Source organism: Pongo pygmaeus, chromosome 7 (genome assembly GCF_028885625.2).
Source record: "Pongo pygmaeus isolate AG05252 chromosome 7, NHGRI_mPonPyg2-v2.0_pri, whole genome shotgun sequence".
NCBI lineage: Eukaryota > Metazoa > Chordata > Mammalia > Primates > Hominidae > Pongo > Pongo pygmaeus.
The window spans coordinates 106,690,115-106,978,472 of record NC_072380.2 but is presented as its reverse complement, the minus strand read 5'-3'; the positions used below and the strand labels follow the sequence as shown (position 1 = coordinate 106,978,472).

General features: G+C 39.3%; 5 protein-coding genes and 3 pseudogenes across 10 annotated transcripts; 3 read left to right on the top strand and 5 right to left on the bottom strand.

The window, feature by feature from the left end:
• Positions 1 to 18,873: 18,873 nt before the first annotated feature.
• On the bottom strand, positions 18,874 to 19,432 carry LOC129042528 (large ribosomal subunit protein uL11-like). Its single transcript, XM_054498696.2, has one exon. It carries the CDS (start codon positions 19,384 to 19,386, stop codon positions 18,889 to 18,891), a length of 498 nt encoding a protein of 165 aa, XP_054354671.2. The 5' UTR covers positions 19,387 to 19,432; the 3' UTR covers positions 18,874 to 18,888.
• Positions 19,433 to 45,467: 26,035 nt separating this feature from the next.
• Positions 45,468 to 47,043, bottom strand: LOC129042527 (TMF-regulated nuclear protein 1-like; annotated as a pseudogene).
• Positions 47,044 to 48,682: 1,639 nt separating this feature from the next.
• On the bottom strand, positions 48,683 to 49,371 carry LOC134739971 (large ribosomal subunit protein eL31-like; annotated as a pseudogene).
• Positions 49,372 to 57,198: 7,827 nt separating this feature from the next.
• LOC129042529 (uncharacterized) lies at positions 57,199 to 58,242 on the bottom strand. Its single transcript, XM_054498697.2, has one exon. It carries the CDS (start codon positions 58,166 to 58,168, stop codon positions 57,332 to 57,334), a length of 837 nt encoding a protein of 278 aa, XP_054354672.2. The 5' UTR covers positions 58,169 to 58,242; the 3' UTR covers positions 57,199 to 57,331.
• Positions 58,243 to 71,554: 13,312 nt separating this feature from the next.
• VIRMA (vir like m6A methyltransferase associated) lies at positions 71,555 to 136,530 on the top strand. Of its 2 annotated transcripts, none has more exons than XM_054498685.2 (24): positions 71,555 to 71,858; positions 81,290 to 81,405; positions 86,895 to 86,981; positions 88,086 to 88,134; positions 90,223 to 90,391; positions 94,177 to 94,299; positions 95,907 to 96,179; positions 97,887 to 99,027; positions 105,803 to 106,294; positions 107,333 to 107,487; positions 110,335 to 110,417; positions 113,183 to 113,276; positions 113,542 to 114,086; positions 114,619 to 114,854; positions 115,328 to 115,580; positions 118,408 to 118,625; positions 125,527 to 125,659; positions 128,543 to 128,695; positions 129,135 to 129,295; positions 130,081 to 130,177; positions 132,205 to 132,371; positions 133,146 to 133,477; positions 134,971 to 135,114; positions 136,192 to 136,530. In XM_054498685.2, exons 1-24 carry the CDS (start codon positions 71,796 to 71,798, stop codon positions 136,344 to 136,346), a joined length of 5,439 nt encoding a protein of 1,812 aa, XP_054354660.1. In that variant the 5' UTR covers positions 71,555 to 71,795; the 3' UTR covers positions 136,347 to 136,530. The 2 variants fall into 2 exon arrangements, with proteins under 2 accessions (XP_054354660.1, XP_054354661.1); XM_054498686.2 differs by having other exon boundaries at positions 71,714 to 71,858; positions 95,907 to 96,173.
• A 13,435-nt stretch (positions 136,531 to 149,965) lies between these two features.
• On the top strand, positions 149,966 to 276,684 carry RAD54B (RAD54 homolog B). Of its 5 annotated transcripts, none has more exons than XM_054498678.2 (15): positions 149,966 to 150,121; positions 157,574 to 157,724; positions 166,635 to 166,803; positions 211,257 to 211,451; positions 214,813 to 215,094; positions 218,418 to 218,580; positions 222,211 to 222,436; positions 223,054 to 223,261; positions 229,135 to 229,274; positions 231,129 to 231,419; positions 235,869 to 236,044; positions 242,618 to 242,879; positions 244,392 to 244,458; positions 244,649 to 244,849; positions 250,294 to 250,701. In XM_054498678.2, exons 2-15 carry the CDS (start codon positions 157,590 to 157,592, stop codon positions 250,509 to 250,511), a joined length of 2,733 nt encoding a protein of 910 aa, XP_054354653.1. In that variant the 5' UTR covers positions 149,966 to 150,121; positions 157,574 to 157,589; the 3' UTR covers positions 250,512 to 250,701. The 5 variants fall into 5 exon arrangements, with proteins under 5 accessions (XP_054354653.1, XP_054354654.1, XP_054354658.1 ...); XM_054498679.2 differs by having other exon boundaries at positions 149,992 to 150,106; XM_063668986.1 differs by lacking the exon at positions 250,294 to 250,701 and adding an exon at positions 276,280 to 276,684 and having other exon boundaries at positions 149,998 to 150,121.
• FSBP (fibrinogen silencer binding protein) lies at positions 187,800 to 193,073 on the top strand. Its single transcript, XM_054498684.2, has 2 exons — positions 187,800 to 188,537; positions 192,362 to 193,073. The coding sequence occupies exons 1-2, from the start codon at positions 188,164 to 188,166 to the stop codon at positions 192,885 to 192,887; spliced, it is 900 nt and encodes a 299-aa protein (XP_054354659.1). The 5' UTR covers positions 187,800 to 188,163; the 3' UTR covers positions 192,888 to 193,073.
• Positions 269,445 to 270,130, bottom strand: LOC129042110 (small ribosomal subunit protein eS4, X isoform-like; annotated as a pseudogene).
• Positions 276,685 to 288,358: the final 11,674 nt, after the last annotated feature.

The following is a 288,358-nucleotide window of genomic DNA, read 5'->3' as shown; positions in this document are numbered from 1 at the left end:
CTGTAGTCCTAGCTACTTGGGAGGCTGAGGTCAAAGGATCGCTTGAACTGGGAAAGTCGAGGCCACAGTGAGCTGAGACCATACCACTGCACTCCATAATAGACAACTGGAGTGAGGCTCTGTCTCTAATAATAATAATAATTGCTGTGCGCGGTGGCTCACGCCTGTAATCCCAGCACTTTGGGTGGCTGAGGCGGGTGGATCACGAGATCAGGAGTTTGAGACCAGCCTGGCTGATATGGTGGAACCCCGTCTCTACTAAAAATACAAAATTAGCCAGGCATGGTGGTGCATGCCTGTAATCTCAGCTACTCCAGAGGCTGAGGCAGGAGAATGGCTTGAACCCACGGGGCAGAGGTTTCAGTGAGCCGAGTCACACCACTGCACTCCAGCCTAGGCGACAGAGCAAGACTCCATCCCAAAATAATAATAATAATAACAATAAAAAATAATAATTAATTAAGTTAAATAATACGGTAAGACGCATCTCTGACTGGAAAGACGGCACTCGCCTAGCAGCTCCCTCCTTCCTTGGCTACCCTTTCAGGAGGAACTTAAATGGTGGACAGTCTCTTAACTCCAGGGAGTTCAGGAGGACTGGCTAGAAAGAGAACTGTGGCATGGTGAAGGCAAGGTATTTCTGCATTCAAACGACACTCTCCACCACCTCACCCCCTCAACGGTATGTTCCTTTCTTTTCTCCATAGCCTGTGTTCACGACAGATACTCCCAGGGACAGACAGAATTTTTTTTTTTTTTTTTTTTTTTGAGATGGAGTCTCGCTGTCGCCCAGGCTGGAGTGCAGTGGTGCGATCTTGGCTCACTGCAAGCTCTGCCTCCTGGGTTCAGGCCATTCTCCTGCTTCAGCCTCCCGAGTAGCTGGGACTACAGGCCCCGCCACCTCACCCGGCTAATTTTTTGTATTTTTAGTAGAAACGGGGTTTCAACGTGTTAGCCAGGATGGTCTCGATCTCCTGACCTCGTGATCCTCCTGCCTTGGCCTCCCAAAGTGCTGGGATTACAAGCGTGAGCCACCGTGCCCGGCATAAATTTTTTTGTTTTTTGTTTTTTATGAGACAGAGTCTCACTTTGTCGCCCAGGCTGGAGTGCAGTGGCATGACCCCAGCTCACTGCAACCTCCACCTCCAGGGTTCAAGCAATTCTCCTGCCTCAGTCTCCCAAGTAGCTGAGATTACAGGAGCCCGTCACCACACCCAGCTAATTTTTATAGTTCTAGTAGAGACAGGGTTCCACCATGTTGGCCAGGCTGGTCTCTCACTCCTGACCTCAGGTGATCCACCCACCTAGACCTCCCAAAGTTTTGGGATTACATGTGTGAGCCCCAGTGCCTGGCCCCAGATTGAAAATTTGATACCCCTTCTAGTTAACAACTATACTGTCAGTGTTTGTTCAACATTTGCTTAGTGAGGGTGAAGAGAAACTAGTTTTCTATTAATAAAAATGACTCAAACTAAGGGATTTATAATGTAATTTTCCAAGCCCCCAAACTTCGTGGGAAGCATAAATTTTTTGCCATCCAGAGTTAACCACTATCCTGAGTACTATTACCATAGATCAGATTTGCCTGATGTTGAACTTCATATAAATGGAATCATATAATATATGTTTTTTTGTGTCTGGCTTCTTTTGTTTAGCAAGTTTTTGAGATTTATCCACCTGGTTGCATGTAATAGTTCTTTTTACTGATGAATAGTATTCTACGGTATGGATATACCACAATTTGCTTATTAATTTTCATATGGATGGACATTTAGATTGTTTCCAGATTTTTTTCAGGCTGTTATGAATAAAGCTACTATAAACATTTGTGTACAACTCTTTTCATAGATGTACATTTTATTTTGTCTTGGAAAATTACCTGATGAGTAGAATTGCTGCGTCATAGGGTATACATTTAAATTCATTAGGAATTGCCAGTTTTCTGAAGTGGTTGTATCATTTTACATTTTGGGAGACGTATTAAACCTGTTTTGTTTGTTTGTTTTGGGTTTGGTTTTGGTTTGGTTTTGGGTTTTTTGAGGTGGAGTTTCGCTCTTGTTGCCCAGGCTGGAGTGCAGTGGTGCGATCTCAGCTCACTGCAACTTCAGCCTCCTGGGTTCAAGCGATTCTCTTGCCTCTGCCTCCTAAGAAGCTGGGATTACAGGCATGCGCCACCACGCCCAGCTAATTTTGTATTTTTAGTAGAGATGGGTTTTCTCCATGTTGGTCAGGCTAGTCTTGAACTCCCGATCTCAGATGATCTGCCCGCCTCAGGCTCCCAAAGTGTTGGGATTACAGGCGTGAGCCACTGCGCCTGGCCCTGATTTTTAATTTTTAAAACATAACACAAATACAGAAATAAGGCAAACACTTTGCTTTATATAATTTATTAAGCCGTATGTTAGTTTTCTTCTTTCTTTCTACATGAAAGAAGACAGAATCTTGCCAGTCACTCCAGAAGCCATTCGTATTTTCATATACCTATCCCAAACACAAATCCCCTCACCACAAAAACTATTTGCTGTCCTGACTTTTATGTTCATTGTTACCTTCTTTCTTTCTTTCTTTTTTTTTTTTTTTTTGAGACGGCGTCTCGCTCTGTCGCCCAGGTTGGAGTGCAGTGGCATGATCTCCACTCACTACAAGCACCACCTCCCGGGTTCACACCATTCTCCTGCCTCAGCCTCTCCCGTAGCTAGGACTACAGGTGTCCACCACCACGCCTGGCTACTTTTTTTCTCTATTTTTAGTAGAGACAGGGTTTCACCCATGTTGCCCAGGCTGGTCTTAAACTCCTGGACTCAAAGGATCCACCTGCCTTGGCCTCCTGAAGTGCTGGGATTACAAGCCTGCGCCACTGTGCCCAGCTTAATTGCAACCTTATAATATAGTTTGTTTATCATTATTCTCTGCCTGCTGTACTTCCTACAAATTGATAATAGAATCCAGAGGTTCTATCAGATTCAGGTTTGATTTTTTTGAAAAGAAGACTCCTGTGTAGGTGTTGTCTTCTTCTTCGAGAAGCATATAATATCTGGCTGGTTCTCTTTTTGTGTTGCTAGCTTCCATTGTAGTGCAATTAATCACGGTTGCAAAATGATGATATTCCAATTCTATCAATCCTTCTTCATTTATTGTTGGAATGCTTCCATAAGAAGAAACTTCCCCTCATCAGTTACTTGACTACTCCATGGTATATTCATAGGAAAGGCAAGATAAATTATTGAGTCTTTCATTTACCAGTTTTCAAAATATAGAGTTGATTCCCAAACATCCTGCCATGAAGATCAAATTTTTCCTTGATATAATTATGAACATATGAACTTAAACTTTTTTTTTTTTTTTTTGAGACAGAGTCTCACTCTGTAGCCCAGGCTGAAGTGCAGTGGTTCAATCTTGGCTCATTTCAACCTCCACCTCCTGGGTTCAAGCGATTCTCCTGCCTCAGCCTCCCAAGTACCTGGGATTACAGGTGCCCACCACCACATCTGACTAATTTTTGGATTTTTAGTAGAGATAGGGTTTCACCATGTTGGCCAGGCTGGTGTTGAACTCCTGACCTCAAGTGCTCTGCCTGCCTCAGCCTCCCACAGTGCTGAGATTTCAGGTGTGAGCCACCACGCCTGGCCATATTTTAATTTTTATTGACAGTCAAGTTGTTTCATCAATGGCCAATGGCAACATCTTCAAATTAGCTACCAAATCCTTTTTTATTTAAAGTTTTATTTTAGGTTCAGGGGTACATGTGCAGGTTTATTATATAGGTAAACTGCATGTCACAGGTGTTTGATGTTCAGATAATTTAGTCACCCAGGTAATAAGCATAGTACCCAATAGATATTTTTTCTGATCCTCTCCCTGCTCCCACCCTCCACCCTCAAGGAGGCCCTAGTGTCTGTTGTTCCCCTCCTAATACCCACGTGTTCTTGTTATTTAGCTACCACTTATGAGTGAGAGCATGTGATATTTGGTTTTCTGTGTCTGTGTTAGTTTGCTTATGATAATGGCCTCCAGCTCTATCCTATTGCTGCAAAGCACATGATCTCATTATTTTTTAAGGCTGCATAGCAGTCCATGATGTATATGTACCACATTTTCTTTATCTAGTCTGCCATTGATCCCAAATCCTTTTAACATCATCCTACCCATTTTTTATTTTGTTTCTTTATAATGAGACAGCTCTCCTATGTTGACCAGGCTTGTCTCAAACACCTGGCCTCAAGTAATCCTCTTGCCTCAGCCTCCCAAAGTGCTGGGATTATAGGCACGAGCTATCACACCCAGCGTCTATCAGTTTTTAGTAGATTTTTTTCCCCTTTTCTGGTATGACATGATTCATCTTATACAGTTTCTGCCTTGATCCTCAGCCTTTTTTTCCCCCAAAAATTTTATGTTCTTTTTTTTTTTTTTTTTTTTTTTTTGAGATGGAGTCTTGCTCTATTGGCAGGCTGGAGTGCAGGGGTACGATCTCAGCTCACTGCAACCTCCACCTCCCGGATTCAAGCAATTCTCCTGCCTCAGCCACCCGAATAGCTGGGAATACAGGTGCGTGCCACCACACCCAGCTAACTTTTGTATTTTTAGTAGAGACGGGGTTTCACCATATTGGCCAGGATGGTCTTGATCTCTTGACCTTGTGATCCACTCACCTCAGCCTCCGCTGGGATTACAGGCGTGAGCCACCACGCCCGGCCAAGTTTTATGTTCTTTCAGTGGGAAATGGTATTCCAAGACCATAGTTTTGTTTTGTTTTTTTTAATTTTTTTATTTCCATAGGTTATTTGGGAACAGGTTTGGTTACATGAATAAGTTCTTTAGTGGTGATTTGTGAGATTTTGGTGCACCCATCACCTGAGCAGTATACACTGCACCCAATTTGTAGTCTTATCCCTCAACTCCTTCCCACCCTTCCCCCCTAAGTCCCCAAAGTCCATCGTGTCATTCACATGCCTTCACATCCTCATGGCTTAGCTCCTACTTATGAGTGAGAACATATGATGATATATGATGTTTGGTTTTCCATTCCTGAGTTGCTTCACTTAGAATAATAGTCTGCAATCTCATCTAGGTTGCTGCAAATGCCATTAATTCATTCCTTTTTATGGCTGAGTGGTATTCCATCATATATATATATATATATATATATATATATATATATATTACAGTTACAGTTTCTTTATCCACTCGATTGATGGGCATTTGGGTTGGTTCTATATTTTTGCAATTGTTAATTGTGCTGCTATAAACATGCGTGTGCAAGTATCTTTTTCTTATAATGACTTCTTTTCCTCTGGGTAGATACCCAGTAGTGAGATTGCTGGGTCAAATGGTAGTTCTACTTTCAGTTCTTTAAGGAATCTCCACACTGTTTTCCATAGCGGTTGTACTAGTTTACATTCCCACCAGCAGTGTAGAAGTTCCCTGTTCGCCGCATCCACATCATCATCTGTTATTTTTTGATTTTTGATTATGGCAATTCCTGCATGAGTGAGGTGGTATCGCATTGTGGTTTTGGTCTGCATTTCCCTGATCGTTAGTGATGTTGAACATTTTTTCATATGTTTGTTGGCCATTTGTATATCTTCTTTTGAGAATTGTCTATTCATGTCCTTAGCCCAATTTTTGATGGGATTGTTTGTTTTCTTCTTGCTAATTTGTTTGAGTTCACTGTAGATTTTGGATATTAGTCCTTTGTCAGATGTATAGATTGTGAAGATTTTCTCCCACTCTGTGGGTTCCAAGACCACCATTTGGATGTTGGAGTTGTTTATTGCTATTGAATTGGTCATTGTTTCTTCTTCCCTCCTTCCTTCCTTCCTCCCTTCCTTCCTTCCTCTCTCTCTTTCTTTCTCTTCTCTTCTGTCTCTTTCTTTCTTTCCTTCTTTCCTTCCTTCCTTCCTTCCTTCCTCCCTCCCTCCCTCTCTCTCTCTCTCTCTTTCTTTCTTTCTTTCTCTCTTTGTTTGTCTTGCTCTGTCACCCTGGCTGCAGTGCAGTGGCATGATCTTGACTAACTGCAACTTCCACCTCCCACGTCCAAGTGATTTTCCAGCCTCAGCCTCCTGAGTAGCTGGGACTACAGGCACACGCCACCACGCCCAGCTAATTTTTGCATTTTTAGTAGAGACAGGGTTTCACTATGTTGGCCAGGCTGGTCTTGAATTCTTGAACTCAAGTTATCCGCCTGTCTCAGCCTCCCAAAGTGTTGGAATTATAGGCGTGAGCCACTGCACCTGGCCTCTTTTTTCTTTTTAATAAAGTACATCTTGAGTCATACTGATACTTTCATTCTAGTTCTCCAGGTCATTGGAGATAATAGAATGAGAATATTACATAATTTTTCATTTGCTTTATTCCTCCTTATTGTTATAAAACTCAGGTTTATTGAAGTATAATTGACATATAAAATATACCCTTTTAGGTGTACCATTTGTTAAGGTTTTTAAATGTGTGTGGTCTTGTAACCATTATCACAATAAAAATATAAAACATTGCCAGCCAACCTGGTAAGGTGGCTTATGACTGTAATCCCGGCACTTCGAGAGGCCAAGGTGGAAGGATCACTTTAGTTGAGGAGTTTGAGACCAGCCTGGGCCATGTAGGGAGATCCCTTCTTTTTTTTTTTTTTTTTTTTTTGAGATGGAGTCTTGCTCTGTCGCCCAGGCTGGAATGCATTGGCTCGATCTTGGCTCACTGCAAGCTCTGCCTCCTGGGTTCAAGCAATTCTCTGCCTCAGCTTCCCGAGTAGCTGGGACTACAGGGGTACGCCACCACACCTGGCTAATTTTTGTATTTTTAGTAGAGACAGGGTTGCACCATGTTGCCCAGGCTGGTCTCGAACTTCTTACCTCAAGTGATCTGCCCATCTCAGCCTTCCAAAGTGTTGGGATTACAGGTGTGAGACACTGCATCTGGCTGGGAGACTCCTTCTTTACAAAAAATTTAAAGAATATTAACCAGGCATGATGATACACACCTGTGGTCATGGTCCCAGCTACTCTAGTGATTAAGGTGGAAGGATCGCTTGGGGCCTGGAGGTTGAGGCTGCAGTGAGCTGTGATCATGCCACTGCACTCTAGAGAGCAAGACCTTGTCAAAAAAAAGAAGGAAGGAAGGAAGGAAAGAGAGAGAGAGAGAGAGATTGAGGGAGGGAGGAAGGAAAGAAGGGAGGGAGGGAGGGAGGAAGGAAGGGAGGGAGGAGGGGATGGAGGGAGGGAAGGAGGGAGGGAAGGAAGGAAGGAAGGAAGGAAGGAAGGAAAAAACAAAAAAACAAAAAAACATTGTTAGCCCAGACTCAATGTGGGAGGGAAAGGGAATGGCACAAATAGTGGGAGGTGTGGTTCACTGGAGACTTGCTAAACATCAAACTTCTATTTTAGGCTCTTTTCTTTCTTTCTTATTCTACATACTCTCCCAGGCAATTTCATCTGCTTCCAATCCTTTAATTACTGGCTCAGGCTGACTCCTACATCCATATCTCCTGAGCTCTAGACCTGACTGCAGACATATCCTCCTGGAGGTGCCACATTATCTTTTCCCAAACCTGCTCCTTCCCTCATCTTAGATAGTGCCAATTATCCAGAGATTTAGCCCTTATCTTAGACTGTGCTACCTCTCCCTCAGTTCCCACAGCCAAGAGATTTCAAGTCTGTCAATTGCCTTTTGAATATTTCTGGCGTCAGTCCCTCTAACTACATTTTTTTTTTCTGGTTAATGCCTGTGTTATTTTTCTTCTAAACAACTTTTTTTTTGTTTGTTTCTGTGATGTCTTCTTCTTCTTCTTTTTTTTTTTCTTCTTAGGTTGAGTCTTGCTCTGTCACCCAGGCTGGAGTACCATGGTGTGATCTTGGCTAACTGCAAACTCCACCTCCTGGGTTCAAGTGATTCTTGTGCCTCAGCCTCCCAGGTAACTGGGACTACAGGTGTGGGCCACCACGCCCAGCTAATTTTTGTATTTTTAGTAGATATGGGGTTTCACCATGTTGGCCAGGCTGGTCTCCAACTCCTGGCCTCAGGCGATCTGCCCACCTCGACTCATGGTGGCTCATGCCTGTAGTCCTAGCTTCTCAGGAGGCTGAGACAGGAGAATTGCTTGAACCCAGGAGGCGGAGGTTTCAGTGAGCTGAGATCATGCTACTGCACTCCAGCCTAGGTGACAGAGTGAGACTGTCTCAAAAACAAGTATTTTTAATTAGTCAATTAATTTTTTGAGAACATCTACTATACTAGTTACATAGCAAACAATAAATATTTAACATATGAATCAATGAATGAATACTAAAAATTTTTATTTCCTACTGTACTAAACTACAGCCATTCACTGGATGCCTCAAATAACCTTTTCCTATGGGCTGAATGTTTGTTCTCCCCAAAATTCATATGTTGAAACTTAATCCCTAATGTGATAGTATTAGGGATGGGGCCATTGGGAGGTAATTGGGTCATGAGGGCTTCACCCTCATAAATGAGTTGAGTGCCCTTTTAAAAGAGGCCCGAGAGAGCTTGTTTGCCCTTTCTGCCATGTGAGGACACAGCAAGAAGATGCTGTCTATGAGGAACAGGCTGTCACCAGATACCAAATCTACCAGTGTCTTGATCTTGGACTTCCCAGCGTCCAGAATTGTGAGCAGTCAATTCTGTTCTTTGTAAATTACCTGGTCTAGTGTATTTTGTTTTAACAGCCCAAGTGGACTAAGACATCTCACATTTCCCAGCCTTTGTTTGCACGGGCTCTAACTTCCATTTGAATGATCCTTGCTCTTCTTGTCTGCCTGGAAATGTGCTTGTTCTCTAAGATTCACCTTAAATGAAACAATCTCTTTGAAATCTTCTATCTCCCTTCCCCATCTTGTGCTCCTACAGTATACTCTGTGCTCCTCTGTCATACTGCTTTATTGACCAAACTCTACACATCAGGCTCCCCAAAGCTGATTCCTGTTGCTTGTAGCAAAAGTATCCTTACTGATAAACCAAGATACACATGCCTCCTGCTCTCCTAGACCTCACTTTCTAGAAGACAGACCAATATAGCATTAAAAATTCAACTTCCAGTATTGTGGGTTTGGTGACTAAACCTCCATTTTTATCAGTTTGGACCACTAGCTTGAAAATTGAACCACTAATTTAAAAGAGTTTCTATTGGAAATCTTGTGCTGAGTTTTGAAAATGAATAAACTATAGAAATATATGATACTTCTTGTGGTCCTCCTCTTTATATATTTCAACAAATATGTATTGCACTGCGGGATATCACGGAAGAATAAAACCTGCTTCCTGGACAGTTTTTATTCCTGTCCTCCAGTATTTATATATTTCTTTTGAGTGAGACAGGCATTTAAATAACTAATTATGATAGAAGGCTATATATATAATAAACGTAGCTTTTTGAAGAAGGAGTGTATGTTGTGAATTTTTTTAGACAGGGTCTAGCATTGTCACCCAGGCTGGAGTACAGTGGCCTGATCATGGCTCACTGCAGCCTCGATCTCTTGGACTCAAGCAATCCTCCCACCTCAGCTTCCCGAGCAGCTGGGATGCAGTAACGTGCCACCACACTCAGGTAACTTATTTTATTTTTTTTTGGAGACACGAAGTCTCACTATGTTGCTCAGGCTACTCTCAAACTCCTGGGCTCAAGTGATCCTTGTGCCTTGGCCTCCCAAAGTGTTGGGATTGTAATCCCAACAGTGGCATGAGCCACTGAGCCTGACGAAGTGACTTTTTTTTGTTTAAGTAAGATTTCACACCTGTAATCCCAGCACTTTGGGAGGCTGACGCAGGAGGATATCTTGAGCCCATGAGTTTGAAATCAGCCTGGGCAACATAGAGAGACCTTGTCTCTAGAAAAAAATTAAATTAGCCAGGCGTGGTGGCACATGCCTGTGGTCCTGGCTACTCAGAACACTGAGGTGGGAGGATCACCTGAGCCCGGGAGGCAGAGGTTGCAGTAAGCCCAGCTCACGCATTGCACCCCAGCCTGTGAAACAGAGCAAGACTCTGTTTAAAACAAACAAACAAACAAAAAGTCACTTCTCTAAAGACCAAGAATCACCAAGAATCTTCTCCACCCTTCATGATCCCTGTCATGTGGTATTTACAAAAGAGGCTCAATAAGTATTTAGTTGACTCTCTGGTATATATAAATTAATTGACAGGTATAAAAAAGGAGCCTCAGCAGAGATTAAGAGAGAGAAGATGGGTTGTAAATAGATTCTTGAAATGTCATACAGCAACAGCTGAGATAATGACTACCTGGAGCCTTAAAATTTCAGCCTGAAATTCCTGGTATGCCATATACGTCATTTTATTTTATTTTATTTTTTAATTTTTTTTGAGACAGAGTTTCACTTTTATTGCCCAGGCTGGAATGCAATGATGCAATTTGGCTCCTGCAACCTCTGTATCCTGGGGTCAAACGATTCTCCTGCCTCAGCCTCCGAGTAGCTGGGATTACAGGCACATGCTGCCATGCCCAGCTAATTTTTTTTTAATTTCTTTTTTTTTTTAATTTTATTATTATTATACTTTAAGTTTTAGGGTACATGTGCAAAATGTGCAGGTTAGTTACATATGTATACATGTGCCATGCTGGTGTGCTGCACCCAGTAACTCGTCATTTAGCATTAGGTATATCTCCTAAAGTTATCCCTCCCCCTTCCCCCCATCCCACAACAGTCCCCAGAGTGTGATGTTCCCCTTCCTGTGTCCATGTGTTCTCATTGTTCAATTCCCACCTATGAGTGAGAATATGCGGTGTTTGGTTTTTTGTTCTTGCGATAGTTTACTGAGAATGATGATTTCCAATTTCATCCATGTCCCTACAAAGGACATGAACTCATCATTTTTTATGGCTGCGTAGTATTCCATGGTGTATATGTGCCACATTTTCTTAATCCAGTCTATCATTGTTGGACATTTGGGTTGGTTCCAAGTCTTTGCTATTGTGAATAATGCCGCAATAAACATATGTGTGCATGTATCTTTATAGCAGCATGATTTATAGTCCTTTGGGTATATACCCAGTAATGGGATGGCTGGGTCAAATGGTGTTTCTAGTTCTAGAACCCTGAGGAATCGCCATACTGACTTCCACAAAGGTTGAACTAGTTTACAGTCCCACCAACAGTGTAAAAGTGTTCCTATTTCTCCACATCCTCTCCAGCACCTGTTGTTTCCTGACTTTTTAATGATTGCCATTCTAACTGGTGTGAGATGGTATCTCATTGTGGTTTTGATTTGCATTTCTCTGATGGCCAGTGATGATGAGCATTTTTTCATGTGTTTTTTGGCTGCATAAATGTCTTCTTTTGAGAAGTGTCTGTTCATGTCCTTCGCCCACTTTTTGATGGGGTTGTTTGTTTTTTTCTTGTAAATTTGTTGGAGTTCATTGTAGATTCTGGATATTAGCCCTTTGTCAGATGAGTAGGTTGCAAAAATTTTCTCCCATTTTGTAGGTTGCCTGTTCACTCTGATGGTAGTTTCTTTTGCTGTGCAGAAGCTCTTTAGTTTAATTAGATCCCATTTGTCAATTTTGGCTTTTGTTGCCATTGCTTTTGGTGTTTTAGACATGAAGTCCTTGCCCATGCCTATGTCCTGAATGGTAATGCCTAGGTTTTCTTCTAGGGTTTTTATGGTTTTAGGTCTAACGTTTAAGTCTTTAATCCATCTTGAATTGATTTTTGTATAAGGTGTAAGGAAGGGATCCAGTTTCAGCTTTCTACATATGGCTAGCCAGTTTTCCCAGCACCATTTATTAAATAGGGAATCCTTTTCCCATTGCTTGTTTTTGTCAGGTTCGTCAAAGATCAGATGGTTGTAGATATGTGGTGTTATTTCTGAGGGCTCTGTTCTGTTCCATTGATGCCCAGCTAATTTTTGTATTTTTAGTAGAGACGGGGTTTCACCATGTTGGCCAGGCTGGTCTCAAACTCCTAACCTCAGGTGATCCGCCCACCTTGGCCTCCCAAAATGCTGGGATTACAGGTGTGAGCCGCTGCACCCAGCTATGTGTGTTATTTTAAATGTTGTATAAACAATATCACCTAAGCACTGACTCAGGCGAACATTTGTCTTAGTCACCTGTATTATGTCTCTGAGCACACAAGGGTTTCCCTGAATGTCTCCAAAGACATCCAGTTAGTCATGCCCAGAAATCAGAAATGAAATTAGTTTGGGAGAGTGGCATAATGGATCAGAGTTCTATTAAAAATACATTCATTTTTATAAAAAAATTTTCAAGAGAATTTAAAATATTTTTCTTAGAAAGAATATTAATATTTTCCACAAGGGTTGTTTTCAATTTTCAGGTTTTAAAAAAATTTTTTTTATTTTTTATCTTTCAGACCACCAAGCCTAGATGTGAAACTGAAGAAATACATCTTTAGGAATAGGAGTTAATTTTAGCAACAATAAGCAAAAAAAAAAAAAAAAAAAGTACAATTTTTAAATTTTTAAACTTGAAGCTTAGAAGTTAATTATTAAGAGTTAAGGCCAGGGCCGGGCACGGTGGCTCCCGCCTGTAATCCTAGCACTTGAATCACTTGAACCCGGGAGGCGGAGGTTGCAGTGAGCCGAGATCATGCCACTGCACTCCAGCTTGGGCGACAGAGCAAGACTCCATCTCAAAAAAAAAGAGTTAAGGCCAGGCGAGGTGGTTCACGGCTTAATCCCACACTTTGGGAGGCCGAGGAGGGCAGATCGCTTGAGGTCAGGAGTTTGAGACCAGCCTGGGCAACATGGCGAAACACTGTCTCTACAAAAAAAATTTGAAAATAAAAATTACTTGGGCATGGTAGCATACACCTGTGGTCCCAGCTGTTCAGGAGTCTGAGGTAGGAGGATTGCCTGAGCCCGGGAGGCAGAGGTTGCAGTGACCCCACGTCACACCACTGCACTTCACCCTGGATGACAGAGTGAGACCCTGTCTCAAAAAAAAAAAAAAAAAAAAAGTTAAAGTATAAGTCTTCTAATAAAATCTAACAATTCTAGCAAAAATTAAAAAATGGAAATAATTTTTTTCTTTTAACAAGTAAAGACTGTTGTTGATCCACAAAATGCTTTGTGGGGTGGAATGGCATACAGAACATGCCAGTTTGGTAATTGCCTGCTTGCACACACCCAGACATCTATTTTCAAAAGCTAGTGAAAGGCGTTTCATCGTAGAGGCCTGAATAGTTTTGTGATTATGTAACGCTGAAGTTAATTTCAGAAATCACTTAAATCAAGGTGGGGATTAGCAAAGTAACCCCAAAAGATCAAAATGTAAGAGTCATGTCCAGATATGTTTTCAAGGCTCAAGTCAGAAGCTTTGACTTTTACCCTCTCCTTCTTCCGAGCTGCCAAACTCGCTTTTCTGGCAGGCTTTGTTCAGATGAGTGACAGTTGGTGATATTTCCATTTGGGTAAAATGTCCATTGAATTTTTGGTCTCTTGTTCCCACCCCTTAACTCTTTAATTTTTTTCTCTCCTTTTATTTCCTTCCTTTCTCCCTCCCCTCCCCCCCCCCTTTCCTTCCTTTCTGACAGAATCTCACTCTGTCATCCAAGCTGGATCTCACTCTGTCACAGCACACTGCAGCCTCAACCTCCCTGGCTTAAGCGATCCTCTCATCTCAGCCTCCTGAGTAGCTGGGACCACAGGCACATGCCAGCATGCCTGGCTATTTTTTTAAAATTTTTTTATAGAGATGGGGGGATCCCCCTATGTTGTCCAGGCTGGTCTTGAACTCCTGGGTACAAGCAATCCCCTTGCTTTGGTCTTCTACAAGTGTTGGTATTACAGGCACGAGCCACCATGCCCGGCCTCATCGCTTTCTTCTGTCTTTTGGCTCTGCTTGGTTTCCTTGGACTCTGTGCTTGCCCTCCCCAGCCTCTCCCTCAGAACTCTTTCTGCCCTCACTGTCATGCTTTCCCATGGCCCTCTAGTTCCATGCCTGTTTTTCTATGTAAAGTGTTTAGGAGGTGTCCTGGGTTGGGAAAGGAAAACGGTAAATTTGCATTTCAGCTGCTCTGGGTCAAATATTCATTGGTGTGGCAAATCTTTTTCTTTTTTCTTTTCTTTCTTTCTTTTTTTTTTTTTTTTTTTTGAGATGGAGTCTCGCTCTGTTACCCAGGCTGGTGTGCAATGGCATGATCTTGGCTCACTGCAGCCTCCACCTCCTGGGTTCAAGTGATTCTCCCTGCCTCAGCCTCCCAAGTAGCTGGGATTATAGGAATGCACCACCACGCCTGGCTAATTTTTGTATTTTTAGTAGAGAAGAGGTTTCGCCATGTTGACCAGGTTGGTCTCGAACTCCTGGCCTCAGGTAATCCACCAGCCTTGGCCTCCCAAAGTGCTGGGATTACAGGCATGAGCCACCGCACCTGACCAGTGTGGTAAATCTTAACAAACAAGTGCAAGTGTTTGTAGTGTGCTTGCTAAGGATACAGAGGACATATAAAATGTGAGTGACTCTCACACCATAAGAATGACTATTTTATTTATTTATTTATTTATTTATTTATTTATTTATTTATTTATTTTTGAGACACAGTCTCACTCTGTCACCCAAGCTGGAGTGCAGTGGCACGATCTCAGCTCACTGCAACCTCTGCCTCCTGGGTTCAAGTGATTCTCCTGCCTCAGCCTCCTGCATAGCTGAGATTACAGGCACCCACCACCATGCCCGGCTAATTTTTGTATATGGGGTTTCACCATGTTGGCCAGACTGGTCTTAAACTCCTAACCTCAAGTGATCTACCCGCTTTGGCCTCCCAAAGTGTTGGGATTATAGACATGAACCACTGCACCTTGCCAGGATGACTATTATTTTTTAAGAAAGAAAAATAACAAGTGTTGACAAGGATGTAGAGAAAAATGGATCCCTCATGCACTGCTGGTAGGAATGTAAAATGATGCAGCGACTGTGAAGAACAGTTTGGTGGCTCCTCAGAAAGTTAAGCATAGAATTTTCTTGTGACCAGCAACTTCACTCCTAGGTATATACCACAAAAAATTAAACACTGGGACTTGAACAGATACTTGTACATCAATGTTCATAGCACCATTATTCATAATAGCCAAAAGTGTGAAACAACCCATGTCAATTTACAGATGAATGGATAAACAAAATGTGGCATATGCATGCAATGGAATATTATTCAGCCATAAAAAATGAAATTCTGATACATGCTACAACATGGATGAACCTTGGAAACATTATACTAAATGAAAGAAGCCAGACTCAAAAGAACAAATATTGCATGATTCCACTTATGTGAGGTACCTGGAGTAGTCAAATTCATAAAAACAGAAAGTAGAATGGGATTACCAGGGGCAGGAGAAAGGGGAAGTTGTTGTTTAATGGGTACAGAGTTTCTGTTTGGAATCATGAAAAATTCTGGAAGTGGAGAATGGTACTGGTTGTACAACATTGTGAATATACTTACTTAATGTCACAAAATTGCACATTTAAAAATCATTGAAAGGTCTGTTGGACAAGAGGTTGTTGTAAAAAGAAAAATAATTTTTGGTAATGATTGCAAGGATAAGTTTTATGTTGTGTTATTTTAATGTGTGTGCCCGCGCCTGCGCGCGCACACACACACACACACACACACTCTATGTAAGTGGTTTGTTGCCAGCCCAGACTGGGTTCCACTAAAGTATCTTCTGGCCAGATGTGGTGGCTCACGTCTGTAATCCCATTGCTTTGGGAGGCTAAGGCAGGAGGATCACTAAGGCCAGGAGTTTGAGACCAGGCTGGGCAACATAGCGAGACCCCCATCTCTACAAATAATTTTTTTTTTTAGAGGCAAGGTCTCACTCTGTCACTCAGGCTAGAGTGCAGTGGTGTGATTGTGGCTCACTGAAGCCTCAATCTCCTGGGTCAAGCAGTCCTCCCACCTCAGCCCCCTGAGTAGCTGGGACTACAAGCATACAACCACCAGGCCTGGGTAATTTTTTTCTTTTTTTGAGATGGAGTCTTGCTCTGTCACCCAGGCTGGAGTGCAGTGGCATGATCTCAGCTCACTACAACCTCTGCCTCGCCTGGGTAATTTTTAAACAATTTTTTGTAGAGACAGGATCTCACTTTGTTACTCAGGTTGGTCTCAATCTCCTGGCCTCAAGTGATCCTCCCACCTCAGCCTCTCAAAGTGCTGAGATTACAGGCCACTGCACCTAGCCTACAAATAATTAAAAAGAAAAAAAAATTAGCCAGGCATGGTGGCACACACCTGTAGTTCTAGCTACTCAAGAGGCTGAGGTGGGAGGGTGGCTCGAGCCCAGGAGTTCAAAGTTACAGTTGAACTATGATTGACCACTGCACTCCAGCCTGAATGACAGAGTGAGGCCCTGTCTCTAAAAAAATAAAACAGAGCATCTTCTAATGAGAGCCAACTTGGGGCTTTCTGAACAGCTCTATGCCTGCCCTAATTCTAGGATGCACAGGAGGCTGAATCTGTCTTCCCTGACTTCTGTCTGAAATAGGAATTCCTGTCAAGTGGAGCAGTTCCTAGAAAGCTCTACTTTATAAGAGCCAGGACCTTGGAGAAAGCCCACAACTGTGTATTGTAACTGTTCACGACCTGGCACTTTCTAGAGTTATCATACTGGAGAACATTAAATTAAAAAAATTTTTTATTACCAAAAACCACCTGTTTACTATAGAAAATTTAGAAAATAAAGGTAATCAGGAAATAAACATCACCTATAATCTATAATTCTACCACCTGAAGAGAAATCACTTTAACATTTTGGTATGTATCCTTTCAATTAATTCTCTCTCTCTCTCTCTCTATATATATATATATATTTTATATATATATAATATATGTATATGACTTCCTTTAATTTAACAATTTATCATTTATCGTTAAAATGTCTTTTGTTAGGAAAGATTTATTTATTATTATTATTATTTTTTGAGATGGAGTCTCGCTCTGTCGCACAGGCTATATTTATTTTATTTTGAGATGGAGTCTTGCTCTTGTCACCCAACCTGGAGTGCAGTAGCGTGATCTCAGCTCACTGCAACCCCCGCCTCCCGGGTTCAAGCAATTCTTTCTAGTGATTCTCCTGTCTCAGTTTCTCAAATAGCTGGGACTACAGGTATGCACCACCATGCCTGGCTAATTTTTGTATTTTTAATAAAGATGGGGTTTCACCATGTTGGCCAGGCTGGTCTTGAACTCCTGGGCTCAAGTGATCTGCCCACCTCGGGCTCCCAAAGTGCTGGGATTACAGGCATGAGCCACTGTGCCCGGCCACTTTTGTGGGGAAAGATTTGGATAAAACTTTTGATTATTGAGTTAAATTTGTTTTATCAAGAGGTTTTTTTTTTTTTTTTGGCTTTAAGTAATTTATTTTGTAATACTTTTAGAATTATAAAATTAGGATTTTATAATTTTTAAAATGATAAAATTAGGATTTTATAATTCTAAAGTTGCAATAGATAGTACAGAGAGTTTCTATATCTCTTTCACCCAGCTTCCTCTAATGTTAACATCTTACATAACCATGACACATTTATCAAAAATAAGGAATTTATATTGGTGCGTTCCTAAACGGCAAACTTTATTTGAGTTTTACTAGTTTTTCTACTGATATCTTTTTTCTGTTCCAGGATCCAGCGTAAGATACCACATAGCACTTACGACAAGCATTTTTTAGAATATCTAATACTTTCAGGATATTGTAGAGTGTGTAAAAATAGAGAAGCTGTAGCTCTGCTCCCAAAGAGTTCTCAGTCTACTAAGAAAGGTGATGTGGATATATAACCCCAATAGTGCAGGCAAATGACAGGAACTATATTAGACAGGAACAAAGGGCTAGAGTGAGTCCATTCAGGAGGCTAGAAATGCTTAATGAAAGAAGTGGGCTAGGCTTGGACACATGGAGGTCAGAAAATCAGAGTTTTTCAGGGATTATAAGTTCAGTGTGTCTACACCACAGACTACATCATTATTTCTCAGGTCTGACTATGAATCAAATCCATCTCTGTGGCTTTTTAAAAATTCAGATGTCTGGCTGGGTACGGTGGCTCACGCCTGTAATCCCAGCACTTTGGGAGGCTGAGGCAGGTGGATCACCTGAGGTTAAGAGTTCCAGACCAGGCTGGTCAACATGGTGAAACCCCGTCTCTACTAAAAATATTAAAAAATTAGTTGGGCCTGGTGGCACATGCCTGTAATCCCAGCTACTTGGGAGGCTGAGGCAGGAGAATCGCTTGAACCTGGGAGGCAGAGGTTGCAGTGAGCCGAGATCGTGCCATTGCACTCCAGCCTGGGCAACAGAGCGAGACTGTCTCAAAAAAAAAAAAAAAAAAAAATTTAGATGTCTGAGCCCAAATCCCCTCTGCCTTCTGAATCTGAATGTTAGAAGGCTGGGCTGAACAACATTTTAGTTTGTTTAAGAATCTGATGTGCAGAATTGAGAACCAGGATTGAGAACCACAGGAATATAAGGAGAAATATTTGTCGAAATACACATTGCCAGCCAGGCGTGGTGGCTCGTGTCTGTAATCCTAGCAGTTTGGGAGGCTGAGGTAGGAGGACTGTTTGAGCCCGGGAGTTCAAGACCAGCCTGGACAACATAACAAGACCACATCTCTATTTAAAAAACAAATACTATATATAAAAATATATTTATTATACACACACACACACACATAAACACACACACACACACACACACACACACACACACGCACATTCCTAACTAGGTATTCAGGACATTGAGAAATTCATAATAATCTGTTCTATTTTGCCCTAGACTGGCAGAGTTACCATTTAGCTACTTAGTATGACAGACTAAGAAATACCAAATTACTTGCTTTCCCCTTTCTTCTTTTTTTCTTTTTCTTTTTCTTTTTTTTTGTCAAATGATCCTTTATTGAAATATTTTCCTTTGTGCTTAACTGGCTGGGCATTCCACATCACCACTATTGATGTCATCTATGATGTCATGAGGGTGGCAGCCATCAACATTACAGCCCACAGACTGGGCAGTCCCCAGGATCTCTTTAATGGTTCCAGAGAGTTCTCTGGCTAAGGATCGGTGCCGCATCTGTCGAGCAATGTTGACGATCTCATCAAAAGTGATATTCCCACTGTGTTTAATGTTTTTCTGTTTCTTTCTGTCTCTTGGTGGTTCCTTGAGGGCTTTGATGATCAGGGCAGAGGCAGAAGGCACCACTTCAATCTGGGCCTGTCTGTTCTGAATGGTCAGTTTCACTGTAATCCTCAGGCCCTTCCAGTCACCTGTTGCCTTGGCAATGTCATCACCAACCTTTTTTGGAGACAGACCCAGGGGGCCGATCTTGGGGGCCAGGGCAGAAGTGGCACCGACTTCACCTCCGGTGCACCTCAGGTATACGACTTTGATCTCGTTGGGGTCGAACTTTGGCGGCATGGTGGAGGCGGCTGGTGTCAGATGAACCCGGATTCAGGACGACCGAAGAAAGTTGCTCCTTGGCCTCCTCCGAGCCGAAAGCCGAGTCTTCTTTTTTTCTGATCTTTCCCAAATGTGATGACTGTGAAACAGACTGACCTAACACAAGACTCAGGAGAAGTGCAAAAGAGTTATACGTTGACAGAGTATGATTTTTTTATTATAAATGTAGAAATAAAATACATATAGTCATGTATTATTATTTTGATTTAAATATTAAATACCATTGGATATAATACATATATTGTGGTACTTGCAAATGATGTCTGTTAAAAATATGGATCAGGTCAGGCACGGTGGCTTACGCCTGTAATCCCAGCACCTTTGAAGGCCGAAGTGGGAGAATCACTTGAGCTCAGGAGTTTGAGACCAGCCTGGTCAACATGGTGAAACCCGTCTCTACTAAAAATACAAAAAAATTAGCCGGTCATGGTGGCACGTGCCTGAAATCCCAGCTACTCGGGAGGCTGAGACAGGAGAACTGCTTGACCAAACCTGGGAGTCGGAGGTTGCAGTGAGCCTAGATTGTGCCATTGCACTCCAGCCTGGGCAACAGAGTGAGACTCCATCTCAAAAAAAAAAAAAAAAAAAAAAAAGTGGATCTGGAATTTTATACTGGATTTTTAATTCTGAGAAAGTTTCCACAATGATATTTCTATGTGTTTACCCACAAAAATAAGCCTTGTTGTTTTATATCTGTCTCTTTCACAAGATTAGGACAGTGTTTTATATCTGTCTCTTTCACAAAACTGAACATCTTCCAAGTAAATCTTTCCTAAATGAATGAATGAATGAAGTTGAGAGCAATGTTATAGAAAAGTCAGGTCAACAGCAGGTACATGGTATTACACATTTATTTATCTGTTTGTTTATTTATTTTTCACATACCAGTCATCTTTTACTTGGAGGTTAATTCCCATTAGAATATGAAAGGATTCAGCAATGATTGAGGTTGTGTCCCTTATGGAGGGGCTCGGGCCAAGAAGGTCGTGTGGGGGAGTGCAGAGCATGCCCTCTTCTTCAGTGATACTTGCGTAGCCGCTGGTGCTTGAGCTCCTTGTAGGAAAGTCAGTAGCTGAAGAGCATGTAGCCTGCAAGCACCATAACCCCCGAGATGCTCCCCTTCTTCACGTTGATGTACTTGTTGTAGTACCAGTAGCAACCTCTTTGAAACGCTCTGGCAATGCCACTAGGGCTGAAGTCCTACATCAATTAGAATGTCATGTTTATTAAAGGATAACTAATAAAACTATGTCAATTTGAAAATATTAAAACTCTCAACAATCCAGGCACAGTGTTGTTTTACACTTGTAGTCCCAGCTACTCGGGAGGCTGAGGCAAGAGAATTGCTTGAGCCCAGGAGGTTGAATCCAAACTGGGCAATACAGCAAGCCCTCATCTCTGAAAAATAAAACTTCTTTAAAAAAAAAACACCTCTTAAGACCTGGTGCAGTGGCTCACACCTGTAATCCCAGAACTTTGGGAGGTCGAGGTGGATGGTCAAGGTAGGTGGATCACTTGAGCCCAGGAGTTCAAGACTAGCCTGGGCAATATAGTGAGACCTTGTCTTTACAAAAAAAAAAAAAAAAAAAAAATTAGCTGGGCATGTTGGTGTGTGCCTGTAGTCTCAGCTACTCAGGAGGCTGAGGTGGGAGGATTGCTTGAACCCAGGATGCGGAGGTTACAGTGAGCCGAGATGGTGCCACTGCACTCCGGCCTGGGCAACAGAGCAAGATCCTGTCTCAAAACAAACAAACAAACAAACAAAAACACCTCTCAAAAGTAACTGCAGAGGGATTCTTTAAGCATGATTTTTTTTTTATCATAGCTAAAAGGCTGAGAAGTGATTAGCAATTCTTTACAACTTAAAGCAACAAAAGATTTTTTTCTGGAAGAGGAGAAGGTTATTGCTCAGATTAGTGTATTAATCCATTTTGTGTTGCTATCAAGGAATACCTGAGGCTGGGTAGTTTATAAAGAAAAGAGGTTTGTTTGACTCATGGTTCTGCAGGCTGCATGAACGCCCAGCTAATTTTTGTATTTTTAGTAGAGACGGGGTTTCACCATCTTGACCAGGCTGGTCTCGAACTCCTGACCTCAGGTGATCCACCCGCCTCGGCCTCCCAAAGTGCTGGGATTACAGGCGTGAGCTACCACACCCAGCCCACTTCTGTATCTTATAAATTATAAATGCTGGAATATTCTTGTTGCCTTTCAGTGACAAATGACTGCACTATTGACTGGATCTTTTGTTTATAAGATTATCCTCTCAATTTCTCATCTGTGAAATGGACAAGTAGTGCTCAGATTGTGTTGGACTTCTTACTTCACGGTTGTAGTGTAGCTTGTGTCATGGCGGAGATCCTGTTATCTTTTCAGTATCCAGGATCCCTAAATTCTTTTTTCAGCCACCTTTGAGAGTGATCTACGTTTGTTTGTTTGTTTGTTTGTTTGTTTGAGACCGAGTCTTGCTCTGTTGCCCAGGCTGGAGTGCAGTGGCGGGATCTTGGCTCACTGCAACCTCTGCCTCCCAGGTTCAAGCGATTCTCCTGCCTCAGCCTCCCAAGTAGCTGGGATTACAGGGCGCACGCCACCACGCCTGGCTAATTTTTGTACTTTTAGTAGAGATGGGGTTTTGCCATGTTGGCCAGACTGGTCTCGAGCTCCTGACCTCAAGTGATCCACCTGCCTCGGCGTCCCAAAGTGCTGGGATTACAGGCGTGAGCCACTGTGCCTGGCCGAGAGTGATCTATTTGAATCATAACAGAAGCACGTATCTTTGTGAAAAGCTGAGTTCACTTTGTTTTTTTGCTACGTGATCTACTGGAGCTCCTGGGCACAAAAGTAATGGTTAGAATTGGGATCCTCAGGACCTCACTTCTGCTTAGAACACTTGCTTTGTCACACTGGCCTCTTAAGCACTTTGGTGAAGCAACAAATAAGTGGAACAAGGCCGCAGGCATTACATTATATAAGGAAAACAGCACTGAGCTGTCTAACCAATTTGGTCCCCTAACTGGGATACATATTTGGGTTTGGAGCAGGTCAAAGGCAAAGATTACACCTGAAGAAAAATGTTGCAGGGGACTCCACCTCTAAAATAGAGCCTCACAGTTTAACCTCCCCCTGGTGGTCACATACAGTCAGTAGAGTAATCTGCAAATTACAATTCGGTCCTCCCTCCCTGCCTTTACATAGGCAGCTTCTTGAGGAGTTCTTTATACCACTAGAGTACAGAGCTTTAAGACTTTTGTTTTTGGTTCAAGAATTCTGTCCTAAAAGTGGGAATAATGTTAACACCTTAATTTGAAAGCAGAATGAACAAGAATAAAAGAGAAATTATAGGTTCCAGTGAATAAAACATAGTTAATAGTTGGGGCATTTACAAATGATGCCAATGTGAATCAATAAATGGAGAAATATGAACCAAAACAGAAACAGCAGCTCTGCAGGAAAAGAAATGCAGTCATGCTTTGCTTAACGATGGGGATACTTTCTGAGAAATGTGTCGTTAGGTGATTTTGTCGTTGTGCAAACATCTTATTTACACAAAGCCTATGGCTCCTAGGCTACAAACCTGTGCAGCATGGTACTGTACTGAATACTGCAGGCAACTGTAACACAATGGTAAGTATTTGTGTACCTAATATGTCTATTTTTATTTTTAAGACGGTCTTGCTCTGTCACCCAGGCTGGAGTATAGTGGTGTGATCTCGGCTCACAGCAACCTCTGCCTCCTGGGCTCAAGCGATCCTCCCATCTCAGCCTTCCTAGTAGCTGGAACTATGGGCGCATGCTACCACGCCCAGTTAATTTTTGTATTTTTTGTGGAGATGGGGTTTTACCATGTTGCCCAGGCTTGTCTCGAACTCCTGAGCTCAAGTGATCCGCCCACCTCAACCTCCCAAAGTGCTGAGATCACAAGTGTGAGCCACCACACCTGGCCCTAAACATATCTAAACATAGAAAAGGTACAGTACAAATACAGTATAAAAGATAAAATACAGTACACCTGTGTAGAGCACTTGCCATGAATGGAGTTTGCAGGACTGGAAGTTGCTCTGCGTGAGTGAGTGAGTGAGTGGTGGCTGAATGTGAAGGCCTAGGACATTCTACTCCTTTAGACATTATACACGCTGTATGCTTAGTTTCCACTAAATGTATTAAATAATATTTTTTCTTCAGTAATAAATTAACCTTAGCTTACTGTAACTTTTTTACTTTATAAAGTTTTTAATTAAAAAAATACTTTTTGACTCTTTTGTTTTAAGACAGAGTCTCCCTCTGTTGCCTGGGCTGGAGTGCAGTGGCGTGATCTCGGCTCACTGCAATCTCCGCCTCCCAGGTTCAAGCGATTCTCCTGCCTCAGCTTCCCGAGTAGCTGGGATTACAGGTGACTGCCACCATGCCCAGCTAATTTTTTTTTTTTTGAGACAGGGTCTCACCCTGTCACCCAGACTGGAGTGCAGTGGTGCGCGGCTCACCGCAACCTCTGTCTCCCAGGCTCAAGCGATTCTCCTGCCTCAGCCTCCTGAGTAGCTGGGATTACAGGCGCATGCCACTCCTGCCTGGCTAATTTTTCTATTTTTAGTAGAGATGGGGTTTCACCATGTTGGCCAGGCTGGTGTCAAACTTCTGAGTCAAATGATCCACCCACCTCGGCCTTACAAAGTGCTGGGATTACAGGCGTGAGCCACTGCACCTGGCCAACAAAACTTTTTGATTTTAACAACTCTTAGCGTACAACATAAACACATTATGCAGCTGTCTAAAAAATGTTTTCTTTCTTTATATCCTTATTACCCTATTATTTATATCCTTATTATTATTTTTTTCTTTATATCCTTATTACCTTATTCTTTATATCCTTATTCTTTGTTCTATTTAAATTTTTTTTTCTTTTTAAACTTTTTTGTTAAAAACTAAGACACAAATACACGCATTAGTCTAGACCTACACAGGGTCTGAATCATCAAAATCACTGTCTTTCTCCTCCACATCTTATCCCACTTGATGGTCTCCAAGGGAAATAACACACATGGAACTCTCATCTCCTATGATAACAATGCCTTCTTCTGGAAAACCTCCTGAAGGAACTGCCTCAGGCTGTTTTACAATTAACTTAAAATTTTTATGTTTATTTACTTATTTTTCTGAGACAGGGTCTCCTCTGTCACCCAGGCTGGATGGAGTGCAGTGGTTTGATCTCAGCTCACTGCAGCCTTGAACTTCTGGACTCAAGCGATCTTTTTGCCTCAGCTTCAGCCTCCTGAGTAGCTGGGACTACAGGTGGGAGCCACCCTGCCTGGTTAATTTTTTTTTAAATTAGAGACGAGGTCTTGCTATGCTGCCCAGGCTGGGCTTGAACTCCTGGGCTCAAGTGATCCGCCCACCTCAGCCTCCCAAAGTGCTGGGATTACAGGTGCAAGCCACCAGCCCGGCCAAAACTGCTTTTCTTTATAAATTACCCAGCCTCAGTTATTCCTTTATAGTGGCACAAATGGGCTAAGACAATATGCATATACTTTTTATTTTGAAGTACTTTGCCTCACAAAAAGTTGCAAAAACAGTACTGAGTTCCCATTTATTCAACTTCTCCCAATGAAAATTAATGTAACTTAAAAAAATTTCTACTTGAATTTTTCTTGACCCTGTTGACTCTTTAGTCACTCTCCTGTTGCCAATTGATGTGAATGTAGGGAATTTACACTATTTACTCTGTGTTTCTGCCAACATTTCTTCTCATCTTCTAATTTGCTCCCTTTTCTTTCTGTTCTGCTCTCCTTCTCTGCTTGTTTTTATGGCTGTTCTCTTTAATGCCTCCTGTTTCATTCTTCTGATATTCACTTTATGCTTAAAATGTCTTGGCAGGGCATGGTGGCTCATGCCTGTAATCCCGGCACTTTAGGAGGCTAAGGTGAGTGATCACTTGAGTTCAAGAGTTCAAGACCAGCCTGGGCAACATGGCAAGACCTTGTCTCTACAAAAAAATACAAAAAATTAGCCGGTGTGATGGCAAGTGCCTAGTAGTGCCAGCTACTGGGGAGGCTGAGGTGAGAGGATCGCTTAAGCCTGGGAAGTGGAGGTTGCAGTGAGCTGAGATCACACCACTGCACTCCAGCCTGGGCAACAGAATGAGACCCTGTCTCAAAACAAAAACAGGCCGGGCGCCGTGTCTCACTCCCAGCACTTTGATCCCACTACTTTGAGAGGCCAAGGCAGGATGATCACCTGAGGTCAGGAGTTCAAGACCAGCCTGGCCAACATGGTAAAACCCTGCCTCTACTAAAAATACAAAAAATTAGCCAGGCGTGGTGGCACGTGCCTGTAATCCCAGCTATTCAGGAGGCTGAGGCAGGAGAATTGCTTGAACCTGAGAGGTGAAGGTTTCAGTGAGCCGAGTTCACACCACTGCACTCCAGCCTGGGCAACAGAAACAAAAACAAAAACAAAACAAAAGTCTGAATTCCAAAGAGATTTGGAGCATAGTAAAATGATAAGATGTGGTATGTGTGCATACCCACACATAGAGACCTGTTCATAAACTGGGGGTGAAGAAAAGATGGCACAGAAGTATAGGAGTTACTCTCATAACCCTCTCCTCAGTAGAGTCCATCTCACCAGGTCCACAGCCATCTCCCGTCCCAGAAGTCCTTGCTCTCTTTGCCATGGACCAAATAGCCCCCTTGATTGTAGCCACTGTTTCCATCAGGGGCAGAGGCAGAACTCACCACAGGTGCAGAGGATGAGCTGGATAAGTGTGTGCTGTGGGCTTCAGAGATTCTGCAGACCCTCTAAGCTATGTGTACTCTCTGTTTCCCAATTGTTGCTCTTAAATCTTTGGTAAAGGTTTTGTAGTGAGTAGGCTTAAATGTACAACAGAACAAACAAGTTAAAATGTTATTATTTCTATTTGTTTGCAAAAAAATTGGCTGAATAAAACAAATTTGGTATGATTTTCATTATCGCTATGTGCCGGAAATTTTAGCCAATTGATATAGTTTGGATGTTTGTCCTTTCCAAGCCTCATGTTGAAATGTGAGCCCCAATATTGGAGGTGTTTGGGTCATGGGGGCAGATCCCTGATGAATGGCTTTGTGCTCACCCCACCCCATAATAATGAGTGAGCTCTTGCTCTATTAGTTCTAGGAGATCTGGTTATTAAAGAGTCTGGCACCTCCCTCTTTTTTTTTATTTTGAGACAGAGTCTTGCTCTGTTGCCCAGGCTGGAGTGCAGTGGAGTGATCTCAGCTCACTGCAACCTCCACCTCCCAGGTTCAAATGATTCTCCTGCCTCAGCCTCCCGAGTAGCTAGGATACAGATGCATTCCACCACACCTGGCTCATTTTTGTATTTTTAGTAGAGACGGGGTTTCACCATGTTGGCCAGGCTGGTCTTGAACTCCTGACCTCAGGTGATCCACCTGCCTCGGCCTCCCAAAGTGCTGGGATTACAGGCGTGAGCCATTGTGCCCGGCCTCCCTCCTCTTTCTTGCTCCCCCCTCACTATGTGAATGCCAGCTCCCCTTCCTCTTCTGCTCTCTGAAGCCCTTACCAGAAGCAGATGGCAGCATCTGCTGCTTGTAGAGCCTGCAGAACCATGAGTCAAACAAACCTCTTCTCTTTATAAATTACCCAGCCTCAGGTATTCCTTGATAGCAACACAAAATGGATTAATACACTAATCTGAGCAATAACCTTCTCCTTTTCTAGAAAAAAATCTTTTGTTGCTTTAAGTTGTAAAGAATTGCTAACCACTTCTCAGCCTTTTAGCTATGATAAAAAAAAAATCATACCTAAAGAATCCCTCTGCAGTTACTTTTGAGAGGTGTTTTTGTTTGTTTGTTTGTTTTGAGACAGGATCTTGCTCTGCTACCTAGGCTGGAGTGCAGTGGCACCATCTCGGCTCACTGTAACCTCCGCATCCTGGGTTCAAGCAATCCTCCCACCTCAGCCTCCTGAGTAGCTGAGACTACAGGCACACACCAACATGCCCAGCTAATTTCTTCTTCTTCTTTTTTTTTTTTTTGTAAAGACAAGGTCTCACTATATTGCCCAGGCTAGTGTTGAACTCCTGGGCTCAAGTGATCTGCCCACCTTGACCATCCACCTCGACCTCCCAAAGTTCTGGGATTACAGATGTGAGCCACTGCACCAGGTCTTAAGAGGTGTTTTTTTTAAAAAGTGTTTTATTTTTCAGAGATGAGGGCTTGCTGTATTGCCCAGTCTGGATTCAACCTGCTGGGCTCAAGCAATTCTCCTGCCTCAGCCTCCTGAGTAGCTAGGACTACAAGTGTACAACGACACTGTGCCTGGATTGTTGAGAGTTTTAGCATTTTCAAATTGACACAGTTTTATTAGTTATCCTTTAATAAACATGGTATTCTAATTGGAAGTTAACTGGCAAAGCTCCAGTGTAAACACTTGGTTCCTGTCACACATGAACTCAGCTATAAACATTCATTTTAGGAATAAGTTCATGAAGATTCAGAATGATTCAAGCTCACTTAGGGCATAGTTCATGTCTCCGACGCTTGTGTTATTACATATGTTTGAGTTTTAGCAGATCTGATATAAACAATTATAGCATAGTAATATGTAATATGATATGATAACATAATAATGTTTCTTGTATAGAAGAAATAGAATTTGAATTACTTCATTTCTGACATTCTGTATGACCACCTGACTTTTAAATTTGTGTTTAAAATTTAAAACACAGTGAGATAGGAGGCCAGGCATGGTGGCTCACAACCGTAATCTCAGCACTCTGGGAGGCCAAGGCAGGCGGATCACCTGAGGTCAGGAGTTCGAGACCAGCCTGACCAACATGGCAAAACCCCATTTCTACTAAAAATACAAAAATTAGCTGGGCGTGGTGGTGCGCACCTGTAGTCTCATTTACTCCGGAGGCTGAAGCAGGAGAATCGCTTGAACCCAGGAGGTGGAGGTTGCAGTGAGCCGAGATTGTGTCACTGCACTGCAGCCTGGCAACAGTGCAAGACTCTCTCAAAAAAAAAAACAAAAAAACACACGCAAAAAAATCCCACAAAAAAACAGTGAGATAGAAAATAAACTGCAAGTTGTGATATTTTGATTTGGTAAGTATAAGTGTTAGTTCATATATGAAGTATTTTACCACATTTGAATACATCATTACAATAAAATATAGTATTCTTTTAAAATTTTTAATAGTTTTAAATCTAGAAAAGGAGTTAAGAAAATCCAAAGTTACATCAGTGGTACAATTTAGTAGTTGCCTAAATTGTACCTTTTGCAGGTGGTTTGCAATTATTTACATAAAATGTTATTGTATCAGTGTGTAACTGATGGATCAAAGTTCAAACTGGTAGGTAGGTATGAGATCTTTTGAATAAACAGTTGTGCTGTTTTCCTTTTTTGTACTATAATATTTATTTTTATTTTTTGTACTAGTATACATATATATAAAGTTCAGTAAAGGTAACTTTTCATTGTCTCTATTTCTTCTCTGGCCATTATAGTCATTTATTTCACTTCCTTTTTTTCTTTTTTGAGACAGGGTCTTGCTCTGTCACCCAGGCTGGAGTGCAGTTGTGCAATCTCAGGACTCACTGCAATCTCGACCTCCTGGGCTCAAGTGATCCTCCCACCTCAGCCTCTCAAAGTGCTGGGATTACACAGGCATGAGCCACTGTGCCTGACCTATTTCATTTCTTGATTATTAAAAATGATCCACTTTGAAAGGCTGAGGTGGGCAGATCAGTTGAGGCCAGGAGTTCCAGACCAGCCTGGCCGGCCAACATAGTAAAACCTTGTTGAAACCTCATCTCTACTAAAAATAAAAAAATTAGTTAGGCATGGTGGCAGGTGCCTGTAATCCCAGCTACTTGGGAGGCTGAGATGGGAGAATCACTTGAACCTGGGAGGTAGAGGTTGCAGTGAGCTGAGATTGCGCCACTGCACTCTAGCCTGGGCGACACAGTGCAGGCTCAAAAAAAAAAAAACAACCCACTCATGATGTCAAAAATGCTAGATGACCCATCTCCTCTCTCCAGATCCTCCCCCTTCTTCTCCTTGGGTTATTTGTCCCAAATTCACCATGTTTCTGCTATTTTTTTTCTTTTGTTTTTGTTTTTGAGACAGAGCCTCACCCTATTGCCTAGGCTGGAGTGTAGTGGCACGATCTCAGCTCACTGCAGTCTTGACTTTCTGGGGTCAAGCGATCCTCCATCCTCAGCTTCCCAAGTAGCTGGGACTGCAGGTGCGAACCACCATGCCCCTATAATTTTTGTATTTTTTGTAGAGACAGGGTCTCGACATGTTGCCAAGGCTGGTCTCAAACTCCTGGGCTCAAGTGATCCTTCCTTCTCAGCTTTCCAAAGTGCTGCAATTACAGGCATAAGCCACATGCATCTGGCCAACATTAAAAAAAAAATTAATAGATGAAAATGCCACATCTTCTCCAAGACTTGGTAGGTTGTATTAGTTAGTTTAAAAATGTATTAGCAAAATTTAATTTCATTTGACAAATATAAAAGTCAAAGAAGGGGTAATTGTCTTAAAGAAAATCAATTCAGTTTCATCTGATTCAATAAAAAAGTAGTTAAGGATAAACTATGGGCCAGGGACCCTGATGGATACTGGGAGTACAAAGATGAAAAGGACATGGTCTCTGTCCTCAAAAGAGCCAGTGGTGAGAGGAAAGACACATACACAGGTCCTTTTAATATAATATGCTAGGTGCAATGTTAGAGGTAAGCTCAGACGTATGGAAGAACTTGCATTACTTACCCAGCAAATTCAGGAAAGGCTTCAGGGAGGAAGTGGGCTGAGCTTTGAAGAAAGAATAAAATTGGGCTGGACGAAGACACTAAGAAATGCAAGGCTGGCAGGGGCTCAAGCCCTGAGCAAAGGCTCAGAGGTGTAAATTAATATGGTCTGTATATCGCTATAATATATATTAGTATGGTATGTGTACAGAAAGCCTAAGGAATTGGATAGAACTAGAATATAAATGTCAAGGCAGAGAGTGATAGGAGACAAAAAGAGGGAGGAATGTCTTGATGGTCTTATCTATGATGCTAAAGAACCTGGACTTTCTGCTGGGGTTGGTTTTAAGCAAAGTTGGATTTAGATTTTAGAAGCCAGGTGGCCAGGTGTGGTGGCTCACGCCTGTAATCCCAACATTTTGGGACGCTGAGGCAGGCGAATCACTTGAGGTCTGGAGTTCGAGACCAGCCTGGCCAACATGGTGAAACCCCATCTCTACTAAAAATACGAAGATTAGCCAGGTGTGGTGGCACGCCTGTAATCCCAGCTACTTGGGAGGTTGAGGCAGGAGAATGGCTTGAAGCCGGGAGATGGAGGTTGCAGTCAGCTGAGATTGCACCACTGCACTCCAGCCTGGGTGACAGAGTGATAACCCATCTAAAAAAAAAAAAAAAAAAAAAAAAGATTTTAGATGCTAGCTCTAGTGGCTCATGCCTGTAATCCCAGCACTTTGAGAGGCCAACGAAGGATGATTGCTTGGGCCCAGGAGTTCCAATTCAGCCTGGGAATCATAGTAAGACTCTGTCTCCACAAAAGCATTTTAAAAATTAGCCAGGTGTGGCCGGGCAGGGTGGCTTCCGCCTATAATCCCAGCACTTTGGGAGGCTAAGGCAGGTGGATCACCTGAGGTCAGGAGTTTGAGACCAGCCTGGCCAACATGGTGAAACCCCATCTCTACTAAAAATACAAAAATCAGTCGGGCATGGTGGTGTGTGCCTGTAATCCTAGCTGCTCTGGAGGCTGAGGCAGGAGAATTGCTTAAACCTGAGGGGCAGAGGTTGCAGTGAGTTGAGATTACACCACTGCACTCCAGCCTGGGTTACAGAGCGAGACTCTGTCTCAAAAAAAAAGGTGAGAAGGGATTGAACTTGATGAAGCCAGTGATATTTATCTTTGTATATCCAGTGCCAGCTATAATTCCTAGTATAAAGAATGAGCTAAAATAATATTTACTAATTGAGTTAAATTTATGTTTCCTCTTCTACATTCTAATGAAATCTCCATCTTTTGGCTTTAGAACCACATTTCTAGTGACCACTTTAATGCATACTGGACTTCCAGACGACAATTCCATAAGTACTTTGTACAAAATATAGCAAAAGTATATATAGTGCTAAATAAAATAAAATAGAAAATCTGTCTAACATGATAATAATTCATTCCACAAATATTTATTGCTCTTTCCCACACTTTGCTTTTTTCCTGGACCAAGAGACGTGGATATTTTATTTTATTTATTTATTTATTTATTTATTTTTATTTTTTGAGTCAGAGTTTTGCTCTGTCACCCAGGCTGGAGTGCAGTGGTGCGATCTTGGCTTACTGCAACCTCCGCCTCCCAGGTTCAAGGGATTCTTGTGCCTCAGCCTCCCAAGTAGCTGGGATTACAGGCATGTGCTTCCATGGCCAGCTAATTTTTTGTATTTTTAGTAGAGACGGGGTTTCACCATGTTTGCCAGGCTGGTCTTGAACTCCTCAGTTCAGGTGATCTGCCTAACCTTTGGCCTCCCCAAGTGCTGGGATTACAGGTGTGAGCCACTGCGCCTGGCTGGAATATAGATTTTAAAGCATTGTTTTCAATCATTGCAACTAAAAAAAAAAAAAAAAAACTGAAGCCAGATGGCCTATCAACTAAGTAACACTCAGTGCAGGAAATAAGCAAATCTGTAGCTGTCATTGCCTATAAAAGATTATATACCTTGCTGGGCACATGGTATGCACACAATAAATACTTGCTGATTGATCTGTTGCAATATGTTTTGAAGAGTTCATGAAACCAGTTTAGTGTGAAATTAGAGTTTTATATGAATGTATAACAGAAGACCAAGGTGTCAAAATGGGGAGAATTAGGAGAAAGGTAGGGTGTGAAGTCAGGAAAAGAACAAAGAATTATACGCAGCACTATAACAGGTTAGATTATTATTGTGAACCCTGAACATCTGAGACAGGTCTCAGTTAACTTAGAAAGTTTATTTTGCCAAGGTTGAGATTGCACGCATGTGACACAGCCTCAGGAGGTCCTGACATGTGCCCAAGGTGGTCAGAGCACAGTTTGATTTTATACATTTTAGGGAGAAATGAGATATCAATCAACACATGTAAGATGAACACTGGTTCTGTCCGGAAAAGACAGGACAACTCAAAGCAGGGAGGGGGCTTCCAGGTCATAGGTAGGTAAGAGACAAATGGTTGCATTCTTTTGAGTTTCTCTTTCTTCTCTTCTCTTCTCTTCTCTTCTCTTCTCTTCTTTCTTTCTTTCTTTCTTTCTTTCTTTCTTTCTTTCTTTCTTTCTTTCTTTCTTTCTTTCATTTCTCTTTCCTTTCTCTCTCTCTCTCTCTTTCTTTCTTTTTTTGGACAGGGTGTCACTCTGTTACCCAGTCTGGAGTGCAGTGGTGTGATCTTGGCTCACTGCAACCTCTGCCTCCAGAGTTCAGGTGATTTTCCTGCCTCAGCCTCCCGAGTAGCTGGGATTACAGGTGCGTGCCATCATGCCTGTCTAATTTTTGTATTTTTAGTAGAGATGGGGTTTCGCCATGTTGGTCAGGCTGGTCTTGAACTCCTGACTTTTAGTGATCCACCTCCCTTGGCCTCCCAAAGTGCTGGGATTACAGGTGTGAGCCATTGCGCCCAGCTCTTTTGAGTTTCTGATTAGCCTTTCCAAAGGAGTCAATCAGATATGCATTTATCTCAGTGAGCAGAGGGTTGACTTCAAATAGAATGGGAGGCAGGTTTGCCCTGAGCAGTTCCCAGCTTGACTTTTCACTTTAGCTTCGTGATTTTGAGGCCCCAATATTTATTTTCCTTTTACAAAGGCTTTCCATGAGTATTCCTCTCGCTTCCTCCCACTTCCTCCTGTAGATTCCATTTCTCTAATCATTTCCATGCCCTTCTCAACATGCATCAAGACATTCAAGGTCATATTAGAAGGGAGCAGGGAGAGAAGTCCAACCCTCTTTGGCAGTTAGCTGAAAGAAAGGCTGCTTGTCTACTTAATGAGCATGGGAAATGGGAATCTGAGGACAGAGATAATCATTTTGTTAAAAAAATCCTCCAAGCGAGAGTCACTATAAGGTCATGGAGACAAAGATATAGGTTGGCCCAAGGCTGCAGGCACAAGAGACCCATAGGACAGAGGTGAAAGTTGGTCCCAGGCTAACACATTTTCATTAGAACAGATATGAAGGCAAGGTTAGGGGTCCACGGAAAGACCGGTTCATTCCAGAACCCCAAGGATGGACAGGGGGGCCACTGTTCACTCCAGTATCTCCTCTGTTCTCAAGTGGGTAATTGTAATGAGATGGGACCAAGGTTAAGAGTACACAGTAAGACTGGTTCATTCCAGAACCTGAAGGACGAATGGGGGACATTCTATTCAGGATAACAGGAAAATAAGAGGGGACATCTTCTTTTTCCTTTTTTCCTCCTCTGTTCTCTCTTTGCAGGTGGGTAGTCACATCTCCATATCACAGGACATGCCCCTCAGATGCATTTCCAAAAACCAGGAAAAGTTTGATTCCCCCAAACCTTAAAATAAAAAAACCTAATTTTCCTTTGGTATACTGTTTGGCCTAAAAAAGACTGGGAGAAAATTACAAAAGTCAGCCTTAGAACCCAATGCCCTTATGCAGGAAATCTTCAAGTTTGCCTCTGCAGTTTTTATAACCATGATCAGGACAAGGAGGACAGGGCTAAAAAGAGGAGGGACCAGAGGCAGGCTCAACTATTGGCCACTTTACAAGCTCTCCAGCCCCTTCCAGGTTGCCCTCAGAGTACCCTCCTAGGTCACTGCCATTGGTGCAGGAAGCCAGGCACTAGAAGGCAAACTGCCCCAATGGGGTAAATGGGAAAAAAACCCACATGGCTTGCCCCCTCTGCTACAAGCTCGGGCACTGGAAACAGGACTAATCAGAGGGCCAAACGGTCCGTGGGGCAGAATCCCAACCCCTGATGACCTTGAGCTGAAGGGGCTCTCTATTTTGGCTGGCTTGCAAATCAGACATCACCATCAACAAAAGAAAGCCAAGGGAAATTCTGGAGGCAGCAAGTAAAATGATAAATTTCTCTTTTGGTTCAAGAGCTGCCTATGGCTGGGTATGGTGGCTCACGCCTGCAATCCCAGCACCTTGGGAGGCCGAGGTGGGCGGATCACCTGAGATCAGGAGTTCAAGACCAGCCTGGCTAACATGGCGAAACCCTGTCTCTACTAAAAATACAAAAATTAGCTGGGCATGGTGGCACGTGCCTGAAATTCCAGCTACTCAGAGGCTGAGGCAGGAGAATCACTTGGACCCAGGAGGCAGAGGTTTGATGAGCTGAGATTGCACTATTGCACTCCAGCCTGTGCAACAAGAGTGAAACTCTGTCTCAGAAAAAAAAAAAAAGGCCGGACGCAGTGGCTCATGCCTGTAATCCCAGCACTTTGGGAAGCCAAGGCGGGTGGATCATGAGGTCAGGAGTTCAAGACCAGCCTGGCCAAGATGGTGAAACCCCATCTCTACTAAAAATACAAAAAAAAATTACAGCGTGCCTGTAATCCCAGCTACTCAGGAGGCTGAGGTGGGAGAATCGCTTGAACCCGGGGGGCAGAGGTTGCAGTGAGCCGAGATCGCACCACTGCACTCCAGCCTGCGTGACAGAGCAAGACTCCCTCTCAAAAAAAAAAAAAGAAAAAAAAAAGCCGCCTACTCTGTGCTAACCTCCTCTGAGAAACTCTCCTCCAAATCCTTTCAGGTAATGGGGACAAATGGCACCCTTTCCCTCCAAAAGAAAAGATTCACACCACTTTGAGTCAAGATGGTGCTTGCTTAATATTTACCTGACCTCTAAATTCATGTTTCCCTCTAATAGCCCTATTACTCCTGGGAAAGCTACCTAAATCTTTAACCAATAATTTCAACCTAGATAGTTCTACTTCAGGGGTTTAGAAATAGCCCACACTTATTCAGACAAGTTCTAGAAAAAAAAAGAAATCTAACCAAGCAATCTCTTGAGCGGGGGATAACTTCTACAGTATATAGATAACCTCCTTATCTGCTGCCCTTCACAACAGAACTTGCACAGCAACATGTACTGAAACCAGAACTTTATTACTATTTTTTTTTTTGAGACAGAGTCTCGCTCTGCCACCTAGGCTGGGGTGCAGTGGCACAATCTCAGCTCACTGCATCCTCTGCTTCCTGGGTTCAAGCAATTCTCCTGCTTCAGCTTTCCAAGTAGCTGGGATTACAAGCATGTGCCACCACGCCTGGCTAATTTTTGTATTTTTACTAGAGACGGGGTTTCACCATGTTGGCCAGGCTGGGTCTCGAACTCCTGACCTCAAGTGATCTGCCCACCTTGGCCTCCCAAAGCGCTGGGACTACAGGTGTGAGCCACTGCACCTGGCCAGAAAATGACTCTTGTCTACTTTAAAGGTTATAAAGGTAAAATATTTTTGGTAAGGAACATTATAAAGAAAAGAGATTTTGTATAAGAGAGGATCTTGTATGATGCATTCTTGTCCTAAAGTAAAATGACTATTTGTTTAAATGGGGGAGATGTTTGGGATACGTCAGAGGGTCCAGGCATGTCATGGATGGTCTATGTAAGTCATGAGGAGATCTGTGAAAGGGAATTTATTTAAAATGTAGTTTTAAAGGACATTAGGCCTGCTAAATCCTTCATAAACTGCTACTATGACTCTTAACTGTGCAACTTGCCTGCTTTAAAGCTAGGTAAGGCCCAGGGACATACAGAATTAGCCATGCCCCCTAGCTATGCTGCAAAGAGTCTTATCTGCACTTCTGTCTAGTGTCCTAGGCTCCATATCTAGTACCTACTGGGTTTTTCATCAAAAGTAAAAGTTGCTAAGCATTAACAATGTAACATGTACTCGAGAGTATTGGAAAAACAGTTTTACATGCAACGTGTAGGGAAAAGTAGAATGTATTTTGGTAAAAGAGTATACGAAGCCACGGGAATTGTGGATTTTTTTGCCTAGTTTAGAAGGCTAAATGATTGTTTTAAGTTAGATAGGATAAAGCTAAAGGTTTAAGCAAGTTGTGGAAGGTTTGTGAAAGATTAATCTTGTAAAAGAAATTCTGTGTAAACATATTGTCTAAAAGCAAAGAGGTATTATTCAGTTTATCTGTAAATTAAACATTTGGATAAAAGCACAACAGAGTTTTATTAGAACATTGATCTGGTCTTAAACAAAAAGACTGTAAAAAATTATAAATGTTTATGAGAATCTTACTTTATGGTCAAACTGATTAAGATTGGATAGATTTGTCTATTAAGAACTGGGTTTGACATCAATAGCATTATTTACTGATGCAAAGTGGGTCTCTGTTTCTTGTAATCAAACCATTCTAAATTGAAACAACTACTTATAAGGTGTTCCTATAAGTTCAGTGGGACATGTCAATGAAATAAAATTTGATAATGATCTTAAATGAACCAACAATAGTGTTGCAGAAATAAAATACAAATAGAAGAAAGATGGCCAGGCACAGTGGCTCATGCCTGTAATCCCAGCACATTGAGGGGTTGAGGCAAGAGGATCCCTTGAGGCCAGGAGTTCCAGAATAGCCATGACAACATAGCAAGGCGCTGTCTTTACAAAATTAAAAATTAAAAAATTAACCAGGCATGGTGGCGCATGCCCATAGTCCCAGCTATTCTGGAGGCTAAGGAGGGAGGATAGCTTGAGCCCAGGTGTTCAAAGCCATTTGTACTACAGCCTGGCTGACACAACGAGGCTCCTGTCTCAAAAAAAAAAAAAAAAAAAAAGAATGAAAGAAATAAGAGGAGACTAGAAGCAAAGAGTTCATTAGAAAACTTATTGAGATAATTCATAGGAGGGGGTTAAAAGTCTGAATTTTGGCAGTGGAAATGGAAAAGAAAGGAATGAGAAGAGACATTAAAAGAAAAGAAGTTATGAAATTTGGGTTAAGTAATGGTGTCTAATGATTACCATGAGTGCCTGAAACTCAATGTTTACTGGTTATCAGACAGTCTAAAATTCTAGTCCATATCAATGACAGAAATAAAGGGTGAACAAGATGATGAGTTGAAAAAGCAGAGGAAACCCCAGACATTGCACGGTTTTGGGCTTTAGCCCTACCACTCTCGTGAGCCTCCTGTCTAGGAGGGCCATTAGTGTCTCAGGATGTCATATAATTGAACTCATACTGTATGCAGCCTTTACAGATTGGCTTATTTTACTTAGAAATATGAATCAAAGTTTTTTCCATGTCTTTTTATGGCTTAATACCTTCTTTCTTTTTAGTTTTGAGTAATATTCTATTATCTAGATATAACAGTTTATTTTTCCATTCACCTACTAAAGAAAATCTCTGTTGCTTCCAAGTTTTGGCAACTATGAATAAAGCTGCTATAAACATTCATCTGCAGGTTTTATGTGGATATGAATTTTCAATTCCTTTGGGTAAATACTAATAAGCATGGAATATTGGATTGTATAGTAAGAGTATGTTTAATTTTGTAAGAAACTGCTAAATTGTCTTCCAAAATGGTTGTACCATTTTGTGTTTCCACCAGCAGTTAATGAGAGTTCCTGTTGCCCCACATCCTCACCCACATTTGGTGTTGCCAGTGTTTCTTACAACATCCTTGTAAAAGCAACTAGCAAAGTTTTGCTATGGGTTTTTTTTTTTTTTTTTTTTTTTTTGATAGGGTCTTGCTCTGTCACCCAGGCTGCACGTCAGGCGCATGCCGCCATAACTATTTTTTTCCTTTTTTTTCTTTCTTTCTTTTTTTTTTGAGACAGAGTCTCACTCTGTCACCCAGGCTGGAGTGCGATGGTGTGATCTCACTCACTGCAACCTCTGCCTCCCGGATTCAAGTGATTCTCCTGCCTCAGCCTCCCGAGTAGCTGGGATTACAGGCCTGCATCACCACACCCGGCTAAATTTGTATTTTTAGGAGAGAGGGGGTTTCACCATGTTGGCCAGGCTGGTCTTGAATGCCTGATCTGACAAGATCCACTTGCCTCAGCCTCCCAAAGTGTTGGGATTACAGGCGTGAGCCACCGTGCCGGGTGTATTTTTTTTTTCTTTTGGTAAAGATGGGGTCTTGCTTTGTTGCCTGTTGCCCAGGCTGGTCTCCAACTCCTGGGCTCAAATGATCCTCCCACCTCAGCCTCCCAAACTGCTGGGATTACAAGCATGAGCCACTGCACCTGGCTGCTGTTTTAACCTAAGAAGTGAAGAAATTCTTAACCTAAGGAAATCCTAAAACCACTCACTAAGCAGTAGAATTAAAATGGGATAAGGCATCAAGCTTGATCAGTCAGTAATAAAGCTATAGGGCCCATGACCTGGTAGTGATACAGCAATTCCAGTTTATAGGAAAGATCTGAAAGAATAGATGACCTTATGAAACTAACTGTAAGTTTGTATGATAGATTTAGCAATTAATAATTAAATATACACTTCCCCTCCAGCCTCCAGTTGACTCCCCAGCAGGTGGCAGTAGATTGCAACTGAGCCTTGAAATTGCCTGAGATTTTCATTTCTGGCCGTGTACTAACAAAACATTTGCCTGGCATCTAAATGTTCTTTTCTTTTCTTTTTTAAGACGAAGTCTCCCTCTCTTGCCCAGGCTGGAGTGCAGTGGTGAGATCATAGTTCACTGCAGCTCAAGTAATCCTCCCTGCTCAGCATCCTAAGTAGCTGGGACTCCAGGTGTGCACCACTGCACTTGGGTAATGTTTTTTTTTTTTTTTTTGGAGAAATGAGGTCTTGCTATAAAGTTTCAAGATGACTTTTGAAAGCCTCATTTCCCTTTTTTTTTTTTTTTTTTTTTTTTTGAGATGCAGTCTTGCTCTGTTGCCCAGGCTGGAGTGCAGTGGTGCAATCTCGGCTCACTGCAACCTCTGTCTCCCAGGTTCAAGTGATTCTCCTGCCTCAGCCTCCTGAGTAGCTGGGACTACAGGCCTGTGCCACCAGGCCCAGCTAATTTTTTTTTTTTTTTTTTTTTTTTTTTTGTATTTTTAGTAGAGACGGGGTTTTGCCATGTTGGCCAGGCTGGTCTGCAACTCCTGACCTCAGGCAATCCGCCCACCTTGGCCTCCCAAAGTGCTGGCATTACAGGTGTGAACCACCGCGCCTGGCTGAAAGCCTCATTTCTTAAAAAAAATAACAATGAACTTTATTAAAACAGCTGAATTTTTAAACTCATCATCTTGTTCACCCTTTATTTCTGTTATGGGTATGGACCAGAATTTTAGAGTGTCAAATAATCAGTAAACATCGAGTTCTACATGCTCATGCTAGTCATTAGAGACCATTAGTTAACCAAAATTTCATAACCTCTTTCCTTATAATGTGTATTCTCATTCCTTTCTTTTCCATTTCCACTGTCAAAAATCCAAATCCAGACTTTTAGCCCCCTCCTATGAATTATCTTTTTTTTTTTTTTGTGAGACAGAGTCTCGCTCTGTCGCTCAGGCTGGAGTGCAGTGGCACTTCTAATAATGTTCTTGTCCTCTCTTTGAAATACCCTTGTCTCCTCTTTGCCAGCTAACTCTATTCATCTTTCAGAACTTGGAAAAACTTTCCTGTTCACCACACCCAATAGGAGATAGGGGTTCCTGTATGCTATTACTGTGTATTTTATCATGTCACTTATTTTTGTACTATAATTAACCTTTCCTCCAGAAACTGCAGACCCTTTGAAGGAAGAGACTACATCATTTTCATGGTTGTATTCCCTTGCCTAATAGCAGCTGGATATGATAGGCTCTCTCTTTATGTATTTGTTGAATGAGTGACTAAATGAGAATTGGGATGGTCAGTGACTCCTTATGGAAATGGAATTTGTTGTTTTTGTGCAGGAGGTGTTTTCGTGGTTGCTTGGTTGGTTGTTTTTTGAGACAGGGTCTCACTCTGTTGCCCAGGCTGGAGGGCAGTGGTTTGATCCCAGCTCACTGCAGCCTTGATCTCCCAGGCTCAAGTGATCCTCCCACATCAGCCCTCCAAGTATCTGGGACTACTGGTACAGCCATACACCTGGCTAATTTTTGTATTTTTTTGTAGAGATGGGGTCTTGCCATGTTGCCTAGGCTGGTCTCGGACTACTGAGCTCAAGCAATCCACCCGCCTCAGCTTCCCAAAGTGCTGGGATTATATGCATGAGCCATCTTGCCCAGCCTGGAAAAGAATTTGAACTAGATAGTTTCTGAAGGATACATAAGAATTAAGATGGTCAGAGAAGAGGAGAGAGAGTTCAACACATTCAAGAGTATAACAGTTTGAGCCAAGGCAGAAAGACTAGTATGTTTAGTGAGTGGATGACTTTAAATGAAGGCGCTAAAGACAAAATGGAAGAGGTCAGTTGAGGTCAGATGGAGGAAAGCCTTGAATTTCACTGTGAAATGTGTCTTGTAACCTGGGAATGAACTAAAGAATTGAAACTGAGCACTGGCAGGGCGCGGTGGCTCATGCCTGTAATCTCTTTACTTGGGAGGCTGAAATGGGCAGATCACTTGAGGTCCAGGAGTTCAAGACCATCCTGGCCAACGTGGTGAAACCCTGTCACTACCAAATAATACAAAAATTAGCTGGACATGGTGGTATGCACTTGCAGTCCCAGCTACTCCGGAGGTTGAGGGGGGGGAATTGCTTGAACCTGGGAAGCAGAGGTTGCAGTGAGCCAAGATCACGCCACTGCACTCCAGCCTGGGTGACAGAGTGAGACTTTGTCTCAAAAACAAAAACTAAAAAGAAATAAAGAGGCCAGGCGTGGTGGCTCATGCCTGTAATCCCAACACTTTGGGAGGCCGAGATGGGCGGATCACCTGAGGTCAGGAGTTCTAGACCACCCTGGCCAACATGGCGAAACCCCATCTCTACTAAAAATACAAAACTCAGCCAGGCATGGTGGCACACACGTGTAATCCCACCTACTTGGGAGGTTGAGGCAGAAAAATCGCTTGAACCTGGGAGGTGGAGCCTGCAGTGAGCCGAGATCGCACCACTGCACTCCAGCCTGGGTGACAGAGCGAGATTCCGTCTCAAAACAAACAAACAAACAAAAACCCTTTGAATCTGAAGACCAAAATTAAAGCAAAATAAAACACCCAAGGATTCTAAACACTTAAGAAGTTTCTAAATGCACACTCTTAAACTCTGTACTTAAGCTGGGCAAGAGTTGGTTAAATCTGTATTTTGTTTGTATTTTTTTAGAGACAAGGTCTCACTCTGTTGCCCAGGCTGTAGTGCAGTGGTATGATCATGGCTCACAGCAGCCTTGAACTCTTGGGCTCAAGTGATCCTCCCCCCTCAGCCTCCGGAGTAGTTGGGACCACAGGCGCACACCACCGTGCCTGGCGAATTTTAAAATTTTTTTTTGTTTGTTTTATAGAGACAGGGCCTTGCTATGTTGCAATGGCTGGTCTCAAACTCCTGGCCTCAAGGGATCCTCCTGCCTGGGCCCCTCAAGGTGCTGGGATTACAGGCATGAGCCACTGTGCCTGGCTATCTTTCTGGTATTTCTATTTTATTTCTGCAACACTATTGTTGGTTCATTTAAGATCATTATCATATTTCATTTGGTTGAAATGTCCCACTGAGCCCATAGAAACACTTTCTAAGTAGTTGTTTCAATTTAGAATGGTTTGATTGCAAGAAACAGACTTGAGGTTTACAACAAGGAACGTTAATCTCAAACAAGATCAGTAACATGGTTGAGGCTCCCTCAGTGAAACTGCTTCTGGACTTGGGGCAGCTTTGTGATCTCAGCATAGGTGATCATCAACAGTCATTCTTGTCTAGTCCTTTGTCATTAATTTGGCTCAGCTCCATTCCATGTATCTATATCCTCTGTCCTACTACCAGCTGGTAATTTCACTCGAGCCTCTCACTGCTCAGTCAGGCCACACGTCAGAAGTTGCTGGCCAGTTGAGAGCTCCCGCCCCACCTTGCGCCAGGTGACTATTCTTGGCCAAATTAGCTGGAGATGGGAGACCAGGTGAAGTCCACTGCATAACCTGCAGAAGATTTACATAGGAGTAGACTCCCTGATGCAGGAGGGAAAGTGGATCCAGAGAGAGAGAGAGAGAGAGAGAGAGAGAAGAAGAGACAGAGAGGAGAGCCCAATTAATATTTGCTCATCAAGTAACATAAAGTTCTTATGTAAAAGCAACTTTTTAGACAGCTCACTTTATGCTACTGGCCATCTTCAAATCTGCCTAACCTTTGTATTTATGCTTAAAATTTTTATTTTTATTATTTCATTTTTGAGACAGAGTCTCGCTGTCGCCCAGGCTGGAGTGCAGTGGCGCGATCTCGGCTCACTGCAGGCTCCACCCCCCGGGGTTTATGCCATTCTCCGGCCTCAGCCTCCCAAGTAGCTGGGACTACAGGCACCTGCCACCTCGCCTGGCTAATTTTTTGTGTTTTTTTAGCAGAGACGGAGTTTCACCGTGTTAGCCAGGATGGGCTCGATCTCCTGACCTCATGATCCGCCCGCCTCGGCCTCCCAAAGTGCTGGGATTACAGGCGTGAGCCACCGCGCCTGGCCAAAAAAATTTTTTTAAAGAAGGAATAATCCAGCCAGGTGTAGTGGCTCATGCCTGTAATCCCAAAGTTTTGGGAGGCTGCGGTGGGAGGATCGCTTAAGCCCAGGAGTTCAAAACCATCCTGGGGAACATAATGAGACCCCTGTCTTTACACACACACACACACACACACACACACACACACACACACACACACACACACACACACACACACACACACACACACACAGAGATTAGCCAGATGTGGTGGTATGTGCCTGTAGTCCTAGTTATTAGGGAGGCTGAGGTGGGAGGATTACTTGAGACTAGGAATTCAAGGTTACAGTGAGCTATGATTGTGCCTCTGCACTCCAACCTGAGCAACAGAATGAGACCCTGTCTCTCTCTTAAAAAAAGAAGAAAGAAAAAAAAAGAATAATTCATAAGGCTTATGTCGCTAGTCTTCAAGAGTGTAGAAATAAAGTGAAGAGCAAGTTTAGATTAAGCTACAATTGCTTGTAATTAAGACCTAAAAAGTTACAGAAGTTTCTTTTCTGTGTACTTCTCAGAGTTTATTGATTTATTATTTTAGAGGTGGGGTCTCACTCTGTGGCCCAGGCTGGAAAAGGTTTATATTATGCCCCAACATGCATGGTTAAGCTCTAAGAGGGAGATAGGGTTTGCAGCATTTCCCAAATGATTTTTGATCACAGAAACCTTTTTTTCTGTGGGGCTTCTTGAGGGAACATGCTTTGAGTCAGTCTAGATCTGCTGAATATGTTACAGCAATTACATAAAGAGAAAAGGCCATGTGTAAGGCGTATGGTCTGCATACTGTGTGCTTGGTACTGGGTGGTGGAACCGAACCACAGAGCTTTGCCTGTCTTTGAAATAGATAGGATCCCAGAAAGGTGTGTTCATGGCTTTCTGAAAAAACATTTGGAAAATAGCTGGGGTCATTCAATCTTTCAGGGCAGACTGGCACTAATGGGTATGCTTATTTTGAGATATGTCTGTATATAATAGTTTACAGTCTGTGTTTCTCGAATCTGTAGGTAATCTCTGGACTACATACTGAAGAATGATATGGAAGTGTCACAGCAAACCCTTGGCCATGGAAAATTATAATCAAGTCTCATAGAAAAAGGTGACAGCTGTTACTTTTGATTGGTGCCCTCAGAGAGGTATGCAAATGAAGGCCCATGGTGTTCCTGATGCTGGATGAATGTCTTGCAGCTGGCAGTCTGCCGGACTCCCAAATCAGTTGTTCTTTTCCAAGAGAACTGTTGATGTACTTGGTCTCAGGAGAAGTTAAAATGCTTGGTAGGTCACTCAGAACTTCCTATTGCTCTGTATACTTGTGCAAATGTCAGTCACCTTGAAAGGGAGCTTATCTGTTATCAACATTGGAATTGTGGGCTGGTTACATTTCTCCTACCACCTTTGTCTTTTTTGTCAAGTTGCTCCTGGCAAGTATTCAGATTTTTATAAATTGCTTTTCGCATTGAAGATAAATTTTGTTTTTCTTCAAATTGCTCTTTTCACTGTCAGGTGCTAGAAATCAAAGAAGGAAAGATACAGTAGCTGGTAAAATAGCAGTAGCTACTATGGGCTGGTTACAGAGCACTGTCCTGGGAGACTTTATAATCTGATGAGCAAGAGAGGCAAAAATGAAAGAACAAAAACAGAAAAGTACAATATAAGCATTTGACATATAAATGATGTGCAATATATAATTCTATATGGGATCTGAAATAGGACAAAATAAATTAATTTGTTCAATAAGTATTTTTAGTGTTTAGTATGTGCCGTGTACTAGGGATGTATTAATTAACAAGATACAATCACTACATGGGAAGCAGCTCAGAGGTTAGAAGAGGGACACTGACCTTTTCTGGCCACAAACAAGTTGGGTACTAAAGCTTAAGCTGTGGAATATACTCTGAAGTCACAAATGAGAGAACATCAAGTCTACTGAGGGATAGGAGAGCCATTGGGGGGAAGTAGGTATGTATATACCATATTTGGTTTATGCATTTATTTGCTGATGGATATTTGAGTTGTTTGTACATTTTTGGCTATTGTAAATAGTGCTGCTATGAACATGCACATATAAGTATTTGTTTAAATACCTATTTTCAGGCCAGCACAGTGGCTCAAACCTGTAATCCCAGCACTTTGGAAGTCCATGTCAGGAGGACTTCTTGAGGTTAGAAGTTAGAGACAAGCTTGAGCAACATGGTGAGAGCCCCCCCACACACACACCCCCACTCTAAACAATTTTAAAAATTAGCAAGACATAGTGGCATGTGCCTGTAGTCCCAGCTACTCAAGAGGCTTAGGCGGGAGGACTGCCTGAGCCCAGAAGTTCAAGGCTGCAGTGAACTATGATCATAACACTGAACCCCAGCCTGGGCAACAGAGCAAGATCCTGCCTCTTTTTTTTTTTTTTTTTTTGCCTTACATTATGGAAATTTATTCTTCCTGAATGTATAAGGCAGGAGACTAATTCAATATACATTCACTTTGCAGAATTCTACAAGTTCTGGGCCATGTGTAAATGTGCCCCCTCTTCCCTCCATTATCAGGATGTTTAAATGTGTTTCCTTTTTTTCATTTAAAACTTTGCTTAGATGTTTTACATTGCCATCACCTCTTCCTGAGAAAAAGGTGTGTCCCCCACCCCAACCCCTAGGAGCCAGCAGACTATCTTTCTGAGGGGCCACAGGCACAGTCCCACGTGGAGAACAAGGGCAGTGGATGAAGGGAACAGGGATTTTTCAAACTAATGTTTTCCCTCAAACAGGCCTCCCGGCGCCGTTAGACTTGAAGCAATGACATCTACCAAAATGGGGACCCCAGCTGGGGGTTAAGAATGTTGTTTAAGAATGATGACGATATCTTTAAAAGAAATTCTTGGCCGGGGATGGGGTAGGGGGAAAGGGAAAAAAATAAATTATTTTGAGTTTCCCATTGGCAATGCTTGCTACGCTTAATCTGATTGCATCTCAAGGACCTGTAGCAACATCTCCAATTGTACAGTGTAAGCCAAAGTCAAATGTGGGGTATATGAAGAAATTCAGAGCGTCAGCCAGTTCCCCAGAACCAGCCCCTTGCCACTGTGAAGTGAAAGGCTCCTGTGAGGAGGGCGCTGGGATTGTGTAAGGTCAATTCTCAACGTGTTCCTGAAGGCAGTGCCCAGGGAGAAAGCCGAATCCAGAGGTCCAGATCCATAGAGTGGAGTCTCTGAGGAGTTGGAAGGAGCTCAGCTTCCTCTACTGGGCCCCTGGCCTCCCACTGTCTCTTCCTGCGGATCCGTAGTCCATCCAGCCGGCGTCCGCGATCAGTCGGTCGGTCGGCACCTCGGCGAAGCTTGTCGGGATGGCCAGGGGTCCGGGCGTGGAGGTCAGCGCTGCGGGGAGGCGGGGCCGCGGGGTGGGCTGCGGCGGAAGAGCGAGTCGGGCTCGGGGCCGTGGCCGCGCCGCAGTCGCTCGGCACCCCAGGGCACGCAGCCGCCCAGGCCCAGCGCCGAGGCCAGCAGCGCGGGGGGGTCGGCCGCGGCGCGGGCCCTTCTTGAGGCGCGACCCGTGAGCCGCCAGGTAGAGCTCGGCCTGCGCCAAGCCGCCGCTCAGGCGGCTCAGGCTCTCCGCGCGGTGCGCCAGGCGCAGCTCGGCCGCCAAGAAAACGCGGTGTAGCTGTGGCACGCGGCTCTCCAGCTCCGACACCAGGCGCCGGCGGCCCTCCACCTCCAGCAGCCGCCGCCGTGCTTCGGCCAGCTCCAGCGCGCGGCCCCCCGCCCCCGCCGCCGCGCCAGAGCCCCCTCCGGGACCGGCGAGCCCCGCGACCCCGCTAGCGCCCTGGCGCCAGCGCTGCAGCTCCTGGCCCTCGGCCGCGCCTGCCGAAGCCCCGGCTGCGTCCGGCAGCGGCGGAGACTGACCCAGGGTCGGGGTAGGGGTCAAGGTCGGAGTTGGGGGCGGGGGCTGAGAGGACGGCATGGGATCCCGGGGCGGCGGCGGCGACGACCCCGGCTCTGCCGTCCCCTCCTGGGCCCCCGGGCCGCAGGCGCTGATGCGTCAGCCCGGCATCCCCCGCCCGCCCAGCCCACGGCAGTCTGCGGCTGTAGGTGCGCAGGGAGGATGAGCACCGCGCACCTGAACAGCTAGACACGGCCACAGCCCCCACCCCCTGCCTCATTTAATAAATAAATAAATAAATACCCATTTTAGAGTCTTTTAGTATATACCTAGCAGTTGGACTTGGGGTTATATGGTAATTCTATGCTTAACTTTTTGAGGAACCATCACACTGCTTTCCACAGTGCCTGCACCATTTTACATTCCCATCAGCAATGTACAAAAGTTTCAATTTCTCCATGTCCTTGCTAACACTTGTTATTTAAAAAAAATTGTAGCCATCCTAATGGATATGAAGTGGTATCTCACTGTGGTTTGTTTTGTTTTGTTTTTCTTTTTTTGAGACAGAGGCTCACTCTGTTGCCAAGGCTGGAGTACAGAGGTGTGATCTCGGCTCACTGCAACCTCCACTTCTCAGGTTCGAGCGATTCTCCTGCCTCAGCCTCCTGAGTAGCTGGGAATACAGGCATGTACCATCAAACCCCGCTAATTTTTGTATTTTTAGTAGAGCCGGGGTTTCACCATGTTGGCCAGGTGGTCTCGAACTCCTGACCTCAAGTGATCTACCTGCCTCGGCCTCCCTAAGTGCTGGAATTACAGGCATGAGCCACCGCGCCCAGCCTCATTGTGGTTTTGATTTGCCTTTCCCTAATGACTAAAGATACTGAACATCTTTTCATGTGCTTGTTGGTCATTTGTACACCCTCTTTGGAAAATGTCTGTTCAAGTCCTTTGCCCATTTTAAAATTGGGGGGTTTGTCTTTTTGTTGTTGAGTTGTAAGAGTTCTTTCTATATTCCGCAGAGTAGATCCTTATCAGATATATAATTTGTAAATACTTTCATTCTGTAGGTTGTTGTCTTAGTTTGTTTGTGCTGCTATAAGAGAATATCTAAGAATGATTCATTTATAACAAACAGAAATCTATTGGCTCACAGTTTCAGAGCCCAGAAGTCCAAGATCAAGGCACTAACATCTGGTGAGGGCTTTCTTTCTGCATCATCACGTGGTGGAAGGCCACCACGCCCGGCTAATTTTTTTGTATTTTTAGTAGAGACGGGGTTTCACCATGTGTTAGCCACAATGGTCTCGATCTCCTGACCTCGTGATCCGTCTGCCTTGGCCTCCCAAAGTGCTGGGATTACAGGCGTGAGCCACGGTGCCCAGCCTACCTCATCTATTTTTTGACAAGCTAATGACCTCGTTGAGACAACAGAAGCCATCAGAAAGGAACTCCCTCATTTTCCACATAGTATATCCTCATCTGCATTTGTACCCATGGACTCTTTCTTCCCCTGGTTACCAGAGAGTAGGTGTTCCTTTTAGCAAAGGTCACTATTTGGTCACCAGGTACCACCTCTACCTATTAAATACTTTGCTGTCTCAGATGTCCCCTCTGTCTCTTCACCATCATGGTTACTCTCCTCATTACTTTATTCCCATAATTCTACACACTCTGTTATCCCTCATCTTAAAAACACTATTTCTTGACCTGACAGGCTCCTCCAACAACCACCACATTTCTTTGTTCTATGCAACAAAAGTTTGTGGTATTTTTTGCAATTTTATAACTTTATTTGATGTGTTGATGATCAGCAGTTAGTTCTCATCCATACTGACTGTAGACTTCTGAAAGTGGTAACATGTACATAGGTAACCAAAGTATAGAGCTCATTTGGTGAATCTTCATCTTCATTATGTTCCTGGACAACTGCACATGGATACAGTATGGGACATTACTTACTCCTTCGGCCCAGACAGCTTTGTTGAGCCTGGTATCAACGTGCACATCTGGAGTTCCCATTTCCTTCACGGCAAATTTCTAGATCTCTTTGAGTGCTTGAGGGGCATGCTTCTTTTTTTCTGAGATGGAGTCTTGGTCTGTCACCTAGGCTGGAGTGCAGTGGCACGATCTCAGCTCACTGCAACCTCCGCCTCCCAGGTTCAAGCGATTCTCCTGCTTCAGCCTCCCGAGTAGCTGGGATGTCAGGTGCCCAGCACCACGCCTGGCTAATTTTTGTATTTTTAGTAGAGATGGGTTTTCACCATGTTGGCCAGGCTGGTCTCGAACTCCTAACCTTGTGATCCGCCCGCCTCGGCCTCCCAAAGTGTTGGGATTACAGGCATGAGTCACCACGCTCGGCCGAGGGGCACACTTCTTGAAGTCCACTCCATGGATGTGTTTGTGAATGCTGATGGTGTATTCTCAGGTCACCACCTCTACCTCGTTGATGGCAGAACTGCGTTTTTTCTTTTTGCCACCCTTCTTTGCAGGAGCCATTCTGCCAGGCCCAAATTGGAAAGGAAGCCAACAAAAGTTTTTTCAAAGAGTTATTTATACAACTTTTCTCTACTCCTCGGCTCTTATTTATCTGTAAAAATTCTGTTTCTGCCGGGTGTGGTGGCTCACGCCTGTAATCCCAGCACTTTGGGAGGCCAAGGCGGGTGGATCACGAGGTCAGGAGATTGAGACCATCCTGGCTAACACAGTGAAACCTCGTCTCCACTAAAAATACAAAAAATGAGATGGGCGTGGTGGCGGGCGCCTGTAATCCCAGCTATTCAGGAGGCTGAGGCAAGAGAATGGTGTGAACCCAGGAGGCGGAGCTTGCAGTGAGCTGAGATTGTGCCACTGCACTCCAGCCTGGGCAACAGAGCGAGAATTTGTCTCAAAAAAAAAAAAAATTCTATTTTTATTTATTCTTTTGGAGACAGGGTCTTGCTCTGAAACCCAGGCTGGAGTGCAGTGGTATGATCTTGGCACACTGCAGCCTTGATCTCCTGGGTGCAAGCAATCCTCCCACCTCAGCCTCCTGAGTAGCTGGAACCACAAGTGTGCACCACCAAGCCTGGCTAATTTTTTTATTTTTTGTAGAGATGAGGGTTTCACCATGTTGCCCAGGGTGGTTTTGTAGAGATGAGGGTTTCACCATGTTGTCCAGCTCAAGCAATCCTTCTGCCTTGGCATCCCAAAGCATTGAGATTACAGGTGTGAGCCACCACACCTGGCCTATTATTATTATTATTATTATTTGAGATAGGATCTCACTCTGTTATGCAGACTGAGTGCAGTGGCATGATCATGACTCACTGCAGCCTCGATTTAGGTTCATGTGATCCTCCCATCTTAGCCTACTGAGTAACTAGGGCTTCAAGCACATGCCACTGTGGGCAACTAATTTTTTATTTTTTGTAGAGATGGGGTCTTGCTATGTTGCCCAGGCTGGTTTCAAGCTCCTGGATACAAGTGATACTCCTGCCTTGGCCTCCCAAAGAGCTGGGATTACAGGCATAAGCCACTGTGCTTGGCAAACATTCTATTTTTTTTTTTGAGACAGAGTCTTGCTCTGTTGCCCAGGCTGGAGTGCAATGGCGTGATCTCGGCTCACTGCAATCTTTGCCTCCCAGGTTCAAGCGATTCTCCTGCCTCAGCCTCCTGAGTAGCTGGCATTACAGGCACCCGCCACCACACCCAGCTAATTTTTGTACTTTTAGTAGAGACGAGATTTCACCATGTTGGCCAGGATGGTTATTTTTAATAGGTAATATGTATACATGGGAATAGATTCCCTTCTCTCTCTGTACCCTAGCCATCAAACTCCCCTTCCTGGAGGCAACAAGTATTATCAGTTTCTTACATAATCCTTTCATAGGTAGCCTATAAATTCAAGCATACATTAGTATTTTTGCATAAAAAATAGCATGCTATGCACATTATTCTAAACTCTTTTTTTGGTCTAGTTCTCCCTTCAGTTTTATCAGTTTTTGCTTCAAGTTTTTTGAAGTTCTGCTATTAGATATATAAAGATTTAGGCTTGTCACAAATTCCTGATGAATTGACCCCTGTATCATTATGACATAACGTTAATCATCCTTGGTAATATTCTTTGCTCTAAAATCTATTTTGATATTAATGTAGTCACTCAGCTTTCTTTTGATTAGCATTGGCATGGTATACATTTTTCCAATCTTTTATTTTTAGCTCATTAACTCATTTTGTAGCAGGACGAGTCGCAGACAAAACTCCTCAGACACCAGATTAAAGAAGGAAGAGGTTTTTTATTCGGCCGGGAGCATCGGCAGACTCGTGTCTTAAGAGCCGAGCTCTCCAAAAAAGAAACTCCTGGCCCTTTTAAGAGCTTACAACTCTAAGGGTTCTACGTGAAAAAGTCATAATAGATCAAGTAAGCATGAGAAACGTGACTGGGGGCTACATACATCAGCTAACAGAACAAAAAGTTTTACAGTGCTTTCTCATACAATGTCTGGAATTTACAGATAACACCAGTAGTTTTGGTCAGGGGTTAATATTATTATTATTTTAGCCACCAGGGCCAGGTGGTGCCAAGGTCATCTAGCTATTTATCTTACTTCTGTTTCTTTCCAACTTTTTGCTTTCTCCCTTTTTCTCCTGTCTTATAAACTAGGGAAAAGGGGAGGTTGGGGAGAAACTGAGAAGGACAACAGGAGAAGTGGTAGCCCCATACCGTATTTCCCCCCTTTGAGAATTTTCACTTTTTAGTGGGAGTTCTCACTCTCATCCACATTTTCTGAGTCTCTTTGTGAGATAGAGCGATAGTGATTCATATAATACACATGTGCTGAAGTTTTCTGATGAACCAAAGTAACAACAAAACCTTTTATCATTTGAAAAAGCAAGGGTAATACGCAGGGGAGCAGCAAGCAAGTTCCTATCACTAGCAATACGCCTACAATGAGGGTTTTAAAGCCTCCTATAGCTGGAAACCATTTTCCAAATAAAGACTCAGGATTAAACTCGTGCCAAACCTGTACAGGCACATGTGCCACCTTTGTCATGTCCCTGACTATGTTTTCTACCTGTCTTTGATCATCTATTTGTAGGCAGCAATTGGTTAAGTTAAATTTTCCACAAACTCCTCCTTCAGCTGCTAGCAAGTAGTCCAAGGCCAGTCTATTCTGATAGATAGCATTCCTCATTTGGGTTTCCTGCCGAGCTAAAACAGTCAAACCTCTGCCAGTTTAATTAGTAATTATTTCTAAGATGGCCTGCAATCGTATGATCCGATTGAGCATGTAAATGGGGGTTCGGTATCCCCATGAGCCGTCTTGTGCCCATGTGGCAGGCCCATAATACTGTATGATCCTTTCAGGGGGCCGCTCATTATCTTTCCAGTTTCCTATAACTATGTCTCTCTTTTCTCGGGAGGCACAGACAGGGAAACCTAGGAGCTCACCTGTTTTTATGGGTAATAAGAAAAAGGACGGCTTAATAGTGCCAATAACACAACTGCCTGCCCATTTATTAGGTAACCGAATGTAGGCTCTGTGCCCACATATCCAGTATAGTCCAGCGGGAGCCATCCAGTCCTGATGAGATTCTGGATGAGCCCAAGCAGTTTTTAATTTAGAAAATTTACTAAATGGATTCTTTTCAGTGTGGTTTAGGCCCACCAAGTAATTGTCTTTGTTGTACTATTATACAACTTCTGTCCTACATAATTAAGCTTTCCTACAGGGATGATAAAGTCTTTCCCTTCTCTAGCTATACAGTACTGTCCAATAATTGAGGTTTTTAGGACCCAGAAGTTGCTAGCTTGGGCTTTCTGAACTGGAATCATATCAGGAGCTGGATAAGTAGGCACCAACTCTCGGGCTTCCCGAGGCCATCGGTCTCCGATAGTGGTTCCCCCACATACATAACAAGAAGTAACATTAAGGGAATGAGCTACATTTTCTGATAATTGGAGAAACAAATTTTTTGTCTTTTTTGGAAGTTCTGGTGCTGGCAGATTCAGCTCCTCATAAAAGGTTTGAAATACTGGTTTGGGAGAGTGCTTGTGGACCTCCCCTCTAATTAAAATGGCAACTTGGGGGTTTAAGCCTGTCCCATCGATCCCCAGGGTTACACGTTTTCCCTTTTTCCAACGGGGATCTAGGGGATTGGTAATTATTAGTTCTAGTGGGTTACAGTGACTGGCAGCACAGGAGGGGTTGGCTTCCCCCTTCTGAAGATAAACCGGGTCCTTTTTGTTCTTTTTTTCAAGTAGCCCAAATAACACATGGCCAATAGGCACAATTTTCACAAACCCCTGACTCATGACAAACATATTTATTTTCTACTCTGTAGCTCCTTTCCCAGTTAAGAGAACCACATCCTCTTCCTAGCTTTTTACTCTTAATGGCTGCACAAGCATCAAATCTTAAAGTTATTTGTTAGGGGATTCCTTTTTCTTCTGTTCTAGCTATTATTTTACTTGTATCACCTAGGAAAAGGCCAGTTCTTATTCTTATTTCAAAAACGGTGGTTGCAGGGGGCTCAGATGGGTTATAACATACATCAGGTCGGTCATTTCCCGGGCTACATACCTTGTACTGAGTGGCATTATACAAACAAGTTTCTTTTAATGTTCCCATACATTCATAATAACTATAGAACAGAAACATTGTTTTAATTTGCTGTCCTACCTCGGTGACCTAATGAATATTCCCTCTCCCTCTCCCTCTCCCTCTCCCTCTCCCTCTCCCTCTCCCTCTCCCTCTCCCTCGCCCTCGCCCTCGCCCTCGCCCTCGCCCTCGCCCTCGCCCTCGCCCTCCCTCTCCCTCTCCCTCTCCCTCTCCCTCTCCCTCTCCCTCTCCCCGGTCTCCCTCTCCCACTTTTTTCGGTCTCCCTCTGTTGCCCAAGCTGGACTGTACTGCCATGATCTCGGCTCACTGCAACCTCCCTGCCTCGGGCTCCTGTGATTCTCCTGCCTCGGCCTGCCGAGTGCCTGGGATTGCAGGCGCGCGCCGCCACGCCTGAATGCTTTTTGTATTTTTGGTGGAGACGGGGTTTCGCCGTGTTGACCGGGCTGGTCTCCAGCTCCTGGCCTCTAGTGATCTGCCTGCCTCGGCCTCCCGAGGTGCTGGGATTGCAGACGGAGCCTCGCTAACTCAACGCTCAATGGTGCTCAGGCTGGAGTGAAGTGGTGTGATCTCGGCTCGCTGCAACCTCCACCTACCAGCCTCCTGCCTTGGCCTCTTAAAGTGCTAGGATTACAGCCTCTGCCCCGCCGCCACCCCGTCTAGGAAGTGAGGAGCGTCTCTGCCTGGCCGCCCATCGTCTGGGATGTGAGGAGCCCGTCTGCCCGGCCGCCCTATCTGGGAAGTGAGGAGCGCCTCTGCCCGGCCGCCCATCATCTGGGATGTGAGGAGCACCTCTGCCCGGCTGCCACCCCGTCTGGGAGGAAGTGAGGAGCGCCTCTGCCCGGCTGCCCCATCTGGGAGATGAGGAGCACCTCTGCCCGGCCGCCCCGTCTGGGAGGTGAGGAGCGCCTCTGCCTGGCCGCCACCCCATCTGGGAGGAAGTGAGGAGCGCCTCTGCCCGGTTGCCCCATCTGGGAAGTAAGGAGCGCCTCTGCCTGGCCGCCACCCCGTCTGGGAAGTGAGGAGCGCCTCTGCCCGGCTACCACCCCATGTGGGAAGTGAGGAGCGCCTCTGCCCAGCCACCCCTTCTGGGAGGTGAGGAGCGCCTCTGCCCAGCCGCCCCGTCTGGGAGGTGAGGAGCGCCTCTGCCCGGCCGCCCCGCCTGGGAGGTGAGGAGCACCTCTGCCTGGCCGCCACCCGGTCTGGGAGGAAGTGAGGAGCACCTCTGCCCAGCTGCCCCATCTGGGAAGTGAGGAGCGCCTCTGCCCGGCTGCCACCCCCTATGGGAAGTGAGGAGCGCCTCTGCCCGGCCGCCCACTCTGGGAAGTGAGGAGCGCCTCTGCCCGGCCGCCCACTCTGGGAAGTGAGGAGCGCCTCTGCCCGGCCGCCCACTCTGGAAGGTGAGGAGTGCCTCTGCCCGGCCGCCCCGTCAGGGAGGTGAGGAGCGCCTCTGCCTGGCCGCTACCCCATCTGGGAGGAAGTGAGGAGCATCTCTGCCCAGCTGCCCCATCTGGGAAGTGAGGAGCGCCTCTGCCCGGCTGCCACCCCCTATGGGAAGTGAGGAGCGCCTCTGCCCGGCCGCCCACTCTGGGAGGTGAGGAGTGCCTCTGCCCGGCCGCCCCATCTGGGAGGTGAGGAGCGCCTCTGCCTGGCCGCCACCCCGTCTGGGAGGAAGTGAGGAGCGCCTCTGCCCGGCCGCCCACTCTGGGAAGTGAGGAGCGCCTCTGCCAGGCCGCCCACTCTGGGAGGTGAGGAGCGCCTCTGCCTGGCCACTCCGTCTGGGAAGGGAGGAGCGCCTCTGCCCGGCTGCCCCGTCAGGGAGGTGAGGAGCACCTCTGCCCGGCCGCCACCCCGTCTGGGAGGAAGTGAGGAGCACCTCTGCCCGGCCGCCACCCCGTCTGGGAGGAAGTGAGGAGCGCCTCTGCCCGGCTGCCCCATCTGGGAAGTGAGGAGCGCCTCTGCCCGGCTGCCACCCCGTATGGGAAGCGAGGAGCGCCTCTGCCCGGCCGCCCCGTCTGGGAGGTGAGGAGTCCTCTGCCTGGCCACCCCGTCTGGGTAGTGAGGAGCGCCTCTGCCCGGCCACCCCGTCTGGGAAGTGAGGAGCGCCTCTGCCTGGCTGCCACCCCGTCTGGGAGGAAGTGAGGAGCGCCTCTGCCCGGCTGCCACCCCGTATGGGAAGTGAGGAGCGCCTCTGCCCGGCCGCCCCGTCTGGGAGGTGAGGAGTGCCTCTGTCCGGCTGCCACCCCGTCTGGGAGGAAGTGAGGAGCACCTCTGCCCGGCTGCCCCGTCTGGGAGATGAGGAGCACCTCTGCCCGGCCGCCCCGTCTGGGAGGTGAGGAGTGCCTCTGCCTGGCCGCCACCCCATCTGGGAGGAAGTGAGGAGCGCCTCTGCCCGGCTGCCCCATCTGGGAAGTGAGGAGCGCCTCTGCCCGGCCGCCACCCCATATGGGAAGTGAGGAGCGCCTCTGCCTGACCACTCCGTCTGGGAGGTGAGGAGCGCCTCTGCCCGGCCGCCCCGTCTGGGAGGTGAGGAGTGCCTCTGCCCGGCCGTCACCCCGTCTGGGAGGAAGTGTGGAGCACCTCTGCCCGGCTGCCCCGTCTGGGAGATGAGGAGCACCTCTGCCCGGCCGCCCCCTCTGGGAAGTGAGGAGCGCCTCTGCCTGGCCGCCACCCCGTCTGGGAGGAAGTGGGGAGCGCCTCTGCCTGGCTGCCCCATCTGGGAAGGGAGGAGCGCCTCTGCCCAGCCGCCACACCGTCTGGGAAGTGAGGAGCGCCTCTGCCCGGCCGCCCCCTCTGGGAGGTGAGGAGCGCCTCTGCCCGGCCGCCCCCTCTGGGAGGTGAGGAGCGCCTCTGCCCGGCCGCCCCGTCTGGGAGGTGAGGAGCACCTCTGCCCGGCTGCCACCCGGTCTGGGAGGAAGTGAGGAGCGCCTCTGCCCGGGCGGCCCCGTCTGGGAAGTGAGGAGCGCCTCTGCCCGGGCGGCCCCTTCTGGGAAACGAGGAGCGCCTCTGCCCGGGCGGCCCCATCGGGGAAGTGAGGAGCGCCTCTGCCCGGCCGCCCCGTCTGGGAGGAGAGGAGCGCCTCTGCCCGGGCGGCCCCGTCTGGGAAGCGAGGAGCGCCTCTGCCCGGCCGCCCTGTCTGGGAAGTGAGGAGCGCCTCTGCCCGGCCGCCCTGTCTGGGAGGTGTACCCAACAGCTCCAAAGAGACAGCGACCATCGGGAGCGGGCCATGAGGACGATGGCGGTTTTGTTGAAGAGAAGGGGAGGAAGTGTGGGGAAAGGAAGGAGAGATCAGATTGTTGCTGTGTCTGTGTAGAATGGGGTGGGCATAGGAGACTCCATTTTGTTCTGACTAGGAGAAATTCTTCTGCCTTGGGGTGCTGTTGATCTATGGCCTTTCCCCCAGCCCCATGCTCTCTGAAACATATGCTGTGTCAACTTAGGGTTAAATGGATTAAGGGCGGTGCAAGATGTGCTTTGTTAAACAGATGCTTGAAGGCAGCATGCCCTTTAAGAGTCATCACCACTCCCTAATCTGAAGTACCCAGGGGCACAAACACTGCAGAAGGCCGCAGGGACCTCTGCCTAGGAAAACCAGAGACCTTTGTTCATGTGTTTATCTCCTGACCTTCTCTCCACTATTATCCTATGACCCTCCCATATCCCCCTCTCCGAGAAACACCCAAGAACGATCAATAAATACTTCATAAATTTAAAAAAAAAAAAAAAAAAAAAGAATATACTAGGAACAGTCCCCAGTTTGAGTAAGGTCAGTTGAAGCCCTTACCGTATAAGTCCAAAATTTAAGAAAAATGAATCCCACGATAAGCTTCCTCATGCTTCGGCCGTGCGTGGACCCGTCAGCTTCCGGGTGTGACTGGAGCAGGGCTTGTCGTCTTCTTCAGGGTCACTCTGCAAGGGTTGTCTGGGCTTGGTCTTGCCTCCCAGGTTTCAGGCGCTGCAGGTTTTACACGGCTGTGGTGGATCCAGGCTGGGATTCCCTCTACCTTCGCAGCGGTGGGAGTGGTCAGGACGACAGTCTGGGGTCCTTTCCACCGTGGACACAAAGAGGCTACATTCCAGTCCTTGATCCACACTCGATCACCTGGGGAGAAAGGGTGAACTGGGGAGAATAAGCTAACAGGGCATCTCTCATTTACCCAAGCTGAGATTGTTTGTGTAATTTTTCCTAAAGCCTGTAGCTGTTGCTGTAACTCAATTTCACCTAACTCTCGGGGAGTGCCTGGAAGTCCCTGCAATGTAGGAGGGGGCCTATGATATAATATTTCATAAGAGGAATATCCTGTTCTTTTAGAAGGGGTACATCTAATTTTAAATAATACCATAGGGAGAGCCTGTATCCATTTTAATCCTGTTTCCTGACATACTTTCCCTAAACTATTTTTGATAGTCCGATTCATCCGCTCCACCTTTCCGGAACTCTGAGGCCGGTAGGCAGCATGCAGTTTCCATGTGATCCCCAATACCTTTGCCGTCTTCTGTACCAAGTCAGCCACAAACGCCGGCCTGTTATCTGAGCCGATCCATAAGGGCAGTCCAAATCTAGGAATAAGATCTCGAAGAAGTACACGGGTTACTTCACGAGCTTTCTCAGTTCGTATTGGATAAGCCTCCACCCACCCAGAGTAGGTACACACAAGAACTAGTAAATACTTGTTACCTCCACACTTTGGCATCTCTGTGAAGTCCACCTGGAGATCTTCAAAGGGGGCTGCTCCATAAGCTTGTATGCCGTGGGGTGTCCCAGCAAAAGGTCATCAACGTACTGGAGCAACACGCAGCCTAGGTCTCTGGTGGGAAACTTCTGGAGGTCTCAAGCCAACGCCTCCCCGAAGATGGTGGGGGAGTTCTTGAACCCTTGGGGAAGCCGGGTCCAAGTGTACTGAGTAGTGACACCTGACTCCGGATCTTCCCACTGAAAGGCAAACAGCTTCTGGCTCTCAGGGGCTAATCTGATGCTAAAGAAAGCATCTTTCAGGTCCAAGCAGGTGAGCCAGCTGTCCTTAGCTGGCAGCAACCCCAGCAATGTGTACGGGTTAGGTACTGTTGGGTGTAAAGTCACTGTAGCCTGATTAACCAAGCGCAAATCCTGTACCAGCCTGTAGTCCTTGGTTCCAGGCTTGGGAACAGGCAGGAGGGGAGTGTTCCATGGAGACTGACAAGGAACTATAATTCCAAAGGTTCCTAGGCGCTTGAGATGGACCTGGATACCTTCAAGAGCTTCTCTGGGGACCGGGTACTGTTTTTGCCTAACTGGCTGGGCCCCAGGCTTAACTTCTATAAGTACGGGGGCTTGGTTGACTGCCAACCCTGGAGGGTTGTCTTCCGCCCACACTCTTGGCCACTGCTTAGCCAGAGCTGGTCTTATCTCTTGGCCTGGCTCAGTTAAGAAGAGTCTCCATTCCTCCTCTCGGGGGACTGTAAGGGTCATAATGACTCCCGTTCTGGGTAACTTTAGCAGCAAAGAGCCGTGCTCTGTAAAAGAGATAGTGGCTCCCAGTTTGCTAAGCAAGTCCCTTCCCAACAAGGGCAAGGGACAATCAGGCATGTACAAAAACTGATGAATCACTTTATGTCCTCCTATAGTACAAGTCCGGGGCAAGCAGAAAGCTTGTTTTGCTGAAACTCCCGTGGCTCCAATGATGTCAATAGTCTTTTTGGATAAGGGGGCGACTAGGGCGGTTACTACCGAATGTTCAGCACCGGTATCTACAAGAAAATCAATGTCTTTACCCCCAACTGTCATCCTGACCATAGGCTCTTTGGGGGTCCTTGAGCCCGGTCCCCCTCAGTCCAATAACCCTTCTGCCAGGTTGAGCAGGGCCCCTTCCTCCTTGTCTGGAGCCTCCTGCTCCGAGTCACCTTGTTTTCCTTTTAGATGAGGGCATTTGTTCTTCCAATGTCCTATTTCTTTACAATAAGCACACTGATTACACTGCAAGCTCTGACAGCCAGGCTGATTTTCTTTCCCGGGGCCCCCCTTCCCTTGCCTCTTTGTGGGGACCCCTCTAATTGCTGCAGCTAACAGGTCAGCATTTCGCCAGGCCTGACGTTCATTCTCTCTGCGGTTTTCCTTGCGGCTTACTGCATCCTTGTTTACAAACACCTGGTTAGCTATTTCTAATAACTGTGATGTGTTCATCCCTGCAAACCCAGCCTGTTTCTGCAGTTTTCTTCTAATGTCTTCTGTGCTTTGCCTAACTAAAGCCATGTTAATCATGCGTTGATTTTCAGGGCTATCGGGATCAAAGGGAGTATACATACGATAGGCCTCACATAGTTTCTCGTAGAATTGTGCTGGACTTTCTTCTTTTCCCTGAATGACCTCAGAGACCTTGTTAATGTTTGTGGCCTTCTGGGCTCCCCTCTTTAATCCTTCTAAGAGAGCCTCCCTGTATCGGTTTAGCCTTTGCATATCCTTTCTTTCATTTGGGTCCCACTGGGGGTCAGTTCCTGGTAATTGGGTCCTTACATACTCTTGGGGGTTTTGGTAATCAGCCGGTGCATGTTCCTCTAGCCACTTAGTTGCTGCTTGGAGCACTCTCCGCCTTTCATCTGTGTTAAAGAGGAACATGAGCAACTGGTGGCAATCAGCCCAAGTGGGGTTATGGGTCTGGATAATAGTTTGGAGTAAATCAATCAGAGCTTGTGGCTTTTCAGTATAGGACGGGGTATTGTTTTTCCAGTTGAGAAGGTCTGCAGAGGTGAAGGGCTGGTACACAAAAACATGCCTCTCCACCATATGCCCATCCTCATCTATTCCAGTATAGCGCTGCTCTCTCAGGGGCATTTGTATCCCCGTTTTGGGTCTTAAACGAGCTGCCAAGGGAGGGGTTTCTCCCGAGGCTTCACCTCCTCTCTTGTCTACTCTGGGTAGCCTAGGGATATGTTTGTCTTGTGGAGGTGCAAGCACTGTGGACTCAAAAGTGGGGAGCCTCTCTCCCTGGTAAGGGGAGGGCACCACTGGGATCACTGGTGCCATCTCCTGCAATGGATCTTCTGATGTTGGGTCGAACAGAACTTCAGGAGTTGATTTCCCTCGGCGGGTGGAGCGGGATCCTTCCTTGACTCTCTGTCCCTTTGCTACTAGCACTGCTGCTGCCTGCCCTCTTAGCTACTGTGGGGGGTCTAGCACCAGCTGTTACCAAGTGTCTATGTATGGAAACTGGTCTGAGTGTCCTGACTTACCAGTTACCTTGTGCCATACCTTAGAAACAAGGGACCTGTCCAGGCTTCCTTCTGATGGCCATCCCACTCCTAATGTTGGCCAATCTATTTCACACAAAGCTCTAAGTTTCCCTGGTGTCACAGTAACCCCATAGTCCCCATTAAATCTCTTCTTAAAATTTTTCAACATAGTTCCTAGAGGAGTAGGCTTATTTTGTGTTTGACCCATGTTTCCTCAAGACAAAACACCAAGCTCACACCACACGCACACCACAAAACAAAGAATGGGTAAAAAGGGCACACACACACTTTTTCAGTTTTCACCAAACCAGAATCAAAACCAAAATCAGAGTATCCAGAAATCCAAGCCAGGTCAAACCAAAACCAAAGTATCAAGCAATTCAAGTCAAGTCAAAAACAAAAACCAAAGTGCCAGTACAGGCACGCCGTGGGTGATCAGGCCACGCTTCCACTCAAATGGAGTGGGCAAGTTCCGAAGACCAGTCTTACCAAGTTTCAAATGTCCGGACTCCAAGTGCCTGTTCCTTCCCGGTGTTCAGCCACTGCGTTGATCCTCCACGGGGGCCTACCACGCACTGCTCTGACGAGGTGTTCCTGGGAGCGCTCTCAGGATCCGCATCGCTCAAGCTGGCCGGAGTCCCCCGCAGGGATGCTCCACAGGGCAGGCCTAAGCCGCCTAAGGGGCTGCCTCGACTGTCCGTCAATTACCTCGCTTCCCGGTCAGGGAACCAAGAAATGTAGCAGGACGAGTCGCAGACAAAACTCCTCAGACACCAGATTAAAGAAGGAAGAGGTTTTTTATTTGGCCGGGAGCATCGGCAGACTCGTGTCTTAAGAGCCGAGCTCTCTGAAAAAGAAACTCCTAGCCCTTTTAAGAGCTTACAGCTCTAAGGGGTCTACGTGAAAAAGTCATAATAGATCAAGTAAGCATGAGAAACGTGACTGGGGGCTACATACATCAGCTAACAGAACAAAAAGTTTTATAGTGCTTTCTCATACAATGTCTGGAATTTACAGATAACACCAGTAGTTTTGGTCAGGGGTTATTATTATTATTTTAGCCACCAGGGCCAGGTGGTGCCAAGGTCATCTAGCTATTTATCTTACTTCTGTTTCTTTCCAACTTTTTGCTTTCTCCCTTTTTCTCCTGTCTTATAAACTAGGGAAAAGGGGAGGTTGGGGAGAAACTGAGAAGGACAACAGGAGAAGTGGTAGCCTCATACCATAATTTGTGTCTTTATATTTAAGGTGCATTTCTTGTAGGTAGCATATAGTTGGGTCTTATTTTTATTTTTATTTTTTTCTGGAGATGGGGTCTCATTCTGTCACCCAGGCTGGAGTGCAGTGGCATGATCTTGGCTCACCGCAACCTCCGCCTTCTGGATTCAAGTGATTCTCCAGCCTCAGCCTCCTGGGTAGCCAGGACCAAAGGTGCACACCACTACATCAGGCTAATTATTTATACTATTTGTAGAGAAAAGGTCTTGCTATGTTGTCAAGGCTGGTCTTGCACTCCTGGGCTCAAGCAATCCTCTTGCCTCGGTCCCCCAAAGTGCTGGTATTACAGACATGAGTCACCATTCCTGATGGTTCTTACCTTTTTAAAAGTTAATAGGTTTTACTTTTTAGAGCAGTTTCTTTTTCTTAGAGACAAGGTCTTGCTTGGATGGATAAACTATATTATATCTAGACAGTTTTACTCAGCAATAAAAACAAATGAGCTATCAAGGCATGAAAATACACAGAGGAACCTCAAATGTGTATTACTTAGGGAAAAAAGCTGATCTGAAATGGATCCATACTGCATGATTCTAATTATATTACATTCTGAAAAAGGCAAACTATATAAGCAGTAAAAAGATCAGTGGTTGTGAGGACAGAGGGAGAGATAAAAAGGTGCAGCACAAGGAATTTTTAGGACAGTGAAACTATTCTGTATTAGACTGTAAGGGCAGATACATGGCATTATATATTTGTCTAAACTGTACAACACTAAAAGTAAATCCTAATGTAAACTATGGACTTTATTTAATAATAATGTATCACTACTGGTTCATCAATTGTAGTAAAAGTACCAAGCTATTGCAAGACAATAATAGAGGAATCTTTAAATGGGGAAAGAGAGAGTATATGGGAACTCTCTGCACTATCTGCTCAATTTTTTATACAGTAAAACTGTCAGAAGTGTTTAAACTAAAGAGATTCCATCTTGTATATAGGCTGGGTGAAATGAGGCTGAGACCCAATGGGCTGCATTCCCAGATGGTTAGGGATTCTAAGTCACAGAATAAGACAGGAGGTCAGCACAAGATACAGATCATAAAGACCTTGCTGATAAAACGGGTTGCAGTAAAGAAGCCGGCTAAAACTCACCAATACCAAGATGGTGACAAGAGTGACTTCTCGTTGTCCTCACTGCTATACTCCCACCAGCACCATGACAGTTTACAAATGTCATGGCAACGTCAGGAAGTTGCCCTATATGGTGTAAAAAGGGGAGGCAAGAATAATCCACCTCTTGTTTAGTGTATAATCAAGAAATAAACATAAAAATGGGCAACCAGCAGCCCTTGGGGCTGATCTGTCTATGGAGTAGTCATTCTTTTATTCCTCTACTTTCTTAATAAACTTGCTTTCACTTCTATCTATGGACTTATCCTGAATTATTTCTTGCAAGAGATCCAAGAACCCTCTCTTGGGGTCTAGATCGGGATCACTTTCTGGTAACAAAACTGCTCTAAACTTAGTCTATTAATTTTAAATAGCTAACTCACACTACTCTTGGGTCAAAAAGGATATCAGGAAGACCAAGGAAGATGGGAGACAGGAGACAGGGCTGATGTGCAGCTCCCACTTGGATGGACAGAACAGCGTATGAAGACTCACACCATGGACATTTGCTCCAGGAACCACTGCAGAAGTGAACCAGGAAAACCAAAAGAAATCACAGATCCTTTGAAAGAAGTGGCAGGCTGCTGCCAATTCTTCAAGACTGGTGAAAAACTGTGAGTTCCCAAAGTATGAGAGGTAGAAAACCTGCCTCTGAACACACATCCCCACTGGGGAACCCAAAAATCCAGGTTATGGAAGAGGGATTTAACCTTACCTAGAGCTGAAACAGATTTAGCGCGAAATATAAAAGTAGAAGCAGCAGTGGGAAGAGCCAAGTAGGCACTGCCATTCTCCAGTTCAAGCCCAGGGAAGCCATCCCTGACTATATCTCATAGGTGCCCTCGGGGAAAGCAGCTGATGGAATTCGGGAGGGGTCACAGGGTGAAAGAAGCTTCTAAATGAACTCTGTAATAATTTTGACTGGGTGTGAACTCTCTTGAGCAGAATCCAGGGGCAAACGAAAACTGCTGCAGATAGGAGAGTAGGAGTTATGGTGGAGAGTGTGGGCAGGTGGGGTGAGGCATGGCTTGAAAGCCATACTTGCTTTCTCAGTGGGGAAACTTACAGCCTGGGGCTAGGTCTGACTCTTGCCTGAAGGCTGCCTGGAGATAAAGTTGGTGCTGTTAGCAGGGACACAGTAGAAATAAGACTGGCCCCGTCAACTGCGTGGGAGCTGGGTGAGACCTATCACACTGGTTTTCTCCCACTTCCCTGGCGACAGAGACAGCCATAATCCCCTCTGGAACATAACCCCATTGGCCCTATTCTATTCATCTAGCATGATGAATAGAACAGTACTTCACCTCTCAGTACTAATGTTGAATGTAAATAGCCTAAATGCCCCACTTAAAAGATACAGAATGGTAGAATGGATAAAAATTCACCAACCAAGTATCTGCTATCTTCAAGAGACTCATCCAACACATAAGGACTCACATAAACTTAAGGTAAAGGGGTGGAAAAAGATATTCCATGCAAATGGAAACCAAAAACAAGCAGGAGTAGCTATTCTCATATCAGACAAAAAAGATTTTAAAGCAACAGCAGTTAAAAAAAAGACAAAGAAGGACATTATGTAATGATAAAATGATTAGTCCAACAGGAAAATATCATAATCCTAAATATATATGCACCTAACATTGGAGCTCCCAAATTCATAAAACAATTATGACTAGACCTAAGAAATGAGACAGACAGCAACACAGTAATAGTGGGGGACTTCAATACTCCACTGATAACATTAGACAGGTCATGAAGACAGAAAGTCAACAAAGAAACAATGGACTTAAACTATACCCTAGAACAAATAAGATTTAACAGATATTTACAGAACATTCTATCCAACAACTTCAGAATATATGTTGTTTTCATCGGTACATAGAACATTGTCCAAGAGAGACCATATGATAGACCACAAAACAAGTTTCAATAAATTTAAGAAAATTGAAATTATATCAGTACCCTCACAGACCACAGTGAAATAAAATTGGAAATTAACTCCAAAAGGAACCCTCAAAACTATACAAATACATGGAAATTAAATAACCTGCTCCTGAATGGTCTTTGGGTCAACAGTGAAATCAAGATGGAAATTAAAAAATTATTTGAATGATAATAGTGATGCAACTTATCAAAAACTCTGGGACACAGCAAAAGTGGTGCTAAGAGGAAAATTCATAGCATTGAATGCCTACATCAAAAAGTGTGAAAGAGTACAAATAGACAATCTAAGGTCACACCTCAAATAACTACAGAAACAAGAACAAACCAAACTCAAACCCAGCAGAAGAAAAGAAATAACAAAGATCAGAGCCAAATTAAATAAGATTGAAACAAATAAATATAAAAGATAAATGAAACAAAAAGCTGGCTCTTTCAAAAGAGACCGTTAGTGAGATTAACCAAGAAAAGAAGAGAGAAGATCCACATAAGTTCAATTAGAAATGAAACAGGAAGTATTACAACTAATACCACAGAAATACAAAAGATCATTCAAGGCTACTATGAACATCTTTACACACACAAACTAGAAAATCTAGAAGAGGTGGATACATTCCTGCAAATATACAGCCCTCCTGGATTAAATAAAAAAGAAACAGAAATTCTGAACAGACCAGTAACAAGTAGTGAGATTAAAACAGTAATTTAAAAATTGCCAACGAAAAAAAAGTCCAGGACCATGTGGATTCACAGCTGAATTCTATCAGACATTCAAAGAAGAGCTGGTACCAATCCTACTGAAACCATTCCAAAAAATAGAGAAAGAGGGAATCCTCCCTGAATCATTCTATGAAGCCAGTATCACCCTTATACCAAAACCTGGAAAGGATATAACAAAAAAAGAAAACTACAGACCAATATCCCTGGTGAACACAGATGCAAAAATCCTCAACAAAATACTAGCTAACCAAATCCAACAACATATCAAAAAGATAATCCACCACAATCAAGTTGGGTTTCATATCAGGGATGCAGGGATAGTTTACCATATGCAAGTCAATAAATGTGATACATCATACAAACAGTATTAAAAACAAAAATCATTATTATCTCAACAGATAACAATGGGTATAGTTTAATAATAGGGTATAGTTTAAGTCCATTGTCAGGTGCAGAAAAAGCACCTGACAAAATCCAGCCTCCATTTATGATTAGAACCCTCAGCAAAATCATTATAGAAGGGACATACCTCAAGGTAATAAAAGCCATCTATGACAAACCCACAGCCAACATTACACTGAATGGGGAAAAGTTGAAAGCATTCCCACAGCAAAGTGGAACAAGATAAGGATGCCCACTTTCACCACTTCTATTCAACATAGTACTGGAAGTCCTAGCCAGAGCAATCAGATGAGAAAGAAATAAAGGGCATTTTAATCAGTAAAGAGAAAGTCAAACTGTTGCTGTTTGCTGATGATATGATTGTATACCTAGAAAACCCTAAAAACTCATCCAAAAAGCTCCTAAATCTGACAGGATACACAATCAATGTACACAAATCAGTAGCACTGCTTTACATCAACAATGACCAAGCTGAGAATCAAATCAAGAACTCAACCTCTTTTACAGCATCTGCAAAAAAAAAAAAAATACTTAGAAATATACCTAACCAAGGAGGTGAAAGATCTCTACAACAAAAACTACAAAACACTGTTGAAAGAAATAATAGATGACACAAACAAATGGAAACACATCCCACACTCATGGATGGGAAGAATTTTATTTTAATTAATTAATTAATTAATTTTTTGAGGAGTCTTACTCCGTCACATAGGCTGGAGTGCAATGGCACAATCTCAGCTCACTGCAACCTCTGCTTCCTGGGTTCAAGCAATTCTCCCGCCTCAGCCTCTCAAGTAGCTGGGACTACAGGCACATGCCACCACGCCTGGCTAATTTTTGTATTTTTAGTAGAGATGGGGTTTTGCCATGTTGGCCAGGCTGGTCTTGAACTCCTGACCTCAAGTGATCTGCCCGCCTCAGCCTTCCAAAGTGCTGGGATTACAGGCGTATGCCACTGCGCCTGGGCTGGAATTTTAATGTAGGAGTTAAAAAGAAATTATTTAGGCAGATAGTGAGGGTGAGGAAGTCCTCAGTAAGGTTTTCCTTTTAATGAAAAGCAGCCCCCAAATCATCTTGTTTCTAACAAAGAGCAGCCTGTAAAATGGAGCTGCACACATGTACAAGCAAGCTGGAAGCTTGCATGGGTGAATGCCAGCAGTTGTGCCAATAGGAAAAGGCCACCTGGGACTAAGCATGTTCAAAATGGTGGCTCCATCTTCCCTTTTCTTTTCCAACTGTGTGTGCAGTAGGGAGCAGACAACATGGTACTGACCAAGTGGAAAGCCTATTTGCATAATAAGATTAGGGTAGGGCAGCCAGCTTCCTTGCACACTATGTAAACATCACACCCGGTCCAACCAATCTGTGGGCCCTATGTAAATCAGACACTGCCTCCTCAAGCCTGTCTATAAAATCTGGTGCACTCCCCCGTGGGCTAGAATTCCCATTAGGGAGCTGCCCCCATGTCTGTCTGTCTGTCTGTCTGTCTCTCTCTCTCCCTCCCCCCCTTCAAGAGAGGGAGCTGTTCTCCTTTCTCTTTCTTGTGCTATTAAAACTCACTTCATGTGTGTATCCACGTCCTCGATTCCCTTGGTGTGAGACCACAAGCCTTGGGTATTACCCCAGACAATGATGCTGCTTCCGAATCAATATTGTGAAAATGACAATACTGCCAAAAGCAATCTATAAATTCAATGCAATTTGCATTCAAACACCATCATCATTCTTCACAGAACTTGAAAAAAAAAATCCTAAAATTCATATGGAACAAAAAAAGACCCCAGATAGCCAAAGCAAGACTAAGCAAAAGAACAAATCTGGAGGCATCACACTCTCTGAATTCAAACTATACACTATACTACAAGGCTATAGTTACCAAAACAGCATGGTACTGGTATAAAAGTAGGCAGGTGAATCAGTGCAACATAATAGAAAACCCAGAAACAAAGCCAAATATTTACAGCCAACTGATCTTTGACAAAGCATACAAAAACATAAAGTGGGGAAAGGACACCCTATTCAACAAATGGTGCTGGGATGATTGGCAAGCCACATGTAGAAGAAGGAAACTGGATCCCCATCTGTCAACTGATACAAAAATCAACTCACAATGGATCAAAGACTTAAATCTGAGACCTGAAACTATAAAAATTCTAGACGATAACATAGGAAAAACTCTTGTAGACACTGGCTTAGGCAAAGAGTTCATGACCAATAATCCAAAAGCAAATGCAACAAAAACAAAGGTAAATAGATGGGACCTAATTAAATTAAAAAGCTTCTGCACAGCAAAAGAAATAATCAGCAGAGTAAACAGACAATCCATTGAGTGGGAGAAAAATCTTCATAAACTACGTATCCAACAAATGGCTAATATCCAGAATCTACAAAGAACTCAAACAAATCAGCAAGAAAAAATAATCCCATCAAAAAGTGGGCAAAGGACATGAATAGACAATTCTTAAAAGAAAATATACAAATCCGCCGGACACAGTGGCTAACACCTATAATCCCAGCACTTTGGGAGGCCGAGGCAAGTATTGTCTGAGGTCAGGAGTTCAAGACTAGCCTGGCTAACAGGGTGAAACCCCATCTCTACTAAAAATACAAAAATTAGCTGGGGGTGGTGGTTCATGCCTGTAGTCCCAGCTACTCAGGAGGCTGAGGCAGGAAAATTGCTTCAACCAGGGAGGCAGAGGGTGCAGTCAGCCAAGATCGAGTCACTGCATTCCAGCCTGCACAACACAGCGAGACTCCGTCTCAAAAAAAAAAAAAAAAAAAAAAAAAAAAGAAAAAAAATATATAAATTGCCAATAAAGAAATGAAAAAATGCTCAACATCATTAATTATCAGGGAAATGCCAATCAAAACCACAATTAGATACCACCTTACTCCTGCAAGAATGGCCATAATTAAAAAATAAAAAAAAAACAGATGTTGGCATGGATGTGGTGAAAGGGGAACATTTTTACACTGCTGGTGGGAATGTAAACCAGTACAACCACTATGGAAAACAGTACGTAGATTCCTTAAAGAACTAATAGTAGTACTACCATTTGATCCAATAATCCCACTACTGGGTATCTACTCAAAGGAAAAGAAGTCATTATATGAAAAAGACACTTGCACACACGTTTATAGCAACACAGCTCACAGTTGCCAAAATACAGAACCAGCCTGAATGCCCCATCAACCAACGAGTGGATAAAGAAAATGTGGTGTATATATATATATGGGAATACTACTAACTCAACAACAAAAAGGAACAAAATAATGGCATTCACAGCAATCTGGATGGAGCTGGAGACCATCATTCTAAGTGAAGCAACTCAGGAATGGAAAACAAAACATGGTATATTCTCACTATTGAGCAGGAGCTAAGCTATGAGGATGCAAACTCATAAGAATGATATAATGGACTTTGGGGCCTGGCGGCGGGGAAGGGCAGGCAAGGGAGTGAGGGATAAAAGACTACATACACACTGGATACAGTATACACTGCTCAGGTGATGGGTGCACCAAAACCTTAGAGATCACCACTAAAGAACTTTTCCATGCAACCAAACATCACCTGTTCCCTCAACACTGTTGAAATAAAAATAAAAATGTAAAAAAAAAAAGGATATCAATGCTAAGAAAATCAGACTGTAAAAATGACAACAATAAAAGCACTATATACTTCACTGGTTAAGGGAGAGCTTAGGGGAAAATTTATATACAAAAATACATATAGTAATAAATAAGAAATATGAATAAAAATAAACATCAGTGGTAGAAATTAGAAAGAGAACAGCATACAAGCCTAAACACAGAAGAAGGGGTGGGGAACGGTGGCTCACGCCTATAATCACAGCACTTTGGGAGGCTGAGGCAGGAGGATTGCTTGAAGCCAAGAGTTTGAGACCAGGCTGGGCAACAAAGCAAGACCCTGTTTCTTAAAAAAAAAAAAAAAAAAAAAAGGCAAGAATCAGAAAACAGAAAAATATTAGAAGCAATAAATATCAATGCAAGAACAAATAATAAAAGATAAACTATAGTTAGCTAATAGAGGAAACTGGATGGCTGAGGAAGGATGTGGATAGGAGATTTACTTTAGAAATTCATTTATTATAAAATATTTCAGACATACCAGAAGGTACAAACAATAATGTAAGGCATGCTTGTGAAATTAACATTAACCTAAATAACAAAACATTACCAAGGCATGTGAAGCCTTTCTGTTCTTCTCCATTACATCTCCCCCCAGTTTACCACTATCTTGAAATTTTAGTTACTCCAATGCGTGACTTTATAATTTCATGACATATGTACACTCCTAAAATTTTATATTCTTTTGCACGTTTTTAATTATATAGATGTTATTTTACATTAATATTTTTTATTTCCTTTTCTAAGAGATGGGTGTCCCCACTGGCCTCCAACTCCTGGGCTTAAGAGATTCTCCTGTCTCAGCTTCCCGAGAAGTTGGGACCACAGGAACACGCCACCGCACCCGGCTTGCGATGAGGGGAGTTAAACTTGTTTTGTTTTGGTTTGTGTCTTTTTTTTTTTCTTTTTGTGAATAACGGGGTCTCGCTATATTGCCCAGGCAGTTCTCCAACTCCTGGGCTCAAGCGATCCTCCCGCTTCATCCTCCCTAAGTGCTGGGATTACAGGCGTGAGCCAAAGCGCCCACCAACCCCGTTTTTTGGGTTTTTCATGCTAGTAAATATAGCACTGGTTCATTCTTCGTACCTACTATATACTATTATATAAATACGCCACTGTTTACTTATTATTTCTGTCAATGGCACTTATGTTTCCTGCTCTTTTGCAACTTACAAAGTTTGCTATGAATATTCTTGTATTTGTAGATACGTTGGCGAGAATTTTCCTAGAAGAGTGGTAGGCACATATAATTTTACACGCTATTTCCTAGTTGCTCTGCTAAGGGTTTGTGCCATTTAGACTACCAAACCCGCTGTGTTTATCTCGTTGCTCCAAAGTTCATCAACACCCGACAGAGAGGCTTACTTTTCATTCTGCCTCCTGTTTTATTGTTCATGGTACTTCACGTTATACAATTCCTCGAATTTTATTTCAATTACTCCTCACAATCAGCCTGTGGGTTAGGTACGATTTTTCACATTTTACAGATAAGAAAACAAAGAATCTCTTCGTTTTTTGAAACAACAGTTTTTCTTCTATTTAAATCAATGTCTTACTTTTCAACCTCGCTCACTGTTATCTTTTTGCTCCCAGCGCTGGAAAAAGTGGGACATCCCCTTCGGTGGGTGTACGGGGTTGGTATCCAAAGTTGGCAGCTTTCCCTCCCCCTCCTCCACCCTCTCCAAAACCCCGTCTCCGCACTTCGCCACCCGGTGACCGCTGTGGCTCTGTAACACGGCGGAACGACAGGGTTTGAACCACTGGAGACCCCGTAGTCACCATCTCGCTTTCCCTCTGCACCCCGTCTGCGTTCTAGGGGGCGCCCTCCGCCGCGCTGGAAAAGGCGGGGCCGGCAACTTCGGGCAACAAGATGCGTTGGGATAGGCCGAGGTTTGCGGCGCTAGTGCTTCGGTCACCGGAAGTCCCGCTGTTTCTCCCTCTCCTGAGTCGCTGTCGCCGAGGCTGGAGCGCTGCCCCGGAAGTCCTCCCCCCTGTTCCCCGCCCGCGGCAAACATGGCGGTGGACTCGGCGATGGAGCTGCTATTTTTAGATACTTTTAAACACCCGAGCGCTGAGGTAAGGCTTGGCGACTTGATTCTGACGCTGCTTCTCGACTTGGGACTTTTACAAAAAAACCGTTAGGCGTTCTCGACTTTTCCTTCTGCAGATTGCTTCTTTAATTTCTCGCTTACACACAGACACCCTCCCCCGAGCTGTGTGAGCATCGCGTCTGAGGGAGGGCTGCAGCAGCCCCTTCATTTCCTTGCTTTAACTTGGGCCCTCCATGTCTTTGGTCGAGTTGGCTTTTCTGCTTGCATGGCTTTATTTTTTATTTTTCCTGTCAGGTTTGGGTCTTGAGAAGGATCAGGATTCTCAGGTTTACCTCAGATGGCGTTTGGGAGGGGTCTTGGTTTGACAGTAGTGTTTGACAGTAGTGCCGGAGTCTGAGCAGCTTACGTTGGCTTCGTGGTTTCCGAATCACGATGTTTCTAAATCCTTTCTCTTTGGCCTCTTTTCTGTCGGGAGTTATGTTCCCCAGTTGTGACACTCATTCGGTTTAGGATTACGGTGCTCTCCAGTTTGGCCTGAAACTTTAATACTTGTCTCTCGGAGAGATTTCAGACATTAGGAATGAGATGCATTCACGGAGAATACTTGCGAAGAGGGGAGAGTTGAGAGAATTATAGTTAAACTCATCAGCAGACATGTCTTTTGAGGGCGGGGATGGAATGTTGTGGAGTAATATTTCTGTACAAAACTACTTGAACGCCCCTGAATGTACAATTGGCCCTGCAATATGTAGATTAAACATAGCTGGTTAACTAAAGATTCCTGAAAGCAGACCAAAAATGAACTTGAATGAAGTCTACAGAGAAATTGTTAAAAAAAAAAAAAAAACGAACTTCACGTTTCTCTGTCTTAATGTAAGCTTAGTTTAGAGAACTGTTCTTTCTTTGGAGATTTTTTTTTCCTTTTATCAGGTGTGCTCTTGTATCAAGCTTTTTGAGGACAGATATAATTTCTCTTTTTCTCAGCTGTACCTCCAGTGTTTAGGACAGTATTAGCAAAATGTAGGTGCTCAATAAATATTTGAATGGAAAATGTTTAAAATGTTCTTTCTTTTATGAGATAGTAATGATAGTGGGTAGTGATTGTATCATAATGCTTTACTTGGCAAAATAAAAAGTTGACAGCTGTGATCTAATTTAACCAATGGTTTATAGGTTTGTAAAAGTCAAAAGTTGGAGAACTTTGAGTTAGCATTTCTTACTAACAATTAATTTATGGTCTCACATTTAATGTGGGTCAGTTAGCACTGTTTGTTCAATGACTATATTTCTCTGACATTCCAGCCAAGATTTAGAAAACCCTCAATGGAGGCAGTAGTTGGATCAGAACAAACTTATCATGCTTATAGAAATAGAGAACAGTTAAAACTGAAAGAGCCTGGCGCAGTGGCTCATGCCTGTAATCTCAGCGTTTTGGGAGGCGGAAGCAGAAGGATTGCTTGAGTCCAGGAGTTTGAGACCAGCCTAGGCAACATAGTGGAACCCCTGTCTGTACAAAAGAAAATTAACTAGTTGTGGTGGCTTGATCCTGTTGCCCCAGCTACTCGGGAGGCTGAAGTGGAAGGTTCATTTGAGCCTGGGAGGTCAAGGCTGCAGTGAGCTAAGATCACACCACTGCGCTCCAGCCTGAGGAACAGAGTGAGACCCTGTCTCGAAAGGAAAAAAGAGAGAAAAAGAAAGAGAAAAAGAAAAAAGAGAAAGAGGCAAGTGATGAATTAGTTTAGTACTATTCTAGTTTAGGAAAATTGGCCTTCATTAGTTTATCATATATTTAATTTATTCTTTTATTCATTCTTAGGTAAACATTGAGTACCTTGAGAGCATAGGGCAGATGGTAAATGCCTTCTTCTGGGGTGATTGGGGAAGGCTAAGCAGAGATCACATTTAAATCAAGTCTTGAAAGAGGAAGTAGGGGTTTGTAGGTGATACGAAATATTGAAATGTTTGTTTTCAAGAAGTTATAACTCAGTATTGGAGATTAGATCCACAAAATTGTCATTTGAGTTAGAATGTGATGATCGCATAAAGAAGCACAGTGTGAATTCGTTGGGGTTTATCATCTTTGTTTACAAAATGCCCATCAGTGTCTGACGTATTAGAACTAGCTCCCTTTGTGGGTATAAATAAAAGATACATGATTTCAGAAGAGGCAGAGATAACTTTTCATTTGAGTGTATCAGGAAAGACTTCATCAAGGTGTTTGGCTTATGAACTTGGTCTTTGGTGAAAGGGGCAATATTTCACAGTTGTAGTTAGGAAAGGAGGGCATTCTACTGGGGTAGTCAGTCGTCTGTTAGGGTATGCTTGAAGTAGCAGTGTGAAGTGGCACCCAAGGCAGTTAAAAGAGAGATCATGGAGCTCCTTGAATGCTCTACAAGGAATTACAGACTTTAAGCCAGGCGCAGTGGCTCACGCCTGTAATCCCAGCACTTTGGTGAGGCTGAGGCGGGTGGATTGCCTGACGTCAGGAGTTCGACACTAGCCTGGGTAACGTGGTGAAACCCCGTCTCTACTAAAATACAAAAAATTAGCTGGGCGTGGCGGTGTGCATCTATAGTCCCAGCTACTCGGAAGGCTGAGGCAGGAGAATTGCTAGAACCCGGGAGGAGGAGGTTGCTGTGAGCCAAGATCATGCCACTGCACTCCAGCCTGTGCGACAGAGCAAGACTCTGTCTTTTAAAATAAATAAATAAATAAATAAATGAAAATTATGGACTTTATTTTGTAGGAAATGGGTAGTTTTTGAGCAGGCGAATCATACAATTAGTAAGATACATTAGGTAGATTACTAGATCAATAATACTTAAAATGGTTCAGAGAAGGCCAGGCGCGGTGGCTCATGCCTGTAATCCCAGCACTGGGAGGCCGAGGAGGGCGGATCACGAGGTCAGGAGATCGAGACTATCCTGGCTAACATGGTGAAACCCCGTCTGTACTAAAAATACAAAAAAAATAGCCGAGCGTGGTGGCGGGTGCCTGTAGTCCCAGCTACTTAGGAGGCTGAGGCCGGAGAATGGCGTGAACCCGGGAGGCAGAGCTTGCAGTAAGCCGAGATTGTGCCACTGCACTCCAGCCTGAGCGACAGAGCGAGACTCCATCTCAAAAAAAAAAAAAAAATGTTCAGAGAAAATAGAGGTGAGGTGACAAAATCAGGGAGAAGAAGTAAGATGTTATGAAAACCTGAGTTAGCCAATGGGCAGTAAGCATTGTTTAACATTTATTGAATGCTTAATTTGTGCCAGACACAGTGGGCTTTGATAACTTAAGTAAATCATCTCTGGTCCTTCCATCAGTTTTTTGTTTTTTTTTTTTTTAAGACTAGATCTTGCTCTGTCACCCAAGCTGGAGTGCAGTGGTGCGATCACAGCTCACTGCAATTTCTCCCACCAGGGCTCAATCGATCCTTCCATCTCAGCCTCCCGAGTAGCTGGGACTACACTTGTGCACCAACACGCCTGGCTAATTTTCATATTTTTTTGTAGAGATGGTGTTTTGCCATGTTTCCCAGGCTGGTCTTGAATTCCTGAGCTCAAGCGATTCTCCCACCACAGCCTCCCAAAGTGCGAAGATTACAGGCGTGAGCCACTGCAGGGCCCACGCTTAGTTTTCAAAGGTAGTCATCTACATTTTATAGATAAGGAAACAGCCTGAGAGATTAGGTGACTTTCCTAAAATAGCATAGCTAGATTAAGATCCACCATCACACATTTTTCTGGCTCTAAAGCAGTGCTATGCTGTGTCCCAGTGGAACTACATAGGAGAGGATTTATACAAGTTTTGGATATATACAAATTTCAAGTATAGAATTGACAGGATGGCAACTGATTGTGTGAAGGAGATAGGGTAGTTAAAAATGATAAAATTCTAGTTTTAGAGACAGGAGAACTAGTGGGACTAATGATGGTAAGAGTGTGGAAGTGAGTTTGATGGGAATGGGATAACTAGCCAGATTAATTTGCCCCGTAGGAAGTTGAGAATCTGTTTAACAATGATTTATGAAAAACACTTTTGAAGGTGAGGGTATGGCTTTAGGAGGGGCAATACAAGTCGGAACAAAACCCATTGCCCTTGATTTCAAAGGAATTTGTAATATGGTAGAGAAGAGACATTTGTTAGTTTCACACAGGGAATCCTTATTGCCAGCTACCATTAACAGCTCTTTTTTTAGTATTGTATTTATTTTACCAATAATTTCCTCTTCCCCACATAAAGAATTGATACACGTTTGTAAGGCCAATCCACTGAGTTCAGAAGATAAGCAGTTAAACTTATTAAAAGACAATTTGATTGTGAGGGAATAGTGTTCCCATGAATGAAAAAACACTTAACATTACAAATCAAGAATGCAAGATAAGCCAGGTTTGGTGGCATGTGTGCCTGTAGCCCCAGCCTGGGAGGCTGAAGTGGGAGGATCGCTTGAGCCCAGGAGTTGGAGGACAGCCTGGGTAACATAGCAAACGCGGTGGCTCATGCCTATAATCCCAGCACTTTGGGACGCTGAGGCAGGCGGATCACAAGGTCAGGAGATTGAGACCATCCTGGCTAACCTGGTGAAACCCTGTATCTACTAAAAATACAAAAAAAATTAGCCAGGCGTGGTGGTATGCGCCTGTAGTCCCAGCTACTCGGGAGGCTGAGGTAGGAGAATGGCGTGAACCTGGGAGGTGGGACTTGCAGTGAGGCTAGATTGTGCCACTGCACTCCAGCCTGGGTGACAGAGTGAGACTCTGTCTCAAAATAAATAAATAAATAATAAAAAAGCAAACTATATCTCTAATGTTACCATATACAATATTAGAAAAAATTGTTTAAGTTAAAATCAGATTTAAGCAAGATTATTTGGTAAACAAGTATATATATGAGTGGAAAGCTATTGTATTTGTATATTCCTGTTGATAATTTCCTTTCTGTATCTCTCCCTATTGTAATCAGCTTTTACTTTGTATTTTGTACTGTAATTAACAGCTGTCTTTATATTAATATTTTTCCAAATCCTCTAGTGAATATTATGCTTAAATGTATACACCCGTTGCACACGTTAATATTACAATACTGTAATACTGTTTTGTGGTTTCGTTTTTCACCTAACAATGTCTTGTACATCTTTGTGAATTAAGAAGTAATACACCTATATAATATTTTAAAAGTAAGCTTATTTTTTAAAATTTTCTTTTTTTTTTTTGACTAGGTAATACATGTATGAGGTACAAATATAAAAGGTACAAAAGGGTATATGGTAAAAAGTAAGTCTCTCATCACTGTCCCCTAACCATCTTGTTTCTCTCCTTAGATATTCTATATAATATCCTTCTTTATTGGCTGTGTAATATTCTTTAAGTGGTGATGCTATATATATTGTTTGAAACAGGGTCTTGCTCTCTTGCCCAGGTTGGAGTGCAGTGGTGTGCTTATGGCTTACTACAACTTCGACCTGGGCGATCCTCCTGCCTCAGCCTCCGGAGTAGCTAGGACTATAGGTGCACACCACCATGCCCGTCTAGTTTTTAAAGTTTTTTTTTTTTTTTTGTAGAGATGGAGTCTTGCCGTGTTGCCAGGCTGGTCTCGTACTCTTGGCCTCAGGTGATCTTCCTGTCTTGGCCTCCCAAAGTGCTAGGATATTAATGCTATTATTTATATACTAAATTCTCATACATTTAGGTTTCTGACTTTACAGTGGTGTGTAATATTCTTGAAGGTAAATTGTTTTATACATTTTTAGTTATTTTTTTAATAGTACTTTCCAGTGTGGAAGTGCTGGGTTAAAATACAGTCCTAGGAGAGTAGGTCGATACTGGAAAATCCTGTATTTTAGAGGTCATTTAAAAATTACTGTAGGAAACCAATTAGGAACTCATCTGCAGAAGTGAAAAAGGAAGTGGTAGCAGTAGATGTGATAGCTAAAGGAGAGGGTAGAAAGAGAAGATAATTGCAGGGATAGAAGAATAAGGAAGGGAAACAGTTACGCTGTGACCTTTAAACATGCAGGTAAATGACTCTTTCCAAAGATAATTGTGGCTCAGAGTTGTGGAATCTGACCAGTCTTCTTCATATTCCTGTTACTTTCCTGATAATGAACCTTCCGTGATTTCCCATTGTTAACCTGTTTTCCTAGGCTTTGTTTTTAATTTTCTGAAAACACAATTCAATAACCATTAATCAAGTGCCTATTAAAAATTCATTTATTAAATGAATATGTTAGGCACTATGAATATACAGTAAACTAAGACATAGGTCTGTCTACTTTAAACACATAGTCTAATGGGAGAGATAAGAGGCAATTACAATTCAGCTAGTTAAAGGACTTTAGGCACTAGGAGGAAAGGCACCTATCTAGATTTGATCTGGCTCAGCTTTCAAGAGAAAGTTTACTTGTAAAAGGAGTTGGGGCAGAAGGATGTGATAGATTTCAAGCAGAGACAACATCATGAGTGAGGGCATGAAAATGAGAAAAAGCATGGTAAGCTAGGGATATAAGTTTGGAGTGATAAAGAAGCCAGTCTTGTTTATAAGACCTAGGAATTTGGCTTGGTGGCAGTAAGATCAGGGGAGTGGTACATTTATAGTTTAGAAAGACCATACTTCAGTAGGAGAATGGGTTGATGGGAGACAAGAAAGAAGCACAGGATGCAAAGGCATAAGAATGATATAATGGACTTTGGAGACTCGGAGGGGGAAGGTTGGGAGGGGGGTGAGGGATAAAAGACTACATATTGGGTACAGTGCACACTGCTTGGGAGGCGGGTACACTAAAATCTCAGAAATCACCATTAAAGAACTTACCCATGTAAACAACCACCTGTATCCCAAAAACTATTGAAATAAAAATTTAAAAACCAAAAATTAAAAAAGAAGCACAAAATCAGTTAGGATCCTATTGCTGTAATTCATATTGGAGTGATGTAGTATATGAAACTGAAGGAGTGACAGCCAGAATGGAGGAGAGCTTTAATCAGTAGGACTTGGTGTTTGAATAGATAGATGATATAGATGAGAGGATGAGAAGTCCAGGATGATGATGTCTTGGGCAATATGTGGATGGTGATGCCATCACTAATGTAGGAGAATTCAGTTTGGATTTGTTGAGTTTGGTGCACAAGGGACATTGAAATGGAGAGGCTGAGTGGGCAGTTGGATATAGTAGCCTGGGGCTCAGGAGAGAGGTCCTAGATGGAGATACAGATTTGGAATTGTCTTCTGGCTGTGGATGAAAATCTTGTTTTTGTAATTTTGTTGGTTGTCCTTAGCTACTCTTCTCTGCTTTCCTCCCCTGTTTTGCTATTTTGCCCTCTAGCTATGATGAACTATGTTTGCAATTTCTTTCTTTCCTTTTTTTTTGACAGTCTCGCTTTGTTGCTTAGGATGGGGTGCAGTGGTGCGATCACGACTCACTGCAGCCTCGACCTCCTGGACGTAAGTGATCCTCCCACCTCAGTCTCTTGAGTAGCTGGGACTACAGGCATGTGCTACCATGCCCAGCTGATTTTTTAATTTTTTGTAGACACAGGATCTTCCTATATTGCCCAGGCTGATCTTCTTGAACCCTGCCCTCAACTGATCCTCCTGCCTTAGCCTCCCAAAGTGCTGGGATTACAGGCGTGAGCCATGGCTCCTAGCCTGCACTTTTGTGAACGTTCCATGTTCTTGTTTGCATTCGTTTTGTGCATGCCTTCTCTCTTGTTTGCCTACAACCTGGGCTGGGGACCTAAATACCCCTCTGAATTTTCATAGCATCCTTTGTGAGTCTGTATCATGGCAATTTATCTACTTGTCTACCACAGTAGATTGTCTGTTCCATAATGGCAGAGATTATGTCTTGTCTTTGCAGCCTCAGAACTAGCATACTTTGGAACATAGTTGACATTTAATAAATATTTAGAAATAAATATTTAACAGAACTGGTAGCAACAAATACAGAAACTCTTTTATATACAAACAAAATAGATTTTGAAAGGCTATTTGTAAATCCTTAAATTCATTGTTGATAAGCATGATATTCTTTATAGTGAGACTCAATCTTTCTAGATGGAAATAATGTGAGCCATTCTTCTCATGATGAACTTTGACCACTAGGTAATAACAGTTGACTGAAGTAATAGGAAAAGTTGACATAAAATTGTCCAAAAACAATGTGAAAACTCTCTTTTTAATTATTGAAAACAAGAATTATATTTGCCTAATCCTGTGTCAAATGATAGATGTAAGTATATACTAGATATAATTTATGCTGTTTCTTTTTTTGTTTGTCTTTCTTTTTTCCCCAGGATGGAGTCTTACTTTGTCACCCAGGCTGGAGTGCAGTGAGGCAATCATATCATAACTCAACTATAGCCTCAAACTCCTGGGCTCAAGTGATCCTCCTACCTCAGCCCCCTGAGTAGTTAGGGTTACAGGCATGCACCTCTGCTTCTATTTTTTTTTATATAATAAACTCTTAGTTTGTGATTTTTTTTTTAAATTTTAGGAGGGGTTTATCTCAACTATTCAGTAGCTAAATACTTTCTCTGATCCCTTGATATTAGTTGGTATGTAAGTTTAACAAAGTAAGCTGATCTAAGTACAGATTTGCAGTTTCTTATCTATAATTCAGAAACTCAAAAATGGCAAAAAAACTTACACCAAAAAACACAAAACCCTGCCCTGAATTCATTTGGCCATGCAGTCTAATCTGAACTGATATGGTGCTTGTTATAATCTTTTTTTTTCTTTTTTTTTTTTGAGATGGAGTCTCGCTCTGTCACCCAGGCTGGAGTGCAGTGGCGCGATCTTCGCACACTGCAAGCTCTGCCTCCCGGGTTCACGCCATTCTCCTGCCTCAACCTCCCGAGTAGCTGGGACTACAGGTGTCCACGACTGCACCTGGCTAATTTTTTATATTTTTTAGTAGAGACGGGGTTTCACTGGGGTCTCGATCTCCTGACCTTGTGATTCTCCTGCCTGGGCATCCCAAAGTGCTGGGATTACAGGTGTGAGCCACCGCACCCAGCCATAATCTTTATTTAGGGTGAATGTTGATACGTGTGGCTGCAGAAATAAATGTTTTGATTACAGGGTGCTGCTGCAGAAGCCACTGGGGGTCTAAAGTAATATGCAGTATTTGGATTATATTATCTTTCTAGAAATCAAAAAGTCAGGATTCTGAAAGGCATTTGGCTCCAGAAATTTCAGATAAGGGACTCTGCGTCTATATTAGTCTAAGCAAGACATCAGCAGGGAAGTAAATGCATGGCAGAAAATGTTAGGCAAATTGAGAAACTTAAGTAAGTACATCTTATCAGCTATGTATGCAACACTGTAAATAATATAATATATTTAATGATATTTAATGATATGGAATGTTAAGGTTACATGTGACATTGTGAGTGAATAAAATTTGAATAGAGAAACTGTTTTACAGAATGTTCCGAACCCCTCCCCCTCCGGCTTTTTTTTTTGTTACAGCAAAGTTCTCATATAGATGTGGTTCGTTTTCCATGTGTGGTTTATATCAATGAAGTCCGAGTCATACCCCCAGGAGTAAGAGCCCATAGCAGTCTGCCAGACAATAGAGCATATGGGTAAGTCAACTCTCTTTTTAAAAGTATTTTTTGGTTAAAGATTGTCTTAGAAACATATTCTTAAATGCAAAAATGTAAGAGAATATTTTACAAGTAATAAAATCCTGAATCTATTCAGTTATGGTTATGCTGCATTGTAATTAGCTCTATATTTTCTGTATAATGCATATATCATCTTAAACCTGAAAACAGTAATTATTTGACCGGTGTGCTAGGTAAGATTTTTCTTTATTCATTTTTTTTTTTTTAACTGATGGTGTTAGGTTTACATTGTCTAAAATATTCTGGGGTGGTGTAACAAGGTAGATGAAGTATTTTTAACCTGATTTTTCTCTTGAAAATAAGTGGGAATTAGTTGAAATATTTATAAATGTATCTTACTATTATTATTATTATTATTATTATTATTACTACTTTTTTTTTTTTTTTTTTTGAGTTGGAGTTTTGCTCCTGTTGTCCAGGCTGGAATGCAATGGCGCGATCTCGGCTCACTGCAACCTCTGCCTCCTGGGTTCAAGCGAGTCTCCTGCCTCAGCCTCCTGAGTAGCTGGGATTACCCCACCACCACACTCGGCTAATTTTTTGTATTTTTAGTAGAGACGGGGTTTCACCATATTGGTCAGACTGGTCTGACCCAGCACTTTGGGACTGGTAGTCCCAGCACTTTGGGAGGCCGAGGCAGGAGGATCACCTGAGGTCAGGAGTTCAAAACCAGCCTGGCCAACATGGAGAAACCCCGTCTCTACTAAAAATACAAAATTAGCCAGGCATGGTGGCGCATGCCTGTAATCCCAGCTACTCAGGAGGCTGAGGCAGGAGAATCGCTTGAACCTGGGAGGCAGAGGTTGTGGTGAGCTGAGATTGCGTCATTGCACTCTAGCCTGGGCAGCAAGAGTGAAACTGTCTCAAAAAAAAGAAAAAGAGTTAAACTAGCTACTTTGTGGTGGGTGTTACGGGACAGATTCAAAGTTAAGGGCTCATTTCTTCATAATTGTGGAAAATAGTTCATTATTTGTAGAAGTAGGTATAAAGTCTTCATAGGCATCATTCAAAAATTAAAAGATAACACAAGAAAAATCTTTTAATGTTTATAGTGAAGGATCGTTATAATTGACTTCATATCTTTTTTTCCATGTTTAAGAAAATTAACTCATGTTTCCCTATACGTTTCTTCCTGATTTTCCTATAAAGAGAGCTTTGTGTAGAATGAGGAAGATTGGATAATGATAGTATATCCAACAGTCTTCTCTAATTGTACTGCTTTTGGCCAAAAAAAGTTTGTCATTTATTGTTCCATAACAAATTATAGCAAATATAGCAGCTTAAAACTACACATTTATTTTCTCACATTGTTTCTGAGGGTCAGGATTCTGGGAATCGCTTTAGCTGGCTCAGGTTCTTTCGTGAAGCTGTAGTCAAGATATAGACTGGGGCTGAAGAATTTGCTTGGTAGCTCATTCATGGGGCTGCTGGCAGGAGGCTTCACTTCTTTGCCAGGAGATCCTCTCCATGGGCTTGTTCGTGTCATGACATGGCTTCTTCCAGAGTGAGTGATCTAAGAGTGAGAGGACATGCCCAAGAAAGAAGCCACAGGCAGTGTGTTTTATAACTTAATATCAGAAGGTGACATATTATCATCTTTACCATATTTTGTAGGTTACATATTCGCTGCTATAGTGTGGGAGGGGCCTACATAGGGTGTACACCTTACCAGGTAGTGTGTGAATACCAGGAAGCAAGTGTCATTGGGGTCATCTTAGGGACTGGCTACCATAGCAGGCAAACTGGATTTCGGCAATTAGCTACCATTGGTAGGATTATTTGTTGCATTTTCCATTATCTTAACCCTCTTCCTTTTTCTTAGCTGGAGATGTGTGGCTTTTCATGTTGTAATAACTCCAAACATAAGGGATCAGAAACAAATTTATACATGATTAGTATGCTACAGAACAGTAAAATAAAGTATTAATGCAGTAAACCAAATGTAAAAGTGAGGGCCAGGCACGGTGGCTTATGCCTGTAATCCTAGCACTATGGGAGGCTGAGGCAGGTAGATCATTTGAGGTCATGAGTTTGAGACCAGCCTAGCCAACATGGTGAAACCATGTCTCTATTAAAAATACAAAAATTAGCCAGCTGTGGTGGTGCACACCTGTAATCCCAGCTACTCAGGAGGCTGAGGCGGGAGAATCGCCTGAACCCGGGGGTTGGAGGTTACAGTGATCTGAGATTGCGCCACTGCACTCCAGCCTGGGCAACAGAGCAAGACTCCATCTTAAAAAAAAGGAAAAAGAGCCAGGAAGACCAGAATCTGAAAGTTGAAAGCAGTGTTAGAGATCAAGTGATATGTGTGGGCATACTTTATAATAGTGTTTTTTCTCATTATAAAATTTAGAAATGCCTAGATAAAATTAAAATCCCTTTAATCCCTTTATTCTGGTAGGGTGTGGTGGCTCAGGCCTCTAATCCCAGCACTTTGGGAGGCTGAGGCAGGAGGATCACTTGAGACCAAGAGTTTGGAGACCCCGTCTCTACAAAAAATTTAAAAATTAGTTGGGCGTGGTGGCTCATGCCTGTAGTCCTCGCTGCTTGGGAGGCTGAGGCGGAAGGAAGGATTGCTTGAACCCAGGAGTTAAGAGTTGCAGTGAGCTGTGATTGTGCCATTGCCCTCCAGCTTGGGCAACAAAGCAAGACTGTTTCAAAAAAAAAAAGTAATAACAATAATAATTATAATTCCTCTATTCCAAGAGCATCTTAACATTTGATATATATTTTTAATGTGTGTGTGTTTGTATGTGTGTGTGTTCATACATATATATGTATGCTTATATATGTATTTTATTATTACTTTTTGTAAATATGATACCTTATGTGAGGTTAGGTTTTTTAGAGTCACCGAGTTGTAAGATAACTGTCTAGTGCAGTCAGATTTCCTTTGATTCTTTAAATCGTTTTTCAGTGACCAGGACCTGAGCCTTTAGGGTCTCAAAAGTATAGAAAGAGTTTGTATTTTAGCTCTTTTTCCTTTTCTTGAGACACTGAAGTCCAGGGTCTAGTTTAAAGAAGGGCCAGGAGGGGTCATGTGCAGTGGCTCACGCCTGTAATCCCAGCACTTTGGGAGGCTGAGGCGGGTGGATCAGCTGAGGTCAGGAGTTCGAGACCAGCCTGGCCAACATAGTGAAACCCCGTCTCTACTAAAAATACAAAAATCAGCTGGGCCTGGTGGCGCGTGCCTGTAGTCTCTGCTACTTGGGTTGCTGAGGTAAGAGGATCACTTGAAACCTGAGAGGTGGAGGTTGTGGTGAGCCGAGATTGTACCACTGCACTCCAGCCTGGGCGACAAGAGCAAGACTCTGTCTCAAAAAAAAAAAAAAAAAAGGAAAAGAAAAAAAGTAAAGGGCAAGAGGAAGAGACTAGAGTTGTTGGGTGCATATGATTGAATTTGGGTAAGGCAAATGTATGTTGTTATTTTGCTGTTACTTTTTAGTGTTTTATGTATTCCTTTATTTCATTTATAATATATCAGGAGTACTTTTACATCATTAAATATTACTTGATTTTATGATTTCTGATAGCTACATAGTCTAATGAATGACTATACTATAAATATATTTGATTAGTTTCCTATGTGGGGACCATTAGATGGTTTTTAGTTTTCAAATTACAAATAATAGTACGATGAATATCCTCTTGAAAAAAATCTGTTCGCATATCAAGGTTTCTGTAGAAACTCCTTCTAGAAAAATTGCATCAAATGGTGTGTCTTTGTCCATTTTGTGTTACTTTAACAGAATACCACAGACTGGATAATTTATAAAGAAATTTATATCTCAAAGTTCTGGAGACTAGGAAGTCCAATATCAAGGTGCCAGCAATCTGGCAAGAACGTTCTTGCAGCTTCATCTCATGGTGGAAGGCAAGAGCCAGAGAGCCCAAGAGAGCAAAAGGGAGCTGAACTTGCTTTGTTAACAAGCATACTGTCAGAGTAACTAATCCACTCCCCAGATAACAACATTCATTCATTCATGAGGGCAGAGTCCTCATGACCCAGTCACGTCTTATTAGGCTTGCCTCCCAACACTGTTGCATTGGGGATTAAATTTCCAGCACATGGACTTTGTGGGGTATGTTCAAACGGTAGCTTGATGTGAACATTTTCTTAGTCTCCTGAATTTTATTGCCACATTGCTTTTCAGAATGATGATGCCTGTTTGTGTGTCTACCAGAAGTGCATACAGGAATCTCTTTGATAGTACTCTAGACATTATAGTTATTAACATTTGGATTTTTATATAAGTGAACAAGAATAAAGCGTGTGGTTTTCAAAGTCAAGATTTTAGTTGAATTTAAGGAATTTCAACCAAGGGTGCTATGGTATAGTATCTTTTACATAAAGTGTAGCAAGATTTTAGTCTAATGCAAATTAAATAGGCTCTGATATTAACCAAATAATCTATTTTTAGAAACCCCAAAATATTTTTGGAAATTGCTGCTGTACAAATATCAATTGGCTTTAAGTCACAACTTAGGGCTGTGATGCTAAAGTTACTATTATAGTCTTGTATTAATGTGGATTAAGTTGAAATTGTAATTATATAACTTGAAGTTAGCTAATCCCTGATTCTTTTGATAATGAAAGGGAACAGGCATGCCTGAATCCCAGCACTTTGGGAGGCTGATGTGGGAGGATCACTTGAGCACAGGAGCTCGAGACCAGCCTGGGCAACATAGTGATACCTTGTCTCTACTTAAAAAAAAAAAATTAGCCCTGTGTAGTGGCATACACCTGTAGTCCCAGCTACTTGGGAGGCTGTAGCAGGAGGATTGTTTGAGTCTGGGAGCTGGAGGCTACAGTGAGCTGTAGTAACGCCACTGCACTCCAGCCTGGGCAAGAAAGCAAGACTCTGTCTCTAAAAAGAAGGGGAGGCCGGGCGCAGTGGCTCACACTTATAATCCCAGCACTTTGGGAGGCTGAGATGGGTGAATCACCTGAGGTCGGGAGTTTGAGACCAGCCTGACTAACATGGCGAAACCCCATTTCTACTAAAAATACAAAAAAATCAGCTGGGTGTGGTGGTACGTGCCTGTAATCCCAGCTACTCAGGAAGCTGAGGCAGGAGAGTCTCTTGAACCCAAGAGTGGAGGTTGCAGTGAGCCGAGATCATGCCTGCCATTGCACTCCAGCTTGGGTAACAAGAGCGAAACTCCGTAACACCATCTCAAAAAAAAATGAATAGTGATAGCAGGCAAAAACTACTTGATTAAAATTTGATATTCAATAATACTTAAAATCAGCTGTTGGCTACTTGAGATTGGATGTGAATAAAATTACATACAATATAGTTAACTATATTTTTGTTATTTAAATTTTAGGAATATCATATTCTAATTCTAGAATTGCTCTTAACTTTGTACTTACTATGTTATTTGTTTTAATTTAGGAAGTGTTTGTTACAAAGGCTGATGTTTCAACTTTGTTTCATTTACAGAGAGACATCTCCGCATACATTTCAATTAGACTTATTCTTCAACAATGTAAGCAAACCAAGTGCCCCTGTTTTCGATAGGTTGGGAAGGTATGTACCTGCTGGGTAATTTCACCAGAAACTCAAGAGTTAGTAAGCAACACCTTTTGATTGATTCTTTAGATAAAAGAAAAGGATGTATCTGCTGGTAGACCCAAGAACGCAGGGTTTAATCGTGTCAAGGTGGTATTAAAGAAATGTCAAACTCCTAAGGAGATGCTGAGTTTATAAGATAAAAATTTAAATGTGTGAAACTGCCATTGCTTGTTAACTTGTGACTCATGCATGCGTTTCTTATATACATGATACTTTGACACATAATAGTAACCTTCTAATTTGGAAAATATTTTTGATTCTTAAATTATATAGACACATTGAGAGCTAATATATGTGTCTTTCACATCACACTGCTGTGCAATTTATAATTCCAGTAGCCACATTTTGTAAAATGAAACTTTTGTTAGTAGATACCCCCTTTTTTGATTATTTAGTACATGCTAGGTAGTTTTTTTCAGGTTAGGTATTATTAAACCTGTTGTTATGATGTCTACAAACAAATGACTGTTCAATGGGTTTACTTAGAACTCATAAAATAAAAAAAATTAAAGGCAGCTTAAAAATGAGAAAATGTCTGTTTCTGTCAGGAATTAACAGTTTCTTAGACATCACTCATTCTGTTGTTGACCCCTCTCATTTATTATTAAATTATGTCAATAATTTAACTTTTTTTTAAATGAAGGGAAACCTTAGATAATTTGAAGCAGGTGATTTTTAGTATTTGGGGGTGTTTTTATGTCAGTACCTACTTAATAAAACAGGTGCTTTTCTTAAATTTTGGTTGTAGTCTACATTTTTGTATGACTGTAATGCAATGGTTCTCTACTCTGGCTGTACATTAGAATTACCTGGTGTGCTTTTAAAAATTTACTGATGTCCATACTCACCGCAAAGCAGTTAATTCAGAATCTGGGATTGATTTTTTTTTCTTCATCACATTTTGGGGACAGTACATTAAACTCAAACTTTGTGGTTTATTGAATCAAAACAAAAATCTAGCATTTGATTATATTAAAATATTTGAATCTAGAGAGATGTCTTCATGAACTGTGATGTTCAGTGTTTGAGCTTACATATTTATTTCTATTCTCTTGACAGCCTGGAATATGATGAGAATACTTCCATCATCTTTAGACCTAACTCAAAGGTAATTGTGGAAGTCAGTTTTCAACTTGTCATTACTATTTGCTCTCAACTCCATTTAAAGTTTGTAATCCATATAAATCAATGTTGCAGAGTGTCATATCTTTTTTTTTTTTTTTTTGTACGGAGTTTCGCTCTCTCGCCCAGGCTGGAGTGCAGTGGCACGATCTCGGCTCTCTGCAAGCTCCGCCTCCCAGGTTCACGCCATTCTCCTGCCTCAGCCTCCCGAGTAGCTGGGACTACAGGCGTCTGCCACCATGCCCGGCTAATTTTTTGTATTTTTAGTAGAGACGGGGTTTCACTGTATTAGCCAGGATGGTCTTGATCTCCTGACCTCGTGATCCAACCACCTCGGACTCCCAAAGTGCTAGGATTACAGGCATGAGCCACCGCGCCCACCTCAGAGTGTCATATCTTATCTGATTCTTCTAGCATCTAGACACTATTTTATAATGCAGTAAAGACATTGTAATGTCATTCTCTACCTATAAAGCTCTTTCTTCCTCTTTCGAGTCAAGAAGAGGCCAGCATTTGTGCTTTACCGTCTTTCATTTAGATAGGCAAGTTCAGAAGACGACAGGCAGGCAAATTGTTATTAGACACTACTGTGCCTTAAAGTTTCTTTTGAAAGTACATATTTCATATTTGTCCTTTCTTATCAAAAATATGCCTTTTTTCTTGATATGCCAGATGCCGTGCTGGAAGGATTTAGTGGCAGATTTGAAATGCAAAAATAATTATGACCTGGTATGGGACTACTCAGCTTGCTGTTTGGTTTTGGGGGGGATGGGTATTAAATCCTTTACATCCTGTTTAGACTAAAAATTACCATTGTTATCTGTTTATCTTCCTTCCAGTGGGATTTCTGTTCAGTCTGTCAATCCTTGGCCAGTCTTTGAACCCTTCTTCTGGTCCCCAGTTTCTCTGTATAGTCTAACAAAGAAATATTAATTTCTTTTTTCCTTATTGTGCCTCCAGAAGGGGCCCCGGTAACACTTATAACTTTGTCTTTACCCATTATGGTGGGGTGGAAAGAGAACTCAGAAGTCATGGCCTTTGGTTTCTAATGCAGGCTCTTCTTCACATGCTCTGGTTTTCTTATTTCTTAAAAGGGAATGACAGTATCTGCTCTCATAATTGTGAAGATCTAGCTATTAATGTAGATAAGCTCTAGAAAGCATAAAGTTATTTTTATCTTATAGGGAAATATTGAGGGTTAATGGCATTGGCAAAAGTCTTTAATCTTTTTAGGAGAAAGTTTCTTTGCAAAAACCATTTATTTAATGCCTCTGGGTTCCCTTACTTTTTTTTTTTTTTTGAGACTAAGTCTCGCTCTGTCGCCCAGGCTAGAGTGTGCAGTGGCACAGTCTTGGCTCACTGCAACCTCCGCCTCCTGGGTTCAAACAATTCTCTGCCTCAGTCTCCTGGTTATCTGGGATTACAGGTGCCACCACCACCCCGGCTAATTTTTGTAATTTTAGTAGAGACGGGGTTTCACCATCTTGGCCAGGCTGGTCTTCAACTCCTGACCTTGTGATCCACCCACCTCAGCCTCCCAAAGTGCTGAGATTACAGGCGTGAGCCACTGCACCCGGCAAGTTCCCTTACTTTTTAATGTACAATGTGGGTACATAAAATATACCTGCATGTATGAATTTGGCTTGTGAGAAGAATGCTATGCAGTTTTATGGACTTTATCATTCTTGAGACTGAGCATCATTTGTGCTTTTGGTCCCTTCTACCACCCCTGTACCTATTGGGGTTGAATTTATTAATTAGCAATAACTCCTACTTAATTTTATTCTCATTTCTTTTCTCTTGGATAGGAGTCTGGTTATACTTTTTGAACAAGGTTGACATAAAGCATAGGACTGGGAGATGTAATCTTAGGACAGGTGCAGGTGTAGTTATGGTAACTCTGGAGAACCACACTAAAAGCTGTGCCTGGGTAAATTTCACTTTGTGTTGACTTTGCATTTTCAGCATACTTTTAAAGACTTTAGTTGAACCACAATCTAATTTGGTATCAGCTAACTTCTAGTGTTTTAAAACATGACTTTGAAAGATTTTTTTTTCCCTCCCTAAAAATCAGGTGAATACTGATGGTCTAGTGCTAAGAGGCTGGTATAACTGTCTGACACTGGCAATATATGGATCAGTGGATAGAGTGATAAGTCATGACAGAGATTCTCCACCACCACCACCTCCACCTCCACCACCTCCCCAGCCACAACCAAGTTTGAAAAGGAATCCAAAACATGGTGAGAATTTTAAATTTGCTTTTGCAAGTGAAACTTATATCCTTGGTGTAAAAAAAAATAATTCGAAGAGCGCTCTTTTACCTTTTGTTTTTATTTTGTTTTATTTCTTGAGAGGGAGAGAGGAAGAAGAGAGGGGGAGAGAGGGAGGGAGGAGGTGAGAGGGAGAAGCAGAGGGGCAGAGGGGGAGAGAGGGAGGAAGAGGGGGAGATAGGAGGAAGAGAAGGAAAGAAGAGGCAAGAGGGAGAAGGGGAGGGAGAGAAAGGAGGGAAAGTGAGGGATTGGGGTGGGAGAGAGTGAGCAAGCACACCTCGTTCACCTTTTGAACCTTGCTTAAGACTTGACAAGATAGCTATCTGTTAGTCTCCCATTGTCTGTAAGAGTTTCTTTTTATGTTGAAGTGGTGACATTTTATTTTCTTCCTCTATTTTCCTAGAGAGCTTTAAAAACTGATCTGAGGGAATTTTTTCCCATTTAAAATATCTTAATTATAATGCAACCTAGTGACTATTCATGGTTTACTATTAAAATTATTTGTAAATGAATTGAAAAATAGGCAGGGAGTTTGTTACGTATTCCCGGAATACTTACATAAATGACTTTTTTTTCAAGAGTGCCTTTAAAATTTGATTAGGTACATACATCTTAACTAATGTAGATTTCTTCCACTTTTGAGAACCTTTTGCTCATTAACTGGAAACAAGAAAAATAAGAACTTCAGTGGCTTTCTTTCAGAAGATAGGCAGCTGGACTCATGTTTCTCAGAATCTCTTCTCCTCACTCCAGTGTTAATCACTGTAAGAAGTTGACCACAAGGCCGAGTGCAGTGGCTCATGGCTGTAATCCTAGCACTTTGGGAGGCCGAAGTGGGAGGATTGCTTGGGGTCAGGAATTCAAGACCAGCCTGGCCAACGTGGCGAGACCCTATGTCTGTTTAAAAAAAAAGAAGTTGACACAATGAGATTCATAGCCAGCTGCAGTGGTATGCATCTGTGTTCCCAGCTACTCAAGAGGCTGAGGCAAAAGGATCGATTGAGCCCAGGAGTTTGAGTACATTCTGGGCAACATAGTGAGACTCCCATCTGTAAAAATAAATAAGTAGGCTGGGCATGGTGGCTTATGCCTGTAATTCTTACACTTTGGGAGGCTGAGATGGGAGGATTGCTTGAACACAGGAGTGTGAGACCAGCCTGGGCAACATAGGGAGAACCTGCCCCTCCCCCCCCAAAAAAAAAAGAAAGAAAGAATTAGCTGGGCATGATGGCATGTGCCTGTGGTCCAGCTACTCTGGAGGCCAAGGTGGGAGGATCTGTTGAGCCTGGGAAGTTGAGGCTGCAATGAGTCATGATCGTGCCCCTGCTCTCCAGCCTAGGCAACAGAGCAAAACCCTGTCTCAAAAACAAAAACAAAAACCCACACACAAAATAAATAAATAAAAGGAGTTTCAAGAATACATTTTGAAATTGTAATTAAAGTCACTAAGGAATAATATTTTGCTTTATAATTAGCATTTTTGTGACTATAAATGACCTTTGTTTCTCTGAATCCTGATATAATAATGTGGTGTGAGCTCTTTTTTTTCTGATGGTGGTCATACTCTGTACTTTTCTTATATCTTACCTGCTAAGCATAGTTACTCTTTCAGTTTTCTTTTTCTTTCAGTCCTTCATTTTTCTGTGTGTGTGTTTTTTTTTTAACCAAACCATGAGCTCCTTGTGGATAGAAAGTATGTTTTACATATATTTGTGTTTTCAGTCTTATCATAGTATCTGACATATGTAGTGGTTACTCTAAAAATTTGTTCAATTTACTGATTTGTTTTAAAATTGACACTTAAGCACATATATACATGTGTTTTTAACTTTTTATTTAAAAATTTTTTTAATTTAATTTTTTTGTTTTTAGAGACAGGATTTTGTTATGTCACCCAGGCTGGAGTGCAGTGGCCTGATCATAGCTCACTGTAACCTCGTAATCCTGGACTCAAGCAGTCCTTCCACCTCAGTCTGTGGAGTAGCTAGGTCTATAGATGTGTGCCACCCTCCACCCCAACTCATTTTTTTGTAGAGATGGGGTCTCACTATGTTGCCCAAACTGGTCTCAAATTCCTAGCCTCAAGTGATCCTCTCGTCTCAGCCCTTCAAAGTGCTGGGTTGACAGGTGTGAGCCACCACACCTGGGCCCTTAACTTTTTACTTTGAGATAATTATAGATTGACAGGAGGTTGCAAAGAAATGTACAGGGAAGTCCTGTGCACTCTTTAGCCTCCCCCAGTGATAACATCTTTTATAAATATAGTACAATATCAAAACCAGAAAATTGGTGTTGGTGCAATCTATGGAGCTTATTCAGATTTCACTAGTTAGACATGCACTTGTTTGTGTATGTGTAACTCTGTGCATTTTTATCTCATGTGTACAGCCTTGCATAGCCAACACCATGATCAAAATACTTATCTGGGCTGGGTGCCATGGCTCACGCCTGTAATCCCAACACTGGGAGGCCGAGGTGGGCAGATCACTTGAGGTCAGGAGTTTGAGACCAGCCTGGCCAACATGGTGAAACCTCATCTCTACTAAAAATACAAAAATTTGCTGGGCGTGGTGGTGCATGCCTGTAGTCCCAGCTACTTAGGAGGCTAAGGCAGGAGAATCACTTGAACCCTGGTGGTGGAGGCTGCAGTGAGCTGAGATTGTGCCATTGCAATCCAGCCTGGGTGGCAGAGCAAGGCTCCGACTCAAACAAAACAAAACAAAACAAAAAAACAAACAAAACCCCAAAATACTTAACTACACCATTGCCCCAAGATTCCCTATTACCCCTTTATAGCCATATTCATCCCACCCATCTCTAGCCTTTGGCAGCCACTAATCTGTTCACCATTTCTATAGTTATTTTATTTTACACGTTACATCAATGGAATCACGCAGTATCTTTGTGAGATTGACTTTTTTCATTCAGCATAATTTCCTTGAAGTTCAACGTATTATATATAAATAGTTTGTTGTTTTTTTATTGCTGAGTGGTATTACAAAATATAGATGTACCAAAATTTAACTGCTCACCTGTTGAAGGACATTCAGGTAGTCTCTGTTTTTTGGCTATCACAAATAAAGCTGAACATTCCCGTATTTTTTTTTTTGCATGAAAATAAAATCTTCATTCTCTGGGATTATGCCCAAGCCTAAGAATGTATACATTATATTTTGGTATGTGAGAAGTCAGAAATTCTAATGTTACCAATATAGATTAATTAGCAAAATTTCTGTTAAGATGCCAGGAAGGAAAAGTTGATCATCAGTTAATTCTGAAGATGAAAGTCTGAAATGATGACAAGTATTTTTTCAGTATGTGGGAAGTCAGAAATTCTAATGTTATTAATATAGATTAATTAGCAAAATTTCTGAGACACCAGGAAGGAAAAGTTTATTAGTTAATTCTGAAGATGAAAATCTCCCTAATGATGAAAGGTATTTTTTCCATTCATTTCTTTATACTTTAACATGATTATCTTTGTTCTACTTGGGGATTGATTTGTTCTAGGACTGCCTGTGTATACACAAATCTGTGCGTACTCAAGTCCTGACGTTGGCCCTGAGGAACCTGCATATACAGAAAGTCAGCCCTTTATATATATGCAGATTTTGCATCCCTCAAATACCATATTTTAGATCTCTCTTTGCTTTAAAAAAAATCACATGTAAGTGGACCCACACAGTTGAAAGCCATGTTGTTCGGGGGTCATCTGTAATTTGAAAGTTCTTTTTCTGTCTCCCATAAAACACTAGCTGATGGGGAGAAAGAAGATCAGTTTAATGGAAGCCCTCCAAGACCACAGCCAAGGGGACCAAGAACTCCTCCAGGACCCCCTCCACCTGATGATGATGAAGATGATCCTGTGCCTCTGCCAGGTATAAATAAAACCAGTGCTAAGGTTTTCCCCCCTAGTTAATAGTACGTTTTTGTTTTTGTTTTGAGATGGTCTCACTCTGTCGCCCAGGGTGGAGTACAGTGGTTTACTGCAGTCTTGACCTCCTGGGCTTAAGTGATCCTCTCACCTCAGCCTCCTAAGTAGCTGGGACTACAGGTGTGCATCACCATGCCTTGCTAATTTTTAAAATATCTGTAGAGATGGGGTCTCACTATTTTGCCCAGGCTGGAACTCCTGAGCTAAAGTGATCCATCTGCCTTAGCTTCACAAAGTGTTAGGATTATAGGCATAAGCCACCGTGCCTGGCTAATAGTGCTTTTTGATTAAGAAAAAAAATTAGGTGCTAGTAATCAAATCTTGATGCAGTCTCCCCCCGTGCTGTGCAGTATTTCCTTGTGTTTTTCTTTTTCTTTTTTCTTTCTTTTGAGACAGGTTTTTGCTCTGTAACCCAGGCTAGAGTGCAGTGGTGCCATCTCAGCTCACTGCAGCCTTGAATTCCCGGGTTCAAGAAATCCTCCCACCTCATCCTCCCCAGTGGCTAGGACCACAGGTGTATACCACCACGCCTGGCTAATTTTTTAATTTTTTTAGAGAAGAAGTTTCCTATGTTGTTCAGGCTGGTCTTGAACTCAAGTGATCCTCCCACCTTGGCCCCCCACAGTTTTGGGATTTACAGGTGTGACCCACAGTGCCTGGCCACTAATTGTATTTTTCTTTCTGTCGGCCAGTTAACTTGTTAAAAAAAATTTGTTAACTCATTTGAAGCTGTGCCAAAATAAAGTGTTAGTTTGCTGTAGTGATATGTACAAAAGAGTACCAGTTAAAAATCAGTAGTATTGGGCTGGGTGTGGTGGCTCATGCCTGTAATCCCAGCACTTTGGAAGGCCGAGGCAGGAGGACCTCTTGAGTCCAGGAGTGTGAGACCAGCCTGGGCAACATAGGGAGACCCTGTCTCTATTAAAAATAAAAATAAAAATAAAATAAAATAAAAATAGGCTGGGCGTGGTGGCTCATGCCTGTAATCCCAGCACTTTGGGAGGCCAAGGTGGGCGGATTATCTGAGGTCAGGAGTTCGAGACCAGCCTGGCCAACATGGTGAAACCCCATCTCTACTAAAAATACAAAAATTAGCCGGGTGTGGTGGTACACGCCTGTAATCCCAGCTACTGGGGAGACTGAGGCAGGAGAATTGCTTGAGCCTGGGAGGCGGAGGTTGCAGTGAGCCGAGATCGTGCCACTGCACTCCAGCCTGGCCGACAGAGTGAGACTCTGTCTCAAAAAAAGAAAAAAAATAAAAATAAAAAATAAAATAAAAATAAGTAGTATGTACTGGAAAAGATAAAAATCTGTATAGTTACTTAAAAGCTAAAAAGAAAAGGAATGGCTTAACAGTATACTTTATTATTGCTCACTGTAGAAGTTGTACAGTGTATACTCAATATTTTTTAAACAGCGAGTAATTCTTTTTTTTAAGGGTATTTATAAGCTATATCATCCAAAATATTAAGTAGTTGCCATATCCAGTCTTGCTGCCTTGTGTCATTTAAGCCATTAAAATAGTCTGTGCCTTAAATCTCAATTTTTCAGTGTCTGGTGACAAGGAAGAGGATGCTCCTCATAGAGAAGATTACTTTGAGCCCATTTCTCCTGATCGGAATTCTGTTCCCCAGGAAGGGCAATATTCTGATGAAGGAGAAGTAGAAGAGGAACCACAAGAAGAAGGAGAAGAAGATGAAGATGATGTGGATGTAGAGGAAGAAGAGGATGAGGACGAGGATGATCGACGTACAGTAGACAGTATTCCTGAGGAGGAAGAGGAAGATGAAGAGGAAGAAGGTGAAGAGGATGAAGAAGGTGAAGGTGGGCTATGTTAGCTAGGACTTTGGGGTTTAAGTACTAGAAACTAACTCGATGCAGCTTTGAAAAATGCAAAAGAATTTCTAGCACAGATAAATGGGTTCCAAGAAACCCAGGGTCATAATGTAACTAGGCCTCAAGGCGTGACTAGAAATGAGATTTCCATCTCTCCTCTGCTTTGTGTGTTTACTTTAATCTCCCCTGTTTAACCAACCAGCCTAAACTGCCTGACTGTATCTCAGTTTTCTGTTTGACTTGCTACAATATGAGTTTCCCCTTGACAGCATCAGCTTTTGCCAGGAAAACAGGGTCATGTAGCAAATACATATTGGTTAGGGATTTGGTGGCTGTTTTCAGAGTAAGGAGTGGTAAAGCTAGGTGGAATTCCTAAAGATGTCTGCCACCTAGATATTTTAGCAAATGCTACATTATTTTTAAAAATTCAAGGGAAAAATCTCAATTACACAAGTACATGTGGCAGTATGATACAGTCCTTTAATTAGGCTTTATTTTTCCTTTGAAAGCAAAAAGTGAGAGATATTCAAGCTAATTGGCTCTTAATTTGCCCAAGAAATGGCATTTAATGTTAAAGCATTTATGCAGAATAACAGATAATCTGCCTTGGCTTTTTTCTACAGATAGTGAAAATGAGTGTCATTTGAGAATCACAGGGGCTCTTTTACAAAATAACAAATAGCTAGATTATCATGTGATACTTTTTTTTAGCTTTCCCCATTCCCAGATTATCAAATAATTATTTCTAGATTTATTGTATTTGGCAAAAGTAGTTAAATTTTAGGCAGGCAGTTTTCTTTTTTTCTTCCTTTTTTTTTTTTTTTTTGAGACAAAGTCTCATTCCATGACCCAGACTGGAGCGCAGTGGTACGATCTTGGTTCACTGCAACCTTCACCTCTAGGGTTCAAGTGATTTGTCCCTCAGCCTTCCGAGTAGCTGGGCTTACAGGTGCCCACCCCTACGCTTGGGTAATTTTTGTATTTTTAGTAGAGACCGGAGTTTCACCATGTTGGCCAGGCTGATCTCAGACTCCTGACCTCAAGTGATCTGCCCAGCTTGGCCTCCCAAAGTGCTGGGATTACAGGCATGAGCCACTGTGCGCAGCCACATTTTAAATGAACAAATTTTCTATCAAAATATAATGGAGACCTACAAAACTGTGTGATAGGTAAATGCAGAGAAATAAAAATTCAGGAATGTGAAATTAATGTTATAAAAAGAATCTACAATGATTTTGCTGAAAATATTTGGTTTAACCTGATGATATTCTTACTCAACTTTAAAACAACCAGTTTTTTTTTTTGTCTTAAAAATAATCTCTCAAGAGGACAAGCATAATTTCTTTCCTCCTGAGATAGATATTTTTGTTACTTTGAGGCATTTCTAATTTTATTTCTGTGAGGAAAAGATATCTGTTACAGAGTTAGTTGTAAAACTGAACAGATACAGAGGAATTTGCTTAAAATGTTTGTCCAGTTTTCAGTTCTCACCCCTTTCAGGAAAAAAAGAAGTTTGTCCATAATTCTATTAGAAATTATAAAATGTAAAATTGTGGATAAGATGTTGGGGCAGAAGTTGGTTTTGTTGAGGAAATCATTTTTAATGTTTTATTAAAACTATTTCTTGTTCAATCAGAATTTATGCATTAGACAAAGATGATGTAATGCTTAAATATTATTCATACTAATTTTCAGGGGATGATGGTTACGAACAAATTTCCAGTGATGAAGATGGAATTGCTGACTTGGAACGTGAAACATTTAAGTATCCAAACTTTGATGTTGAATACACTGCTGAAGACTTAGCTTCAGTTCCTCCTATGACATATGATCCATATGACAGGGAGCTTGTACCACTCTTATACTTCAGTTGTCCATACAAGACTACTTTTGAAATTGAAATTAGTAGAATGAAGGATCAAGGTCCAGATAAAGAAAATTCAGGGGCAATTGAAGCCTCAGTGAAGTTAACAGAACTCTTAGATTTGTATAGAGAAGATAGAGGTGCAAAATGGGTAACAGCTTTAGAAGAAATTCCAAGTTTAATAATAAAAGGGTTAAGCTATTTGCAATTGAAAAACACAAAACAAGACTCCCTTGGCCAGTTGGTAGACTGGACCATGCAAGCTTTAAATTTACAAGTAGCGCTTCGCCAACCTATTGCCTTAAATGTTCGACAGCTCAAAGCTGGGACCAAATTAGTGTCCTCACTAGCAGAATGTGGGGCTCAAGGAGTTACAGGACTGCTACAAGCAGGAGTGATCAATGGATTATTTGAGCTTCTGTTTGCTGATCATGTATCATCTTCTCTTAAGTTAAATGCTTTTAAAGCTTTGGACAGTGTCATTAGTATGACAGAAGGAATGGAAGCTTTTTTAAGAGGTAGTCAGAATGAAAAAAGTGGTTATCAAAAGCTTCTGGAACTCATACTTTTAGATCAGACTGTGAGGGTTGTTACTGCTGGTTCAGCTATTCTCCAGAAATGCCATTTCTATGAAGTCTTGTCAGAGATTAAAAGACTTGGTGACCATTTAGCAGAGAAGACTTCATCTGTTCCTAACCACAGTGAACCTGATCACGACACAGATGCTGGACTTGAGAGAACAAACCCAGAATATGAAAATGAGATGGAAGCTTCTATGGATATGGATCTTTTGGAATCCTCAAATATAAGTGAAGGGGAAATAGAAAGGCTTATTAACCTCCTAGAAGAAGTTTTTCATTTAATGGAAACTGCCCCTCATACAATGATCCAACAACCTGTTAAGTCTTTCCCAACGATGGCACGAATTACTGGACCTCCAGAGAGGGATGATCCATACCCTGTTCTCTTTAGGTAAGACATGTTTGCCTTTTGGGAAATAAATTTCACAAATCATTGGAGACAATTTTATGTGGTTGATTTTACTTTTTATCTGATTGTAGATAACTTATTTATGTGTAAGGATACTTGATATTTCAAAACAGTTATTCAGTAGTGGAACTGAGCAGTATGTTACTGTAGGTGAGCTTATATTGTGTTAGTTCTTAAAGCAAAAATGGGAACTTCAGTGAAAGATTTTAGTAATTAACAATGATGCTTGTATAAGCATGTCTATGAGCAAGAATAAATGAGAAACTGCTGACTTGCTTCTGGGAAGGTGGTACAAAGGAATGGTGTAGGAAGGAGAGCTCTTCTGTGTGAACCAGTCTGTACTTACTGCTCTTAATACATTGTAAGTTAAAATTATATTTCACTAACTTAATTTTACAGTCCTGGTTAAAGATGTCTTTAAGTTTCCATTACTACTTGTTTCTGCCATCTACCTCTCTCATTGTCTGTTGATACAATTTTGCCATTGTTAGGACCAGCATCCATAGTAGATTTTTTATTTTGTTTTGAGACTTACTTTCTTACCATTTGCCTGTAAATAATTTCCTAACATAAAAATGGAAAAATGGCATTTGAATTATTTTATTACTTATTTTTGTGATTAATATTTTCATTGATTTGGAGCATAGTGCATTCCCAGGAGATGGGGTATGTGTCCATTCTAAAACCTCCACTTATCCAAGTTCCTGTTTTTAGCTGAAACTATTACACCTTGTCGTAGTTTGAGTTTCCTAAAAGGATAACTTGAGTCAAAGTCTTGGGTGCAGGTTCTTTGTTTGAAAGATTATCCTAGGAAGCAGAAATGCATGAAGAGAGTAAGATAAGGAGAAAAACCAGTAAAGGAAGTGTTGTTATAGTTATTGCTGTGGACAGCTGGGGCTCATCCTACTGGGGACCCTCCGAAGAACTGGTTAAAGTGTATCTCCTGCTTATCCTCCTAAAACATTCAGGCTGGGTGGGGCATTCGTCTACCAACTCTCCTCTTTGGTTCAAGGATGCCCACAAGAAACTTTAACTCTTTTATGCTTCTGAGCTGTTCCTGTTTGTGGTCTGAGTACCCTTTAATCCCTTTGGGGGAAACCCTGAGAAAGGAAGGTAGAGAGGCCCAAAGTGAACACTTGAGGCCAGATACTGGCAACCCTCACAGATTGTGTACTGGGAAATCAATGGGTCAGTGATGGGAGGTTGGGGAGCAGTAATATATAAGAAATGGGCAGAGAATGCATTTAGGCAGGATACTTAGAAGGAATAGAAAGACAAAATGAGAAGCAGGAGAGAATAGAAACCAAGGAAGCAAATAGTTTTAGGAACCAGTGAATGGTTTGTTGTGATACTGTGCAGAAGTTCAGAAGATAAGGATAGGAAATCATGTATTTTGTAACACAGATTGCAACTGGGGCTGTGGCAAAAGTAGTTTAATGTAGCAGTGGGAGAGGAAGTGTGGATGAAAAGCCACTGGCCAGTAAGGATTTGAAACAGTGTAGGCCACTGTTTTAAGAAATGTGAGCGGATCACCTAAGGTCAGGAGTTCAAGACCAGCCTGGCCAACACGGCAAAACCCCATCTCTACTAAAAATAAAAAACTAGAGCCTGGTGTGGTGGCTCACGCCTGTAATCCCAGCACTTTGGGAGGCTGAGGCAGGCAGATCATCTGAGGTCAGGAGCTTGAGACCAGCCTGGCCAACATGACGAAACCCCGTCTCTACTAAAAATACAAAAATTAGCCAGGTGTGGTGGTGGGCGCCTGTAATCCCAGCTACTTGGGAGGCTGAGGCAGGAGAATCATTTGAACCTGGAGGTTAGAGCATGCAGTGAGCCAAGATCTGGCCACTGCACTCCAGCCTGGGCTACAGAGTGAGACTCTGTCTCAAAAAAAAACAACAACAAACAAACAAAAAAAACAGGCTGGGCACGGTGGCTCACGCCTGTAATCCCAGCACTTTGGGAGGCCGAGGCAGGTGGTTCACCTGAGGTCGAGAGTTCAAGACCAGCCTGACCAGCATGGAGAAACCCCATCGCTACTAAAAATACAAAGTTAGCGGGGCATGGTGGCACATGGGTGTAATCCCAGCTACTTGGGAGGGTGAGGCAGGAGAATTGCTTGAAACCGGGAGGCGGAGGTTGCAGTGAGCTGAGATCTCACCATTGCACTCCAGCCTGAGCAACAAGAGCAAAACTCCGTCTCAAAAAATAAAAAATAAATAAGTAACAACAACAAAAAAAAACACACACACACAAAAACCTAGCCGGGCTTGGTGGAATGCACCTGTAAACCCAGCTACTTGGGAGGCTGAGGCAGGAGAATCCTTTGAACCCGGGAGGTTGGAGGTTCTGGTGAGCCGAGATCGGGCCACTGCACTCCAGCCTGGGCAGCAGAGTGAGATGCTATCTCAAAAAAAGAAAAACTAGCCAGGTGTGGTGGCGCACGCCTGTAATCCCAGCTAACTCGGGAGGCTGAGGCAGGAGAATCGTTTGAACCCAGGAGGCAGTGGTTGCAGTGAGCCGAGATCGTGCCACTGCACTCCTGCCTGGGCGACAAGAGCGAAACTCAGTCTCAAAAAAAAGAAATTTGGTCAGCCTGGGCAACATAGGGAAACCTTATCTCTACAGAAAATAAACAATTTTAAAAAAAATTAGCTGGGAATGGTAGCATGTGCCGGTGGTCCCAGCTGCTCAGGAGGCTGAGGTGGGAGGATTGCTTGAACCTGAGAGGTTAACGGTGCAGTGAGCTGTGATTGTGCCACTGCACTCCAGTCTGGGCAGCAGAGTGAGGCTGTGTCTCAAAACAAGAAATTTGGCTAAAAGAAAAAGTAAGAAACAAGGCAGCAGATAGAAGGAGATGTTGGGGTCAAAAAGGAAGGTTTTTATTTTTTAGGAGTGGGACAGGCTTGAGCATATTTGTGGGCTGGGAATAACGACTCATTTATAAAGTCATTGGAGAGGGAGATGTTTATGATGTAGGAGTAAACAATAACAATTGCTGGAGCAAGGCTTGGTGGGAGATGAGGACAACAGTACAAGTGTAGGAGTTTGGTTTTGGGCGGGAGAAAGGGAATCTTGTAAGTATGCAAATATAATACATTTGTAGTCTTGGAGATTGTAAAGAAATTTAGGTACTTCTTACTAACAACTTTATTTTTAGTAGAATAGGTGATGCTTTCAGTCACTGAGAAGAAGCTAGTAATTAAATACTTACTAAGTGTTTTTTTCCCACCATATGGAGGAGGTACATTTGGGTATCAGACAAGAGGAAATAAAGGGCCCAGAATGGTTGTGCTAAGGAATTTGGATTTTATTTGTAGAATATGGAAAGGTATTGAATATTTTGGAGTAGCAGATCTGATATGATCAGAGTAATATTCTTAGATTTTGTGTTGCAAGACGTATTGCAATGGAAAAGAAATTAGAGTTACTAGGAAGATAAGATAGTCTGAGGTTTCTAGGTACTAGGTTTTAAGTACTTTGCCCTTAACAGGTAATGGAAAGGCAAATATTGGGCTTATAGTGACGGAGATTGTGAAATAGCCATTATATTATATAATAGTACTAGGACTTGGCAACAGGAGCTAGTAGGCGAAGGAAAGTGAGAAGGAGCTAGATATTTCTAGCCAGGGTAGCAATTGGAGTGGTGGTTTTATTGACAGAAACTGGTAAATTAGGAAGGAGAGTGAATTTTGAAAGAAAAAATAATTGTACTTTGGAGGGTTTGTTTTTGAAGTGATGGCAAGGCTGTATTGTCCTATGTCAGGGTCCCCAAGAGAACCAAGATTCTCTAAGAGGACTCACAAAACTCAGCATATAATACTCAGCAAAGGAAAAAGGTACCTGGGAGGAAGTTGGGAAAACCAGTTGCAAGCTTCCAGAATCCTCTCACAGTGGAGTCACATAGTGCCTGCTTAATTCTCACAGCAACAGGTTGTGACATGTGTGAAGTGTTGCCTGTTGAGGAAGCTCTTTAGCAACTTGGCACCCAGGCTTTTTTATTTTTTATTTTTAAATAGCAACAATGACATGTTTTGATACATGTATACACTGTGGAATAATTATATCAAGCTAATTGGCATGCAAATTTTTTTATTGTGGGTAGTCATGTAGGCACTCACTGCCTATATTATACCAGAATTCCAGACTTCTAGAAGGAAAGCAGGTGTTCAGCATAACCATATTGTTTGCACAAATAATTTAGGCACAAGGAACCATTCTTATCAGTTAGGGGCGCGGGAACCCTCTCGAAATCTAAGTTCCCAGAAGTTAGCCAGTAGCCAACCTTGCAGGCCGACCTCTAAGGATGTGCAGTCTGAGGCTTGCTATTTTAACCATTCTCTGAATGGTCCATAAGGAGGATGCTCTTGGAGCATAGTAATTCTGGAGTTTTGTCTTCTTGAGGGTTCTGTTTGCCTTTGTAGTAAGCAGTTACTGGTGGGTGTTTATTATTGTGAAGTAGAAGCCTGGGTTTAAATAGTAATAGGACTGAAGAGGCAGTTTCAGCTTTTGACAAAATTAAGTTCTGGCCTGTCATTTACCTTTTAGTAGTATTTTGATGGGTTTATGAAAGCTATTGTGTTACCATTTGCAGTGACTAAAATGGAAGAGAATGAGTCAGAATTATAAATTTTATTCTTTTTAACATTCAGAAAATCATGATATTCTTACTAATTAAAAATTAAGAAGTTTTCATTAAGCTGGTTCTATCTTGTAGTCAAGAGATGTTTTGACAGATTTTTACCCCATTTTTGAGTATTTGAAAAAATATGATGTTTTGGTTCTTTTTTCTTTAAAATCTGATTAAGTTTCATTTTTAAAAAGTTGAGGTATGAGATCATGTCCTTTGCAGGGACATAGATGAAGCTGGAAGCCATTATCCTCAGCAAACTAATGCAGGAACAGAAAACCAAATACTGTATATTCTCACTTATAAGTGGGAGCTGAACGGTGAGAACATATGAACACAGAGAGGGCAGCAACACACACTGGGGCCTGTTGAGGGAGAACAGGGGGTTGGGGGAGAGCATCAGGAAAAATAGCTAATACATGTGGGCTTCATACCTAGGTGATGGGTTGATAGGTGCAGCAAATCACCATGGCACACGTTTACCTATGTAACAAGCCTGCACATTCTGCACATGTACTCCAGAACTAAAAATTTTTTTTTTTTTTAAAAAGAGAGAGAAAAAAGTTGATTTTGGAAAAGAATTTAGGGAGAATGAGGCGAAAGGATCACTTGATTCCAGAGAATCGCTTAAGACCAGGAGTTTGAGTCCAGCCTGGGTAACATAGCTAGATCTCGTCTCATAAAAGAGTGCTATGTGTGATAATACTAACTACTTAAATGTTAAAAATTGACAATTTGAAAGCTTTTTCCCTAGAGATGCTAATTCAGATCTACTGTAGTAAATCTGAGTATACTATATTTTTCTATAGTACAGTCATCCCTCGCTGTCTGCGAAATTGGTTCTCAGACCTCCCTTGGATACCAAAATCCAAGGATGCTCCAGTCTCTGATATAAAATATAAAATGATGTAGTATTTGCATATAACCTATGCATATCCTCTTGTATACTTGAAGTCATGTCTAGATTACTTACAATACATAGTACAATATAAATGCTCTGTAAATAGTTGTTATACTACTATTGTGTAGGGAATGATGTAAGAAAAAAGTCTGTACGTGGTCAGTACAGATACATTCTTTTCTGGTTTTTTGTTTGTTTGTTTGTTTTTTTTTTTGAGACAGAGTCTTGCTCTTTCACCTAGCCCAGGCTGGAGTGCGGTGGCATGATCTTGGCTTTCTGCAGCCTCAACCTCCTGGGCTTAAGCGATCCTCCTACCTCAGCCTCCCAAGTAGCTGGGACTACAGCCACCACGGCCAGCTAATTAAAAAATTTTTGTAGAGACAGGGTCTCACTATGTTGCTCAGGCTGGTGTGAAATTACTGCGCTCAAGTGATCCTCCAGCCTCGGCCTCCCAAAGTGCTGGGATTACAGGCGTGAGCCACCACAGCCAGCCCAGCTTTTTTTTTTTTTTTTTTTGGATGCAGGGTCTTACTCAGGCTGGAGTGCAGTGGAGCAATCATGGCTCACCACAGCATTGACCTCCCTGGGCTCAGCCTCTTCAGTAGCTGAGACTACAGACATGTGCTACCATGCCTGGCTAATTTTTGTGTTTTTTGTAGAGACAGGGTTTTGCCATGTTGCCCAGGCTGGTCTTGAGCTCCTGGCCTCAAGTGATCTGCCTGCCTTGGCCTCCCAAAGTGCTTGGGATTGTAAGTGTGAGCAACTGCACCTGGCACCAGATCACTTTAAAAAAATATTTTCAATTTGCAGTTGGCTTAATCCACAAATGCAGATATGGAGTGCTGACTGTATATACTATATTTTTCCTAGATACATGAATTTAAATATACTGATATGCCATGAATAAAGTAGGACCATGGTGAAAAAGGAGCATTTAATAAGTGTCCTGGAAAGAAGGCCCAAAATTTAAAGAAAAAACTTGTCAATAATTATTTATTTAACATCTGTTGAGTGCTAACTAGGACAAAGCCTCACAGAACATTTACTTTTATTTGGCCTCATCTAGAGAAGACTTGCAACTCACATTATGTTTTCAGTTAAAGCAGTATATTACTGAGGATAAGGATTATGGTCATTAAAAATTTTTATCAGTGTCTTGTCTGAATATTGAGTAAATGAAGAATGCTTTGCGCTGACTTGACATATATCAATTAACTCTTCCACAGATATCTCCACAGTCATCACTTCTTGGAGTTGGTTACCTTGCTTCTGTCAATTCCAGTAACAAGTGCTCACCCTGGTGTGCTGCAAGCCACAAAAGATGTTTTGAAGTTTCTTGCACAGTCACAGAAGGGTCTTCTTTTTTTTATGTCAGAATATGAAGCAACAAATTTATTGATCCGAGCTCTGTGTCATTTTTATGATCAAGATGAGGAGGAAGGTCTCCAATCTGATGGTGTTATTGATGATGCATTTGCCTTGTGGCTACAGGACTCAACACAGACATTGCAATGTATTACAGAACTGTTCAGCCATTTTCAGCGTTGTACAGCCAGTGAAGAAACTGATCATTCAGATCTCTTGGGAACCCTGCACAATCTTTATTTGATTACTTTTAATCCTGTGGGAAGATCAGCTGTTGGCCATGTTTTTAGTCTGGAGAAAAATCTCCAAAGTCTTATTACTCTAATGGAGTACTATTCCAAAGAAGCCTTAGGGTAATTTCCTACTTACTCCTTAAATTTTCTATGATGTTAGAAAATCAGATAAACTAATGGTCTAGTTTCTTAAAAGAAGGTGTTATTTTGAGAGGGAAAAACTATAGTTTTGGTATAACACATAACTTGTTAATTAAAGGTTAGAGTGACAGAAATCTCTAAAATATAAGATGTGGCTATAAAGTAATACAGTGGACTCTTTAGCACCTTTCTTCAGTTAACCCATGGTGTTAAAGATTGCAACTGTAGTACCCCCTGCTGTTTTATGTAGAGGGGAAATCTAAGGCACGGGAATACGTACCTTAAGGTATATGTTCCTTTTATTCCTCTTACACTGTCTTGCTGGCTCCTGCCCTTGCGTTCTAAACCATGCTCTGGATTCAGAATTGCTTTGACTAGATGGGTAAATTGAGAATGATAATGGTTTAAAGAGCCTTCTTGGTAAGGCAGAGGGTTTTAGTGTATGAGAAGAAAGACATGCCTTGTTTCTGGTTCATGTCACACAAGGCAAATGGCATCCAGATAACTGCCCTCACTATGAGGACTTGGTATATAACTCCTTGAGTGACAGATCTTTTGTGGGGTGCTTATGAAAAGCAAACAGCAATGACTTCCATGCCTAGCTATATCTTAACAGGTTTATAGTGGAATACTGAGTATTGAAGGCAGATGATCATACTCGTTCCTATTTATCCAGATTGGACAAATATTTTGAAGGAGACTAATGAAGTATACTTCCTAACCTTTCATTGCTAATGAAGTATACTTGTTAATATTTCATTGTTTTTCTGATCTTATTTCTTAATAGAATTTTACTTTCCATGGTGATATGTATGCTTTTTTACATACTTTTAAGTAATGGTTTCAGGTGAATTGGGTATGAACTGTGAAATCTGATTTCTTGTCTTCAGACAATTAGTCATGTTTTGTTGTAAATTTCCTTGATCTCTTTAAAGCCAAGTAGAAGAAAATATTTTAAAAATTGTTCCTAAAAAATTGTTTTTGTATCCAAAACTTAAAAACCTTATTTTGTTTCAGTGATTCCAAATCTAAGAAGTCAGTAGCTTATAATTATGCATGCATACTTATTTTGGTGGTGGTTCAGTCTTCCAGTGATGTTCAAATGCTAGAACAACATGCAGCATCTCTCTTGAAGCTTTGTAAAGCAGATGAAAATAATGCTAAATTGCAAGGTATGGTACTTAAAGTTATTTTAAACATTTGTAATATGTGAAGGAACAAACCTTTGAATATCTGTAATTAGTCCTTCATCACGTTTTGATAATGTACCTAGTAATACTGTTTTTAACTTCCTGAAATTACTTTTTATGAAGACAGTTTATAAAAACTAAAGATTGATAAAATGTTTTAGTATATAAACAAAATAGTTTTTACAAGTACCTTTTCTGGAAAGTCATGAAAATTAGTGGTTTGTTGAAATGTCTAATCAAAATGGAAGGAGTAGTTTAAAGACAAACTCAAGGCCGAGTGCGGTGGCTCATGCCTATAATCCTAGCACTTTGGGAGCCAAGGCGGGTGGATCACCTGAGATCAGGAGTTCAAGACCAGTGTGGCCAGCAAGGTGAAACTCCATCTCTACTAATAATACAAAAATTAGCTGGGCGTGCTGGCACACGCCTGTGGTTCCAGCTACTCGGGAGGCTGAGGCAAGAGAATTGCTTGAACCCAGGAGGTGGAGGTTGCAGTGAGCCAAGATCACACCACTGTGCTCCAGCCTGGGCAACAGAGCAAGACTCCATCTCAAAAAAAAAAAAAATAAAGACTCAAAAGTTTAGTTTGGGGTATAGTTTTCCTCTGTGTGTTTTGCTGAATATGTATTTCTACATAAAACACAAACTACAACTTAGAAATCTAGGTGTGGAGTAACACATTTGTGCTATCCTCAAAAGTAAAGAATAGTAAATATGAATATTATTTTTTAAAGTATATAAATGTATATTGAATGACATTTATGGGAAACCTTATGTGAGCAGCCTTGACAAGTTTAATATACTTAATTATAAGTTTTAAATTATTTTATTTTGGTTCCTCGTTTTCTGACCTTATGAAGTAGAAAATTTGATAACATTGAGTAAATATTGTAAAAATGCTTTAAAATAGCATGTGGCCTCTTCTTCTCTTTTTAATCCTAAATTTTACTTGTGATAGCTCCAGTAAAAGTTGGGTAGTAAACTCAACTTCCCATTCTGGGAATAGATTTTTTTCCTGAAGAATGCGTTTATAAAAGGAGGGCACACAGTGTCTTCAAAGGTATTATTAGTGCTTTAATACTTTTTCTGGGTGTTGGCTATTCTGGTATTTGTTTTATTATTATTTCTTATATCTTTGAGCTGTATATTCTATATATAAGAAAGATTTAATTTTAAAGTGCATGGGGAAAATTGTACAGCTGTCTTGTAGAGGAGTGTAGAACCAAGGAAAGACCTGGCTACTATTTTCTATTTCCTATATGGCATCTGGAACTGGTATTTCACTTTTTACATTAGAGTGCTTTTCTAGAAATATTTTTGGTAATAGAATATAGGAGTTATGGTATAGCTTCTGGGAGAGTTTTGAGTTTGTTTGCAGTAAATGGTAGATTTTATTTGTGTTTATTCTATAAACAAAGTTTGCTGTCATTCTTTTGGGGTGATAGTAATTTTATAAAGGCAAATTTGGAAGTTGACAATTAAAATTTCATGTTAGAGGAAAAGGCACTCAGCAAAATATCTCCCCTTGGGTTTCATTCCGTTAGAAATTAATAAATTTTGTTTATACTTTTTTTGGGTGGGTGTGAGAGGCAGTGGCAAAGATAGGTGAATAAACACTATGTTATATTAATTTATAAGCAGTCTATTTTGTATGTATATACATTTTTTTGAGACAGAGTCTCGCTCCGTTGCCAGGCTGTAGTGCAGTGGTGTGATCTCGGTTCACTGCAACTTCCTCCTCCCGGGTTCAAGTGATTCTCCTGCCTCAGCCTCCCTAGTAGCTGGGACTACAGGGGCGTGCCACCACGCCCAGCTAATTTTTGTATTTTTAGTAGGGACTAAAGTAGGGACAGGGTTTCACCATGCTGGCCAGGATGGTCTCCATCTCTTGATCTCGTGATCCACCTGCCTCAGCCTCCCAAAGTGCTGGTATTACAGGCGTGAGCCACCATGCCCGGCCCTATTTTGTAGTTTTTTAATGTTGTAAATTGTTGTAAAAATTCATTTTAATTATATAGACTATTTAAGCATTCAAACATCTAAATTTGCATAAACGAGATAACTAAGAGTAGGCACTTCTTTCATTTTAAAACTAAATTGTTTAAGCTGGGCACGGTGGCTCACACTTGTAACTCCAACACTTTGGGAGGCTGGGGTAGGTGGATCACTTGAACCCAGGAGCTTGAGACCAGACTGGGCAATATGGTGAAACCCCATCTCTACAAAAAATATAAAAATTAGCCAGGTGTGGTAATGCATGCCTGTAGTCCTAGCTACTTTGGAGGTTGAAGCAGGAGGATTGATTGAGTTGAGGAGGCTGAGACTGCAGTGAGCCATGATCACACTGCTGCACTTCAGCCTGGGCAACAGAATGAAAAACTTGTTTAAAGAATTAGATACAAGTTGTAATCCCAGCACTTTGGGAGGCCAAGGCGGGCGGATTACGAGGTCAGAAGTTCGAGACCAGCCTAGCCAACATGTTGAAATCCCGTCTCTGCTAAAAATACAAAAATTGGCCGGGTGTGGTGGCAGGCGCCTGTAATCCCAGCTACTCGGGAGGCTGAGGCAGGAGAATTGCTTGCATCCAGAAGGCAGAGGTTGCAGTGAGCCGAGATTACGCCTTTGTACTCCAGCCTGGGCAACAAGAGCGAAACTCCGTCTCAAAAAAAAAAAAAAAAAGAATTAGATACATGTCCATCCCTGCATGAAGTTTAGATGATTGAAATCAACATGGACCTAATAATGATTTTCTTTGGAAAAAATATTTACTTTCTTTGTTATAAAGCCTTCTATTTTTAAATATTATAAATTATTATTTTTCTTTTTAAGAACTTGGCAAGTGGCTTGAACCTCTGAAAAACCTTAGATTTGAAATTAACTGCATCCCAAACTTAATTGAGTATGTTAAGCAGGTAAGTGTAAAACTTAAAAGTGCTTTGACTTTTTGAAACTATGTGGTAGTATATGGTGATACTGCATTGAATCACTTGTGTAGATAATGTAGACATAGTTAAGTGTCCTTGATTGATTTATTAGACTTTGTAGGTACAGGTTGGTATATGCATATAGATGGATATGTGATTATATGCGTATGTGAACACACGTGCACATAACCCTGTGTAATGTACTACTTTCACTACTGGATTCTGTCCTATTTTTTCCCTCTGAAATGGAAATAGTATCATCTACCATCTTGATGACATTTATAAGTGTTTTAAATGCTATAGTCATGTAACATATAACTGTTTCAGCTAAACTTTAATTTCTGAAAAAGAATTTCACTCAAAATATTTAGGTGAAAATTGATAGGGCCCATTCCAGATAATTGCAGTGGAGGCTAGTTCTCTTTGTTAATTTGGGATGGTTAAATCTGCAGTTGAAATAATTCATAACAGTTAAAATTCCTAAGACTCATAATGCAGTTTTAAAATTTTATATTCAATTTAAATCATAATGAAAAAAATTACAGCAGTGTTTATTAGTCTTGGAAGTTTTTTCATCTCTGTTCCTTAGTCGAGCCATTGTGTAGCATAGGAAGAAGGTTAGAAGCACTCATATACACATAAAAAGTTTCAAGTTAGAAGAGCAGAACGGACCTTGAATTATCTCTCTCGTTTAGCAGGTGAAATCTGTGCGTGAGTGTGTGTGCACACACATGCATGCACATGTGTGTTTGCGTGTGTATGTGTGAGAGAGTATATAAGCCATCTTGGTTTTGGAATTGCAGTGTATGTTATTAAAATAATTTTCGTATGTTTAATTTGTTGCTGTTGGGACCCACAGCAAAGTGTTGTTTGGGTTTATCTGCTTCAGATTTTTCTTTGCTGATTTCTCTGCTTTCGTCTTACTGTACTCCAACTCTCCTAAGAGTACTTTTACTTCCTATGGTGCCATCATATTCTTCCATGTTCTTACTCTGAGCCTCAAATGACATCTAGAAATTTTCATTACATTTTCTTTTGTTTAGGAGAAGTACAATTAATATCCTGTAAATTTAGATGGTCATGTATTCTGGGTACTTGTGCATGGTTGAGTGAGTATTGACAAGATGTTCAATAAATGGCGATGGTTTGAGTAAAACTATTTAATCAGTAAGAAATTTAGTTCTAGAAATGTGAATTACATGATGTAGTTAAGAGTTGATTTTTATGTAAATCTTTATCCCATTAATTATGATTATTATAAGTGGTTCTCATCCTAACATGGTCTATAAGAAGTTGATCCAAGACTGAAACTTCACCCTGTGTCTCCCTGCTGCCTTATGTAATTTGTGGAATTACAAGGAAAAGGATTAGAATAAAAGAAAAGCTAAAATGAGATAGTAACCTTTTTTTTTTTTTGGTCTAGACTCTACTATGAGCTAAGAGATAGTATCGTTTTTTGAATGTTATTTCTTCCAAGGTTTTTTTTTTTTTTTTTTTTTTTTGAGATGGAGTCTTGCTCTGTAACCCAGGCTGGAGTGCAGTGGCTCAATCTCGGCTCACTGCAACTTCCATCTTCCAGATTCAAGCAATTCTCCTGCCTCAGCCTCCCAAGTAGCTGGGATTACAGGCACGTGCTACCACGCTTGGCTAATTTTTGTATTTTTAGTAGAGACGAGGTTCCACCATGTTGGCCAGGCTGTTCTCAAACTCCCAACCTCAGGTGATCCACCCGCCACGGCCTCCCAAAGTGCTGGGATTACAGGCATGAGCCACCACACCCAGCCCCAAGTTTTTAAACGATTGATAATGCTGTTCTGTGAAAGCTGAGAAAACTGAAACATAATTATTTGTTACCTAGAAACATAGCATAGGCAGGTGCTAAGGACATAGGCAATTGTATTTGTTTTTCCTCTAACCTGTGCCCCACCTGGCTACAATACTAGACTCTGTTGGTATCTGCATTTAAAAAAAATGTATGCCATGTAGGCCGAAAACATTCCTTGCTGCTTCCTCACTTTCGAATGAAGTTTAGTACTCACAGCGCTTTTTATTTTTATTTTTTTTTTGAGACAGGGTTTCACTGTGTCACCCAGGCTGGAGTGCAATGGCACGATCACGGTTTACTCTAGTCTTGACCTCCCAGGCTAAAGTAGTCCTTCCACCTCAGCCTCCTGAGTAGCTGGGACTATAGACACACACCATCACGCCTGACTGATTTTTAAATATTTTGTAGAGGCAGGGTCTCACTATGTTGCCCAGGTTGGTCTCTCACTCCTGGGCTCAAGCAATCCTTCCACCTCAACCTCTCAGAGTGCTGGGATTATAGGTGTGAGCCACTGCATTCAGCCTCCACAGGACTTTTTAAATATAGTAATTGCTTCATTTTTGGCACAGAAGATGTATGAAAAGAGTATATAGAAAGTAGCCATTGTAAACTCTTAATACAGGGAATTTCATACATTTCTTTATGTTATCTTTGTTCTAGTTGGTTCTTTTCAATGAATTTGTGCATTACAGTTCTTTTTATTTACATAATATTGCATATAGTACAACATATGCCAGAGATAAAATAATCTTGATAAATTCATTGAACTCTAGGGCCTTGTTCATGTTTTAAATTTACTTAATAAATATAAAATATTGTATGTTCTTAACTTGAAGCTCGTATTTTTAAATAATTCCTTGTCTGGAGTTTTCTATCAATCTCATGGGTACTAAGAAATGAAATATTCTGTTCATTTTCATTTTTAAAGAATATCGATAACTTGATGACCCCAGAAGGAGTTGGCCTTACCACTGCCTTACGTGTTCTCTGTAATGTTGCATGCCCACCACCTCCTGTTGAAGGTAATGTGGCTACTATATTTTAAAAACTATGATTCTTAAGCCTAACTAAATTAAATATTTAGTTAATAATTATTAAACATCATTTATTTAATAATGAAAAAAATTTTTAATTAAACATAAGTAAATATTTGTCATAATAAAAATCATTTATTATGAATATAATAATTTATAAATAAATATCATTAAATATTCAGTTTAATAATTCTTAATCAGTTATTAACATATAAGTAATTAGTTTTGTTTCTTTTCCTTATCCTATATAAAGGTCAACAGAAAGATCTGAAATGGAATCTTGCCGTTATTCAGCTTTTTTCTGCTGAAGGAATGGACACGTTTATTCGAGTTCTGCAAAAATTGAACAGTATTCTGACTCAGCCTTGGAGGCTCCATGTCAACATGGGGACTACCCTTCACAGAGTTACTACTATTTCAATGGCTCGCTGCACACTCACTCTTCTTAAAACTATGTTAACGGAACTCCTGAGAGGTGGATCCTTTGAGTTTAAGGACATGCGTGTTCCTTCAGCGCTTGTTACTTTACATATGCTCCTGTGCTCTATCCCCCTCTCAGGTCGTTTGGATAGTGATGAACAGAAAATTCAGAATGATATCATTGATATTTTACTGACTTTTACACAAGGAGTTAATGAAAAACTCACAATCTCAGAAGAGACTCTGGCCAATAATACTTGGTCTTTAATGTTAAAAGAAGTTCTTTCTTCAATCTTGAAGGTTCCTGAAGGATTTTTTTCTGGACTCATACTCCTTTCAGAGCTGCTGCCTCTTCCATTGCCCATGCAAACAACTCAGGTATCACTTCCATATAACATGCATCTTATAAATGACTGCAGTAACACTTTTTAAAAAGCCAGTGATTTTGTTAAAAAACAAAAACCCTCATCTCCCTTCCTCCCAAAAAGACATAAAATAACTGGATGAGGGGGAGATAAAACTGAAACAAGTTGGTCATTGAGGAAATATGGGGGTAACATTTTAAATAAATTTTTGTTAAAGTGAGTTTTATTATGCTGTTGTGTATGTTTGTACTTACATATTTCTGTTATTTTAAATCCTTTCCCCCGCACCTTACCATGTGTTAGAATTTGCCAATAACTAGGTTGCTTCACCAATGGACTCTGCTCAACTAACTGCTAACCTGAGAACAATAATATTTTTTAGACTCATTGAATTCAAGCAAATGTTTAACTGTATAATAGAAAATTAAACGTTTTAAGCATGCAGTAAAAATGTTCTTTTCATAACATTTCTTCTTGAACAGTTTTTGTGACTATAAATAAATATTAAAAAATCTACGTACACACACATTATACTTTTTTAACAGGTTATTGAGCCACATGATATATCAGTGGCACTCAACACCCGAAAATTGTGGAGCATGCACCTTCATGTTCAAGCAAAGTTGCTCCAAGAAATAGTTCGCTCTTTCTCTGGCACAACCTGCCAGCCCATTCAACATATGTTACGGCGTATTTGTGTTCAATTGTGTGACCTTGCCTCACCAACTGCACTTCTGATTATGAGAACTGTGTTGGATTTGATTGTAGAAGACTTGCAAAGGTATTTTCATTTTGCATTAAAAATTTTTTCCTCAAATTATTTTTGACACATATATTTTTTCCCTTACAATTTGGAAACTAGGGTTTGGAATGCCCAGATAACATATATACATGTAAATATACACATATACCTACATATGCACACATATGTATATGTGAATACTTGTAGACTTTTAAAATTAGAAAGCCTTATTTCATCATTTCATGTGCAGGATATCTTGAAGGTCTTGATTTGAGGTTTTCAAATGGTAAATCCTAAAGAAGTACTCTGATTTAAGAAAATATATTAGAAACCTGAATTTATAAAATTTTTGCAGTCATTGTAAAACTCCAGAGAATTTGTCATTATACCCAAAGAATTAAATGTTTTATACAAAATTTGTGTAAGTTGATGTGTATTGAGAAATAAATACTAGTTAAACAATGCCTTAAGATCAAGAACTTTGTTTACTAAATGTATTGATTTTATTTCAGCACTTCAGAAGATAAAGAAAAACAGTATACTAGCCAAACCACCAGGTTGCTTGCTCTTCTTGATGCTCTGGCTTCACACAAAGCTTGTAAATTAGCTATTTTGCATCTAATTAATGGAACTATTAAAGGTGATGAAAGATATGCAGAGATATTCCAGGATCTTTTAGCTTTGGTGCGGTCTCCTGGAGACAGTGTTATTCGCCAACAGTGTGTTGAATATGTCACATCCATTTTGCAGTCTCTCTGTGATCAGGTATTTATAGTTATTTTATAAAGTCTCTCTCTGCGCGTGTATGTGTGTGTGTGTGTGTGTATTTAAGCATCTTGATGTAAATTTTGGCTGTGAATGAACAGCTGTCATCTATGTTTTATTATTCCTGCTATTGTTCATGGGTTTCTCTGAAGAGCTTTTTCCTTCATAAGATCATAACCTTGGGTAATTGCTTTATGTGCCACTGTTTCTGTATTTTTTAGGGTCTAATTCATTTTCCTTCCAATTACGTTACACACGTAATTTTTTTTTGAGTTGGGGTCTCATTCTGTCACCCAGGCTGGAGTGCAATGGCGCAATCTTAGCTCACTGCAGCCTCTGCCCCCCTGGGTTCAAGTGATTCTCCTGCCTCAGCCTCCTGAGTAGCTGGGATTACAGGCACACATCACCATGCCTGGCTAATTTTTGTATTTTTAGTAGAGACGGGGTTTCACCATGTTGGTCAGGTTGATCTTAAACTCCTGACCTCAGGTGATCCACCTGCCTCGGCCTCCCAAAGTGCTGGGATTACAGATGAGAGCCACCATGCCTGGCTACACCAAGTCATTCTTAAATTTCATAGCTTGGTTGAATTAATATGTTCTCTTGTTAGGGCAATCTTTGAAGGCTACTACACTTTTAGTGTGTTTCAGGCTACTTTGCTTATAGGTGTTGGCTAAAGTAGTAGTATTTTTTCCTGTTGGCTGTATTATTGACTTCCAGTTTATAGTTTCATGGGTTAATGAGAATTGTTTTAACTTTTAAAGCCCATTATGATTGAGATCTTTGGAGATTTCTATGCCTAATGGCATTTTAGCTTGTCAGAATGCTCTTGCTAAGTGGTCATCAAATGTGATTTTTTTTTTCAGGCAGAATAGAGTCCCATGTTGGAAGACTATCTTTTTCTACCTTAACAAATATTCACTTTGGTTACATTTAAGACTCAGGTCAAGAAAGAACTTTTTTTTTTTTTTGTATGACTTGTTTTCACAAAGAAGGGGACCTGGTAGAAAGGGTATTCTAAGTCCTTGTACCTCAAAGTGTCCATTTGGTTGATATTTCTTATATAATCCACTTTGGGATGCATGACTACATTGAAGAGCGCTGTGGCATCCTAGCTGCCTTGGTCACACGAATCTCATTGATGGCCTCACTTTGCTATGTTTTCCTTCTGATTCGAGCCTTGTTTTATAGTTTAAGCCAAGTTGAATACGAGTTTGCAGTATATTGAAGTAATTAAAGATGATAAAACATAATCAAAAATGCTCTTGTAAAATTTAGTTTACTTCTGGCCAGGCATGGTGGCTCATGCCTGTAATCTCAGCACTTTGGGAGGCTGAGATAGGGTGGATCACGAGGTCAGGAGTTTGAGACCAGCCTGGCCAATATGGTGAAACCCCATCTCTACTACAAAAAAACTAGCTGGGCATGGTGGCATGCATCTGTAGTCCCAGCTACTTGGGAGGCAGAGGCAGGAGAATTGCTTGAACCTCATAGGAGGCGGAGGTTGCAATGAGCCAAGATTGCGCCACTGCACTCCTGGGCAATAGAGGGAGACTTCGTCTCAAAAAAAATTCAGTTTACTTCTAAAAAGAGTAGCGGGAGTTTTTAGAGTTATCATTAGCTAAACTTGCTGAGCATTGGAAAACTTGAATTTAGAAGTATATATATATATATATATAAAGTAGAGGGAAATATTTGATTGAAAGACTGTGGTTAAATGTTCATCTCCTCTATCCATCCAACTTTCTGATATTTTAAATTTCAGGGGGCTTTTTGTTTTTTTGTTTGGTTGTTTTTGAGGTGGAGTCTGGCTCTGTTGCCCAGACTGGAGTGCAGTGGCACAGTCTTGACTCAATGCAACCTCTGCCTCCTGGGTTCAAGTGATTCTTCTGCCTCAGCCTCCCAGTAGTTGGGATTACATGTGTGCGCCACCATGCTTGGCTAATTTTTGTATTTTTGGTAGAGAGGGTGTTTCACCATGTTGGCCAGGCTCGTCTTGAACTCCTGGCCTCAAGTAATCCACTTAACTTGGCCTCCAAAAGTGCTGGGATTACAGGTGTAAGCCACTGTGCCGAGCCTTAAATTGCAGTATTAATGTATATTAAACTTTATTTCTGGCCGGGCGCAGTGGCTCATGCCTGTAATCCCAGCACTTTGGGAGGCCGAGGCAGGCGGATCACCTGAGGTCAGGAGTTCAAGACCAGCCTGACCAACATGGAGAAACCCCGTCTATACTAAAAACACAAAATTAGCCGGGTGTGGTGCCGCATGCCTATAATCCCAGCTACTCGGGAGGCTGAGGCAGGAGAATTGCTTGAACCTGGGAGGCGGAGGTTGCAGTGAGCCGAGATCATCCAGCCTGGGCAACAAGAGTGAAACTCTGTCTCAAAAAAAAAAAAAAAAAGAAAAAGAAAAACTTTATTTCTCTGAAAAGTTTCTTTATAAACCGAAAAAGATACAAATGAATAAATAATACAGTAAGTTAATTATTTTGGTACAAAATACTTTTTACCTTTAACCTATTGAAAACAGAAACTATACTTATTGCAATACTGAAAGAAAAAAATTTTAAAGATTTGTTTTAAAGTAAAAGTAAATCAAAATATTTAAATATTTATTCCTTTAGGTGTGTGTCCTTGTATTAACTTTTCTAAAAGGGAAAAGTAATTTCATTATTCTTAATGTGTTTATATGTTTCGGATGGGACAGTAGCAACAATATTTTAATGAGATAGTTATTGAATATTAATTGCTATGTATTTCTCAAAAGTGCTAAGTGATGGTGATAATTATTTTAAAAATCGATTTTTTTTCCCTGCTCCCCACAGGACATTGCACTTATTTTACCAAGCTCTTCTGAAGGTTCTATTTCCGAACTGGAGCAGCTCTCCAATTCTCTACCAAATAAAGAATTGATGACCTCAATCTGTGACTGTCTGTTAGCTACGCTAGCTAACTCTGAGAGCAGTTACAACTGTTTACTGACATGTGTCAGAACAATGATGTTTCTTGCAGAGCATGATTATGGATTATTTCATTTAAAAAGGTAATGATTTGTCTAATTTAATATACTCTCAGATTTAATTTTTTCATTCTGTCACTGTTCCCTCACCCCACATTAATTCATACCTATTGTAGAAAGTTGAAGAAATGATTTCTTCTGTGGGAGAAATTTTGTGTGTATGGAAAAGATTAATTAGCAATGAAAGGTCATGCTAATAATAGAATCTTTTGGATTAAAGATATAAAATGAATAGATACACAAATTACTGTGGGCATGGTATAGTATCTGGAAGGAAATCTCACTGTTCCAGGGATGGTAATTCATGCCTTAAGGTCTTTGTTTCGTTGTTGTATCCTCAGAGGTGATGGATGCTAGAGGGATTTTATAGACCTTAAAGCTAAAATGCAGATTCTGTGTACAGTTCCTCAGCATCTATGGGGAATTGGATACCAAAATCTACAGTTGCTCAAGTCCGTTATATAAAACGGTACAGTATTTCTCTTGTATACTTGAAATCACCTTAGATTACTTATAATACCTAATAATACAGTGTGAATGTTATGTAAATAATTGTTTTGCTGTATCTTAAAATTTGTATTTTTTAATTCATATTGTTATTTATTTATTTATAATATTTTCATTCCATGGTTGGTGGAATCCATGGATGCAGACTCCATGGGTATGGAGAGCTGACCATATTTTGTTTTCTAGAGGAATGGCTGGGACAAAATTAATCTGAAATTATATAAATAGCTGAGCATGGTGGCTCATACCTATAATTTCAGCACTTGAAGAGACTGAGGTGGGAGGATCACTTGAGCCCAGTAATTCAAGTCTAGCTTGGGCAACTTAGGGAGACTTATCTGTATAAAAAAAATTTACAAATTAGTTGGGCATGGTGGCACACACCTGTAGTCCCAACTACTTGGGAAGCTGAGGTGGGAGGATTGCTTGAGCCTGGGAGGTCAAGGCTGCCGTGATCATGCCACTGCAGTCTAGTCGGGGCAACAGAGCGAGACCTTGTCTCAAAAAAAAAAAAAAAGAAAAAGAAATGATATAAACCTCAGACTGCTCACTGTCTCAAGTATAATTTCTACTCTAATTTTTCTGTCCATGCCCTGTTGTTTTTCTTTGCTAGGAGAAGGAAGAGGGAAGATACCTGGCTAGTACTTAGATTTATTAGATTACATGGGATTATGAGATAGTAAGGAGGAGGAAACATACTTTTGCCTCTTTCTCGTTAATTCTTGCAGCATTGGTTGAAAACTTACATTGCAGGTACTGTGTTTGGTGCTGGCTCTTCCTTTCTCCATCTCCTTGTCCTGACGTACCTGCATCTTCTGTATTTGCTCTCAGTTGATGGCACCTGCTTCACATCCATTCCTCATGCTCTGCCCCCATCCAGTTTCTCACCAAAGCCTTTAACCTTTTTCCTATTGCTTAGATATTTACTCCATATCCTTTGAAACCCACCTCGTACACTGCACTTCCAAAAAAGCCAAAAAGCTTTCCTAGTTGGTTTAGGTACTCCCACAGATATTCTTTTTATACCTGTGCTAGTGTATTATCTATGATTTTTTGGGTTTCCTAGACTTAATGTTTCTGGTCCTTTTTTCTTATCTGTAACCTTGTCCTAAGTCCTCTTAACCTATTCCCTTTTTCCCTTTTAGCCCTCATCTCTCTGCTAAGCTCCAAGTAACCCATTAATCTACTTGACATTTCTACTTGACTGTCTAATGGCATCTCATTAAGTCTTATGGATTATTTCCCCAAAATACATCCTGAATCTGATCCCTCTTCACCACCTCTGTAGCTATTACCTTTATCCAGGCCACTATTATTTCTTGCATAGGCCATTGCAATAGCCTCCTAATTGGTCTCCTTGCTTCCACCATTTGGCTCTCTAAAATTCATTCTCTCAGGTGCCAAAGTAATCTTTTAAAACTTAAAACAGGATTTCTGCTGAAATCTTTCTAATGGTTTCCTATTGTACCGCAATTAAAATCCAAACTTTCTATAATGATCTGTAAGGCTTACCAGGATATTAAAAACCCTTGAACAAAGATGAAGACCTGAAAGGTGAGGAACAAAACATGCTAATATCCTGGGGAGAACAATTGCAAAAAGCATGTTCATATGTCTGAGAAACAGCTCTGAGGCCACAGTGACAGCCCTCAGAGTGAGCAAGGAGAAAAATGATAGGATGTCTGGTTATGGAGGTAATGGGGGTACAGAATGGGGGAAAGATCATCAAGGGCCTTTAGGATTATGATAAGGGCCATTGTCAGTTTTGAGCAGAGATATAGCATGACCTTGGTTTGGTTTTGTTTTGTTAATTTTATTTTTTGTTGAGATGGAGTCTTGCTCCAGGTTGGAGTGCAGTGGCACAATCTCAGCTCACAGCAACCTCTGCCACCCGGGTTCATGTGATTCCCCTGCCTCAGCCTCCCAAGTAGCTGGGACTACAGGCGTGCACCACCACACCCGGTTAATTTTTTGAATTTTTAGTAGAGAGCGGGTTTCGCCATGTTGGCCAGGCTGGTCTTGAACTCCAGACCTCAGGTGATCCTCCTGCCTCAGCCTCCCAAAGTGTTGGGATTACAGGCGTGAGCCACTGTGCCCAACCTGGTTTTTTTTTTTTTTAATTAACAGGTCACCATATACTTTTTCTTATATAGTCCTGTGGCAGGTTACGCTTTTTTAGAAAGTTTTTTTTGAGATAATTTTAGACTTTCAGAAGAATTGCAAAAATAATAGCGTAGTGTTCAGGTGTGCCCTTCACCCACCTTACACTTGTATTATCCTCTTACATAACTCTATAATACTTACCAAAACTAAGAAATTAACGTTGTCATACTACTATTAACTAAAATACAGAATTTATTTGAATTTTCTATTACTGTTTTTTCCTGTTCCAGGATCCAATGTAAGATCTTACATTGCATTGCATCCTTTGTCTCCCCTTTCCTTATCTTTCATGACCTTGACATTTTTGGAGAGTACTGCTCACTTTTTTGTAGAATGTCCCTCAATTTGAGTTTGTCTGATATTTTCTCATGATTAGATTGACATTATGCTTTGTTGATAGGGATATTACAGAGGCAATGTGCCTTTTTCAGTGCATCATATCAGGAAATACATGATGTTTCTATATATTACTGATGATACTGACCTTGATCACTTGGCTGAAGTGCTATCTTCTAGGATTCTGCACTGAAAACTTACTAATTTGCCATTTTTAATTACTAAATATTTTGGAGACTATACTTTGAGATCTTGTGATATCCACATATCCTATTTATGCCAAAAACTTTCATCCACCATTTTTAGTATCTGTCAGTGTAGATCTTGGCAAGATATGGCAGTTATTACTGTGGTGATGTAATGGTGATTTTCTATTCCCTTCATTCCTTTTTACTTACTAATTTTCCTTCCATAAGGAAGAGTTGTTGCTTCTCCTGCATTCGTTTATCCAGATATTTATATCAATGTGAATTCATAGGCATTAATTTTTTTCATTGTATATAATTCAGTACTATCCTTATTTATTTTGTTGTTCAGCTTATTCCAACTCTGGCCACTAGGGATCTTTCAGGTTGGCTTCTGTGCCCTTTTCATATGCTCTTGACTTTTTTTTTTTTAATTTATATATTTGTAAAATCTTACTTTAAGTTCTGGGATACATGTGCAGAACGTTTGTTACATAGCTCTGACTTAAAAAAAAATTTTTTTAAGTACTTCCTATTGCTAGTACCACAAGGTGTTCCAGGATCAGCTTATATTTTCCCTGTTCCAGCTGAGATGGACTTGTTCTCCAAGGAGCCCCTGGTTCCTTTTATTGGAGAATATTTAGAAAGAAACCATGATCTGGGCTCTGGGTGTGTTTATTGCCCTTAGGGTGTCACTGATTTTGGTGTGTCTCATTGGATAGAGCTGGGAAATATACGTATGTATCCTAATTCATCACACATCTACATTTACTTTCTTTTTACATTTTATCTACACAAAACAGATACATATTTTAAAATTAATTTATTTAAATATTAAAAGTTTTGTTAATTATAAAATTTATTTTAAAACAATAAATTTATTAATTTATATATATGTTTTTGAGAAAATTAATTCATACTAATACTTGGTGGGTTTTTTTGTCTGTTTGTTTGTTTTGAGATAGGGTCTAACTCTGTTGCCTAGGCTGGAGTGCAGTGGCATGATCTCGGCTCACTGCAGCCTCCGCCTCCCGGGCTCAAGCACTTCTCCTGATCCTCCTTCATTTGCATGAAAAAGACATTTCATGCAAGTTAAAAAAGTTAAAAAAGACAAAGAGGGATATTATATAATAATAAAAGGTCTTGTCCAATAGGAAAATATTATAATCCTAAACATATATGCACCTAACACTGGAGCTTTGAAATTTATAAAACAATTAATAATAGACCTAAGAAATAAGATAGCAACACAATAATAGTGGGGGACCTCAATACTCCACTGAAAGCATTAGAGAGGTCATCAAGATAGAGAGTCAACAAAGAAACAATAGATTTGAACTATACCTTGGAACAAATGGACTTAACAGATAGATACAGAACATTCCATCAGCAACCACAGAATATACATTCTACTGAATAGTGCATGAAAATTTCATGCACTGCCTCAACCTTCCAAGTACTACTACAGGCACAAGCCACCATGCCTGGCTAATTTTTGTATTTTTTGTAGATCCGGGGTTTCAACTGGTGCCCAGGCTGGTCTTGAACTCCTGGGCTCAAGTGATCCACCTATCCCTGCCTTCCAAAGTGCTGGGATTATAGGCGTGAGCCACCACACCTGGCCCATACTAATACTTTGATCCAGTACCAGAAGTGAATTCTAGCCTTTTCCCTTTCTTGATTATTTTATTCTCTAACAGTGAGAAATTCAGCTCTCATTATCTATATTTGCTTATTTGTTTAGCCCTAGTTTACAAACGAAGTAGCAGTCTCAAACTCATTACTAAACCATACTCCAAATTGAGCAATGGGAGTACAGTGTTTGTATACGGTTCTTTTTGTCTTTAGCCTTAGTGTATCCAGTCAAAAAACTGTTTTTCAAAGTTATTTATGTCAGCTTCTTTCTTCCCTGTCTCCTTCAGTTTGGTTATATGGTTCATTTGTAATACAGTTAGATTCATTGGTCATAGTCTGCATTCTTATTTTTTCCCTCATATCCTTATTGTTTTTTTTTTTGTTTTTGTTTTGAGATGGAGTCTCGCACTGTCCCCTGGGCTGGAGTGCAATGGTGCGATCTTGGCTCACTGCAACCTGCGCCTCCCGGGTTCAAGTGATTCTCCTGCCTCAGCCTCACGAGTAGCTGGGATTACAGGTGCCTGCCACCACGCCCGGCTAATTTTTTGTATATATTTTGTTTTTTTAGTGGAGACAGGGTTTCACTATGTTGGCCAGGCTGGTCTTGAACTCCTGACCTTGTTATCTGCCTGCCTCGGCCTCCCAAAGTGCTGGGATTAAAGGCATGAGCCACTGCGCCCAACCCCTTGTTGATTTTTTTAAAAATTATATCTAGTCAAATTTATGTTTTATGGTGTACAGTTCTATGTATTTTGACAGATGCTTAGAGTCATGTAGTTTGTTCTTATCGGTGACTAATTTTCTAGCAATCTGAGTTGTTTTCAAATTTTGGCGGTTATGAATAAAGCTTTGCACACAGGTTTTTGTGTGAATCTCAGTTTTCTTTTCTCTTGGGTAGACACTTAGGAGTGGGGTTACTGGGTTGTATGATAGGTGTATGTTTAACCTTAAAAGAAACTACCGAACTGTTTTCCAAAGTAGAGATACCATTTTTCATTCCCACTAGCAGTGTATTAGAGCTCCAGTTGCTCCTCATCCTCCCCAGAACTCGGTATTGCAAGTTTTAAAATGTTAGGCATTCTAATAGGGCCCCAGTTTTTGATAAACCATGGAAGTATGACTCACTTAAAGATTGTGTGTAGTGGTTAGTAATTGGTATAGTCCAATTTTGAACCCATGCTTTTTCCATTAACGTTTTTATTTTTGAATTTAATCTATTTCTCTTTGTTGTTGCCCAGGCTTAGTGCAGTGGTATAATCTCGGCTCACTGCAACCTCCATCTCCTGGGTTCAAGTGATTCTCCTGCCTCAGCCTCCCCAGTAGCTGGGATTACAGGCGTGCACCACCATGTCTGGCTAATTTTTTGTATTTTTCGTAGAGACGGGATTTTACTGTGTTAGCCAGGATGGTCTTGATCTCCTGACCTCATGATCTGCCCGCCTCGACCTCCCAAAGTGCTGGGATTACAGGTGTGAGCCACCGCGCCCAGCCAAAAGGTTTATAAATAGGGAACTGGCAAGTTTTCTGTGTTAAGTTTGTTTTTTTTTTTGAGATGAAGCCTCGCTCTGTCCTTCAAGCTGGAGTGCAGTGGCGTGATTTCGGCTTGCTGCAACCTCTGCCTCCCAATCGTTTAAGTGATTCTTCTGCCTCACCTCCTCCCGAGTAGCTGGGATTGCAGGTGTGTGCTGCCACCCCCTGTTAATTTTTGTATTTTTTTTTTAGTAGAGACCGGGTTACGCTATGTTGGCCAGGCTGCTCTTAAACTCCTGACCTCAAGTGATCCACCCCCTTCGGCCTCCCAAAGCTCCGGGATTACAGGCGTGAGCCACCACACCCAGCCTCTTGTGTTAAATTTTATAAATGTATTATTTGGGGGAATTTTGTTTTTTTAAGATCTTGAAGCTTAGCTTTAAAAGGAGTTGGTAACTATTGATGGTTTTTTGTTATATTTATGTACAAAGACACACCAAAGTACTTCTTAGCATTTTTAAAAATGATGGAGTAAGTTTTATTCTGTCTGAACTGAGTTCATTTATCATACCAGTTTTATACGCTCATATTTTAAGATAATATCTTCTCTTTATTTTCTTTATTTACAGTTCTTTAAGGAAAAACAGTAGTGCTCTGCATAGTTTACTGAAACGAGTGGTCAGCACGTTTAGTAAGGACACAGGAGAGCTTGCATCTTCATTTTTAGAATTTATGAGACAAATTCTTAATTCTGACACAATTGTAAGTATGTGTGTGTTTGTGTATATATGTATGTATGTATTTGGTGTTTCTTAAATTTGAAATCTTTGGCCAAGTACGGTGATTCACACCTGTAATCTCAGCACTTTGGTGGGCTGAGGTGGGAGGATCTCTTGGGGCCAGGAGTTTGAGACCAGCCTGGGCAAAATAGTGAGACCCTGTCTCGAAAAAAAGAGAAATACTTTGCCGTAAGTTAAATCACTTTATATATCAAATATCCAACATAAAAAAGATCACTTTAGTTCATTTTATTTTATTTTATTTTATTTTAGATAGAGTGTCGCTCTGTCTTCCAGACTGGAGTGCAGTAGCACGATCTCGGCTCACTGCAACCTCCACATACTGGGTTCAAGTGATTCTCCTGCCTCAGCCTCCTGAGTAGCTGGGATTACAGGCACCCGCCACCATGCCCAGCTAATTTTTTGTACTTTTTTAGTAGAGATGGAATTTCACCATGTTGGCCAGGCTGGTCTTGAACTCCTGATCTTAGGTGATCTGCCCACCTCGGCCTCCCAAAGTGCTGGGATTACAGGCATGAGCTACCTCACCTGGCCAAGTTTCTTCATTTTAAAATAATTCTTAGATGAGTGTGGTGGCACGTGCCTCTAATCCCATCACTTTGGGAGGCTGTGGTAGGATCACTTGAGCCCAGGAGTTTGAGATCAACCTGTACAACACAGCAAAACTCTGTTTCTAGAAACAACAAGAATTAGCCAGACGTGGTGTGCCCACCAGTAGTCCCATCTATTTGAGAGGCTAAGATTGGAGGATAGCTTGAGTCCAGGAGTTGGAGGCTGAACTTAGCTATGATTGTGTCACTGCAGTCTAGTCTGGGTGACAGAGCAAGACGCTGTCTCAAAAAAGAAAAAAAATTTATGACATTGAGTTACCTTGCTAGGGCAACTCAGAATAATGAAGTTTTGTTAGTCTCTTTGTTGTTTACTTATTTTTGTTACTTAATTTACTGATTGTTTTGGATGTTGTGATTTTGGGATAACTGTAAAGTTTATTATGGTTTAGTATTTTTGGTCTATCATACAAATATGAATTAAAGATTATTTTCCCCACTCTAAAATCTTATTGTTAAAATTTAATAAAGATTTATCTCATTAGTATTTTCCAAAGTCATGGTATATTATGAACACAATTCCAGAAGCCATTAATATGCCTGCCCTACTTAGTTTGGTGGCATGTGCCTCTAGTCCCAGCTGCTCAGGAGGCGGAGTTGGGGAAATCTATGGGGAAACCTATGAGTTCAAGGTTGCAGTGAGCTATGATCATGCCAGTGTACTTCAGCTTGGATGAAAGAGTGAGACTCTCTCTCCCTCTCTGTTTTTTTCCTGAGACGAGGTCTCACTCTGATGCCCAGGCTGGAGTGCAGTGGTGTGATCATGGCTCACTGCAGCCTTGACTTCCTTAGGCTCAGGTGATCCTTCCACCTCAGCCTCCTGAGTAGCTGGGACTATAGATGTGCACCATCACACCCGGCTAATTTTTGTATTTTTAGTAGAGATGGGATTTTGCCATGTTGCCCAGGCTGGTCTTGAACTCTTGGGCTCAAGCAATCCACCTGCCTCAGCCTCCAAAAGTGCTGGGATTACAGGCATGAGCCACCATGCCTGGCCAACTCGTCTCTTAAAATAAGAAAAATAGGCCGGGCACGGTGGCTCACTCCTGTAATCCTAGCACTTTGGGAGGCCAAGGTGGGTGGATCACTCGAGGTCAGGAGTTCGAAACCAGCCTGGCCAACATGGTGAAACCTCGTCTCTACTAAAAATACAAAAAATTAGCTGGGCTTGGTGGTGGATGCCTGTATTCCAGTGCTTGAACCCGGGAGGCAGAGGTTGCAGTGAGCTGAGATTGTGCCATTGCACTCCAGCCTGGGCAACAAAGTGCGACTCCATCTCAAAAAAAGAAAAAGAAAAGAAAGAAAAACAGGTTAGGCAAGGTGGCTCACACTTGTAATCTCAGCATTTTGGGAGGTTGAGGTGGGAGGATTGCTTGACCCCAGGATTTGAGATCAGCCTAGGTAACATAGTGAGACCCCATCTATATGAAAAATTTTAAATTACCTGGGCATGGTGGCACGTGCTTGTAGTGAGTCCCAGGTAATTGGGAGGATGAGATGAAAGGATCACTTGAACCTGGGGAGGTCGAGGCTGCAGTGAGCTATGATTGTGCCACTGCACTGCAGCCTGGGTGACATAGCGAGGCCCTGTCTCAACAACAACAAAAAAACAAGGCTAAAGATATTATACAATGTTTAGGTAGGCGTACGGCCCTCTACCATAAGTGTATGTGACAGTAAGGATGGTTGGTTTTCTTATCATGAAGCAAGATTTATTTTGCTAGAAGGGTTTTCTGGTATTGAAATGTTATCACTCCAGAATTCAATTTATGATGTAGCATACTTTTTAAAGCAGAAAATATTAACTTTTCTATGTGACAGAATATAGTCTTAAATATGATAGTTACTGTTTTCTTTAGTTGTTTGTGTTATCTTCAGAAAGATAATTTCAGGTTTCATCAGTTCTTTGTTATAGCAAGCATTTTATTAATTCTTGAGTATCAATCAGTGTGTCACATGTCCTACAACTGCCAGTGTATTTGTCATTCGGTATTTTGTTGAAAAGTCTTGGTGCCAGTAAAATATATGTTTACCTATTTAAATAGTGAGTCTTTCTCAAAGAAAACATACTTCACCTTTGATCTAAATCCTTCTTAAAACTATCCATTTGTACTGATGTAAAAATCAAAACATTGAAGGAAAGATTGCAGCATATGGCTTAGATAATATGAATAAGTGTGGATGCATCTTTGTAAATTTCTCTGCTCTCAAATTTAACTTACGTGTGACATTTACAGGGATGCTGTGGAGATGATAATGGTCTCATGGAAGTAGAGGGAGCTCATCCATCACGGACGATGAGTATTAATGCTGCAGAGTTAAAACAGCTTCTACAAAGCAAAGAAGAAAGTCCAGAAAATTTGTTCCTGGAACTAGAGAAGCTTGTTTTGGTAAAAAAGAAAAACAAAAACAGAGCATTCTTAAGGCTTATTTTCCTCTTAGTTTGACTAGTACAAGTATTTCATAGTGACCTTTTTTAAAATAGTGAATCTTTAGCTGGGTGTTTGTACCATTTCAAATAACTCTTTGAATTAATAATTTGAAGTGAAGTCCTCCATCCTGTTATGAATTTTAAGGAGTACATGAAGACAGTACTTTTTGAATTGTCTGTTCCTTGGAAGCAGGGTACCCTCTGCTGCTATTGTTTAGAAATAAAATGACAAGTGTTTTGGTGTTTGTTTTATTTAAATATATTTAATGTTAATAATTTCCGACAGTGTTCCAAATTTCTTAGTAATAATACATATAGCCTTTTCTACTAAGGAGTCAGTAGGTTTACAGACATAAGTTTTACCTGCACCTTCTTATTCTGCCTTTATTTGTATCTAGGAACATTCAAAAGATGATGACAATCTGGATTCTTTGTTGGACAATGTAGTTGGACTTAAGCAGATGCTGGAGTCATCAGGTGACCCTTTACCTCTCAGTGACCAGGATGTAGAACCAGTACTTTCAGCTCCAGAATCTCTTCAGAATCTGTTTAACAATAGGTAAAATACACAATGTTTTATGATTGAGTAGATGTTGGTTTTATAATGGCTGTAGTCTAGGGGGGACCAACAAACGTTTTTTTCTATAAAGGGCCAGACAGTAAGAATTCTAGGCTTTGCAGGCCATACAGCCTCTGTTGTGTATTCTTCTTTAGTTTTTTGTTGTTTTTCTTTTTTTTAATTTATACAAACCATGCTAGCTTGCAGGCTGTACAGAAACAAGCTAGCAGATAAAATCAGGACATTGTTTTATTTTACTGAAAGGTCAAAACTTGTTACAGCAGAATTAGTTTTCAAGTTATTTGTTTTTAAGGATACTTAATTTTTAATTGCTTTTGAGAGTTTCTTTTTTAGGTACTACTTTTAATAATACTTCAGAAAGTAATAATTTTAATTGTACCTTCCACAGATTTTACTTGAAGATAAGCTAAAAGACTGGGTGTGTTGGCTCACGACTATAGTCCCAGCACTTCGGAAGGCTGAGGCAGGAAGATAGCTTGAGCTCAGGAGTTTGAGACTAGCCTGGGCAACATAGGGAGACCCTATCTCTACAAAAATTTTTTTTTAAATTAGCTGGGTGTGGTGGTGCACACCTGTGGTCCCAGCTACTAGGGAGGCTAAGGTGGGAGGATCACTTGAGCCCAGGAGATCAAGGCTGCAGTGAGCTGTGATCGTACCACTGCACTCCAGCTGGGTAACAGCAAGACTGTGTCTCAAAAAAAAAAAAAAAAATTGAAATTTGATTTTAGAATTCTGCTTTTCACCAGATACTTTTCTTGTTCCAGGACTGCCTATGTGCTTGCTGATGTCATGGATGATCAGTTGAAATCTATGTGGTTCACTCCATTTCAGGCTGAAGAGATTGATACAGATCTGGATTTGGTATAAATTATTACTAAATATTTAGAAAAATGTTATTGTTTTTTCTGTTTCTTTATATATTGTTAGCATTATAATAGTTTCCATATTTTATGGCTGTTAAAGTCTACTTGGAGGCAAGTCCTACATTATTTTTATGCCACTTGCCCACTTTATGGCATCCAGAAAGTTTTTTCTGCTGCTTTTTTTGCTTCTTTCTAGTTAGTGATCTGTATTTTGAGGTTGTGACTTTTTTGTTAAATTTTTTTTTTTTTGAGACAGAGTCTCACCTGTCACCCAGACTGGAGTGCAGTGGCGCGATCTCAGCTCACTGCAACCTCCACCTCTCGGGTTCAAGCGATTCTTCTGCCTCAGCCTCCTGAGTAGCTGGGATTACAGGCGTGCGCCACCACGCCTGGGTAATTTTTTTGTATTTTTAGTGGAGACTGGGTTTCACCATGTTGGTCAGGCTGGTCTCAAACTCCTGACCTTGTGATCTGCCCGCCTTGGCCTCCCAGAGTGCTGAGATTACAGGCGTGAGCCACCATGCCCAGCCAAAAAAAAAATTTTTTTAATATGCATAAAGTCTCACTCTGTTACCCAGGCTGGTCTCACTCCTAGCCTCAAACAATCCTCTCTCTTTGGCCTCCCAAAGCGATGGGATTACAGGCGTGAGCCACCACATTTGGCCAGAGAATGTGACTTTTTTAAGGGAAAAATCAAACTTTTGCATAAGTTCTATGAAGCACTTTGTTTTCTTACATTGACAGGGTATAGAATAGAGAAAAGTATCCCACAAAACAACGGTTTATTCTTGCATTTGGGTTTAAGGAGAGGAATGGTTGTGCTATGGTGTGGCTCTCAGTTTGGAAACTTGTGAAGAATGTATTTGTTATCATATAGTATGAATGGGAATTGACATTCTTAAACATAATGCTGAATAGGTAAGAGTATAATTAACTATTTAAAATTTATTGCAGTCTGTTTTATGCTTCTCAGAGATGTGGTAACGAGAATTATTTTAGCCACATCTTATTATACAGTACATTGTTCCTTTTCTTTATCAAAGAAACATACTGGTGTTCATCATGTACAATAAAACTAAGAGAATGATTTGCTTCACATTTGTATTTAGTGTGTTGAGGGCTGCTTTTCCTTTTTTAAAAAACCACATACAATTCAATTAAAAGTACATTAAAAATTAATTTATTTTTAGTGCAAGCTGTTCAGTGGTTCTTTAAAACTGTCCTCTCCAGTAGAATTTTATGCAATAATGCAAATATTTTGTAGTCTGCCCTGTCCAAAACAGTAGCCTCATGTGCCTGTTGTACAGTTGAAATGTGGATGACTAGGGAACTGAATTTTATTTTGATTTAATTTTGATTAATTTAGATAGGCACATGTGGTTAGTGGCTACCATGTTGGGCAGCACAGGTATAAAATATTTGTTAAAAGTTACTAATTTTATAACTTTAAGTTTAATCACAACTGTCTTGTGATGATAATTGTAACCCTCTGGATTAGAGAAATTTTAGGTATCTTACATTTGATAAATTTGAATAAAACCTAAGTAAACTGAATGTTGATTTCCCTGAAATTAAACTTAGATGGGAACCTCATTAAATGCATAGAGCTTTTGGGAATCTGTGGCACAGAATTTTTTTGCAATAGAAATGTTGACTATATAAGGCTGGCAGAGTATGTTACTTTCAGATTCTTTTTTTGGAAAAATTCAGGAGATATTACAGTGTTAATTTATATAGACAAATACTGAGTTTCCTGCTCAGACATCAAAGGTGTCCTAGATTAATAGCCCTGCTTTGAAGAATGCCACACACAAAAAAAGTAGCATTACTAAGGTGTGTGTGTGTGTGTTTGTTTTTAAACTACCAATGCCATGTGCTTTTGGAAAGATGAGGGAAAGAGGTAGATCTATAATTTATTTCTTATGAGAGGCAAATATAATTTATAGGTAATAAGAATTTCTATAGTCAAATGTTATGCTAATAATTACATTTAATATGTGTTTTGTTTCATTATTATGACTGCAGGTAAAGGTTGACTTAATTGAACTCTCTGAAAAATGCTGTAGTGACTTTGATTTGCACTCAGAATTAGAGCGCTCATTTTTGTCAGAACCATCATCTCCAGGAAGAACCAAGACTACTAAAGGATTCAAACTTGGGAAGCACAAGCATGAGACCTTTATAACTTCAAGGTAAAATTTATTCCACTGAAGATCTCAAATGTCATCATATAAGCTTATGTATTTTAGTGTATTTTAAGATAGACACATGCGGCCGAGCGCGGTGGCTCACGCCTGTAATCCCAGCACTTTGGGAGGCCGAGGCGGCTGGTTCACGAGGTCAGGAGATCGAGACCATTCTGGCTAACATGTTGAAACCCCGTCTCTACTAAAAATACAAAAAAAAAAAATTAGCTGGTCGTGGTGGTGGGTGCCTGTAGTCCCAGCTACTCGGGAGGCTGAGGCAGGAGAATGGCATGAACCCGGGAGGCAGAGATTGCACTGAGCCGAGATCACGCCACTGCACTCCAGCCTGGGCGACAGAGCAAGACTCTGTCTCTCAAAAAAAAAAAAAAAAAAAAAAAAAAAGCTAGACACATGCTATTAAACTAGAAAGGAAGTTAACATAGCATTGGAATCATGAACATTGTTTGTACTTTTTTATTTAAACATAATAATTTGGCCAGGATATACCCAATACATTTGTTACATTGTTTTCTACAAGATTTTGGAAGGTTTGAATAAGAAGTGAACTGGATTATTCTAAAACATTGTTATTCATAACAATGAAATGTGAGTACCTTTCTTAGCTAGTTTGTTGTATTATCCCAGAAGTGTGATAGATACTTGCAAAGTTAACAGAATTGGAGTACAAAAAAATTGAAATATAATTTTGGGTATTATAAAGATTATTTTTGCTAGAAATCTGAAAGAAAAATGTTTTATGGCATGTTTTTGTTTTAATAGTGGAAAATCTGAATACATTGAACCTGCCAAACGAGCTCATGTTGTGCCACCACCAAGAGGAAGGGGCAGGGGAGGATTTGGACAGGGTATACGACCTCATGATATTTTTCGTCAGAGAAAACAGAACACAAGTAGACCACCATCTATGCATGTGGATGACTTTGTTGCTGCCGAAAGTAAAGAAGTGGTTCCTCAAGATGGAATACCCCCACCAAAACGGCCACTCAAAGTATCACAGAAGATTTCTTCCCGTGGTGGCTTTTCAGGCAATAGAGGAGGACGGGGTGCTTTCCACAGTCAGAATAGGTTTTTCACACCACCTGCTTCAAAAGGTAACTAATTAGTATGTATTTTCTAACGGGTTAGAATATTGGAATGTTAAAATATTGAATGAAAGTGATTTAGATGGAAGAGATTCAGATAAACTGTTTTCCTGTTGCTGCAGTTGAGCCACCTCTGGACTAGTGGTACTGTTTGCAGAGTACTCTATTGGATAGAAGAAAGAAACTTTTTTTTCAATGAACCTTTCATGCATTGTACTTTTAATAATGAGTTTAGAAGTCTTGGCTAATTATTTCCCCCCACTTTTTTTTTTTTGAGACGAGAGTCTTGCCCTGTTGCCCAGGCTGGGGTGCAATGGTGTGATCTCAGCTCACTACAAACTCTGCCTCCCTGGTTCAAGTGATTCTCCTGCCTCAGCCTCCCAAGTATCTGGGACTACAGGCATGCACCACAATGCCCAACTAATTTTTGTATTTTCAGTAGAGACAGGTTTTCGCCTTGTTTGCCAGGCTAGTCTCAAACTCCTGACCTCAAGTGATCCACCCACCTTGGCTTCCCAAAGTGCTGGGATTACAGGCATGAGCCACTGTGCTCAGCCTTATTTTCCTTTTTACATTGAGAATTATACATTTTCTGAGTAATACCCTTAAATTATTTTCACAATTATACTTAACAGTTTTCTTAAGATTGTTCTGTGCAGTTCACCATTGATCTGCCTAATCTGCTTGTTTTCTAATGTTATATTTAGTCTGTTTGAAATTGTTACAAGATTTTTTTTTTTTTTTTGGAGACAGAGTTTTGCTCTTGTTGCCCAGGCTGGAGTGCAATGGCGCAATCTCGGCTCACTGCAGCCTCTGCTTCCTGGGTCCAAGCGATTCTCTTGCTTCAACCTCCCGAGTAACTGGGATTATAGGCATGCGCCACCACACCCGGCTAATTTTTATATTGTTAGTAGAGACGGGGTTTCACTATGTTGGCCAGGCTGGTCTCGAACTCCTGACCTCAGGTGACCCACCCACCTCGGCCTCCCAAAGTGCAGGGATTACAGGCATGAGCCACTGCACCTGGCCTTACAAGATTTTAGAAACTAGGGATACTTATAGAAATTATACTTTAGTAGTGGATTGATAAACATGTTTTCATACCTGCTGAGTTAGGAGGGTGAGAGTGAAAGAGAATCTGTGTTTATATTAATAACAAACACTTAGGTGTGTCAGGAACTATTATAAGCACTTTACATATTATAACCTCACGTCAACCCCATGAGGCAAGTTCTCTTAGTACACCCAATTTGTGGAAGAGAAAATTGTCAGTCAGCTCACCAGGGCACGTAAATACAAGTGGTAGAACCAGTATTTGATCCCTGGCAGTTTGGCTCTATAGCCTCTGCTCTTAACCACTGTGATGCTGCCACTGTATAGTACAGTCAATTTACAGAATTTCAGTTTATTTTCCATTTTGAAGATTAAGAAAAATCTGTCATTTAAAAGAATCCAACTGAAGTTGTGAAAAAAGTGATTTTGATTGTGCTGTTTGTGTTTAGGAAACTACAGTCGTCGGGAAGGAACAAGAGGCTCTAGTTGGAGTGCTCAGAATACTCCTCGAGGAAATTACAATGAAAGTCGTGGAGGCCAGAGCAATTTTAACAGAGGCCCTCTTCCACCATTACGACCCCTTAGTTCTACAGGTATACATCCTTGCTACTTGATATTGCTGAGAGAAGGGAAGTAAATTCCTCCTTTTAAAATTGTTGATATCATATACAGAGGGGGCTAGGGGTGCTAAACTCCCCCATCCCCTTGCCCCACGCAGTCAAAAATCTAAGTATAACTTTGACTTCCCCAAAACTTAACTACTCATAGTATGCTGTTGACTAGAAGCCTTACAGATAACATAAACAGTTGATTGACACATATTTTATATGTTATATATATATTATATAATGTATTACAATTAAATAAGCTGGAGAAAAGAAAATGTTATTAAGAAAATCATAAGGAAGAGAAAATACATTTACTATTAAGTGAAAGTGGATCTTCGTAAAGGTCATAACATTCCATAGGCTGAGGAAGAGGAGGAGAGGTCTTTCTTAGGAGTAGCAGAGGTGGAAGAAAATCCTCATATAAGTGGACCCAGGCAGTTGAAACCCATGTTGTTTAAGGGTCAACTGTACTCTCATTCTGGGAGAGAATATTTTAGAGTATAGACTTAAAGTTCTAAAGTTTATATCCTTGAATGAATGCCCAATATACATCTTCTATAAAAATAATCAAATTTTTAGTTTCTGAACTGTTTGTATAATCTGAACAGTTTCATGGTGATGTGCTCTTATTTTTATGTTTCAGTAATGAAAGCCAATGCTTAAGGTATCTTTCTGACCACAAAGTATTTTAATAACAGAGATACCTTTATACAGCATATAGTTTTTTGCTTATAGTATTGTCTTAGGTGTGTAAGCACATAACCTTTTTTTTTTTTAAACATTTATCTAGTCCAGAATTTTACTTATCAGAAGTAGCTTTTGGTTTCAAATGCACATTTTAAAAAAATAATAGTTTATTTGGGATATAATTCTCATATACCATATAGTTTACCTGTTTAAAATGTATAATTCAAGAATCTTTGGCCCATTCACAGTGCTTGCATGTGAATTTTAAAAGAGAATAGAGTAATTCTTGGTTTGAGCTCAGTGTCGTAGATTAGTATTTATAATCTTGGAAAAGAAAGGACATTGGAACTAAAAACTATATTCTTTCTTTTACAGGTTACCGCCCAAGTCCTCGGGACCGTGCTTCTAGAGGTCGTGGGGGACTCGGACCTTCCTGGGCTAGTGCAAATAGCGGCAGTGGAGGCTCAAGAGGAAAGTTTGTTAGTGGAGGCAGTGGTAGAGGTCGTCATGTACGCTCCTTTACACGATAAAAATCCTTTTGGGAACATCTTAACTGTATATGAACATTTCATGAGGACAATAAAAATAAGACATTGAAGGACCAATTTAGACTTAGCAGTTATCTGGAGACATCTGAGAGAATATTTTTATCTGAAGAAAGCAGATTTTGTTTGATACTTAACGATTTCAATAAAAATCAAAACTTTGTATGTACGTTTGTATGTATTTTCCCTTTTTTGTATGACTATTTATTTAGAAAATTTCTAGGTAGAAAAACTAAATGATGTTTTGTATTTTTCTTGCCTATAGCACAGATGTTCTCAAACTTTCTCAGCTCATGACACTATTTAGTGCCTCAGTACTTTTTTCACAGCATACCTGGTCCAAAAGAAATATCTAATACTTGTGTTTATTAAGCAGTTAGATCCAACAGCTTAATAAGAATGTACATCATCACCACTAGTAACTGTGGACACTGCATGTCTCAAACCTTGGAATCAGTATCATTTTCTTTTCCTCTCTGCTTCTTGCACAGTACTTTTTATCAAACTGCTGAAAACCCAGTTTTGTAAAGATATGTTGTTATAGAAAGGAATATAATGCTATTTAATGTTGAAAATGTAAACTACCTCAAAGTAGTAGTTTATGTGATGTCCAACAGGTGTTGCTATGTTTTTCTCAAAAATTTTAAAATATTGTGTGGCAACCATGTTAATTTGCTAAGGTGCCCTGCTACACAGTTTGGGAACCATGGCTGTACCAAAAGAAACAAAATACTCCTCTCCTTTGTATTAGAAATCTGAACTTTGCATTTCAGCTTTGGACCTACTGACACTATTTTATTATACAAATTATTTAAAGCCTAAAATAAGGAATATCCTAATACTATTATTTTGGGAATCAGAAACATCTAATAAAAGCTGGACTTTATATATAAAAATAAAGCTTACAACTTTGAGAAAGTAGCCATATTTTCCCCAAGATACGTCTTAACACACTGAGCCTATATAAGTGGCATAAAATATAGAGTTCTCTTAATCAGAAAAGGAGTGTATGAGTCTCATTCCATCCTTTTATCAGTCTCTGTTTTGGGGAACTATTTGTGAGTGAATACAATCTTCATTAAGAAAACACTTTGAAGAAAAGCTTAGCTGTAAAGAATCAGAGGTTTAGGTGAAAGGTTATGGCAATCTTTTCATAACTAGTGGCCTTGAAAAACCCAAGTCTTGAGCTGCTGTAAGAAAATATAGACTGGGTGGCTTAAACAATAAAAATTTATTTCTCACAGTTCTGGAGGCTTGGAAGTCCAAGATCAGGGTGTCAGCATGGTTGGGTTCCAGTGAGGGCCCTCTTCCTGGCTTGTATGCAGCTACCTTCTTAAGTGCTCACATAGTCTTTCCCTGGTGCTTGCTTGCAGACAGAGCGAGCTCTTGTGTCTTTTTCTTCTTATAAAGGCACAGTTCCCACCATGAAAGTCTCATCCTCATGATATAATCTAAATCACAGTACCTCCCAAAGGACCCACCCTTTTAGTACTACCACACTGAGGGTTAAGAGTTCAAAATATGAATTTGGGGAAACACAAGACTCAGCTCATTGCATCAAGATAATTTAAATCCCCTTGATCCTGAAACCTAATAGGCTCATTTTCCCCAAAGACATATTTTACACATTAGGTAAAATTTGAAATTTGCCCCAATGTCTGACACTAGTACATGTAAAAAATAGTTAATGTTTCTTAAGTAACTGTGTTTCTTAAATAAGGACATGGCCATATATAGAAACGTAATTTCTTGGTTTATTTTTTAGCATTAAGCTGAATATAATCTTTGAGAAATATCAGAAAGCTGTTTTTGCTGTTTGAGTTAATACTCAGTAATTCAGGCCAATAAAGGTAATAAATTATTAGTGTAGAAACAAATTAATGCCAGGCAAATTTAAAATGTCTTGAGTGACTACAAGTCCTAGATAAATGAGAAGGGAAGCAATCCACCATGTTGACCAGCCCTTACATGCAAAAATCACTTATTCCTTATAAGAATTCAGCATAGGTGGTATTATCCTAATTTTACAGATGGAGAAAGCTGAAGAGCTTGACTCAAGCATGGTAGAAACAGGATTTAAAATCAGGTTGGGTGGTTCATGCCTGTGATCCCAGCACTTTGGGAGGCTAAGGCAAGAGGATCACTTAAGCCCAGGAGTTTGAGACTAGCCCTGGCAATATAGTGAGACCCTGTCTCTACAGAAAATTTAAAAATTATCTGAGTGAAGCTGGGCATGGTGGCTCATGCCTGTAATCCCAGCACTTTGGGAGGCCTAGGTGGGCGGATCACCTGAGGTCGGGAGTTTGAGATCAGCCTTACCAACATAGTGAAACCCTGTCTCAGTACTAAAAATACAAAAATTAGCTGGACATGGTGGCACACGCCTGTAATCCCAGCTACTCAGGAGGCTGAGACAGGAGAATTGCTTGAACCCAGGAAGCGGAGGTTGCAGTGAGCAGAGATCAAGCCACTATACTCCAGCTTGGGGGACAGGGCAAGACTCCATCTCAAAAAATAATAATAATAAATTAGCTGGGTGTGGTGGTGCATGCTTGTAGTCTCAGCTACTTGGGAGACTGAGGCAGGAGGATCACTTAAGCCCAGGAGGTCAAGGCTGCAGTGAGCCATGACTGCGCCACTGTACTCCAGCCTGGGTGACAGAGTGGAAAAAAAAAAATCAGATTGGAGCAGGGCACAGTGGTGGGCACCTGTGGTCCCAGCTACTCAGGAGGCTGAGGTGGGAGGATTGCTTAGGCCCAGGAGTTCAAGTCCATCCTGGGCAACAAGAGCAAGACCCCCATCTCTAAGAAATAATAAAATCAGGTTGGCTAGCTCCTAATTCCTTACCTCTCCATCTTGGAGAAGAAGCTACTTTTCAGGTTAAGTGTGTTAGAGATCAAAATTAGTAATTCATCATAAGGCAATGGAGTTTCAGAGACCCAACACTGTATTTTAGTTATTTCAGAAGGGAGCCTCAAACAAGACATTTCAGGGAAAATTTTTGTTTGTTTGTTTGGGACAGAGTCTCTTGTCACCCAGGCTCGGGTGCAGTGGTGCTTTCCCGGTTTACTGCAACCTCTGCCTCCTGGGTTCAAGCGATTCTCCTGCCTCAGCCTCCCGAGTAGCTGGCATTACAGGCACCCACCACCATGTCCGGCTAATTTGTGTATTTTTAGTACAGACTGGGTTTCACCATGTTAGCCAGGCTGGTCTTGAACTCCTGATTTCAAGTGATCCACCTGCCCCAGCCTCCCAAAGTGCTGGGATTACAGGCATGAACCACTACACCCGGCCTATTTCAGGGAAAGTTTTGAGTGTCATTTAGAAATTAATGAAAGATGCAGAATTCCTTCGAGGACAAATTTAATCTGTAGAAGAGGAGTTGATAGAATGATTTGTGTTTATTTCCTAAGAATAAGAAAAAAAATACTATGAAATATTGTTATGCTTTATTTAAAAAGAATGTTGCAGGTAGTATTCTGTGTGAAGGAGTGGTAGGCACAGTTAGATTAGCTTTATTTCTTTTTAAAAAAGTAATTGCAAAAACCTGCAGGATGAGAATGTCGGAACTACAGTATGTCTCCTACGCATCTTCTGTGTTCCATATACCCTAGTACAGTGTGGGGAATATAAAGGTGATTAAGATATTTTTTGCCCTCAGGAAACTCACAATCTAATAAAGGAAACAATTATGTAAACGTCTTTTTTTTTTTGATATGGAGTCTTGCTCTGTCGCCCAGGCTGGAGTGCGGTGGTGTGATCTTGGCTCACTGCAACCTCTGCCTCCCGGGTTCAAGTGATTCTCCTGCCTCAGCCTCCCGAGTGGCTGGGACTACAGGGGGGTCCCACCAGGCCTGGCTAATTTTTTGTATTTTTAGTAGAGATGGGGGTTTCATAATGTTAGCCAGGACGGTCTCCATCTCCTGACCTCGTGATCTGCCCTCCTCAGCCTCCCAAAGTTCTGGGATTATAGGCTTGAGCCACCGTGCCTGGCCACATCATTTTTTAAAAGAAAAGTTAATGAGATCTTAAGTGTATGAAGTGTATATAGAACAATTCAGAATTCTTGAATAATCCAACCATTACATTTCTAACTGATTTTATTGTGGGTTTTTAAAAGTAACTATTTTTAAAATAGTATTTTAAGAAAAGGAAATCTTGGCATTACAATTGTATAAAATCTTTTTGGAATTGTTTTTGCATAAAGTCTAGTTTTTGGGTTTTTTGTTTTGTTTTGTTTTTTTGAGGTGGAATCTCACTCTGTCATCCAGGCTGGAGTGCAGTGGCATGATCTCAGCTCACTGCAACCTCCGCCTTTCAGGTTCAAGTGATTCTTGTGCCTCAGCCTCCCAAGTAACTGGGACTACACTACAGGCACAAGCCACCATGCCTGGCTAGTTTTTTTGTATTTTTAGTTGAGACAAGGTTTTGCCATGTTGGCCAGGCTGGTTTCGAACTCCTGAGCTCAAGTGATCTGCCCTCCTTGGCCTCCTAAAGTGCTGGGATTTCAAGCATGAGCCACTGTGCCCGGCCTAAAGACTAGTTAAGCAGAAAAGATTATATATGCAATTTTAATTTTTATTATTTTAAATTCATAGGACAGATTAGGAGGTAATGAGTAGGATCTTCTAAGCGTCATGTAACTTCATAATCTAGAGAAGGGGGTGCAAACTAAAGTACTAGCAATACACATTATTGTGTTAACCAATCTCCAGAACTCTTTTTTTTTTTTTTGAGACAGACTCTTGCTCTGTTGTCCAGGCTGGAGTGCAGTGGCACCATCTCGGCTCACTGCAACCTCCGCCTCCCAGGTTCAAGTGATTCTCCTTCCTCAGCCTCCCTAGTAGCTGTGATTACAGGCGCACGCCACCAGGCCCAGCTGATTTTTGTATTTTTAGTGGAGATGGGTTTTCACCATGTTGACCAGGCTGGTCTCGAACTCCTGCTCAAACTCCTGATCTCAAGTGATCTACTGCCTCAGCCTCCCACAGTGCTGGGATTATAGGTGTGAGCCACTGTGCCCGGCCAGAACTTTTTCATCTTTCAAAACTGAAATTCTATAACCCATTAAACAACTCTCATTTCCCTGTCCCCCCAACCCCTGGCAACCGCCATTCTCCTTTTCTGTCTCTGTAAATTTGAGTACTCTAAATACCACATGTAAGTAGAACCGTATAAATTTGTCTTTTTGCAGCTGGCTTTTTTCACTTAGCATAATGTCCTCAAGGTTTATTCATGTTGTAGCCTGTATCAGAATTTTTTTTAAAGACTGAATAATATTCCATTTTGTGGATATGCCACATTTTGTTTACTCATCATCGGTTGATGGACATATGGGTTGCTTCCACATTTTGGCTGTTGTGAATAATGCTGCTATGAACATGAGTGTACAAATATCTTTTCAAGACCCTACTTATAATTTTGGGGGGTATATATCCAGAAGTGGAATTGCCTAATGACAAGGTAATTCTGTTATTTTTAATTTTTGAGGAACCACCATACTGCTTTCCACAACAGCTGCACCATTTTACATTCCCATCAGCAGTGCAAAGGGGTTCCCATTTCTCCACATCTTTGCCAATGCTTGTTATTTTCTGTTTTGTTTTGGTTTTCGTAATAGCCCTTTTAATGGTTGTGCTTCTGACTTTTAGGGAGAAGCCAAAAATCTGGATTATTGTGTAATCAGTTTTCAAATATGCAATTAATTCAATTTAAAAATTAAAAACATTTTGTGAGCAAAACAAAAAATTATGCAGGACAAAGTGTGCCCAGAGAGTTTCAACCTGAAGAATTTGATGATAGCATCTGTTTTAGAAATCACAATGGAATTTCTATAAAGAGTTATTTTTATTTGGGAAGGTGAAATGTACCAGGTAAATTTGTGATGGGACATGATGTTGTGGAGAAGTTCTTTGTGACCAAAAAGTCTGGTTTTGAGAACCAGTTCTATGCTCTACTAATTAGCTGTGCAACTTTAAATCGCTCCTCTTATCCTAAATTTCTTTCTTTTTTTTTTTTTTTGTTGAGACTGAGTCTCGTTCTGTCACCCAGCCTGGAGTGCACTGGCGTGATCTTGGCTCACTGCAACCTCTACCTCCTGGGTACAAACGATTCTCCTGCCTCAGCCTCCCAAGTAACTGGGATTACAGGCACCCACCACCATGCCTGGCTAAATTTTGTATTTTTGGTAGAGATGGGGTTTCACCATGTTAGTCTGGCTGGTCTCGACTTCCTGACCTCAAATGATCCATCCGCCTTGGCCTCCCAAAGTGCTGGGATTATAGACATGATCCACCGCTCCTGGCCTATCCTAAATTTCTTTATCTGCTCTGCCTACGTCAGTAGGTTATGGGGATTAAATAAGATTTGTATTTGATTTTTTTTTTTTACATGTAGAGCATTATTACTTTAAATTAGATCCTCCACTACCTAGACAAAAATATACTTAATATGCCTTACTTGCTAAGTTATTTCTGAAGCCAGAAATTAGTGCCTGCTTCATAAATAAGTGGAAATTATGTAAGTAGAATTATACTAATGTTTAATAGCTCTACTGAACAATATTGATGTGGTTTTAGGGAGACTATTAGTTTGGGGACACTTTTATAATGGTTTTTTGAACACAGATTCTAGGTGAGGATAGTCCAGTTTCCGTCTAAGCAGAATTTCAAGGATACTCAGGGCATATGGTAATCTTTTTTAAATGTAAGGAGGTGGTAATTGCAGGGAACAGTGAGTAGTCTACTTTGGCCATTGTAGGAATGTAGGGACAGTGTAGAGGGGATGGAGGGGAAGGTATATTTGGAGACTGGGGTCAAATTATGAAAGGTCTTATTTGCTGTGCTAAGCCTTAGGGAGTAAATGAACTTTTTAAATGTGAGTGGCATTTTCAGATTTGGTACACTTTTATGAACTTCTATCAGCCAGTCACTATGAAAGATGTTTTCACATAACTCCCAATCAGAAGTATTCTTTTAAAAAGGGAACTGATGGGGGCAGTGGCTTATGCCTGTAATCCCACCATTTTGGGAGGCTGAGGCAGGAGGACTACTTGAGCCCAGGAGTCAGAGACCAGCCTGGGCAACATAGCGAGACCCCCCCATCTCTACAAAAAATGTAAAAATAGTCTAGGTGTGGTGGTGCACAGCTGTAGTCCCAGCTACTCAGGAGGCTGAGGTGGGAGGGTTGCTTGGGCCCAGAAGGTCAAGGCTGCAGTAAGCTGTGATTGTGCCACTCCACTCCAGCCTGGGTGACACAGCAAGACCGTGTATCAAAAACTAAATGAATAAAAATTGAAAAAATAAAAAGATTAAAAGAGAACTACTTTGGTGCAGCAGAGAGGAAGGATTAGAGAGGGAAGAGCCTGAAGGCCGACCAATAAAGAAGTTACAGGCCGGGCGCAGTGGCTCATACCTGTAATCCCAGCACTTAGGGAGGCTGAGGCGGGTAGATCATGAGGTCAGGAGATCGAGACCATCCTGGCTAACTCGCTGAAATCCCATCTCTACTAAAAATACAAAAAAATTAGCCAGGCGTGGTGGTGGGCGCCTGTAGTCCCAGCTACTCAGGAGGCTGAGGCAGGAGAATTGCTTGAACCCGGGAGGAGGAGTCTGCAGTGATCCAAGATCGCGCCACTGCACTCCAGCCTGGGCGATAGAGCAAAACTCCCTCTCAAAGAAAAGAAAAAGAAGTTACAGCAAAGTTCTGTATGAGCAATTCTCAAAGAGCAATCCCTAGACCAGCAGCTCAGCATCAGCTGGAGATGTGTTAGAAATGCATATTCCTCCAGCCTGGGCAACATAGCAAGATCCTGTCTTTACAAAATATATATTGAAAAATTAATCAGGTGTGGTGGCATGTGCCTGTAGTCCCAGCTACTGGAGAGGCTGAGGCAAGCAGAGCCCTTGAACTCAGGAGGTCGAGGCTGCAGCAAGCCATGATCACGCGACACTGCACTTGAGCCTGGGCAATATAGGGAGATTTTGTCTCAAAAAAAAAAAAAAAGAATTAATGAATATTCTTAAACATGACCCCAGGCCCAAGAGGGGAGGGGTTGGCAATGTGTGTGTGCTTTAACAAATCCTGCAAACAATTCTGTTAAAGTTTGATGCACCCTAAGGTTTGAGAACCACTGATCTATATCAATGTTTTTTTTTTCTTTTCTTTTTTTTTTTTGTTATTGTTGTTGAGACGGAGTCTCGCTCTGTTGCCAGGCTGGAATGCAGCGGCGCAATCTCGGCTCCCTGCAACCTCTGCCTTCTGGGTTCAAGCGAGTCTCCTGCCTCAGTCTCCCAAGTAGCTGGGACTACAGGTGCCTGCCAACATGCCCGGTTAATTTTTGTATTTTTAATAGAGATGGGGTTGCACCATGTTTGCCAGGATGGTCTCGATCTCTTGACCTTGTGATCCGCCCGCCTCAGCCTCCCAAAGTGCTGGGATTACAGTTCAACGGTTTTCAAATTTAGGAATCATCTGGGGAGGTCTTTAAAAATGCAAGTTTTGGGGGCCTACACATCTCTTTTTAAAAAACTTCTCAGGAGATTCTAATAATTAGCCAGGTTTGGATACAGTGACCTAAATGAAAGTAATGTCCTCAGATAGGATAGTGGTAATGGAGACAAAGGGATCACATAGAACAGATATTTGTCAGATACTGTAATACTGCTAGAATTATATTAGGCCATGATGGCATAAAACTCAATAAAGCAGTTACTGTTCTGAAAGAACTTTCTAATGGGAGAAGAGAGGGGCAGGTGCTTGGGAGCAGAATGAGGAAAATGTAGGTAGCATTTTGGAACAGCAGAATTGAAGCTCAAACGTCTGGAGGTTTCCAGATGTGGTAAGTAGTGCCACAGGCTCCAAATAGATCACAGAAGGTGAAGGTGAAGATGAAACGACAACTAGATTTGGCAATTTGGAAGATTTTATAACTTTTGTGATGGCAATTTTATTGGAATGAGAATTTGAAGGTAAAGTAAGCAGAATCCGTAATACTATTTGTTGGCATGATTGAGAAATGAAAGTATAGGCGATGGGTACTTTTTCAATTTGAACTGAAGAGAGATTGCTAAAAACTATGTGTATCAAAGCCATCCGCTCCTCAACTGTTTACATATAATGATTGACTTTGAATGTGTGGCCTTAGACTGTTATCTGCAGAGTCTAGTTATGTTTCTTGTGCTTCCACACTTTTGACTACAGACTTCTTTGAAATTCCATTTCTGATTATTGTGTTTTAAGTTCTTATGTCTACTTTCAAATCTGAGATGTTCTGTCACCAGGCTGGAGTGCAGTGGCGCAATCACAGCTCACTGCAACCTCTGCCTCCTGGGTTCAAGCAATTATCCTGTCTCAGCCTCCTGAGTAGCTGGGATTACAGGTGCCCGCCACCGTGCCTGGCTAATTTTTGTATTTTTAGTAGGGATGAAGTTTCACCATGTTGGCCAGGCTGGTCTCGAACTCCTGAGCTCAGGTGATCCACCTTCCTCGGCCTCCCAAAGTGCTGGGAGCCACTGCGCCCAGCCACATATTCTTGAGTTTAAAATGGAATAAGGTTTTGAGGTATTCATTTAGAAAAAAAATGCTGAATTACATGACTTTTATTTTAAAGCAATAGACAAAACTAAAATATTAGTTAAACATTCTTAAACTTTTTTTCAAGTTGATAAATCTTGACAAATTATTTGAGTTGACAAACTGTGTAGTATTCCCCACTGAAGGTCTCTTGGTTTGCTAAGAGATACTTTAGGCATATTTTGGTAAAGCTTTGGTCCTCTTTAAGTCTGCAGCTGCTTTCAGTTGTTTCCTCTAGGAGGGATGCTTTTAGATGCTGCTTTCCGTTGTTTCCTCTAGGAGGGATGCTTTTAGATGCTGCTTTCCGTTGTTTCCTCTAGGAGGGATGCTTTTAGATGTTCTGGTAGTCCTGGAATGGTGGAATTGCTACTTACTCTGATGAAACATTTCACTTGGCTCTTCCAGAACAAGTTAGAGTCCTCTGGAATCACTGTTCTCTTTAAGCTAAATAAGGAATCAAAAATAATTCACCTGAAAGCCCAAGTCATATAAAATAAATATTATACAAAACTGCTCTATAACCACGTGAAACTGATTAATTTTGTTTTTATTGAAGCGAAGTCTCACTATGTTGCTCAGGCTGGTCTTGAACTCAAGGTATCCTACTGCCTCAGCCTACCAAGTAGCTGGGATTACAGGCATGCACAAGCATACCCAGCTAGCATGTGAAACTTTAAAAAACTGTTCAATAATTTTCCCTCTGAATCTTATTTTGATGAAAAAGTAAGAAATTAGTAATGAATAGAGCTAGGTACTAATCCTGCCTTTGCCATTTATTAACTTCTGTGTGATATGAACAAATCACTAGTGGGGTGTTATTTTCTCATATTCTGAAACATAAAATAGAAGTAGGAATGTGTGTGGTGGGGAGGTGAATATGAATCAAAAGAGAAATGTATTATGGATATTTATTATAGAGTTAAAGTTAAAAATAACAGTCCAGAATTGATCAAGTGTAGTGGGTAGGAGACAAGTGGGATCGCAACTAAAAAGAAGGGTAATCAGACTAAAAGGAGGTGTCCAAATTATTTTTCTCCTCTCCACTCCTCCCACCCCAGCTGTAATGTTGATGCTGCTTAACCAATTAACTAACATTACCAATAAGTAATAACCAATTAATGTGTTAATTCAACATTATGGTTACAGAGACTTTTACCTCCAATATTTGTTACTGTTAACCCCAAGGCATAGTATAATGTCCTTATAAAAATATTTAGGGGTGATATACTTGGCATTTAATGATTAAAGAAGGAAATGAAACAAATACCAATATATTGGTATATACCAATATATTCATTTCCAAAGATATATGTATCCACATAATTGGACAAAGACTTTGATTTTTTTCTTTTGAGACAGGGTTTCATTCATGTTGCCCAGGCTGGTATTGGACTCCTAGACTCAAGCGATTCTCCCCACTCAGCCTCCCAAAGTGCTGGCATTACAGGCATGAGCCACCACATCCAGGCCTAAATTGCATTTTATTAGTTTCCTTTAGAGATAATCCAAAATCAGACTATACACTTCTGCAGAAAAGTACTTTTGAACTACACATTATAGTGTCCTTTGCATTACCAGGTACTTCATGTTTAGTATTTGTTGAATAATGAAAATCTTGTTTTTTAAACTTTTTTTTTTTTTTTTTTTTGCGATGGAGTCTTGCTCTGTTGCCCAGGCTGGAGTGCAATGGTGCGATCTTGGCTCATTGCAACCTCCACCTCCTGGGTTCAAGCAATTCTTCTGCCTCAGCCTCCCCAGTAGCTAGGATTACAGGCACTCACCACCATGCTCAACTAATTTTTATATTTTTAGTAGAGACAGGGTTTCACCATGTTCACCAGGCTAGTCTTGAACTCCTGACCTCAAGTGATCCGTCTGCCTTGGCCTCCCAAAGTGCTGGGATTACAGGCGTGAGCCACCACGCCTGGCCTTTTTAAACTTTTTACTTGAACTAATGTTTGACTTACAGAACACTTGCAAAAACAGAACAGAGTGTTCATGTGTACACTTCTTCCAGCTTTCTTTCTTTTCTTTTCTTAAGAGACAGTGTTTCACTGTGTTGCCCAGGCTGGTCTTGTCTCAAACTCCTGGCCTCAAGTGATCCTCCTGTCTTGGCCTCCAAATAAATATCAACAAATATTTATTGAGTGCAGTCTGTAAGACTAGTACTGTTCTGGCTGGGCACAGTAGCTCATGCCTGTAATCCCAGCACTTTGGGAGGCTGAGGTGGGCGGATCACGAGGTCAGGAATTCGAGGCCAGCCTGGCCAATATGGTGGAACCCTGTCTCTACCAAAAATACAAAAAATTAGCCAGGCATGCTGGCACATGCCTGTAGTCCCAGCTGCTCGGGAGGCTGAGGCAAAAGAATTGCTTTAACCCAGGAGGCAGAGGTTGCAGTGAGCCAAGATCACGCCACTGCACTCCAGTTGGGTGACAGAGTGAGACTCCGTCTCAAAAAACAACACAAAACAAAAAAGACTAGTACTATTCTAAACACATGGGTACAGCAGAGAATAAAGCAAAGATCCTGCCCTCATGTAGCTTATATTCTGAGAGTAATAGAAAAACAATAAACAAATAAGTATATGTTAGGGAATGGAAAGTGTGATGAAAATCTATAAAGTAGGGTAAGGGAGATAGAAGATGAGACAAGAGAGCAATGGACTGTCAGATAAAGCCCTTTGACAAGTTGATACGTGAGTAATGATCTGAAGTGAAGGAGCAAACCAGATGCAAATCTGCAAGAGGAATGTCCCAGGCCACCTTTAGCCAATCTGTTTTAGATTTTCTGAACTCCCCAGATGATATTAAGGTAGGCTGCAGACACTATGAAGCTAGCTTGTTTTCTGGTTACCCTTACTCTTTATGCATCCCAGTCCAAAGAAGAGGGGGGTGCAGTTTACTAAGGTGCCCAACCTTGGCAGGTCCCCATTTCAAATTCTTGTAACCCTGGCTCCAGGAGCTGCCAAAAGCACAACTCAACCTATGAGATGCTCTTTATGACTGGAAAAAGTCTCCAGGATAAAAGCTCCTTAAACACATTACTCTTTTTTTTTTTTTTTTGAAACAGGGTCTCTCTCTGCTGCCCAGGCTGGAGTGCAGTGGCACCATCTCGATTCATTGCAGCCTCCACCTCCCAGGTTCAAGCGATTCTCTTGCCTTAGTCCGCTCCACCAAAACCAGCTAATTTTTGTATTTTTAGTAGAGACCGGGTTTCACCATGTTGGCCAGGCTGGTTTCGAACTCCTGACCTCAAGTGATCCGCCCGCCTCGGCCTCCCAAAGTACTGGGATTACAGGCACGAGCCACCGCTCTCAGCCTCAAATTACTCTTTTAAATGGCTGTACCTATTTACACTCCTACCAGCAGCCCAAGAGTTCCCATTGTTTCACATCTTCATTTCACCCTTGATATTTTTTAGCTTTTACTTTTTGTCAAACTGCTCGATAAAACTCAATAAACAACCTTTAGCCATTCTCTCTCCTTTCAGATTAGCCTTTCTAATACCATTTTTCAGGGATAGTTGACTGTGTTACCACCTAGCACTTAGAAGGTGCTCAGTAAATACTCATTGAATGATGTAACTTTCCTACTTAACATGCTTTAATGCTTTTCCAAGTCCGGAGGCGGCTCCCCTTTTCTGAGAGCCTAATAATCACGTATTAATTTCTATATTCCCAGAACCTAACAAAGAGTTTGAAAATTATCCTGCAGGCACCGCTAAGTCAATATTTTTTCGGATGAATGAATAACCAATAGGATATCGTATACTTCTGCGATGCACGCATTTCTATTATCGCACACACCGAATCATACCGTATTTATTACTTATCCAAGCAGATGGTGAGGTCTGTAGCCTCGGCATCTACACAGTGTCTGAAAGTAGGCACTAAACCAGTATTTTTTTTAATTGAACCGTAAACTTGAATCAAACTTGGAAGCATTTAAAGGCAAACGCAAAGATACATGCGCAGTGATGCAGTAGGGTCGTCCAATTAGAGTAGGGCAGGACAGGGCAGTGCGGAGGCTAGGTAGTGCGCACGCGCGGCGGGCTAGTCGGCGATTGGCTTCGCCGAGGCGGGATCCTTGAGCTTCTCCGGTGGCGAGGGGATCGCTGGTTACAAGAAGGGCTTCTTTGCAGGGCCAGTGGTTTCTGTCAAATTTTCGCCGGTGCGTCCTGCAGGGGTAAGCTCGGGAGGCTGCGACAGCCTGTAGGCTCGTGCGGGACAAAGCAGGGAGTGGCGCCGGAGCAGGCCAACGAGGGAGGAGGGAGGGAAGGCGGCAGGAGCGACCGAAGTGGCCTCCTGCGGGCCTGCACCTTTGGTCTGAAGTGCCAGGGACGCCCTGGCTGCTGGCACCGGGGGGCTTGGAGCGAAGGGCGGGCGGTGGGGGTTTGGGGGTGTGCGTTTGTGTGCGAGGGATGGTTCTGGGCAGTGGCCCCTGGGGCCGCCCCTGCGGTCGCTTCGCGCAGGCTCCTGTGGCGTTTGGGTCTCTCCCTCACTCCTGCACTGGGAATCTCCTTCCCCAGGGCCAGGGGGTGAAGAAGGCTCCGCGGGCGTCCTGGAGAATGTCGGTACGCCTTCTTTAGGGGCTTTTACCTCTTCACTGGTCAGGTTTTTCTCGTATTTCCTTAAAACCTTCTAATCAATTACCTTATGGAAGATTTTCTAGGTAGGTACAGATGCTTCTCGACTTACTACGGGGTTGAAAATATCCCAAGTCGAAAATGGATTTAAAACAGCTAACCTACTGAGTATTAAAGCTTGGCCTGGCCTACTTTTGTTATCAAAAAAAATATTTTCAGCTGTTTATTTTAGATTTGGGGGTACATGTGCAGGTTTGTTGCATCGGTATATTACGTGGTGCTGAGGTTTGGATACGATTGATCCTGTCACCCAGGTCGTGAGCATGTTACCCAATAGTTTTTGAACTCTTGCTCCTCCTTTCCTCCCCCTTCTAGTTGTCTCCACTATCTATTGTTGCCATCTTTATGTTCATGAATGCCCAATGTTGAGCTCCCATTTATAAGTGAGAGCATGCAATATTTGATTTTCTGTTTCTGCTTTAATTCGCTTTGGATAATAGCCTCCAGCTGCACCCATGTTGCTGCAAAGGAAATGATTTCATTCCTTTTTATGGCTGCGCTAGCCTACCTTAAACATGCTCAGAACACTTACCTTAATCTACAGTTGGGCAAAATCATGAACACAGATGGTTGTGTGGTTACTTGTACAGTTTCTACTGAATGCTTATGGCTTTCTTAAAAGTCGAAGAATTCTAAGTGACACCGTCCTAAATTAGGAACCATCTATATAGCCGGAGTCTCAAAGGAGCAATTTAAGGCATGAAGTGAAATAATTACTACCTAATGTAGTTGGAAGTCGAAAAACAGCAACAGCAGGGAGAGACTGTTGCTGGTTCTTGGTAGAGTAGGTTTACTTACATTCTTGCATCCTAGACGTTTGATGGTTGCACATACCTCTCTTTAAAGCCCAGACAAACCCAAAGATTCTGGTCGTTGTCCTGTATGTTGAACTACCCCTTATCTATCTCCTTCACAGGACCTTCATCATTTCTACTCTCCAATAACACTAATTATAGATAGTAATATTACAGATAACATTGAGTGCTTACTATGTGTCAAGTTTTGTTCTAAGTGCTTTACATATTTCATTTAATCCTCCCAACAGTCCGGTGTGTAAGTATGATTATGGTACCCCCTCTTAAAGATGAGGAAACTGAGACACATGGAGCCAAAGTAAACTGTGCAAGACCATTAGGAAGTGTCAGTCCACATTTATATTCAGGCATTTGCTTTCAAAGTTGTGTTGTTATTTGCCACAGTGTAGTGCCAAGTACTTGTGGCTATCTGGTGTATTGCAGTTGTCAGCTTGGCCTTACCATTTTACTTGGAAGGACTGAAGCTAATAGGTGTTATAGAAGTTGTAGCATCACATCAGGGCTACCAGATGGCTTTATTTCTAGGACCTGGGAAAAGGGCTCAGACAGCACTAATTAATTAATTTATTTATTATGGACAGGACAATATGAACATACAGAACCAGTTTAAAAAGCTATAAGGGTGCAATGGTCTTCTGGGGGGAAATGTACTGATTTCTGCATTTTACTTTGAAATGTATCAACAAATTAAATGGCGTGATGGATGCCCAAGGTCATATGTAAATAGCAGAGTTAGGATTCTAGGCAGGCAGGCAGGCTGGCTGGCTCCAGAGTCAGTCTGTTTTCTTAACCACTGCTCTGTGCTGATGCTTGTATGCTTGCATTATCATTTTTATTAGTTTACAAAATAAATAGGAGGGTTGAAAAAATCAGAAATCATGTATTAGATGTAGAAGGGTTTAGGGTAGTAATTCTTTGCATTTAGTGTTGAAAGAAATTTTAGCATCTAGTTCATTCTTTATTTTATAAATGAGAAAATTGGTGTCTAGAGAGTTAAATAGCTTCCCCAAAGTTAAGCATCCCTGAAATAGCAGAATCTGAACTACACTCTGGTTTCATTCATTTCTACTGTTGATGTTTCTAACTACTGTATTTTTTAAGGGTTCCTTTTAAAAAAGTGTCAGAATTTTCACAGTATTAAAGGGGAGTCTGACTAATGTAGAGAACAGAACTCATTACATTTCATGATGTGGACATCATATTTTTATTAATGCTATCTAGAATTTATTAGTTTAAGAAGGCTCATTATCTTATTTCAGTTGAGCTATAGTCACTAAAATCTTTAGTTTTAAATTTCAGCTTCTATTGTTCTATTTCATTTGACCATTAAGTAAGTGAGTCTAAATGCAAGGCCTAACATCCATGTCGTCTTGTGACAGTTACCGTTAATCAATTTCAAACTTGTGTCAATTATATATTTAGAGGCCTGTAGTATTCTGCTTACCCATTATAAAAAGGAAATTAGCTTAATGAAGTTATTTTGGCATGACTTGTTTGGCCAGAATTTGTATTGACTTCTGGTATTGGTAAATACTTCTTCTAAAGCAGTCAAAAGCCATCTGTTTCATAATTTGCTTTAAGATTAAAGATTGTATTAATAGAGATCTATTTTGTCCTTGAATAAGAAACAGAAGAGAGTGATCTCTCCTATTCATTCCTCAAACTATGTAAAGGCTGGTTATATTTCAAGTATTTACATGTTTCATCATTTTAACATTGATGAAATTGGGAAATGTCTAACCATCAATGATAGTGTATCATGGTTTAATTGGCTACACTTTTTTTCTTGGATACATAAAATGGTACATCTTACAATTTAAAAAGTTTTTATTTTTAAAATTTTTATTTACTTTAAAAATTTCTTTTATATGGACTAACAATCAAGAGTATATCTTACAATTGATGGCATTTTAGATTTGATGAAATATGGTAATTTAAAAAATCTAATTAATGATACTTTTCCCTATTACAAAGGTAACATTTTCATTGTAAAAAATTTGAAATATACAGAAAATAACTCAGAATAGAATAAAAATTACTGGTATTCTAACCAGATCTAGAAATAATTAGGGTTAATGTTGTGGCATGTATTTTTCTAGTTTTTAAAAAAAGATTGTGTATTTTAATATATAACATGTATATTATATCTACTTTATAGCAGTATAATTTACAGTGTGCAGTTAGATGTGTACATTTTGATGTTTCCATATACAAATGTATATATACTCCTGTAACCATACTACAATTTTATATAGATTATTTCTATCACCTCAAGCAAGTTCTCTCATGCTCCTTTGCTTTCTAGTCTTTTAAATGCACATACACACATTATCGTTTTTCTTTCTCTTTTCCTTTTTAAAAATTAGAATGAGGCTGGACATGTTTTGTGGCCATTTTTCCTTTGATTTATGAAAACATATTTCTCATATCATTAAACATTTTTTTTAAGTATTACTCCCCCCCCCCCCGCCACCCATTAATGGTATCATTCACATAACAAATACTGAACTCCTTCTGTGTATTTGGTACTGGCGATATAGTGATGAATTGTACATAAGATTTCATGCCTGAGTTAATAGCTCAGGGGGAATGCAAATTTCATTGCAGTGTGAAAAGTGCTTGGGTAGTGCATATACAGGAAGGTCCTCCGGTCCAGTCTTTGGGAGGAGATGAAGAGGGCTCATGGTTAAGACTCCTAGAGGATAAGGTAGAATTAATTAGGCAAAGAAAAGTGGGAAAAAGCATTCCCAACATTATATAAGGGAAAGTTTGTTCAAAGCCTAGAGAAAAAGAGAACATGGCTAGCTTGGGGAATAGTACTGACTCGATTTTGGTGGTATATGAAGAGACTGTGTTCTGTTGTGTGGGTGTACCATAATTTATCTTGTACTTCATTTTGGACATTTGTTTCCCTTTTTCCCCCTACTGTAATTGATACTAGCATCATTATTCTTTCTTTTTTTTTCTTTGTTTTCTTTGAGACAGACTCTTGCTCTGTCACCCAGGCTGGAGTGCAGTGGTGCGATCTCGGCTTACTGCAACCGCTGCCTCCCGGGTTCAAGCGATTCTTATGCCTCAGCCTCTTGAGTAGCTGGGATTACAGGCGTGTACCACCACACTTGGCTAATTTTTTTTTTTTTTTAGACGAAGTTTCGCTCTTGTTGCCCAGGCTAGAGTGCAATGGCGCTATCTCGGCTCACCACAGCCTCTGCCTCCCGGGTTCAAGTGATTCTCCTGCCTCAGCCTCCTGAGTAGCTGGGATTACAGGCATGCGCCACCACACCCGGCTAATTTTGTATTTTTAATAGACACAGGGTTTCTCCATGTTGGTCAGGCTGGTCTTGAACTCCTGACCTCAGGTGATCCACTCATCTTGGCGTCCCAAAGTGCTGGGATTACAGGTGTGAGCCACTGCACCTGGCCTCAAATTTTTATATTTTTAGTAGAGATGGGGTTTCGCCACGTTGGCCTGGCTGGTTTCAAACTTCCGACCTCAGGTGATCCACCTGCCTCGGCCTCCTGAAGTGCTGGGATTACATGCGTGCGAGCCACTGTGTCCTGCCCAGCTGATTATTCTTATACGTAGTTACTTAGTATTATCTCTGATAGTTCCTTAGGTTAAATTGCCAGAATTGGAATTTCTGGGTGAAACAGATAACGTTGGTAGTCATGTTCATCCTTGCTGATGGCTTATGTTAAATAGTGTTTTGTGGGTTGCTTTGAATTGGAATGCTTGCTACTATCCATTGCAGAAACATGATGTATGTATGTAATGTCCTTGTTTTCCATCTGTTCCCCTGTCCAGTCCTAGTGGAAATAAGATTGAGCGAAAGTTGGGAAACCTGGTTCTGGTCTCTTGATTTATATTTTAAAAAATTCCACTGTTTTCAAATGAAATAGGATAGTAAAAACAAGATGAATTATAAAAATACCTTTTAAATTGCCAGATTTCATTCATTCAAAATATTTCTTAGTGATGGTAATGTATCTGTCACTGTTGCCAGACACATTATAGTCATTAGTGGTGGAGAAAACAAGCATGAGATTGCTACCCTCATGTGGTTTATGGATTAGTGGAATAGAAAAAAGGCAACATGTTTGATATTTGTATGTGAATTGTATTTCCTTACATTTTGAAATTTTTATTTAAATTGCTTTAAAGAAGATATCATGCTTATAGTATTATCAAAATTGACATATACTTAAATTTACACCATTTGTATTAGTCTGTTCTCACACTGCTAATAAAGACATACTCAAGACTGGGTAATTTATAAAGGAAAGAGGTTTAATGGACTCACAGTTCCACATGGCTGGGGAGGCCTCACAATTATGGTGGAAGGCAAAGGAGAAGCAAGCCACGGCTTACATAGGAGCAGGCAAGAGAGTTTGTGCAGGGGAACTCCCATTTATAAAACCATCGGATCTCGTGAGACTTATTCACTACCACGAGAATAGGCCCTGCCCTTGACATGGGGATTATTACAATTCAAGGTGAGATTGGGTGGGGTCACAGCCGAACCATATCACTGTTCAATTTAAATCTTAAATTCTTTTCAATAGCCCTTGATGAAAAATAAAATCTTACTAGCTATTGAACTTATTTTCTTTTTTTTAAAAAAAAAAAAAAAACGAGATGGGCTCTCTTGGGCTCAAGCGATCCTCCCACTTTGGCCTCCCAAAGTGCTGGGATTACAGATGTGGGCCACTTTGCCCAGCCTGAGCTTGTTTTCTCAGGCTTATTCTCTTATGTTTTGTTTTTGTTTTTTCAGTTGAAGTCTTGCTGCTATGTTGCCCAGACTGGTTTTGAACTCCTGACCTCAAGGGATCCCCCTCACCTCAGCCTCCTGAGTAGCTGAGACTACAGGCATGCACCACCAAGCTCTTCTTATCTTTTTTTTTTTTTTTTTTGAGACGGAGTCTCGCAGTCGCCCAAGCTGGAGTGCAGTGGCGTGATCTGAGCTCACTGCAAGCTCCGCCTCCTGGGTTCACGCCATTCTCCTGCCTCAGCTTCCCGAGTAGCTGGGACCACAAGCGCCCGCCACCACGCCCGGCTAATTTTTGGTATTTTTTTTTAGTAGAGATGCGGTTTCACTGTGTTAGCCAGGATGGTCTGGATCTCCTGACCTCGTGATCCGCCCGCCTCGGCCTCCCAAAGTGCTGGGATTACAGGCGTGAGCCACCGCGCTCGGCCTTTTTTTTTCTTTTAATTTTAATTTTTAATAGAGACGAAGCTCCTAGGTTCAAGGGATCCTCCTGCCTCATCCTCTCAAAGTACAGGGATTACAGGCATGAACCACCATGCCGGCCCCTTTTACTTTTTTACATATGTCGTGGTTGTATTACCAAACCAAACTTGAGACGGCCTGCCTGGCACAGCAAAGCTGTCCACAGACATTGGGATTTGCAGCAAGAGAAAGTGAGGCATTTATTGCAGGGTGCCAAGCGAGGAAAAATGGGCAGCTAATGGTTAAGACCCAAACTCTGTGGTGGCTTACATGTAACTATTTTTAAAGATGGGGAGGCAGAGGTTACAGGCAAAATCATAAATCAATTCATCATTGATTTGGCCTAAAAAGGTGAGACATCTTGAAGTGGGGGCTTACGAGTCATAGATGTATTAAAAGATTCTCTGATTTGGGATTGGTTAAGGAAGTGAGGCTTTGTCTAAAAACTTGGGGTCAGCAGAAAGGAATGTTGAGCTCTGGCCTGTGGGTATGACTTCCTCCAGGCCTCTGAAGAAGAAATTTAGAACAAAGAATAGCAGTTAGAGTTCAGTCCTGTTTCCCCTAATCTGAGGTCTGTGTGCCAGCAGATAGTATTTTCCATTTGGTGGGGGTCTGGATTTCTGAAAAACAACTCAAGGACATATGTTAAGATGTTACCTTTAGTTTCTAGAGGGAACCAAACGTTTTGTCACTCTGACTTCCCTCACCATTATTTTAAGCTATTACCTTCTTGCTAATCATATTGCTGGTATACTTCTCAGGGCTAGCTAAGTGCCTGGAATTTCCTTTGAAGGAACTGAAGATTTTCCTTTGTTTCTATGCTTGGGGCACCAGGCAGGTCCCTAAGACGGGCTCCTGCTCCATCTCACTTGTAGTTTTGAGCTATTTTCATATTTGGGGGTGATTGTAATTAGATTCATGGATAGTTACTGTTTTGGGTATTTTTCAGGTCACCACTGCTGAATATGAGACGATCTGCAGCACCAAGTCAGTTGCAGGGGAATTCCTTCAAAAAACCAAAATTTATACCTCCAGGAAGATGTAATCCAGGTCTGAATGAAGAGATTACAAAACTGAATCCAGATATAAAATTATTTGAGGTAAGGCAAAAAAGGACTCATAGATAATATAGAGAAGCATGTATGTTTAAGAAAATGCCATTTAAAGAGTTAACAGTATTTTCTGCCTGTAGGAATTATCAGTATCTCTGAAAACATCTTCTAAAAACCTTGGAAATGAAGATTACATAATTTTTTTTAAAAGGAATAACAGGCTGGGCACAGTGGCTCATGCCTATAATCCCAGCACCTTGGGAGGCAGAGGCAGGAGGATCACTTGAGCTAAGGACGTCCAGACCTGCCTGGGTAACATAGTGAGACCCCGTCTCTACAAATATAAAAATTTAGCGGGGTGTGGTGGTGTGCACCTGGAGTATCAGCCACTTGGGAGGCTGAGGTGGGAGGATCACTTGAACCTGGGAGGACGAAGCTGCAGTGAGCTGTGATTGTGCCACTGCACTCCAGCCTGGGCAACACAGCAAGACCCTGTCTCATTCAATCAATCAATGGAATAACATGTACTTGAGTCTATAAAATAAACTTTTGGTAATGGTAAGTAAGTACCTCTTTGAGGGAAGGGGTGGAGATTCTAATCAATGTTCTTTTTAAAGTTACCACATAAATAAGTGAAAACTTTTTTAAGGTCATTTAAAGAGGAAAAAATACATAATGATTTGTATCACTATTCCAAACATTTCTTCTCACTTTTATCTATAAAAAGTGAATACTGGCTGGGTGCGGTGGCTCACGCCTGTAATCCCAGCACTTTGGGAGGCCGAGACGGGCAGATCACCTGAGGTCAGGAGTTCGAGACCAGCCTGGTTAACATGGTGAAACTCTGTCTCTGCTAAAAATACAAAAACTAGCCAGGCATGGTGGCGTGTGCCTATAATCCCAGCTACTCCAGAGGCTGAGGCAGGAGAATTGCTGGAACCTGGGAGGTGGAGGTTATAGTGAGCTGAGATCATGCCACTGCACTCCAGCCTGGGTGACAGAGCAAGACTCCGTCCCCCCTCCAAAAAAAAAAGTGAATACTGGAAGCAGTCTTAATGTGTCTTATTTACTATTAAGAAAAAGGATTGTTTTGGTCTTAGGTCTAAGATCAAAGGCGTTAGTATATATGAAAGGTATATAAAGTATAAAGAAGGCATATAAAATGGAGAATTCACACTACCTACTACTCTGCAATTCCCTGATCCTTTTATGTTATAGGGATTAAAGTCTATTAATTTTTTACCTCTTCTTTTTTATTGTGGTTAAGCATATGTAACATAAAATTTGCCACGTTACCATTTTTAAGTGTACAATTAAGTGGCATTAATGACTTTCACACTGTTGTGCAACCATCACCACAATCTGTTTCCAAAACTTTTTCATTACCCCAAACAGAAACTCTGAACCCATTAAACATTAACTCCCCATTCTCTCCATTCAGCTCCTGATAACCACTATTCTACTTTTTGTCTCTATAAATCTGACTGCCCTAGGTACCTCATGGAAGTGGAATCACACAATATTTGTCCTCTTGTGTCTGGCTTATTTCCCTTAGCATAATGTTTTCAAGGTTCATCCATGTTGTAGCGTGTATCAGAACTTAATTTTTTTGTATGGTTGAGTAATCATTATATGGTTTTACCACATTATGTTTATCCATCCATTCATCTATTTGTTGCATGCTTGGGCAGTTTCCACCTTTTTGCTATGGTGAATAATGCTGCTGTGAACATTGGCATCCAAGTTTCTGTTTGTGTTCCTGTTTTAGTTCTTTTGGGTTATAACTAGAAATGGATTTGCTGGGTAATATGGTAATTCTGTGTTTAGCTTTCTGAGGAACCATCAAACTGTTTTTCATAGCTGTACCATTTTACGTCTTCACCAGGAATGTGTGATGGTTGTAGTATCTACATCCTCAGGAACACTTGTTATTTTCCATTTAAACAAATTTTTTATTATTGGCATCTCAGTAGTTGTGAAGTGGTATTTCACTGTGGTTCTGATTTGTATTTCCTTAATGACTAGTGATGCTGAGCATCTTTTCACGTACTTATTGGCCATTTGTATATCTTTGGAAAAATGTCTATTTAAGGTTTTTGCCTGGTTTTTAATGGTGTCTTTTTTTGCTGAAAAAACCTTCTAATTTTTGACTCTGCTTTTTTTGGTCTGTATTTGTTTGTTTTATCCTATATTTCTTTCCCAAGTAGATTGTTTAGCACTTACCAATGTAAAAATTCTGTCACACTGTAAGGAGAAAACATAGGCTTTTGTTTTCTTAATAAGGTTTCTTTCTTTCTTTCCTTTTTAAAATACAGCTTTATTTAGATATTGATAGAGTTTGGATATTTGTACCTTCAGAATCTCATGTTGAAACGTGACCTCCAGTGTTTGAGGTTGGCCTAATGGGAGATATTTCGGTCATGAGGGATGGATCCTTCATGAATGGCTTGGTGCTGTTTTCATGGTAATGAGTGAGTTTTCGCTCTGAGTCCACGTGATATCTGGTTGTTTAAAAAGAGTGCGGCATCTCCCCCCTCCCTCTTTTGCTCTTCCTCTTACGATTGAGACGCAGGTTCACCCTTTACCTTCTGCCCTGATTATGAGCTTCTGGAGGCCCTCATCAGAAACAGAAGCTGGCACCATGCTTCCTATACAGCCTGCAGAACTGTGAGCCAAAATAAACCTCTTTTCTTTATAAATTACCCAGTCTCAGGTATTCCTTTATAGCAATGCAAACAGACTAATACAGATATAATTTAAATACCATACAGTCTACTTACTACAACTCAGTGGTTTTTAGTATATTCACAGAATTGTGCAGCCATCTCCACAATCAATTTTAGAACATTTTCATGACACCAAAAAGAAACTTTTTTATCTGTAATTTATTTCTTATTGCCGAAATACCAGTTTTCTCTTGCTGCTGAAACAAATTACCACAAATCTAATGGCTTAAAACAACACAAATGAATTATCTTATAGTTCTGTAGGTCAAAAGTTCAACACAGATCTAAGATCAAGGTGTTGGCAAGGCTACATTCATTTCTGGAGATTTTAGGGGAAATCTGTTCCCTGGCTTTTTCCAGCTTCTACAGGTCACCACATTCCTTGGCTCATGACCCCCTTCTTCTGTCTTCACAGCCAGGGAAGCACGTTTGAGTTCTCACGTTTCCTTCTCTTTGGTTTTCTGCAGCTAGAACTCATTTGTTTAGGTTAGGCCCACCTGGGTAATCCAGGATCATCTCTCCATTTCAAGGTCCTGGTCCTTAATCACATCTGCAAAGTCCTTTTTACCACATAACAATACATTCACAGATGCTGGGGATTAGGGTGTGGACATCTTTGGGAGCCATTATTCTGCCTACCACACTGAATAATCTGTTGTTTTAATATACCACATTTTATTTATCTATTCATTAGTTAGTGGTCATTTGGGTTGTTTCCACTTTTTAGCAATTATGAGTAATACTCATGAACGTTTGTGTACAAATTTTTGTGTGGATATGTGTTTTCATTTCTCTCTTTTTCTTTCTTTCTTTCTTTTTTTTTTTTTTTTTTTGAGATAGGGTCTTGATGATGGCACCATCATGGCTCACTGCAGCCTCCACCTACTAGGCTCAAGTGATCCTCCTACCTCCGTCTCCTAAGTAGCTGGGACCACAGGCGTGTGCCATCATACCTGGCTAATTTTTAAATTTTTTATAGAGATGGGGTCTGCCTATATTGCCCAGGCTGGTCTCTAAGTCCTGAGCTCAAGCAGTCCTCTCCTCAGCATCCCAAAGTGTTGGAATTACAGACGTGAGCCACCATACTTGGCCATGTTTTCATTTCTCTTGAGTGTGTTCCTAGGAGTAGAATTGCTGGATCATATGATAATTCTATGTTTAACCTCTTAATGAACTGACAGACTCTTTTCCAAGCTGACTGCACCATTTTCATTCTTACCATCAATGTGTGAAGGTTTTAATTTTTCCATATCCCTACCAACACTTATTATCTTTTTGATTATGGCCATACTAGTGGGTGAAGTAGTACTTCATTGTGGTTTTGCTTTGCATTTCTCTGATAGCTGATATGGAGCACTTTTATGTGTGCTTATTACCCATTTGTATATCTCTTTGGAGAACTGTCTTTTTTTTTTTTTTTTTTAAGGTGAAGTCTCGCTCTGTCGCCCAGGCTAGAGTGAGCCTCTGTGCCCAGCCAATATTTATTTATTTATTATTTATTTATTTTTGAGATGGAGTCTTGCTCTGTCACCCAGGCTGGAGTACAGTGGCACGATCCTGGCTCACTGCAACCCCTGCCTCCTGGGTTCAAGCGATTCTCCTGTCTTAGCCTCTGGAGTAGCTGGGACTAAAGGCGCCTGCTGCCACGCCTAGCTAATTTTTGTATTTTCGGTAGAGTTGGGGTTTCACCATGTTGGCCAGCTGGTCATGAACTCCTGATCTCAGGTTATCCGCCTGCCTTGGTGTCCCAAAGTGTTGGGATTACAGGCGTGAGCCACCACGCCTGGCCAAGATTTGTTTTTTGATGTAGTGTCTAAGGACTAATTCTAGGCAAAAACACTGATTTACTATTTTTTTCTTTTAATTCTATAAATAAATTAAATACTTATTTTACTTTTTAAAACTGAAGTGGGCATTTTTGAAGTTATGCAGCAATTTTAAGCAAGGTAACATGAGAAGCCTAAAAGTATTAGGCTTAGCAGTCAACTCTGCCATCTTTTTACTTTGTCTGTTACATTCTTAACTTTTTGTTTTTAAATTATTTCTTATCTTAGATTGAATTAACCTATAGTGAGAAAGTATTGCTTTGGTGACTTCGTGGTTTTTACTTGATTGGTCTGATAAATACAAAATCTGGGACAAATTGAACATCAAAAGAAATATACTAATGGATTATAACCCATTGAATAATACAGGAGTCAGAATCCATACTAATATATGTAAATAAATGAATAAATAAATAAATGAAGATTAAACTCTTCCTCACAATGGAATGCTAAAGCATAGAAATAGAAGTAATGATGGTGTTAGAGAGTCTCAATGGATGCCAAAACTAGTGGGTAAATGTTCAGTGAGGAAACAGGATATTTGAATATACTCAAGTATCTCCTCACAACATACTTAAAAAAATTACAAAGGGAAAAATACTTTGGCAGACACCACCTTAATCAGTGATCAAAGTTAATACCTCTAGTAATGGAACAAACCGATATTATGTGCCTCCTAATATGATGAACTGTTGTGTTCTTGCCCCAGATTCACAATCTGAAACTAATCATAGGGAAACATCAGACAAATCCAGATTGAGGGATATTCAGCAAAATAACTGGCCTTATTTTGAAATTTTGAAATTTCAAGACCAGAAATGATGAATAAAGTTAGAGATTAAAGGAAACTAAAGGAACGTACTGACTAGAAGTAATGTGTGATCTAGGATTGGATCCTGATTTGGGGAAAAATCTATAACAGACGTTATTGGGATAACTGACCAAATTTGAATATAGACTGTGGATTAGATACGGGTATTATACCAGTGTTAAATGATCAGTTTTGATAATTTTGCTGTGATTATGGAAGAGAGTCTTTGGAAACACACCTTGAAGTATTTAGAGGCGAAGGAGCATAGTGTCTGCAGTTTACTCTCACGTGTGTGTGTACACACATACACAGAAAGAGCAAAGGGGGAGAGGGAAATGGAAGAAAATGTAAACCAATGGTTAATATGGGTAAAGGTATATAGGAATACTATTTTTGGAATGTTTCCATGAATTTGAAATTATATGAAAATAAAATGTTGCAAAAAAGAAAATTTGTGACCTTCATTAGTTGACTTACTTTAAAATCTGATCAGATATAAAAAATAAAAAAAAAATTTTCAGGTTTTTTTTGGAAAGTTTATTTACTAACCATGAAATTTATTAAGATGACTATTTATGGCCGGGCGCGGTGGCTCATGCCTGTAATCCCAGCACTTTGGGAGGCTGAGGCAGGCGGATCACCTGAGGTCAGGAGTTCGAGACCAGCCTCAACATGGAGAAACCCCGTCTCTACTAAAAATACAAAATTAGCCGGGCATGGTGGTGCATGCCTGTAATCTCAGCTACTCGGGAGGCTGAGGCAGGAGAATTGCTTGAACCTGGGAGGCGGAGGTTGCAGTGAGCTGAGATTGTGCCATTGCACTCCAGCCTGGGCAACAAGAGCAAAACTCCATCTCAAAAAAAAAAAAAAAGATGAGTATTTATAATAACATGACAACTTTGCCTATTATTGTGAGTTTCTATTTAAAAAAAATTCAACCATGTACTACTGTGGTAGACAGAAATAATGGCCCTTTAAACATGTTCATGTCCTAATCACTGGAATCTGTGTTACCTTACATGGCAGAAGAGACTTTGCTGACGTGATTAATGTTAAGGACCTTGAGATGGGGAGGTTACCCTGGATAATCTGAGTGGGCCCAATATAATCATAAGTGTCCTTAGAAGTGGAAGAGAGAGAGGGAAGAGGATCAGAGAAAGAGATGGTGATTAGGGAAGCAGGGGCAGAGAGATGTAACATAGCTGACTTTGAATATGGAGGAAGAGGGCTAAGGCAAAGAATTTGGGTGGCTTCTAGAATTTTGAAAAGACAAGGAAATATATTCTCTCCTGGAGCATCCAGAAGGGAACGGCAGCCCTGGTGCTAACTTTTTGATTTTAACACAGTAAGACCTAAGTCTGAGTTCTAACTTATGAAACTATAAAATGATAAATTTGTGTTGTTCTATGCCACCAAATTTCTGGTAATTTGAGAGAGCAGCAATAGAAAACCCATACATATACAAAAAAAAGAGAAAATAGCACATAATGAACTTCCTTGTCCATATTACCTAACTTCAACAATTGAAAATGTATGACTGATCTTTTTATTATTTTTATTTTTTGAGGCAGGGTCTGGCTCTTTTGCCCAGGCTGGAGTACAGTGGTGTGATCTCGGCTTGCTGCAACCTTGGCCTCCTGGCCTCAAGCCATCCTCCCACCCCAGCGTTCGAAGTAGCTGGGACTACCGGAACACCCCACCGTGCCTGGCTAATTTTTGTATTTTTTGTAGAGACTGAGTTTCACTATGTTGCCCAGGCTGGTCTCAAACTCCTGAGCTCAAGGAATCTGCTTGCTTTGGCCTCCCAAAGTGCTGGGATTACAGGTGTGAGCCACTATGCCTGGCCGTGACTGATCTTGTTTCATCCTTTTTTTTTTGAGACCGAGTCTCGCTCTGTTGCCCAGGCTGGAGTGCAGTGGCGCAATCTCGGCTCACTGCAAGCTCCGCCTCCGGGTTCACACCATTCTCCTGCCTCAGCCTCCAGAGTAGCTGGGACTACAGGCACCCACCACCACGCCCAGCTTATTTTTTTGTATTTTTGGTAGGGATTGGGTTTCACCGTGTTAGCCAGGTTGGTCTCGATCTCCTGACCTTGTGATCTGCCTGCCTCGGCCTCCCAAGGTGCTGGGATTACAGGCGTGAGCCACTGCGCCCGGCCTAATTTTTTATTTTTTTGAGACAGGGTCTTGTTCTGTCACCCAGCCTGGAGTACACTGGTGCGTTCTTGGTTCACTGCAACCTCTGCCTTCTGGGTTCAAGTGATTCTCCTGCCTCAGCCTCCCGAGCAGCTGGAATTACAGGCGTGCACCACCGTGTTTTTTGTTTTTTCAGTAGAGATGGGGTTTCACCATGTTGTCCAGGCTGGTCTTGAACTCCCGACCTCAAGTGATCCGCCTGCCTTGGCCTCCCAAAGTGCTGGGATTATAGGCGTGAGCCACTGCGCCTGGCCTCTTGTTTCATCTTTACTTTTCCACTCCAGCTCGAGTCCCTCCCTTCTTATTTTTGATGCAAATTTCAGGAATATGTTTTCATTTGTAAATTTTTAGAATATGTCTCTAAAATATAAGAGCTTTTTAAGGCCGGTTACAGTGGCTCACCCCTGTAATCTTAGCACTTTGGGAGGCCTAGGCAGGAAGATTGCTTGAGGCTGGGAGTTCAAGACCAGCCTGGGCAACATAGTGAGACCCCATCTCTACAGAAAATAAAAAACATTAGCTGGGTATGGTGGCACATGCTTGTAGTTCCAGCTACTAGGGAGGCTGAGGTGGGAGGATCCCTTGGGCCCAGGAGTTGAAGGCTGCAATGAGCTATAGTCATGACACTGCACTCTTCAGCCTGGGTACCAGACCGAGACCCCATCTCTTAAAAAAAAGAGGTGGGGGCTTGTTAAAAAAACCCAACATAGTGACATTACCATTATCTCACCTAAAAATATTTAAGTATTGATTTTAGTATTGAGAAATTTAACAAGAAAAAGAGCATTTTACTAGGAGAATGGCATGTTATGATTTGTTTAAAAACTTCTGATATGTTTAAAATACACTATAATTATAAACATAATTTTTCATTCTGTCATATCGTTCAGTTTTAGTAGCATAATTTAAAATAGTTCTAAAAACAAGCAATAAAAATTAGATTTTAATTAATTAGTTAATTTTTTTTTTGAGATGGAGTCTTGCTCTGTTGCCCAGGCTGGAATGCAGTGGTATAATCTTGGCTCACTGCAACGTCTGCCTCCTGAGTTCTAGCTATTCTCCTGCCTCAATCTCCCGAGTAGCTGGGATAACAGGCACTTGCTACCATGCCAGGCTAATTTTTATATTTTTTAGTAGAGACAGTGTTTCACCATGTTGGCCAGGCTGGTCTCAAACTCCTGACCCCAAGTGATTCACCCGCCTCGGCCTCCCAAAGTGTTGGGATTACAGGCATGAGACACCATGCCCGGCAGATATTAATTTATTTTTAAATATCTAGTTCTAATTTATATATATAACTGGTAGCGCATGTTTTAAATTAGAATCTTTTATGTAAAAATACAGAAAATACAGAAAATTAGGTTTGATTTCTGATTTAAATATATATTTGTTTCTTTTAGGGTGCTGCAAATAATAACACCTTTCTCCCATCACAAAATGATCCTAGAATATGCAGTTTAAATCTGCCTAGTGAAGAAAGTACTAGAGAAATTAATTACAGAGATAATTGCAGTGGAAAATATTGTTTTGAAGCACCTACACTGGCAACATTAGATCCACCTCGTACAGGTAAGACTGCTTTTTATTGATAAGGTTTATGCTTGACCAATAGTATTATAGTATTCTTTAAATGATGATTGAAGAATGAATATGTTATATTAGAAAATTGTTGATGTAATACCACTACATTGTTGGTAGTTCAGGTTTTTTGTTGTCATAATTTATCTTTAGTGATTGGATTAATAACTGTGTGATTAAAGTGTGCTTTATAGTAGATGTATGCTTAAGACTGTTTATTATAAACTTGGTCAAATGTGATCTTTTCCTCAAGAACCAAGATTGTGTTTAAAGATAGGATTTATACATTTTTTTCTAAAAGCATGTTAATAGGACTAAAATTGGAGAGTTGAACTTGAAATTAGTTACTTGTTAATTTATTAGATTCTGGAGTACTTCAAAGCAGAGTTGAATTATTAAGATACATACTTGCATGAAAACCAAGCATTTAACAAGTGCTCCATCCCTCTATTGTTGAACTGAGTTAAAATAATGATTATGGTTCTTTTTGTATATGTAAGAGATCACTATTTGTTAGGTAACTAAAAAAAAAAATTAAGGTGGTTCATAGATGTTTATTTGGCCTTGTGAAAGCCATCGTTAGACTGTATTTTTTCAAATTACATTTTATTCATGTTTTGGTTGAATGAACAGATTCAGCCAGCCGGCCCCATCTGTTGGGCTACAGAATAGTAACTGCCATCCTTGTGATACCAGTGCAAATCAACAAAGTGCCCTAAGCACTCAACCATTTTGAAGGAAGTTCTTTGACTTTCTGATGATTAATGAATTTTACCTGTGAATGGGTTTGTATCTTGTTGGGACAGAAAGAAATTTTGTATTTACCTAACTGGCCATTATCTTGGTGCCGTTTATGTGCTCCTCATAACTTTTCAAAAGCTGTGACTGGTGTCAGAACAAGGTCGAGAAAGACTTTTTGAACTGATTCAGTATAGGAAGATCCCTAGGAACAGCTCTGGGCATGGCAGTTTAGCTGCTGCTCTGTCTTACTGACTTGCTCTCCCTTCTTTCCTCCCTATTTTCCCCACTTCCTCCTTCCTTGCTTCCATCCTTGTTAGGTGACTATTCTGTTTTCCCAGGTTTTCTTTTCTACTTTAAGCCCGAGGTAGATAATGATCCATGTATGCCCAGTTCTTTTCTAATTTCTTCATCAGAAAATGACATTTAGACTCTGGAATATAATACCTTTTATGTTACTAATCTTGGGCTTTATTTGTGTTCTGCTATAGTTTCTCATTCTCTTCCCTGCTAAATTTGAGAAGGGAGTTAAGAGTTAAGATAAAATAAAGAGGGAGTTAATTTACTCAACTCCTAATCCCTTAATCCTTTCTCTGATTAGTACATTCAGTGGACTGGAGAACCTGTGCCAACCTCCTGATACCCTCCTGTTTCTTGTTCAGAAAGAGGTTAAATTGGGGAAAAGAGCTTTGTGAGAAATGTTTTGTTCTCTCTGGTGGATTGTTGGAGAGAGATGTAGTATGTAGAAAAGCATAGAGATGAGAGACCTGTTTAGTATCCACTCACCCTTTCACATCTTTTTCATTCTAGATCTAATCCATCTTGAAATGAGCTACAAATCTGTATGTCCCAGTTAAATAAAATATGTCATTTTCCCCATCACCTTTTTATTTTGAAATATGCCTACATACTCTCAAGTTGAAAGAATGATTCAATTAACATCCTAAACTCACCAGTTACTAACACTTTGCCTCATTGGTGTGCTTTCTCTCTTTTTCTCTATGTAGATGCACTCCCCTCAACCTTTTGAAAATAAGTTGCATATATCATGCCACTTTACCTCTAGCCACTTAAGCATGTATTTCTTGAAATAAATGTTTTCTCCTGCATAACCACACGTTGTTATTATACCAAACAGGATTAATAGTAATTCATAATATTTAGTTCATTGTTAATGTCATTTTTGCTTAAGCTAGTTTCAGTTTGGTTTCTCTTTCAACTGTGAAAGAGCCCTGATAAGTACATTTTCACTTTCTTGAATTCACGGGACACTTTGAGTCTCTTCATAACACTATGTGTTTACAGATAATATTCTTCGTGTGAGAATGAAGATGTAGGTCTACCAATAATGACTTCCCCCAAAGCTTAGGGAATGTGATTTCTTTGGGGGTTGTGGTAGAACGGCCATAGGGCCCACTTTTATCTTTTTTGATCCGAGCTCCACAGGTGTTTCTTTCCATGAACAATCTAGTTCAGTACTTTTGAGCCTGGGCTTTCAAAAACCAAATTCTGGGAGAGGGGAAATGTAGTGACTTGATTTGTGTCTCCTAAAGATATATGTTAAAGTCCTAAGCCTTGGTACCCTATGAATGTGACCTTATTTGGAAATAGGGTCTTTGCAGATGTAATCAAGATAAAGTCATACTGGATTAAGATAGACCCTAAATTTAATGACTGGTGTCCTTATGAAGAAAGAGATGGAAACACAGAGGGAAAAAGACCATGTGATGGTGGAAGCAGAGATTGGAATAACCACCCATGATCGCTGGCAACCACCAGGGGCTAGAAAGAAGCAAAGAAAGATTCTCCCTTAGAACCTTCAGAGAGAGCATGGCCCTGCTGCCACCTTGATTTTGGACTTCTGATTTCCAGACTGTGAGAGAATAAATTCTGTTGTTTAAAGCCACCCAGTTTGTTACAGGAGTCTCAGAAATGAATGCAGGAAGCCCCAGATCTCTTGGATATTCAGAGCTATATAGTTTCTTTAGAAAAAGAGAAAGTTTTTTTATTCTTTCTGATTCTTTCTCATTCTGAAGAACTGTGAGAGGAGACTGTGCCATCTTCTGTTATCTGTTTACCTGAATCTCCTTCACAACACTGTGACATGCAAAGGCAGGAACGTTCTTTTGTTAAGGTTTTAAATCAAACCATATAGATTTAAAAATGTTTTGTGACTGAATGAAGAGATCCTGAGAAACTTACAGTTTTCTCTAGTTGAGTCTCTTGGCTGTCTTTGGCTTCAGAGTGCTTCAGGGAAGTCAAGTAGCCACAAAGAGGCTATTGGAACATTATAGTTTGCAGGCTCTGGTAATATTTGAGAGAATAATTTCACAAGTGTTTCGGAACAAAAGTCATGCTGTAATGGATATGTGATGAATGGAAATAGGCCAGTGGAGGAAGTGAATGCGAGTAAAGTATGTAAATAAAGTTTGTAAGTAAATAAATAAATTCGGTAGTGAAGGAAGTAGTATCTCGAGGAATGGTAGGGGGCTAGAGAGTTTTGTTGTGTTTTTGTTTTAAGGTAGTATGTTGTAGGCTGAGAGGAAAAAGGTAGTGAAGAGTGGAAGATTAAAGGTGTAACAGGGGAGTGATAAAAATCTTTCCCCAGTGGAGAAGTTAGCTAAATGTTTCTTAAGTGGGTTTTAGGTCCTTGGAGATGGTTGGACATATTCTCAAGGGTTTATAAATTCTCAGATAAGTTAGACTTTTGTGTTTTCTTTTAAATGATATGAATAAAAGTGTATACGCTCGTGCTAGATCTTTTGGATAGCTGCCTTATAATTGAGTGCCATTACAAGATTTTATGCCTGCAGATGAGAACAAGTAGACAAATGCATAAGTGGTATACTCTTGCCAAATGAAGGTTTCCCATATTCGAATAGGGATGGTGAATGAATTAAGCCATCTCATCCCCTATTGGATAAAAGGCTTGTTAAATACAAAAGATGTGTGTCAAATCTGTTGGTATCATATTTATATTGTAATTAGCAGTTTAATCTTAGCAAAATATTACTATCATGAAACGAATATATTTTAAAATATTTTATTGGTTTTATTTGTATTCATAAATGTTTGTTTTTATCGTGATAAAATATACATAACATGCAATTCACCATTTTAATCATTTTAAAGTATACAATTAAGTGGCATTTAGCATATTTACAATGTTGTACAACTGTCACTTCTATCTAGTTCCAGAACATTTTTCTCTAAAAAGAAACCCCAGATCAATTAAACAGTCACTCTTTTTCTGTCCTCTCTTTCCAGCCCCTGGCAACCACTAATTTGCTTTCTGTCTCTATGGATTTACCTATTCTGGATATGCGATGTAAAGAGAATCATACAATATGTAATCCCTTGTGACCTTTTTTTTTTTTTTTTTAAAGGTAATGCATGCACATGGTAAAAAACTCAGAAGGCGTTAAGACTATAGTAAAAAGTTGGCCTGGCGTGGTGGCTCACGTCTGTAATCCCAGCACTTTGGGAGGCCGAGGTTGGTGGATGACCTGAGGTCAGGAGTTCGAGACCAGCCTGGCCAACATGGTGAAGCCCTGTCTCTACTAAAAATACAAAATTAGCTGAGTGTGGTGGTGCACACCTGTAATCCCAGCTACTTGGGAGGCCGAGGCCAGAGAATTGCTTGAACCTGGGAGGCGGAGGTTGCAGTGAGCCGAGATTGCGCCGTTGCACTCCAGCCTGGGCAAAAAAGAGCAAAACTCCATCTCAAACAAACAAACAAAAAGAGAATATAGTAAAAAGTCTCCCTTCCCTGTTACCTAGCTATCTACTTCCCTTCCTCAGAGGTAACCAGTTACTAGTTTTTTGTATGTCTTTTTTGAAGTATTCTAGAAACATATTTGTATACATATGTATTTTTTCTCCATCTAAATAATTGTTCACTAGCTTCCTTGTTCTATCCATTGCATTTTTACTGCAACAGTATATCACTGAAATCTTTTTGTCAATGCATTTAGAACCACCTTATTTATTTATTTATTTTTTTGAGACGGAGTCTTGCTCTGTCACCCAGGCCGGAGTGCAGTGGCGTGATCTCAGCTCACTGCAACCTCTGCCTCCAGGTTCAAGTGATTCTTCTGCCTCAGCCTCCTGAGTAGCTGGGATTACAGGCACCTGCCATCACACCCGGCTAATTTTTTTGTATTTTTAGTAGAGACAGGGGTTCACCATGTTGGCCAGGCTGGTTTTGAACTCCTGACCTCAAGTGATCCGCCCACCTCAGCCTCCCAAAATGCTAGGATTACAGATGTGAGTCACTGTGCCCGGCCAGAATTATCTTATTTTTAAAACTAATTCCATTGTGTGGATGTGCCAAATGTACTTAACCAATGTCTTAATAATGGATATTTAGTTTGTTTGGGATCTTTTGTTATTACAAATAAAGCTACAATAAATATCTATATAATATATACATATAGGAGACTATATTCATAAATACCTTGGAATAGGATACTCATCACAAGGTATGTGCCTTTAGCATTTTGATGGATAATGATAAATTGCCTTTTACAGAGGTTAGTACAGGTTTATACGCTCATCAGCAATGCATGAGGAATGCATTTATCATGTATTGTGATGCTCAATCTATATGTAAGTATATATTTATATTTTTGATATTTGACAATCTAAGTTAAACAATGTTATTTTGTTGTGCTTTCAATTTAAACTTTTTGATGTTAAAGATTATTTAAAAATTACAGAAAAAATTAAGGATAGTAGGCTGGGTGTGGTGGCTCGTGCCTGTAATCCCAGCACTTTGGGAGGCCGAGGTGGGTGGATCACGAGGTCAGGAGATCGAGACCATCCTGGCTAACACGGTGAAACCCCGTATCTACTAAAAATGCAAAAAATTAGCTGGGCGTGGTGGTGGGTGCCTGTATTCCCAGCTACTCTGGAGGCTGAGGCAGGAGAATGGTGTGCACCCAGGAGTGGAGCTTTCAGTGAGCCGAGATCGCACCATTGCACTCCAGCCTGGGTGTCAGAGTGAGACTCTATCTCAAAAAAAGAAAAAAGAAAAAATTAAGGATAATATAAAAAACTTCCACAAATTTAACATTTTTGTGTGTATTGTATGTACATGTGTAATGTTTCAGAACTAGTTGAGAATAAGATACTGACATGATGCTCCATCACCTGAAATTCTTCAGTATGTATTTCCTAAACAAGGACAGGCTGCTATATGATAAAGTACAGAAGTACAATAGTCAAAATCAGGATATTAACACTGATACAATGCTGTGGTCTGAATGTTTCTGTTTCTCCAAAATTCATATGTAGAAACCTAAGCACTAATGTGATGGTATTAATATTAGGAGGTGAGGGCTTTGGGAGGTGACTGGGCCAGGAGGGTGAAGCCCTCATGAATGAGATTAATTCCTCTGTGAAACAGGCCCCAGAGAGTTGCCATTCCTCTTTCACCATGTGAGGACACAGGAGACAGTGCTGTCTATGAACCAGAAAGGAGGCCCTTACCAAACACTGAATCTGCCAGTGTCTTAATCTTGGACTTCCCAGCCATTAGATGTGTGGGAAATACATTTCTATTGTTTATAAGCTACCCAGTTTATGGTATTTTGTTATAGCGGCCTGAATGGACTAAGACAACGTCCTTTATGGCAGAAACAAATTTAAAAATGAATAAACTTTTTTTTTTCCTGCTAGACCAGGATATGTGTTGTATTTAGTCATCATGTCTTTTAGTTGCCTTCAATCTGGAACATTTTCTTAGTCTTTGCTTCTATTTTGTGGCTTTTTAACTTAAGGAGTACAGGCCAATCATTTGTTGAATGCTTATCAGTTTGGGTTTGATATTTCCTTATAATTAGATTTAGTTTACACATTTTTGGCAGAAATATCACAGAAATAGTTCTTAGTATATCAATCAGAAGGCACATGATGTCAATTTATCCCATTACCGGTGATAATAAGTTTGATTATTTGGATAAATTGGTGTCAGCAGGGTTTCTTCACCATAAAATTATTTTTAACTTTGAAATTAGTAAGTATCTATGGAGAGTTGCTTTGAAATTTGTTACTATAATTGTTGCCAAATGTTAGTTTTCTCATTCCATCTATATTTATTAGTTGGCATTCTGTTGCAAGGAAGAGCTTTCCCTTCTCCCTCATTTATTTGTTAATTAATTTTTATGGATTCATAAATGTCTGTTTTATTCAGTGGGTTATAATCTGTTATCATTTATTATGATGCTCAGATTGTCTCAGATTTGGCCAGTGGGAATCCTTTTACCAGGGTTCCTGTGTCCTTTTGACAATCCCCATCAATTTTTGAGTGTTTTTGTGCTTCTGGCACAATAAGATCTTTCCTGCCCCAGCTCTAGAAATCATTCAAGAGCCCTAGTTCTTTTTTGATGGAGAAGTGTATTTAAAAACCAAGAACTGACCACTAGGTGTACTCATTGATACTGCAGTGTTATTGCTTTTAGCTCTTCTAGCAGTCAAAACTCGGAAATCCATATATGATTACATCTATATTTATCTATAAATATTAAAAACCACCAGCTTGTATCAATACCTCCAATTCTAATATAGTACCCCAGGGTTCATTTTAGTTTGCAGCCCTTTCTTTCATAGTGAAAAATTTGGTTATTGTTGTCTTAAATATATTTACCTATTAATTTCATTTCTGTTTAACCAGTCTATAAGGGACTAAATTTAATAGTAAATTTTTTTTTTTTTCTTTTTGAAACAGTCTCATTCTGGATTTAAGCAATTCTCGTTCCTCAGCCTCCCACGTAGCTGGGACTACAAGCGTCCACCACCACACTCAGCTAATTTTTGTATTTTTAGTAGAGATGGGGTTTCGCCATGTTGGCCAGGTTCGTCTCGAACTCCTGGCTTCAAGTGATTTGCCCACCTTGGCCTCCCAAATTGTGGGATTATGGGCATGAGCCTGGCTGAGATTTTATATCCTTATTAAAAGTGCTTATTTGAATAGAGGTTAGTTATACTTTTTCTCACAGAAACTATGACATGATAAAACTTCTTTTGTTTATGTATGACTCTTTTAGCCCCATCATAAAAAGGGTTTTTGCATAATATTTGTGGATTGCTTAACTTTTCCTAGGGGCCTAAAATTCTTTGATATTCAAGTCAGTCTCTTTCCAAGTACCTATCATGTCAACCTTTTGCAAAATTTGCTGTTTCATTTTGTAGTTGATTGTCATGCAGTCTCAAAGAGACTTTGATATTGTGGTTGAGGTTTAAGGGACATTTGAATGGAAACTGATTTTTAAAAATTTGTGACCAGTTGATTGGTGAATCTGTTTTCTTTTCTAGTGGCTCTTACTTCCTTATACAACAACCTAGACATAACTGCAAGGAATCAGATACTCAATATTCAGAGCCACTCTATCTTTTTCGCCATAGAAAATTCTCCACAGACAGTTGAGTTTTGAGGAGATCATCCTTTGTCCTTTAGGGCTCTTTTATGAAGATTTGGGTCAGGGAATAAATAGGTTTTATGATTTTTGGGCGTATGAGCATTGTTTCTGATCCACACAGTCAGTAGTCCAGTCTGCTGAAGAAGGGGAAACATGGTAGGTGTATCTTTTCTCCTTTCAAAAATACACTATTGAAGATAATTCTCACCTAACTAATTTGCCTTCTAGTTCTTATCCTAGTTGTCAGGATAAAGAAGGGCTTTTGAAGAAACCTGTACACTGGGACTGTTCTTTTGAATTCCTGCCTTGGATGGAAGTGAATAAGAATCAGGCTACTAAAAAGAGGTCCTGGTCATTTGAATATTGACTGTCTCATATGCATCCTTCCAAATCATCCTGAAGGATGTTTGAAACTACTGAGGCGTTATACAGGGCTATTTCTAGGAGGTTGGATTATCAAATTCTCTCCAGAGTATAGAGCATTTCCTTTTTTTTTTTGGAGACAGAGTCTCACTCTGTCACCCAGGCTGGAGTGCAGTGATGCCATCTTGGCTCACTGCAACATCTACCTCCTGGGTTCAAGTGATTCTCCTGCCTCAGGCTCCTGAGTAGCTGGGATTACAGGTGCCCATCACCACACCTGACTAATTTTTGTATTTTTTTAGTAGAAACAGGGTTTCACCATGTTGGCCAGCTGGTCTTGAACTCCCGACCTCATGTGGTCCGCCCGTCTCTGCCTCCCAAAGTGCTGGGATTACAGGCGTGAGCCACTGCACCTGGCCGCCAGAGTATAGAGCATTATTTTTTAGACGGGTCACTCAAGGGAAGAGGCAACAACCTGACGATATGGATATTGGGCAGTAGTTAATTAACATGGGTTCTAGAGGGTTGTCTGTGTGTGTGTGTGGGGAGGGTGGCGGGGGGAAGGGTGTGGTATAAGACCTAATATTAAAGCTCAATTTAAAACATTTTAAAAATAAATTTTATTGTGCATACCTGAGGTTTACAACATGATGTTATGGGAGATATATATGTGTGTGTGTGTGTGCGTCCATGTGTGTATGTGTATGCATGTGCACACATGTACATATATAGAGACAGTAAAATGGTAATATAGTGAAGCAAATTAATGTATTATTCATCACATATACTGTTTTTTGTGTGTGACCAGAGCACCTAAAATCTACTTGTTTAACAAAATACCTAATACAAGTTTATTAACTATAGCCTTCATGTTGTACATTAGATCCCTAGACTTGTTCATCGTACATATCCACTACTTGTATCCTCTGACGCATATCTCCCGATTTCCTCTCCGTCTTCCCCCACCACCCTGCCTCTCTGTTCTGGTAACCACTGTTTTATTTTTAATCTCTGTATGTTTGGCCTTTTTTTTTTTTTAAGTAACATTCCACATATAACGTGAGATGCAGTATTTTTCTGTGTCTGGCTTAATTCATGTAGCGTAAGGTCATCCACATCCTTCCATGTTGTGGCAAATGACAGAGTCTCCTTTTTTAAGGCTGAACGATATTCTGTTTTGTGTATGTGTGTGCTCCCATGATGCAGCGAACATGGGAGTGCAGATTTTTGAGATGGTGATTTCATCTCCTTCGGGTGTGTGCCCAGAAGAGGGATTGCTGGGTCATATGGTAGTTCTATTTTTAATTTCCTTAAGAACTTCCATAATGGCTGCACCAATCTTCATTCCCACTAATAGTGTACAGGGTTCCCTGTTCTCCACACCCTTGCCAACGTTTGTTATCTCCTGTTTCTTTTTGGTGGGGGAGTGGAGCGGAGGAGACAGGATCTTGCTTGGTCACCCAGGGTGGAGTGCAGTGGTACAATCATAGCTCAATGGAAAGACAAAAAAATAACCAAAACTATAGAATAGTTGAAATAATAATGACATTCAGCCTCTACTTTTTGTCTTTCATTTGAATCCTCATTTAGAAACAAAATGTCAGAGAAGTGGTAATTTGAGCAAGGTAACAGGCAAAGAAGAAAACACAAGGGAAAGAAAGAAAAAATAACCAAAAAATATATTTTTATATCAGCTAATATGCTTTTGGTTCAAGTATCCATAAAAATACTAGCTTATATAACTGAAGGTTTTTATTGGCATATATAACTGGAAATTCCAGGCTTCAGGGCTGACTGGTCTAGCAGTTTAAAGGATATTGTCATGAGCCCAGTTTCTTTCTGTTTATTCCATCTGTCATCTGTAGGATTGGTTGCATTCTTAGACTGGCTCCACTCATGTTAAATGATGGATTCCAGCAACTACTGCGGCCATACGCTTTTTCTCATCTATCTCATGACAGGCAGATGGTCCCTATTCAGAATCACTAAATAAGATTTCCTAACTTCGTGCTGTTACTGACCACTTTCCTGTGACCAGGGGTTTTTCTAATCCCAGTCTTAGTTTGCCATCGTGAAGAGGAATCCCTACCAGTTTCTGAGAATCCTCAGTGTACGAAGCAGGCACATACTTTTCATCTCCTTCCTTAGAAGTGAGAGTTATTTCACCCAAATTTTCTGGCTGCAACACAATGAGTGAGTGGTGTAGTGAATATTGTGAGATGCCACCTGCAGACATAATGTTAACTATACTGATAAAATGATTAAGTGAAAGAATGGCTAAAATAAATAAGAATAGCTTAGCAATGTTTTCAGTATACAAAATTCATCTAAAGAGCAGGCCAGCTTCTGAGGCAGAGAGGCTCCTTTAGCTCAACATATTTTTACACCAAGGACAAGACTTGGCCAAACAGAGCTCCTTAATAGACAGCTGGAAGCTATTTTGTGAAGATATATGTAAATTTAGATTATATAGACTAGGTCTGTGATTCATGTAGCATGGGTGGAGTAAATTTTATAATTTGACTCCTTCGGTTTTGTGAGGGTTTTCAAGGTCCTTAAATCCTAGGTTTTGATTGTCTTCACTGCTTAACATCACAGAATATCACCACCAAAGCACAGTGATGAAGTGTGAGATATTTAAATGCTGTAACTGAGAATAACTCTTAGGGATTGGATTTACCCTAGTTTTTGCCCTATTTTTATGTGGCAGATTTTTTTTTTTTAAGTCTTATCTTCCTCTCATGTTGCATTGTGATTATATCAAACATAATCTTATGTGCCTCTTCGGAGTCCCTTGGCACAGTCTGCCTTGTAGAATTTTCTGCTGCCACTGGAGGGTAACCGGTTGCTTCATCTGAGGAATGAGGGCCCTATGCCTTGGTGGCCACCATCTAGCTAAGTTTATGAACCATACTCTGGGAGGGTCTGGCTCCTCCTGCCACTTCCAATCTTGGGTATAACGCCACACAACATCCTTGTAGGTAGCACCCTAAGCATCTGTGAAGGCCAGATGACACAAAATGAAGTGCAGTGTACTTCAGGGTGGACTTTGACCAGTGGGAAATAGGAGACAGGAGGGAACCTGCCAGATAATTTCTTTTTCCACATGGACTACTCTGAGGTATGGTTTCTTTTTGTAGTCTATCAGAGACATTCCACAAAGAGTACACCAAGTGGATGCATTTGTTAAGTGACCTACTATTTTTTTAATAGCTTGTTGTAAAATGGTAGCCAGTACTTTCCCTTGCTTTATATATTTTCTTGCCTCAGTTTACCTTCTCTTCACCTTTGATGCCCTGTGTATGCACCTCTCAAATGAAACATCAGCATTTTAATCAGGCTCTGTTTGCCAGAGAACTGGGCCAAGACAAAGATTAATAAGGTGTGTAATTCTTATCTTGACTTTTTTGGACTACCTCCTAAAATATAGAAAAAATTTCTGTAATCACTGTACTTTTTGTGCCTTAAAAAGAGTTTGTGGAAAAAAATCACCCCTACCCCACAATTATTCTTTACTATTACATCTAATTATCTAAGTTTTATTTTAGAAATTCAACTTTGTTCAAACTTTGCACATTTTTAATGGCTGAAGAGTTTAAAATATACTACTTACTATGTTTTCTTTTTAATGATAATTTTTGAACATTTTATTATGATACTTTAAAAATCTTACATAAATGTTGGAAGAATTTTGTATTGAACATCCATAAACCTACCATCTCAAGTCTACAATTAAAATTTTACTATATGTGTTTTATTATATATTTATCCATCAATCTATATTAATTTTAAAAAAGAGTTCTGAAGTTTCAAATATTAGTATGTTTTCCTCAAAATAATTCATGCAGTTCATTAAGATTAATGTACTTAAGCCTAAGTGTGGTGGTTCATGCCTGTGATCCCAGAGCTTTGGGAGGCTGAGGTGGGAGGATCGCTTGAGGCCAGGAGTTCAAGACCAGCCTGGGCAACACAGTGAGGCCCTGTCTCTTAAAAAAAAAAATTAATGTACCTAAATACATTCTCTTCATAAAACTATCTAAAATACTGCAGATACAACTCAGCTGTTATTGTGGGTGCTATGCTTCAAATAAATGGTGTTGTTCAGTATTTATCTACTTACAACTTTATCTTTGACACTCGTGAATAAAAAAATCAAGACACATTAAAGTGGTAAAAACAAATTTTATTCAGTAACTACTGGCAATAGGGGAAAGAGCTGAGCTCCATGATTTGTGCAGTCGTGACTGGGCCTTTTAAAGGGAGAACGAGGGAGTACGGAAGGGGGGGCAACTGAGGGCTCAAGTAGAGTCAGGAAAGTGAAAATTACCAAGGGCTGGTGCTGTGGTTTGAATGTTTGTGTTTCCCCCACATTTATACATTGAAATCCTAACCCCCAAGGTGGTGATATTAGGAGGTAGGGCCTTTTGGGAGGTAATTAGGTCATGAGAGTGGAGCCCTCATGAATGCGATTAGTACCCTTTAAAATAGGCCCAAGAGATCTCATTTGTTCCTTCTACCATGTGACGACATACTGAGATGGCACCATCTAAGAACCAGGAAATGGGCCCTTACCAGACACCAAATCTGCTGGTGTTTTTATCTTGGACTTCCTAGCTTCCAGAACCACGAGAAATAAACCTGTGTTGTTTATAAGCCACCCAGTTTATGATACTTTGTTATAGCAGCTCCAGGCTAAGATTGTTGGTCATTGTAAATGTGAGTGGGTCAGGTGTGCCTGCTAGCTGACAGTTACCAAAATTAGGATTCTGTCCTTCCACAGAGACTGGGACACAGAGATCCAAACCTTCCTGATGATTACATTTCAAAGGAGTGGCTTTCTAAATCTTGAGAAAGACACTGATGAGTTGTAGGAGGATACATACACATCTCAAAGGGACAGGGGAAGAATTTACAATTGTAAACTCTTCTTAGTTAGTGCTCTAAGAAAGGAAGGTCAGGGGCCTATAGTCAGGTGTTGGCTAGAATAAACAGTAAGCTTCTTTTGATAGCCCTGAACTTCTCCGGACAGACTGGAGCTCAAAAGGAGGCTCGGTATTCCAGGGCTGAGTGGAGGTGGGCTAGGCTACTAGAAGCTATGCTGGAGTTGGTCAAGGCTCTTAGAGCAAGAATTTGGATGGAGTTGTTTGCCAAGAATTATTTACAGTTCTCATTAGTTTGCCTTGGATGTTTTTTGTTTTCATTTTAGAACACGTAGATCCACCTTATTCTTTTTAATTGCTGCAAAATATGCCATGGTATGAATACATCATGGTTGTTTTTGGTTTTTTTTTTTTTTTACTGTTAAAACCTCTGCAGGGAATATCCTTATGCATGTGGTCTTGTGAACATATGCATGTATTTCTCAGGAGTTGTCAGATCATAATGTGTTTGCATTACACTTTAATATGGTCTGCCAAGTTGCCTTCCAAAATGACTGCCATCATTAGTGTATGAGAGAATTTTTTTTCCCAACTTCTTCAACACATGTTACTAAACTTTTTAACTTTTGCCAACTGAATGAGGAAGACCTACTGTTATCTTTTGTGTCTCCCTGTTTACTTGTGAAGTTGAGTTCTTTGTATGTTGGACATTTGTGTTTTATTCATTAAGTTATCTGTATTCTACATCCATTTTTCTATTGTATTTCATAAGCATAAAATTTGATACAAATTTTATATGATACAGGAGCCTTCATAAGTAAATGAAGACTCAAAAAATTGGTAAACTTGTATATTTTTTATTTTTACAGTTTATTTTTATTTATTGATATATAATAGTTGTACATATTTTGAGGGTGCATGTGATATTTTCATATATGCATACAATGTGTAATGATCAAATCAGTGTATTAACCAAAAATGTGACTCAATCAGAGTTTATTAAGCCAAAGTTTAAGGATGCACCTGGGAAAAACACAAGTCACAGGAGCATCTGTTACCTGTGCTTTCCAAAAGAGGGTTTCTGGAACTCAGTATTGAAGAATAAAGAGCAAGCAGAAGGGACAAAGGAAGGTAAGAGAGGCAGTGAGACAAATGGTTACATTTTTGTGAGGCTCTAATTAGTGCTCAGTAAATCTGTGTTTTACATAAGGTAAGGTAAACATTTGAAAAGATGGAGTAGAGGAAAGAGTCAGTTATGCACCCATCTCGGGGTAGCCGAAGGAGTGATTTTTTTTTTTTTTGATAATTTCATTTTATTCCCTTGGGTTATTACTGTTATTATTTTTCTTAAACATTTATTTCAAGTTCAGGGGTACATGTGCAGGATATGCAGGTTTGTTACATAGGTAGATGTGTGCTCTGGTGGTTTGCTGCACACGTCATCCCATCACCTAGGTATTAAGCCAACATTCATTATTTATTCTTCCTGATGCTCTCCCGACCATCCCTATAGGCCCCAGTGTGTGTTGTTCCCCACAATGTGTCCATGCGTTCTCATCATTCACCTCCCACTTATAAGTGAGAACATGCGATATTTGGTCTTCTGTTCCTGTATTAGTTGGCTGACGATAATGGCTTCCATCTCCACTCATGTCCCTGCAAAAGACTTGATCGAAGGAGTGATTTTTTGTCTTGTCCCTGTTCTGTACCTAAGAAGGTAAGCTTGTAATTGACATTTTCAGCGTGAGATTTAACAGAACTGTTTTAAGAGTTAAACTTAGGTTGCACACCCAAGGTTACAATTGGCATGTGCTGGTTTTATAGGGGATATGTATCCTGAAAGGTTTAGTGACTAGGAAGGGATTTTCTTGTGAGAAATTTGTGAGGGAGGTATATGTCCTTTTGCCATTGCGGGACCCTGACTTAACGTGTAATGCTGTGACACAGGGTTGTGAAATTATAGCTCTGCAGGGAAAGAGGAGGAAGGAAAGGCAGTGTTGCATGACTGATTTTCTAGGTTTAACTTTCCCTTTGGTATAATGAGTTTGGGGTCCTAAGATTTTATTTTCTTTTACAAGAGTGATGAGGACAGCCATCACCTCAAACATTTTTTATGTTGGGAACATCCCAATTCTTCTATTTTGAACTGTACAATAAATTGTTAACTATAGTCACTGTATTATATTATTGAACACTAGATCTTATTCTTTCTATTTAACTGTACTTTTTTTTTTTTTTTTTTTTTTTTTGAGACAGAGTCTCACTCTGTCGCCCAGGCTGGAGTGCGGTGGCGCGATCTTGGCTCACGGCAAGCTCCGCCTCCTGGGTTCACGCCATTCTCCTGCCTCGGCCTCCCGAGTAGCTGGGATTACAGGCGCCTGCCACCACGCCTGGCTAATGTTTTGTATTTTTAGTAGTAGAGGCGGGGTTTCGCCATGTTAGCCAGGATAGTCTTGATCTCCTGACCTCGTGATCTGCCTGCCTTAGCCTCCCAAAGTGCTGGGATTACAGGCATGAGCCACTGCGCCCGGCTTTTAACTGTACTTTTTGTACCCATTAACCAACCTCTCTTAATCCCCACCTCTCCTTCCCAGCCTCTGGCAACCACTAATCAAGTCTCTACTTCCATGAGATTTCACCCTTTTAGCTCCCACATGTGAGAGAGAACATACGGTATTTGTCTTTCCGTGCTTGGGTTATTTCACTTAGCATAATGACTTCCAGTTCCATCCATGTTGCTGCAAATGACAGGATTTCATTTTTTATAACCAAATAATATTCCATTGTGTATATGCAGTTCATTTTCTTTATTCATCTGTTGATGGACATTTAGGTTGATTTTTTTGCCTTTGTTTATTGACTGTTTTGTAAACATTTTGTTTCACAAAAATCTCCAACTGAAGTTAATAATATGTGATATTGTGGAATATATATTTGGCCTTCGACCCCGTTTCCCTGGTATACAACTCCTAAAATCCTTATGACCTCCAAAGTAATGTCTGTTTGTGTGCTAGTGATTGATTGATGGCTGACAGCCCCTAGGTAGTTTCAGGATGTGAGTTGGTTACGTGAAAGACCAAGGCACCATTAGAGAGTTGGAACGTTCAGCCTCACCCCTATCTCTGGGGAGAGGAGAGAGGCTGAGGGTTAAACTGATCACCAGTGGCCAATGATTTAATCAGTCATGCCTATGTAATTAAGCTTTCATAAAAAGCCCAAAGCCCTGTGTTGTAGAGCTTCGAGAGAGCTGAACAAGTGGAGGTTTCAGGGGGTTGTGCCTGGGGTGGGCATGGAAACTTTGTGTCCCTTCCACCATAACTTGCCCTATGCATCTCTTACATCTGGCTGTTCATTTGTATCCTTTGTAATATCCTTTATAATAAACTGGTAAGCGTGTTTCTGGAGTTCTGTGACCACTCTAGCAAACTAATAGAACCCAGAGGGGATTGTGGGAACCCCAACTTGAAGCTTTTGGATTAGATGTTCTGGAGGCCCAGACTTGTGACTGGTGTGTAGCAGGACGAGCCACAGACAAAACCTCTCAGACACCGAGTTGTAGAAGGAAGGGCTTTATTCAGCTGGGAGCATCGGCAAGCTACTGTCTTAAGATCCGAGCTCCCTGAGTGCACAATTTCTGTCCCTTTTAAGGACTCACAACACTAAAGATTTCACATGAAAGGGTTGTGATTGATTTGAGCAAGCAGGGGGTACGTGACAGGGGCTGCATGCACCAGTGGTCAGAGTGAGACAGAACAGAGCAGGGAGTTTCACAATGTTCTTTCATACAATGCCTGGAATCTATGGGTAACATCGGATTCTAAGTCATCAGTTAATTTTTAACTACTAGGTTTAGGCCAGGCAGGCCCAGGCCTGGTTTTGGACCTGGCCCCGGGCTGCCTGTCTTTGATTTCACTTCGTTGTTTTTTTCTTAAAACAGGTACTGAGTATAAAACAATATAAAACAATATGAGAGGGTCTCTCTCTTCCCTCAGGTGGGGCCATGGGGTTTGTGGTACTGAGCTCTTAACCTTTGAGATCTAACACTATCTCCTGATAGTGTTGGAAAGTTGAATTAGAGGATACCCAGCTCCTCTCCACTGCAGAACTTACTTCTTGCTTGGTGTGTGGGGAGAAACTCCCACACATTTGGTCACACAAGTCTTCCGTGTTGATTGTTGTGGTGTGAGAGCAGAGGAAAAACAGTTTGAGTTTTTCACTCTCAGACAGCACAATGATTCTTCATAAAACTCTATGACTACACCAACGAGCATTGGCAAAGAACAAAAAATTATTCAATTTCTTTTACCAGTTCCATAAACTGGCAGTGATTCATAGCATGTACACATATATTCGTAATGTTCTTCACAACTGTATCCATGATAACCTTTTCATAGTCTGCTTTAGAAAGTCCTGCATAGTATTTTCCACTCAATTCTGCATCAGTAGTATAGCTTCTTTTAATTTTAAAACTTGTCCATTCTATTTTTAAACTAGAAAGATAATTTTATTGTAACATAATCAAAACAGTAATATTTCAGATTAATCATCAATTACAATGTACATAGGTTATCACTAATTTGTGCTGTCTGCATTGAGGACTAAGCTCTGATTTTTTTTTTTTAATCTTGCCCAAATTCCTATCTAAGGGGTCTGGGGAATCATGCTGTATAAACCATACATTCTCATCAGATGGTTTTATTTAACCCTATATATCATGACTTACTTTCCAATCTGACTCTGGCATAACATGGAAGAAAATAAAAATATTTTACCCCAAAACATGTTTCTCTGCCATATCTTGAAATGGTCCTGCAAAGCCATCCCTTGTAGGAAAAATCCACATTCTGTAGAGAATCCACTTTTCCCCTTGTTTTCCTTCCTTCCTTTCTAGATCCAGGAGATAATCAACTAAGAGCCAGGCACTCTTTTAGGTCTGATAATAAACAGTATACAACCTGTTCTCTCTGAAGTCTGCTATCTGAGAGCTTCCTCTGCACAATAAAACTTGGTGCCTACAATCCTTTATCTTAACCTGAACATACATTTCCTTTCTATTGATCCCAGGTCTTCAGATAAACTCAACCAATTGTAAACCAGAAAACGTTTATAGCCCGGAACGCCGCGCCACCCCCCGCCCCCCCGCCCCCACCTTGAATTGTCCTGCTTTTCTGAACTAAACCGATGTATTTCTTAAATGTATTTGGTTAATGTCTCATACTAAAATATATAAAACTAAGCTATACCCGAACCACCTTGGCACATGTTCTCAGGGCCACCTGAGGGCTGTGTCTTGGGCCATGGTCACTCATATTTGGCTCAGAATCAATCTCTAAAAATATTTTATACAGAGTTTGACTCTTTTCGTTAACAGCATGATATATTCAAACACACTATGATCTGCGTCTTTCATTTTAATGCTGCCTGGAGTAGACCATGATATGGATGTATTGTATGCTTTTAACTCCAACTGATGTGCTTTTAGATTGCTTCCACTGTATGCAACTACAAAGAATGCTTTGTTGCTCCCATGTGCATTTTGAGTATTTTTCTAAGGTAGATTCTGAGACATAAAATTACCACAATTTTAGAGGATTTCCTACTCATGTAAAATATTAGTAGATACTCCCAGATCACCATCCAAAATGTCATTTTACACTCCCTTCAGTGGTACAGAAGAGTAGTCTTTCCCTTTTATCCTTTTCCACTCTTGGAGTCTTCTTTTTTTTCTTTTTTTGAGGCAGGGTCTCGCTCTGTCACCGAGGCTGGAGTGCAGTGGCATGATCATGGCTTAGTGCAGCCTCAACCTCTTGAGCTCAAGTGATCCTTCCACTTCAGGTTCCCGAATAGCTGGAACTACAGGCACATGCCACCATACCTGGCTAATTTTTGTATTTTTTGTAGACATGGGGTTTCTCCATGTTGCCCAGTCTGGTCTTGAACTTCTGTGCTCAAGTAATCCTTGGCCTCTCAAAACTGTGGTATTACAGGCCCATGTGCCACTGAGCCCGGCCTCACTCTTGGCATTTTAAGTCTTAAAAATTTTTGCTAATCTATGAATGAAAATCATTTTTAGTATACATTTCCCTGATAACTAGTGAGATTGAACATTTTTTCATATTTTAGTAGTATTTCATTCTTAACATAATACCTGTATTTCTTCTGAAAATAACAAAATAATTATCTAAAGTATATACCCTGTGTTCTGTAATACCTGTATTTCTTCTGAAAATAACAAAATAATTACCTAAATAAAGTATATACCCTATGTTCTTTCTTTGGTTCTCTTTTAATGTTCTAAAAGCTCAGAAAAGGCTAGAATGATTTTGAGTACCTGTGGTCCAGTCGTTGTTGGGGCAGGTCGATTTTCTTTTTGCATCTCTATGGACAAGAATCATTTGCATTACTGATTTCTACAATTTACAGAGCTGTGAAACTGCTCAAAGATAATGAAAGGGTAGAACTATTATGGAATCAAATTACTCAGTAGGGTATACCAGACAACACCTAGCATTCCATAGAACATCCAGCAATCTTTCACTGTCTTCTGAAAGATAATACACTTAAAGCTTTTAACACATGGGTTCGCAGTAAGAGCTCAGTAAATTTAATTTGCTTCTCCATTGTTAAAAGAATGAAAAACAAGATAATTGAGAATTTATAGCATTTCTGTGGAACTACAGTTCCCTGGATAGGTGCTGTATCTAGATTCATTTTTGATTTCATTGGGTCTTGCACAGTGCCTGGGAGCATTTATATACGTGGTCAGTAATTAAAAACAATTTATTTTTCCTACCTCTCTATCACAGTTGTTCAATAATAGTTTTATTGGATAGAACTATGTTCAAGTATGTTCTAATTTATTCCCCTATCTGGAAAAACATGTATATTGTGAGAAAATAGGTTTGTCTTGCTTACATTATTATGTATCATATATTTTCATACTGGGATTAACAAATATATTCTAAGCACTGAAACTGGTGGCCTTGAAAATGGCTAGACTAGCTGTTTCCTTTCATAGTCCAAACTGTGTGAATATAGCTAAATAAAAAATCTGGCTCTATTATAATAGCAAATGCGATTTCGTATGTGGAGTCTTAAGGCGTGATTATACTGTTTCTCATCATGAATAGTGATTTTTTTACACATGATAAGGCAGGCTAGCAAATTCACATACATTACGGCTAGAATAATCCATTGCTTTAAAAACATGATTTTTACCTGCTTTTTAGATTGAGTGTTCTATAAAAATTTTTTCTTAACTGAAAAAAATATGCAGAGGCTAATGTAGACTGTAAAATGAAGGAGAAGCTTAGCTTTACTGTGGAGTCTGGGTCTGGGTGTAACCTAACTAGCTAGAGGATATGCAATTCCTGATTGACAGCAGATCCAGCATTATGCAGATTTTGTAAGGGAGAACACTCAGCTCAGAAACAGTGATGAGAGGCTCTGTTAGGAATTACTACATTCACCACTCCTATCTTTTAGTTTTCTGTCTACTGGATTTGTAAATAAATAGCACAAAACAGTTCCTCTTTTGTTTTTATTAAAGTGATCCTGCAATGCAGTTCAGTCTGTCAGCTAGGCATACATGTGTGAAATTTGATATTCTCACTAAATTAGCTAATTTTTAGCTGTGTTCCATGCTTATCTCTAGACCTTTGTGTATTAAATCCTGTCTCGAGCTGTTCCCTTTATACACAAGTGTGTTTTGCTTGTGCCTTCCTGTCTTCTTCAGTGAGAAGCTTTATGTAGGTCAGGCTTGGCTTAAGCAGATTTCCTGAACCTGCGTCAGCTTAAGCTGGAGGAATTTTAATAAACCCTCCCCTGTAGGCGTGGGCCTAAATGAGGCTAGCCTAGTTAAGCCTGATCTTTTTCTGTTTGTGAAAAGAGCTGAGCAGAGCTGAAGGCTGCATGGTGGTTTCAGAAACTGCCTACTTAATTTGAAAAGAACAATGGTAGGAAAGGCTAGATCTTCCAATTTTACCTTATCTGAAAAGCTTGATTTGCTAAAGCTTGTGAAGCCATATGTGAAAATTCTCGAAGAACACACTAATAAACATTCAGTAATAGTAGAAAAGAATAGATGTTGGGATATCATAGCAGTTAACTATAATGCAATTGGAGTAGACCGCCCTCCTCGAACAGCACAGGGCCTACGCACCCTTTATAAAAGGCTCAAAGAATATGCCAAACAGGAGCTATTGCAGCAAAAAGAGACCCAATCAGATTTTAAAAGCAATATTTCTGAGCCAACCAAGAAAGTTATGGAGATGATTCCCCAGATTTCCAGTTTTTGCCTGGTAAGAGACAGGAACCACATACAAAGGTAAGCTTTATTTTGTTTTGTTATGGAAAATTATGGCGCCTCCTATCTATTGGGCTTTGGCTTAGTCGTGATAGAGATATGCATAGTAAGCATCCCCACAACGGGAGCAATGAATAGTGTCTTTGTTTTGCATTTTTTAAAAAGAGAAAAGTGAGGCTATGAGGAATTTTTCTGTTGTATTTAAGCTACTTTTTACTGTCTTCCCCTCCCCCTTCCCTCCTGTAGTTTCTAAAAGTAAAGGTTAGGGAGGAATAAGTGGGTTGAAATTTGTGACATCACTTCATAAACTTCTTAAGCTTTAAAATTAAATTATTTAGTTTGCTTCTGAGAGATACTTTTTTTCTCATTTAAGATTACATTTCACTGGAATTTTCAATTTTATATAAAATTTATATAAAGTTAGCAGTTTCTAGAGAAATGGGACCTTGCTTTTTTATGAATTGTCATTGTCTACACTTATTGAATATACGTTAACTAACAAATATAACTAAAATCAATAAGTAAACTTGTTAATGGCATGATTGTGTATATGAAGACAGTTTAAATTATTTTTCTAACACGTTTAAAATAAAGATGAACACAACTAAAGGGAGTTAATGTCTAATTAGGGATTCAGTTTACTTAATAAAATTAAAAGTTTTTTTTTGTTGTTGTTTTTATTCCTTAATGGTCTAGTTTCACTTTGATCTTGGGTCATATAGGAAAGAGTAAGCTTTCTCTTACTGCTTTGCAAGGGTATCAAATTATGAATTTTAAAATACCCCTAAGAGCAACTGGGTTTTTTTAGAGTTAGAAGCAATTTTTTGGTTAAACTTGTGTTCTATGTAACTATTTGCCTTGGAATTTTCAAAAGTATTATCTTGCCACTAATTCAGATTGTTACCTCTGGCAAAATATAAAAATGGCAGCTACATTCTTATTCTGAACCATTTAGGGTAATTTAAACAAATTGTAAACTCCTTGTTAGTTTGAGGAGCCTTTCAAACAAAGCTTTACACAATGTGCTTTTCTATTGGTGGAAGAGGCATTATATAAGCAAATTATTGATTACTATGAAATCCCTTTGAAATTAGGAGAGAAACAGAAAAAAACCACTTTGTAGCCAAGTGCATATGTTATTTTGGTAATTTACTAGGAAAGTATTTTTGAGCCTGGCTTCTTACCAGATACTGCTTATTTCTACTTGATAGCATAGTAAAAAAATATCACCAGTGGGAATCCGGGACATGAATACACAGTGGATTAATTCTTGGGGCCACTGGTTAAAATGTTCACTGTGATGACAAATTATGAAATCCCAATAGCTGGATATCCAGAAAACTACACAGTAAAATTGTTTTATACTATGCTACTTATGCAGAATTTTCTCCCCCTCGAACCATGGAGAAAAGTGTTTTTGCATTGCAGGTATAAAACTGTACCCTTTGGTTAGTAGGTATAGGTTTTTATAATTTGAAAACGACATGTAGAAACTGTAATTTTAGTTAGTTGCATATTTTAAAAATACAGTGAGTAGAAGAAAAATAATGTATAAATATACAAGTATCTGGTTACATTTTGACTATTTGTGTGTGTGAATATTTACAATATTCACACGAAAAATCTTTTGGGATATCAACATTTCTCTGATAAAAATGAGTTGATTTGTGCATTTCTATACCTATGGCTTAAATAATACCAATTTGTTAGGTTTTAAAGGGAAGAATATAAGAAACATGCCTTTTAAATTCTTACGTTACTGTGTCTACACTGACATTTTCTCCGTATTAGCTTATTTCTTTTATATATATATTTAATGTGCTTATATTTATTTGACATCATCCTTGAATCTTAATCATCTCAGAAGTTTATAATTATTCTATAATCTTAACTATACTTCTACATAAATATGCCTGTTAATCTTACCAAACTCTTCCTTTTTAATAAGGAAAATACTAGTGTTTGCGTTAACATACTTAAAAATATCTACCTGTTTTGTAAGGCTATTTATTTTCTGTAACTCACATTGACTTATGTCTTTATTTTTACCTCTTCCTAATATCAGTTTATATTTTGTGTTTTTGTAAACTGATCTTCAAAGTTCTGATTCTCAAGTCCTTCTCTGTCATTTTTGTGACCTGCTCTAAAGCTTTTTTTCTCCCTTTTTACATTGTTATGCCTTAGTTGTAATGTTTTAGCTAAAATGGAATGGAATGTTCCAGATATAAGGCATATTTTTAATTTACTTGGAAGTATTATGTCTATGTTTATACTCTATTTTACATACTAATTTGAAATAGTAATTATGTGGTTTTAAAAACTTAATTTTCATATGCAATTTTAACCTTTTCCCATTCCAGGTTTTAGCAGAGCTATTAATAGAAGCAGAGCTTGCTACTTTCAATTACATTTATAATTAATTGTTTTGTTTTTGGAAATAATAAAATGAGACAGAGACAAGAACAAAAATGAATTTATATAACCTACAAATAGATTTTTTATTATATACTATATATATGTTTCATTTTGTCTCTTAGATAAATATCTGATATTTCTGGCAATTTAATGCCATTAGTAAGTAACGTATGGGTAATTTTAATCTTTTTCTATGCATTCTGCTTGAACTTGTTCCAGCATTTTAATCATCCATGTAGAATGTATTCTTTTAATTATGTTTCTTATTATATATAAAATCTTCTCTAAATAATATTAAATAAAATATTTCCATAATGTTCAATAATCTAATTTCCCTTTATAACTTTTATTTTTAAGTTAGGCAGAAGCATTAATTAAAAAAAACAACTTCAAGGAGCAGATATTTTTGATTCACAGCTTCATGTTATACATAAAATTATGTTTATAAAACAGAATTCTAAGGTTTATTGCATTTATAATATCATAACTTGTTATGTTGAAGCTTAAATTATGCTAAAGCTGTAGTTGTCTCCACTGGGAATGCATATTTGGTGGAAATTATGTGTAAATTTAATAAACCTTTATTTAATATATCTGTATAGGCCATTAAAAATGTTTCATTAAAAAATCATTTAGTTTGTTTTTTTTCAGTCATTCAACACATAATGAGCACCTACTAGGTTCTAAGTACAGTACCTACTAGGTACTGAATATACAGTTATGGATTAAAACCATTGCTCTTGTGAACTTTACCTGACCAGTGATTGAAAGACTTAAAGAGCAACTGAGTCATGTGGTTCAGGATAGGTAAAAGGGAAGTTTTTCCTATCAGATAAAGGCATCTGAAATAAGAAAGTTAGGATAACCTCCAGTAGTTGAGCATATCCCAAAGCCATATACAATCTTTATGTTTTATTTTGTGGGCAAATGCAGAAATCAGTACCTCCCATAGATGGCCTTTCACTGTCCTTTTAGAAGTTATGGGCCTTCGTGGTTTTAAAATCAGTCCAGGAGAGCAGAAGCCGGAGGTCTGGGGCTAAGGTATGGGGATAATAAGACTGAGAATGCATTAAATGGCTCTTTACACCATTTGAAAACCTTAGGGTTGTGGGAAAGATTGGTGTCTGTTTGACAACATGAAAACTGGCTTTTCTTTTTTATTTTCTTCATTGGCCTTCTATAATATTTATAATTTCCTGCTCCTTAAAAGCACAATTTTAAAGTTAAGGATGGGGGAGATCTGTGAGTATATATTATTGAAATCCCAATCTTAGTCACTTTAATGTATTTCAAGTGTTTAAGATTTTTTTTTGTTTTGTAACTTTATAGTCTTAAAGCTTTATAATTTAATGTATATTAAAATTATGCTATAAATATACACTTTTTCTTCATTTGATTTACATATTATAATGCTTTTTTGTGTGCTGTAGTGCAAACTTGGATGAGGAGGCACAGGCTGGTACCAGTTCACTACAGGTAATGTTGGATCACCATCCTGTTGCTATTACAGTGGAGGTGAAGCAAGAAGAAGACATTAAACCACCTCCTCCACTGGTTTTAAATTCTCAACAGAGTGATACTTTAGAGCAAAGAGAAGAACATGAATTAGTACATGTTATGGAAAGATCCTTGTCGCCTTCACTTTCCTCTGTCGATATGAGAATGACATCGTCTCCATCTTCTATTCCAAGGAGAGATGATTTTTTTCGGCATGAGAGTGGTGAACACTTTAGGTCACTATTAGGGTATGATCCTCAGATCCTGCAAATGTTGAAAGAGGAGCATCAGATAATTTTAGAAAATCAAAAAAATTTTGGATTGTATGTTCAGGAGAAGAGGGATGGATTGAAAAGAAGGCAGCAGCTAGAGGAAGAGCTACTAAGAGCAAAAATTGAAGTGGAGAAGCTGAAAGCAATTCGCTTACGGCATGATCTACCTGAATATAACAGTCTCTAAGTTTTTTTTTTCAATCTTGCAATTTGATAATTTTGATTTTGGCCAAATTACTTTATTTTGGGAATATCCTGAAACAGAATACACGTTCTTGAAAAATGTTGTTAATCTCTATTATGGAAAAACTTTTTTGATATAATTTTCTAATTATTTTCTTTTGAGATATTAAAATTTACTGGTTGGTTGGCATGGTTATAGTTTTTTTGTCTTCTTTTTTTTCCCCTAAGTTTAATTGTTGACCTTACAAAAGATATTTTATTCTGATCACTAAGATATACACAAATACATATACAAACACATTCTTTCAAAGTTCTGAGTCTTCAACATTTTTAGTTAGAACTTTGAAAGCTGTAATTAGAGATTTTTAAGTCAGTCTGATTTAGGAGCTATACTAACCTAATACCAAGAAGCTTGTCTGTATGACATTGGTTTTTATGCTTTTATCTTTTGAAGGAGTAAATCCTAGGATTTTAGAGATGGAAGATATTTGGGGAACAATTTTTTCCATCTCTGCAGTTTAGGGGTAATGAAACAGGTCCAGGGAGAACTCAATGACTTACTTAGGGTAACAAAGCTATTTATGGCAGAGCAGAGACCAGCACTCAGTTTTTCTTTGTGTAATTTCCGTCCCATTATTCGATAGAATTAAATATCCACTAAAATATTCTCTAGATTTAAATATTAGAAGCATTTCTTTCATTAAAATTGCCTTTAAAGATTGTTAGGTTGTGAAATCAGGATAATTATATCAGTTACCCTCATTCTCTCTCTATTTTTGTTCCAGCAAAATAGATAAGGTATTCCATTGAAGCTATTATATATTTTGGCTGTGTGATTTAAAGACATGTCTTAATTCATTTTGAATGTCCTGTTCTGGAAAAAATTTCTTTCACAGTAAAAATCAGAATGAACAAAATTAAAATTTTATGTATAAGTATTGTTATTTTAGTATTCATGGAAATAAAACCTCAATTCTTAAAGCATACATGTTAAATTTATATTAAATCTCTATGTGTATGTTACTTAAGAATTTCTATTTTTGCTGGGGTTTTGTTGAGAAAGGATTTTTAAGCCAAGTTTTAGAATGGGGTGGGTGTAATTTCAGCAGTGAAGGGGGACCATGGGTGTTTGAAGTCAAGAGTGAGAAGCTGGAAAAAAGACAAAAGAATGGGAAAAAGTGGATTGAGTATATAAGCACAAATGCAGTGCTAAGCCATTGATTTTAAGTGAATGTAGGAGAGTCAATTTGGGCTGTGGTATCCTGGACTAGGAAGGACATCTCCCTGGACTAGGTAGGGTAGCTGCTGTTCAGCTCCAGCAGAATTTTCACATGTGGGGATAAACCAGAAATCTGCATTTTTTAATGCAGAATCTTCCAATTATAAAATGTTTGCAAATAACACAAAATGCTTTTAAAACATTATACAGACAACATGTGAGTGGGCCTCTTTGAGCCATTGGGCTTCCACTTTGTGGCCTTTGGAGTAGAGCAATGGTTTTCCAAGTGTGGGTCCTGACCAGCAGCATCAGCATCACTTGAGAACTTGTTAGAAACGTAAATCCATTTCCAGCTGAATTAGAAACCCTGGGGATGTCAGCAATCTCTTTTAATAAACCCTTTAGAGATTCTGATGCATGCTAAAGTTTGAGAACCAGTGAAACAGAGTATTTTGGAACCTCGCTTGGTGCCTAAATCATACTAGTCTCAAAATTTTTGTCGAAGAGTAGTTGAAAGTGAACTGAGGGATATAAATTTGGATGATGGTTGGTACCAGATTATGAATTACATTACTTTTTTTTTTTTTTTTTTTTGAGATGGAGTCTTGCTTTGTCACCTAGGTTGGAGTGCAGTGGTGTGATCTTGGCTCACTGCAGTCTCCGTTTCCTGGGTTCAAGCGATTCTCCTGCCTCAGCTTCCCAAGTAGCTGGGACTACAGGTGCAGCACCACGTCTGGATAATTTTATGTGTTTTTAGTAGAGACGGGGTTTCACTGTGTTAGCCAGGATGGTCTTGATCTCCTGACCTCGTGATCTGCCCGCCTCGGCCTCCCAAAGTGCTGGGATTATAGGCGTGAGCCACCGTGCCAGCCTAAATACTATTTTTAATGAGTCAGACTTAACGTACAATGGGAAGCCATTGAATGCTTTGAATTAGGGGGCTAATTTGATTATAGTTGTGATTTAGGAGGAGTGGCATTTGGGGACAGGCATTGTATTGGAAGAACTTAAATCAGAAATTTAAGTTATGGCTATAGAAATAGAAAAAAATGAACTCTTAAGGTACTATTTTAGCATGTTGACTGCTTAATTTCATTGGTTGGATTAAAAAGAGGGTGTTTTATAGCTGGTAGAGTTAACTTCTTTAATTATAAAGATGTCCTGGATACATCCTTTTGACAATGTTACCTTTTCTCTTTAATCTGTGCTATGACTTTTCTTTGAGTCTAATGAATCTTGTAATTCTTAATTTGAGGTAATGTTTCCCAGTATAATTCTAGTAAATACATCTTGGCAGTAGTAAGCTTTATTTTTTGAAATTATTGAAAGCACATATATGAGATGTAATTCACTTTACAGTTTCAGCATGCTACTAAGAATTGATAATGAATGTTCAATTTAAATGTTGGCTTTTACAGCAAATCAGAGTTTTCCCAAGTGTGTTCTGTGGAACATTAATTCTGTGAGATGTTTCTAGAAAACAGATCTGTGTTAAAAAAAAGTGCAGTGTACATCTTTTTTATTTTTGGTGGTTAGGTTCTAAAATAATTGTGGAAGGTAAAAATTATGTATATACAAAATAGCCCTTGAAAATTCCTTTGCTGCCCATAAAATAGCATAAATATAGTCTGCTATAATCATATTTTTCTCCAGCATTGTTTAAGATTGCTTTTTCTTTAGTGTGTTAGGTGACACAATTCATTAGCATTTAGGGGCTGTATACAATAAGAAACCTATTTTTACATATTTTTAAACACCAGAATCACACTCTTTGAGTTTACTGCAGCAACTTTTCCAAGTCAATCTTGTTTTTCTCCAAGTCAATCTTGTTTACTTTTAATTTGCAAAAGTTTAAATGCATATAATTCTGCTCATTGCCTACCTCCCCTTGTACAACCATGATTAACATAGTATAGTTTATGAGAATTCTGTATAAAGAAAATTATTTATTTGACCATAGAATCCTTTTCGGAGGCTGTTTATTATCTTACAGAGTATCTTAGGGTAATTTGGAACCAAACCTTTTTTTTTTCTTCTTTTTTGTATTGAGACGTTTTTGAGTTTGGGGACTACTTACTAACTAGTATTAGCAGTTTTTGTTGAGGACAAGTTTCATTAAGGGGAATATATAGGGGAAAGTTTGCTAGTACAATGGAATGTACACTTGGCCCTGTATCTGCACGTTTCACATCTGCACGTTGAACCACTGTGGATTGAAAATATTCAGGCAGAAAAATAAATAACAGTACAACAATAAAAAGTAATATGAAATTTAAAAAGACGATATAACTGAGGTAGGAGTTGGGCTAAGCCCCAGTTTTGGGGCTCACTTGTCCTGTATCCTAACAACTATTTACGTAGTATTTACATTAGGCATTGTAAGTAATCTAGAGATGATTTAAAGTATATGGAAGGATGTGTGTAAATTGTATGTGAATACACTTTATATATATATATATATAAGGGACTTGAGGATCTGTGGATCTTGATGGGGTAGGGGGTGTCCTGAAACCAATCCCCCTTGGACACTGAGGGATGACTATACACTTAAGCCACTAGACATCTTGCATACCATAGACAATTGTTTGGGGTCCATGAGCTTTAATTACAAAATGTAATGCTGGGAGAACACAGAGAAGAATGATTTTGTTTTTTAAATGTAGACTTGATTCTGTAGAAGTACACTACATTTGATAAATATACTAAGTATATAGATTATTTCATCCAATACATTAGTAATGTAGATAGTGGATAGCCACTTTCCTGTCTTTCTCTTATCCATATGAATGTAAATGGATATGTTGTTACAAGTTACGATTTTCTAAACTAGCTGTGATTTATAATGACATCCTGAGAAAAGTCAGTGAAACTCATTTCTAACGAATACCAGATTTCTTAAAATAGTCAAGTATTTTTCTTTTGTGTATGATGAGATACCAACTTGGTGTTATTTCATTTTTTTTTTTTTAAGGAGTCACTCTACCCTGTTCTATCTTTACTTATGTGAAAATGTTTAAAATATGAGTTTTTTTTCATGTGCCTTCTTTTGGAGTAATGTCAACTTTTAAATACACATGTTTAAATAACTTAGAGTGTAATAAATTGTGTTTAATATATACTGTAGATAATGATGGTTAAATGCTTTGTTAACACATGTTCTTTTAAATACAAGATAATACTTTGTACTGATTTGTGTACTTTTTTTGTGTGCCGTTAAGACAAATAATTCAGTACTGTAGAGGTAAAATTTTTTGATGAGGTATATTTGAAATACATTTATTTAGATGATTATGTTATAATAGATGGCCAATGTGCTATATCTAAATATCACATTTCATTTCTTTTTTCAAATGTTAAGAGCCACAGCTTCTCAAAATCAAATATTTGATGGTGAATTTGATTGTAAACACTTAAAAGTAATTAGATGAAATATGGTTGCATACTTAAACAAGAGTAAGTTCTTAGAATATGCAACCTAATTAAACATTAACAGTCAAGCAAAATCTTTGTATACGATTTTGATAAATTGTTCAATATATTTTTATATATCTTTTATATTGATTAAAGCCAGTAGTTATTATTTGAACATATTATTTATTTTTAGTTTCCAATTGCTTTGTAATAGTGGAAAGCAAAATAAATGAATAAATAAAAATAAAAATAAAAATAAAAATATCGCTCATATCAGTCCAGAGAACTTAAACTAAAAGGATATACCATTATAATTCCACTTTGCTAGCAAGTCTTTTTTGTTTTAAAATTTATGTGTGAATTTACCTCTGTTACAAAGTTTTTTTTTCCCTAACATTAAGAAACCTTTCAAACATACAGAAAAAGTTAAAAGATATTTATAGTAAGTATCCATATACCTACCACATGGATTATGCAATTAATGTTTTGCTATACTTGGTTTCATCACCTATTTATCCATCAATTCTTTTTTTTAAAGGAAAAATGTTACTTCGAAACAAGTTGTAGAATTAGAATAATTTACCCTTAAGTACTTCAGAATGAGTATTACTAGAGTTCACTATTTATTTGTGCATGTGTGTTTTTTAGGTAAGATTTGCATACAGTGAAATGCACAAATTTAAAAGATACCATTTGGGGAGTTTTGATCTACAACTGTGTAGCTCAAACCTCTGTCAAGAATTAGAACAACATCACCTCAGAAAGTCCTCTCTTGCCTGCTTCTAATCAGTCTTCTTGCACGTCAGGCAACCATTGTCCTAATTTAAAAAAAATTATAGATAAGTTTTGCCCATTCTAGAACTTCATGTAATTGGAATCATACAATATGCATACTTTGTTTCTGTTTTTTTCACCTATCTTAGTGTTTTTAATATTCATCCATGTTTATCCATCCTCCTATTAGTAGCTCATTGCTTTCTGTTGCTGAGCAGTATTCCATTGTATAAATACACCACACTTTGTTTATCCATTATCTTTTGATGGACTTCTTGGCAATTTCCATACTTTGGCTATTATGTATAAAGATTCTATGAATATTCTTGTGCAAGTTTTTCATGGACATAATACAAGTTAGGGAACCATACAGACTTAACCTCTAAGAAATTGCCAGACATTTTCTAAAGTGATTATATCATTTTACACTTCCATGAACAGGGTATGAGTTTTTTTTTTTTTTTTTTTAATTTTTGCAAAAGGCTGGGCATAGTGGCTCACACCTGTCATCCCCAGCACTTTGGGAGGCTGAGGCAGGTGGATCACTTGAGGCCAGGATTTCGAAACCAGCCTGGCCACCATGGTGAAACCCTGTCTCTACTAAAAATACAAAAATCAGCTTGGCGTGGTGGCAGGCACCTGTAATCCCAGCTACTCAGGAGGCTGAGGCAGGAGAATTGCTTGAATCTGGGAGGCAGAGGTTGCAGTGAGCCCTGATCACGCCACTGTACTCCAGCTTGGGCAACAGAGCAAGACCCTGTCTCAAAAACGAAACAAAACACCCTTTGCATGTTCAGTGACTGGAATGTCAGAAGTGAAATTGATGAATAATTTTTGTAATATTTAAGTGCATTCAAAATGCTGGGTAGGTAATTTAGATGTCTGGGAATATTGTAGTTTATTGGTTTTTTTTTCATTTTAGTACTAGTTGCATATATGCTCTGACATGAGGTATTGAAGAAATAAGAAATGTGTAGTCTCTGCTATGCTTATAAAACATAATTCTGAAAATGATCTTTAATGCAAAGAAATATCTTCTAGGTTTGTTTTATACTTATTGATACTTACATTTAGTTCACATTCAATCTGTTATTAGATAAAGAAAACTGAGTGATTATCAGTTTGAAGGGATTTGTATATTAATGTTTGTATGCTTTTTAGTATAATAAAAAGTGTTTCAATCTTAAATTTATATTGAAGTTATATGTTAATGCATATTAAACATTGTGGTAGGTTTTGGTAATTTTAAAACTCAAAACATGATCTGCAAGAGTACTTACATTCTTTATTGAATTTGATTATATGAGACATTTTAAATTTCATTTGTGCCATTGAAAACAATGTGTGTATTTAGAATTGTTAAACAAAAGAATATTAGGCTGGGTGTGGTGGCTCATGCCTGTAATACTAGCACTTTGTGAAGCTGAGGCAGGAGGATTGCTTGAGTCCAAGAGTTTGAGACCAACCTGAAGACCTCGTTTAAAAAAAAAAAAAAAAAGAATATTAAAGGCTTAGGTTTATGGGATGTACAATTAAGTCATTCAACTCCAGAGTGGCTATGCTTAGGAATCATTCACTAAGATGATAATGCCCACTATTAATATTAAATGACATTATTTCCCTTTATCAAAACATGGTTTTAAGCATCCTGCCTTTATGAATTTTTTTTTTTTTTTTTGAAATGGGGTCTCGCTTTGTCACCCAGGCTGGAGTACAGTGGCACAGTCACAGCTCACTGGAGCTTCAACCTCCTGGGCTCAAGCAACCTACCTGCCTCAACTTCCTGAGTAGCTGGAACCACAGGTGTGCACCACCATGCCCAGCTAATTGTTGTAGAGACAGAGTTTCGCCGTATTGTCCAGGCTGGTCTTGAACTCCTGGGCTTGAGTGATTCTCTCACCTTGGCCCCCCAAAGTGCTGGGATTACACCGTGCCAGCCGCCTTATGAGTCTTGCAGATAGACCTTCAAGTCTCTTGTTTATGCCGACCACTTTTTGATATTGATTTGGCAAGCATATTACAGGGTCAAGGGAAAAATAGATCAGAACCCAGTTTACAGTTAAGAAATTATAGAGTGGGATTGTTAGGGGTGGTTATTCTGGGACATAGCAAATTAGTCAATATTTTCTGTAATACAAGTAGTCTAGATATAGGAGGTTATGTTCCACTATTCCATGTTCCCAACGATCTTGTTTTTACCTTTTGAAATTATTCACCCTCTCTATTCCTTGCTGTATGGCCTACATAATTTTAAAAATGGGAGTAATTGAGAAAGGGACAAGGGCAAATGTTGATGGTGTAAACATTAAGGGACCACTTACTATGTGGCAGATACTGTTGTGTTTTACATATATTCACTAATCCTTGCTCACAGTAGGTTTTCGAGGTATTAGTATTATATTCATTTTATAGATTTATAAACTGGCACAAAGGAGTTAAGTAACTTACCTAGGGCCACAGAGCTAGTAAGAGGCAGACTTAAGACTCTAACCCAGCCAGTCTGTCTCCATAGTTCATGCCCTTCTGCTCTTCTGCAAAAGACAAGTGTATATCCGAGAATCTTATGGTATTTCAGAGTTACTTATAAGTAATTTCTGAATTATCAGAATTTAGTTATCTTGTTCATCGTTTTTTCTGGGGGCTGGTGGGATGGTGGCAGGGAGGGTCTTGGACATAACAGCCATTCTCTTAGACCCTGGGAATACAATACGGTATTTTACTCCAGGATGTTTTTCCTAGTCTTTCGATGAAGACATTCTTTTTACCCGCTCTTTAGGGTAAAAGGGGAAGTATGTTTTTCTCTTGGATAACCTAATAAAAAACAGAGAAACACATTTTAACTATGCAGAAAGATTTTGTCAGTTTTTAATTCAATGCACATTGACTGCTACTGGTAGAAATAATACAAAAAGAGAACTAATTAAAATTGACTAAAATTGCACACAGCAAAATTTTTTAGAGTTCAAAAACTAATTTAAGCATTCTGTCTTTTGTTAATGCTAAAAACCTCAAAACTTTATCTGGGAAGATCGGGCTTGGTAAAACAACAAAAATAACCCATGACAGCTACAAATTTATCTAAAAACTGGTAAGTTTTCTTGACTAAAACTTGTTGGATTAATACGATCCTGATAACATTTAGCTGTGCAAAATTTGACTCAGTAAAACTTCATTTGGTAGAAATTATGGTTATAAAAGAACATGTTCATAAAAGCTTTCACTGATCAATGAAATAATATGGTACATAAACAAGTGACTGAATCTTTGTTATAAAATTTACTTGGAAAATGATCCTGATGATAACAAGTTTTTTTTTTTTGAGATGGAGTCTGGCTCTGTTGCCTGGTCTGGAGTGCAGTGGCACGATCTTGGCTCACTGCAACTCCGCCTTCTGGGTTCAAGCAATTCTCCTGCCTCAGCCTCCTGAGTAGCTGGGACTATAGGCGCCTGGCACCATGCCCAGCTAATTTTTTGTATTTTTAGTAGAGATGGGGTTTCACCATGTTAGCCAGGATGGTCTTGATCTCCTGACCTTGTGATTAGCCTGCCTCGGCCTCCCAAAGTGTTGGGATTACAGGCATGAGCCACCGTGCCCGGCTGGTAGCAAGTCTTTGTCAATGAAAATAAAAATTGAGTAATAGTGGAAATGAGGACAGAGTTATATTCTAAAGCAACTCTTAATGAAAATGAATTTTAAGATAAATACATATATATGTATATTTATACATATTCTCTTTCCCAATTAGTCCCGTTTTTAAAATTTTGTAGGCCATACAGCAGGGAATGAGGGTGAATAATTCCAAAAGGTGAAAACAAGATCATTGGCAACACAGGATAGTGGAACATAGCTTCCTATATCTAGACTACTTGTATTATGAAAAATTGACTAATTTGCTGTGTCCCAGAATAACCACCCCTAACAATTATATATATATATAATTTTTTTGTGGTGAGGGGGCTTTCTAGAAAATTCTGAAACTGGATTTAGAATTGGCAAAAACTGGAAAATTCTGAAGGAGCTGTAACACTGTTAATTTTATATATATATATATATATATATATTTTTTTTTTTTTTTTTTTTGAGACGAACTCTCGCTCTATCGTCCAGGCTGGAGTGCCAGTGGAACGTTCTCGGCTCACTGCAACCTCCGCCTCCTGGATTCAAGCGATTCTCCTGTCTCAGCTACCCAAGTAGCTGGCACTACAGGCGTGTACTACCATGCCTGGCTAATTTTTGTATTTTTAGTGGAGATGGAGTTTCGCCATGTTGGCCAGGCTGGTCTCAAACTCCTGACCTCAGGTAATCCGCCCGCCTCAGCCTCCCAAAGTGCTGGGATTACAGGTGTGAACCACTGTGCCTGGTTGATAATTGTATTTTAATTGAATGTTTTTATAAACATTTAGTCAAAATGTACCTAGAGTCAAAATAGCAGTTTTTGAAAAGTATCTTGTTCTGTGAGTATGGTGATGAACAAATCAAAACATATTCTCAGGACTTTATAAGTTACTGGGGAAGGCTGACATTAAATAATTTGTTACATAACTAATTATTGAGATAATGTTGAGGTAATAGGGTGACTAGATCTAATTTGGCAATCGGAAATTTAAGTTGTACAGAGAGTAGAAGTTAATTTAGATAAGGGCATTAGAAGACAGATAAAAGTCTATAGCTGGAAATAGCACACTTCCTTCAAGATTACTAGGACTCATGGATTTTAAGCAAGAGGGATACATTATCAGATTTACATTTAAAAATAGATAACTATAATAAATGTGGAAAACGTTTTTAGAGAATAGAGGTGGCAAAAGACGCTCTCAGTAGACTTGTTGGGAAGCCCCTGCAGTAATACCAAAATTCAGATCAGAGATGAGTTGAAAAAAGTGGAGGCAATGGAGAAGGATACAATACATAGCTTTGAAAACCTGGTAGGGGGCAGAATTGTCTGGATTTTGTGGTTGATTGTCTGTGGGACTGAAAAAGTAGAGTGTCAAGGATGATTTCCAGTTTACTGGCTTGAATAAGGACGAGACATGGGGAAACCAAAGGAGAAACAATTTTTGGAGAAAAGATACGTGGACATGATGAGTTTGAGATGTTTATGAGATATGTGGACATGTCTGGGAGGCAATTGGATATGCAGATCAAGAGTTGTAATCTGGGCTAGAGAAAAAAAGGTTGTTAGTACCTGGGCGGCATTGAAGCCACTGAAGTGGACAGGCTACTTAAAGAGAAGTGGTGCACAGTGAGAGAACAGGGCCTAGAAGTCAGTTCTGAAGAACTCCAGTAAATAAAAGGTAAATGAAGTATGAACTGGCAAAGATGTCTAAGAAGAAGCAAGCAAGGAGGTAAGAGGAACATTTGAAGGATGTTAGAAAAGCTACAAAAGTATAGTTCAGTATTTCTGGGAGGAAGTAGTCAACATTGTCTAATGCTTTTGAGAACTTTGATTAGGACTAAAAACACAACCTGTGGGTTTATAGACAGAGTTCCTAGTAACCTTTAACAGGGTAGTTTAGGGGGAATGACTACTGGAAGCCATATTGGAGCAGTTAAGGAGTGATTGGGAATTTGAAGAAGCAGAGGCAGTGTGGGGGTGGCAGTGTTTGGATACTTGAAGTGGAAACAATGGGGTAGACAGCTTCTTATGGTAGGAAAACATCTCTTTTTTTTTTTTTTCTTTTGAGACCGAGTCTCGCTTGATTGCTCAGGCTGGAGTGCAGCGGTGTGATCTCGGCTCACTGCAACTTCCACCTCCAGGGTTCAGGTGATTCTTCTGCCTCAGCCTCCCGAGTAGCTGGGATTACAGACGCCCACCACCACGTCTGGCTAATTTCTGTATTTTTAGTAGAGACGGGGTTTCACCATGTTGGCCAAGCTTGTCTCGAATTCCTAACCTCAGGTGATCCGCCCGCCTTAGCCTCCCAAAGTGCTGGGATTACAGGCCTGAGCCACCGCGCAAGGCCAAGAACTTCTCTTTTTATGTATGTGTTTCTTCTTGCAATACATGTTTCTCCCTGAAATATAACATATTACATAATAATCTTGACTTTATTTTTCCATGCTATGTTTTTTCCCCATGATTTACTGTGGAGAAAAGAGTTTATTAAGTAGGAAGTCAAAGAGTGACCTTGTTAAGAACTCTTTGGGAGGCTGACGCAGACCGACTAGTCGCTTAAGCTCATGAATTCGACACCAGCCTGGGCAAAATGGTGAAACCCCGTCTACTGAAAATATGAAAAAAAAAAATTAGCCGGGCTTAGTGGTGCACGCCTGTAGTCCCAGCTACTCAGGATGCTCAGGTGGGAGGATTGCTTGAGCCCGGGAGGTGGAGGTTGCTGTGAACCAAGATCACACCACTGCACTCCAACCTGGGTGACGGAGTGAGACTCTGTCTTTAAAAAAAAAAAAAAAAAAAATCAAGTTTTCTTTGGCCCTTTTACTACAGCATGTCGATATATTGATTTAGAGTACAATCATGTTGCTTAATGACAGGAATATGTTCTGAGAAATGCATTGCTAGGTGATTTTGTTGATGTGTGAACATCGTGGAATGTACTTCCTCAAACCTAGATGGTATAGCCTGCTACATACCTAGGCTGTGTGGTATAGCCTATGGTTCCTAGACTGTAAACCTGTACTGCATGTGCTGTGCTGAACTGTAGACAGTTGTAACACAGTGGTATTTGTGTATCTAAACATGTCTAAAAATAGTAATATACAGTAAAAATATGGTATTAAGATGTTACGGGACCACCATCATATATGTGGTCTGTGGTTGATCAAAACCTTGTTGTGTGGTACATGACTGTATAGTAAAGTGTTTAATAATTTCTAGTAAGTGTGAGTGGGCTTATTTCAACCTCTTTTATTTTACTCTGTTAAATTGTTCATGTTGCTTTTTTTTTTTTGGTGGGGGCCAGGCTGTGAGAGAAGAGGGAGGAGTTTTTAAATGACCTGGGTTTATTTAAAATACTGTAATAGCCCCGTAACTTAGTCAGTACCTCCTATTAAAGAAAATATTAAATGGATTCTTAATTCTTCTAGCACAGTCAACACTTGTGTTCCATGTATTTTATTAGCATTTTACATATTAAAATTCAGTAGATTTATTTTTTGCTTTAATTTAATTTTTATTTATTTATTTATTTTTTTGAGATGGAGTTTCGCTCTTGTTGCCCAGGCTAGAGTGCAGTGGCACGATCTTGGCTTACTGCAACCTCCACCTTCTGGTTTCAAGCAATTCTCCTGCCTCAGCCTCCCGAGTAGCTGGGATTGCAGGCGCCCGCCACCACGCTTGGCTAATGTTTGTATTTTTAGTAGAGACCGGGTTTCACCATGTTGGTCAGGCTGGTCTCGAACTGCTGACCTCGTGATCCACCTGCCTTGGCCTCCGAAAGTGCTGGGATTACAGGCGTGAGCCACCGCGCCCAACCTTTTTGCTTTGATTTTAACAGTTCTTACTAATTGAAATTCTTTTATGCCTATTTTTTACTTAAATATTTTAAGTAAAATTCAGGGTTTAGATTCTACATATTGGCAATATGTCGGCTGATTGTTGAGGGTTTTCTGGTCAGATTAAAACTTTAAAGACATGAGAATCTTTTCTTTTTTTCTCAGGCACCTTCTTTAAGTGTAATGTGAAATTAGAGTCTAGCAAAGAGGAAATGAAGATACATTTAAAAATATCCTATCACTAATCAAATTCAAATTGCAGCATTAAGGAGATACCATTTCTGCCAATTAAATTGATAAAGATGAATTCACAGAAAAAGTTCATAGAAGCTTTATGATAGTCAAAGCTATCAAAATTAAGCTGAAAACTCAACTGTCTGTCACTATCCTATATAATAGTAAGGAACAAATTGTTGATACAGGCAACAATTTGGGATGAATCCCAAAGACATTATGCTGAATGGGAGAAATCATTTTTGAAATGGTTGTATACTGTATGATTCCATTTATTTGACATTCTCAAGAAGAAAACAATATTCATGGAAAACAGGTCAGTAATTGCAGGGGTTTTGGGTAGGGGGAGGGTGTGAGTATAAAGCAATAGCATGAGGGAGTCTTTTGAGATGATGGAATAATTCTATATCCTGATTGTGGTCATGGTGGTTCTGTGAATCTGTACATGTGTTAAAATTTGTAGAGCTGTACACCAGAAGAAAAATTCTATTTTACTGTATGAAAATTTAAAAAATAAAATAGTTAAAAATGGATAAAGGTGATGTTTTGTGCTGATGTAGGTGTAATGGGTGTAATGAAGTGGACACCCTTGCTTGGTGGGAATATCATTGATACAACCTTTTGTGGAGAAAAATTTGTCAGTCTAAATCAAGAATCTGAAAATCTTTAAATTCATTGGACTGGTAATTTCATTTCTTGGACTTTATCTTCCACAAATAACCAGAGATGCACAGATTGAGTATAATAGAGCTTAAAAAAAAAGTCCAGTAATAAGGGACTAATAATATGTAGAAATATATCCACAATAACATACGAAAAGAGAAGGGTAAAAAACTATCCACTACATCTACTGGGACATTAGAAGCACATTTCCCCCAAAAAAGTATCTGAAAAATGACCTGTTATCCATACACTCTCATTAGGGAAGGAAGGTCAGAAAACTGGAGGAGCTGCACTTAAGTCCTTTGTCTTCTTGGTTCCTGCTGAGGGCTCTAGCAGTCTGAATCCTTTCAGGAACTGATCAGAGTTCATTGGGTCATGCCAGACAGAGCTGACTCAAGCTGGATATGAATCATTTGTTTTCTCAGAAAAAAACTTTGGTGGTTGTGAGTATAATTTACTGGTTGAAGATAGCCAAGACTCACTTTCTAAATCCATGAATGCCAGTAATGAAGATACGATTTATCTGAATTCTAGTAGTGATAGATTTTCAGGCATTTGGCAGGTTGATTTACCTGGCTTGGAGATGTATAAGTTTTTTTTTTTTTTTTTCCCCAGACATATGTCTTCTTTTTCTTTCTTCTTCTTCTTCTTTTTTTTTTGGTGAATACCTAGCAGTGTAATGGCTGGTTATAGTAGGTGTATGTTTAACTTTTAAAGAGTCTGCGAAACCGTTTTCCAAACTGGTTGTATTGTTTGACATTCCTTCCAGCAGGATATGATATTTTCAGTTGCTCTATATCTTTACTAGTACTTACTGTGGCCAGTTTTTTTTTTTTTTTTTTTTTTTTTTTTAATTTTAGTCAATCTAATCAAGGTGTGGTGTTATTTCATTGTGTGTGTGTGTTTTAAACAGCTTTATTGAGATACAATTAACATACCATATGATTCAGTCATGTAAAGTGTACAATTCATTGTTTTTTAATATAGTCACAGTTAATGTGCAACCATCAGAACAGCCAGTTGCAGAATATTTTCAATACCTGAGAAAGAAACTTTTTACCTTTAGCTACCACCACCCTGCTTCCTAACCCCATCCTTACCCTCCAGCCTAAGCGACCATTAATCTATTTTCTGTCTCTAAGATTTTGCTGTTCTAGACATTTTATATGAATGGAATCCTAAAATATATGGCCTTTGTGACTGGCTTCTTTCACTTAGCATAAATGTTTTCAGGGTTCATCCGTGTTTTAGCATGTATCAGTACTTTGTTCTTTTTCTATGATGGAATTATATTCCATTGTATGCATATGCCACATTTTGTTTATCCATTTGTCAGTTGAATGCACATTTGGGTTGTTTCTACCTGTCAGCTATTATTAATAATCCTAGCTATAAACATTCATATGCAAGTTTTTTTTGTGGACATATGTTATTATTCTTTTGGGCATATACTTAGGAGTGTAATTGCTGTGTCATTTGGTAACTCTCGTTTAATTGTTTGAGCAACTGTCATGCTGGTTTTTCCAAAGTGCTGCACCATTTTATACTCCTGCCAGCAGGGTATGAGAGTTTTGATTTCTCCACATCCTCATCACACTTGTTTATTATCTGACTTTGTGATTCCAGCCATCCTAATGGTTGTGAAGTGGTATTTCAGGTTTTTAATATGTATTTTCTGGATGACTAATGATGTTAAGTATCTTTTTATGTGCTTATTGGTTTGTATATATCATTTTCTGAATTGTCTAAGACTTTTGCCTGTTTTCTATTGATTTGTTTGTTGTCTTATTTTTAAACTATAAGAATTCTTAGGCCGGGTGCAAAGGCTCATGCCTGTAATCCTAGCACTTTGGGAGGCCTAGGTGGGTGGATCACTTGAGGTCACAAATTCAAGAACAGCCTGGCTAACCTGGTGAAACCCCGTCTCTACTAAAAATACAAAAATTAGCTGAGCGTGGTGGTGGGTGACTGTAATCTCAGTTATGCGGGAGGCTGAGGCAGGAGAATCACTTGAATCCAGGAGACAGAGATTGCAGTGAGCCGAGATCACACCACTGCATTCCAGCCTGGGCTACAGAGCAAAACTCTGTCTCAAAAAAAAGAAAAAAAAAAAAAAGAATAATTACTCCGGATACAAGACCTTTGTCTTATTCATATGCTGTGAATATTTTACCCCAGCCAGTGGCTTCCCTTTTGTTTTTTTAATGGCATCTTTCAAAAAGCAAAAGTTTTAAATTCTGATAAAAGTTGATTAATAATTTTTGATTTTTATGTTTCGTGCTTTTGTATTCTAAGAAAGCTTTGTATATCCCGAGGTTACAAATATTTTATCCTGTGTTTTCTATTAGAGATTTTTTGTTTTAGGTTTTACATTTAGGTCTATCATTCATTTTGAGTTGAATTTTGTATATGGGGTGACTTAATGGTTGATGTTTATCTTTTCCAAATGTGTATCCAGTTGGTTTAGCAATGTTTGTTGAAAAGACTTTCCTTTCCTCATTGAATTTGCTTCCCCACCTTTGTTGAAAATAATTTCGCCGTATATGTGTGAATGGTTCTATTTCTTGCTTCTCTTCCAATGCATTGGAATGTCTATATGTCTTTTTTGGAGAGGAAGGGCAGTACCAAACTATCTTGATTATCACAGCATTGTTGTAAACATCCAACTTTGTTCTTTTCAAAAATTGCTTTGGTTAGTCTATGTTACTTTTATTTCCATATGAATTTTTAAATCAACTTGCCAATTTTACTAAAAATGTCCTGGGATTTTGATTGGTGTTGTGTTAAATATATTGATCATTTTGGGGAAAATTACTATCTTAACAAAATTGAATGTTCCAATTCATGAAATAGGAGCTGTGCTTATTTATAAGAGCTTTGTTAATTTTTTTCAACAAAGCTTTTTAATTTTAGTGTAGAAATCTGGGTTATCTTTTGTTAGATATTTTCCCAAGTATTTTGTATGTCTGTTTTTTGGAGCTACTGTGAATGGAATTTAAAAAATTTTATTTTTGATTATTTCTTGCTAGTCTATAAGAATACAGTTGATTTTTGCATATGAACCTTGCATCTTGTGACTCTGCTAAATTTATTCTTCTTTATTTTTAGATTCTCTGAGGATTTCTATGTAAATAGTTATATTATCTGTAAATGCTCCCGTTTTATTTCTTCCTTTCTGATCTTTATACTTTGTATGCTTTTATTGCCTTATTCCTATTTAAGTAAATAGGAAAATAGTAAAAAGGAAAAACATTTACTTCATTTTGTTTTTAAAATTTTATTGTTTTGATAGTTTCCATGGTTCAAGTGTGTATGACGTAAAAGACATAGTGAAGAGCTCTTCAGTAATGAGGGGAATGAGATTTTGCTGTCTTCAGCTAAACCACCTTTTATCCAGCCACTGAAAATCTAGTGTGTACAAGTTAGGTGTAAGAAGCAGGAGACAAAATAATTTTAATAATATTTATTCTTATATCTACTTTGCTGTTTTATACTTGTTCTTATTTGAAAAAGTAACATATCATATGATCCAACACTTTCACTTCTGGGTATATAGCCAAAAAAAAAATGAAATTGGCATGTTGAAGAGATATCTGCATTCCCATGTTCCTTGGAGTATTTTTCACAGTAGCCAAGATGTGAAGTCAACTTAAGTGTCCATCAGTGGATGAATGGATTAAAAACTTCTTGGTATAGGTACACAGTAGAACACTACTCAGCTTTAAAAAAGAAGGCAATCCTGTCACTTGTGACAACATGGGTAAACCCAGAGGACATTATGCTGAGTGAAATAAGCTGGACACAGAAAGACAATTATTGTGTGATCTCACTTATATGTGGAATTCAAAAAAGTCAAACTCTTAGAAACAGAAAGTAGAATGATGGTTACCTAGAGTTGGATAGAGGTGGGGCATTGGGGAGATGTTGGTCAAAGGATCTGAAATTTCAGTTAAGGAGGAATAAGTTCAAGAAATCTATTGTATAACATGGTGACTATAGTTAATAACAATGTATACTTGAAAAATGCTAAGAAAGTAGCATTTTAAAAAATGTTCTCACCACAAAAAGTATGTGAGGTAATGGATAATATTAATTAGTTTGATTTAGCCATCCCACAGTGTATACATATATCAAAACAGAATGTTGTGCACCTACATATATATAATTTTTGTTTATCAATTAAATAAACAAAAATTTCAGGTTTTACTTTCAGAGAACTCTGTAATCTTTGCCTTTCCTCAGCTTGTCAGGTCACTTAATTAAATCAGTTTTGTCAAAATGTGATTTTAGATATTTTTCCATGCTATAGACAATGAAATAATACCTTAATTTTTAGAGTTTTAAAATGTTTACAGTGATTATTATGTTATTCTACTTAAATTGAGTTTATTTGACTTTGGAACAGTAAGACATTTATAGTCATTATACTCGTGGTAATATTAACACCTGATATTTGGATTTCTTGGTTTATAAAATACTAACATGAGTATGATCAAATATTCTTTCATACTATTTCTTAATATAATCTAATTTTCTTGTGCCTTTTTGTTTTGTTTGAGTGACCTTACTATGTAGACATTAAAGTCATTTTTAATAATTTTTTTTTTTTTTAATTGTAGTTCATTCGGCTCCTAAAGAAGTAGCAGTGTCCAAGGAACAAGAAGAGAAATCTGATAGCCTAGTTAAATATTTCAGTGTTGTTTGGTGTAAGCCTTCAAAGAAAAAACATAAAAAGTGGGAAGGTGATGCTGTTCTTATTGTGAAAGGAAAGTCATTTATATTAAAGAATTTGGAAGGCAAAGACATTGGAAGAGGTATTATGATACTACCTAATGTTTACAATTTGGCCTGAAATTAGTATGTATCTCTGGTTACATAATTGAAATGTAATTGGGTTTTATAAAGAGATGATAAGGTATTCTTTAATGGATGTTCATGCCTCAACTGTGTATAATACATAAAATAATCTCATAATGGTTAGTGAGCCTGACAATCTTATGGCTTATGCTAGCTCATTGAAGCAAATCCTATCCTATGGTTTCATTTTCTCCAAAAATGGCCAGCCAGCTATATACAGTTATTTTGGTACTTTTCTGAGCTTAAACACTAAATTTGACTTGGTATACTTTCTCTCTCTCTCTCTCTTTTTTTCTTTTTTAAGAATGCTAAGTAGTTAAAATTGAAAAATATGTTGATATCAAGTTGAATGATATGTAATTTCAGCACTACTCAATAATGTTTTGAAAAACAGAGCAAGGAGATAATGGTTAGGCCTGACCTAGATTAACATATGGAAATTGGAGGTTGCCCTTGTTTCTGTTACAAAATGTTGCCAGCATAATTTGTAGTAATACAAGTTAGGCTACAAATTAAGAATGGCTGACACCAACTACAGTGTCTTTGCATTGTCTCAGTTCAATTTTGAGTGTGACCTATAACTATAAAATCTGTTCTACATGTTTATTTACTTAAAAATATAGTTTATAGTTTTTAATAACTATTCTGCCAGGCAGTATGCTAGGAATACGAAAGATGATTATAATTTATAATTTAGTGGGAACAAAGCAAAGTAATTGATGATTAGGAAGCAATAATACAGTTGTTTCAATGAGAATTTTTACTAAATGCAGTGGGAGCATAAAAGAACCATTTAATCTGCCCAGGAGGCTAGGGGTAAGAAGGTACTATTTGAAGGATGAATAGTTTTGGAGATTATAGATAAGGGCTCTGTGCAAGACAGAATAGCACATGTAAAGGCACAAAAGCAGGAAGGAATTCAAACTAGTTCAGTGTTTCAGGAATGTAGTGTATGAAAGGCCGTGACAGTGTTAAGAGTTGAAGCAAACTAAATTATCTACAATAGAATGTTTTATTTATTATAAAAATATGGAACAACTGTGTATAGTGATTAGGGGAAGTAAAAAGAAAAATATATAGTACACATTCTATGTTGGTTAAGGTAGATTGGGGCTAGATTTTTGGAGAATTTGTTCATGCATTGGTATTGCCTCTTTAGTGAAATTCTGAAGTCAGTGAGAGAGGAAAAATTATCACAATTACTTTGGAATATCTTTTACCCCTAAGGTATAGTATGCATGGTTTTGCATATGTGTAGTTTATAATAAAATGATCTTTCAGTTGCAAGTAACAAAAAATGAAAATTAGGCTTAAAACAGTGGGTTTTTACCCTGACCATGCCAGTAGAATCACCTGAGGTGCTTTTAAGGGTGTAGTGGCTCACGCCTGTAATCTCAGCACTTTGGGAGGCTGAGGGGGAAGGATTGCTTGAGGCTAAGTTTGAGACCAGCCTGGGCAACTTAGCAAGACCTTGTCGATACAAAAGAATAAATTAACCAGGTGTGGTGGCATGCATCTGTAATTCTAACTACTTGGGAGACTGAGGCAGGAAGATTGCTTGAATGCAGGAGATCAAGGCTGCAGTGAGCCTTGATCCTGCCACTGCACTCCAGCCTGGGCTGGAGAGACCCTGTCTCTTAAAACAAAAAAAAAGAAAGAAAAAGAAAAGAAATGCCGATGTCCAGACTCTGACCTTTCTTTGAGGCTCTGATTTATTTGGCCTGTATGGTAGGGAGAGGGACTGAACATAGGTATATTTTAGGGTTTTCAAAATGAAAATATCCAAACATAGGACTTGGTTGCTTAATTATAACATTAATAAATGTATTAACCTGAAGTTAATTTTGCAAGTTACTGTCTATAAGCAGTTCTTCTTTTAAATAACTGGGATATACAATATGTAAATTTGTTAATATAAAGATAGAGGTGCTAAGAAAACTGAAAGCTGGAATGCTAAAATTGCTAATAGCTTGTGATAATGCATCAGGCTCAGTTGGCCATCATTGCATAATACCTAGAAAAAAAAAAAAAAACCAGTATGAGAAACAAAGTTTAAGAGTAAAAGAAAAGCTTCTAGCGACTGAGATGTTTGAAAGAGTCATCTTTGGATCAAGATCATCTATGGATCTAAATGAAATGAGACATCTTGGAATTAGAGCTACTTTAAAGGTACCTCAAAGTTAAAAGGTTATTCTTGTCTTCCATTTCCATGTAAAACTGAGATTAACAGTAATTGGATTTTATGTGAAGATAAAACTATAATCTTCATGAATTTGGATAAGTGAAGACCAATACTGAATTGGGATGGAGTGATGGGTCTTTGACATTGAGCTAAGTAATTTCTTCCTATATCAGAGCATTACAATTAAAAAGTATTCCACCATAAATAATTTAAGACTATATATTAAATACAGATTGGCACAGATTATAACTTTTAGGCCAGTTTCATTAGAGAAAATTTTAGTAATTTTCAACTACTTGAAAAGGGTCATCATATTTTCTAAATGCGGCAGTCTTTTATTATTATTTTTAGAGACTTTAAAGTTTCTGGTATACACAGCTCCTTTGCTTGGTAATGGCACAATAACTACACATTTAATAGTTTAATGCATTTAGTAGACAAGCATGGACGTCTAAAATTCCATCTCTGTGGTTAATGAACTCATTTTAAGCAGCCTGTGACTGACTTATTCATACTTATATTTCATCAGCACCTTTACACAGCAACACTTAATAAATGTTCATCAAATTAATAATAATTCAAACAAGCTTAATATTACAAAATATTACATGTTTTATTAAAGAGTTAGAACATGGAATATCTATGACCTCTTGCCACAACTGTATTTTAACTTTGCTATCTCATGTGGAACAGTCAGTACTAGTTGTGGTAGCAGTTGCTTTTATTGCTAGTTTTCCTTCACATTTCTAGCTGTTTCTAAGTGAAAATAGAGGTACCATGATGTTTCTGTAGTTTATTTACAAGAAAGGAGGATACATATAGCCTATCAAACTATTTTCTTGGCTTAATTTTTCCAGACAAGAGATGGCAAAACTATAGAGTACAATAATCTATATTTTCAATAGTAAAAAAATTTCTTGCTTTCTCTAAAGCATGGCTAATTTGATAGCTGTATTATTTCTTTTGATTTTTAGTGTTTTTTTTTTTTAAACCAAAATGTTAAATTATGCTTCCATTTTGGCTAATGCATTATACAAGACTGTTTACATTCAAAGTGCAGTTTTTTTGTACAGTTATGGGAAGGTGACCATGGTGTCATAGAGTGTCAATTAATTTTTTTCTTTCTTAACTTAAAGGCATTGGTTATAAATTCAAAGAGCTTGAAAAGATCGAAGAGGGCCAAACACTGATGATTTGTGGAAAAGAAATAGAAGTCATGGGTGTAATCTCTCCAGATGACTTCAGCAGTGGCAGGTGTTTTCAGCTTGGAGGAGGAAGTACTGCTATCTCGCATTCTTCTCAGGTTGCCAGGAAATGTTTCTCTAACCCTTTCAAAAGTGTTTGTAAACCAAGTTCAAAGGAAAATAGACAGAATGATTTCCAAAATTGCAAACCACGCCATGACCCATATACGCCAAGTAAGATTTTAAAAATAATTTGAATTTTCTGTTTTTACTGTCAAAATGTTTTTTGTGTGTGAATTTGAAGTTTAAATTTTGTTTTAAAAGTTTTAGGTGAAAGTATACATTATTTTTGAGATATATAATCTGATATAAGAGATAATGTTGAAGTCAAATAACAATATAGTTTGGGAATTATTTCATATGTAAATGAATAATTCCAAGAATACAGTAATAAAAATACTGTACATGTGTTGAAGGAAACATATCTAAATTGTATGTATATACATTACACATACATGTGTATAATTTTGAATAAAATCTGACTTTTTAGTAAGGAGAGAAATTAGTAAATGTATTAATCTGGACTATGATTATACTTCTAGTTTGAGTACTGTATGCCTTGATCACAAGCCTTAGTGTATAAAAATATTGAATGGTAAGATTTCATGCAAAGTCCAAATTTTACTGGTGAAAGTTCCATTCAGTCAGTTAATTTTCACACTGATGAATGTAATTTTAAAAATCACGTTAAAAAAAAAAGAAACCTAGATTGTATCTGATTTTTCTTTTATTTGACTGTTCACTTAGCAGGTATTTCTTGATTGCCTTTTACGAGTTGGGCCTAAAGATAAAACTGTCATCACAGAGCTTCTCATTTGGTGAGGGGATGGACAAGTTATCTGAATCAAAGTATAGTGTAGTAGATGTGAAAGTTGACACATAGAGGTGACTTCTTTCCTTACAACAGCAAGTATATAAAGTAATGATTATTTTTCCCCATTGCAAGTGTTATGGAAACATAAGTTTTGAAGTAAAGAGGCCTTTGAGATCATTTAGATTAGTCTCTTCACTTTGCATTGGAGGAAACAGGCCCAGGAAGATGAACCGACTTACCTAAATACAAATAATCAACGGCATTATTGGGACAAAACCCCACAATTAAAAATTCTTAGTTCTATATTAGCTTATCCCAAAGACTTAGTTGAAATACAGGAAGTGGAAGCTGATGCAGCTGAATTTTCTCTTTTTGTCCAAATATTTTGTCTGTCCCACCAACTCTTTTAACAATCCCCCTCCTCTTTATTCTCCTTTCTCTTTGTACTTTTACGATTACACAATACAGGGCTGTGGGGAACTGAAAAGAATACTGTGCTTATTCAGAGATCTGAGTAAGAATCATGGTTTTGCCACTGAACTAACTGGTTCTTTGACCTCTTGGGGGTAGTCACTAACCTTCCTAATGTTTTGCCTACTCATGTGTAAAACGTGGGTCCTAATAACCACCGTGGAGATTTAGAGTGTCTAGTATATACTCTTTCCAGGAAATACTTGTTGAGTGAGTGAATGAAACATTTTATTGTGGCATTTATGTGTTGTGTGTATGTGATGTAAATGTATATATATCTGTGTACATGTGAATTATATATATATGTGTGTGTGTGTGTGTGTGTGTGTGTATGTTTATAAAAGCACTTCGGGTAAATAGTAAATGGTTAATTATTCTCATGTATTTATCTTATGCCAAGGATAAAATTAGGTTGTAGACTTTAATGCCTGAGACATGTTGTTAATATTAAATGATCATCTTCATCATTGTGAAGATAAAGAAACATCTTAAAATTTGAACTAGCGTTCTATTATTTTGACTGTTTAGGTTTCTGTTTCTTGAAGATGGGCCTTTTATTAGGTGATTTATAATCCTATAGTCCTTTTTGTTTGGGCAGTATGTGATTTTTCACCTCTATCTTCTCTTTTTCCTTGTTGTCCTTTTTAAAAGATAGAAAAATAATGGGGCCATTTCTTGGCTGGAAATCCACAAGGAGTGCACTCTTACTTTGCTACAGTGATACAGAGGAAAGCCAAGGACTACATTTCCCATTTTTACTTCCTAGTCTCCTGCCTAACAGGAATTTACCTCAAAGATGAAAGCTCATTTCAGTTACTCAGAAACCTAGGAAGATCCACAGAAAACTTATCCTCTGGGTATTTGTTAATGGTAAACATGACTCTTATTAATGGTAAACTGTTATTCCTGTGACAGTATATTCCTTATACCTTATATAGTATATTCCTTATACCTGTCACAGTATATTCCTGTGACAGTATATTCCTTATACCTTATTAACGGTAAACTCTTATTCCTGTGACAGTATAGTTCCACACTGATGAATATTTACATAGTCTACTGGAATCTATTTCTTTTTATCTCATTCTTCTTTTTTCTTTTTTTATCTAATTCAATTTTTATAAACATGATGTAGGCATGCAAATATATCCCCAAAATAATTTTGGTGGGTTTATTATCTAATTTCAGATTTATCAATTGAGACCTGCCTTCTAGTTATATTTGATTTTGCCTTTTTGGGTGATATTTTAGTAAATCTTTTAAATTGTGTTAGCATAGTTTTGAAGAATTACATTGTTATTCTATGATGACTTCATGCTGCTTTAAAGAGGTTCATGAGGCTGGGTGCAGTGGCTCATGCCTTTAATCCCAGCACTTTGGGAGGCTGAGGTGGGCAGATCACTTGAGGTCAGGAGTTCGTGACCAGCCTGGCTAACATGGTGAAACCCTGCCTCTATTAAAAATACAAAAATTAGCTGGGTGTGGTGGCGCAAACCTGTAATCCCAGCTACTCGGGAGGCTGAGGCATGGGAATTGCTTGAACCTGGGAGGCGGAGGTTGCAGTGAGCTGAGATCACACCACTGCACTCCACCCTGGGCAACAGAGTGAGACTCTGTCCCAAAAAAAAAAAAGCTTTATGAACTTGACATTCATGAATGTAGTAATTAACTTCAAGCAAATAATGGTGGCTAAGTCAATGGAAAATTTATCATTTTTTCTCAGTTCTAATTAATAGGAGTAATGATCATTGTTAGTGTGTTTAGGACTGAAAAGATAGAAAGCCTGTATGTTAAATTTGGGGAGCCTTTTCAGAATGAGAAGCTGTGAACATTGGCAAATGCATCTTGGCAAAATTCCAACCTGTGCTTTCAGTTGGAAATAGTTCTCTTTGCTCTGAATACTGAACTATTGAATGTTGTGGCTTATTGAATTCCTTACTAGACAATAGTGAATTTCAGTGCTTTTGAAGCACTTTTGGGTATATGAAGTTTGGAAGGCTCTTCGTAATTCTTTGCATGAAATCGTTCATCAGTAAGGTATGAGATTTTCTTTTTAAATTTTGTGCCCTTGGGTAACATTACTGTGACTAAATTTTGGACTTTTTTGGCCACAAATGATGGCAAACATTTCTATCTTAGGGTAATGAAAACAAGATAATGTTGGTTGCTGAAAAAGTGAAATTACAATCTTGTACTTTTACCATTTTTTAAGATTCCCTCGTTATGCCACGACCAGATAAGAATCACCAGTGGGTATTCAATAAGAACTGTTTCCCTCTTGTGGATGTAGTGATTGATCCTTACCTTGTATATCATCTTCGACCACATCAGAAAGAAGGAATCATATTCCTTTATGAATGTGTAATGGGAATGAGGTAGGAAAATAAATCATTTGTTTAATCTAATCTGAATTTTGATTTAACCTGTAACACAATAATGGTTTTCTAAGAAGATCCTGATATAATGAGTCCTGAGGGTACACTATGAATTTCAATTGGTAGGAAAGGTGAATAGTGCTTAATGTGTGCATTTATTCCAAAAGTGGTTATTGATAGATGCCATGTGCCAAACATACTGCTAGGAGGTGGGCATATAGGAATCAGGACCACGGTCCTTACTTTTAAGTGGCTTTTAAAGTATTTGAGTAAACAGATAAATGCAATTGACCTTAATGTGGTATGATAAAAGCTCACTGACTGCTAGTGTGGTAAAGGGTCATAAAAGCAAGTGAAAGAGGCTTTTAATTCTGGTTATAAGAATTTTTTTTTTTTTTTTTTGGAGTCAGAGTCTTGCTATGTTGCCCAGACTGGAGTGCAATGGCGTTATCTTGGCTCACTGCAATCTCCATCTCCCAAGTTCAAGTGATTCTTGCGTCTCAGCCTCCTGAGTAGCTAGGATCACAGGCGTGCTCCACCATGCCTGGCTAATTTTTGTATTTTTAGTAGAGACAGGGTTTCACCATGTTGGCCAGGCTGGTCTTTGAACTCTTGACCTCAAGTGATCCACCCACCTCAGCCTCCCAAAGTGCTAGGATTACAGGCATGAGCCACTGCACCTGGCCTGGTTATGAGAATTTTGGAAAAAGATTTTCTTCTGTCTCTACATCTGAAAATAGAAAAAAGTTTCTTCTTCCCTTTTGCATTTTCTGATTAAACAATAGTAGTATCTTAAAGATATTTTAGAGGACACAAAAAAACAGGAGAAAAAAAGAATCAAAGGCCCCTGCTAACATTTCTTCCAGTCTTTTTTGTTTATTTGTTTGTTTTGGTTTTGTTTTGCCTTGTTTTTAAATGCCAAGACCCTTGATTTTAAAATTTGTCCTTTAAAGGTAGTTGGAAATGAAATTCTCCCCAACTCTAAGAACTCCTTGAATGATGACAAGTTAAGGGAATACTGTCTTCCAGAAACTGTTAAGTAGACTCATATTTCCTCTCAAATCTGCTTTTTCTTTTGAAGGTCTTATCTCAGTTGGTCTGTGAATCATCTTTGATTTCTTCTCTCTCACATTCTGAATCTAGTCAAACCTGAACTTTTAATTATTTTAACCTCCTAAATATTGTTTTCTAATCTTTTCTGTCATTCCACTGCAGCATCTCTAGTAACCGATGTCATAAAAATATCATATTTTATCTAGACTATTGCGATGGCTTCTAACTTGTATATTTGCTTCTGATGCTTCTCAAATGTATTCTACTTAAAGCCACCATCTTGAGTTTTCTGAAAAACAGTTCTGAACATGGCATTCCCTTATTTAAAATCATTCAGAGACTCTCAGAACTTAGAACAGTGTTTCCCAAACTGTGATCCCTACTTCACTGGCAGTATATGGGACCATTTTGAGGTGACAAGTGGACAAGCCTTTAAAAAAAATTTGAACAGTAGCATATTTAGTTAGTTATTAGAAAAATAGGCTGGGTATGGTGGCTTACACCTGTCATCCCAGCACTTTCGGAGGCCAAGGCAGGCGGATCACTTGAGGTCAGGAGTTCAAGACTAGCCTGGCCAACATGGTGAAATCCTGTCTCTACTAAAAATACAAAAATTAGCTGGGTGTGGTGGCAGGCATCTATAATCCTAGCTACTCAGGAGGCTGAGGCAGGAGAATCACTTGAATCCAGGAGGCGGAGGTTGCAGTGAGCCAAGTTAGCGCCACTGCAGTCCAGCCTGGGTGACAGAGCAAGACTCCGTCTGGAGAGAAAAAAAAAAAAAAAAAGAAAAATAGCACATTAAACTTTTGGCTTCACAGATAAATTATGCTTAGAAAGAGTTTTCTTTTCAAATTTAAGTTAAAATGATTTGAAGAAAAATAATGAATAACATAGTATCACAGATATGACAACAAATCGTGATGGTAGTCATGAAATACTGGTGTTTGGGAGATGCTGATCTATAAGATACAGTCTAAACTCTCAAGGATAAGTATCCTCATCTTGTGTCTTCTACCTGTCGTGCTAGCTTCATATTTTTCAGTTCAAGCTCCAACTATATTCAGCTGCCTAATTAGTGTAGTAATTATTTACCCTTTACAATTTTGCTCAAGGTACATCTTCTCCGTAAAGGCTTCCTGTTTGCTCCCTTCTCTTTATCATGAAAGGATGAATCTGGATTTTCTCTTTGCTATTCACTGTATCTCATTGGGCTGACATTTGGTCCTTTGTTGCCAAAGTATTGATCTAAAACAGCCACCTAAATAGTAGCTGTAATTTATGTTGGTAATTTTTTTCTCTATACCTTGAAATGGAACACATATATAAAATTGCATATTGGTTCTTAATTTCTACTAAGAAGAAATACAATTAACTAACAAACTATAGTTGACTCTTGAACAACTCAGGAGTTAGGGGTGCTGACCCACTGTGTAGTCAAAAATCTGCATATAACTTTTGCAGAAACTTAACTAATAAACTACCATTGACTGGAAGCCTTACTGATAACATAAACACTCAATTTACACATAATTTCATATACTATATGTATTATATACTGTATTTTTACAATAAAGCCAGAAAAAAGAAAGCATGAAGAAAACCCTAAGGAAAAGAAAATGTATTTACTATTCATTAAGAGGAAATGGATCATCATAAAGGTCTTCATCCTTATCATGTTGAGTAGGCTGAGGAAGAGGAGGAAGAGGAAGGGTTGGTTTGGTTGTCTCAGGAGTGGCAGAGGGTGGTGGAAGAGGTGGAGGAGATAGAAGAGAGGCAAGAGAGGTAGGCACACTCATTTATAAAATTTATTGAAAAAAACCGATATATAAGTGGACTTTCACAGTTCAAACCCTTCTTGTTCAGTGGTCAACTGTATACTTATGTATTTTTGTAATATCCTTAATTCCCTTGGACTTTCTTAACTTTAAAAATGTAAAACATACACTTCTAAGGTCTTTAAAAGTATAAAGTGGCATAAAAATACATGGTCTTACTAATAATATCTCTAATAACATTTAATTTTAAATTACATAACTTAGTAGGTCTGTAGGATAACAACTTTTACTAAATTATGTGTATTATATCAAGTGTTTATTGTTTAATTTTTTTATGATGCAGGGAGCTATTTTTGTTGAGGACTTCATTTACTGACAGAATCATAAAATACAGCTCAGTAGATCTTGCTGATTAAATATAATACAACAATATATTTTAAACTGTTTTGATATCTGAAACTAATAAATATAACTCTTAGTGATGAGAAACACAGTTATAGTTAAATTATCCATATGCAGATATAAAATTGGAATTCATTTCTAGCCTCTAAATATGTACATGTAATAGTAGCAGATGATTTAGATTCAACTCTCTAATTTCAGATTTATGTTTTGGTAATTTAGTTGACAATATGTAATGGATATAATTATCAAATATGCAAAAGATGTGTTGTAAATTAGCTAATGAAGTACTAAAAGTCTTCAGTGTCATTACAAAATATCAGTTTCTGGTTTTTGATGATTTTGAGGGCATAAAATATTTTTCTATTGTGATTAAAGGAAGTAAAATTGTTTCTAACAGAATGAATGGCAGATGTGGAGCTATTCTTGCTGATGAAATGGGTTTAGGGAAAACATTGCAATGTATTTCGCTCATCTGGACCCTGCAGTGTCAGGGACCCTATGGAGGCAAGCCAGTAATAAAGAAGACACTAATTGTCACACCTGGAAGCTTGGTGAATAATTGGAAGAAAGAATTTCAAAAATGGCTAGGAAGTGAAAGGATCAAGATATTTACTGTTGATCAGGTAAGAACCTCAAAAGTTTAGCTTTAGTCATTTAAAAAAAATCTAGTTTTTCCAATCAGTAATTCAGTTTTTACTTGTTAACTCCCTAACCCTTTTGCACAAAAATGGAGTCTTAGTTTACATTTTGGTTTTGAGTTGTTATGGACTGAATGTTTGTGTCCCCCAGATTCATATGTTGAAACCCTAACTTTCAATATAGCAGTATTAGGAGGTGGGCTTGGGAGGTAATTAGGTTTAGATGAGGTCGTGAGGGTAGAGCCACGTGATGAGATTAGTGCCTCTGTAACAAGAGCAAGAGACACCAGAACTTCCTTTCTCTACCATGTGAGGATACAGTAAGAAAGCATTCTTCTGCAAGCCAGGAAGAGGGCTCTCACCAGAATCCAACCATGCTAGCACCCTGATCTTAGACTTTCCACCAGAACTGTGAGAAATAAATGTCTGTTGTTTAAGCCACCCAATCTATGGTATTTTGTTTATAGCAGCCTCAGTTGACTAAGACAGAAAGAGTTAACATATTCCAATTCTTAATAAGTGACTGTCAGGAATAGGCTGCTTAAATTTGATTTCATATTGTTTCTGTTCCTGATTTTTAAAATACTGTCTTTTTTCCTCAGGACCACAAAGTTGAAGAATTCACCAAGTCTATATTTTATTCTGTTCTTATTATCAGTTACGAAATGTTACTTCGTTCCCTGGATCAAATTAAGAATATAAAATTTGATCTTCTAATCTGTGACGAGGGGCATCGTTTGAAGAACAGTGCCATTAAGACAACTACAGCCCTCATTAGCCTTTCTTGTGAGAAAAGAATAATTCTAACTGGTCAGTATTCAGTTTGGGGAAGATATTTTTGAATTTTTGCCTAGTGAACATACAGACTTGTACTATGATGCTTAACATTCAAATAACTGGTGGTGTTGGATGGAATTTATACTAATAAACCTGTGTTAATTAACTCTTGGTAGGATTCTGAATCTTCAAACCCATGTGTAATTTTCTGTAGCCCAGACTTTGGGGGTTTTTTAGGAATAAACACAATGATATCATGATAAGGAATTTAGGAGATCAGACTGGATTGCTTGTGCTTGGTTCACGAGTCTGACGTAGCTGTACAGCTTGGAGCAAATTATTTAGTGTCTCTGTGCCTCAGTTTTTTTAAATCTCTAAAATAGAGATGATAATACCATCTAACTTTGTAGAGTTCTCATGAGGGTCAGAGGAGTTAATCAATGTAAAGTTCTTGGGAAACTACCTGACACGTGGTAAGTGTTTAATATAAATATCAGTTATTTATAACTACCTGACATGTGGTAAGTGTTTAATATAAATATCAGTTATTTTTATATGTATATGCTACATATGCATGGTTTATTGTTGGACAGAGCTTCTGGACCCAACTGTCTGGGAAGGTGGAATGGATAGTAAATACGAGAATCCTCTTCTACCTTTTTATTTAAGGCCTAGACTGGAGTATGATCTAAGTAGCTCAATGTAGCTTTTCTCCCATATCTCATCTTGGTCTTGTATGGCCCTTCCAATTTGCCGTTGTGTCAGCAGAATAAAGAAGAGAATTGTGTTCATTACTAATATTTACAATTCCCGTATTTCCTACTTGGGGCTTCATTTTCCCTACCATCTTCAGCCCTTTTGGAAGGAATGGTCAGGATATGATTATTCTTACCGTGTCATCGTCATTTTTTCCTTCATGTGTTGTTTATGCATGTCACAGCTCTCCTCTGAAGTTAAATGATGAGAGAGAAGGAGTATGACCAAAAACTTGTACCTCCTTCCTATACCAATAGGGTGGAAATATGTCCCAGAACAACAGAGAGGAGAAAACTCCTCCTCTTCTGTTCTTACTGTGTTGGGGTGGGGAAGATTATCCACCTTTAAGAAATTCCTCGTCATTTGACTTCCAATTTGTATGGGAGGATTGTATTAACCATTATCAAAAGCGATTTTTAAAATGATCTATACTTTAAAAAAATGATTTTGGGAAATGCTAAATGACCTTTTTATTTTTTGAATTTAATCACGATGATAAAGACAAAAGGACTAGGGTCAAATTTCATAGTTATACCTCCAAGATTTACTAGATGCCCAATGAATGTTTGTCAATAATAATGAAGTGGAAACCAAAGAATAGGAAAACTAGTGTTGAATATTTATAAAATGCCATTTTTAAAGGAAAAAATGAGTCAGGGAAATAGGAACCATAATCTGAATGATTTTCATATCTTTGGCTGTTTGAGAAGCTGAGTGGATTTGTTATACTTGATTTCCAATGCTGCAGTTCAGATTTCTTTACTGGCCTTTGATCTTGAGATCACTGGAGCCAGAAAAGTAATGAAAAAAAAATGAGTTAGCTGAATTTAGTAACACTGAGTTAGAAGAGAAAAAGACTGTTTCTTCTTACTGCTTAAGATGGGGGTCAGTATTGCTTATTTAAGAATAGTTGCAGATATAAAGTAAAAATGTTTAGCACTAGAAGGGAGGAGAAAAAGAAATAAAAAAGAAGAGTGAGAAATAAAATTTACTGAAAAGTACTGAAGATAAGAAATAAAAGTAGTTCCCTTCCTCACTTGAAAATCATAATTTTCTGTAGCAAAAATATATAATTTTATTGATATTCTCAATGATAAGCAAATACTAATTTAACTAACATTCCAAATTAAATTTAATCTGCAGTAGAAAATTGATCTAGGATTTCATTCAACAAGAATGTCTTGATAGCAACCAGTGACATTGTTTCATTTGAGGCATTAGTATTGTCCTCTGTATCCTTTGTCAATCTTAGCTTGTTTCTGTTTTGCTGTCCTTATCACTCTTATCCCCTGAGCTATGAATTTAGGTAAAAACTAGCCCTAACTAACCTTTTTAATTTAGAAATACTCATAGTTGGTTTCTGCCTTCTTAGAATTGCCTGAATGAAGTCTTTGCTTTTATGGGCAGGATGTTTTACCCCAAGATGATTTGTTTCTTATTATGAAAGTAGATGTTTGTATAGGAGTATGTACAGTGATATATACATGATAGGTGCTCAATAACTAAGAATCAAATGAAAATAATTTTGATTTTGTTTCCTCATATTATCTAGCCCAGTGCTGTGGAGTTAATATTTACTGGAAAATGGTTAGGATTCAGTTTGATTGATAGAGGGGTATTAGTTTTCTAGCACTGCCATAGCAAAAGACCACAGACTAAACAACAGACATTTATTTTCTCACAGTTCTCGAGACTGGAAGTCCAAGATCAAGATGTCAGCAGGTTTGGTTTCTACCGAGGTCTCCCTACTTGGCTTGCAGACAGCTGCCTTCTCCCTATGTCCTCACATACTCTGTCCTCTCTGCAAATGTATTCGTGGAGTATCTCTCTCTCTTTTTATAAGGACACCAGTCATATTGGATTAGGGCCCCATCCTTAGGACCTCATTTAACCTTAATTACCTTCTTAAAGGTCCTATCTCCAAAAACAGTCACATTGGGGGTTTGAGCTTCAACATAGGAATTTTAGGGAGATACAGTTCAGCCCACAATTAAGAGCTGAATGATTATTATAAGATCTTTGATGCCCTTTCATTATATCAGAGAAAAGATAAATCTGAGATTTGAAGCAAAATTCTTATTACAGACTGAAAATTTAAAAACACACATACTGCTATCAAATGTTTAGACACTAGAGAATAGAAATCATCCTCCAACCTCACCTTCTTAAATGTTAGCACCTGACATATTTTGGTATTCGTACATACACACAGAGAGCATACTTGCAAATTTTAAAATTCTTTACACGTACATACAAAACACATCTTTTTGCACATACACATGTGTACATCAAAATGTCTTTCATATAAACATTATTCTGTAATGCATAATCTTGAAAACTATTCTTACAATTTAACATTAGGTTGTTTTTAATTCTTTACTGTTATAAATAATGTGGTGATGAATATCTACAAGCATATACTCTTTCTGTATAGATTCCTAGAAGTGTGCTTATAGGATTAAAAGGAAAAATATAAATGTGTATAAAAAGCTCTCAGAGCTTTTTATGGAGGTTACAGGAGGATATTGGTGTAGGTTATTGACAATGTTGGGTTGGGTGGTAGATTTATTTCTTTTTTTAAAAAAAAAACCGAAAAACAAAGAAAAAGCTTTTTTTTTTTTTTTGTAGGGATAGGGTGGAGGTAGGGAAGAGAAAGACTCCTTTCATTTTCTCAGAAGTTTCTTTCCCATACTCTTGAAAATAGTCTTAGTAAGTACACCAACTTGACTTGAAAATCTTTAGTTTTTTCTTTTTTTTCTTCTACAGGTTTTACCTAGTCTAGAATTAGAGCACTGAAATAGCAAATGGAGGTCTAAATTGCCACTAGAAAGCAATGTGACAAACTCTTACAATGATGCTATACTATACTATTGGTTCTCTCTTGTAGCCATATTCCCCTTCTCATCTTTTTTCCCCCCTTCCTTACTCTTTTTTCTTCTTCTTTTCTGCCCTAAATCCTTTTTCCTATTCCCTTCTTGTGTTCTGCTTTTCCTCCTTTGTCCAGTTTTGCTCTTGCCTCTTCCCTTTGTATACAAAGGGAATCATCCCATCACAGTTGGGATGATTTCAGATGCTGGTAACAGATGATCTGAATCAGATGTGCTTATTCCCCCATATAAGTGGAAGTCTAAAGGTGGGGCAGGCTACAGCAACCCAACGTTGTCATTAAGGATTCTGGTTCTTTATGTCTTCTGCTCTGCCATATTTGGTGTTGGCTTCATCCTCAGGCTGGTAGCAAGTGACTGCAGCAGTTCCAGACATCACTGCTAGATGTGATGATATCCAAAGGAGAACAGGACAGGCTCTTCTTGTTTCTCTTTGTTTAAGAGTGAGGAAACTTTCCCCAGAGCCCCTCTGTGATGACTTCTCATGTCTCATTGGCCAGGATGAGTCACATGCTACTGATGGAACTTCTTGGTGCCCTTTCTAGCTCTCCTTTTCTGGGCTGTTGTATCCATCATTTAGCTGCTGGTACTATTGATTAAACAATTTAGAACCCCTTCCTTTTCTGGAGAATTTGATTGAATGAGAGCTGTATTCTCCTCTATAGTTTGCAATCAACGATTGACTGATTTAGGGGTAAGCAGCAAATGGCAGCTCCCTTGCCTTAGAGTAATTTCAGGGCCAACGTTATGGTGCAGTTTATGCTCTAGAGCTCCCTGTAATTTAGCTCAAGCTAAATTATAGCTGAGGCCATTCTTGCTTAGTTTTTTCCCCTACCATTTTCTGATTCCATTATTCCCTTTCTCCTGAGAGCTCTCCCTCTGTAAATCACGTGCAAACAAATCACTGTCTTAGGCTCTGCTTCCAGTGAACCCAGTATGAGACAAGAACCCTTGCGTACGTCAGTCATTTGCAAAGGAGGGCACAGAATTACTATGATTGACTTAATCATTTGGGGTTTGATGAATGTCTGAAAGCCAACCACAGTGATCCTTCTACTGTTCTTTCTCTTCTTTCCTATACTCCCCAATCTTTGTCATCATCATGCATATTCTTTTAGAGGCTTAACTGAATATATACCAACATAAATGTATTTTTCCCAACTCTTTCAATGATGTGTCTGAAAATTTAAAACTGACTAGATGTGTTAAATTAAAAAAAATTAGCAATTGCTGGTCCAGCCTGGGGGTGGGGAGGACTCATTAAGTTTTAGGGAGGTGATTATTAAATTCCTTGACATTAAAAAAGTTATGTCATCTATTTTAATGAAATAAATGCATTTTTATTTACTTTTCACATTATTTATATCTTTGGACAACATTTTCTAATCTCTTATTTGAAAGCCATCTGATATTACATTGTTTGTGCTGATTTATATGTTCTTTTGGCACTATTATAATTATTGAAACATGCTGTTTCTTTGAAAATTAGCCAAACGCTATTGCATACTATATGTGATATATAGAAGGTGTATGAATCCATTACAGTCTGTATTAACCCTTTGGGCAGTGAAGATCTTAATTTGATCTGATAACTTTGAAAGGTAGTAATAATAGGTGCCATTCAATGAGTGTCTACTGAGTGTCAGGCATTTTGCTGGGTACTTCATATACATTGTCTCTACTTTTCATTATAATTATTCTGGGAATTTATTATCTTCATACGTTTATAAGTGGAAAAAAATCCTGAGTTTAAAGGACTTAAGCAGTTTGTCCAAAGTCACATAGCTATAACAACAGTAAAATTACTAAAGTTATAGAACATTTATTATGCTCTAGGCACCATTCAAAGTATATTATATGGATTGACTACTTTGATCCTCACAACCCTAGGAACGACTATTACTATCTGCATTTTACAGAAAATAAACTGGTGTAAATAATTTTCTCAGGGTCACTTGGAGTAAGTGATGCAGGTAGGATTTGAACCTAAGCAGTCAGACTCCACTGAGCCTGCATCAGTCACTATGCTATACTACTATGTAAGAATTTGGTATGCAATTAAAACCAGAGTTAAAAGTTTATGTGGTGATTAATATGTTTTTTAACTTGCTTTGACTGCTCTTTCTTAGTTTTAGGCAATTTGCTTGTATTTATTCCTTTTAGGGAATAAATTTCTCCAAACTTCCATTGTGGTTTTGCTATAAACCTGAGATTGTGATTGTAAAACACAAACTTGACCTTTTCCTCATTTTTGTCTCTCTTTAGGTACTCCAATTCAGAATGATCTGCAAGAATTTTTTGCATTAATTGATTTTGTAAATCCAGGAATATTAGGCTCTTTGTCATCTTATAGGAAAATATATGAAGAACCCATCATTTTATCGAGAGAACCTTCTGCTTCTGAGGTATAATTTACTCTAATAAATAAGTTTTTAAAAAGCCGTATGTCTGAGGAAATCATCCATAACTTCATATTATTTTGATTTAGAAAAATCAAGTGTGAACTCTTTATTTTTCTCCACAATCCTTCATTTCTTGCATTCCTTATTTTAGAATATGACATCACTTGTCTAAAATTCATGAATAGGAACTTCATAAAGAATTATGACAATAAACATATAAAAATGTTCATCCTTACTAGTTTTGAAAAAAGTAGAACAAAATAACCAAAGTGACTTTTGTACTTTTCTATTGGTGTGTGTTTGTTTATTTAGAGATGGTGTCACTCTGTGTTGCCCAGGCTGGCCTTGAACTCCTGGAGTATCCTTTTGCCTCAGCCTCCCGAGTAGCTGGGACTGCAGGTGTACACCACCTCCCCAACTTGGATTTACTAGTAGTAGCAAGTGTAGGCAAGAGTCTCCTATTTGGAATGTAAATTGTTGGTTGGAATGTACATTGGCACAACTTGGGGAAAGTTTGGCAATGTATATCAAAAGCATTAAAACTGTGTATATCTTGTGGCCTGGCAATACTCCTTTTACGAATTTATTATAAAAAAATAATAGTACATTTATTTAAAAACTTAGCTGGCTGGGTGTGGTGGCTCATTCCTGTAATCCCAACACTTTGGGAGGCTGAGGTGGGTGGATCACGAGGTCAAGAGATCCAGACCATCCTGGCCAACATGGTGAAACTCCGTCTCTACTAAAAATACAAAAATTAGCTGTGCATGGTGGCACATGCCTGTAGTCCCAGCTACTCAGGAGAATCACTTGAACCCGGGAGGCAGAGGTTGCAGTGAGCTGAGATCATGCCACTGCACTCTAGCCTGGCGACAGAGTGAAACTCCATCTCAAAAAAAAAAACAAAACTAAAAAACTAAAAACTTAGCTATAAGGTATAGGGTGACCTTATGTCTACCAAAAAAAAAAAAAAAAAAAATCAGCCAGGTGTGGTGGCATGTACCTGTGGTCCCAGCTACTCGGGAGGCTGAGGTGGGAGGATTGCTTGAGCCTGGGAGGTGGAGGTTGTAGTGAGCTGAGATCACATCACTGCACTCCAGCCCTGGGCGACAGAGTGAGACTCTGTTTCAAAAAAAATAAAACGAAACGAAAACTTAGCTGTAAGGGTAAAAAATTAGAAACTGGCTGGGCACAGTGGCTCATGCCTGTAATCCCAGCACTTTGGGAGGCTGAGGCAGGTGGATCACTTGATGTCAGGAGTTTAAGATCAGCCTGGCCAACATGGTGAAATCCCATCTTTACTAAAAATATAAAAATTAGCCAGATGTAGTGGTGTGTGCCTGTAAGCCTGTAATCCCAGCTACTCAGGAGGCTGAGGCAGGAGGTTCCCTTGAACCCGGGAGGTGGAGGTTGCAGTGAGCCGAGATCGTGCCACTGCACTCCAGCCTGGGTGATAGAACGGGACTCTGTCTCAAAAAAAAAACAACAACAAAAAGAAGCAAACTAAAGGAAACACAAATGGGAAACAAACATTTTTAAAGGTAGGACAATGGTTAAATTATGGTCTACATGTTGTATACAGACTATATTTCATTGAATCTAAGATTCTACCCATTATAGGATATATCATTATTTTGTTATTTAGGAGACTGTGACTTCACTTAATTAAATGGTTATGCTAAACATATAAATAGATCATGGTTGGTTTTTCTGTCCCTATACTCATATTTTATTTCTTCTTTTAAAATTTGTTGGGAAGCAATGAGTAAATGGTTTATCATTATGAAATCTTTAATGTTCATTTTAAGTGTATTTTTGTTTATAACACTTTCATTTAAGTCTGCTATTTTTCCATAGGAAGAAAAGGAGTTAGGAGAAAGAAGAGCAGCTGAACTTACTTGCCTCACTGGACTCTTTATCCTTAGAAGAACCCAAGAAATTATAAATAAATATCTCCCACCTAAAATAGAGAACGTTGTCTTTTGCCGACCAGGAGCACTACAGATTGAGCTTTATCGAAAGCTGTTAAATTCTCAGGTTGTCAGGTTCTGCCTTCAAGGGTTGTTGGAAAACAGTCCCCATCTAATATGTATAGGAGCTCTTAAAAAACTGTGCAATCACCCCTGCCTTTTGTTCAACTCTATAAAAGTAAGTGCATAGTATCTGAAACTGTGTCAGGGATATGAGGGTTCTATAGTATATGAATCTAAGAGGGCAGACAGGGCTAATTTCTGAGGTTGCATTTGTGGGTTTTCAAAAAGCTCTGCTGGCTATCTAGTATGGTTCTGCTGTAGAGCTTATCCAGCCTTTCACTTGTTCTTCAGAGCATGTCCACATTCCTAGAGCTGAAGTAGGGAAGAGATGAGTTTGAGGTACTGCCTTCTATAGTTTGTGTCCAATCCCCTTTGGTACCTTATCTAATACTTGGCCATGGTCTCCCTTCCTATTTTATGTTAATATAGTCTGTCAGTTTTGTTTGTTTGGTGCTGACAAATACAAAATTTGCCATTAAAAATAATTTATTTTTTTCTCATTTTGAAAGTGATACATGATTGTGCATAAAATTTAGAAAATTCAGAAAATCACAAAGCAAATAAAAATCATCTTAAGCTCAACCCATGGAAAATCACATTTTGGTATTAATAATATTAGCTAACAGTTATTAAGCACTAATTATACACAGGTTGAGCATTCCTAATCTGGAAATTAGAAATTCAAAATGCCCCAAAATTCAAAACTTTTTGAGTGCCAACAGGACATCACAGGTGGGAAATTCCATACCTGACATCTTTGCTTTCTGATGTTAAGTGTGCACAGACTTTGTTTCATGCACAAAGTTATTAAAAATACTGTGTAAAATTACCTTCAGGCTATGTGTATAAGGTATATATGAAATATAAATGAATTTCATATTTAGACTTGCAGCCCATGCCCAAGATACATATATGCAAATATTCAAAAATCTGAAAAAATCTGAAATCTGAACCACTTCTGTTCCCAAGTATTTTGGATAAAGGATGGTCAACCTATACCAATCGCTAAGTGCTTTATTAGTGTTATTTTATTTATTATTTACAAAACTCTGTGGAATAAGTACTATTATTACCATCCCCATTTTTTTGGTGAGGAAATAGGGGCTCAGATATATATATATATAAAATCTATCTATATATGTAATCTATATATGTATATATAATCTTATTCTACAGAAACTTAATGATGCTGTTTATTTATTTATTTTTTGATATGAAGTCTTGTTCTTGTCCCCCAGGCTGGAGTGCAGTGGTGCGATCTTGGCTCACTGCAACCTCCACCTCCCGCGTTCAAGTGATTCTCCTGCCTCAGCCTCCGGAGTAGCTGGGATTACAGGCGCCTGCCACCACACCCAGCTAATTTTTGTATTTTTAGTAGAGACGGGGTTTCACCATGTTGGCCAGGCTGGTTTTGAACTCCTGACCTCAGGTGATCTGCCTGCCTCGACCTCCCAAAGTGCTGTGATTACAGGCTTGAGCCACAGCACCTGGCCTTTTTTATTTATTTTTTTAAAAAATATTTATTTAAAAAAAATAGAGATGGGGTCTCACTATATTGCCCAGGCTGGTCTTGAACTCCTGAGCTCAAGTGATCCTCCCACCTCAGCCTCCCAAAGTTCTGGGATTACAGGTGTGAGCCACTGCGCCCAGCTGCAACTTAAAAAAAAACTGATTCTATATACAGTGATAAAAATCAAACCCTTTGGGCATGAAGCACAGTAACAATAGCCAAAAATTTCTTCATTAAAAGGAAGACCTTATCATGGCCCAGAGTATACCAGTTAATTTAGAATATGTTTGTACATTCGTGAAGAAAGCAGCAGGGGGCTCTGAGTGTTTCTCCATGTTGCCATGCAGTCACTAATAATAGGCATAGGATACTTCAAATAGGGTACGTAATTTATAGTCTGACATTTATTCAGAAAAGCCTTTTCTCTAACTTCATAGCAAATAGGGATTGATATAAAAGGGCAGAAATGAGCCTTCTACATGTATAAGTAACCTTTAAGCAATGGCTTGTAACTATGTTTCTATTGAAACTAAATTGTTTCCCAAGTTCAATTAAGATGTTAGGTCTTTCTTTAGGAAATGTGAGTGGAACGTAACCAGTAACAATATCATAACTCATAATTGAAGTGTACATGGAGTCAGAAGAGATAGTGTCCCAATTAGCTTGATATGAGAAGTCAAACTGGTAAATCTCTATGATGGAGATGCTGCGTCAGGCTGTCACAGTATAAAGATATTATCTATTAGTCAATTATTAATTAGTAGTACATATTATAATATCCTGGGAAGCTCTTAAAATTACATTAATCCAGGCCTCAGCACGTATGGATTAATTGAGAGTTTGTTTGAGAGTAGGACCCAGGCATGAGCATTTTTAAAAAAGCCTTCTCAAGTGATTCTAATACGTGTTCTTGGTTAAGAACTTGTGCATTAAGATCACCCATCTTGGCCAGGGCAGTGGCTCGCGCCTGTAATCCCAGCACTTTGAGAGGCTGAGGCGGGAGAATTGCTTGAGGCCAAGAGTTCGAGACCAGTCTGGGCAACATAATGAGGCCCTGTCTCTTTAAAAAAAAAAAAAAAAAAAGATCACCCATCTCCCTGTACTCTGATTTAATATTCACCAGACACCTTCTGTTAGTGTTTGACTTTCCCTGGGGATGTTCTTTCACAGGACAGAATGCATGTGCATAGACTAATTGGTCTAAATAGGCAGGTCTCATAGGTCAATAAATTTTCATTCTGACTTATTCAGTCTCTTAATTTGGTTAATATGAATAATTCCCCTAGAGCTTAAGCATATTCAAGTTTCTGAAGATGAAAAACTGTATACTAGACCCTGGGCCTGTGGTCCTTTGATGATCTTTCCAAGTTGTAGGCAGAGCTAACCTAAAGCAGTCAGCAACTACTACTTTCTCCTCATATGTCCCAGTGATAGAAATATTTTAGAGTTCCTAGTATTTTTAATCAAATGACTACACCTAAATATTGCTGTATTTTGACAGTAAGCCAAATTAGAATTAGTACTCTGTGCCCAGCATTTTTATACATTTCACATGGGATTCACTACCCTTAAGGTGTTTCTAGTATTACTAAAGAGGTTGTACAACACACAGGAAAACATTTGTGAAGTATTAAAAAGTCATTCGATCTTGAACAGCCCTGGGGTTAGGGGTGCTGACCCCTGTTCGTGCTGTTGAAAATCCCTTTATAACTTGTATGACTTTTGACTCCCCCAAAACTGAACTATGAATAGCCTACTGTTGACCAGAAGCCTTACCAGTAACAGAAAGTCAGTTCACACATATTTTGGATATTATATACTGTATTTTTACACTAAAGTAAGCTATAAAAAGAAAATGTTATTAAGAAAAGAATGAAGAAGAGAAAATATATTTATTATTCAGTATTCAGTAAGTGGAAGTAGATCCTCACAAAGCTCTTCACATTGAGTAGGCTAAGAGGAGAGGAGGCAGAGGAGGGGTTGGCCTTGCTGTCTCAGGGGTGGTGGCAGAGATGGGAGAAAATCTGCATATAAGTAGACTTGCGTAGTTCAAACCCATGTGTTCAAGGGTCAACTGCATATCATTAACTGCTCAATTAGGTAAAGTCAAAGCTGAAGTGTACTGTGTAACCATAAAGGTTAAAACTCAGTGCAAACAAAAGCTATCAATAATCAGGTATAATTTGCACTGGGTCCTCAAGTATTTATAGGATTGGGATAATTGAGCAGCAAAATGAAAAAGTATTCCAGACAAGGGGTTTAGGTTGAACAAAGTTTCAAAAACAGTGATAAATCTGGTAAATATGGGAGAGAGTTAAGAGACCTGCCAATCCTAGGAATTTAACCAAAAAAGTGATGTAGTCATGAATATCTCTGATCTCTAGTTATATGTTCACGTATCAGCTAGGCAGTTTTGGAGGGGGAATTACAGAGGTGCTGATAATCACCTTGGAATAAATTTATTTTACAACTATTGGTGAAATAAACAAAAAGTATTGTTGTAAGAAAGAATAAATTTCCCTGTTAATTTATTGGTGAAATTCTTCCTTCTTACAGAAGAAACTGGTAAGATTAAGTAAACGATAGTGCTTGTTTTTGGATGTAAAGTTGTTGTATGAAGCCCACAGTTCAGTAGAGAATACTAATAGGGAGGGAAGGAGAGAGGAGAAGAGAAAAAGATGTATCAAAGATGCAAAATGTTAGGGTTTTGGAGAGGATGGATTTTGTATCACCATTTGCCCTTTATTTCCCTCTCCTTTGTCTGCTCCTACTTCCGGTAGTTACATGTGGGAAATATTAATACTACACTTGCACGGTGAAGGTAGCAGGCATCATGAGATTGCGTTAGAACTGCTCTGTAACTAACTCAGTAGAATGCATGTTACTTTTTTCAAAAATGATCAAATCATGACCTATAAAGATTTACCTAACAATTTCTTGGACTTTTCAGATAGCTGTTAATCTTCACGTTTTTCCTTCCATAATTTTAGCATTTTCCCCTCCTAATTAAAAAAACAAACATGAGCCAGCATTAACAATCATCATTTTGAATAGGAAAAAGAATGTAGCTCAACTTATGATAAAAATGAAGAAAAGAGTCTATACAAAGGCTTGCTAAGTGTGTTTCCTGCTGACTACAACCCTCTCCTGTTTACTGAAAAGGAGTCAGGAAAACTACAGGTGTTGTCCAAGCTCTTAGCAGTTATCCATGAACTTCGACCTACTGAAAAGTAAGATCGATTTAACAAACTTATAAGTGCTCATAGAGTTTTAGTTTGCACTATTTCTTTACTTCCTACTTCCCTTTTAAAATAAGAAAACATTTAAAATAAGTTGTTTTATTCTTTGGGAATATGGTTAGCTTCCAGTATTTCATAAACTTATAATTAACAATGTATCTATAAGTTTTAAGAAAATCTAAACATATGTATACTTTTAAAAACCTAGTGATATTTTCTGATATATAACACTTATTTCTCAATTTTTTTCAGAATCCTTTCTTCTTTTACTGTTTCTTAAATACTGATACACCTTAGGATTTTCTCTTTAACTTTCTCACTCAACACACTTCCTGAGTGCTGTACTCCCTGTACTTTCAACTATTGCACCCACACATGCACACACACATACACGCAAACACACACATGACCATACCATGTGGTCCAGTGTGTGTGTGTGATGACTATATATATTTTATATCTTCTTGGATACCAAACGCATATAATATTGAAACAAATTTGTATCTCTAGTTCAGTCCTCTCTTCTAATTTCTACATCTTTATTTTTAAGTGTTGAATGGACTTCTAAATCTATCTTGATGTCCTATAGTACTTCAAACTTCCCAGGTCCAAAACCATGTGACAAAACCATCATTTTGTTATTGCAAGCCTCATCTTGTCCCATTATTCCTTGGTACCATAATGCAAGCAAAAGCCCTGGAAATTATTATAGACTCACTTTTCTTCTTCATTTATCCCACAGTGTCAGTCACTAAATTCTATTGATTTTATTTTTTAATTTCAAGACTCCATCCTCATTTTTCTGGTACCAAGATTTTTGTTTTGATTCTTAAAATTACTGATTTGGGTTATGATGGTCTCTTATAAGCTACTTCCCCTCTTACTTTCAGCCCCCTGACATACTCAACATTACCCTGAATTATATTTCTAAAATATAAATATGAACATGTCACTCCTTTTCTTAAAAAATCATTTGAAGACTCCCACTTGTCTTCCAGAAATTTCTAAATTCTTTAGCACATTAGGCAAGACTCTTCATGATACGGTTAATGCCTCCTTTTCCAGCCTCATCTCTCATCACTCCTTCACACATACCATGTGGTCCAATCACACCAAACCACCTGCAGAACCTGTAATTTGCCCCTGTAATTCTGCTCTGCTCTTACATGTTGCAGGTTTCTGTGCCTGGCTTACCTCTGCTTCTTATTCTTCTGGCCAGCTTTTTCTCTTTGTTAAGCCTCAGCTCAACAGACCAAGTGCAATTGCTTATACCTATAATCCCAGCACTGTGGGAGACCAAGGTGGGAGGATTGCTCGAGGCCAGGCATTGGAGGCCAGCCCCTTTTCTACAAAATAACAACAACAACAACAACAACAACAACAAGACTCATCTCTCATGCTTTCTCCTATCTCAGATTGAGTTAGATTCCCCTCCTCTGTACTCTCATAGCATCCTGTACCCACCTCTAATGGAGCTCTTCTCACATGTTTTATTAGATAATAGTTGATATGTGCAAAAGGGCATGTGGGATGTATATATGCAGATTGTGACCCAGTTTAAGAGTGCAAACTTTCACTTTAGCTTCTATTCATATCTTAATATTATCTTATTTTTTTTTAACTGGATTTTTTTTTCTCTCTTCTCTGAAGAGTGGGCGGGATAAGTGGTTGTTATTGGACAAAGGATAATGAGTGAAAAGAGTTTTGGAAGAAATGAGAAGAGATACAGTTTGAATATAGGTGTGAGAATTTATCTTTGAAGATGTCATAGGGGAAAGTTTCCCTCTTGTGGCAAGAAGGAAGAAAGGAATGAAGAAAAATATACTGATTAAGAAAAATAAAAATAATATTTGGGGATTGAAGTTGGGGTGGTCTTTTCTCTTTATCTTGAGACAGGGTCTCACTCTGGGGCACAGGCCGGAGTGCAGTGGTATGACCTCGGCCCACTGCAGCCTTGACCTCCCAGGCCCAAGTGATCCTCCCACCTCAGCTTCCCATGTAGCTGGGATTACAGGAATGTGCTATCACGCCCTGCTAATTTTTGTATTTTTGTAGAGACAGGGTTTCACCATGTTGCCCAGGCTGGTCTCTTAACTCCTGAGTTCAAGCAATCTGCGTACCTCAGCCTCCCAAAGTGTTGGGATTATAGGTGTGATGGTCATTTTGACTCCTTGTGGGTCCCTAAGAAACCTAAACCTTGCCATGTTGCATTGAAGGAGAAGCTACACTTTCATAAGTGGCACAGGCTGGGTCTTTGTTCTGTTGCTTCACATTATCTGAAGAGATCGCCTTTTCTTTAAAAAAAAATTATGGTAATATAGACATAACAGAGTTACCATTTTAACCATTTTTTTATGTATAATTCTGTAGTGTTAAGTACATTCACATTCTGGTGCAACCAATGTTCAGAACTCTTTGCATCTTGCAAACAAAACTGAAATACTATATCTATTAAATACCGACTCCTTATTTTCCCTTCCCTTAACACCTGGACTACCCTTCTACTCTCTGACTCTGACTATTCTAGATACCTCATATAAATGGAATCATACATTTTTTTTTTTCTTTATGTTACTGACCAATTTCACTTAACATAATGTCCTCCAGGTTTATCCATGTTGTAGCATGTGTCAGAATTTCCTTCCTTTTTAAGGCTAAACAATATTCCATTGTATGTATATACCACATTTTGTTTATCCATTCATCTATTGATGAACACTTGGGTTGTCTCTACTTTTTGGCTCTTGGGAATAATGTTGCTGTGAACATGGGTGTGCAAATAACTTTTCAAAACCCTGCTTTAAATTCTTTTTTTTTAATTTATAGATATATTTTTATTATACTTTAAGTTCTAGGGTACATGTGCACAACGTGCAGGTTTGTTAACATATGTATACATGTGCCATGTTGGTTTGCTGCACCCATTAAATTCTTTTGGATATAAATCCAGAAGTGGAATTGTTGGGTCATATGGTAATTCTATTTTTAATATTTTGAAGTACTGCCCTACTGTTTTTCATAGAGGACTGCACCATTTTTATTTCCACCAACAGTACACAGGGTTCAAATTTCTCTGTCTCCTTACCAACTTTGTTACTTTCTATTTTTTTGATAATTGTCATCCTAGTGGGTGGGAGGTGGGATATCACTGTAGTTATGATTTGCATTTCTCTAATGATTAGTGATATTGAGTACCTTTTAATGTGCTTTTTGGCCATCTTATCCTTGGGAATCCCCATCTTATCCTCGGGAATACATTCCAAGACCCGGAATGGATGCCTGAAACCACAGATACTACCAAGCCCTATATGGATTGTTTTTTCATGTACATACATACCAGTGATAAAGTTATAAATTAAGCACAGTAAGAGATTAACAACAATAACTAACAATAAAATAGAACAATCATAACAGTATACTGTAGTGAAAGTTATGTGAATGTGCATTCTCTCTCTCTCTCTCAAAATACCTTACTGCGTGTAATATTTTTGAACTGAGGTTGACCGCAGGTAACTGAAACAGTGGAAAGCAGATCTGCAGATAATGGGGTACCACTGTGGTCTCTAGGTGCCTCTGTAATTTCTTTGTCTTTCCTCTGTCTTCCTGTTAAAATTTGAACTGATCTCTAATCTTGCTTATAGCTGTCATCCTGGGACTTTTTTTTTTTTTTGAGATGGAGTCTCGCTCTGTTGCCCAAGCTGGAGTGCAGTGGCGTGATCTCAGCTCACTCCAACCTCTGCTTCCTGGGTTCAAGCGATTCTCATGCTTTGGCCTCCCGAGTAGCTGGGATTACAGGCGGATGCTAATTTTTTCATTTTTAGTAGAGATGGCATTTCACCATGTTGCCCAGGCTGGTCTCAAACTCCTGACTTCAGGTGATCCACCCCCCTTGGCCTCCCAAAGTGCTGGGATTATAGGCGTGAGCCACCGTGCCCAGCATCCTGGGACTTTTAAAAAGCCATCACCTATGCATTAGTCCGTTTTCACACTGCTATAAAGAAATACCTGAGAGTAGGTAATTTATAAAGGAAAGAGGTTTAATTGACTCACAGTTCCACGTGGCTGGGAAGGCCTCAAGAAACTTATAATCATGGCAGAAGGCAAAGGGGAAGCAAAGACCTTCTTCACAGAGTAGCAGGAAAGAGAGAGCTAGCAAGAGCAGGGAAAACTGCCTTATAAAACCAGCAGATCTCGTGAGAACTCACTCCCTATCACGAGAACAGCATGTGGGAAACCGCCCCCATGATTTAGTCACCTCCCACCTGGTCCCTCCCTGAACAAATGGGGATTCTGGAGATTGTAATTCGAGACTGGATTTGGGTGGAGACACAGAGCCAAATCATATTAACTTATAAATTCATTTTTTTCCTCTTCTGTGTTGTATTTTCTGTTTTCTGAATTTCACATTTTGCTGGAGCACATCTCACAGTAGTTTCCTAAGAAAGATGGGAGATTAATCTTTTTGACTTCTTGTACATCTGAAACTGTCTTTATTCCACACTAGCACTTGACTGACAACTTCCCTTGTCATAAACTTCTAGATCAAAGTAGTATTCCCCTAGAATTTTGAAGACATTGCTTTACATGTTGTTTTCTAGTTTCTAGTTGCTTTTGAGAAGTCTGATGATTTTCAAATTTCGATTCATTTGCATATGACCTATTTTTCTTCATCAAAAATTGATCAACTTTTATTCATTCTTCATACTTTGAGTTATAATCTTGATATACCTTAATATGAGTCCTCATTTTATTAATTGAGCTGGGAACTTTTTAGTAGGTCCTTTTTATCTGAAGGCTCCATGTCTGGGAAATATCCTTTCTCTCTCTCTTTTTTTTTTTTTTTTTTGAGACAGAGTCTTGCTCTGTCGCCCAGGCTGGAGTGCAGTGGCGCGATCTCGGCTCACTGCAAGCTCCGCCTCCCGAGTTCACGCCATTCTGCCTCAGCCTCCCGAGTAGCTGGGACTACAGGCACCCACCACCATGCCCGACTAACTTTTTTGTATTTTTAGTAGAGACGGGGTTTCACCGTGTTAGCCAGGATGGTCTCTATCTTCTGACCTTGTGATCCGCCCGCCTCGGCCTCCCGAAGTGCTGGGATTACAGGCTTGAGTCACCACGCCCGGCCTTTCTCTTAAAACAATTTCTTGTTTTCTTTGGAATTCCTGTCAGTCGGATATTAAACCTCATGAATTGATTCTCTAATTCTTTTTTTTCCTTTCCTATTGGTCATCACTTTTTCTTCTTAATGTATTTCCTGTCAAACTCTCGTACTATTATCTTCCAGCTCTCCTGTTAAAACTTTGTCTATCATTTTACATTTCTAAGATATTTTTCTAATTCTTGATTGTTCCTTTTGAAAAATTGCATCCTCTTCCATTGAATGATAGATAGCTCTTGTTTGAGGACATTAATTATTTTTGGAAAGTTATCTTCTGTTTTTTTTCATCGCTTTAATTCAGGTTTGTTTGTTTTGATTTTTCCTTTTCATGTTGAAGCTCACTTCAAATAGCTGGTGTTCCTTGGTGTCCACAGTTAAGAGTGAAGCAGTAAAACATTAATTGAACACTGTATGGATAGGCAGGGCTTGTTGACTAATAATCATCATTGGGTAATCAGGCAGCAAGCTGGCTTTTTAATTTGGGGACTCCCTATCTGTGGATCCTTTCTGTGGAATCATTTAAGTCTTTCCATAGATGAATCCTTTAGTAATATCTTCCTTGGGCTAGCATGTGGGGTGCCTGGCTGCTGGTATTCTAGTAGTTGGCAGGAAAAGGGTAGAGGGATCTTATTCAGTATCTAGACTTTCATGAACACATTTTTTTTTTTTTTTTTTTTTAAAGACAGGGCCTTGCTGTATTGTCCAGGCTGGACTGAAACTCTTGGATTCAAGTGATCTTCCTGTTTCAGCCTCCTGAGTAGCAGGGGCTACAGGCATAAGCCACTGCATTGGCTCTCCTGCCTTCTACAGTCAGTTCCCTGGTCTAAGTTTCTTTGTTTCTTTGGTTTATTTTCTCCCGATAATAAATACTTTATTTGAGAAAGAAAAGTCAACTGATCACATGGGAGCAGGGCCTGGGTTCTACGTACCAATGTTGTAATAGTTCCAGTCTAAATTCCTTCCTTCTCAGGTACCTTAGCAAGATTCTGTGGTGCAAATGAACTTTCATTTGTTTCTTACTGGAATCTCCCTCTTTGGGCATGTAGGCGTCACCTTATGTATACTCCTAAGCAGGTGACTGCTTCACTATGCTTTTTGTTTTCAAATATCTTCAGAGTTAGTTTCTGTTCATTTTTGTATTTTGCTCATTCTCTTGCTGTTTTTAGAGTGAACCTCAGAGAGATGAAGAAGGCAGAAAGGTCTTTGCCGCACTATCTTAAAACTGGAAGTTTAGATATTGACTTTAAAATGGAATATGCAGGAATACCTATGTTTTAATTGTACAAGGTCATTGTTGCATGTTCTCTCAATGTCAGTGATAATATTATTGTGGTATTTTCTTTCAACTAAGAAAATCTAATTCTGCCTTTAAATTTATCTAAAGAATCTTTCTTTTTGATTGACAGGGTGGTGTTGGTATCCAACTATACACAAACCTTGAACATTTTACAAGAAGTATGTAAGCGTCATGGATATGCTTATACAAGACTTGATGGACAAACACCAATCTCTCAAAGGCAGCAGATTGTTGATGGCTTTAACAGTCAACACTCTTCTGTTTTTATTTTTTTGCTAAGTTCAAAAGCTGGTGGTGTAGGACTTAACCTCATTGGAGGATCTCACTTAATTCTCTATGACATTGATTGGAATCCAGCCACTGATATTCAGGTAGGAATAGTTATGCATTAAATAGATATTATTGAATGCCTGAGGATACAATGCCTATTGAGGATACAAAGATGATGATGATATATAATATCCACTGCATAAGGAGCCCTTATTTTGCATGAGGCACTCTGCTAAGTGCTTTCCATCTATTTAATCTTCCTAACAAGCCTACAAGGATGGATATTAGTAGTCCCATTTTACAGATGAAGATATGGAAGCTTGTTCTAGATTCCACAGCTTGTAAGATGCAGAGCCAGGATTCAGACCTAAACCTGTATGTCTCCAGGTTCCAGTTTACTGCAGAGTTGGGCCTTTAGGATGTTCGTGACTATCAGGTGAAGACAATAAAGTTACAGATGCTATGATTAGTGTTTATGCAGGCTACAGTAAGAGTATAAAAGTAACATATTTAGGAAAATATTTGAGAAATCTTTGGTTTTCTTTAGAGTACAGCCTATCTTTTTATATCTTGAGTTTTCTACCTGTAGGTTTGCACCTCAGTTGGTATATGCATTGGGGGATCCCAAGACAACCCTCAGGTTTAATGATTCACTAGAAGGACTCAACTGAGAAAAGCAGCTATACTCACAGTTATGTTACATTATAGTAAAGAATACTCAAAGCGGTAAGGAAAAGGTACTAGGTCCAGGGCAGAGTCCAAGAGAGACCAGGCACAAGCTTCCAGTTGTTCTCTCCCAGAGGAGTTTTATGGACAACACTTAATTCTGTCAGCATTGGTGAGTGACAGTGCATATAGAATACTGTCCACCAGGGAAGTTCATCCAAGTCTTGGTGTCCAGAATTTTGTGTGGGGTCAGTTCTGTAGTCATGGAACACCTGCATAACTGACCTTAGTTAATCAGCCTTTAGCCTCCAGAAATCGAACTACATGATCCAAGGCCCCACCATGTAACATTGTTAGCATAAACTATCTGGTGTGGCCCAAGGCTTCTGGTAAACAGACACTCATATCAGGCAGGACATTCCAAAGGCCTAGAGATGATCTCTTAGAAGTTGGTTGAAGGCCAGATTTTTATTTGAAATGTGCAGGGTTTGAACATCAACACTTTATTGCACAGTATCATTGATAAATCTTTAAACCACAGGGATCCACCTAGAGCCTTAGCTGATTACATGTGTCCTAGGTACTTCTCAGGGGCAAATCTTTAGCTATTTGGACTGAGAATGAACCTCCAAGCCCATGCTACACTTGGTTCCTTCCATTCTTGCTGTCCATACTCACTGTCCTATTGATGAAGATATATTCTCTCACTCTTGCATGATACCCCTGTAGTTATTTTACAGTACCATAGTAAGTGTTCACTCATCCCTTTCTTTCTGCCAAGAAAAAGCTATGAAGTAGGGCGTGCTTCACACACCTGGGATTTGTTTTTTGAAGCTGTATGTAAAATATAGAATTCCAAATTTTAAAACATATTTCTGCAAATTGCGTATGTGGAAAGGGCCATCGGTTTCTACTGTACTCTCAGAATTCTCACTTATTTTCTATAGGCAATGTCTAGAGTATGGAGAGATGGTCAGAAATATCCTGTACATATTTACAGACTCCTAACTACAGGTAACAGCCCTTCAGTGTGACAAAAAATGTATACCCTTTGAATAATTAAAATTATTTTTTGTTAGCCTGTGCTTTAGTGTCAGGGATATATTGTTATTTTGTTAACTAGTGTGTTACTAAACATTTTACCCAACAAAAATATAATGAACATAAAGATCTGAAGCAAATCTAATGAATGTTTTCTCTTTAGGTACAATAGAAGAAAAGATCTATCAAAGGCAGATCAGTAAGCAAGGTCTTTGTGGGGCAGTTGTCGACCTCACTAAGACATCTGAACATATTCAGTTTTCAGTAGAAGAACTTAAAAATTTGTTCACATTACATGAAAGTTCAGATTGTGTTACTCATGACCTGCTTGAATGTGAGTGTGCAGGAGAAGAAGTTCATACGGGTTAGTTATATTTTAATTCTGTTACTATGTAGTAAAGTTAATTTATTTCTCGTTAGCAGTTGAAAATATTTAAAGAATAACTTTATAATATTTACCATTTGCATATGTTAGTTTTATTTTTTTCTCAGCTCATAGGGCAGCTGCCAGATAGAGATATTTGAGAAAGTATTCAGTAGAATCTTATTCTCTCAATTTTAGCTTTTTATTTCTGAATCACTTGTGAAAAATTGAACTTATTTAGGAAAATCTTTCAAGTCCTGGTGTAATGGCTTTGGAGTTAGAGTTTTTTTTTTTTTTTTTTTTCCTGAGACAGGGTCTGGCTCTGTTGCTCTGTTGCCCAGGCTGTAGTGCAGTGGCGCAATCATGGCTCACTGCAACCTCCACCTCCTGGGTTCAAGCAGTCTTCCAGCTTCAGCCTCCTGAGTAGCTGGGACTACAGGTGTGCACCACCACACCTGGCTAATTTTTGTATTTTTTGTAGAGACGAGATTTCTTCATATTGCTCACACTGGTCTCGAACTCCTGGGCTCCAGCGATCTGCCCACCTCAGCCTCTCAAAGTGCTGAGATTACAGGTGTGAGCCACCGCATCCAGCCAGAAAAATGGTTTTAATCCCTATTTCTCTTTCACAAAAAAACATACAGTTGACAGAATAATTCTGTTGTTTATGTTGTACAGAATTTATTCATAATGGGGTCATATTTTCTGAGGCACTTAGAAGCATGGGTCACCATACTTCTCAGTACTTGATGTAACTGCTAGTGCTGCTTAAGTAAAGCTGAAAACTTACCCTCCAGAATAGACACCATTCAAAAAGGAGCTAGATCAGGAGTAGGACTTGAGCAATCAATGTCTAGTAGCTGCAAGTTACTTGATAAATTATATTAAAATAGGTTGAAGAAGTTAGACTATATAAGACTGAGATGGAAGAATTTAGATTTTATATAAACATAAAATATATTTTATATAAATGTTTCTCTTCTATGGAAATGTTTCTTTATATAAATGTTTCTCTTTAGGTACAATAGAAGCTTATTAGTTTATTAGTTATTTATCATAAATTATATATGATTATATTTATTAGTTATATGTCATATATAAATATATAACTAATAACTAAATATAAATATAATGCACAATATATAATTATAACAATATAGAATATTTATGGTAGTTAAAATATGTATATATTTTTATTTTTTAGTGAGTAGAATTTAAACTTCATAGAAATGTTCAGATTTTCTCTTTCTTCATAGCCATTTTGGTAATTAAAAATATTAATTAACACTTTATCCTCCCTATTAAATTTTTTCCTGTTTTAATAATTTCTCTTTTCTCCTTTTTTCTTGTATTTACTCTAATGTTCTTTTTCTAATATTTAAGTTTAATACTTAGCTTAATGATTTTTCAGTCTTCTTTTCAAAGAAGTGGATATTTAAGGCTATACATTTTCCTCTAAGCTGCCTGTAATTTTGATATACAGTCTTTAATTATTCAGTTCTAAATATTTTGTTTTTTCATTATGATTTCTTCTTTGACTCATGAGTTATTTAAAAGTATGTTTTAAAGTGTATTTTAGTTTTTGTCACTGAACTCTGGCTAATGCTCTGTAGTTAGAAATAGAACTACATGATATGGATTCTTTGGTAATTATAGAGACTTGGGGTATGGTCTAGTGTGTGGTCATTTTTTGTAAATGTTTGTTTTGTGCATGGAAATCATGTATATCCTCTTAATTGCCTACTGTAGAATTCTGTCATATTAGCCAGATTTTGTTATGTAATCCATTTTTTCTTTTATAGATTTCAAAAATGACTAATTTGACTTTTGAATTGGTAATATATTTACATGACTCAATTATTTAAAAATATAAAATGTACATGGTGAAAACTCTTCCTCCTACTCTACCCTTATCTCCCTAATTTCTAGCCTTCTACATCAAAAGAAACCACCACTATTAGTTTTTTTGTGTATCCTTCCAGATATATATGTATGCATATATAAGCCAGTCTAGATACATATTCTTGCCCAGTTTTCCTCCCAATAAATTATAGCATATTATATTTCTGTACCTTTTTCACTCAGTAGCGTATCTTGAGATCTTTCCATATTGTTACAGAGTTTCCTCATTCTTTTTCTTCCTCAGCTGTATAATCTTCCAGTGTATAGATATATCATAATTTATCCCCCACTATATTTGTCTGTTTTCATGCTGCTGATAAAGACATACCCGAGACTGAGCAATTTACATAAAAAAGTTTAATTAGACTCACAGTTCCACATAGCTGGGGAGGCCTCACATTCATGACAGAAGGCAAGGAGGAGCAAGTCACATCTTACATGGATGGTGGCAGGCAAAAAGAGAGCTTGTGCAGGGCAACTCCCATTTTTAAAACCATCAGATCTCGTGAGACCCATTCATTATCACAAGAACAGCACAGGAAAGACCTGCCCCTGTGATTCAGTCATCTCCCACCGGGTCCCTCCCACAACAAGTGGGAATTATGGGAGCTACAAGATGAGATTTGGGTGGGGGCACTGCCAAACCATATCATCCATAGATGTACAATTAGGTTATTTCCCGTAAGTGTGTATTTTATTCATGTATCATTTTGAATATCTTCAGTATACCTATAAGGTCAATTTTTAGTATTGCTGAGTCAGGGAACATGTACATTTGTAATTTTGATAGATATTGCCAAAATGCCCTTTGTTAGATGTTGTGTCAATTTACACACTCTCGGAAATACACTAGAATGTATCCCATAGCCTTGCCAGTTTAGTGGATTATCAAATGTTTGTATTTTTGCCAATCTGATAGTAAGAAAATAATATATTGGTATAGTTTTAATTTGCTATTCTCTTATTATGAATGAAGTTGAGCATTTTCCTAAGTTTAAAAACCATAGTTCTTTATGTGAACCATCTCTTCGTATTGTTTGCCCATATAAAACATTAACAACCTAATTTTTTGTTAGATATATCTATTATTCAAATAAATATATTAAAATATGAAACTGTGACAGTGGATTAGAGAAAATTGTTGTTTTGTCATTTTCTGCTTCATATATTTTATATCTTCCTTGTGAAATATTTTTTTCATTATGGTTTGTCTATTCTATTGTTATGTAGTGATTGCCTTATCCCTAATACCTTTTGCTTTCATTTTGTCTTAACATATTACACTAGTTTTTCTTAACATTAGGGTTTGTCTGGTCTATCTTTTCCCATCTGTTTACCTTAAATCTCTCTGTGTTCTTATGTTTTAGGTATCTCTTGTCAATAGCATAAAGCTGGATTTTATTTTTTGTCCAGTCTGATATTTTGTTTCAGTGAGAACATTTAGTTTGTTTGTATTTATAATTATTAAGGTATTTTTATTTATTTCTACTGTCTTTTCATTTTTTAACAAGGGCCTAATACTGGCTAACTCTTAGTTAGCCAGAGGTTTTTTGGTTAGTACTTTGCAGGTATTATTCTATTGTCTTCTAATTTTGGAAGCAATCTTGTCATCTCTTTTCTTTTTTTTTTTTTTTTTTGAGACAGAGTCTTGCTCTGTCACCCAGGCTAGTGTACAGTGGCGCTATCTCGGCTCACTGCCAGCTCCGCCTCCCAGGTTAACGCCATTCTCCTGCCTCAGCCTCCCGAGTAGCTGGGACTACAGGCGCCCGCCACCACATCTGGCTAATTTTTTGTATTTTTAGTAGAGACGGGGTTACACTGTGTTAGCCAGGATGGTCTCGATCTCCTGACCTCGTGATCCACCCGGCTTGGCCTCCCAAAGTGCTGGGATTACAGGCGTGAGCCACCGTGCCCGGCCTTGTCATCTCCTTTCTTAAAACCTCAATGATTATGAACACTGACAGGAATTTGATGATATTAAGGAATGACTTGAGGCTTTTCTTTTAGGTGTGATAAAATTTCAAAGAAATGTTTATCTTTTAGAAATGTAGAATGAAATATTTATAAGTGAAATGATACATGCTATATATTTATTATATTTATTTGAAATTTCCCATAATTAAAAGGTTAAAAAAATAAAATCTCCAATAGCTTCCTATTGCTCTTAGGATAGATACTAAAATCTCTAAATTGGTAAGTTAGTCAGGGCAGTCTAAATGCTGTAACAAGAAACTAAAAAAGCACAATGGTCTAACACAATAGAAATATGTTTCTCATTTGTGTAACAGGTCATTGTGGGCATTTAGTGGACAGCCTTTCATAAGGTAATTTCGTGATCCAGGGTTCTTTCACTTGGAGGTCTTCCATCCATTTGGACCTTAGAGTCCTCTGCTGGGATCCCCTGCATCTGCCAGCCAGCAGTGAGAGAAGAAATAAAGTAGAAAATTGTTCAGTCTGAAGGATGTTTATAGTTCAGACCTGGAAGTGACATAGCTGCATTCCATAGGCCAGACTCAGTGGCGATATCTAACGTAAGGGAGGCTAGGAAAGGTGACTAAGTGTCCTGGAGGAAAGAGAAATGGATTTGGTGAATAACGGCTGGCCTCTGCCATTCATGTTTTGCATAATCCAGCCCTTGAATACTTGCTTCACTGTGCATTAACTTCTGTTGCATTATTCTTTGCTTTTACTCTACAGGTTTTAATTGCATAGGCTCTAATTGCATAGGCTCCTATCAATTGCTCGACTATGCCAGTGTCCCTTCCTTTTCATAGCTTTTTAATGTGCTTATCGTGGAATGTTTTGTCTTTTTTCCCCATCTAGTTCTTTTCTTCTCATCTTTCAGATCTTAATAGAACATTTCCCCAGGGTGCCCTTCACTTACCTTCCAGACAAAGTCAGCCTCTCTTGTCATATGTAAGATAGTTCCCTTATCTTTCCTTCATACCCTTACCTCTGTTTGTAATTCAGCTCCACAGTCCCTTATCTTCAATTCTGAAATCTAGAAAGCTCAAAAGGTTTTTTTTTTTCCTTCATAAATTTGTGACAAAATTATTTGTGGCAAAACCTTACCTAAATTGATGTGAGTTTATCAATAGTCTTTATTTAACCCATTTTGTAAGACTATTTATGACTTGCTACAGAATGTTAATGAGTTTCATTATGGAATGCTGACCCAGATTGTTCGAATTATATTCTGAATTTGTAAACATATCTGGCCCCACAGGTTTTAGGAAAGGGATTTTGAATTTGTAATACATTTTTCGGATGATTATTTAATGTATATCTCTCCCACTAGACTGTAAGGTCCTTGAAGTCAGAGACCATGCCTGTGTTTCTTCATCATTTTACCTTTACTGTTTAAATCAGTACATAGTAAATAATTTATAAATGTTTGTAAAAAGAATGAATTTGTCTTAACTTGAACCATGGTGATCAAATGTAATAAATCACATAAACGAATTATCATAAAACAAAAAAGTATTGTATTTAGCAGGATATTGGCTTGCCTAAGGATTTTCTCATTGTTTTACTTATTGCAGGTGATTCGTTGGAAAAATCCATTGTCTCTAGAGATTGTCAGCTTGGTCCACATCACCAGAAATCTAACTCCCTGAAACCTCTTTCTATGTCCCAGCTGAAGCAATGGAAACATTTTTCTGGAGATCATTTAAATCTTACAGATCCTTTTCTTGAAAGAATAACAGAAAATGTGTCATTCATTTTTCAGAATATAACCACTCAAGCTACTGGCACATAATGAAAGATTACTTCTGACATTCCATTGCTCTTCTTTTGAAAATTAGTATGGTAATTCAATCTACTTTTTGAAAATTAATAGAATTATTTAAATTATAGTGTATGTTGCAAAATATATAACTTTTGATACAATAGTCAAAATTGTTTGAGTGGTTTAATTTTTTGTAAATATTAAATGTTTAAATGAAAAATTAAAGATGTGCTTCTGTCATTGTATAATTGTTAATAATTCCTTGATTAATACACTTTCATTAAGTACCTACTGAGAAATTTTTATAAGGAATATAAAAAGGTGAAATATTTAGTCTCTGTCTTTGGGAAAACTAATCTGATTAGAAATATTAGACATGTTTGAAACAACTGAAAAACTTGATAAGTTTAAAATGTAGCTCAAAGGAGAAAGAGAATGAGAGGCTAGGATTGCAAATGCTAAAGATGTTGGATGTAATAGTTGCTGCAGGGCAGTCTGAGTGAGAAAAGTCAGTAGGTTAGTGCAGGAGATGAAGGATTTGGGAACACCTTAGAGCACTAGTTCCTAGTTTGGGACCGCAGACTTATGCAGTCTATAAAGCCATGTCTACCAAATATTGTTTATGCACTGAATAAAGGTTCAGCTATCATCATTTAAGGGTTATCTGGAGTAATTTTTGACACTGAAAAGAGTGTTTTAGCTGTGCTCAGTGGCTCCAGTTTGTAATCCTAGTTACTTAGTAGGTAGAGGCAGGAGGATTGCTTGAGGCCAATAGTTTGAGACTAGCCTGAGCAACATAGTGAGACCCTGTCTCTAAAAAATAAACTTAGCCAGGTATGGTGGCACATGCCTGTAGTTCCAGCTACATGGGAGGCTGAAGCAGAAGGATTGCTTGAGCCTAGGAGTTTGAGTTTGCCATGATTGGATATGATCCAATATCCATCCTGGGTGACAGAGCGAGACCTCATCTTAAAAAAAAAAAAGGTTTTAATATACAAAGCAAGGTTTAGAAGACTGAAGCCTACAAAGAGAAAGGAGTTACTAATTTAATCTCCAACTGGGGCTTCTGTAATCAGCTTTTGTTTCCATTTGGGAAAATTTCTTGTAGACAGAAAATACGGGCATACCCTGGAGATATTGCAGGTTTGGCTACAGACCACTGCAATAAAATGAATATCACAATAAAGTGAGTAACACATTTTTTTGGTTTCCCAGTGCATATGAAAGTCATGTTTATACTATACTGTAGTCTATTAAGTATGCAATAGCATCATGTCTGAAAAATGATGTATTTTCCTTAATTTAAAAATAATTTGCTAGAAAATGCTAATGGTCATCTGAGACTTCAGTGAGTTGATGTCTTTTTTTTTGAGATGGAGTCTTGCTCTGTCACCCAGGCTGGAGTGCAGTGGCATGATCTTGGCTCACTGCAACCTCTCCCTCCTAGGTTCAAGCAATTCTTCCTTTCTCAACCTCCCGAGTAGCTGGGATTACAGGCATCCACCACCAAGCCCAGCTAATTTTTGTATTTTTGGTGGAGACGGTTTCGCCATGTTGGTTAGGCTGGTCTTGAACTCCTGACTTCAGGTGATCCACCTGCCTTGGCCTCCCAAAGTGCTGGGATTACAGGCATGAGCCACCGTGTCCGGCCTGATGTCTTTTTGCTGGTAGAGGGTCTTATACTGATGTCAATGACTGCTGACTGATCAGGAACCTGGTGAAGGTTGCTGAGGGTTGGGGTGGCTGTGACAATTTCTGAAAACAAGACAGCAACGTTTGCCACATCAATTGACTCTTTCTTTCACAAAAGCTTTCTCTGTAGCATGCGATGCTATTTGATAGTATTTTTCCCACAGTAAAAACTCTTTCAAAATTGGAGCCAGTCCTCTTGAAACCTGCCACTGCTTTATCAACTAAGTTTATGGAATATTCTAAATCTTTTGTGGTAATTTCAACAATGTTCACAGCACCTTCACCAGGAGTAGATTCCATCTGAATGAACTACTTTCTTTGCTCCCCCATAAGAAGTAACTACTCATCTGCTCAAGTTTGGTCATGAGATTGCAGCAATTAAGTCAAATCTTCAGACTCCACTTCTAATTCTAGTTCTCTTGCTGATTCCACCACATCTACAGTTACTTCCTCCACTGAAATATTGAACTCCTCGAAGTCAGTTATGAGGATTGGAATTAACTTCTTCCAGACTCCTGTTAATGTTGTTATATTGACATCCTCCCATGAATTGCAAATGGTGGATCTTTTCCAGAAGGTTTTCCATTGATTTTGCTCAGATCCATCAGAGGAATCACTGTCTATATGGTCATAGCTAGCTTTACACAATGCAGTCCTTACATAATGTGACTTGAAAGTCGAAATTACTGCTTAACCCATGTACTGCAAAATGGATGTTGTGTTAACAGGCATGAAAACGACATCGATCTCCTTGTACATCTCCATCAGAGTCATTGGATTACTAGGTGCCTTGTCAATGAACAGTAATATTTTAAAAGAAATCTTTCATTCTGAGCAGTAGGTTGCAACTGTGAGCTTAAAATATTCAGTAACCTAGGCTTCATTGTTTAATTTCTAGAGCACAGGCAGAGTAGATTTAGCATAATCCTTAAGAGCCCTGGGATTTTTGGAAGGTGGCTTCAACTTAAAGCTACCAGCTGCATTAGTCCCAAGCAGAGTCAGCCTGTCCTTTAAAGCTTTGATGTCAGACATTGAGTTATCTTCTCTAGCTATGAAAGTCCTAGCTGGCATCGTCTTTCAATAGCAGGCTGTTTCTTCTACATTGAAAATCTTGTTTAGTGTAGCCACCTTCATCAATGATCTTAGCTAGATCTTCTGGATAATTTGCTGCAGCTTATCCATCAGCACTTGCTGTTCACCTTATAATTATATGATGTGGAGACAGCTTCTTTCCTTAAATATTACGCTAGCTTCAAACTCTTCTGCAGCTTCCTCACCTCTCTCAGCCTTCATGGAACTGAAGAGATTTAGGGCCTTGCTCTGGATTAGGCTTTGGGAATATTGTGGCTGGTTTAAACTTCTTTCCAGGCCATTAACACTTTCTCCATATTAGCAATAAGGCTGCTTCACTTATCATTTGTGTGTTCACTTGTAATTTCCTTTAAGAGCTTTTTCTTTGCATTCAGAACTTGGCTAACTAATGCAAGAGTCCTAGCTTCCAGCCTGTCTTGGTTTTCAACATGCCTTCCTTACTAAGCTTAATTCTGTCTAGCTTTTGACTTAAGGTGAAAAATATATGACTTTTCCTTTCACTTGAACACTTAGTGGCCATTGCAGGATTATTAATTAGCTGAATTTCAATATCGTTATGTCTCAGGGAATAGGGAGGCCCAAGGAGAGGGAGAGAGATGGGGTAACCAACAGTTGGTGGAGCAGTCAGAACACATACAACATTTATTGATTAAGATTGCTATCCTACGCCAGGCGCGGTGGCTCACGCCTGTAATCCCAGCACTTTGGGAGGCTGAGGTGGGTGGATCACCTGAGGTCGGGAGTTCGAGACCAGCCTGACCAACATGGAGAAACCCCATCTCTACTAAAAATACCAAAAAAAATTAGCCGGGCATGGTGGCGCATGCCTGTAATCTCAGCTACTCGGGAGGCTGAGGCAGGAGAATCGCTTGAATCTCGGAGGCGGAGGTCGTGGTGAGCCAAGATCGCGCCATTGCACTCCAGCCTGGGCAACAAGAGCGAAACTCAGTCTCAAAAAAAAAAAAAAACAACAAAAAAAGATTGCTATCTTACATGGGCATAAGTTATGGTGCATCAGAACAATTACAATAGTAACGTCAAAGATCACTGATCACAGATAACCATAACGTATGATAATAATGTGAAAGTTTGAAATATTGCGAGAATTACTAAAATGTGACACAGACATGAAGTGAGCACGTTTTGGGGAAAAGTGTCACTCATTTGCTTGATGCAGGGTTGTCAGAAACCTTCAATTAAAAAAAAAATCACAATATCTGGGAAACACAACAAAATGGGGTATACCTGTATTGTCTTGAGGTGTTAAATACTCAATTATGTATAATCAAGGATGAATTCTTTTAATTCGTAGTGCCATACCTGGGTAGCTAGCTGTACATCTAGGATTCATGAACAGGCAGTTTGGGACCAAATTCGTCAGTGAGGAAGTAGCCAACTAACAATAAGTAAAAATGGTGTTTCTTGGCCCCATGTATAGACTTCATGTATGAGGCTTTACATACAACTTTCTTTTTTTTTTTTTTTTTTTGAGAGAGGGTCTCACTATGTTGCTGGACTGAATTAAACTTTCAATATCTATCTTGCATTGTATCCTCTTCGGCATAAAGTACTTAAAAAGCATTGATAAAGGACAGGTAATTCTGCCTGTCTTTTTAAAAAATTATTTATTTATTTATTTATTAATTATATTCACATAGTTCCAGCCACTCTGCAACTGCTGCCTGTCTTACCTGTGGTGTATGCAAGGGTGTGCTGCCCAGATTGCCCCTTTCAGAACCAAGGCGCTTGTTTCCCCAGCTGCCAGAAGCATCACCTGTGGGCCACTTATAGCCAAATTCTTCCCCAAGAATAGCCCTCAGCTGAGAGGATCTGCCTCACCCAAGATTATGCTCCTCCCCTGGTTTGCAAACATTTGGTGACTGGTGGATGCTGGGTAGAAAGGCCCAGCACCCTTATCTCAATTCAAGACAAATCTGTCAAAAGGAACATTTCAGCTCCTTAGGTAAGGAGCCCTTAGGTAAGGGCCCTGTTTTTATAGTGGTTACCTATTGTTCTTCATAAAGTTGTTAGTTTGCCAAGTAGTGTGGGACGTAACCTTCCATCCATTTCTCTGCCTCACTCTGAAATCTTCCAGTATCCTGCATGAGAGTGATTTTGCAGTAGAAATTTCAGAAGAGGCTGAATTTCATGGGAGAACCCATGTGACGTGGAATAAAGGTAGCATATGTGGCATGGGATCTCAGAGGCTGAGAAGTACAGAAGATAGCCCTCTGGGAATTAAGGAAGACTTTGGACTTTGACAAGCCAGGCATTTGTGGGGGTTTAGACTCATTTTATCCACATGTTAAGGGACCTTAACACCTGGTTTGCACATATAAAGCAGCTTTTCTGTGGGAGGTGCTGTTTATAAGAATTTTCCATTTCTCTATGTTCCCAGTCCATATGCTCATGCTCTCACATGCTCTCCCTCTCTCTCGGTGGAATTCTTTGAGGATGGGGATTTAGTCTTACATATCTTAATATTCTCAGGACCTTGTATGGGACCTGGCATAGAATAGCTATTTAGTAATTGAATGAATGAATGAGGTACTTTACCTCTTTTACTTCTTTAACCACCTTGTTCATGTTTCTTGCTCATAGATTTCAGTTTCAAGGTATTTATTTAGGCCAATTGCTGAGCATGGAGCTGTGCTCAACACTGAAGAAAGCAGAGCCAGCAGTTTTTTCTTGCCTCTGACAGCATCCAGACTTCCCTTTTTGCTTCTGCGATCTGTCAATCTGCTGCACGAGCTGACAGAAGCTGTCACTGCAATGGGTAATAATTTAAGTCACATACATAATTCATTTCTAATTACACAAATACACCTTTCACACAGCTTTATGTCATAATGTTCTGGCTCTAAACGACAATGTAAATACATTTCAATCACGTTTTCATTAGGATTGAATTACTAAAGGCGAATTTAAACACGAGCAGCTCTGATCTGCAGAACTAAACTTCTGGACAGCCTATCCATCCATTTAAAAGGGTGTATGACAAAGGAGCAAGTGAAAAAAATCTGGCTGGCATTTCATTTGAGTGGCTCAATTATGGCCTACAGTCACATTGCCTGAGCAACTGTGTCCTAATATTATGTTGGCAAGATTAAAATTTTGACTGTGACTCACAGCAAACAATATGTATAATTAGCATATGGCTTTGTTTTTCTAAATTGTTCCCAAATTAATATATTGTATCCTAGAGGGATTTGTAGATATGCTATTTTGGTATTCAAGGAAGGCTTCAACATGACTTGGTAGAAAGGGGTATTATTTTGTCTTACCTTGTATGATATAAATGTTTTTGGTTTAGACCAGTTTCCTATGGCACTTTTCTATAGCTAACCTGTGATCTTTGCTTCAAACCATTACAAACTTCTATCCCTAAGATACTCTGTTGTTCACAAAACCAATACCAATTCAGAATACAGCTTCTATGATGTAAAAACTGTAAAAAAAAAAAAAGTGCCTTATTGACAGACAATAGTTTATTGGAGTTTGTTACACTTACTTGAAAACCTGAAGTGTTCAGTGTAATTTAATCTTTACAATTTTTTTTAGATTTATTAAAAAAATTTGTTTTGAGTAAGAAGATAATAAAATTCCAAAGCAGACCAAAATTAACAATTCCTTTGTTTTTATTTTTTGAGGAAACGTCAACAAAATACTGAAGACTTTTTTTTGAGTAGTTAAAAAAAATATAACATCATAGATGCCTACAGCATAAAAATTCTGGCCAGGCATGGTGGCTGACACCTGTAATCCCAGCACTTTGGGAGGCCGAGGTGGGCAGATCACAAGGTCAAGAGATCGAGACCATCCTGGCCAACATGGTGAAACCCTGTCTCTACTAAAAATACAAAAATTAACTGGACGTGGTGGCGTGTGCCTGTAGTCCCAGCTACTTGGGAGGCTGAGGCAGGAGAATCGCTTGAACCCAGGAAGCAGAGGTTGCAGTGAGCCGAGACCGTGCCACTGCACTCCAGCCTGGGCTACAGAGCAAGACTCTGTTTACAAAAAAAAAAAAAAAAAAAATCCTTTGTACCTGCAATATATTTATTTTCACGTATTCCTTTTTTTTTGCTTTTTGAAGTAGAGATGGGATCGTGCTATGTTGCCTAGGTTGGTCTCAAACTCCTGGCCTTAAGCAGTCTTCCTGCCTCTGCCTCCCAAAATATTGGGATTACAGGTATGAGCCACTGTACCCATTCCCTGTTTTATTATTAAAAATTTCATTTCTAGGGGTGTGCATAGTTTATGTGGTAATTATAGATCAAGTTAGAATTTGAAATTGGGAGTTAAAATCCTTCCTATTTATTTCTGGATGTGTCTGCGAGAGTGTTTCTAGAAGAGATTAGCCTTTACCTCTAGAAGGGATTTGCTTTACCAACGTTGGTTTGTATCCAATCTTTTGAGGACCTGAATAGAGTGAAAAGGCAGGGAGGGTAAATTTACTTTTTGTTTGAGCTGGAACATCCATCTTCTCCTACCCTCTAACATCGGAGCTCCTAGTTCTTGGGCCTTTGGACTCAGACTGGGACTTACACTATCACCCGTGTCTTTGTCCATTTGAGGTGCTATAGCAAAATACCATAAACTGGATAGCTCATAAACAACAGAAATTTGTTTCTTACAATTCTGGAGGGGGTGTAGTCCACGAACAAGGCACTAGCAGAGCCAGTGTCTGGCAAGGGCCTGCTCTCTGTTTCATAGATAGCACCGTGTAGCTGTGACCTCACATGGTGGAAGGGACAAGGAGTCTCTCTTGGGCCTCCTTTATAAAGGCATTAATTCCATTCATGAGGACTCTGCCCTCATGACCTGATCACCTCCCCAAGACCCCACCTCCTAATATCACATTGGTAATATGGTTTCAACATGAATTTGGGAAGGACACAAACATTCAGACTATAGCAACCCCTTACCCACTTCTCAGGCCTTCAGACTCAGACTGGGACAGCAGATTTTGGGACTTCTTGCCTTCTATAATTATTTGAGTCAATTCCCATAATAAGTCTCTATATATCTATATATCTATTTATCTTCTATTGGTTCTGTTTCTCTGGGCAATTCTGACCAATACAGATGTATACCATTGTTTAGCATCTGAGTGGAACGAAATTACGACTGCTACATTTGTTTAAAGAAAATCTATAGGAATGTCAATCTAATGCTTCCGTCTCTTACATAAATATAATGGTGCTAAGTAAAAGTTTAGTATTTATAAACCTCTGTTTATTATGTATGCAGTATAGCCATTATGGACTAATATAAATAAATGAGATAAGATAGGATCAATGATTTTCTGAAGCAGACCAAAGTGAACACGTGAAAAACAGGTGCTTGAAACATGTGATAACCTATATTTATTTGGCTCTTTACAGTTAAGTGGTTTGCTCCTCACAACAATGCTGAGAGTTGAACAGAGCAAATACTCTATTATCTCCGTTTTACAGATTTAAGGCTTACAGAGATTAAATAGTTATTCAAGATCATTCAGTGACAGAGCTGAAACTTGAACACCAGCCGCTCTTTTAACTCAAAATCTGAAGCTCTTTCCAGTGCACTGTCCTACCTTTTTTATGATTTCACCATGCCAGGTTCCGGAGACAGATGTATATGTGAGAAGAAAAACGAACTAATGTGAGTGTTTCGTATCATGTTCTCTTTTCAAGTGAATTAATTAAAGAATTGGGTTTTGGATTAGAGTTTGTGAATTTCATGAGGTCTGAATCTTATGTTTATCCTTTCACAGAACAATAGACATGGTATTTTACAATTGAAGCCGTTGATTTGATTGACCACCCTTTCTGCTCAGATTGCTCAAACTGACAACTCACAAGACAAAAACACAAGGTCACAAGACATTGTGGGCTGCATCCAGCTTTAGGTTTACTTATCTTTAAGAAAGCATACACACCAGGCAACGAGAAAGCATGGATTGCAAAAGCAGACTGGAAGTCTTACGAGTCCAGGCTAGGCTTCCGAATGTCTCAGTCTCTCTGTACCAAGGACATATGTGGTCATGTGAGACAAGACTGAGTGTGTGTTGAAAACCACCATTAGTGGGAGCCATCAGTTCTGGGATTCCTTCAGCTTTCATACTTTGTTAAGGTGGGAAACAAAAAGTACACATGGAGGTCAAAATATCCCTTTCATTTTTGATAATAGCTTACTTGATTGGCTTGGCTTTACATCTGTTACCCAAGTGGGTTGTTAATACTGAGCTCTGTCCTACCCATAAGGAAATGTTTCCCAGGTAAGCTTCAGGGTTTGGAGGCACAGAAGAAGCTTGTGTTTTTTGTTTTCTTGTCGTTGCTATTTTTGAGATAGGATCTTGCTCTGTTGCCCCGGCTGGAGTTCAGCGGCACTATCGTAGCTCACTGCAGCCTCGAACTTCTGGGCTCAAGCTATCTTGCCATCTTAGTCTCCCTAGTAGCTGGGACAATAGGCATGTGCCACAATGCCTGACTAATTTTATTTTATTTTTTGTAGAGACAGGGTCTCGCTGTGTTTCCAGGGCTGGTCTTGAACTCCTAGCCTCAAGCAGTCCAGCCACCTTGGTGTCCCAGAATGCTGGGATTACAGCCAAAAATCACTGCACCCTGCCTTGAGAGCTTGTGTTTTCTACAAGCAAACTCATTTCCAGGAGGAAGAAGGTAGAGATATTTCCTTTTTTTTTTTTGCAGTTTTTTAAAATTGAGGTAAAATTCACGTATTATACATCATAATTAAAAATAATTTATTGAGGTGAAGTTTATATAGCATAAAATTGATTATTTTAAAGTGAAAAATTCAGTAGAATTTAGTACATTCACAATGTTGTTTAGCTGTCACCACTGTCTTATTCCAGAACATTTTCTCACCCCCAAAAGAAACCCCATACCTGTAAGCATTTACTCCTAGTTCTGGGATCAACTGTGACCATCGTGGTCCCTTTCATCTTCTGCTCTAAAACAGCAGCAAGGGAAGGAGGGTGACTGAACTTTTGAGGTTCTGTAGAGGTTGTTCCTCAGGGCCATGAAAGTAGAGTTGGGATGGGGAGTGACAGTGCACTGAGCAAGGTTCTAGTGGGTCCTTTATCCCACCTGCTGGTTGTCAACAAAGAGTTCCAGTGACTTCTACTGCGGCCTGTTTTAACTTTCCATTTGTATTAGTCAGGGTTCTTCAGAGAAACAGAAACAATATGAGATCTCTCTCTATATATCTATATCTCTCTATCTCTATCTGTCTATCTATATATATGTACTTAGAAATTTATTTGTTTTAAGATTTATTTGTTTTAAGAAATTCGTTTTAAGAAATTGGCTAAAGGGATTGTAGGGGCTGGCAAGTTGAAAATCTGTAGGGTAAGCCAGCAGGCTGGAAACTCAGGCAGAATTTCCATGTTGCAGTTTTGAGGAATTCCTTCTTCTTTTGGGAACCTCAGTCTTTGCTTTTATTGCTTTCAGCTGATTGAATGAGGCCCACTCACATTATAGAGGGTAATCTGCTTTACTTAAAGACAACTTAGTGTAAATGTTGACCACATCCACAAATACCTGCACAGCAACCTCTAGACTAGTGTTTGACCAAACAACTGGGCACCATGGTCTAGCTAGGTTGACATAAAATTAACCATCACATCATTTACTCTTATTTATTTTATTTTAAATTAATAGCAGCTGTGTGGCACTCATTGTGTGCCAGGGACTTTTCTAAGTGCTTTATGAATATTCATTTAATATATTTATGCTTATTAACAAGGATCCATTATATGTACATGAATACAAATCTTAGTGTATAAATATAAGTTCATGACCTGTCAGTATGGTTCGCCAAATACTTGTTTTTTCCTCTTATTCATATACCTTTTGTTCATGCTTAATCTCAGTCACCAAACCTTTTTATTTGGACTTATTTCTCTGGGTATCCTCTAATGGCTTTTTCCTGGGCTGTGCCCTTTCCCCCAGCATTCTTGGACTCCCTGCTGCTATTTTGTGGCTGTAATTGTCAGAAAACCTGTAATACAGGGGCTTAAGTGAGGCAGAAGTTTATCTCTCAGGTGAAAGTCTGGGTCGGCAGTCTGGGCTGGTGTGGTAATTTCAGTCGCTGGGGACCCCAGCTCCTAGCTTGTTGTGGCTCCCCAGTCCCTATTATGCAGCTTCCACCTTGTGGTATACACTGGATCCAGCAATCATATTTGCATTTCAGCCAACAGGAAAGAGAAGGAGAAGACTTCCTCTTAAGGGCTTATTCTCAAAATTGCATACCACACTTTCATTTACATCCCATTGATCAAATTAACCACACGTCAAGGTGGAGATATTCTTGATAAATTTGCCAGTCAGAGAAGTCACTATCTCCCAAGGGGAAGGGTGAAACAGGTTGCAAAGGGAGGCCAGGAGTTAAATAAACTGAGCTCCCTTCACCAGAAAGGTGAAGAAGCACTTCCCTCTGACAATGGCCAGTCAGCACAATTTTAATGACACCAGTGGATGTAAAGCCATTCACTAGATACTGGGTATGGTGGGGAGCTTTGAAAAAGTAGTTTATAAGAGAGCTTTGCAAAGAAGGTTGGTGTACATATAGGCTATGGTTTTTGTTTTTGTTTTTGGCATTGTCGAATTTGTTATCAAGTTTTGGACTGAGTGATTATCTACATGATTGTTATCTAATCTGTCATAATGAGAGCAACAGTAGTGTGATAGCCTGTGGCTTATATCAACGCTTTAGAAATGTTAACAAGTAATGACTATTTTCTGTTAGCAATAACTGTAGCAATAGTGTGTCATGTTAACCTTTATCCTCTGAATCCTATTCATATTTTAAATTTCAATCACTAGTAAATCATACACTGCTAGCTTTATTATCTGAAACCAGCTGCTCTAATATTTCTTCCTTTATTTATTCAGACCTCTGCCATAGGAGGGAATCATCAAGGAGAAGCCTTGTGTTTTCATCATGAGGCCTCATTAAACACGATAAGGTTGGGATGTAGCCAGATTTTTCCCCATGGTTGGCCTTGGAAATCAGTTTCTAACTCAGGGGGCATCAAACGAGGTGGCTCTAAGGTGGCTGTGAGTGATGTTCTTTTTTTCCTTTCTGGCCTTTATGTTCTCTTCTACTCAGTGGCTAAACTAACTTAAGCCAGCTCACGCGTTACACCAGAGTCCAGCGGCAGTTAGGAGGGGCCACAGCTCTGGCAAAGTCAAGGGCATGCCAGCTGGAATAAGGGACTTGGTTTATCACACAGAGCAGCCACTATCCTGCTCAGTCTAATGATTAATGAGAAATTCCTGGGGCAGAGATTAGGGAAATTAGGAGTGGGCAAGTGTAAGAAAGCAAGAGGAAGGTGAATGGTGTGGGGCCAAAGCCCCTGTTCAGACCCCAGTTCATGGGCTAATTTATGAAACCAGGTTATGGGCCTTCTCTGAACTTCTGGCTCAATCCTGAGGTGCCTGGGTGTGTCTGTGGAAGGCCTTCTGGCAATGCCTAGGGTGATGGAAACATGGTACCTAATACTAGGTATCTACTTCTGATCATTTGGTAATTTTGCTCTTAATTACCAAAGGAAAAAATTATTTATTACCTTTTTCCCTCAATCTTCTCTCGCTCAGCGTCTAAGTTAAAAATTTCACAGTGGCCTCCAGGCCTAACATGATCTGGCTCCATTATCTTTCTGACTTCATCTCCCCCTCACTAACTACACTTCATTCCCACTCTCCCCCTTGCTGTACCTTAAATGCTGAGTGTGCTTCTGCCTCAGTTTTTCCCATGGTGTCCTAGAGCCTGGCCCATGGTGAGTATCTGCTCAGCAAGTTGTCGAGGACTTGAAGAATGGTCAGCGGTGTCCAACCTTTCTATGGAAACAAAGGGAAATGTGGGACAGGAAAAGACCACTGGATGAGTACAAACACTTTCTCTGTAGTGGAGGCACTAAAAAGTGGCTTTGAGATCAGTTAGATATATTGTCATATTGTCTTTGGCAATAAAATTCTTAGAAGGGGTTACACCCTTAAAAGATGAGAAAGAGCTACATGATTCAGAGGGTTGACCAAATGCCAAAGAGCATTGCTGTCCATTTGTTTCCCACACACTGTGAACCACCATTGACTGTGCAGAACTAGAGCCTTAAAAAACATAATGGGCAATAAAGAAGGCTCTGGTGCCTGTGTATTGAGATGGGATTGAGATCAATAAATTTTTCTATCACTTGCTAACAATCCATACCCTTTATAAAACTTTCTAGTCCCTTTAATAAAGCTAATTTGGGAAGCAAACACTGTAAATTCCCCCTCTAATCTTGGAACTCAGTAACCTCCAGTATTTAGTTTCCATGCAATAAGTTAACCTCCAAAGGGTGGAAAAGTTTTTGGAAATCCTTGTTTAGAAAGCGTTGCAGACATAGGAATAATTAATATATAATTTAACATTTGATGAGACAGCAAGTCCAGAATGATTACTCGCTTAAGTTGAAAGGGAGATAAAAATCTAATTACAGGACAATATTTTAAAGGTACCTATGTGAGACTTACCATTGAGACACAGTCGCTTCACTTATTTTCTCTGTAGCAAAGTAGACCTTTGGCATTTCTGTTTTTCCCCAGCTCCTGATCCACAAAACTTCAGCCACAAGGCTAGACAGAAATTCACACTGCCCTGTCTTATGCTGCATGGCAGCTTTCTCAGTAAGACATCAAAGGAACCTGGCTTTAGTTACTGCTTTGAACTAGACTAGAAATTGTTTCCACTAACTGTGCTGGAGAGCGCCCGTCATGCCTATACTCCACCGTGAATATATTGAATAGCGTTGCCAGACAGAAACACATAATGGAAAGCTGCTTTATTTATCTGAAGCTCTGCAAAAGAAAGAAATTTCAGAGCTTAAAGAGGAATCTCATGTACTTGCTTCTTATGAGAAATATTACCATAAAAATACCATTTCTGTCATCCAAGGGGGAGAAAGCTGTTTTCAGTTGTAGGAGGGACGTCCAGTGGAACCTAATGGTTTGTCTAATTCTGGGCTTAAAAAGGACTTTATATTTGAAAAGTGATGTTTGCAGCAATCTTGGCCTATCCCAAAAGAACCAGAGTCTTCATCTTAATTAGATAAATAGAAAGTCAGCATCATTGCAATACGATGTTCAAAGCCCTTGGCTTGGAATCAGCAGATTTGGAGGTTCTAGTCAGAACTCTCCCATTGATTTGGCTTCTGATTGTATGGAAGTCTTAATTTTTACACTTTAATAATAATAATGAGTCATTCATTGATGGCTTACTATGTGCCAGACATTTTGCTAAATGCTTTATATGCATTATTTCATTTATTCCTCTTGTCAATCCTAAGACATGGGTATTATTATTATCCTCATTTTACAGGGAGGATACTGATGCCTAGAAAGGTTAAATGCTTCCCAAGAGTACAATGCTAAGAAGCTGGATCTGATCCCAGGTTGATGTGGCTATAAAACTTGTTTGTATGCACCAGCCTTAAATTCACAAGCTAAATGAAAATTTAAGGATATCTCATAGCAGTCATCAGTGTGATGAACTGTGGGCTTCTACCTTTTATGGCAGGATTACTTGTTCTCACATTAAGATATATTTACCAGGAACCTGGTTTAAAAAATGCAAGGATTTAGGAGCTTATGAAAAAAAAAAGGAATAAAAGATAAGCAGAAAGATTAGGCCTGTTTGTTAAATAAATTTTAAAAAGGTTATATATGGTAGATTTTAAAGAAGTGATTGTTACTGAGGATACCCATGAAAAAGATTTGTAATTTTATCTAATTATTTATCCTGATTAAAGAATGTGGTGGTCAAGAAATATCAGCAGATAAGTTGGAAACAAAACAAAAGGCAAAGGGGAAAATACCGTTTTGTGAGCATGGCCTGCTGGTGGCAGCAACAGATCACAACAATTATCTCCCATCACATCAGGAATTCCAGGCATGTCTTTAAGCACACAGCTTCCTGTTTTTATGAGATTTCAAATCACAGGCTGCTGTTATGATGGCTATAAAAACTGGCAAATCATTCTAGCTATCAATATGATTGACAGGATTATTTTCCACAGCATTTTATATTGTCAGAGCTTTACACTTATTTTCTCCCCATGGGTTGTGTTGGTAGGGGGGAGGGTATTAAATATTAATTAAATGAAAAATGAGCAAACTTTAAAGTTTGATGGAAATAGTCTGTTGAAATCAGTGACACCTTAGTTATTAACTTCTGATTTTGTTGTAAGATGAATATAGGTTTAATAAACAGGCTTTTGCACAGAATTATTTGTTTTGTCACTGAATTTTTTTGCGAGACCTCCAGTAACAATTTTTCAGTTCTCCATAAACATTATTAAAGGATTTTTTTGACTTAAATAGCTTTGAAAACACAAAACATTAATGTTTATTCCATAAGTAGCAGACAGTGAAAACGTATGTTTTAGTTACTTTATTTATGCCTGAGGAAATACCCATAAAGAGAAATTCTCAACTGCTGCAGTGCCTGAGCCTTTGATGAAGGCCAGCCTCTGGTCACCAGGTGGAGCTGTGGACTCCTAGCTATGGACTCCAGGTGGAGCTGTGGACTCCTTGGGGGCCCAGGTGTAGAAGGGTCATGTGGTCAGACAGTGATGCTTTGACCTGGATGTTGCTTTCTGTCTGGGTAGCTTAGTACTGGAGGCTTCCATATATCTCAGCCTGGTTTCTGCCTCTAGGGTGGGAAGAGTTTGTGCTGCTGAGGAAGATGAATTAGAAGACCCACTCTTTTTGTTAGTACTGTGTGAGCAGACCACATCTGGGTTCCTGTAATGGAAGGAACAAATACTGAGGCTTCCAGAATGCTAAGTACCTTTTAGGTAAAAGGGGATCTGTTTGAAAGTTGGACCTGGGTGGAGCCCTTTATTGTGAGAAATATGATCGACCTTCCTGGACATGTTGAGACTTCAGTCATTCCTATACCTTGAGATGTTGATGGCACAAAGTGGGTGCTCTATATAGGTGAATTAACTGGATAAACGAGAGAATTAAACAAATAATAAAATGCAAGGTAACTCCTTTCATTTCCTCAGTAAGAAGCTCTATGTCTCATCTCATTCATTTATTAATTCATTTGCCATACAGTGTTTGAGAACTTACGATGTTCTAGGTTTTTAAAAAAATGCCGAAATTCAGAGATGCTTATTTTCATTTCTGCAGGTTCTGCCATCTATAATTTTGGTGTGAGGAATGAGTTAGGAATCTAAATTTTAGAAACAGTTGCCCAATTGTAATAACACTTAAATAATCCATTCTTTCCCTATTGATTTTCCTGTTCTTGAACAGTATTTTAATTAATATGGATTTCAAGATTTATTATTAGGAGATCAAATTCCTCTGTAGTATCCTTCTTTTTCAGTATTTTATTGGTTACTCTATATCAGTTATTTTTCTGGATTAATCTTAGAATTATTTTGTCAATTAATTTTGAGAAAAAAATGAGATAATTTAGAGTATTCATCCAGGAATATGGAATGTCTCTCTAGATATTTATGTCTTCTTTTATGTTTCTAGGAAATGTTGTGTTGTTTTCATGTAGAAGAAAACATTCCTAAACATCACTGGCTTCCTTAATTAGTTTACATCTAGGTGCTCAGTCATCACCTCCTCAGAGTAGCCTTCCTAACCATTAACCGTACTATTTGTTTTTTTGTGGGTTTTTTTTGTTTTGTTTTTTTTCTTTAAGAAACAAGGTCTCACTTTGTTGCCCAGGTTGGTCTCAAGCAATCCTCCCACCTCAGCCTCCCAAAGTGCTGAGATTACAGGCATGAGCCAGTGTGCTGGGCTGAATCCATGCTGTTTGAATGGCATACTGCCCACCCCTGCATAAATATTTTCCTCCATTTTTTTTTTTTCAAGGCAAGGTCTTACTCTTGTTGCCCAGGCTGGAGTGCAGTGGCGTGATCATAGCTCACTGCAGTCTCGAACTCCTGGGCTCAAATGATCCTCCCAGAGTGCTGGGATTACAGGCATGAGCCACCACACCTGTAATTTTTTATCGTGTTAAAATGTACGCATAACATACCTCCAGTTTTTTGTGTTAAAATACATATAACATTTACAATCTTAACCATTTTAAGTGTACAGTTCTGTGGTATTAAATACGTTCATAATGTTGTGTAACCATCACCACCATCCATTTCCGTAATTCCTAAAAAAATTTTTTTAAATTTATTTTATTTTTCAAGACAGGGCCTTGCTTTGTCACCCAGGCTGGAGTGCAATGGCATGATCTTGGCTCACTGAAGTCACAACCTCCTGGGCTCAAGTGATCCTTCCATCTCAGCCTCCCAAGTAGCTGGGATTACAGGCATGCAGCACTATGCCCAGCTAATTTTTGTGTTTTTTGTGGAGACATGGTTTTGCCCTGTTGCCCAGGCTGGTCTACTGGGCTGAAGCAATCTGCCTGCCTCGACCTTCCAAAGTGCTGGGATTATAGGCGTGAGCCACCACACCCAGGCTAAAATTTATTTAAAAATTTTAAAACTTTTAAAAGAGATAGAGTTTCATATTGCTTAGGCTGGAGTGTAGTGGCTGTTTGCAGGCGCAGTCATACTGCACTATATCCTCGAACTCCTGAGCTCAAGTGATCCTCCTGCCTCAGCCTCCCAAGTCATTGAGACTACAGGCACACCACACCACACCTGGCTGCCATAACTCTTTTTATCTTGTAAACCTGAAACTGTACCAATGAAATAACAACTCCCCATTTCTTCCTCCCCTCGGCTTCTGGCAACCACCACTCTACTGTCTGTCTCTATAATTTTGACTGCTCTAAGTAACTCATATAAGTGGACTTATATGGTATTTGTCTTTTTGTGACTGGCTTATTTCACTTAGTATAATGTTGTCAAGGTTCATCTCTGTTGCAGCATATGTCAGAATTTCTTTCCTTTATAAGGCTAAATATTATTCCATTGTAGTATATACCACATTTTGTTTATCCATTTATCTGTTGATGGACACTTGGATTGCTTCCACGTTTTAACTATTGTGAATAACTTCTATGAACATGGGTTTACACACATCTCAAGACCCTGTTTTTAATAATTTTGGGCATATACCCAGAAGTGGAATTGCTGGATCATATGATAGTTCTATTTTTAATTTCTGGAGGAACTGCTGTGCTGTTTTTCACAGTGGCTGTGCCATTTTACATTCTTACTAACAGTGCACAAGGGTTCCAATTTCTCTACATCCTCACCAACACTTATTTTCTGTTTTTTTTTTTTTTAAATAGTAGCCATTCTAATGGGTGTGAAGTAGTATATCATTGTAGTTTTGATGTGCATTTCTCTAATGATTAGTGATGTTGAGCATCTTTTCAGGTGCTTATTGGCCATTTATATGTCTTTGTTGGAGAAATGTCTATTCAAGTTCTTTGCCCGTTTTTTAATTGGATCTTTGGTTGTTGAGATTTAGGAGTTCTTTATATATTCTGGATATTAATCCTTGTCAGATATATAGTTTGCAAGTATTTCCTCTCATTCTGTAAGTTGCCTTTTTACTCTTTTCATGCACAAAGTTTAAAATTTTTCTTTAAGTCCAATTTGTCTATTTTTTTCTTTCGTTGCCTGTGCCTTTGGTGTTATATCCAAGAAATCATTGTGAAATCCAGTGTCATGAAGCTCTTGCCCTTCTAAAAGTTTTATAATCTTAGGTCTTACACTTAGGTATTTGATACATTTTGAGTTACTTTTTGTAAGTAATGTAAGGTAAGGGTCCAACTTCCTTCATTTGTATGTGGATATCCAGTTATCTCAGCACTATTTGTTGAAGAGATTATTCTTTACCCATTGAATGGTCTTGGTACCCAATTAAAAATCAATTTACTATATATGTGAAAGTTTATTTTTGGACTCTTAATTCTAGTCCACTGATCTATACATCTATCCTGTGTCATCACTACATGTTATAATTACTGTAGCTTTGTAGTAAATGTTGAAATCAGGAAGTGTGAGTCTCCCAAATTTGTTCTTTTTTTGATATTGTTTTGACCATTTAGGACCCTTGAGCTTCTATTTGAATTTTAGGATGGGGTTTTCTTTCTTTCTTTTTTTTCATGCTGTATTATCTTTAATTAAGTACAAAGACCTTTCTAACATGTAACTTAGAGACCATTTTACCCACTGATTTGGCTGCCAGTCTCTTGTCTCTGTCTTCAGCAGTGGCTGCCCTTGCCAATGTCAAAAATGTTGGAGAGACTGGTGATAAAGCTGTTGCCATTGGCATCTTTCACATGAACCACATCAAAAGATCCAAGATGTCTTTTCTCTGTTGGTGATCACACCAGTTTGTCTCAGATTAGCACGTCCAGTAACCATACGTACGCTACCAGTGTCAAACTTGAGGAGATCAGTAATCTTGCCAGTCTACAAGTCAGTCTAAATGGGGTCATTCACCTTGATGAGGGAATCAGGGTAGCAGATGGTGAAAGCGTCATGAGTCACCAGATGAGGGATTCCTTTTGTGCTCACAAAGGTTTTTCTCACTTTGCACAACTTGTACTTTGTCTCCTGGGGTGTAATAGGATGAACAGCGAAGTGACCCTTAGTGTCATAGATTAGATGGAAATGCTCTCTGGTCTTGTCAATGCTGATGACATTCATGAAACCAGCAGGGTAGGTTATATCAGTTCAGACCTTGCCGTTAATCTTAATGAACCGCTGCATGCAGATCTTCTTTTCTTCATCTCCTGTCAGGGTATACTTAAGTCAGTTCCTTAGGAAAATGATGAGGAGAGACTCTTAACTTGTAGGGACCAGTGGATGTACAAGGAGCAAACATACCGGTTAATTCATCCAGCATCCAATGCTTTGGGGCTGCTGCTCACTTCAGATGCTTCTTGGGACCACCCACACAGTGTAAAGTTAGGCCGTGCCAAAAAGACAATGATGAAGAAAACATTTCTCTGGCAGGCAGACCCAGTGTTCACCTGTCCTGGACTTGCAGTCCATGTTCCTGGCCCACCTGTAGCTCTGGTCTGGGAGGAAAAGCCATTTCTCTTAGGGTTGGAGGACGTTTGGCCAGGTCAGAGATAAAGTGCTTCCTGCCAGCGGCACCAGATCTGCCCCCACCCAGCCTGTACCCTAGCCCAGCATTTGCTTTTCTCCCTGGAGCCTGGCCTGGCCAACCACAGAGGCTGCAATCCCTTTGCCTCTTCCCAGCAGTCCCCTGCCGGCGTCCCAAGACCTGAGACGGCCCCAGCCTAGGCAGGATAGAGGAAAATATGTCCCTGGATGGGTTTTTCTATTTCTGCCAAAAAAGTCATTGGATAATAGGGATTGCACTGGATCTGTAGATCACTTTGGATAGTATTGTGACATCTTATTAAGTCTTCTAATCCATGACTATGAGGTGTGTTTCTATTATGTCTCCTTTAATTTATTTTAGCAATGTTTTGTATTTTTTTTGCTTAAGTTTTTTACCTCCTTGATTGATTCATAAGTATTTTACTCTTTTTGATGCAGTTTTAAGAAGAATTGTTTTTGTAATTTCCTTTTCCAAAAGGAACTAACTAGTTCATTGTTAGTATAGAGAAATGCAACTGATTTTTGTCTGTTGATTTTGTTTCCTGCTACTTTGTTAAATTCACTTATTAGTTTTAACAGTGTTTTTGTGGAATCTTTAGGGTTTTCTACAGATAAAATCATATCATCTGGGAACAGAGATCATTTTACTTCTTTTTTCCAATTTTGATCTCTCTCTCTCTTTACCTAATTGTCTGGCTAGAACTCCAGTACTATGTTACTATGTTGAATAATTGTGGTGAAAGGAAGCATCCTTTCTTTGTTTTCTTTTTTCTTTTGAGATGGAGTCTCGCTCTGTCGCCCATGCTGGAGTGCAATGGCGCGATCTTGGCTCACTGCAACCTCCCCTCCCGGGTTCAAGCAATTCTCCTGCCTCAACCTCTTGAGTAGCTAGAATTACAGGCATCTGCCAACACACCCAGCTAATATTTGTATTTTTAGTAGAGACGAGGTTTCACCATGTTGGCCAGGCTGGTCTCGTTCTCCTGACCTTGCGATCTGCCTGCCTCAGCCTCCCAAAATGCTGGGATTACAGGCATGAACCACTGTGCTTAGCTTCTTTGTTTTCTTAGAGGAAAAGATTTTAGTCTTTCGTCATTGAATATGATATTCACTGCAGGTTTTTCATATATGGTTTTTATTATGTTGACATAGTTTCCATCTATTCCTAGTTTTCTTCAGTGTGTGTGTGTGTTTTTTTAATCGTGAAAGGGTGTTGAATTTTGTCAAATGCTTTTTCTGCATCAATTGAGGTAATCATGTGTTGTTTTTCCTTCATTCTGTTAATGTGTTGTATTACATTGACTAATATTTGTATGTTGAACCATTCTTGAATTCCAAGAACAAATTCCACTTAGTCGTGTCATATAATACTTTTAAGATGCTGCTGAATTTGGTTTGCTAATATTTTGTTGAATATTTTTATATCAGTGTTCATAAGGAATATTGGTCTGTAGTTTTCTTATAGTGTCTTTGTCTGGTTTTTGGCATCAGAGTAACACTGACCTCAAAGACTGAATTAGGAAGTGTTCCTTTCTTTTTAATTTTGAGATTAAAATTAAAGATCCTTCTCAAATCTTTCTGTAAAAATTAAAGAAAATTTTTTAAAATTAAAGATTTGAGAAAGATTGGTTTTAGTTCTTTAAATGTTTGATAGAATACACCCCTGAAGCCATCAGGTCCAGGGCTGTGCTTTGTTGGGAGATTTTTGATTACTGATTGTCTCCTTACTAGTTATGGGTCTATTCAGATTTTCCATTTATTCATGATTTAGTCTTGGTATGTTTTGTGTTTCTAGGAGTTTGTCCATTTCATATAGGTTATTCAATTTATTGGTGTACAATTGTTCATGGTATTCTCTTTCAGTCTTTTAAAATTTCTATAGAATCAGTAGTAATGTCCTTACATTTCTGATTTTTATAATTTGAGTCTTCTCTCTTTTTTTTTCTTAGTCCATTTGGCTAAAGATTTGTCATTTTTGTTCATCTTTTTGAAGAACCAACTTTTGTTTTCATTGATTTTTCTCTTTTGTTTTTCTCTTCTCTATCTCTGCTTTGATCTTTATTATTTTCTTCCTTCTGCTAGCTTTGGGTTAATTTGTTCTTTTTTATTTTTTGAGACGGACTCTTGCTCTGTCACCTAGGCTAGAGTGCAGTGGCGTGATCTTGGCTCACTGCAACCTCTGCCTCCCAGGTTCAAGTGATTCTCCTGCCTCAGCCTCCTGAGTAGCTGGGATTACAGGTGCCCGCCACCACGCCCAGCTAATTTTTGTATTTTTAGTAGAGATGGGGTTTCACCATCTTGACCAGGCTGGTCTTGAACTCCTGACTTCGTGATCCACCTGCCTCGGCCTTTGAAAGTGCTGAGATTACAGGCATGAGCCACCGCACCCGGCCTCTAGTTCTTTAATTTGTAAAGTTAGGTTGTTGATTTGAGATGTTTCTTGTCTTTTAATGTAAGTGTTTAAAGCTATAAATTTCTCCCTTAGCACTGCTGTCATTGCATCCCATAAATTTTGGTATACTGTTTTTTTATTTTCTTTCTCCTGTAAATATTTTCTAATTTCCCTTGTTATTTCTTCTTTGACCCATTGGTGATTTAAGAGTGTGTTGTTTAATTTCCACAAATTTATGAATTTATGTTATTGATTTCTAACTTCTCGTTGTAGTCAGAGTAGATACTTTGTATGATGTCTATCTTTTTAAATATGAGACTTAATTTGTGGCCTAATATATGGTCTATTCTGGAAAATGTCCTATGTGCACTTGAGAAGAATGCATATGCTGTTGTTACATAGAATATTTTGCATATGTCTGTTAGATCTATTGGTTTATTGATCTAATAGATAGTATAATATTATATATAATACAACATATATATAGTGGTGTGATATGGTTTGGATTTATTTCCCTGCCCAAATCTCATGTTGAATTTTAATCACCAATGCTGGAGGAGGGGCCTGGTGGGATGTAATTGGATCATGGTGTTGACTTCCCCTTTGCTGTTCTCATGAGAGTAAATGAGTTCTTATGAGATCTGGTTGTTTTTAAAAGTGGGTAGCACCTCCCCCTTCACTCTTCCTCCTGTTCCAGCCATGTAAGACATGCCTGCTTCCCCTTTGCCTTTTGCCATGATTGTAAGTTCCCCGAGGCCTCCCCAGCCATGCTTCCTGTATAGCCTGTGAAACCGTGAACCAATTAAACCTGTTTTCTTTATAAACTACCCACTCTCAGGTCGTTCTTTATAGCAATGTGAGAATTGACTAATACAGTGTGTGCTTATATATATATTATATATATATATTCAATAGATTGGTTGGTTTTTTGTGTTGTCTAAGTCCTCTATTTCCTTACTTATCTTCTGCATGATTGTTCTATTCAATATTAAAAGTAGAATATTGAAGTTCCAACTATTATTGTAGAACTGTCTATTTCTCCCTTTAATTCTATGAGCTTTTGCTTCATATTTTGATGGTCTGTTATTAGGTGTGTAAATGCTTATAATTGTATTGAAGCTTTTTGAATATATACATGCGTGTATATATTTCTCTCTCGTAATCTTTTTTGACTTAAAGTCTCTTTTGCCTGACATCAGTATAGCCCCCTCTGCTCTCTTTGGTAATTATTTGCATAAACTATCTTTTTCCGTACTTTTGCTTTCCACTTATTTGTGCCTTTGGATTGAAAGTGAGTCTCTTGTAGATAGCGTATATTTGGAGCATGTGTTTTGATCCATTCTGCCAATATCTGTATTTTGACTGGAGAGTTTAATACATTTACATTTAAAGTAATTATTATTAATTACTTCTGTAATTTTGCTACTTGTTTTCAATTTTCCTGTAGCATTTTTGTCTCATTTCTGTCATTGCTGTCTTCTTTTGTAATTACTTTTTCGTTAGTAGTAAAAATTTTGAGTTCCTTTCTAATGTCCTTTTGTGTATAACCTATAGCTATTTTCTTTGTGGTTACCATGGGGATGACATTTAACATACTAAAGTTATAACACTATTTTGAATTTTTACTAGTTTAACTTCAATAACACATAAAAACTCTGCTTCTTTATAGCTCCATTCTTGCCCCTTTCAGTTGTTGATGTTACAAAATTACATTCTTATACATTTTGTGCCCCAAAACATAAACTAATAATTCTTTTAAATGCTTTCGTCTCTTAAATAATACAGAAAAAAAGTTACAAACCATTGTTACAAAAATGCTAGCTTTTCTAATTGCCTGTGTATTTACCTTAGTTGAGATCTTTATTTCTTCATATGTCTTTGATTTACTGTATAGAACTATTTAATTGCTTGCATGGCAGATCTAGCAGTAACTAACTCTCATAACTTTTATTTATCTAGGAATAGCTTATTAGGTTGGTGCAAAAGTAATTGCAGTTTTTGCCATTTTTTAAAAGTAATTGTTATTCTTTTGAAGAATAACAAAAACTGCAATTACTTTTGCACCAACCTAATAATTTCTAACTTTTTTAAAGGACAATTTTGCTGGATATAGGATTCTTGATTAACAGGTTGTTTTCTTTTAGCACTTTGACTATATTGGCCCACTACCTCTGGCCTCCAAAGTCACAGATGAGAAATCTGCTGAGAGTCTTATTAAGAATCCATTTTATGTGATGAGTTACTTTTGCTGCTTTCAAGATTCTCTCTGTCTTGAAATCATCTTTCTTGGAATTAATTGAGCTTATTGGATGTTTATATTCATACCTTTTATCAAATCTGGGAAGTTTTGAGCCATTATTTCTCCAAATATTCTCTTTGCCCCTTTTTCTCTTTCTTCTTGTTTAATTCTGACAATGTGTATATTAATCCACTTGATGGTATCCAACATGTCCCTTTGGCTCTGTTCACTTTTCTTCAACCTTTTTTTTCTTTCTGTTTCTCAGACTAGATAATTTCCATTGTCCTATCTTCAAGTTCACTGATTCTTTTTTCTGCATGCTCAAATCTGCCTTTGAATCCCTTTAGTGAACTTTTAATTACAGTTATTGTACTTTTCAGCTTCAGCAATTCTTTTTGGTATCTTTTTAGGTTTTCTATCTCTACTGATATTTCCATTTTGTTTATCATCATTTTTTTGACTTTCTGCACATCTTCCTTTAGTTTTTTGAGCATCTTTGAGACAATCGTTTTAATCATTGTCTAGTAGCTCTTCCATCAGGTCTTTTTCAAGAACAGTTTCTGTTGATGTATTTTTTTTCTTTTAATGTGCTAAACTTTCCTGTTTCTTTGTATTCCTTTTGATATTTTTGTTGAAAACTGGACATTTGAATCTAATAATGTGGTAACTGTGGAAATCAGATTCTCTGGAAAACTCCTTTTGCCAGGGTTTGCTGTTTCTGTTATTGTTGATTTATTTATTTTTTTATTGTGGTAGGTTGTCTCTTTACCAAGGATCATCCTGAATATTAAACTTAAGGTTTTCTCAGGTCTTCTCTGAGCTTGTACCTTTCCCTGGACATGTGTGGTCACTTTCTCATTTTTCTGATGCAGTTGTTTTTGAAAGTCATAGTCTTTAAAGTCTGGATCCAAAAAAAGACAAAAAGGAAAAGTGAAGAAAGGAGAAAAAAATGGTGCTGGCCTTTTAAATCCATTGAAAGTCACTTCAGCTGGAGGGGGAGGGGCTTGCAACAATGAGAAGGAGTGAAATAGCAATGGTCACCTGCCCTTTGTCTGCACATCTGTGATCAGAAGCAGCTATCAGTAATCTGAACACAGATCCCCAGTATTTGGAGAACAATGCTTGTTTTGCCCATTCTGGCTCCAGCAAGCTGTGTGTAAGCTGCTCCAGCAACACATACACAGCTCTCAGCTATGGTTAAACCAGACACATTCTGCCAGTATAATTGTTTTCTAGGTGGGGAGACAAATTTCTGGTGCTCCCTACTCTGCCATTTTTCCAGAATACTCCCCCTCAATCACTTTTTTTTTTTTTGCTTTATTTTTCTTCACAGCACTTACTGTCTATCATAGTAATTTGTTTTATGTGCTCCATCTTCCCAATACAATGTGAGCTTTGTGTGGTTGGAGACTTTGATGTCCTAGTCATTGCTGTATCCCCAGCCTGGAACAGTGCCTGACACATTCTAGTGAGTATTTGTTGAATAAATTATACCCACTACTCCTATCTTTCAAATGTTAACATTTTGCCATATTTATTATAGATTTTTGGAGAGAAAGAAAACGATACAGAGATAGAGTTGAAGCCTGCTCTGTATTTATCTCCAGTCCTATTACCCATTTTTCTTCTCTGAGTCAATTACTGTCAGAGGTTTAATGTTTAACAGCTTTATAAATGTTCATATGCTTTTATTTCACATTTATGTAATATAATTACTATCTATAACTATTTGCTTTTATTTTTAAATTTCATGGTAAATGTGTATATAAAAATAAGTAATACATATATATGTTTGCAAATTGTCTTTTAAATAAATTTTTATTTGACAAATAATAATTATATATATTTATAGGGTATAATGTGATATTTTGATACATTAGGGAAGGATCAAATCAGGGTAGTTCACATATCCATTACCTCAAATGTTTATCACTTCTTTGTGGTGAGAACATTTAAAATCCTCTCTTGTAGCTATTTTGAAATGTACATTATTATTAACTATAGTCCTCCTGCCATGCAATAGAATACCAGAACTTCTTTCTCCTATCTAACTATAACTTTGTATCCACTGACCAATGTCTTTCCTTTCCTTGTGTTCCTTCCCACTTCTTTTTCACTCAGTGAAAGGGATTTACCCATGCTGACATATGTAGCTCTGGTTCTTTTTTTTTATTTTTTATTTTGAGACGAAGTCTCTCTCTGTTGCCCAGGCTGGAGTGCAATGTCCTGATCTCGGCTCACCGCAACCTCTGCCTCCCGGATTCAAGTAATTCTCTGCCTCAGCCTCCTGAGTAGCTAGGATTCCAGGCACCTGCCACCACACCTGGCTAATTTTTGTATTTTTAGTAGAGATGGGGTTTCATCATGTTGGCTAGGCTGGTCTTGAACTCCTGACCTCATGATCTACCCGCCTTGGCCTCCTGAAGTGCTGGGATTACAGGTATAAGCCACTGCACCCGGCCCAGCTCTAGTTCTTTCATTTTTACATTGGGTTAATAAACCACAATTCATTTATTCATTCTCTTGTTGGTGGACATTTAGATTGTTTCCTTTTCTTCTGCTATTAAATACAATGCTGCACTGAAAATACTAGTACATATCAGAAGTGAATTGACTGTGCATTTTCATTTTTATCAAATGTTGCCAAATTGCTCTGTGAAGTAGGTGCATCCCAGAAAGATATGAGAACTGTTGTTGCTCCACATGAGTCCAACACTTAGCTCTGAGAGACTTTGCAGTTTCCAGTCTGATGGGTATGAAAGGAAACCTTATTTTTGAATTTTCCTGATTACCAATTAGGATAAGTATATTTTCCTGTGTTATTTGTCATTTGGATTTCCTTTTCTGTGAATTTATGTTATCCATTTCCTTGTTGTTTTTTCTTTCTCTGATTGATATATAAATCTAAACTTTTTATGTTAATTTTAATATTTAATGTTAATATTAATTTAATATTAATTTAATATTTTGTATTTGGTTACTAATACAGATATTATATATTCTTCCAAAAGTCTGTTTTTTATGTATAAAAGTCTTAAATTTTAATACAGTCATTTGTTTGTATATATTTTTAGACTATGGGATTTTTTGTTTATGTATTTGTTCATTTATTGAATAAATCTTTACTTGCCCTGAAGTCACAAAGAGATTATTCTATAGTTTCTTTGAAAACTTTTAAGTTTTATATTTCATACTTAGTTCTTTAATTTACCTGGAATTTATTTTTCTAAGTGACATAAAATGGGAATCTGGATTTTTTTCCTGCTTGAATAATGAATTGCCCTAATAATATTTACTGAATAAATGTATCCCTTCCCCCAGACTGGAATGCAATGCTACTGCTGTCATATTTCAGTTTTCCATAGTTGGACAGATAAGTTCCACATTTTGTATTTTTAAAATATTGGTTTGTTAGTCTAACTCTGACTACACTCTTTTAATTAGCATGACTTTATAATAAGCCTTGATATATGAGTGGAAGGCCTTACTCGTTTGACTTATAATTTGTACTCGTTCTTGGTCTTTGGCTCTTTTTTTTTTTCTTTTCTTGAGACGGAGTCTCACTCTGTCGCCAGGCTGGAGCGCAGTGAATTTCAGCTGTGAAGCTGACAGAATCATTGACATTGTTTTTTGGCTTCTTATTCTCTATTTTAGTCAATTTTAATGGTAATAAAAATGTAGTAAGAATATATTTGAAAAGATGATCTTATCACCCCAAAAGGCATTATGTGTTTGTGTATTTTCTTAGATTCTGTTTTTCCATACTGAATTTTAATTTTTACTAATAAGCATGGTTGTTTCTTCCTGGCTAGGATAGTTTCTTACTCCACTCCCCCTCTGTCCTGCACTGTTGTCCCTGACCCCTTAATTTTCTTCTTTCTGCTTCAATAAATCTTTGTACATTTTTTAACAACTCAGCCCCACCAATTGTTCTGAATTATATCAAGAAATCTTCGTTTGCAGCTATTTAATTATAGATTTTCTAAAAATGGCCCACATCAACCTTTCTCCCAAATCATAGTGGATGAAACCATGTTATAATGTTTTGTTTGATCCTTTGAGTTGACATAATCTTTAGACTTAATGTTATGCCTACATCTTTCCCAAATTTTGAGTAAAACAATATCACTGATTCTGAGAGTCATTACATCTTTGATGAGTGATTTTTCTGTACAGTGAGGTAAGTTTCTTTTTACCCTGAGATGCCATAATTCTTAGGGTAATTGTCTTACCCTATAATTACCCTGTAATTGTGTCTTTGGCTGTTGGTAGGCCTGCCAGCTGTACAGACCCATAAAATACTACAAAAAGGCTTAAAACTTCTACTTTCCTTCCAAGTGCCGGTGAGGTTACCTTGTGTCTTAGGATTTATTTGTTTGTTTTAAGTTACTTCTTAGAAGTCAAGTGTTCCAGGATTTTCTGTATAGGTCAGCATTGTTATCTTCTACCTCCATTAAATAAAAAATGTGATTTTAGCTGATGTTTGGAACATACTTTATAATGTGGATAACATTCACAGAAGTCTAGAAATATAAACAAGTCCTAGCAAGATGTTGCTAGCCAATACCAAATTTATATTTTTAGGGGGTGCTACACTGCAAATGAGCTCTCCTTCTGGGACTCAGAGCTTCACTTGCCTCTACTGAAAAGCCCAAGCGTTCTGATAATCAGATTGGCTCAGGTTCATTCCCTCTGAGAGGATTTCCGTGTCTCCCTTGGAATGAACCCAGAAGAACGGAATCCAATTTTCTCCTCACAGCATTGCCACAGTGTGCTCCTTCACCACCGATTCAGGTTGGAAATCTCAGGCTGCTGAACCATCAACCACAATTTTAGGAGCACTGCCATGCCCTGTGGCCACGAGCAAAGATCGCTGTCAACACAGATCTTTTTATTTGGGCCCCAAGCTAGCAAAGTTGATTAACTTATGCCTGTGTAAAGACTTTTGATGGTTCCTGGGCTTCAGAGACTTCTCCTGTAAATGAAAAGAATGGTGTTTAAATTTAATGTTGATACCAGGCTGCCTGCTCCTTTTTCCATCCAGACCCTGTGAAGCACATGCCATTAGACAATGGTGCCAAATAGCTCTCTTTGTTGCTGCCCTCTACTCTTCCTAGTTCATACGTCCTCATTCACTGAGGACTTGATCACTTGGGTCATTATCTATTTCCCCACACTACTTCATGGCCAGACAAGTATTCAGTATCTGTTTATGCAAGTTTTTCTCTTTTAGAAATTATGAAATACATTAAACATACAAAAAAGTATATAGTGCAATGTCATAGTAACTACTGAAGGAATTAACAACCTGCCACCCCAAAATATGTTGCCCTGGTACATTGACCATTTTGAGCTAAAGGCATATGAAAAACAGCAGATGTAAGAAGATCACTCTGACCTTCCCCACTCAACTTTTCTTTAGAGAAGGGGTCTGCTCTGTCACCCAGGCTGGAGTGCAGTGGTGTGATCATAGCTCACTGCAGCCTCAAATTCCTGGGATCAAGCGACCCTCCAACCTCAGCCTCCCAAGTAGCTGGAATTTTTTTATTTTTAGTTTTTGTAGAGATGGGGTTGTGCTATGTGGACCATGCTGGTCTCAAACTCCTGGCCTCAAGGGATCCTCCCGCCTTGGGCTCCCAAAGTGTTGAGATTACAGGCGTGAACCAACACACCCAGCCCTTCCTTCTGTTTCTTTAATGGAGGAGACACAATTCCCATGTGAAAGTTGTTCTCTCCACATAAGAAGGAAAATATTCTTATCTTCAAGGACAGGCTTCTCTACCCAATTAACTACCCTGCCCAAGCCCCTTTGCCTTGTCTCAGTTTCATAATTTACTATTTTTTGTCCAGTTCAGTATGTAAGTGTTCATTGAACTCTAACTGCTTCTTTGAGTCTGTATTCTTCATGAAGGCTCCCGTGCCATGTAAAATTTATATTAAATAAATTTGAGCTGGGCGTGGTGGCATGTGCCTGTAGTCCCAGCTACTGGGTGGCCTGGGGGCAGGGGGTGGCATGCTGAGTTGGAAGGCTGAGGCTGCAGTAAGCCATGATCATGCTACTGCACTCCAGCCTGAGCATCAGAGCGAGACCCTGTCTCAAAATAAAATAAAATAAAATTTAAAAATTGAATGCTTTTTCCTGTTGATCTGTCTTATGTTAATTTAATTCTCAGGCTCAGCAGGAGAACCCTGCAAGTAGTAATAAAATTTTGCCTCCCCTACACTACCTGTGTACCTATCACACAACTTTACACAGTCATAACATCTTGTGTTTGTTTCATATCTTCTTTCATTAAGAAATAAAAGCTAACAAATATGGTGAACCTCACTCTGATTTCATTTCTCTACCCAGGAATCATTAATGTTCCAAATTTGGTATTTATCATCCCCATGCATGTTTTTATCCTATTACTGTATATGTTTCTGTCCATAAAGTTTTTATAATATTGTTTTGCAGGCTGTAAAACTTTATGTAAGTGTTATAATTCTGTAATCTTTCAACCTGCTCCTACACTACATATATTTTTAAAAGTATCCATGCTGACACTTGTAGCTCTAATTTTTCTTTTCTTTTTTTTTTTTTTTTGAAATGGAGTCTCGCTGTCTCACTCTGTTGCCCAGGCTAGAGTGCAGTGGCACAATCTCGGTTCACTGCAACCTCCGACTCCCTGGTTCAAGTGATTCTCTTACCTCAGCCTCCTAAGTAGCTGGGATTACAGGCATGCACCACCATGCCCAGCTAATTTTTGTATTTTTAGTAGAGACAGCGTACCATGTTGGCCAGGATGATCTCAATCTTCTGACCTCGTGATCCACCCGCCTCGGCCTCCCAAAGTGCTGGGATTACAGGCGTGAGCCACTGCGCCTGGTCTGCAGCTCTAATTTTTCATTCAATTGTATGAACATTTATTGAACATTATTCAATTGTATGAACCACAATTTATTCATGTTTTTCTTCTGTTGATGGATATTTAGGTTGTTTTACATTTTTTTGCTTTTACAAACAATCCTCCCAAATTTATTCTTATGCAGGTCTCTGTACACATGGGCAAAACTTTCTCTAGAAGTGGAATTGCTTGGCCATACGGTATGCCCATGTTTATGGGAAAATTGCTCTCCAAAGTGGTTTTTGCCAATTTATATAAGTGTGAAATTGTATCTTATTTTTTTCTTGCATTCTCTTAACTATAAGCACAACTGAGTATATAGTCATATTTTTATTTACTGTTCAGACATTTTCCTCTAAGAATTATCTACTTTAAACATTGGACTTTCTCCTGCTCTTATTTTTTGGTATATGTTTTTAATATATTCTGAATACTAATCTTTTGTCAGTTTCATGGCAAGTATCTTCTTTCAAGTGACTAGTATTTTCATTTTTTAACAGTGTCTTTTGGTACAGGGTTTTAAAATTTGGCCTTTCCTTATGGTTTTCATTTATGTTTTGGTTAAAACTTTCTTCCCTACCCTAAAGTCATAAATATACTTTTCCATATTTTAGTCTAAAAGACTTAATGTTTTGCTTTTCTCTTTTGATTTTTATTTGAAATTTATTTTCATTTATGCTGTTTAATAGAATTCTAATTTTACTTTTTTCCTTATGAATAACCACTTATTCCAATATAATTTACTGGCTAGTTGAGTCTTTCCCCATGATATTTAGTGCAATGTCTGAAAACTATCAAGTTTTTTATATTATTCTTCAGTTTCTTGGCTCTGTTATCTCTCATTGACATATTTGGCTATCCTTGCACCAGTACTATGCTGTATTAAATCACTGTAGCTTAATATCCAAATATGTTCTTCTTCAACAGCCTTTGGCTATTTTTTGCTTTTTTTTTCCATATGAATTTGAGAATCAGCTTGTCAAGTTGCACAAGTAGTTTGAGTGGATTTACACTGCCTTTATAGATTTACGTTGAGAATCTTGATCTCTTAACGATATTGAGTCTTCTCATCTGTGAACAGCAAAACATCTCCATTTATTCAGGTCTTCTGTACTGTCCTTCAGCAAGGTTTTATGACTTTTTCCACAAAAAAATTTGCAGATAAATTATAGATTTAGTCCTCGGTACTATATAGTATTTATCATTTGTGAAAGCATGATATTAAAATTTACTATTGCTACTTGTTTGTTCCAGGTGTATGGAAAAATAATTGATTTTTGCCTATTGGTCTTGTATTCCAATAACTTGTTGAACTCTGAGAGTTTGTCCGTAAATTTTCCCGGATTTTCTGTGTTCACAATCATATCATCTATTAATGATAACAATTCCGTTATTTATTTGAAACTCTTAAGTAATTTTTTTTTCTTTTTTTCTGCACTGCTCAGTGATAATGAACATCCTTTACTTTTCCTACTTTAAAGGGAATGTGTAGAACATTTACCATTAAATAAAATGTTTGCTTTAGGAATTTGGCTGGTTCCCATTCTCAGATTAAGGACATTCCTTTCTATTATTATTTTGCTACAATTAAAAAATTTATGAATGGGTTTTGAGTTATATCAAATGTATTTTCTCCAACTGTTGAATCGCATAACTTTATTTGCTTTGTTAATGTGGTAAATTACATTTTTTTTCTAATATACTGTTCTAATTTCTATTTCTCAGAGAAATGCAGTTTAGACGAGGAATTTTTTATATACTCAGATTTTAAGAAACATTTTATTTAGTTATGACTTTCACATTTATGTTCATAAGTGATATTGGCCTATAATCTTCCTTTTACATACTCTCATTTAGTTTTGGTATAACAGTTAACATTAGTTTTATTAAATGAACTATTAGCTTCATTAAACTGATAGATTTTTTTTTTTTAATGCTCTGGAACATAAGATTGAGATTCTGTTCCGTCAGTTTTTGCTAGAACTTTTCCGTGAAACACTTTTGATTTGGTATTTGTGGTACCTGTGTGCATGCTGTGCACACCTGTGTGTGTGTGTGTACAAGGAGGTGGATTTTTAAACACAAACATTTTCATGGTTATTGGTTTATTATGTTTTTTAAAAAAACTTCTCCTTATAAGTGACATTTTTCTAAAATTGTCATTTTAAAATATATTGGCATAAAGTTGTTTATGTCTTATGATTTTAATATATGTATTTTCTCTGTAGTTATCTCCCCTTTTTTATTCCTAGCACATTTATTTTCAATTTTCTTCTTTTATCTTGATAAATTTTACTGGAATGTATTTTATCAGTCTTTTAAAAAAAATCAACATTTGATTTTGTTGGTTGTGCTAGTTATTTCTTGTTTTCGGATTCATTAATTTTTGTTCTTGTTTGTTTCGAGGCAAGGTCTCTATCACCCAGGCTGGAGTGTAGTGGTGCAATCATTGCTCCCTGTAAGCCCAAAATCCCGGGCTCAAGTGATACTACTACCTTGGCCTCCTGAGTAGCTGGGACTACAGGCAACTACAGGTGCCACCATTCCTGGCTAATTAAAAAGAATTTTCTTTGTAGCAATGAATTCCTGTTATGTTGCCCAGGCTGGTCTTGACCTCCTGGCCTCAAGTGATTCTCCTGACTTGGCCTCCCAAAGTGCTGGGATTACAGGCTACTGTGTCTGGCCTCTTATTTTTATTTTCTCATTCTTTACACTTCTTTGGGGTTGTTCTGTTGTTCTCTTCTGAAGCCTTTGAGTTGGACACCTTCCCCATTCATTTTCAGTATTTCTTCTTTTTAAGGTAAACATTTAAAGGGCTTCTCAAAGGGAGAAATGACCCCAAATACCAGGTTCATCTCTCTGGGGTTCCTTTTCTCCTGGATCTTGGCTATGTCATTCTTCAGTGCCTTTTTAGGCTCTCCAAAACTTTCAAGTGGACTTTTTTTGTTGAGATATATGATTGAAGTCATTATTGTATATATTGCTGAGGCAATGATTAAAGTGTAGTCCACATACAGTGTACATATATAAATTGTACAATTTGATGAGTTTTGACAGGTATTTAACCATGAAACCATTACCACAATCAAAATAATGTACATGTCCACCACCCCCAAAAGTGTCCTCATGGCCCTTGGTCATCTTTCCTTCCCTACCCTCTGCCCCATCACAAGTCTCCATCCCCATGCAACCACTGATTTACCTTCTGTTATGATAAACTAGTTTGCATTTTCTAGAATTTTATATAAATGAAAGCATACAGTGTTTACTCTTTTTTGTATGGCTTCTTTCCCTCAAAATAATTATATTAAGATTGATCTGTGTTGTTGCATATATCGTAGTTCCCTGCTTTTTAATACTGAGTAGTAGTCTGTTGTATAGCTATACCCACAATTTGTTTATCCATTTACCAGTTGATGGGCATTTGGATTGTTTCCAGTTTGGGCTCTTACAAATGAAATTTCTATGAACATTTGTGTAAAAGTCTTTTTGTGGAAATACATTTTTATTTCTTTTGGGTAAATACCTCGGAATGGAATAGTTGTATCATATATGGCAGGTACATGTTTTAAAATATCTTTCCTTGTTCTAAACAGGATAGTTGGTTGAATTACCTAATCTACTATTGCAAGAAGTAGAAGTCCCTTATATTTTCTTCTTTCACTTTTGTTGTTTCTTTTTTTCTATTTAAGTTTCTGATTCTTCTGGATTTTTTTTTATGTAAACAATGAGGTATCTAACATTTTTTGCAGACGGCCAGTCAATTGTTCCAGTTCTATTAACCCCATACATTTGATAGCAATATAAATAAATTGATACTGCAAGTATACTCTTAAAACTCAACAGAAGACTGAATGAAGATTTTGAAATCTTGTTAACCAAAGTAAACAGAAACAGAGGCTTGTTTCTTCTTTCCAAGATGGATGCTTGGAAAGTCAACAGGGAAGTGAACCATTACCAAATGAAACATTAACTATGGTTATTTTGAGGACTTTTTTTTTTTTTGCCATACTCAACAGAAGAACTGAAAATAAAAGATATTTTAACCTCAAATATTTATCTCAGGCAATAACTTTATATAGTCTATATTTTTCCTCAGAAACAATTATGTAACTTTAGGAAACAAAACTGTACTACTATTTTGAATTTTGATCGGGTTCATTAAATGTAAAATGAGGAAAAAAACTGAAATAGTCTTTCAAGTAGGCCAATGTGGAAAAAAAAAACAGATTTAGTACAATTCTCTCCTATGATTCATAGCCTAGAAACAAACATTTCTCCTTTTTGATTTCCCAATGGTTTCTTAAGTTAAGATAAATAACCCATGAAGGGACAAAATTTACATTTCTATAAATATAAAAAAGAAACTACCACTGGAAAAAAGAAGTTACTGTTTTTTTAGATGACTGTTGATTCCCAAAGCACGTGGGGTGTGTCTTTTTGATTACCATGCTAATAAAGATAATTCTTAAATATTTTTATTTTAGATTGCAGCCTTATTATGGTTGCTATAAACAAAAGTTAATAACTCTTGCTGAAGAACTATTAATTCATTGCACTGGGGGTTTGAAATGTTGAACGTTTTTATAAGAAAACAAGCTAAATATAATGCATAGTTTGTACAAAATATAAATTTGCTTTTAAGAAGATTACACTGGGAGGGCGACGTGGGTGGATCACCTGAGGTCAGGAGTTTGAGACCAGCCTGACCAACCGGTAAAATCCCATCTCTACTAAATACAAAAAATTAGCCGGGCATGGTGGCACATGCCTGTAATCCAGCTACTTGGGAGGCTGAAGCAGGAGAACCACTTGAATCCAGTAGGTGGAGGTTGCCATGAGCCAAGATTGTGTCATTGCACTCTAGCCTGGGCAACAAGAGTGAAACTCTGTCTCAAAAAATAAAAAAAATAAATAAATAAAAAAAGAAGATTACATGAACTCATTGTTTCTAACACTGTAAACTCTGGCTGGGCATGGTATCTCACAACTGTAATCCCAGCACTTTGGGAGGCTGAGGTGGGAAGATCACTTGAGGCCAAGAGTTTTAGACCAGCCTAGGAAACATAGTGAGAACTCATCTCTACAAAAGTTAAAAAAAGAAAAAAATTAGCTAGGCCTGGTGGCATGCCTGTGTAGTCCTGGCTATGCAGGAGGCTGAGGTGAGAGGATAACGTGTGCCCAGGAGGTCAAGGCTGCAGCTATGATCCTGCCACTGCACTCCAGCCTGGGTGGACAGAGTAAGACCCTGCCTCAAGACAAACAATCAAATACTGTAAACTCTGTTATTAAAGCTTTTTCTGTTATGAATTCCCTAAGTTTTGATCTATCTTAAACCAAATGCATTTTAATGGGTTCCTTTAGCCAACATTTATTTCATTTATTCAATAGATCTTCACTGATACTGTGAATTAGGCTTAGGCACTGTTTAAATGTTGAGGATACGATGAGGAACAAAGGTTGACAAGGTCCCTGATCTCATGGAGTTTGGGAGAAACAGACAATAAACATGCAAGTAAGTAACTGTATGTAATATTAGACATTATAAGATAATTAACATATGGCATGAGAGAGAGTGAAGAAGGTGGACAGCATACAGGGGCACAGCTCCCTAGTATGTGCTGAACACTGTACCAGGCCCTTGGGAAGAGGTGCCTGAGATCTGGGCTTTGGAAAAGACCAAATCCCGTCTCTGCTCAGAGGCCAACTTACCATGAGCTAATGCTGCTTCAGGTTCATTTGCATGTTACATAATGTTCTTGATGGAAGCCAGGTGGCAACCAGGGAGTGTTTTCTATGTAAATATTTTAGGGGAATTGTCCAAAGCCCTCTTAGAAGAAAGGGGCTTGCATATCTAAGGCTCAAGTAATTAGTTGTTTCTGTTCTCATTCTGAATATTCTGTTTCTTACCTAATTTTGTATATGTATATTTGTATACTTGAGATCTTTTTCTTTAAGAGAGCCTGCTTACCCCAACTTGTGTAAGTTTCAAGCCCTGTGTAACCTGGTTTTGTTCTTGGCTTAGCCATTGTCTACCTGTGTGAGTCTAGGCAAGCTATTTAAACTCTTCATGCCTCAGTTTTCTCATTTTTAAAATGGAAATATTACCTAAATCATCAGATTGTGTGAGCATTAACTGAAATTAAATAGTATTTCAAATGTTATACATAACACCTGGCACACAGTAGGTACTTCATAAGTGGTAGCTATTATTAATATATTATAATTATTAATATTATGATTATAAGCCCTCAAAAGTTTTATAATTCTATTGGGGAAAAAAAATCAACAGATGTAGATCCATGGGATACTAACACAGAACAGTCTCAAAAAACAGAACAAAACAAAAACAAAAAAACACAACATCAACAGGATACGCACAAATTCGTGATAAGTAGTTGCCAGTGCCTAGAGAGGGAGAACAATGGGCATAGGAATAAAGAGGATTTCCAGTAAACCTGTAACATTGTATTTCTAATTCAATCTGAAATAAATATGATAAATATTATAACATTATCCTTATAC

Excerpts from the sequence above, each read along its gene's own strand:
- VIRMA (XM_054498685.2), top strand. The coding sequence starts at position 71,796 with ATGGCGGTGGACTCGGCGATGGAGCTGCTATTTTTAGATACTTTTAAA. Across the intron at positions 94,300-95,906 it reads TGATCCTGTGCCTCTGCCAG|TGTCTGGTGACAAGGAAGAG; the intron begins GTATAAATAAAA and ends TCAATTTTTCAG. Across the intron at positions 114,087-114,618 it reads TGCCCATGCAAACAACTCAG|GTTATTGAGCCACATGATAT; the intron begins GTATCACTTCCA and ends CTTTTTTAACAG.
- FSBP (XM_054498684.2), top strand. The coding sequence starts at position 188,164 with ATGGTAGGAAAGGCTAGATCTTCCAATTTTACCTTATCTGAAAAGCTT. Across the intron at positions 188,538-192,361 it reads GACAGGAACCACATACAAAG|TGCAAACTTGGATGAGGAGG; the intron begins GTAAGCTTTATT and ends TGTGTGCTGTAG.
- RAD54B (XM_054498678.2), top strand. The coding sequence starts at position 157,590 with ATGAGACGATCTGCAGCACCAAGTCAGTTGCAGGGGAATTCCTTCAAA. Across the intron at positions 157,725-166,634 it reads CAGATATAAAATTATTTGAG|GGTGCTGCAAATAATAACAC; the intron begins GTAAGGCAAAAA and ends TGTTTCTTTTAG. Across the intron at positions 166,804-211,256 it reads ATTAGATCCACCTCGTACAG|TTCATTCGGCTCCTAAAGAA; the intron begins GTAAGACTGCTT and ends TTTTAATTGTAG.
- LOC129042528 (XM_054498696.2), bottom strand. The coding sequence starts at position 19,386 with ATGCCGCCAAAGTTCGACCCCAACGAGATCAAAGTCGTATACCTGAGG.
- LOC129042529 (XM_054498697.2), bottom strand. The coding sequence starts at position 58,168 with ATGCCAAAGTGTGGAGGTAACAAGTATTTACTAGTTCTTGTGTGTACC.